This window comes from Schistocerca americana, chromosome X (genome assembly GCF_021461395.2).
Source record: "Schistocerca americana isolate TAMUIC-IGC-003095 chromosome X, iqSchAmer2.1, whole genome shotgun sequence".
Classification (NCBI taxonomy): domain Eukaryota; kingdom Metazoa; phylum Arthropoda; class Insecta; order Orthoptera; family Acrididae; genus Schistocerca; species Schistocerca americana.
Genome location: NC_060130.1, coordinates 1004762225 through 1005050582, shown reverse-complemented (window position 1 = coordinate 1005050582; position 288358 = coordinate 1004762225). Strand labels below are relative to the sequence as shown.

The 288358-nt window shown below is 39.3% G+C and overlaps 1 protein-coding gene across 4 annotated transcripts; it reads left to right on the top strand.

Annotated features, from left to right (window-relative positions):
• Window positions 1-135853: 135853 nt before the first annotated feature.
• LOC124555585 lies at window positions 135854-285907 on the top strand. 4 transcript variants are annotated; one of them, XR_006968566.1, is made up of 5 exons: window positions 135854-136088; window positions 175795-175904; window positions 217019-217204; window positions 284203-284340; window positions 285177-285907. XR_006968566.1 is itself a non-coding variant. In XM_047129548.1 (4 exons), the coding sequence occupies exons 2-4, from the start codon at window positions 175891-175893 to the stop codon at window positions 284246-284248; spliced, it is 246 nt and encodes an 81-aa protein (XP_046985504.1). In that variant the 5' UTR covers window positions 135854-136088; window positions 175795-175890; the 3' UTR covers window positions 284249-285907. The 4 variants fall into 4 exon arrangements, 2 of the variants coding, with proteins under 2 accessions (XP_046985504.1, XP_046985503.1); XR_006968565.1 differs by having other exon boundaries at window positions 284203-285005; XM_047129548.1 differs by having other exon boundaries at window positions 284203-285907.
• Window positions 285908-288358: the final 2451 nt, after the last annotated feature.

Here is a 288358-nt window from a genome sequence, read left to right as displayed (position 1 = left end):
TGTGTCTTTGTTTATATCCCATATATACTATTCAGGAACAAATTGGTCAAATATTTACTGTGTTTTAGAGAGCACAGAGACATTAGGCTACTGACCTACTTTTGTTTCTGTTCCTTTGATATCTGTTTATTTGATTTGTTTATGTATTTAATAATGTGTGTTAGAGCGTGTTTATGGTCCATCCATAGGAATATTTATTTAATTTCATGTTACTTAAATGTAAATACAGTATTTCGTGTGTATTTCAATATGTTTGTGAGTGTGCGTTGGCTTGGAGATGTGGCGGGACCACTCTAGCAAATCACAGCGCTTGTTACTACGGTAGGAAACTACCAAAGTCAATGGAGAGACTGTAAGGAAGTGGGGGAGGAGCAGCGGGTCGCACAGGACAGGACAGGGGTGCTGGATGGGGAGGCGTGACGGACGGTCGCAGGAAATACTTGTAGAGTATTGAGCAGTTTGCGCATGGTCGCGGGAGATAGATATAATTTGTAGTGCCGACATGTGCACTTGTGAGATTTCCGTGGCTTCAGCAGTGAAGACGTTGTATGCGTTAAGAAGTGAATATCTCGCGAGCTATGTTGTTGTTCATAACTAATTATGTGAAGTAGGAATCTATTCTTTCCCTGTAATTCAACTTATATTTTATTTAATTTCTGGACCAACACCAATAAGTGTTTTACAGTAATAAATGTCGTTTTTAAAGGTACTTCTGATATTGTACTCATCATTTAAAGTTGTTAAAATGGTACCTGCAGATTTTATTTAATCACAATCTTTCATTTATAAATTTCTATCTTACATTCAAAATTCGCAATTTCCAAGTGATAGGAACTTTCGACCATTCGATTCATGTGTATGATTTACGGCCGCTGCATGACCTGGGAACCACATGGAGCCCACCATTCATGTGTATGTTCATACTGTATACTGTAGACTCAGCAGTATTTGGCTTGTAATGCGGCAACTACGTATCCCAGCCCCCAGACAGCGAAACCAGCCAAAACTTTTAATATTTCAACTCTGAGCCAGAGGGAACTTAGTTGACGGTCACATTTTTAGACGAAAGCCCGCAGTGTTCACTGAGCATGCAGTTCTGAACTTTTGTACTGAGTTGTACCTAGAGTCAATTATTGGTTAAAAATTCAATTGTTGCAGTTTTTAACTGTTCATTCCAAAAGAAAAGTAAGTCCCCTCGTGTTACAATAATAACATGAAATACTTTTGTAATGAAAGAATGGTATGGAATGATTTTTCATTGTTTCAAGTACTTTTTAGGTTGCATCAATCATCTTTTGAATTGTTTGCGACAAATATTGGTCTTATGAATGAAGCAGTATGGAAAGTACAAGTAGGCAGTGTTTTCTTGGACAGTATCTGCAAGATATATATGATTATGCCCTGACTTGTGCAAATGAACTTTTATTATAGTGAAGCAACAGTCATTCATACTGTGATTTAACTGTTTCATGTGTTTGTGTTAAACACAAAGACAGATACCTGCACAGATTATCTCTATATATGAAAATTTGCTGTGATGCCCTCAAGCGCCATAAACGATCTGTTTCACCTTGATTGAGTAAAATTAGTTTAGAAAAGGCAAAGATCTTCAAAATGGGAGGCTTCAGCGTTATTCATGGGGCGAAAATGTGCCCAACCTGTATCAATCTTATTAATGAAAAAGAAGCAAGTGACATCTATCTCCAGAATATATAAATGAAAGTAATGTGAAGGTGCAGACGCCTGAAAAATCTGTGATCAATACTAGCTTAACTATATTGTGGATATCTCCTGCAAAGCTGCATTCAGTTGCTCACCATAGTCGGTATGCAACAGACAAACGAAAATTGGAATCAGCAGTTGGGGCTCTGAAAACTAAAATTTCACCTACATATCAAGTTGAGCTGGCTGCTGATGCAAGCATTATCCCTGACAGTGATTTAACAGAACTGGAAGAAAAGGCAGAACATCATGATGAACTCTCGGATAAAATCAAACAGAAAATTGATTATGCAAATAATGGTGAAAAACTTCAGTTACTCTTGTGCCACGAACTTGGTCTCGACAGAAATGCAGTTCCAAATTTCAGGTTTCTGAATATTTGGTACGACGAGCAAGAGCTCTTTTAATGTAGAAGAATATTTTATCGATGGCTGAGCAGAAAAGAGGAAAGACATTGCCACATTATATAGTGCAAAAAGTAAAGAGTTTTTATTTGGATGACGAAAACACATGAATAATGCCTGGGAAAAAAGACAAAATGAGCACCAGCAAAAATACCTATGAACAAAAGCGTCCTGTTTTAAGTAATTTAACTAAACTGTATTCTCTCTATAAAAAGTATCCTCAAAATAAAGTAGGATTCTCAAATTTTGCTTCTCTTCGACCAAAACAGTGAATACTTGCAGGATCATCAGGAACACATACCGTATGAGTGTGCGTTTACCACCAAAACGTTAAATTGCTTCTAAATTCCATTTCTATTAAAGAAACATACCAAGATCTAATTAAAATATTAACATGTGATATAAATATGCTTCGTCTGTGTGAAAAATGCCCCACCAGTTCATTGCTTCAAATCCATTTAGAAAATGAAATAGAAGTCTATGATCCTGATGAGATGGTTCGGTACAGTCAAAGAGTATCAACTGATAGAATGACTTTAAGTGTGCAAATCACTTCTCTATCAGAATTCTGTGACACACTAATTAAAAAAATTGAAAAACTTACTCAATACTCTTTTATTTCTGAATCACAATCTGACTATCTGAAAATGAAGAAGGAAGCACTTGATGAAGGATCAGTGTTAAATTTAATGGATTTCAGTGAAAATCTCAATTTTGTTTTCAAGATAAGTACGGGGGTACCATTGGAACAATGGCAGCTGCACTCTTCGCACTGTCCTTATATGTTACAAAAAGGACAAACAGTTGCATGCAAAAAGTATTTGTATTGTTTGTGATGATCTAGAACACGATGTTGCCTTGGTGTATCAGACTCTGAAGACGCTACTGATTTTTTTTTAATTTCCAGTAATTCATCTTGTGTATGTTGAATATTTCACTGATGGTTGTGCTGCACAGTATAATAACTCTAAGAATTTCAGAAATACCTGCTACCATGAACATGACTTTAACATAAAGTGCAGCTGGTCCTTTTTTGCTACCAGCCATGGCAAATCTCTGTGATGGTACTGGTGGCACTGTTAAAAGACTTGTCGCAAAAACAAATTTGCAAAGAGTTTATAAAAATCAAATACTTACTGCTTCACATGTATTTGAATTCTGTCTCGAGAAACTGCAAGGCATTTCAGTTCTCTTTGTTTCAAAAGATGAAATGGTCCAAGTCAGATAATATCTTTCTCAGCGCTTCACAAGTACAAACACAATTCCTGGAGCACGATCTATGCATCACATTGTACCAATATCACCAACCAGGATTGGAGCAAAAAGGCTGAACTGTGATACGGATTTTAGTATTGTGCATGATTTCTCAGATGCACTTCCGCCACTAATGCCAGAATACACTGTGCAGCTCAACTGCTATGTAGCATGTGCATATGACTCTTCTTGTTGTGAAGCTGATTTGTCAAGAAGGAGATGTTACAGTAAGTTTCATGCACCCTCATGGACCATCCCCGTCCTTCTATTGGCCTGATAATGATGTCTCTGATGTTTCTTTCTCTCATATTCTGTGTGAAGTTGATATCACCACAGTAACAGGCCATACTTATTCTCTGAGCAAAGAGTTCTCAAAGTTGGTGGAGTAAAAGTGGTTCTCATACAAAGTGTCTCGTCACATGTATAGTTTCGAATCAACTTGAATGCAGACTGCAGCACCAACATTTTGTGCAGTGTTGACAATACTAGATTCTGACAAAATGCTCAAATATTATACACAAAATGCTATGTATTTTGACACTGAGTTAATTTGGTTATGCTAGAGGTAAGAAAATGTTGATATGTCATGTGACGTACAAGTTGCCCTATATTTTATAATGTGTAATTTTGTTTCAAATATTGCAATTTTTGATCAATTTCGATATTGTTATGTGCACTTATGTTGTTAATGTCTCTTGGGTAGTAATTGTATTTCTCTCCAGTGCCATTCATTTCTCAAAACTGTTTTTTGTCTGATGAAACCTTAATATTTGCAGATCACTTTCTAATTTTTTCAGTGTTTTCCAGAGGGGGGAAATTGTTCAAAATATTTTTTCTAATTTAACAATAAATTTAAATAAAATTCATTTACAAAAATTTAACTGGACAATTCTAACATGTCTCCAGAAACTACATGTCCATGAGGATATGCAGGCAAAAAACTGTCAGCATACCATTTTTTTAAAAAAACTGCAGCCAGTTTTCAAATTTTTACAGTTTGCCTTGAAGTAACGCAACTGCATCAAACTTTCAGCAATTGCTACCAACAGAATGTATATAAAGCAATAAAAATTGGCAAAAGTTCATGATATTAGTTACATAAGCAGTACACAAAATCTCAGTTCACAACTAGATAATGGGTGTCATGGCCAGGATGACTTGACATGGAATGAACCTAGAATGTTCCACAAAGAAACCACAAGTGATCACATACCGAGACTTCAAAGGCATTGATTTATTTCAACTTGCTACTGAAGAGCAACAAATAGTTTGGGGAACGTTCCTATTCACTTCTTGCACATAAAAGAAAAACTTAATGGACTTATGAACGAACTTACTCAACTATATGGCAACTATTCTCCCTTAAAGACCAGAAAAGCAAGAAGGAAACCTCACCTTGACTAACTGAAAAACTGAAATAGCTGATGAATCTCAAAGACGCTGCATAGCAGGCATACAAGCTACCTCCCACACCTCCTGAAAATCATATTGTTTACAAGCAAAAGCACAACACAGTCAGTCAAGTTGTGCGAAATGCAATCCTCAGGCATGCCCACACATTAACCGACAACAGAACCAGACCATCTGTTCTGTGGAAAAATCCAGGTCCCCTTGGTACATACAAAGTAAAATCTGCAGCTGATCCAATTGTCCCAGCTGAAGAACCGAGCTAGTGCTTCACAAAACCTACAGCCACAACTAAACCACGAACGAAACAAAGGCTCTTTAATTACTCCATGGGGGTAAGTGATTGTAGTCACGAAAAATTTTGTCTAAAGCATATTACTTGCAATACCATCAAAAAAGGCATCATGCATATTAGATCAGCATCTACTGGACACGATTGCATCACAGTCCATAGGATGAAGATTATTATCCACCCACTACTGCCCATTATAAATGATATCTTCACCCACTCCTTAATCACAAGCATTTTCCCTGAGCCCCAGAAACAGGCACTAGTTAAGCCACTACCTAAAAAGGACATTGTCACAGCACCCTCTGGTTACCGACCTATTTGCAGTCTTCCTGCGCTGTACAATGCCTTAAAATATGTAGTCCACGACCAGCCAACAAACTGCCTAAACGCAAACAACCCCCTAGACTAAAACGAATCAGATTTCTGTAAACATCTTAACACAGATTTTGCCTAAATAAAGGTAACAGATGACCTGAAGCTTGGCACAGATGCGCAAGAGGCGACTATCATGTATTTCTTCAGCAAAGCTTTTGACACTGTCGACTTCGACATTTTCCTTGCCAAACTTAGCAACCTAAATCTTTCACCAAGTGCAGTGCAATTTTTTCAAAAAAATGGTTCAAATGGCTCTGAGCTCTATGGGACTTAACATCTATGGTCATCAGTCCCCTAGAACTTAGAACTACTTAAACCTAACTAACCTAAGGACAGCACACAACACCCAGCCATCACGAGGCAGAGAAAATCCCTGACCCCGCCGGGAATCGAACCCGGGAACCCGGGCGTGGGAAGCGAGAACGCTACCGCACGACCACGAGATGCGGGCGCAATTTTTTCACTCATATCTGACATCTCGCCAGTAATGTATCATGTCTGGTACCATAAAGCCCCAATGGAGGCAGATACTATCAGGCTTCCCTCATGGTTTGGCATTAGGTCCTATACTCTTTTCATTGTGTGTCAATGATGTGTCATCTAATTTGTCCTACTGCGAATATCACATGTACAGTGATGACTTCCAGTTGTATCTAAGAGAAAAACCGATAAACCTGAAGACAGCTATCGAGAATCTCAGTACCGAGCTGTGTGCACTATCAAAATGGACGCAGGATATAGGGTTAAACCTCAAGCCATCGAAAACCCAAGTGGTACTGGTTGATCATTCTACGTTCATTAGCCCAAATTATGGGGAATCTCTACCGTGTTTAACCATAAATGGGACAAACATCAACTTCTCCCCTTCAACAAAAAGTCTAGGAGTAATAGTAGTTGAAAACTTAACTGCAATGTGCAATGTACAAGAAGGCACTGGCCTGTCTCCATGCCCTACAAAAATATGGGAAGCTTTTTCCTCTTGATCTGGTACAGAAACTTGTGCACACTTATACTTCCAGTTACGGATTAGAGCGATGTTATCACGGAACGACTTTCTCAGGAAACCTCACGGTGCCTGGAACTAGTTATGAATGACTGTGTTTTTTACATCTGTGATGTTCGACACCGATTACATTTGACAATCAAATCCACAGCAATCCTGACTCTGTGCATTCAAGTGCAGAGATTTCCATGCCCTCTGTCTTCTCAACTGTGTTATGAACAAACACTGTCTCCCTATCTTTCTTCTACCATTTCGCTCTTGTCTGAACAACACGGCAGAAACACATATTCTCATAAGAGCAAAATCCTTTCTGTCCCACTTCATTGTTCAGCCACTTTCTCTAAGTCCTCCTCAGTAGGAGGAATTCTACATTGCAATAATCCCCTGCATTATGTTAGAGAACCAAATAACATCTCCAGCTTCAGAAAACAGTTAATGATGTATCTACTAAAGCAACAATAACGATTACCATTGTCCCTGCAGGTACTAGTTACAACTGATAATCAAATTTTCCAATCAGATCTTCCTCACTTCCAAGTATTCTTGCCTGGTGCAGTCTCCTTAAATTTCCTAAGAACTCGCTATGTCAGAAAACACCTATTTTGTACACTTATAAACTCTTTATCCACACATCAAAAAAAGTTTTGCATCACCACAGTTCCCAGAACTCTTGAAGATAGACGTTGACTGTGGATATTGTATCACAGACACAGTCCCTTTGGCTGTTCAGAGATGTCACTAAACCCGCCCAAAGATGTAAACAACCATGCATGAGCAGCTCCTATTAGACGGAGGGGGTTCGACAGATCATCAGTTCCAGTCAGTCCACCAGGAAGGAGGTACACGGCTCGTGTTGTCTCTAGTTCAACCATGCCTAGACGGTCAATGCCGCGGTTCGATCGCGTCCGCATTGTTACTTTGTGCCAGGAAGGGCTCTCAACAAGGGAAATGTCCAGGCGTCTCGGAGTGAACCAAAGCGATGTTGTTCAGACATGGAGGAGATACAGAGAGAAAGTAACTGTCGACGACATGCCTCGCTCAGGCCGCCAAAGGGCTACTACTGCAGTGGATGACCGCTACCTACGAATTATAGCTCGGAGGAACCCTGACAGCAACGCCACCATGTTGCATAATGCTTTTCGTGCAGCCACAGGATGTCGTGTTACGTCTAAAACTGTGCGCAATACGCTGCATGATGCGCAACTTCACTCCCGACGTCCATGGCTAGGTCCGTCTCTGCAACCACGACACCATGCAGCGCGGTACAGATGGGCCCAACAACATGCCGAATGGACCGCTCAGGATTGGCATCACATTCTCATCACCGATGAGTGTCGCATATGCCTTCAACCAGACAATCGTCGGAGACGTGTTTGGAGGCAACCCGGTCAGGCCGAACGCCTTGGACACACTGTCCAGTGAGTGCTGCAAGGTGGAGATGCCCTGCTGTTTTGGGGTAGCGTTATGTGGGACCGACGTACTCCGCTGGTGGTCATGGGAGGCGCCGTAACGGCTGTAAGTGAATGCCATCGTCCGACCGATAGTGCAACCATATCGGCAGCATATTGGCGGGACATTTGTCTTCATGAACGGCAATTCGCGCCACCATCGTGCACATCTTGTGAATGACTTCCTTCAGGATAACGACATCGCTCCGCTGGAGTGTCCAGCATGTTCTCCAGACATGTACCATATCGAACATGCCTGGGATAGATTGAAAAGAGCTGTTTATGGACGACGTGACCCACCATCCACTCTGAGGGATCTGCGCCGAATCGCCGTTGAGGAGTAGCACAATCAGGACCAACAGTACCTTGATGAACTTGTGGATGGTATGCCACGACGAATACAGGCATGCATCAGTGCAAGAGGACGTGCTACTGGATATTAGAGGTACCCGTGTGTACAGCAATCTGGACCACCACCACTGACGGTCTCGCTGTTATGGTGGTACAACATGCAATGAGTTTTTTCATTAGTAATAAAAAGGGTGGAAATAATATTTATGTTGATCTCTATTCCAATTTTCTGTACAGGTTCCAGAACTCTCGGAATCGATGTGATGTAAAACTTTTTTTTGATTTGTTATATCTCCCACCATCATTACTGTTATTATTGTCATTATTATTATTATATTATTATTACTGTCCTTATTTTCGCTATTAGTGGTAGCAGCAGCAGCAGTAGAAGTACTGCCAGTATTAACTTTATTAATTCATAGTCAGTAATATTTACTCTCATTGTAGCTATAGATACTGAAATCATTTTAATATAATTGTCGTATTAAAATTGTCATTTCTAAGGTAACTATGGTGTGAAAAAAAGTGCTTTACGTGTGAAATACTGGTCTGATGTAAGAGACAGCCTGATTGCCTTAATCAGATCAAGTTACGAGGGTTGCCCAGAAAATAATGCACTGCATTTTTTCTTCGACAATTCTTTATTGAAAATAATGAAAATTACACACGCGAAAGAACGTTGTTTTACCTGCAGACCCTATTTTCCACGTCATCTATATCCCATCCTATGGCCTTCCTGAAGCGCGAAACAAGGGCGTGTATGCCCTGTCATTACCAATCCTTGTCCTGGTGGCGGAGCCAGAGCTTCACTGTATGAACCACCTCCTCATTGTCCTCAAAATATCTTCCACGAATGCGTCTGTCCTCACGAATGACATCAACTCGCTGCAACGTGTCACGTGTGACAGCCGTGGATGGTCTTCCCGATCGCTGCAAGTCATTGAGTTCCGCCGAACCGCCTTCTGATGACCTCACCGTCCGTGCCCAGTGACTAACTGTACTACTGTCGACAGCAGATGCTCCACAGACTTTGCACTAGCGTTTGTGAATATTCCCTACAGTTTCTTCTCTGCACTGAGAAATCCAATAGCGGCACACATTTTGAAACTGTCCTACAGCTACACTGTCTGTCGGTAGTGACGGAAACTTGGCATGCGCACTCAGGAGACTTCAAATAATACATACGTAACGTTTCGCATGCATAGCATTTCTTTCTGCCGAGGAAAAAAATGTGGTGCATCGCTTTTTGGGCAACCCTCGTAAGTAAATAAATGAACGTTGGAACTCCATCCATACCGATGATGGGCGCCATGCTGGTAAAGATGTAAATATCTAGAGGAGAATAAAATGGGTTATACTCCGTCGTCGTCAGCCCCTCGATTGTTTCCATCATGCTACTACACAGATACTCCCACTTTGTTCCTGTAAACTGCACTTCAGCACCACAGTGAACATTCACGATTGCTGTTAGTAGTTCAATCTCACTATTCAGTACTATGCCAACATTCACATGTTTTCATCTGCTGGTAGTCAGTTGATAAGTAGCAGTGAACAGCAGTATAATGAATCCATTTACCTACTGCTCGACATGTGATACTGGAAACTCAGCGTCTGGGAACAGTTGTGTGGCTGCTCTGATATATTAGGTAGTCTGTCTGCTGCTCTCTGCTCCAGTGGATCAGGGTGTTGTTGTCCTCTGGGAGAAATAATAAGTGAAAATTCATATACAAAACAAATAATGGTTACGATAATAATAATAATAATAATAATAATAATAAGCAGTGAGAGAGAAGAGAGAGAAAAGGGTTAATACTTACACTGTGCAATACAGTTTTTTTATGTTGCCTGAAGGTGGCTGACCTCTGCTGATAGTTCATGATGCACCTTTCACGACAGTAGAGATCCCTAGTCCATATGATGGGTAGTAGGACTGGATATTGCGGGTGAGTGGTGGACGTAGGTGACTGCTGTGCTGTGGAAATTGGGGTAACGATTTTGGACTGGGAGGTGGTGGGGCAAATCATGTTTAATTGTGGCAGCCATGTTGGTCACAAAATATAGCAATAAGGATCCGTGGGTGATAAATTGCAGCTGTAAGGATGTTGTTGTTATGGTCTTTGGTCCAAAGACTGGTTGGATCCAGCTCTCCGTGCTACTCTACCCTTCGCGAGCCTCTTCATCTCCGAATAACTACTGCAACCTACATCTTTCTGAATCTGCTTACTGCATTCATCTTTTGGTCTGCCTCTACGATTTTTACTCGCCACACTTCCTTCCAGTACTAAATTGGTGATCTCTTAATGTCTCAGAATGTGTCCAATCAATTGATCTTTTGTCAAGTTGTGCCATGAATTTCCTGTCTTCCCAATTCTATTCAGTACTTTCTCATTAGTTATGTGATTGACTCACCTAATATTCAGAATTCTTCTGTAACACCGCATTTCGAAAACTTCTATTCTTTTTTATCTTAACTGTTTATCAACCGCGTCTCAGTTTAATACATGGCTACACTCCAGACAAATACCACCAGAAAAGACTTCCTAACACTTAAATCCATATTTCATGTTAACAGACTTCTCCTCTTCAGAAATGATTTTCTTGCCATTGACTATCTACATTTTAGATCCTCTAGTTTAGCTACCATCAGTTATTTTGCTGCCCAAATAGCGGAATTCATCTACCACTGTAAGTGCCTCGTTTCCCAGTCCCATTTCCTTAGCACTATCTGATGTAATTCGACTACATCCCAATAACCTTGTTTTGCGTTTGTTGGTGTTCATCTTATATCCCCCTTTCAAGACACTGTCCATTCCATTCAACTGATCTTCCAATTCCTTTGTTGTCTCTGACAGAATTACGCTGTCATTGTCAAACCTCAAAGTTTTTATTTCTTCTCTTTGAACTTTAATTTCAACTCTAAGTTTTTCTTTTCATTTCCTTTACTGCTTGTTCAATGTATATATTGAATAACATCATGGATATTCTACAGCCCTGTATCACTCGCTTTTCAAGCACTGCCTACCTTTCACGCCACTCTCCTCTTATAACTGCCATCTGCTTTCTGTACACGTTGTAAATTGCCTTTTGCACCCTGTGTTTTACCCTTGCTACCTCCAGAATTTGAATGAAAATATTCCACTCAACACTGTCAGAAGCTTTCTCTAAGTCTACACGTGCTATAAATGCAGTTTTGCCTTTCCTTAATCTATCTTCTAAGGTAAGTCGTAGGATGAGTATTGCCTTGCGTGTTCCTACATTTACCTGCAATCTGAACTGATCTTCCCTGAGCTCGGCTTCTAGCAGTTCTTCCATTCTTCTGCAAGGAATTCGTGTTAGTATATGCAACCATGACTTATTAAATTGATAGTTCGCTAATGTCAGCAACTGCTTTCTTTGGAATTGGAACTATTACATTCTTCCTCAAGTCTGAGGGTATTTCGCTTGTCTCATACATCTTGCACATCATATGGAAGAGTTTTGTCATGGCTGGCTGTCTCGAGGGTATCGGTAGTTCAGACGGAACAAGATATAACCCCAGGGGCCTTGTTTCGACTTAGATATTTCAGAGCTTTGTCAAATTCTCTCGCAGTATCATGTCTCCCATCTCATCTTCATCTACGTCCACTTCCCTTTCTATAATGTTGCTTCCAAGTTAATCTCCCTTATACAGAGCCTCAATATACTTTTCCATGTTACAGCTTTCCCTTCTTTGCTTAGGACTGATTTACCATCTGAGCACTTGATATTCATACAGCTGCATCTCTTCCCCAAAGGCCTCTATAATTTTCCTGTAGGCAGTGTCTATCTTTTCCGTAGCGAAATATGCTTCTAACTCCTTACATTTGTCCTTTAGTCATTGCTGCTTAGCGGTTTTGTACTTCTTGTCAATCTCATTTTTAAACGTTTTTATTCCGTTTCGCCTGTTTCATTTGCTGCATTTTTAAATTTTCTCCTTTCATCAGTTAAGTTCAATATACCTTATGTTCCTACTAGTAACTGTCTTTTTACCTTTTTCATCCCCTGCTGCCTTCACTATTTCATCTCTTAAAGCTACCCATTTGTCTTCCACTGTATTCCTTTCCCCTGTTCTAGTCAACTGCTACCAAATGCTCTCTCTGAAACTCTCTGCAGCCTCTGATTCTTTCAACTTATCCAGGTCCCATCTCCTTAATTTCCTGCCTTTATGCAATTTCATAAGTTTTGATCTACAGTTCATAAACAATAAATTTTGGTCAGAGTCCTCATCTGCCCCTGTAAATGTCTTACAATTTAAAATCTGGTCCTTAAATCTCTGTTTTACCATTATATAATCAATACGAAACCTTCTAGTGTCTGCAGATCTCTTACATGTACACAGCCTTCTTTCATTATTCCTAAACCAAGTGTTAGCGACGATTGAGTTATGCCCTGTGTAAAACTCTACCAGCTGGTTTCTTCTTTCATTCTTTTCCGCCAGTCCATATTCACCTACTATTTTTCTTTCCCTTCCTTTTCCTACTATCCAATTCCAATCCCCATCACAATTAAATTTTCGTCTCCTTTATTATCTGAATAATTTCTTTTATGCCATCATACATTTCTTTAATTTCATCATCATCTTTGGAGGTAATTCGCATCTAAACTTGCACTACTGTGGAAGGTGTGGCTTCGTGTCTGTCTCAGCTACAATAATGCATTTGCTATGCTGTTTAGAGTAGCTTACCCAAAAAATATCTATTTCCTTATTAATTATTAAACCCATTTCCACATTAATCCTGTTTTATTCTGTGGTTATAACCTTGTATTCATCTGACCAGAAGTCCTGTTCATCGTGCTAATAAACTTCACTAATCCCCACTACATCTAACTTTCACCTACCCATTTCCCTTTTTAAATTTTCTAACCCACGTACCTGATTAAGAGATCTAACTTTCCAAACTCCAATCTGGAGAATGCCAGTCTTGTTTCTCCTCATGATAACATCCTCCTGAGTTGTTCCTGCCTGGAGATCCAAATGGGGGACTATTTTACCTTCAGAATACTTTACTCAAGAGGATATCACCATCATAAAACCATACAGTAAGAGCTACATGTCCTCATGAAAAATAACGGTTTTATTTCACCAATGCTTTCAGCCATTCACAGTACCAGTACAGTAAGGCCGTTTCGGTTGATGTTACAATGCCACATCATTCGATCATCCAGAATGTTGCTCCTACAACTTCTGAAAAAGCTGCTGCCCTTCTTCAGGAACCACTTATTTGTCTCGCCTCTCAACAGATGCCCCTTCATTGTGGTTGTGCCTATGGTACAGTTATCTGTATCTACATCTACATCTACATCTATACTCCGCAAGCCACCCAACGGTGTGTGGCGGAGGGCACTTTACGTGCCACTGTCATTACCTCCCTTTCCTGTTCCAGTCGTGTATGGTTCGCCGGAAGAACGACTGCCGGAACGCCTCCGTGTGCGAATCTCTCTAATTTTATATTCTTGATCTCCTCTGGAGGTATAAGTAGGGGGAAGCAATATATGCGATACCTCATCCAAAAACGCACCCTCTCGAAACCTGGACAGCAAGCTACAGCACGATGCAGAGCGCCTCTCTGGCATAGTCTGCCACTTGAGTTAGCTAAGCATCTCCGTAACGCTATCACGCTTACCAAATAACCCTGTGAAGAAACGCGCCGCTTTTCTTTGTATCTTTTCTACCTCCTGCGTCAACCCGACCTGGTACGGATCCCACACTGATGAGCAATACTCGAGTATAGGTCGAACGAGAGTTTTGTAAGCCAGCTCCTTTGTTGATGGATTCTCCCAATGAATCTCAACCTGGTTCCCGCCTTACCAGCAATTCATTTTATGTGATCATTCCACTTCAAATCGTTCCGTACGCAACTCCCAGATATTTTACAGAAATAACTGCTACCAGTGTTTGTTCCGCTATCATATAATCATACAATAAAGGATCCTTCTTTCTATGTATTCGCAATACATTACATTTGTCTGCGTTAAGGGTCAGTTGCCACTCCCTGCACCAAGTGCCTATACGCTGCAGATCTTCCTGCATTTCGCTGCAATTTTCTAATGCTGCAACTTCTGTGTATACTACAGCATCATCCGCGAAAAGCCGCATGGAACTTCCGACAATATCTACTAGGTTATTTATATATATTGTGAAAAGCAATGGTCCCATAACACTCCCCTGTGGCACGCCAGAGGTTACTTTAACGACTGTAGACGTCTCTCCATTGATAACAACATGCTGTGTTCTGTTTGCTAAAACCTCTTCAATCCAGCCACATAGCTGGTCTGATATTCCGTAGGCTCTTACTTTGTTTATCAGGCGACAGTGCGGAACTGTATCGAACGGCTTCCGGAAGTCAAGGAAAATGGCATCTGTGGTATACACCACTTCTAACAAACACCGAACAACGCGCTCCAGCACGCGGCCGCCAAATACATCGCTGGCCGCACTTCTCTGGGCGGTCCGCTGCTTCCATCGCTGGCCGTCTTCACACGCACGCTCCCTTACGTGGCCGAGAAACACATCGTTGGCCGCACTACTCCGGGCGGCTCGCGGCTACCATCGCTGGCCGCCTTCGCGCGCGCGCGTTTGTCAGCACACAGCAATTGGCTACGCTAGGAAACATAGCGATTGGTTTTTCCTGGAAATCAGCGACCCCAGCCGAAGGCTCCATTAACTAGCAAGCCTTATATAAACCAGGCCGCCGCCGCAAACGACAGTTCTCATCTGGAGGTGCAGTACGCCGTGTTCCAGCTGCTTGTGGATGACTCGCCGCACCACTCGAGGTTACCTGGCTGCTCGGCGGAAATCTTGCGACTTCACTTGGAGAGACTGAACTTCACTGGACTTGGGAATAATTACGGGACGTGCACCCCACCATGCACATTTGGACATTGGTATAACCAAACTTTTATTATGCATTACTTCTGAGTGTGAGCCTGGGTAGACGCTTGGCTAACATAATTGTTAAAAAGTTATTTGTGATTTAATAAACCAGACTGAAGAGGTTATTGTGTTATTTCTGGTTATAACATCATCTACCTGGGAGCCTCTATCTAATATTTTCTGGGTCTCATGAACAAATAAAGCGAGTTGGGTCTCTCACGATCACTGTTTCCGGAATCCATATTTATTCCTACAGAGTAGATTCTGGGTTTCCAGAAATGACATGATACGCGAACCAAAAACATGTTCTAAAATTCTACAACAGATCGATGTCAGAGATATAGGCCTACAGTTTTGCGCATCTGCTCGACGACCCTTCTTGAAAACTGGAACTACCTGTGCTCTTTTCCAATCATTTGGAACGTTCCGTTCCTCTAGAGACTTGCAGTACACGGCTGTTAGAAGGGGGGCAAGTTCTTTCGCGTACTCTGTGTAGAATCGAATTGGTATCCCGTCAGATCCAGTGGACTTTCCTCTGTTGAGTGATTTCAGTTGCTTTTCTATTCCTTGGACACTTACTTCGATGTCAGCAATTTTTTCGTTCGTGCGAAGACTTAGAGAAGGAACTGCAGTGTGGTCTTCCTCTGCGAAACAGCTTTGGAGAAAGATGTTTAGTATTTTAACTTTACGCGTGTCCTCCCCTGTTTCAATGCAATTATCATCCCAGAGTGTCTGGATATGCTGTTTCGATTCACTTGCTGATTTAACGTAAGAGCAGACCTTCCTAGGATTTTCTGTCAAGTCGGTACATAGAATTTTACTTTCGAATTCACTGAACGCTTCACGCATAGCCCTCCTTACGCTAACTTTGATATCGTTTAGCTTCTGTTTATCTGAGAGGTTTTGGCTGCGTTTAAATTTGCAGTGAAGGTCTCTTTGCTTTCGCAGTAGTTTCCTAACTTTGTTGTTGAACCACGGTGGGTTTTCCCGTCAGTCGGCACGTACCTGTCTAAAACGCAATTTACGATTGCCTTGAACTTTTTCCATAAACACTCAACATTGTCGGTGTCGGAACAGAAATTTTCGTTTTGATCTGTTAGGTAGTCTGAAATCCGCCTTCTATTACTCTTGCTAAACAGATAAACCTTCCTCCCTTTTTTTATATTCCTATTTACTTCCATATTCAGGGATGTTGCAACGGCCTTATGATCACTGACTCCCTGTTCTGCGCTTACAGAGTCGAAAATTTCGGGCCAGTTTGTTATCAATAGGTCCAAGATATTATCTCCAAGAGTCGGTTCCTGTTTAATTGCTCGAGGTAATTTTCGAATAGTGCACTCAGTATAATATCACTCGATGCTCTGTCCCTACAACCCATCCTAAACATCTGAGTGTCCCAGTCTATATCTGGTGAACTGAAATCTCCACGTAAGACTATAACATGCTGAGTAAATTTATGTGAGATGTATTCCAGATTTTCTCTCAGTTGTTCTGCCACTGATGCTGCTGAGTCGAGAGGCCGGTAAAAGGAGCCAGTTATTAACCTAGCTCGGTTGTTGAGTATAACCTCCACTCACAATAATTCACAGGAATTATCCACTTATATTTCACTACAGGATAAACTACTACTAACAGCGACAAACACGCCACCGCCGGTTGCATGCAGTCTATCCTTTCTAAACACCGTCAGTGCCTTTGCAAAAATTTCGGCAGAATTTATCTCTGGCTACAGCCAGCTTTACGTATCTATAACAATTTCAGCTTTCTATCAGCGCTTGAAGTTCCGGTATTTTACCAACGCAGCTTCGACAGTTTACAATTACAATACCGATTGCTGGTTGGTGCCCGCTTGTCCTGACTTTGCCGCGCACCCTTTGAGGCTGTTGCCATTTCTGTACTTGCTCGAGGCCATCTAACCTAAAAAACCGCCCAGTCCACGCCACACAACCCCTGCTACCCTTGTAGCCGCCTGCTGTGTGTAGTGGACTCCTGACCTATCCAGGAGAACCCGAAACCCCACCACCCTATGGCGCAAGTCGAGGAATCTGCAGCCCGCACGATCGCAGAACCGTCTCAGCCTCTGATTCAGACCCTCCACTCGGCTCTGTACCAAAGGTCCGCAGTCAGTCCTGTCGACGATGCTGTAGATGGTGACCTCTGCTTTCATCACGCTAGTGAGACTGGCAGTCTTCACCAAATCAGATAGCCGCCGGAAGCCAGGGAGGATTTTAGATTGGATTAGATTAGATTAATACTTGTTCCGTAGATCATGAATACGACACTTCGTAATGATGTGGAACGTGTCAGGTTAATAAAAGATGTCTGTACAAGATATTACATTACACAAAATATTGCAGGACACTAATGTTTAAGTTGTTGTTTCTTCCCTTAATTTTTATCTAAAAATTCAGCCAATGAGTAGAAGGAGTTGTCATCTAGATATTCTTTTAATTTATTTTTAAATGTTAGTTGGCTATCTGTTAGGCTTTTGATGCTGTTTGGTAGGTGACCAAAGACTTTTGTGGCAGCATAATTTACCCCTTTCTGCGCCAAAGTCAGATTTAACCCTGCATAGTCAAGATCATCCTTTCTCGTGGTGTTATAGCTATGCATACTGCTATTACTTTTTAACTGGGTTGGATTGTTAACAACAAATTTCATAAGTGAATATATATACTGTGAAGTTACTGTGAGGATCCCTAGATCCTTAAATAGATGTCTGCAGGATGACTGTGGGTGGGCTCCAGCAATTAATCTGATTACACGTTATTGAGCAATGAATACATTTCTACTGAACGATGAACTACCCCAGAATATGATGCCATACGAAAACAGTGAATGAAAGTAGGCGTAGTAAGCTAATTTACTGAGATTCTTATCACCAAAATTTGCAATAACCCTAATAGCATACGTAGCTGAACTCGGACGTTTCAGCAGACCATCAATGTGTTGGTTCCAGTTTAGCCTCTCATCAATGGATACACCTAAAAATTTTGAAAATTCTACCTTAGCTACAGACTTCCGTTCAAACTCTATATTTATTACTGGAGTTGTGCCATGTACTGTATGGAACTGTATATACTGAGTTTTATCACAATTTTAAAAGAGTCCGTTTGCTGAGAACCACTTAATAATTTTGTGAAAAACATCATTTACAATTATATCACTTAGTTCTTGGTTTTTGGATGTTATTACTATACTTGTATCATCAGCAAAAAGAATTAACTTTGCATCTTCATCAATGTGGAATGGTAAGTCATTAATGTATATCAAGAACAGTAAAGGACCTAAGACCGAACCCTGTGGGACCCCGTACTTGATAGACCCCCCACTTTGAGGAATCAGCTGTTGTTTTAACATTACATGAACCACTTATTTCAACTTTCTGCATTCTTCCAGTTAAGTATTAATTAAACCATTTGTGCACTGCCCCCCTAAAACCATAATGATTTAGCTTATCTAAAAGAATTCCATGATTTACACAATCAAAGGCCTTTGAGAGATCACAGAAATACCAATGGGTGATGTCTGCTTATTCAGAGCATTTAATATTTGATCAGTGAAAGCGTATATAGCATTTACTGTTGAAAAGCCTTTCTGAAAACAAAACTGACATTTTGTTAGTACTTTATTTTTACAAATATGGAAGGCTACTCTTGAATACATTACTTTCTCAAAAATTTTTGATAGAGCTGTCAGAAGAGAGATTGGGCGGTAGTTGTTGACATCCGACGTATCCCCGTTTTTATGCAGTGGTTTTACAATGGCATATTTCAGTCTATTGGGGAAAACACCCTGCTCCAAAGAGCTATTAGATACGTGGCTGAGAATCCTACATATCTGTGGGGAACAAGCTTTAAGTACCTTGCTGGAAATGCCATCAATTCCGTAAAAACTTTTACTTTTCAGTGAGTTTATTATTTTACTGATTTCAGAGGGAGAGGTTGGTGGAATTACGGTTGTTTCAAACTGCACAGGTATGGCCTCTTCTATAAGAAGCCTTTCCTCTTCTAGTGAAGATCTAGATCCTATTTTCTCCACAAAATTTAAAAAATGATTATTGAAAATATTTTCAATTTATGATTATTTGTTAGTACACTTGTCATTCAGTTTTAGGGACTAAAGTCTTCCTGTGCTCTTGGTTGTCCTGTTCCCTGTTTCCTCTGATCCATAGCGACACACATCATTGGTGCCGACATGAGCGACCACCTGCAGATGGGTGCACCCTGTACCCTTCATGGCATCCGAAAGAACCCCTTTCTACATCTGGAATGACTCCCCCCGGTATGCACACGGAGTGCACATTCGTTCTCTTCCTCTCCCTTGCAGCCATATCCCTAAGGGGCTCCATTACGCGCCTGACGTTGGAGCTCCCAACTACCAGTAAGCCCACCCTCTGTGACTACCCGGATCTTGCAGACTGAGGGACAACCTCTGGAACAGGACAAGCAGCCATGTCCGGCCAAAGATCAGTATCAGCTGGAGACAGAGCCTGAAACTGGTTCGTCAGACAAACTGGAGAGGTTTTCTGTTCAGCCCTCCGGAATGTCTTTCGCCCCTGCCACACCTCAAGACGACCTCCCACTCTACCACAGGTGAGGGGTCAGCTTCAATGTGGGCAGTATCCCGGGCATCCACAGTCGTAGTCTGATCGGGGGATGTGTGGGACGAGCTGGCCGTCCCTGTCAAACCCCTGTCCACACCCCCACAGTGATGCCCATTGGCAACAGCCTCAAGCTGTATGACTGAAGCCAGCACTGCCTGAAGCTGGGAGCAAAGGGATGCCAACTCAGCCCGCATCCGAACACAGCAGCCGCAGTCCCTATCCATGCTAAATACTGCTGTGCAAAGAACGTCTGAACTAATCTACAGAGAGCACAAACAATTGGACACGAGATTTAAATGGTTATTAAAATACAAGACTGCCTAGTAAATGCAGTAATGCTGCTACTTGCTCACTGCTGACACACTGTTTGGCGGCAGAAGGCTAACTGTACTGTCAGTAACGCACAAAGGCTATTTGAAAGAAATGAACAAATGACAGACAACTATGCGACTTTGCATGTCACAGATATTAAAACGCAAATCTGCCCCTGCTAATTACGAAACTACACAATGATTTGACGGATTTAAATAACTGAGGCAGAAAACTCACCCTACCGATGGCAAGGTCCATGGTTCATGCGAAGGGGGGGGGGGGGGGGAGGGAGGGAGGGAGGAGGTGTAAAGATAGGGGAGAAGGAGAAGAGCTTGGGAGAGAGTGGAGGGAAGCCAGCTGACCTTAAAAGTGACAGGTGAGAGAGGGGGAGCATAAAGCATTGGCCTGCAATTCCCTCTGTCCCATTACTTGGTTTGATTTGTATATCCAAGATAGCCTCAAAAATAGGAAACTCTGCTCTTGTATCAGCCAACAATTGATAACTTGTGATGTGTTCAACATGCACCTGGAAGTCTTTGTTGTATATCAGTAGACCAGTGCATTGATTGTGTATCAGTAAGTGATTGTCTACATGTGATATGTAAATAGTGTTTATCTCTTCTCGATTTCTGGAATTAACCACAACAGTTCATGAGCAGAGGTAGTTTTTGTAGCAAAAGCAAACGTTCCCCGTTTGTGGCGTTACCCGAAGACCTTGAAAAGCACTTAGCATAATCAGCTACTGACCTTATCAAACCCAATACTTTGGGACTGCAGCGAGCATACAAGGATCCAGTGATAACGAAATGCAGTGGCCAGTTGGGTAGTTACCATTAGTGTATATTAGACATATACCTTCAGGACCCTCTGATTCTGAAATTCATGAAGAACTGTGGCGTCATTAGGTCCCATCGACCACACAAATTACAATCTTTGGAACATTAACTGCTCCGACGAGGCGCCATGTTTAATTCAGTCTGCTTTTGTACTTCATGCAGTATTCATGTGTATCAGTCTTTATGGTAAAATATATGTGTATATAGAAAACTTGGGAACTGTTTATTACGTATATTACGAACCATATCCAGAATACTATATTGGTGGCCCCGGACAAAAAGTTCTACCTCTTCCGCGACTTCCGCGTCGGTCGTATAGGATCAACAGGTTTCACGTACTACGCCACGGCTACATCACCTACCATTCTTTACGAAAATTTGGAGGCCCCGCTCTTACAACCAGGCCAACACAACCCTCCGCCGTCGGTTATTTCGCAGCTAACGGACAATGATCTACGATCTTCGACGAGAATAACCTCTACTTTAGCAACTCCACAACGACCGAGTGTTACGCAGTTACCACAAACAATGGACTCAGGTTTTGTTTCGCCGGATTACACACAGCAACAAGTGAAAAGTAAAGTGAACGACCTACTAAATAGTGTGACGATCAATCGCTCCTACGAAGTTCAAAGGGACCGAAATTTGCACACATGCTTTGATCCTCTACACGCCACTTCGTCGGTTACAGTAGTGCCGTGTGCAACACACTCGGTCAACTATTACCAAGCTTCACCAGCCTCGCCTTCATCACAGATCAGTAACAGACAATTTTATGCCTCCAGTTCGCCAGAACAAACCACCGGATCGCCGGCCCAGTTTCGGGACCTCGTGGGTACGAGTGCACTCAACATAGCCTCTTCACCCAGTAACACTGTACTACGACAGTGTGACCGCCAACAGGTTTCACCAGTGTTTTATGGTCCTACCACGTAGGGTGCGTGGCCAGTGTGTGCGGAAAACTTCCGTTGTTGCCACTTTAGACTCCAGGCCACCCCCCCCCCTACACCCGCCCCCCCCCCCCCCCCCCCGTGGGGGACCTCGATTCCGACCATACAACCGCTCGCTCCTCCTACAGTAGCATCTGCGTCTGCCGCGCCAGCCTTCCACGTCATTTCCAAGTTAGACAATGTCAGTGCTATTCTTGCAACTTCCTGTCCAGTTTACGGGCCCTCATTACACGCTGCTCGCCCGTTCACTTCCACGGTACCGACTGTGCCTGCCGGGTCGTGTTTTCGGGATTTTTCAGACATTACAATCAGCAGTTGTTCTGAACGTGTGTGCTAGTAACATTTCCGCTCCGATGATGCCGGATCCCAGTATGAACTCTCGTGCAGTGGGACCTCAGGCCTTCCGAGATATGCCGAAGCCACCTTCGTCTCCACCTCCAGGCCGCCTACCCGAACTACCTCCCCTATACGAGAACAATCCAGTTTCACGGTTTGCACTAGTGGAGCACCTCTTCGAGCTGCATCAAGTGACTGAGTGCAGGCCAAGAAGTGCAGGTTACCTTGCGATCACCCAAACGCCGACCGCAGGAACAAAGTGCCGCCGAGTCCTGCAGGGAACTTCATAGACGTCCCCTAACATTGCACTCCATCCACTCGTCCCCTCGGCCGAGCGGTCATTTGTACGTGACAGACATTTCATCACAGTTTGTCTGCCTAATTGACACTGGCGCTGACGTGTCTATCATACCTCAATCGTTGGCTCCTACCGACTTTTCGCCGACGAAGTCTCTCCTATGAGCTGTCAACGCATCAACATTACAAACTGTCGGTTCTGTGAAAGTGACGGTGCACCTATCCCCTTCTCTGCGTTTCCCGTGGACCTTCTACATCGCCGACATGGATAAACCAATTCTCGGTATGGACTTTTTGTCCCATTACAATCCAGTGTTCAGTGTTACACCACCCATCTAACTGGCACCCATTGTCCTCCCTCCGTTTCCGCCGCAACATAGGATTTAATTCGCGAGTGTTCCACCCTCGTCGGCAAGATTGTGACCTGTGTCACTAACTTACTATCAGAATACGACTCAGTGGTGCACCTCCGCCGGGAGAACGACGAGCTGAAACATTGCTCACACTTACAACGAGCTCGCTGCGGCCCACAACTCACTGTTGAAACTGCAATCTGCAGTTCCTTCACCGGATCGAACTTCATCGCTAAGCATCAGTTCGAACACTCGTCAGGTTAGTTCAAAAACATTCACTGCATGTGACAATTCGCGTTCAGTGACCTCTGCACTGCCCAAGTGCCCACTACGCGCAGTGCCTCGTGTGTCACAGTGTCTCTAATAACAGTCGCTCACGCAGCACGACCACGCCCACTACGCACGCAGCTGCCCCGCTTGTTGATAAGCATTCCCCCTCTCCCGCGCACCAGCCAAGCAACTCGGCGGCCATCGCTGTCCCTCGCGCGACGCCAGCGCCTCTCTCGCCCGCGCCGGTTGCCCAAGGCAAAGTTAAAAACAGACAGTCGCTGTGCGCCCCACTCCGCTCCGCGCTGCCCGTGCAGCCGACCTCTACAAACAAGCGCACGCTGGCTCGCGTAATAAGGATGTGATTTTCGTGCTGCGCCGGCCGCGGTGGTCTAGCGGTTCTAGGCGCTCAGTCAGGAACCGCGCGACTGTTACGGCCGCAGGTTCGAATCCTGCCTCGGGCATGGATGTGTGTGATGTCCTTAGGTTAGTTAGGTTTAAGTAGTTCTAAGTTCTAGGGGACTAATGACCTCAGATGTTAAGTCCCATAGTGCTCAGAGCCATTTGAACCATTTTTTTCGTGCTGCCTTTTCCCACTCCCGCTAATGGCCACGCCTCATCGAGCCGCACTCATTCCAAAAGTCCATGTCAGAACGTTACTCAGCCTCGTGTGCACTTCCCAGTCTCTTCTGTCACTGACAGAACGAGACACAAGATAATTACCACTGCCGGCCCTCCTGTTAGACACAAGGTTAGACGCCTCAAACCCCATTAAGTTGCGCACGGCGCAGCAGCAAATTAACGAACTTCTGGAGGCAGGCATCCTACAGGCATCAGACAGCAATTGGTCTTCACCAATTCACCTCATCTCCAAACACGACGGTTCTTTTCGAATGTGTGGTGATTACAGACGTTTAAATGCTCGCACTGTCGCAGACAATTACCCTGTGCCAAACATAAACGATTTCACTCATCTGTTATCATTCGCCACAATCTTCAGTGTGATCAACTGCAAATGTGCTTATCACCAGATTCCTGTAGTGCCCGGAAGACATTCCAAAGACTGTGATCATCATGCTGCTCGGTTTGTTCCAGTGCAACTTCGTGCCATTCGGTTTAAAGAATGCGACACAAACGTGGCAATGTTTCATCGAATCAATCTTACGACGATTCGAGTTCTGCTTCACATACCTGGATGACGTACTCATTTTCAGCAAATCGACTGAAGACCACGAAGATCATTTATCCCAAGTCCTCCAGACTCTTGCATCCAACGGTCTCTGCATACGCAATACAGCAGGAGGAGGAGGTGATTCACAGAGACAGGGGTTGGAGAACGAAATGGGCAAGGAGTGGGGGGAGGAGGAGATGGTCAGAGAGGGGGAGAAAGTAGAACAACAGAGAAAATGAGGAGGAGGTGATTCGCAGAGACAGGGGTGGAGAACGAGATGGGCAAGGAGTGGGGGGAGGAGGAGATGGTCAGAGAGGGGAGGAAAAGTAGAACAACAGACAGAAGGAGGATTAGGTGATTCACAGAGAAAGGGGGAGGGGGAGGAGATGGGCAAAGAGAGAGCGGAAAATAGAACGGCAGAGAAAAGGAGGAGGAGTTGATTCACAGAGAAAGGAGGATGGAGAGGAGATGGGCAAAGAAAGGGGGAAAAGTTAAACGTCAGGGTATAGGAGGAAGAGGTGATTCACAGAAATTCGGGGAGAAGGAGGAGGAATGGGCAAAGAGAGGGGGAGGAAGAGTTGGACGGAAAGAGGGGGAGATAGTGATTAAAATGTACATCCAATACCTTTACATATTTAGCAGTTTCGAAACATTGCTGGATTCGCTAGTACATACATAAGTACTATATTATTAAGTAATAATAATAATGATAACAAATAACTAATAGTACCCAAATATTCCAAGCACAGCAAAAGTAAAGAAAATTTTTTTTAGGGTAATACACACTTCTGATAACTACTAATAGCCTGCATTAATTAGCACAACAATCTTACACAAATAAGGAAGCCCAATTTATGCCATACTGCAGAAAATGCTAATACAGTTACAACGCATGATTAAGCCCATAGGAGGCCTCAGGGGGGCGAGAGTAAATGAGGCCCCCAGTCTGCTTAATATCTGATTTACTTATACTTACATTTTGAGAAAAATGAACAACGTAGATGTAATGGCTGACAGAATGATCAAATGTTGATAATGTGTACTCTACTCTGTGATGGTTCTAACATACACTACCTGAAACACTGCAACACCCACAAGAACTGTGTTTATTTGTACCAGGGATTGTGCACACTGAGGGGTTGTACTGTTATGATCCATTTGTCACGGTCATCAACGATCAGTTGCCACTCAGGAAGCCTAACTGTACGTTCTCTGATTCTGCTCCACAGGCAGTAACCGTGCTGAATTTAGAGGTGAACAGTGTTTACGACCAGAAGATGCAACAGGTCCCACCAAGAAGTACATTACTGGCCATTAAAATTGCTACACCATGAAGATGGCGTGCTACAGACGCGAAATTTAACCAACAGGAAGAAGATGCTGTGATATGCAAATGATTAACTTTCCAGAGGATTCACACAAGGTTGGCGCCGGTGGCGACACCTACAACGTGCTGACAAGAGGAAAGTTTCCAGCCGATTTCTTATACACAAACAGCAGTTGACCGGCGTTGCCTGGTGAAACGTTGTTGCGATGCCTCGTGTAAGGAGGAGAAATGCGTACCATCACGTTTCCGACTTTGATAAAGATCGTATCGAGACATTGCTGCTTGCGTTGGTCGAGATCCAATGACTGTTAGCAGAATATGGAATCAGTGGGTTCAGGAGGGTAATACGGAACGCCGTGCTGGATCCCAACGGCCTCGTATCACTAGGAGTCGAGATGACAGGCATCTTATCCGCATGGCTGTAACGGATCGTGCAGCGGTGTTTGGCGACATCATGGTGAACGCACATTGGAAGCGAGTATTCGTCATCGCCATCCTGGCGTATCACCTGGCGTGATGGTATGGTGTGGCATTGGTTACACGTCTCGGTCACCTCTTGTTCGCATTGACGGCACTTTGAACAGTGGACGTTACATTTCAAATGTGTTACAACCCCCGGCTCTACCCTTCATTCGATCCCTGCGAAACCCTACATTTCAGCAGGATAATGGACGACCGCATGTTGCAGGTCCTATACAGGCCTTTCTGGATGCATAAAATGTTGGACTGCTGCTGTGGCCAGCACATTCTCCACATCTCTCAACAACTGAAAACGTCTGGTCAATGGTGGCCGAGCAACTGGCTCATCACAATACGCCAGTCTCTACTCATGCTGAACTGTGGTATCGTGTTGAAGCTGCATGGGCAGCTGTAACTGTACACACCGTCCAAGCTCTGTTTGACTCAATGCCCAGGTGTATCAATGCTGTTATTACGGCCAGAGGTGGTTGTTCTGGGTAATGATTTCTCAGGATGTATGCACCCAAGTTGCGTGAAAATGTAGTCACATGTCAGTTCTAGTATAATATATTTGTCCAATGAATACCCGTTTATCATCTGCATTTCTTCTTGGTGTAGCAATTTTAATGGCCAGTAGTGTACATGCTGCTGTTGAACAGTTTCAGCCATTTGAACAGAGTCGCATTGTGGACCTGCGGAAAGCTGGATGGACATATCAACGAATCACAGCACATGTTGGGCGTGTGTATTGGTGGTGTGCCACAGCTTTTAACAGAGAGCTACAGAACACTCTGAGAACTGTAGACCAGGTTTTGTACATCCATGCAGTACAGACAAACGTCAAGACCAACACATTGTGCAAGCAGCGGTGGCCGACCAGACATTATCCAGGGACGAAAGTTGTGCATGTGTAGCATCTGCTATGTCATCAAGGACCATTGAGAACCGTCAAATTGCAGCAGGATTAATCATGTGGTGTAGTTGTTTACTGCAGAGGACAGTTGTTAATGTCCCTTCTTTGGTATTTTTACACAATCCTGAGAATGCAAATGCGTGCAGTCCACTGCAATGGATACTCGCTACATTACACAAGCTGTTATCCCCGTGCTTCTGCCAGCTCTATGACCGGAAGTTGGTGTGTTTTTCAACAGGACAATGCGCATCCACATATGGCTCCTGTGATGCAACATGCTCTTCGTGTTGTACAACAAGTGTCTTGACCAGCAAGGTCACCGCTTCTCGCGCCATTTGAACATGTATGGGGAATAATGAAGCAGGAATCTAATCGTTCTCCAGGAACCATAGGAACCACTACCAAACTGCACAAAAATAAATAAATAAATAAAAACGCGAGATGTTAGGTATAATCTGTTTGCAGGAGCTATCTGGCATCTTTATGATCGTTCACTTGTGAGATCGCACGACTGTGTTGCTGCCACAGGAGGGTTCACTGTGTATTGATGAGACTGCCTAGATACCCTTTACTGTGACGTACCTTTCATTTGGCCTGACTTTATCATAAGGCCCTATAATGATGAGCTACCCACCACCTCACTTGTCAGTAAAATGATGCCCTTAAGGATGCTGCATTTTTCTGGCTGTGTACATACTTAAATATAAAGGTGAGAAACTTGGAACACAGATCAACAATGTGCACAGTAACCATCAGGTAGAGAGCAGAGAAATAATAAAGAATGGAATAAGAAAATTAACTTACTTTACATGAAAGGAAACAAAGCTTGTACAATATTATAATACCAGTTTCGTAACCTTAGTATGAGATAATAATAATTATTCTGATTATGTTATTAAACGTTTCGGTGCCTTTTTTGCACTGAAATTCTCAGTAACATCATTGAGTTCTACTTCATCTGAAACAGTTTGACTAGTCGTTGGTAGTGGGACAAGGCTGGTGTCACCCCAATCTGCACTGTTGCCAAATTTATCCAAGATGACGGATACAAGATGGGGGATACAAGATGGCGGCGACAAATACGGTAATGTCGCAATTTTTGGCAGGAAAAAGGTCACTTGGCCTACCTCCACTAACCTAAGAAAATAGCAGGAAAATTTTGATGGGAAAATACATCACTTGGGCTATTTTCACTACCCTGAGTCACCTCTTCCTTGGAATTGGTGGGAAAAGGGCTCAGTCTGTGCTGGGCTACTGGATTGGATGAACATAAGCCTTTATTTTGCAGGCAGTCTTTGTTTCAACAATATGAGGCAATATCTCCATCCAGTGTGTTCACCATTAGGTCTGGAGTCCAGCTGACCTAGTACAGAGTACTGCCACAAGAGGGAAGTGTCGTACCATGGCGGTCTTGGGGGATGGGTGGGGAAATGGTGGGAAAAGGATTCAGTCTGTGTCCAGCTGCTGGAGAGAGGAGGGATTGCAATTTATTTATTTCGGAACAATATATTTGGGGATGTAAATCAAGTAGTTTTTTTTATTACAGTGATACAAAACACTCATTCTGAACTGCTTGGTGTCACAATACACAGCCTGCAGACCTGCAAACAACTAGTAAATCACCAAAATAATGCATTGCAGTCTACAGACACGAAAATAGATAGTAAATGGTCAAAATAATGCTTGTAAAACACAATGCAAACACCCTCACAGCGCTTAAGCAGCCCGAATAATGAACTTCACAAGCACTCATTCCATGTAGAAAACACTTTCGGACTCTCATTAAGATATTCGATTGTGAGGTATCAGCATACTGCCCCCCTACGGAGCTCCAAGGCGCGCATGCCAGACGGCGCACTCACATCAGTCCCATACATGAGCTCTGGTTCGCGAGTACATGTTTGTCATTGCTGGCGTGATACCTATATACCCGCAGTCCAGTGAAGACCTAATTGCTGAGTGACTCACCATTGTAGGTGCAGATAAAATGTTGTCGGTGTTATACTAATGTCTCATGTCCATGTAGAATGACAGCCAAGTCTCTGGAGCTTTCGTGATAATCAGCTTGTATGCATGAAAATGTTCGTGCTAACAGGAGCTATTTACAAAAATAGCCCAGAATAACACTCAAAAATGGTCTACAGATTGTCAAATATGGAAAGACACTTGCTCCATTACACTGAGGATGGAAGCTTGAATATTACAGCATGAAACCAATCTCCAAACCAGCAATATACACCATGTGATCAGAAGTATCTGGACACCCCCAAAAACTTACGTTTTTCATATTAGGTGCTTGTAGTACCACTACGTCCAGGTACTCCTTATCAGTGACCTCGCTAGTCATTAGACATCGTGAGAGAGTAGAATGGGATGCTCCACAGAACTCACGGACTTCGGACGTGGTCAGGTGACTGGGTGTCACTTGTGTCATATGTCTGTACGCGAGATTTCCACACTCCTAAACATCCCTAGGTCCACTGTTTGCGATGTGATAGTGAAGTGGAAACGTGAAGAGCCATGTACAGCCCAAAAGCGTACAGGCTGACTGCTTCTGCACATTTCCAGTCTTTATTTGGATGAGAGACCATCGACTGTGGTGTGTGTTGTGTGCATGTAGCAGGTGAAAGACGGGTGGAAGACAAGCTTGCTGGTTCTCTGGACATGAGAAATCCCTTAGCTGACTTTGTAAATTATAAAGATGATTTGGATTCTATTATATCACCGAAATTAGTATTCTCGAGTGGAAATATCAGTTTCCTCTATTTATTTAGAGTTTTCACGTAAAGATCTTCACCGACAGGATAAGTTTCCAGTTACTCAGTGATCTACAGCACGCTGCATCTCGTTAAGGTTTCGGATTTCTAGAGAAATAATTTCCAGTCTATATCTTCGGAATCACACTGTGAAATTGATACCGCTATGCAAGTGATATTGCTAAGTGGTTCATGTAGAGACGTATCGCGTGAATGGTATAATATTCTGCCAAATCATGTGAAAATACATCTGTTCTTCTAATCCCAGAGTCTGGAGATGGGTATAGAAAGCAAGCAAACAAGCAGGTTAGGGCCAGAAAAGGTAACGCCTTTATGTAAAGGGAACTGACCCCAACTTTGTACAACAGTTTGGAGAGTTTCTTCAGTGCGCTGAGGGAGATCTGGTCACGTGTTGGGGGTGGATGACTTGTGACTGCCGGCTGTGGTGGATGACTGACCTTACGGGAAAGATCTAGTGCTGCGAGGAGTATATACGGAGCGTAAGCTAATGCTGTCTGTCTTCGCAGTGTATGTATGAGTGTCTCGAGGTCGATAGCTATATGCATGATGCAAAACGGGCGATTTTTTATGGCACAGGATAAGAATTGTATGCTTACTACATCAACATGGTATGTGGTGATATATTGCTGGGTTGGAGATCAGCTTCACGCTGTAATCTTCAAGCTTCTGTCCTCAGTGGCAGAGCAGCGTAATTGAGCAAACGTCTTTCCATATTTGACAATCAGTAGACCACTTTTTTAGGGTTTAACTGTCAGTGCAATATCGTGGTCTGTACAAAATAGTTTTGTTGCTAGAAGTATCATCTGCATAAAAAAAATGGCGAACAGTGCTCCTTCACTGGCAGCAGTGGCAGTGTGGCAGGTAAATTCAGTAAGAGCCAATCAGAGTTCTCCATTCATTCACAAGACATCCTTTGTGCTGGGACGAACGAGCCTCTACATAGGGGTGAGAACGTTTACTGTTTCTGAGACATATGTCGAAAGCAGGTTGTCACGATTTTCAGGAAGAGTAACACGTGATGTACGGGGTGAACTGTTAGGACCACCAGGATGAATGCAGTCACTGTTATGCTGGGCTATTTTCGTAATCAGCTCCTGTTAGGACAAAAACTTCCATGCATACAAGCTGAGAATCATAAAACCTCCTACAAAAGTGACTGTTCACAATTTCTGCGCCACTTTTCGGTTTCTGTGAGGGTCTGATATGTGATGGACGGGCTCTGCCGTTAGGAGCAGCAGAAAGAATGCATTCGTTGCTATTCTGGACTATTCACGTTAAAAGTTTCTGAAAGGATTGCAGAAGATGTCCATAGCGCGTCTAGAGGGTGGACTTGGCTGTTATTTACATAGACATGGTTCAAATGGCTCTGAGCACTATGGGACTTAACTTCTGAGCTCATTAGTCCCCTGGAACTTAGAACTACTTAAACCTAACTAACCGAAGGACATCACACACATGCATACCGGAGGCAGGATTCGAACCTGCGACCGCAGCGGTTGCGCGGTTCCAGACTGTAGCGCCTAGAACCGCTCGACCACTCCGGCCGGCTACATAGACATGAGAAATCAGTATAGCACTGACAGCCTTTTAGTTGCGCCTGCCCTGGTGAGCCGTTACACGGACATATCTCACTTGGCAATTAGGTCTTCGCTGAACTGACAGGTACGTGTGTTGGCTGAATAAACACGTATGCGGCCTGAAGCGTCTCGCTTGTCCCGTTACGATCGCTAGGGAGACTGCACGCAGTCCTGTTCTAGGAAACATTGCAACAGACTTTTGTAGCACATTCACAGGGGATACTTGGCTCTTATTTACACAGACCTGTGACATCAGTATAACACTGACAACCTTTTATCTGTGCCTACAATGGTGAGTCGCTCACGTATGGAACCAGTGTGAGTGTGCCCTCTGGTGTGCGCCCATTGGAGCTCTGTATAGTGGCAGTTCGCTGATACATTGCAGTCGAATGTCTTAACGATAGTCCGAGAGCGTTTTTTACGTGCAATGAATGTTCGCGCAGTGCATTATTTCTGCTCTTTAAGCGCTGTGTGTGTTTGCATAGCGTTTTACACGCGTTATTTTGACAATTTACTAGCTATTTTCGTGTCTGTAGACTGTGCAATGCATTATTTCCGTAATTTACGAGTGGTTTGCACTTCTGTAGGCTGTAGATTGTGACCCCAAGCACTTCAGAGTGAGTGTTTTGTATAACTGTAATAAATAAACTACGTGATTACTGCCCCTAAATATATGGTTCCAAAATAAATAAAGTGCCTTCCTCTCTCCAGCAACTGGACATAGACTGAATCCTCTTCCCGCTATCCCCCCCCCCCTCAGACCGCCATGGAGCGACAGCGAACTCTGGTGGCAGTACTCTGTACTAGGTCAGTTGGACTCCAGACCTCATGGTGAACACACTAGATTGAACTACTGCCCCAAATTGTTGAAATAAAGACTGCCTGCAAAATAAAGACTTATGTCCATTATATCCAGCAACCCAGCACAGGCTGAGACCTTTTCCCGGCAATTCCAAGGAAGAGATGGCGGTTGGATGACTTAGGTTAGTGGAGGTAGGCCAAGTGACTTTTTTCTGCCAAAATTTGATGTGGGCCAGAGGAAGGGGAGGGGAAGGGAGGGGTTGGGTTTGCCTACGTAGCCCAGTTGACCTATTTTCTCCCCAATATTTGAACTTCCCACTATGATGTCATTACCACACCTATCGCGATCTTGGGTCGCCATCTTCAATAAATTTAGCAACAATGCAGAGTGGGGTGATGCCGGCCTTGTCCCACTGTTGTCGTTCTTGATCCATTGTAGAGAGAAGATAATTGTTATTGGTTTCAGCCATACAGAGTGGCCGCACGGTTTGAGGCATCACGTCACGGACTGCGCGGCCCGCATCTCGTGGTCGTGCGGTAGCGTTCTCGCTTCCCACGCCCGGGTTCCCGGGTTCGATTCCCGGCGGGGTCAGGGATTTTCTCTGCCTCGTGATGGCTGGGTGTTGTGTGCTGTCCTTAGGTTAGTTAGGTTTAATTAGTTCTTAAGTTCTAGGCGACTGATGACCTCAGCAGTTGAGTCGCATAGTGCTCAGAGCCATTTGAACCATTTTTTTTGAACGGACTGCGCGGTCCTTCCCGCCGGAAGTTCGAATCCTGCCTTGGGCAGGTTGGGTGAGCTTTTCATAGCGTAAGTTACTTTAAGTAGTGTGTAATTCTAGGGACCGGTGATCTAAGCAGTTTCGTCCCATAGGAATTCACACACACACACAAACATAGTGTGACTGAGAGAAACAATGGTCAAGAAACAATGGCTTATAAGTAATGTACAGGATAACAATTCACTGAAGGGTTTCATGCACTGTCCATCTAACAACAAATATCCACAACTGTAGCAGGTGCCTCCGATGTATTTTTATTTGTTGCAGCACCTGCTCCTTATCAGACTTATCACATATTTCTCCCACATTCTCCAGTGCTGCAGCCAGAGTGTCATCGGAAGCTTCAAGCTAAAATTTTCTCTTAACAGTTTGGAAAATGTTAGTGATTTCTTTCATAGCCATGTATCGTTGTGACAGTTCTTGCATAAATCAGTCTACGCATTCAAACATTCATTGACAAACTTTTTCTTGGATCGATAATCCGGCGCCATGATCTAGCTCACTGAAGCGACAAAGAAACTGGTATAGGCATGCGTACTGAAATACAGAGATATGTGAACAGGCAGAATAGGGCGCTGCGACACCTATATACAAGTGTCTGGCGCAGTTGTTAGATCGGTTACTGCTGCTACAATGGCAGGTGAGTTTGAACGTTGTGTTATAGTCGGCGCACGAGTGATGGGACACAGCATCTCCAAAGCAGCAGTGAAATTGGATTTTCCTGAACGACCATTTTACGAGTGTACCGTGAATGTTCGGAATCCGGTAAAACATCAAGTATTCGACATCGCTGCTGTCGGAAAATGATCTTGCAAAAACGGGACCAACGACGACTGAAGAGAATCGTTGAACGTCACAAAAGTGCAATCCTTCCAAAAATTGCTGCAGATTTCAATGCTGGACCATCAAAAAATGTCACCATGCGAACCATTCAACGAAACATCATCGATATGGGTTTTCGGAGCTGAAGGCTCATTTGTGTACCCTTGTTGACTGTGTGACACAAAGCTGTATGCCTCGCCTGTGCCTGTCAACAGCGACATTTGACTGTTGATGACTGGAAACATGTTGCCTTTTCGGACGAGTCTCGTTTCAAATTGCATCGAGCAATGGACGTGTATGGGTATGGAGACAACATCACGAATCCAGCGACACTGCATGTCAGCAGGCGACTGCTCATGCTGGTGGAGGCTGTATAATGGTGTGGGAAGTGTGCAGTTGGAGTGCCTGATACGCCTACATACGACTCTGACAGGTGACACGTAAGCATACTGTCTGATCACCTGCATCCAGCCGGCCGGAGTGGCCGTGCGGTTCTAGGCGCTACAGTCTGGAGCCGAGCGACCGCTACGGTAGCAAGTTCGAATCCTGCCTCGGGCATGGATGTGTGTGACGTCCTTAAGTTAGTTAGGTTTAATTAGTTCTGAGTTCTAGGCGACTGATGACCTCAGGAGTTAAGTCGCATAGTGCTCAGAGCCATTTGAACCTGCGTCCATTCATGTCTATTGTGCATTCCGACGGACTTGGGCAATTCCAGCAGGACACTGCAACACCCCACAACTTCATAATTGCTACGGAGTGGCTCCAGGAACACTCTTCTGAGTTTAAACACTTCTGCTGGCCACCAAACCCCACAGATATGAACGTTATTGAGCATATCTGGGATGTCTTGCAACATGCTGTTCAGAAGAGAACTCCACCCCCTTGTACTCTTACGCATTTATGGACAGCCCTTGAGGATTCATGGTGTCAGTTCCCTCCAGCACTGCTTCAGACATTAGTAGAGTCCATGCCATGTAGTGTTTCTGCGTGTTTGCAGGGGGCGTACACGATATTAAGCAGGTGAACCAGTTTGTTTAGCTCTTAAGTGTATTTTATTTACCCTTCTCCTTCCTCGTTGGTCAATATTGATGTCCATTTTAGTGCCAAAAGTAACACCATCGTACATGATTGTAGTTTGTTCCATCACTAAAAATTCATTCATGGTATTTAATTCGGCGAGTTCTTTACTGAAAGTCATTTTTGGAGACTGCACATATTGTTGGACCATATTTACTTCCTCCAGTATCGTGTGCCAAAAGCTGATGTAGATCAAAAAGATAAAACCACATATAACTGGAAGGAGCAAGCTTTCTGCAGCTCTAGTATCGAGGTATGCCTCGGCTGGATCTTGCATATCCTCCAGAGTTTGTTACAGTGGCTATCAGACAATACTTTCAGATTTTTTCCTTTTTTGCTACAAGTAATTCCCAGTTGTATGAATAAGACAAGGACGAAAGAAATATAACTTCTCTACAGTTCCAAACCAGACAACAATAGATCGAACACTTTAGAAAACATGAAGTCCAAAAAGAGTTAGGGAATGATTAGCTCAGGGATTGAACAGAGCTTTTGGACTGACTTCTTGAATTTTTTCGTTGCACTCCCCCATGAACACCTAACGTTAACGCTGCATTCTTATAACCTAGCGAACTGCACAAGGTAATATCCAGGATATCTTTTCCAGCTATAGTAGAATATCTTTCGATATATCCTCCTCAGTATAAGCGTAGACTACCGCTGCCATTGTCACAGTCAATACATTTTTTTCTTTGTTTGTAACCGCATTGTCGATATGTGAAACTACCAACGTTTCGGTCACTGTAGCAAGTGACCTCCTTCAGGGTGTTTTTGTTTACCATTGAACGAGAAAACTTTGTTTACTATACACCTGCAGACATGGATATTATCTAATTCTGACAGGCTGTTAAGGGTGATGGGAAGGGATTTTAGAAGTTCTTTATTGGTGGTTTTATTATTTCTTTTCATTGGTGGAAACCCGACGTTTTGATTGGTGTTTGCATTATTGCTTGTGATTGGTGGAAATCGGCGAATGGAAAGCCAGGCAGTAGTTGTGATGTGGCGTTGTTTCCCTGCTTTCTAGAGCCGGATGAGGCGCGACAGTACTCTATGTACCTGCATACATACATACATACATAAATCCTTGTTCCATAGATCATGAATATGACATTTAATAATGATGTGGAATGTGTCACTTTAACATAAGTTTTCTCTAAACAAAGTCATTAATTAATTAATTTTATGGTTACTACGTCATATCGAAGAATTCGTCTATTGAGTAGAAAGAGCTGTCATTCAGAAATTCTTTTAATTTGCTTTTAAATGTTGGTTGGCTATCTGTCAGACATTTAATACTATTTGGTAAATGATGAAAGAATTTTGTGGCAGCATAATTCACCCCTTTCTGTGCCAAAGTGAGATTTAATCCAGAAAAGTGAATATCATCCTGTCTTCTAATGTTGTAGCTATGCATTTCACTGTTGTTTTTGAATTGGGATGGGTTATTAATGACAAATTTCATAATTGAATATATGTATTGCGTAGGTACTGTGGCCGGCCGCTGTGGCCGAGCGGTCCTAGGCGCTTCATTCGAGAACTGCTCTGCTGCTATGGTCGCAGGTTCGAATCCTGCCTTGGGCATGGATGTATGTGATGTCTGTAGGTTAGTTAGGTTTAATTAGTTCTAAGTCTAGGGGATTGATGACCTCAGATGGTAAGTCCCATAGTGCTTAGAGCCATTTGAACCGTTTTGAAGGTACTGTGAATATCCTGAGTTCCTGAAATACACGTCTGCAAGGTGATCTTGGGCGGGCTCCAGCTATTATTCTGATTACACGCTTTTTTGCAATGAATACTTTCTCTCTTAATGACGAATTGCCCCAAAATATGATGCCATATGAAAGCAGTGAATGAAAATAGGCATAGTAGGCTAATTTACTGCTATGTTTATCACCAAAATTTGCAATAACCCTAATAGCATAAGTAGGTGAACCTAACTGTTTCAGCAAATCATCCATGTGTTTCTTCCAATTCAATTTCTCATCAATACACACACCCAGAAATTTTGAGTATTCTGCCTTAGCAACAGACTTCCGTTCATAGTCTATATTTATCAATGGTGTTTCACCATTTACTATACAGAATTGTATAAACTGTATTTTCTCAAAATTTAGTGAGAGTCGATTTCCAAAGAACCACTTCATAATTTTCTGAAAGACATTATTTGCAATTTCCTCAGCTGATTCTTGCTTCTTGGGTGTGGTTACTATACTTGTATCATCAGCAAAAAGAACTAGCTTTGCATCTTCATGAATACAGAGTGGCAAGTCTTTGATATATATTAAGAACAATAAGGGACCCAAGACTGAACCCTATGGGACACCATTCTTGATACATCCCCAGTTGGAGGACTCTGCTGGCTTTTGCAGACTATTTGTGCTGTCAATTTCAACCTTCTGCAGTCTTCCAGTTCAGTATGAATTAAACCATTCGTGCAGTGTACCACTCATACCACAATACTTAAGTTTATATGGTATAATTTCATGATTCGCACAATCAAAAGCCTTTGAGAGATCACAAAATATCCCAATTGATGATGTTTGATTATTCAATGCATTTAATATTTGATCAGTGAAGGCATATATAGCATTTTCTGTTGAAAAGCCTTTCTGAAAACGAAATTGACATTTTGTTAGTACTTTATTTTTACAAACATGTGATGCTACTCTTGAAAACATTACTTTTTCTAGAATGTTGGATAAAGCCGTCAGGAGTGAGATTGGACGGTAGTTGTTAGCATCAGATCTATTCCCTTTTTTATGCGGTGGTTTGACAATAGCATATTTCAGTCTACCTGGAAAAACACCCTGTTGCAGTGAGCTACTACATATGTGGCTGAAAATTCTACTTGTTTTTGGGAACAAGCTTTTAGTACTCTGTTGGAAATGCCATCATTTCCATGTGAGTTTTTACTTTCGAGTAGGAGAGGTGGGTTGAATTTCACTTTTATCAAATTGCATAGGTACTGCCTCTTCCATATACTGCCTTGCATTTTCTAATGAACAACTGAATCCTATTTTCTCTACAACACATAAAAAATGATTATTAAAAATCTTTTCTACTTCTGACTTCTTGTTAACATACTTTTCATTGTGTCTGATCGAAGTACAGTCTTCCTGTGCTTTCGGTTGCCCTGTTTCCCTTTTCACAATATTCCAAATTGTTTTAATTTTATTATCAGATGTGATAATCTCAGACATAACGCACATACTTGGGGACTTTTTAATAACCTTTCCTAATACAGTACAGTAGTCTGTTTCACTGTTTTGGGTTCATTACTCCTCCTAGCTATAAGATACATTTCCCTTTTGAGTTTACAAGATATTTTTATCCCTTTAGTAAGCCATGGCTTTTTACATGCTTTCTTACAATCATATTACACTGCTTTCTTAGGGAAACTGTTTTCAAATATACTCGCAAAGGTATCATGAAGTAGGTTAAATTTTAAATTAGCATCACGTTCCCTGTACACATCATCCCTGTCTAACTGTTGCAAGCTTTCCCTAAAATTTTGAATTGTTAAATCGTTAATAGAATGCACTATTTTGGAGGACTGTTTTGCATTACTGTATGGAGCTATATCCTATACTGTAACTAGCTGTGCGTCATGATCGGACGGACCATTGTTAAGAGGAAAAGTTTTTATTTGATTAAATTTATTTTTGTCTATGAAAACGTTATCTATCAGTGTACTGCTTTCCTGTACCATCCAAGTAGTAAAATCAATAACTAATGTCAAATTGAAAGAACCATGTAATACTTCAAGGTCAAGTTTTCAATCGGACTCTTTCAGAAAATCTAGATAGAAATCCCCACAAACAATAATTTGCTTTCCTTTGTCTAACAGGTAGCACAACAAAGAATCCAAGGTTTTCAGAAATAGTTGAAAATTTCCCAATGGGGACCTACACACGGCTACAATTATAAAAGTGCCATTATTTAGTTTAAGCTCACATGCACATGCTTGTATTTTAGTTCCCAAATTTTTCACACTGGGACTGATTTTAACATATATGGTAGCTCCTCCTCTCTCAATAGTGTCTCTACTTACATGTGCTCAAAGCTTATATCCTACATTTACCATTTCCATACCTGTGACTGTATGACATTCAGACAGGCATAGTACATCTATTCCCCCCCAGTTTCTAAATCTTCTAAGCAAACTAGAAGCTCCTCTACTTGTTTTCTTTTTAATCCCCTGATTTCTGATGCACTATATTAACATTATTTTTTGGTGTGCTTTTATGTGAATCTTGTGACATACTAAAATTGTTTTCACTGTATTGTTATGAGAATCTTGCGATATTTTCGCATCTCTAGTACCTGCCTGTCTGAACTTCTCATTAAGCTTAATTTCAATCAATGTAGGATCACTGGACATTGATCTTAGCCTAAGAATATACTCCCATGAGTTTCAGTGACAACCCCCCCCCCCCCACCCCCACCCCCCTTGAAGATTTTGCTGTCATCCCAGCCTTTCCTATTGAGATGCAGGCCATGTCTTGTGAAGTCCCACCTACCAATACCATCAACAGGAACCAAACCTATGCCTGACAAAGAAGCCATCTGAAGCAGCTGATCTAGCTCCATATTGACCCTTCTGACAGAGCTGTTCAATTGTGGCCAGTCATACCGCATGAAAGCAGGAACCAAACCAACATTTGTATGATTCCTTGCAGATGCCATCTCCCGTGAGCCTGTGTGTATTGCTTCACGTGGATTGTGGTCCCATAAGACCTCGTAAGTCAGTACCCGTGTTCTCTTTTCATGTGGTCGGGTCACTTAGCTATTTCTATTGCCTCTCTAATCCTCCTCCTGAAAGTAAGAGGCTGTTTCACCAGTACGCGAGCTTCACCAACATCAGTCTGTTTGGCACACACATCCTGGTGTTGTGCCTACGCTGACTTGGTGTGTTGTCTTAGTAAGATATATCTTTTGGGTTCAGGTATAGATAACAGCCAGGTCTGCAGGCATATAAGAAACAAAATTTTCTCATTCAACAGTAAACAAAAACACCATGAAGAAGGTCACTTGCAACAGTGACCGAAATGTTGGTAGTTTTACGTATAGACAATGTGGTCACAAACCCAGAAAAAATTTTATTGACTGTATCCTCTTCAGTGTTTCCTGGCACCTATTTTTCAAGTATTTTGCATAAGTATGGTGCCTCTAAGTCCAAACTGCCTCTTATTTACTGAACACATTTTGGCCTTATTTGGAATCTGATTAAAACTCTTCTGGTCCTGGGGGGGCTTCTAAAGCTCGAAGCCCTCGAGTTTTGTGGCTCTCCAGGCCTACAGGCCTCAGGGAGGCCACTCCCACACCCCTCTTAGTCCGCCACTGTACATTTATACAAACTGTCATATATGGAAGCCATACTGCAGGAAATCTAGATATTTACAGATACCGAAAACTTTTAAAAATCATATTTGCACTAATATGTAGAGCCATATTGTTTTATAATCATGTTCTCTTGTGTATTTTCAGCACTACACTTGGTCCTTATTTTGCCTTCTTTCTGACTGAACTTAGTTTCCAAATGGAAAAGGAAATGTAAACTATAATTTCGTAATTGGTTTTTCATTTTTTTTCAAGAAGAAGAGATAATATTTTTCGTGGAACAGTTAATATCCTCCAAAAGTTTGTCCATGTGATATACAACACTTTCCACATATCATTTGAATCTGATGTTTCAGTGAGAAAGAGTTTTCATTCAAGTAAGGACTGATCCATATATAACTATCTATCTGCGCAAATCTCTGTACACATCACCTCTGCACAGAGAGAACACAGAGTGTGTACAGCAGATTTACTCACATGTGAGATGTGTGCAGAAGTTGGAGTTTGAAGTTTGAACAAAAATGCTCAAATATCCAAGCGGAAGTAATATCTGCACAGACAACTCGTAATAGGTGAACAGATCAAATCTGGTGCTCCAAATGAGTTTGACTCAGCTGTTTGTTCAGTATACTGTTTCTTGTCTTTGCATACACAGTGACTTCTAAAATGGTTTATATGTGTCAGTATTGTAGGGAGTTCATTGCTTAATTTATTGAAATGTACATGCTTGAGTAAAGTGAAAATCAAAGATTACAGTGAGCGAGATAAGAAGGCTGCTGCTTATAATTCTTTAATGGAGGAGCAGTTGACCCCATGGCAAACAGAGAAACTGTAAATCTAGAAGAAACAAAAGTCGTAGCAGGCTTCACCAAAATTATTAGTACTGCTTGCTTTGCACTTAGAAATTCTTTCATTTTGATGCCCTAAATAAGCTAGCGTACTGTCAGTCAGTTCAGTCCTGCCCCATAATCTTTTTGCAGTGTAGATACAAATAATAGTACTTAATCTGCAGAAGAATGCAGTCAAAATATTGTATTACGTTGATAGAAAAATATATCCTGCAGCAGTGTCCTCAGAGATGTAGGGATTCTTACACATGTGTGTCAATACATCTAGTCTGTAACTGAATTTGTGGTTCATAAACACAGTGAGTTAAAGGTAAACTATGCAGTTCACTGCTACAGTATTAAAACTTTTCGTATAGACAATGAATTCATATCAAGAGTTCAGAGTGGAGTTTTATTTTATGGAGAAAACATTTCTGGTAGATGGTGGATTCAAAATTCCCCTATACTCACAAATAAACTAAAAGCTACCTCTTTTACCACACACATACAATTTATTATAACATATAAAATTTAAAACAGTCTAAAATGTAAAAGTATTATCTGTTATTTGTCACAGTTGATAAATTACATACTCGAGATGCTTCAATACAGAACTGAATGGGAGGGCTATAAATGATGAGTCACAGGTAGCAAATACATTTAATGGTCTTTTCTTTAATATAGTAGAAAGTATAGGGATAAATAATTCAAAAAAATTTCATGAATATGTTGAGAAGGAACTCTTGTGAAATTCAATAATATGAATGTATCACCAACTTCATATGGTTCAAATGGCTCTGAGCACTATAGGACTTAACATCCAGGTCATCAGTCCCCTAGAACTTAGAACTTCTTAAACCTAACTAACCTAAGGATATCACACACATCCACACCCGAGGCAGGATTCGAACCTGCAACCGAAGCGGTCACATAGTTCCAGACTGAAGCGCTTAGAACCGCTCGGCCACACCGGCTGGCTATCACCAACTTCTCCCTCCAAAATTAAGAAAATTATGTATTCTCTCAGAAATAAGAGCCCACCTGCTTTTGATTGTGTTTCCAATAGAGTACTAAAGATTTGCTCCCATATAATAAGACTGTCTTATCTGAAATGTGTACTGCATCATTATCTCAAGGCATCTTTCCAGAGAGACTCAAATATGGCGTTGTCAAATCCCTCTCTAAGAAAGATGATAGACATAGATAAATACCAACTTGCTTCGCTGCTGGTATTGTTTTCTAAAATTTATGAGAAATTGATGTATTCTAGAGTAGTATCTCACCTGAGCAACAATAACATCTTTTGGAAATCACGGTTTGGGTTTCAGAAAAGTTGCTCTACTGAGTGTGTCATATGTATGTTCACTAACCAAATTTTATGGCAGCAGTTGAAATCAAGGACCAATACAGGTGTAGGGATTTGATTATCTTATGTTTATACAGATCTCCTAGTGGAGACTTCAATATCTTTTTCTCCAAACTTAATCATGTTCTTGACACGATATCCACTCCAAAGAACCACATTCTCATATGTGGAGATCTACATGTGGATAAACTGAATCCTGATTCTACATGGGACTCATTACAAAGTCTTGCTCAAAGTTTCAATTTAGTTTCAATGGTTAACAGTTGACTTCTGGAAGGCGTTCGATACAGTTCCGCACTGTCGCCTGATAAACAAAGTAAGAGCCTACGGAATATCAGACCAGCTGTGTGGCTGGATTGAAGAGTTTTTAGCAAACAGAACACAGCATGTTGTTATCAATGGAGAGACGTCTACAGACGTTAAAGTAACCTCTGGCATGCCACAGGGGAGTGTTATGGGACCATTGCTTTTCACAATATATATAAATGACTTAGTAGATAGTGTTGGAAGTTCCATGCGGCTTTTCGCGGATGATGCTGTAGTATACAGAGAAGTTGCAGCATTAGAAAATTGTAGCGAAATGCAGGAAGATCTGCAGCGGATAGGCACTTGGTGCAGGGAGTGGCAACTGACCCTTAACATAGACAAATGTAATGTATTGCGAATACATAGAAAGAAGGATCCTTTATTGTATGATTATATGATAGCGGAACAAACACTGGTAGCAGTTACTTCTGTAAAATATCTGGGAGTACGCGTGCGGAACGATTTGAAGTGGAATGATCATATAAAATTAATTGTTGGTAAGGCGGGTACCAGGTTGAGATTCATTGGGAGAGTCCTTAGAAAATGTAGTCCATCAACAAAGGAGGTGGCTTACAAAACACTCGTTCGACCTATACTTGAGTATTGCTCATCAGTGTGGGATCCGTACCAGATCGGTCTGACGGAGGAGATAGAGAAGATCCAAAGAAGAGCGGTGCGTTTCGTCACAGGGTTATTTGGTAACCGTGATAGCGTTACGGAGATGTTTAATAAACTCAAGTGGCAGACTCTGCAAGAGAGGCGCTATGCATCGCGGTGTAGCTTGCTCGCCAGGTTTCGAGAGGGTGCGTTTCTGGATGAGGTATCGAATATATTGCTTCCCCCTACTTATACCTCCCGAGGAGATCACGAATGTAAAATTAGAGAGATTAGAGCGGGCACGGAGGCGAACCATACGCGACTGGAACAGGAAAGGGAGGTAATGACAGTGGCACGTAAAGTGCCCTCCGCCACACACCGTTGGGTGGCTTGCGGAGTATCAATGTAGATGTAGATGTAGAACAAGAATAACAAAATACTCAAAGACAGCTGTTGATCAGGTATTAACAGATTTAGGCAAAGAAAACTGTGAGGTGGTGGTAGCTGAGCTAGGATTATCTGATCACTCAGCTCAAATCATTAATATAAAAGTGGCTCCAGAAGAAACAAAGAAAATGCATATTTACAGACGAATTTTTTCTAAAAAAAAAGACATGAGTTTGCCAAACAGATAGCAGGACAAACATGGGACTCAGTATACTCAGAGGTAGATGCAAATGAAAAATTCAAAAATTTCATGACATTGTTTAAATTAAATTTTGAAGAACATTCCCTAAAGTATTATGTCCATTATCAACAGCAGGAAAAAGCAAGTGGGTCACAAAAGGAATCAAAAAATTATCTGAAACATTAAAGTACCTGAGCTCCATTAAACACAGCCAAACTAATCCTGCTTTCTCACTCTTTTCTAAAAGATATAGGAAAACATATAGGAAAATATTGCTTGCAGCAAAGAGGGCTCATAACTCCAAAATAGTGCACTCTGCTGAAAACAAAAATAAGTCAGTATGGAAGATTGTGAAGCAGGAAACTGGTACCAGGAAAATGAATCTGTCAAACTTGAAAATCAAAGAGGAATGGACTTTAATAAAAGACCCAATATATTTGGCAAACTATGTAATTGATTATTTTAGTAGCATAGGAATAAAATTACAGGAAAATTTTCTAACAGCCCCTCAGGTCAAAAAGCCAAATAATGGTGTATCACACTCAATGGTGTTATTCCCTACAACACAGGAAGAAGTCTATAAAGGAGTCAGCAAACTGAGAAACAAAAGCTCAGGTGGTCTGGATGAAGTCCCCATTTTTATAATTAAAGACTGTATCGAGAGCCTACTTCCACCTTTAGTTGATATTATAAATCAATCTTTCAAGCACGGCTACTTTCCAGACTATTTAAAATATGCGAAATTACTACCTCTCTTCAAAAAAGGTGATGCAGGAATAATTGAAAATTATAGGCCAATTTCTCTACTATCATGCTTTGCAAAAATATTAGAAACTATTATGAAAGATAGGCTAATGAATTATTTAAATAAATACAACTTAACTGTCTGTTGACCAGTTTGGATTTCGATCAGGGAAAACACAGAATCAGCAACAGCACACCTCACAAAACACATTCTAGAAGCATTAGATAAAGGGAACTACACAACAGGTATATTTCTTGATCTAACTAAAGCATTTGATACAGTAGACTACAACATATTGTTAAATAAGTTAGATGAACTTAGAATAAGGGGACTTGTGAACAACTGGTTCCAGTCATATCTAAAAAATAGAAGACAGATAACTGAAATCTCACATATTTCAAGTTGCTCAAACTATATTGTAAAGTATACTTCAGACCCAAATTATGTAAGTATAGGTGTCCCACAGGGTAGTGTCCTTGGCCCAGTACTATTCCTCATTTACATAAACGACTTCCCACAGAGCATCAAGCATGGACAAACAATATTGTTTGCAGATGACTCAAATGCTCTAATCAGTGACAAATCACCAGATGCACTAAAAGAAAAAGCCAAACAAACACTAAACAGTGTACGTGAGTGGGCATCCAATAATAAACTAACACTAAATCTTAAAAAAACAAATGCTGTTAACTTCTATGTCTGCAGAAAACCACACTATAACAACTTTAAGTTAAACAATGAAACTATAGAACGTGTAGACTACACAAAATTTCTTGGTATGCATGTTGACAGTCAGTTAAAGTGGGAAGAACATATTAAAATACTTAGTAACAGAATCGCTACAGCATGCTATGCTCTGAGAATTCTGACTGCAGTTTGTGATACTACATGTGTCAGATCTGTGTATTTTTTTTATATCCACTCCGTTATTACCTATGGAATAATATTTTGGGGAGTCAACAGTAAAAATATTCAAATAGTTTTCAAATTACAGAAAAGAGCAATTCGTATAATAACCAAGAGTGGCAGTAGGGCTCACTGCCTTGAACATTTCCAAAAGCTGGAAATCCTAACTGTCCCCTGTGAATGCATTTTTCAAAGTGTTATGTATGTAAAAAAAAATATTGACTGCTATATGAAAAATTCTTTAGTACACAGCTATGAAACTAGAAACCAATACAATCTGCATCTAGAGAGGAAAAATAAAGTTAAAACTCAGCAGAGCTTGTTGTACAATGCTGTTAAATTATATAATAAATTACCCCAAAAAATAAAAGATGCTGACACAATCGGACAGTTCCAACCAAATCTAAATTTTTTTTTATTAAATAAAAGTTATTACACAGTAATGGACTATCTGAATTAAAACATGTAGTGTAATTAAAGTAGCCTGCATTGTAATACATGAGGAAATAATTATAATATGAAATCAAAAATTGTACAGTACTATAAGAAAATTACAAATTACACAAGGATATAAAACTAATTTAAGATACCTCAAAAATGCGTGTAAATACAAATTTTATGTGTATAATTGTAGGTATATTGTATTGTATATGATTTTGCTGACGAAATCCACACAATGTAAATTGTTACATGGATTAATAAAGAAATCAATCAATCAATCAATATTCTCCTCCATAAATTGAAGTTTTACGGGATTGACCATGTAACCAACCGATGGATAACATCATACATGAGTAAAGGAATGCAGGAAGTTGTATTTAGTAGTTCAACCAATGTAATCCAGGGAGATTACTCTGGCTGGGGAGAAATCACATACTGGGCTCCCAAAGGTTAAATCTTAGGTCTGCTATTGTTCCTCATATATGTAAATGTTCTTCCATCTGATATACAACAAGCAGAATCAGATCTTTTTGCAGATGACAGTAGTATTGTTATCAGTCCAAGCATACTTACAGCAACAGAAGAAATGATAAAAAATGTTCTTAAAAGTATCATTGACTGGTTTTCTGTAAATGTCCTCAGCCTCAGTTTTAAAAAGACACAACATATTGACTTCTGCCATATCTAGGGTTAATACACCAATGATAAATGTAACATATGGTGAGGAAATAATATATGGGATGGAAACTTCAAAATACTTAGGTGTCTGTATTAATGAGAATTTAAACTGCAAAAGCAAATTTCGAACCATCTAAACAACTTGGTCCATCTATGTTCACACTTCGAATCATTGCAAATGTTGGGGGGAGACAAATCAATAAGTTGACTAGGTTGACAAATTTTGCATATTTTCATTCAGTAATACCATACAGAATAATGTTCTACAATAACTCATCTTTAAGAAAGAAATTGCTCAAAAATGTGCTGGGAGAATAATATTTGGTGTTCAACCACGATCATCTTGTAGACATCTGTTTAAGGAGTTAGGCATTGTGACTACATTTTCACAGTATATTAATGCCTTCATGAAATTTGTTGTAAATACTCCACTACAGTTCAAGAGGAACAATGACGTGTATAATTACAACACTAATAGGAAAAATTATATTCATTAGTCCACATTAAGGTTGTCTTTAGCACAAAATGGGGTGCACAGTCGGCAACAAAATTTTTGATAACTTACCCAGGATATAAAATATCCGACAGACAGCATAGTAAAATACGAATATACTGATAAAATTTTCTCGGGCTTCCAGCCATGTCCAGGGATTTAAAATCCATGAGCTTTCAACCGAGTTCTCCTCTGCCATTGTCGAGTGGTGACTGTCGAATGACTGCTGCTGCTGGCCTTATATGACCGCACTGCCTTCAGGACAATAACAGGAAAGATTACCTGGCTTCTAAAGAAGCATAAAATCGATACTGTTTTTAGGGCAACAGGTAAAATTGGACAGCTAGTGGCTAGTGAGGCCTGTGAAAGATGATGTTGGACTCAGAGCGCTGTGAGTGTATAAAGTACCGTGCGGGTGTAGACAGTTCTATATTGGACAGACTGTAGGTACTATTGAACAGTGCCATGTGGAACACGAGAGATGTCTTCACCTAAGGTGTCCTGAGAAATCAGCAGTGGCGGTACATGCTTTAGAAAATGGACACCGTATTACATTTACTGAGACATCTGTTACTACGCGAACTACTCGTTTTTGGGACAGTGTTATAAAAACAGCGGTCGAGTTAAAAATTTCTGACAATACCCTCAATAAAGCAGCAGTCTGCAGCTAAGCACAACTTGGAACCCAGCCATTGGAAACTTGAAATGGGCGAAGCAAGTGCGTGGTGAAAACATTACCATATATATCACTGGAGCGAGCACCAGCGACGCCACTGAAGACAACGCAACTATATAATGACGGCAGCAGCAATCATTCGACAGTCACCACTTGCCAATGGCTGAGGAAAACACGATCGAAACCTCACGAATTTTAAACCACTGGAGGTGGCTGGAAGCTCAAGAAAATTTTATCAACATAGTAAACTTTGAAAGCAAACCTAAACAGTTACTTCTTGCCAAATCCTTTTATTACGTAGAAGAATTTATATGTGGTTTGGAATTACTAACTCACGTTTGTGCATGTAATAATAATAAAAAATTGTAAATGTTCAGCATGTAGCCACATTTACAAATTAACTTGCAATGTGAATTTTTAAATGAATTATTCCATATAATCATGATTTATCATGCAAGTGATCCATGGAACATAAAAATAACTAACTGTGAGAGAGAATAAATAAATAAATAAACAAATTAACTAACTTTACATGTCTTCACGAATGGTATACAGCTCGTATACAGCTGGTATACAGCTGGTATACAGCTTCGCATGTGCCAGGTATTGATTCATTCCATTAGATTAGATTAGATTAGATTAGTACTTGTTCCATAGATCATGAATACGACACTTTGTAATGATGTGGAACGTATCAGGTTAATAAAAGGTGTCTATACAGGATATTACAATAGACAAAATATTACATGACACTCAATATTTTTAATTTTTTGAAATTTTTTTAATTTTTTTTTTTTTTTTGGTAGGGTTGGGAAATTACCCACTTACTATATTCAAAAGTTCATCTAATGAGTAGAAGGAGATGCCATTAAGACATTCTTTTAATTCCCTTTTAAATGTTATATGGCTATTGGTCAGACTTTTGATGCTATTAGCTAACTGACCAAAGATGTTTGTGGCAGCATAATTTACCCCCTTCTGAGCCAAAGTTAGATTTAACCTTGAGTAGTGAAGATCATCCTTTCTCCTAGTGTTGTAGCCATGTACACTGCTATTACTTTTGAATTCGTTCAGATTGTTAATAACACATTTCATAAGTGAATATATATATTGTGAGGCTACAGTGAAGATTTCTAGCTCCTTAAATAAGTGTCTGCAGGATGATCTTGGATGAGCTCCAGCAATTATTCTGATTACCCGCTTTTGTGCAATGAACACTCTTTTACTCAATGATGAGTTGCCCCAGAATATGATGACACATGAAAGCAGAGAATGAAAATAGGCGTGGTAAGCTAATTTACTCAGATGTATATCGCCAAAATTTGTAATGACCCTAATAGCATAAGTAGCTGAACTCAAACGTTTCAGCAGATCCTCAGTGTGTTTCTTCCAGTTCAACCCCTCATCAATGCATACACCTAGGAATTTTGAATATTCTACCTTAGCTACCGATTTCTGATCGGAGCCTATATTTATTAATGGGGTCATTCAATTTACTGTGTGGAAGTGTATATACTGTGTTTTCTCAAAGTTTAATGAGAGACCATTCGCAGAGAACCACTTAATGATTTTCTGAGAAACATCGTTTACAATTTCACCAGTTAATTCTTGTCTGTCGGGTGTGATAGCTATACTTGTATCATTGACAAAAAGTACCAGCTTTGCCTCTTCGTGAATATAGAATGGCAAGTCATTAATATATATTAAGAACAGCAGAGGGCCCAAGACCGAACCTTGCAGCACCCTATTCTTGATTGTTCCCCTGTTTGAGAAATCACCAGTTTTTTGCATATTATGTGAACTGTTTATTTCAACTTTCTGCACTCTTCCAGTTAGGTATGATTTAAACCATTTGAGCACTGTCCCATTCATACCACAGTACTTGAGCTTGTCTAGAAGTATTCCATGATTTACACAATCAAAAGCCTTTGATAGATCACAAAAAATCCCAATGGGTAGCTTCCGGTTACTCAGAGCATTTAATATTTCATTAGTGAAAGTATATATAGCACTTTCCGTTGAGAAACCCTCCTCGAAACCAAACTGACATTTTGTTACAACTTTATTTTTACAGAGGTGTGGAGCTACTCTACAGTACATTACTTTTTCAAGAATTATGGATAAGGCAGTCAGAAGAGAGATTGGGCGGTAGTTGTTGACATCAGTCATATCCCCTTTTTTATGCAGTGGTTTAACAATGGCATACTTCATTCTATCTGGGAAATTACCCTGCTCAGAGAGCTATTACATAAATGGCTAAGAATCCCACTTATCTCTTGGGAACAAGCTTTTATTATCCTGCTGGAAATGCCATCAATTCCATGTGAGCTTTTATTCTTGAGAGAGTTTATTATCTTCCTAATTTCAGAGGCAGAGGTGGGAATTTCAATTGTATCAAATTGTGTGGGTAAGACCTCTTCCATTAACTGCCTTGCTTCTTCTAATGAACATTTAGATCCTATTTTCTCTACAACATTTAAAAAATGGTTATTCAAAATGTTTTCGACTTCTGGCTTGTTGTTTATCAAGTTTCCATTCGATTTGATGGTGATACCATCATCTTGTACTCTTGGTTGCCCTGTCTCCCTTGTACTAATATTCCAAATTGTTTTGATTTTGTTATCAGAGGTATTAATCTCAGACATGATGCACATGCTTCTGGACTTTTTAATAACCTTTCTTAATGTAGCACATTAGTTTTTATAATATTTGGCTGTTCTGGGTCATTACTCTTTCTTGTTGTTAGATACAGTTCCCTTTTGTGATTACAAGACTTTTTATTCCTTTAACAAGCCAAGGTTTTTTGCATGGTTTCTTGTAATTAGATTTAACTACTTTCTTGGGGAAGCAGTTTTCAAATTATCTTACAAGTGTATCATGAAATAAGTTATATTTTAAATTAGCATCCGTTTCCTTGTACACCTCATCCCATTCTAACTGCTGAAGATTTTCTATGAAATTTCTAATTGTTGAGTCATTAACTGAACGCACAACTTTGGAGGGTAGTTTAGAATTACTGAATGGAGCTATGCCATGTACTGTAACTAGCTGATCATCATGATCAGAAAGCCCATTCTCAACAGGGAAAGAATTTATGTTTTTAAACCTATCTTGGTCTATAAAAGTGTTATCTATCAATGTGCTGATGTCGTTTACTACCCGAGTAGGAAAATTAATGACAGATGTCAAACTGAAAGAACTGAGCAAGACTTCCAGATCATTCTTCCTATTACACTCTTTCAGTGAATCAACATTGAAGTCCCCACAAATAATAATTTGCTTTCTCCTATCTGACAGATAGCACAACAAGGCATCCAAGTTTTCCAGGAATAAATGAATGTTTCTTCAAGGGGACTTACCTACTGTTACAATTGTAAAAGAGCCCTCCTTCAGTTTAAGTTGACAGGCACATGCTTCTATATGTTGCTCTAGACAAAACTTTTTTGTATCTAAGGTTTCTACACAGTGATAACTTTGGCATATATGGCAACTCTTCCTCCCACCTTATTCTCTCTACTCATATCTCCAGCTAGTGTATAACCACTGATATTTACCTTTTTCATATCAGACACAACGTGATGCTCAGACAGGCATAGTATATCTATTACATTATCAGATTCAATGTCATCTATACAAACCAGGAGCTCATCTACTTCATTTTTTTTTTTAATTTCAAGATGGCGGCGTGTGTAGATATCCGCGATTTTACTCCAAAAATAAGTTACAGTGAAGCCGTTAAAAATTCGTGTGTAAGTTGCAAAAGTGAATTATTAAAGTATAACGAGCGTATTGCTAGTTTGCAATGTGTAATCAGCAGTCTAAGAATAGAAATCGACAGCCTGAAGTCCGAAAATATGGAACTGAAGTCGAAGCGAAACATGGATCCATTGCTTCAAGACAGACAGAAGGACAAAAACTTTCGCGAGAACATGGCTACATTGGTGCAAAATGACGCCGATAAATCATCAGAATGGAAGGTAGTACACAACAAGCGTCAAACAATCGGCACTAAAAATTCGTGTACAGCCATTTTGATGTACTTTGTTCTACTAATAGTCTCACTAAAAGTGAAAACAATAGTAAGAAGAGTGTGCCGATAAACTATCGGAGAAAGGTTAGGTTTGATCTTCCAAAGCCACAACGTTCAGTTAACAGCAATGAAAGTGGCAATGGTGTGATCCAGTCTGCTGTGAGTGAAACATCAACAAATCGTTTTCACATTTTCGCTGATAGTCACGGTAGAGGCATGGCTGATATAGTGAAAAGCAGTTTTAATGCTGCCGATGTTTGTGGAATTGTGAAGCCAGGTGCTAAACTTCAAGAAGTTGTAGCGGGGTGTGATCCTGAAAAAGTAAAAAACGAGTGTGTGATCTTAATAGGTGGCTCAAACAACGTTGCCTGCAACGAAGGGAATGATGCCATACAGTCGCTCAGGAAGAAAATATCGGCGCTTCATCAGTCTAAGGTATTTGTTGTGAACATTCCAAAGAGACATGACTTAATTCCACAGTCCTGTGTAAATGAGGCTATCTCACAAACGAACTCTAAGTTAGCAAAGTTGTGTAAGCATTTTAAAAATACTTGTGTTGTAGATGTAAGCAGTTTTGGACGAGAATTATTTACAAGACACGGTATGCACCTGAACAGATCAGGAAAAAAAGCATTAGGTACCCTCTTAAAAACAAAAATATTGGAAGAAGTCCACAAATGTACCCCAAAGTTGGAACCAATCGCACTTGAATGGCTCCAACCGTCAAGTCAGACTCGGTTTCAAACTCGAATGTTTCAGGAAATTGTTAGTAATGAACGTACTGTGTCTGTAGCTACCGATAATTTTTTAGGCAAAAGTTTAGAACTGTCTCTAATTCCAAAGAAATGACGATTTTTCACCAAAATGTGGGAGGACTTGGTAATAAAGTAAATGACATTACTGTTCTGTTAGAGGAACCACAAGGAATAAAAGATACTGATGTATTATGTTTTAATGAACATCATGTGAAAGATATTGAAAGGTTACAGCTAAGTGGTTACTGTCAGGCAGCGCATTACTCTAGAACCATAATGGAAAAAGGTGGAGTGGTAATTTATGTAAAAAACAACATATCTTACAATGCATTAGATTTAAAGAGCCATTGTATAGAGCAACAAACTGAAGTATGTGGTGTTGAGATTACTGTAAATGACTTCACGGCTGTAGTGTTAGCACTGTATAGATCTCCCTCAGGGAATTTGAATGTATTTCTTAAGCACTTAGATTCTTTATTATCTATACTGTACTCAAAGTCCAAGAACTTGATAATTACTGGTGACTTTAACGTTGATTTCCTAAATGAGAGCAATAGTAAAGCTGATTTAGTACATTTAATGGAGTCTTATAACCTGATGGCAATAGTAGATTTCCCAACTAGGGTTACTGTTAACAGTAAAAGTCTGATAGATAATATATTTATAGATAAGTCTAAATGCAATGAGATCACTGTACATCCAATCCTTGGCCTTTCTGATCATGGTGATCAATTGCTTAGGCTCAATTACATCAGTGTGTGCAACAGTTCCGAGCATTCTTGGAAATCTTTTAGGATAATAAATGAACAGGGCCTTAAAAAATTCAATGATAGCCTAAAAGAGATAGACTGGAGCCGAGTTTATAGGGAAACAGATGTAAACAAAAAGTACAATTCATTTTTAAATGAATTCATGTCTGTATTTGAGTCCATCTTTCCCAAAAAAGTAGTTAGAAATAGTCATATAGTCAATGCCAAGAAGTCTTGGATCACTACAGGGATAATAACATCTTGTAGAACAAAGAGGATGTTATACAGTTCTCTCAGGACTTGTAATGATCCAAAGAAACGACAACACTACAAACTTTGCTGTAGCATTCTCAAGAAGGTTATAAATAAATCTAAAAGTATGTGCATAAAATCAGAAATTGAAAGCTCAGAAAATAAAATTAAAACTATATGGAATGTAATAAAGAGGGAAACTGGCAGGACAACAGGGAACATGTCTCAGGTAGAGATTAATACAGGGGACAGTATCATAAAGAAACCTGAGTTGGTTGCAGAAATATTTAATAACCACTTTTTGAGAGCAGCAGAGAAGACAGGCTATGGAAGAATCATTGTCCCTCCTACAGAAAGCTATTAGTAACAGAATCCCACAGATATCCTTACCTCCAGTTACTGTAAGCGAAGTCATAAGAGTAATTAGATCATTAAAAAATAAACATTCTGCTGGTGTGGACAATATTTCTAGTAAAATACTGAAACACTGTTATAAATTTGTTAGTCCCGTCTTATGCAACATATACAATGCATCCCTACAAAATGGGATTGTCCCTGACAGACTTAAGTTGGCTGTAGTGATTCCTCTCTTTAAAAAAGGGGATAAAAGCATTGTTACAAACTATCGCCCAATATCCCTATTAACTACCTTCTCGAAAATTCTAGAAAAACTCATGCACAGGAGGATTGTAGACCATCTCAACTTCCACAGTATCTTAAGTAAAAATCAGTTTGGTTTTCGTGCTGGTCTTTGTACTGAACAGGCAATATTCTCTTTCAGCAACCAAGTTTTGGAAGCTATTAACAAAAAAATGTCTCCAGTGGGTATTTTTTGTGATCTTACGAAAGCCTTCGACTGTGTAAACCACCAAATTCTTTGGAAAAAGGCAGAATACTATGGTTTAGGTGGTACTGTTGGCTTGTGGCTGCAATCATATCTACAGGATCGGAAGCAGACTGTAATGCTAAATGGCTCTTCTGGAGAACATGCCTCGTCTGAATGGGGCACGATAACGTGTGGTGTGCCTCAAGGCTCCGTTTTGGGCCCACTGCTTTTCCTCATCTTTATTAATGATCTTCCTCTTTGTTCTGAGACAAACAGCAAATTTACCCTGTTTGCCGATGATACCACAATTCTAATTGACGATTTGATTGATCATGATCTTGAAAAAACTACAAATACTGTTTTTAATGACATCTTAAATTGGTTCTCCTCAAATGGCCTCTCGCTCAATGCAGATAAAACTCATTATATGAGGTTCCATACATCACAAAGTAATTTCGATGAAATTAACATAAAATGTAGAGATCAACCAATACAGAAAGTTGAAGACACAAAATTCCTGGGTGCTTACATAGACAGTAAATGTAACTGGTCAGTTCACATTCTTCATCTATGTAAAAAACTTAGCTCGGCAACATTTGCATTACGGGTAATTTCTTCAGTGGCTGAAGTTGACACTATGAAGGTTGCCTACTTTGGCTACTTCCACTCTTTGATGTCATATGCTATCATATTCTGGGGGAACCAACCACTTGCAAAAAAAGTTTTCACCGTCCAAAAAAAGCAATCAGAATAATGTGTGGGGTCCATCGAAGACACACTTGCAGGCACTTGTTTCGGAAGATAGGTATCCTAACAACTGCTTCACAGTATATTTTTTCCTTGCTCACCTTTGTGTGCAAAAATTATTCCATCTACCAAGACAACAGTAAATTCCATGGTTATAACACCAGAAACAAAAACAATCTACATTTAGAAATGAAACGTCTCACTCTGGTACAAAAAGGAGTTTACTACTCCAGCATTAAGCTGTTCAATGCTCTACCACTACATATCAAATGTGTTCATACAGAACTGCCAAAATTTAAACAAGTTCTCAAAGATTACCTGACAGAGAAATCTTATTATACTGTGGATGAATACCTGAAAGAAAATGTATACCATCACTAAACGTGTTATGTCTAGAAGTAGTTCAATTGATTTTATTGTGCATTTGGGCATTAGCACACTTTTTGTAACAACAGATTGGCTGTACATGTATTTACTCTTGTAGGCCTAATATCTGATTTAACTTTGTGCACTTATCTTTAACCTTTATTTGAAACTCCTTTTTCTGTCAAATGGTAGTTATGTTTTCTAGCTGACATTGTATCTGTTACTGTATTTATAGTATGTCTTACTTAAACTATGTACAATTTGCCATTGAAATGCCCTTGTATTTATTGTAAGTTTAAATTGAAACCTGTACAATTTGACACGTTCCATATCCTTGTGATTGACTCACTAACTCGATCTACGGAACAAGAAATAAATAAATAAATAAATTGTTCAATCCCGGAATATTTTGGTGAAAAATAGTAACATTATTTTTTACTTTACTTTTGTGAGAATCTGCTTTTTTCTTTAATCCACCAATATTTTGTTTAAATATGGTAGCATTATTATTTACTTTCCTGTTGTGAGAATTTTGTGAGTTTTGGACCTCTTTAGCACCTGCCTGCCTGAACTTCTCATTGGGCACTGGTATTAGTCTAAAAAAAGAGTTACATCCATGAATACTAGTGTCCTCCCTCATGGATTTCACTAACAACACTGCCAGTTTACCCTTCCCTTTCCTATTGAGATGTAGGCCATGCCTTGTGAAATCAATAGCCTTGACAGGAACCAATCCAATGTCTGCCAGAGTGTCCACCCTACGCGATTGATCCAACTCCATATTTACCCTCCTGACAGAGCGGTTCAACTGGGGCTGATTATGCTGCACGAAAGCAGGCACCAGCCCAACACTGGTATGGGTCATTGCTGAGGCTATTATCACCAGGTCTCACTCAATGCTGTAGCTCTGATCCCTATCAATACTGTTTCCCACTCCACCCACTATCATCACATGATCCTGCTATGTGAATCCCTTGCACAAGGAACCTATAACCTCGACCACCCGGCTAAGACTTGCACTTGGCTTGAAAGAGTTTGACCTGGTACCTGTCACCTAATTTTTCCTGCAAAATCTGGCCCACACCTCTTCCATGGCTGCTACCTAGCAACAGAACTTCCCTCTTACTTTTTACTTCTTTTGAAACATTTGGTTTCCTAGTGATATTCTGTTGCATCTTAACTACATCTACTTCTACTGGAGCCTCTTCCTTACTTAAATGTGGTAACAAGGCAAATCTATTGGTTGTGCCAATTGGGAAACTGTCCTCTTTCTGTGGCCCCTGTTCCCTGCTACCATTTCCCACCATGCTTCTCTGAACTTGTGTGTGTGTTAGAGAGGCAGCTAGAACGATCGACAGTATCAAAAAGGAAAACCTATCCTTTATTTCATCAGAGTCTTGCAAGATGAATTAAAAGAAATATGTGAGGAATACAAGATGAATCCGTGTAAGTCAGACACTCGTGATTCTCATATTGTATAAGCAGAGAATTTAGTAATTCTGAATCGTCTGTGCAGTAATTGCGAGGCAAAATGAATGTGAAAAGAAACAAAAGTGAAGTGTAGTGTAAGTAGTGATTCGAAGGTACATCAAGTGAGAAGAAAGAAAACAGAAATCTCGTGATAGCCACAGTAAGCGACTAGCCCTAGAACATTTCGATGATGTAACTGAACATGTCGTAAGTAAGAAATATGAGGAACATGATACAGTTGTGATTTGTGCTGGATCCAACGACATATATTGCAATAGTAAATTATAGCGTTAAAGAATTATCTAAGACTATTTGTTCTTCTTATTAGCACAGATATTACTGTAATTAATTACAGCAAGAGACATAATTTTCCTGAGTGGTCATGTGTGAACAAGAAAATTGACTGAATTAATAATAAGCTAAAGAGATTTTGTACTAAGTTCTCTGATGTTAAATCAGTGGATGCAAGCGTGTATGATAGCTCATGTTTAACTACCCACAGTCTTCAAATGAAGAGCCAAACAAGCACTCCTAGTAAATGAATACATTAGCCCTCAGTCACACACACTAGTCAAAGAACAAAGGGTGGAACAAAAGTATTAATATGCTTATTACTGTAGACAAGGTTTCTTGTGAGAGCAAAGTTGGTCTGAACAATTCAGTAATGTAGCCAATAGCAAACAAGGCCTGAAACTAATGCACACAAATATTCAGTACCTCAGAAATAAACTAGACCTTTTACAAGTTTTTGTGACTGAACAACACCCTCCCCCATGTCGTTGTGATTATTGAATTTGCTCTTAAAGCTGAAGAAATAAAATTTTGTAAATTAGAGGGTTATATTCTAGCTAACAGCTACTGTAGGCAGCAACATAAAGACGGTCGGGGTGGGTATTTTTGTTCAATGGACTTTAATTACTACGAAAATGTCATTCCTGGATAGACATAGCAGTGAAAGAAATCTAGAAATTACTGGAATTATTCTTTAACTGAAGGGAGAGGGTAGTAATTATACAAAAAATTATACACAAAGTAATAGTAATTTATCACCCACAAAATGCAGATATATCACAATTTTTAATACACTCAGCTTATTAGTTAATTAAGTGGCCCAGTAATCTTACCATACTTCAGGATCTGAATATTATTGCAAACTCCAACAACATGACTAACTTGAAGCTGACAGATATATAGAATTTATGCAACATTGTGAACAAATTAGACACTGATACAAGAGTGGCAGACTACACCTCCAGCAGAAGAGATTATGTCATAATCAGTAAACTTTCTATAAATCGTGTTAAGAACAGCAATATAGAATTTCACTACTCACACCACAATCGACAGTTTGTTGAGTCCATGGGTATAAACACAGCAGAAGTAGCAAATGTTATTGAACACAAACAAATCTTGAACTATCATTGACATTTACCAGTCAGTTGTACACATCAAAAATAACATTGCTAATTACTGCACAAACAGCTCTGTCCATGACCATGCAACAAGTGACAGACTCAACTTACATTCACCAAGAGAAAATGAACAAAACACTCAAAACAGTATTTTCTACCAAGGAATAAAAATGTACAATAAATTACCAAAAGACATTAAAGAAATTGCAAAAATATACTTATTTAAAAAGGCAGCTAAAAAGTACCTGTTATGCAATACATTTTATACATTGAAGGATTACTTAGATGAAACAGAGTAGGGTTTTGGTAAAAAATGTTATGCAAATAAATAATAATAATGGTTATAAAACATCCAACATTCCACATAAAACCTTCACACTGTATTTTTTTTCCTTTTTTTCCCTATTCTATAAATACTTACCCCCAAGCTATGCATAGCACAACATTAACACCTCTTCCTCTTTCTGAGTTCAACACCTCACTTATTATAGAAGGCTGCTGACTCAATTTTCCTGGATAGCAAATGGGAAGTTGTGGTACAGAAAACAGCCCAGAGAGCAAATGTGTGTGTGTGTGTGTGTGTGTGTGTGTGTGTGTGTGTGTATGTGTGTGTTATGTGTGTGTAGTGAGCGAAGTGTTATGAAACAGACTGTGTTTAGTGCGTGCAGTGACTGACAGTGAGATATGAGTGAACAGTGTGACATTAAATTACTTAATAAGTTATTTTAAAGTAAGAATGCATACCAGGAGTAAATTTAATGATTGTCTCTAACTAGAAGTCCGTAAATGTATGTGTATACGAATTAGCTTATTTTAAATTGATCCAAACTTTTAAATACTTTCAGATGTCCTATGTCTTGGTAAAAAGAGATCTACAGATTACTAAAGCTACTGCTACTACTACTACTACTACTACTACTACTACTACTATCATAATTCAAACTGCCTCTAACATAAACTAGCCCAGGAGGAATGGAACAGTGTTTATATGGTAAAATGCCCAAGCAATAAATGAAATGAATTCTATGAAACAGTTTTGAGGCTCTAATACATGGAAAGAATCCAAAGCGGAAACTACGTGGTAGTCTGATTAAACTGAAGCAGAATGTTCATGACCTCTTCTTACTTTACAAATCTAAAAAGGATATCATTCTCAAGGAAAAGTATTGCAAAGCCATGAAAATGTTTAAGACATAGCTTTCAAATTTCAGAAGAAAGATCTCAGTGTTTTTATAATTAAATCTGACAATGTGAGTAAAGCATTTTGGAAGCTCATTTATCTACGCCAGAAAGCACCATCAAACGTGAATACAGAAGAAACAAGCATATTTCATGAGGGGAAATTAATAGAAGATCCAATAATAATCTGTGACTCTTTAATACATGTTTTGTCACTCTGTGAAGCATCCCAGCTCAATCTATTGACCAAAACATTCAGATAAACATTTGCTCACCCCAAGGTATAAACTTTGAATTCAGAACTATAAGTGAACTTGAAATAAGTCGAATAATCAAGACATCAGAGACCGAGCACTCAACTGGCTGTCATGAGATATCTTGTGCTCTAACTAAAAAGGGTCATACAGAATTAGTTTAACTTATTACCTATCTCATTAACTGCTGTATTAGGGAAAACAGCTACCCAGACTCATTAAAAATGTCCTTACTTAAACCAGTATATAAGAAAGGATCCAAAAAATATGCTGAAAACTTTAAGCCAGTTTCATTAATCTCTATATTTAGCAAAATCTATGAATATTTTTTGCTTTCACAAGTCAGTGACGATTTCACAAAAAATAGTCAACTTACAGAAACACAATATGATTTCAGGAAAAACCACAGCAGCCTGTGACTTTTACGTAATGGATGTAGTGTACTACACAAAGGAATTGGCAACAGGTATATTCCTCGATTTATTTAAACATTCCCTATTAATAAAGAAACTTGAGGCATTTAGCTTAAAAGTTTCAGCAATACTACTGCTGACCTACTATCTGTCAAACCAGAAGCAGTGCACACAGCTAATCTATCAAATTAATGATCATGCTGTAACCTCTCAGTCTTGTAGTGAAACAAGAAGTCCCCCAGGGTCGATTCTTGGCCCCTCTCTTCTTAGTCTATGTGAACAATATCACCCAGCCACAAAACTCCAAAAGGCTGAGGGATGTAGATGAAAGACCTTTGTTGTTTTTTGGCAAAAACACCTGTGAACTTACATCTTCTGCAGCAGATGGAGTAATAAACAAAATTAATTACTTTTGTGATCAAGATCTAAATGTAAATATTAACAAATCGCGATATCATTTAAGATTGTTAACTCTTACCACACCTCTGTAAACCATATATGTAGAACTGAACCTACTGATGCCACTAGCAGCAAATTCTTAGGCCTAAACTTAGATTAAGTGTTGCAATGATCAAATCATATTAAATTTCTATGTGGTAAAATTATCAGTGGATTGTATCTATGCAGTCACCAAGCAAAAATAGTTACAAACTCTACTAACAAAACTGTTTAGTATGGAACAATATATCTTTTACTAAGCTCTTCCCAACCAAGATCGCCGCCGAGTTAGAGCACAGGTATTTTCTTTGTCCACTAAGAGAACTTATTTAAGAGGAAATAGTGTCGAATTTAAATTTTCTTTGTTTTTTATACTTCCTGTAGTGTCCGTTCTTGTCACACAACTGAATATTAGCATCCCATCAGCGCTTGTTCTTGAAAAAAACTTGTTCTTTAGCTGAAGTCCCGATAATCGCAACATAAACGAAAAAATTTTGTGTGACGTAAAATTCGTTTAAAAAAAGACTGCTACTAGTTTCATCAGTGTCTATTGTCGCAATAAAAGTGTAATTAGACGTTTCTAAATCGTATTTAACTAATACATCTAGTATTGTTTACTAGTTAGATAGACGTGATCTAGGCCTAAATTTTCTGAGTTATAAACGTTTGAAAACCTGACCAAACACGTCTGCTAACGTAAATTCTCTAAAAGCAAATTAACTACAAATACATTCTTCTGCCATTGTATCTCTAAATAAGTAAAAAAAAAAAAAAAAAAAAAAAAAACACCGCACATAAGACGTTTGTGTCGTTTTTTGTTTACACACAGCCAATTTCGCGTCCTTGACAAATTTAAAACATTCTTTAAACTTAATTACTCTTTCGAAACTGACCATGAGTGAGAAAGGTGGGAGCTGTTATAGGGTAGTGAGTAGAGGGATTTGTTGCCAATCTTGTAGGAAATATTTTCACTGGAAGGGATGAAGTGGGGAGAACGTTGGGAGAATAGAAGAGGCTCTCTCCTGAAACTGCAAAGTATGCAGTAGGAGCATTTTGATTGGGACTAGGAAAGGATAACCTGTGCCCTTCAGGCACAGTTGGAGGAAGCAAGGAAGGAACTCAGAAGGATCAAGGGAGGTAGGGGGAAGGAGGATGGTTGGGAACTGGCAGCTGGTAGGAGGATAGGAAGAAAGATACCGGTAACGCAATCTGACAGTTTTATCATCAACACCAAAAACAGGTATCTACTACTGCCAGAGTTAAGTGGAGAAGAGCCTCAGGTAGAACGAGGAGCAGGAAATGTACAGTACACTTCAAGAGGGCCAAGAAGCCTAGGAATGTACAAACTGTTAGGAAGAAGAAAGTGCTGCTGATAGGTAGTAGACATGAGCGAGGTGTAGGCCCACAGTTACAGGAAAGTTTAGGGGCAGCGTACCAGGCCACCAGTATCTTCAAGCCAAATGCAGGGCTAAGCCATGTGATAGAGCACCTAGGGTCTTTATGTAAGGACTTTGCAAAAGAGGACCATGTAGTGATAGTGGGTGGGGCGGGAAACAGTTTGGACAGGGATGGGGCATATGACATAGGTGGTGACCTGGACAAGATAGCTTCCCTGACTAATGGCACCAACGTACAGTTTGTTGAGCTGTTCCGGCGTCATGATCGACCACAACATGATGGAGCTATGAGGCGAATCAATGTGGGGTTAGGGATGGCTCTGAGGACAGCCAGCTTTGCTCATGTTTCTCTGGTGCCTGTTGGGACAGTCAACAGATGGGGTTTCACTAGGTATGGCCTACACCTAAACAGGAATGGTAAGGGAAGATTGGTACAGCTGATTCATGAAAGTATAGGGGGTGGATCTTGGACCACACATGGTCAAATATCTGTTGTCATATGTAGGAAAAGTAGGTCCTTTTTAGAATAAATCCAGACAACAGGTTCCCCTGCTCAAAGAGTATCTCCAGCACTTTAGAAAATACTGAAACAAGCACTCACAAGGCAGATTTTAACACCTCAAATATCACATATATCAGATGTCACAAAGAAAAATAAACAATTGGAAGGAGTAACATGGGGCATTTTACAGACTTAACAATCCTCCATCAAAACATGCAATCAATAAAAAATAAAATAAAACTATTAGAAGTTGAGCTCCAATCTTTTAACTGCACAGTAGTTTGTATTACTGAGCACTGGTGTAGAGTCACAGAAATCCAACATGTAGTGTTATCATTGTACGAAAAGGCAAACTTTTACTGAAGAACTACATCAAGGGGGTGGAAGATCATGCATTTATATCAGAAAAGGAACACAGTTCAAATCAAGACATGACCTCAGTACTGTAAGTGAAGACAAAAACTTCGAAATATCAGCTATTGAATTAACAGAGTTTGATATCACCAAGAAATTGAACATTTTGTGGGTGTATAGATCTCCCAGTGGTAGTGTTGACACTTTTTTCAATAAGTTAACAGAAGTTCTAAATAAAGTCTCAAGTACAAAGGTCAACATAATTCTGTGAGGGGACCTTAACATCAACACTAACATCATAAATGAATCCAGCAGCACTTTCATAAAAATCCTCCAAAGTTTTGGCATTTCCCTATTGGTCAATAGCGCAACAAGGGTTATCACATTGACTTCATCAGTAATTGACCATGTGGCCACAAATACGGACAGGAAAAATGTGATGTACCTGTAAAAGATCTCAGATTATCAGACCATCTCTGTCAAACAACAACACTAAAATCAGGCATTGAATCATTCCCTAAACTACAAGCCTACAAACAACATCTATCAGAAACAAAAATAAAAGATTTTTCAAAGCAACTAGAAAAACAAAGCTGAGATGAGGTGTATAAGGAAACTAATGTGAATATGAAATTCTCTAAATTCTCCATATTGTTTAAATTGAACTTTGAAAAGGCATTTCCAGAAGTATGCATGTCTGTATCAACATCCCACCAAAACAGATGGATAACAGCAGGTATTAAAAAGTCCTCCCAAACACTTAAACGCCTCAATTCCATGAAAAAGATTCGCAAGGATCCAGAATTCTTAAATTTCTATCACAGATACATAAAGATGTATAGAAAGGTGCTGATTGCTGCAAAAAGGTCATTTAATGACAAAATAATATATAATACAGAGAATAAAAACAAAGCAGTCTGGGATATTATAAAAAAGGAAACGGGGAGAGGCAAACAAACGCAGAATAACACACTGCTAAGGAAGAGGGATAAAGTTATAAATGATCCACAGCACTTAGCAAGCTATGTAAACGAGCATTTTTCAAGTATTGCAGAGAAGTTACAGCAAAAATTCTCCCAAACAAACATAACACCTGTAAATAATGTAGCACTAAATACAATGTTGTTACTTCCAACCACAGAGAATGAAGTCCGTAAAGCAATTCAAAAACTAAAAAACAAAAATTCAGTAGATTTAGATGAAGAACCAATGTGTGTACTAAAAAAATGCATAGGGATTACAGAAGGCCCCTTAACAAATATAATAAATGAATCCTTCACATCAGGGACATTTCCAGAGCAGTTAAAACAGGCAAGAGTTGTACCTTTGCTTAAGAAAGTTAATGCAGAAGATATAGAAAATTACCGGCCCCTTTCTCTGCTGTCAGTATTCTCAAAAGTAACAGAAGCAGCTATGAAAGACAGATTAATGAATTACCTGAATAAATACAATCTAAAAGCGAATCACAATTTGGTTTCTGAACTGGCAAATATACAGAGTCAGAACCACTCCATCTACAGACCACAAGTGGCCCATCGGGACCATCCAACCGTCTTGCCATCCTCAGGGGGGGATATGGATGGGAGGGGCGTGTGGTCAGCACACCGCTCTCCCAGTCATAATAATGGCATTCTTTACTGAAACTGCTACTATTCAGTCAAGTAGCTCCTCAAGTGGCATCACGAGGCTGAATTCACCCCAAAAAATGGCAACAGCACATGGGGGCCTGGATGGTCACCCATCCAAGTGCCGACCACCTCCGACAGCGCTTAACTTCAGTGATCTAATTGGAACCAGTGTATCCAGTGCGACAAGGCCGTTGCCTGTCAGCCATGTTTCACATAAGTTGTACTTTGTGCTCTTGTTAAACATGAGTGTGTCACAGGCATATTTTTGGATCTTTCTAAGTTGTTTGATACCATCGACTACAAGATTCTATTAAATAAATTAGAAGCATCAGGAATAAGAGGGGTAGGTAATGACTGGTTTCGATCATACCTAACAGATAGGGTACAAGGAGTAGAGATAACACATACTACAAATAGATCTAAACATTTAGTAAAACACTTATCTGAACAAAAATACATTAATATAGGGGTTCCATAAGGTAGAATATTAGGATTCCTGATATACATCAATGAATTTCCCAGTAGTGTTACTCATGGTGAAAAAATCCTCTTCGCTGATGACAACAATATTATAGTCACTGAAAAAACCAGAGAATTCCTTGCCGAGAAAGCAAATGAAACTCTCAAGGAAGTTTATGATTGGTCAATAGGTAATAAAGTGACATTGAACATAAAGAAAACCAATGCTTTGAATTTCAGTTTGAAGAGGAAAAATGACAATGTTAAATTAAATGTGGATGGCACCTCTATAGATTGTGTAACAAATGCAAAATTTCTAGGAATGAATATTGATTCTCAGTTGAAGTGATGTGAACACTCAAAGGTAGTTGCCAACAGAATGTCATCAGCATATTATGCCCTTAGAATCCTATCATTAGTATGTAACATGCAGGTTACATATTATTAATATGTACACTCAATTCTTAGCTATGGCATTCTCTTTTGGCGAACAAATGCACAAAATATGAACACAGTTTTCAAACTCCAGGAAAGAGCCATAAGAATAATAACCAAAAATACTAGTCGAGCTCATTGTAAAGATCTGTTCAGAACACTGGGGAGTTTAACTGCTCCATGTGAATACATTTACCAGTCAGTTGTACACATTAAAGATAACATTGCTAATTACTGCACAAACAGCTATGTCCATGACCATGTAACAAGAGATAGACTCAACTTACATTAACCAAGAAAAAATAACATAAAACTCAAAACAGTATTTTCTACCAAGGAATAAAACTGTACAATAAATTACCAAATTGCAAAAATGTACTTATTTAAAAAGGCAGCTGAAAAGTACCTGTTATGCAATATATTTTATATATTGAAGGATTACTTAGATAAAACAGAGTAGGGGTTTGATAAAAAAATTCTGTACAAATAAATGATAATAATAATAATAATGATGATGATTATAAAACTTGCAACATTCCACATAACACCTTTACTTTATGTTTTTCTTCCCTTCTTTTTTCCTTCCTAGAAATACTACCCACAAGCTAACCATCACACAATACTAACACCTCTTCCTCTTTCTGAGATCAACATCTCACTCATTATGGAGGGATGCTGACTGCGTGTATAGTGTGTGCAGTGACGGATAGTGAGTAATGAGTGAAAAATCTGACATTACATTATTTAATAAGTTATTTGTAAAAAAGTATTGTATACGAGGAGTAAATTTAACGATTGTCTCTAACTAGAAGTCTGTAAATATATGTGTATACGAATTAGCTTATTTTAAATTGATCTAAATTTGTAAAAAAATAGATCTAGTCCATCAACAAAGGAGGTGGCTTACAAAACTCTCGTTCGACCTATACTTGAGTATTGCTGTTCAGTGTGGGATCCGTACCAGATCGGTTTGACGGAGGAGATAGAGAAGATCCAAAGAAGAGCGGCGCGTTTCGTCACAGAGTTATTTGGTAACCGTGATAGTGTTACGGAGATGTTTAATAAACTCAAGTGGCAGACTCTGCAAGAGAGGCGCTCTGCATCGCGGTGTAGATTGCTCGCCAGGTTTCGAGAGGGTGCGTTTCTGGATGAGGTATCGAATATATTGCTTCCCCCTACTTATACCTCCCGAGGAGATCACGAATGTAAAATTAGAGAGATTAGAGCGCGCACGGAGGCTTTCAGACAGTCGTTCTTCCCGCGAACCATACGCGACTGGAACAGGAAAGGGAGGTAATGACAGTGGCACGTAAAATGCCCTCCGCCACACATCTTTGGGTGGCTTGCGGAGTATAAATGTAGATGTAGATGTAGATGTAGATGTAGATGAATAAAGCTACTACTACTACTACTACTACTACTACTACCACTACCACAACATGATACTGGATGATGAGGCTGCACTGCAGATACACATCTCAACAGACTAATGTTGTAGGAGAAGGCAATTACAATTACGCATGGCTTGAGTCAACGTGATTACTGTAGAGAGGTTTTGGTGCGACATAAGTAATACACACACTACTGGCCATTAAAATTGCTACACCACGGAGATGACGTGTTTAACCGACAGGAAGACGATGCTGTGACATGCAAATGATTCGCTTTTCAGAGCATTCACACATGGTTGGCGCCGGTGGTGACACGTACAACGTCCTGACTTGAGAAAAGTTTCCAACCGATTTGTCATATACAAACAGCATTTGATCGGCGTTGCCTGGTGAAACGTTTTTCTGATGCCTCGTGTAAGGAGAAGAAATGCTTACCATCACGTTTCCGACTCTGATAAAGGTCCGATTGAGACATATAGCGATTGTTGTTTATCGTATCGCGACATTGCCGCTCGCGTTGGTCGAGATCCAATGACTGTTAGCAGAATATGGAATCGGTGGGTTCAGGAGGGTAATACGGAACGCCGTGCTGGATCCCAACGGCCTCGTATCCCTAGGAGTCGAGACGACAGGCATCTTATCCGCATGGCTGTAGCAGATCGTGCAGACACGTCTCGATCCCTTAGTCAACAGTTAGGGACGTTTGCAAGACAATAATCGTCTGCACGAAAAGTTCGACGACATTTGCAGCAGCATGGACTATCAGCTCGGACACTATGGCTGAGGTTACCCTTGACACTGCATCACAGACAGGAGCGCCTGCGATGATGCACTCAACGACGAACCTGGGTGCACGAATGGCAAAACGTCATTTTTTCGGATGAATCCAGGTTCTGTTTACAGCATCATGATGGTCGCATCCGCGTTTGGCAACATCGCGGTGAACGCAAATTAGAAGCATGTATTTGTCATCGCCATACTGGCGTATCACCGGGTATGATGGCATGGGGTGCCATTGGTTACACATCTCGGTCACCTCTTCTTCGGATTGACGTTTTAACAGCGGACGTTACATTTCAGATGTGTTACGACCCATGGCTCTACCCTTCATTCGATCCCTGCAACACCCTACATTTCTGCAGGATAATGCATGACTACATGTTGCAGGTCCTGTACGGGCCTTTGTGGATACAGAAAATGTTTGACTGCTGCCCTGGCCAGCACATTCTCCAGATCTCTCTCCAATTGAAAACGTCTGGTCAATGGTGGCCGAGCAACTGGCTCGTCACAATATACCAGTCACTACTCATGATGAACTGTGGTACCGTGTTGAAGCTGCATGGGCAGGCGTACCTGTACACGCCATCCAAGCTCTGTTTGACTCAATGCCCAAACGTATCAAGGCCATTATTACAGCCAGAGGTGGTTGTTTTGGGTGCTGATTTCACAGGATCTATGCACCCAAATTGCATGAAAATGTAATCACATGTCAGTTCTAGTATAACATATTTGTCCAATGAATTCCCGTTTATCATCTGCATTTCTTCTTGGTGTAGTAATTTTAATGGCCAGTAGTGTAGTACATTCTTGGTATATATTTAAAGTATTTTAATTTTTTCAACGTCGTCAAAAACATGCTAGAAAATGCAATGACATATATGACCACAATACTAGAAATAGCTATAATAGGCAAAGAACTATTCAAAAATAAGTGACCGCACTCTTTACATCAATGGTTAAATCTGGATTAATAAATTGTCAAAAAGCTTATGCGCACTTGATGGAAATATCTTGAAATAGAAAATTAGGTTATTCTTTGCAAAAAAATTTTATACTCACTTTCTGAATTTTCAGTTGAAAACATGTGACATTACAGTTTTTATTACAAATTAAACATATTTTAATTGTACACCTACTTTTGTGGCTTATTCTTTTTTATGCTTGTATTGCAGTTTTGTTAATTTATATCAACTATCTATTTTATTGGCATTTTAAAAGAAATTCTGAAAATGATGTAAAACAACACTGATGTTTGCAATCTATACAATCTATACAAAAAATAAATAAATAAAAATAAATGTATTGCTAAATCTTTGTAACTTCATACTGTTGCCTTGAATCGCAATATCGCTGTAAGACGGTCATGTGCCGAAATTACTCTCCTATGGGGAGTCCATTCTAAAATAATTTCGCCAATCGTCAGGATTTGCATTTAGCTTGCGAAGCACATTATTTTATGAAAAGCGATTAAGTAGCTTCTTAAAGACGTTTTGACTGAGATTATTTTATGCTTATAGGCGTTTCTGCCACAACGAACATGAAAACAGAACCCTGTATTATCTTTCATATTAACTAATAATCTCCTCTTTGTGAAAGCGAACATTGAAACAAACCAATAAACCTGGAATGTGTTTGCTATACTGTACGTGCTAGAAGTGAGGACATTCGAGATATCGGGTGGTAAACACAAATAATATCTACGGCAGAGATTATGGTAGCCGTTGCTGCGGACATTTTCTTGACTTCTAGTAGATGTATCTGTAAGTGCGAAAGCTGTGAGTATTAAAATTGGGTTTCATTCTTCAGTTGCATGAATTTTTTACAGTTTTATATGTTTTATTACTTGCTTACCTTTGCGCTAAGTTTGTTAAGCCTTCCCGTTTTATGTGTACCAATCGGCTATGATGTAATGAGATTTTATGTCTTGCTTATCGTTACGCCATATTTATTAATTCTTTCCGTGATATATGTAACAGTTATTTGTGTTTTAATGAGGCCGTGCTTCAAATAATTCTTTGATGTTTCGTAGTCGAAGAAAATGAGGCTAGCAGGGAGTGTGCAAATAACCGACTACTTGGAAAATACCTTGCTTCAAAACTACGATTCAGTGGTCTCTCTTCATTCTGCTCATGGCGAAGACTTTTTGTCAGTAGTGAATCCGCACCTCAAACCCGGCGTCAGATACAAGGTACTGGGCTGTAACCATAAGTTATGTTTCACGAAAGGCTACCATTTCATGATATCTTATTTTCAAATGTGTACCGCTTTACATTCTCTCATTTGCAGTGAATTTATAGAGTCGTATTTAGTTGTTCGTACATAACATAAAGCATATTGGGCGCGTTATTTGGTACGATGTTCATGCAAAACTTCTATCTTTTGTGCAAGTGCAGCGTAATGTTTCAGTGATCTTAACGTGCTGACAACAAAATGTATTTTGTGAAGATGTCGAAAATTGTGTATAGGCAGTCATTCACCTACACCAACTAAAGCATTTCACCCTGAAAGTGCGATCTGTACACTATGCCACACTATGATCACGTTAACAGATATTTTAATGAAGCTGACTATGATGATAACTTAATGTTAATAAACTGTAACTTTAATTCTTTTATTTAAATGAATATCTGATAGATATCTAAAACTACGATAATCTTTTTATGTAATAGAGGCCTAGAAAATCTCGTCTTAGTTACATGTTGTTTCCAGTAATCTCTGTTGCACATATCATCACTTATGTCCAAGGGCGTACCCAGGATCTGAACTGGGGGGGGGGGGGGGGAGAGGGGTCATACTAGTCTCAGGAAACAAGGACTCAAGACAACATATAGCACTTCTTATTAAATAAAACAGTAAACCAGTGAAAAACTGTTTTCATAAACATTTTAAATACAAGAATGCACTTGTACAATCCGAGAAAACATGCAGCATTTCTTATTAAATAAAACAGTAAACTAGTAAAAAACTGCGAATATCTTCTATGGGGGGGGGGGGGGGCAGCAGCTGCCCCCCCCCTGCCCCTCGCTGGGTATGCCCATGCTTGTGTCACTGATACAGTTGCATTGCTTAGAGTTTATTCTCTCTTCCAGGAACTGTAAGCTGCATTTATGCAAGTTAAATCTGAATTGTAAATTCTATGAAGTTTTGTTTTTTTGTGCTGTGTAGAAGACTCTTTAGCTGCATGGTTATGTTTTGCTCTCTTGTGTTCTTTTGAAGATCAAGATACTGGTGTTTGTAATAAGTCACATTGTTAAGTGGGCCTAATAATCTATCTTCGTATTGCATTCTTACTGGCATGTCCATATCTGTTGGTGCTAATTGTTGACCATTATCACAGGCTGTGTGCGACACTGTTTATAAAATAGTTATTACTTTTGAACACACAGAAGTGTTGTTCTGCATGTATAGTATTAGCTGTAACACATAATGTATAGTTAACAACAACAACAACAACTGTTACATAATTGTGCATTTTTACAGCTGCATTTACTAAATACATACCGGTACTTGAAATTTCCAGGATATTGGGTAATAGTCTGAATAGTATACCTTTTCCTGGTTATGGATGTGCACAGTCATTGCTAAAGTTTGTTCTGGTTAGAATATGGTCTTTGTCTAATGAGTTGAAGTCTTGTGCTGATCCGATAACCTCCCTCCTCCCTTAAATTACTTCTGGTGTTAGCCATTGAATCAAAGTGTGTTTCATGAAAGACAAAATTATATTGTAGTGATATCCATAGAGAAAACTAGGCACCAGCAAGTGTATAATATGTCATCAAAGTCTGCCGACAACGTTCTTCAATTTGTTTTTCTTTGCAAGGAGGTGGTCTATAATAGCTTACAGCTGAATTTTGGTTTGTAAGCTGTATCACTTATAGTAGTTGTTTTCATAAGGTTGGATGCAAAAGTTACCTGTGGTGATTTACTAACCCCACTGGTATTAAGGATTTATTTTGTAATTAACATGTTTTTCTTCTGTTTGATGTTTGAATTACAGAGTGACAAACTATTAGCCTCTCTGGAATCTGAAATAGTTGTGAGCTATAATGTGAGAACATATTTAAGTATAATTATATTTTGTGACTTCTCTTTCATATGAGAACTGGTTGTACAAACCAGAACTGTAGCAGAGACATAATTAATGTTGTTTTCAGTACTCCAAGGAGACAATTTGTTGGACTTCCTGGAAGGCTAAATGGCATTTGGTCATTATAATAATATGAGAGTTTTAAGTGCACATCCATAAAATGTCTTTTATATTCTTTGCCTTTCATGTAATCTGTTTTATTACCAACTGACAAGACTTTGAAGAGACAGTATTTGTTATTATGTGAATTCAGTAACCGTAAATAAAACTTTATTCATCAAAAGAAGAGGTTTTTGAATAGGAAAAGCACATAAGTTCTATTACATACTTTATTTTGAATTGTGGACCCCACATTCCAAATAGATAGAAGTTGGAAATCTTCATGACAGTTTTGTATCTATTCATTGCCATTGGAAGATATCAAGCAACACTGTGTTTATCAGACTTGTAGTACTCATCGATTAATGCTATTTCACTTTTGTGGTACACAGTTTTGTAGTAGCAAGTATTGTGATTGAAAATGTCACTACTTAAGGTGATCGAAGTTACAGATTTATTTACACCAAACAATTAAGTGCCTGATAGCTTTGTGTCACTTCAGATTTCATAAACTATTTCAGTCTACCTATAACTCGTGTTTTCATTAACTGTTGGGCTGATTAACTATTTACCCATAATGTGTTTTCATTTTGCTTCTCCAGTAACAAGTCCTGACAGTGTTCAGGACTCAACACATATGAAATGTGATCTAGATTACCTTTAGCATATGGACATTGTTCAACACTGTAGCAGTTGTTACTGAGTAAGCAGATTGAGCAGATATGATGGGCATTCTATAGGCTGTTATACACTGATGTTGAATGTTTTACTGTGCTGAAGACAATGATTAGATAAAAATTATATCTGCTTTTAAATACATATGAACTTTACAAATTCTAGACTGACCACTGGAAAGTGATATGGAGTATCACTTGAAAGAGTTGGTTATCAGAGTGCAAGATGGTCAGGAGTTATTTTTCTTTGTCTGTGTCTACCCTTTGAATATAGCAGTTGGGTTGGTGAAGCATTGACTCTTATGAACGTTTTATCTGTGTAGCAAAAGTTATTGAGTTTTACTATTATCTTACATCTTTTTAATTTTCAGTTGTAGATATTCCACAGAAACAACACTGATGTCTTGTCATAATTTTAGAGAGTTTGATTGATAATTGACAAGCTTCTGCAAGATGTGGTCAAATATCCATCAGCTTTCAGTCTCATAAACTATTTTTAAAACTATGATAGAATGGTATGAATATAATTTGTGTTCATTTATGACTGATAATCCTGTTTAGTTTGTAATGACAGTGAAAATCTGAGTCAAGGATGAAGGTATGCTTAGAAAACTTTATTGCTGAAGCAATTTCTGACAAAAGCAGGAAATACAGGTTCAAGTCATGACCTGTTACAAATTTTAAGTTGTCGTGATATATTTATTAAATTTCAGATTCGACAATTATGAATGATTTGCACTGTTATAATTTCCTTTTACTGCAGCTTCATTGACTTCATCCCCATCAATCAATTTATTTCATTTCAAATATATCCCTTATAGCAGGGAAATTAGTGGCCATCTACTGTCTTTGATCTGCCAGTGATGCTATTCTCACATACCCAGTAGGAGAACCTCTGGTATTAGTGTTAAGAAATCACAAACAGAAACGTCAGTGACAGTGAATCACTGATTCTGTCCTGGAGGCATACACAAGTAACCATAATGGTTAACACAACTCCTCACAAATAACAGGAAATCCAGGTTTGGGTCCCAGTCTGGCACAAAATTTCAAATGTCGTGATACGTATTCGTTGCATTACAGGTCTGGTGTTTCAGAACGGACTGCACTAACATGATTTCATATCATTGCACTGTTGTTGATTTCTTTCTCATTCACCTGTTTGTATTCATTTCAGCGCATTTAGTTTATTTCAGGAAAATAATACTGTAACCAATGAAGGATCAAGCCCAACGTTTCAGTTTCTTGTCTGATATTTACACGCTTAAGCACTGAGCCAGTGCAATGAAAAAATTTGTCACTGCATATATAGGTAGCCATGCTGTTTGATAAAGAAAAGTTTATACATTAATTGCAACTAACAACACACAGCTTGATGTGAGAACTGCTTGAATCATGAGGGGAAGAAACCATAAAAAAATAATCACATTTGTGATTTAAATAAGTGGGAGTTGTGTGAAAATAATAAATGGACTTTAAGGAAACATATGAACAGCTAAGCAATATCATAATTGAAATGACAGGATAGTTTGGCAACCAAACAAATTTATGAGGAACAGGTAATCTATTTTGCTGAGCTTGCATTTATTGCCTACCCTCACATAATGTCTTTGGAAGGCATACTGCCAGATCCTAAAACACATGATGCCTTTAGGAACTGCACTGTTCCTCAAAACAAGAAGCAATTAAAGGCATACTTAGGCCTAGTGTCATTTTTCAGGAAATTCATTCCCTAACCAAATTATGAACACTGATGCTTTACTCAGTCTTCTCTGGAAAAACAGTGTCAAATTGATTTTGAAAACATCATGTAAGCCTTGTTAAATGTTAATATTTTATCTCAACCAGACATGAAGAAAGATTTTTGTTTATGCACCAACATGCCAACTCACAGTCTGGGTGCATGGCTTTTCCAATGGTAGAAGAAGAGGGAAATCTCAACCCTAAAGTAATTAGCTACACTGAAAGTTAACTGACCTATATGTCTCTTTTAAAAAATCAAAATTTATTATATTTTCTTTGTATTCACACACACACACACATATATATATATATATATATATATATATATATATATATATATATATATATATATATATATATATAAGGCTCTGTGAGCATATTTCTTTTCCCTGGTGAATTTTTGAACAGAGTATTAAACATCTGGTAGACTAATAATTACTGACAGTCTTGTATAGACAGCATTTGTTTAGAAGATGAATTATACATATTTACATAACTTGTTCACCGATTGATGCTTTTTAGCAAAATAATTGTTTTGATTGCATGTTTCCTGATCAAACATCATTAAGCAAAATTAGGAAAATTGATTTTCAAAATGAAATTACAGCCACATAAATAAAGAGAAGACAACAACTGATTAGATGACAGCAGACATAGATACAGTGAAAAGTTAGTGTAAATGCTAGTGTTTGGAACCAGATAGTCCTGCATCACCCAGAAGTAGGAAAGTGGGTAGAGAGAATAGGACTATTCATGGGTCAAGAAGATAAAATATCCAGGACATTGTACCATAGGAGTTACAGCAGTTTAAGATGAGACAATTTTTCATTCTATAATTTATCATACGAACTTAACATTATTGTGTCACCTGGTCCTTGTGTGGTGTAGGAAAGTTATGGTATATGGAATATCTGAGGTGTTCACAGAAATGTGCCCAAGGAATGAAGTTTGGTGAAGGGGGGTGGGGGGAGCAGTTTGCGAAATACATCCGGTATGGTGTATTTTGAGATGTGTCATGCTCAAAGAACTAAATTTTACTGGATATGTGAAAAATGTGTTGGATCTCAAGAAGTGATAGTTATCCATTCAGTATCTTTTGTAAGCAGTTTATATTGATACTTTCATTGAAAATACTATTTCATTGGTCTATACAAAGCAAATATTTTACAATATTATTGTTATTATGGATCCCATCATTTTGAGTTAATGATCTGAAATCATAATGTAGAATAATAATTAAGTTTTACTGGATATGCATAAAACCTATTGGATCTCAAAAACTGATAGCTATCCTATCAATAATTTTTGAAAGTAGTTTACCTCAAAACCTACCTCGAAAATATTAAATCATTGGTGTATACAAAGTATATATTTTATATTATTACAATGATTATGGATACCAACATTTTGAGTTAATGATCTGAAGTGGTATCATATCATTAATTAACTCCAGCATGTAACCAGCAGTGTGTAGCAACTCGCAACATATTAGTAGTTGCCAATTCCTGGAGAGGACATCTTTTTGATATGGACACATTCTGCATGGTCTTTTATGATCCATGTGCATGTCACACTGAATGTAATGACAATGAGATGCCACAGGTCTTGTTTGCGTTGTGTAAAATATAAACTGCTGTTGTGGTTAAGTTGTGCAGCAAAAAGGGTGCAGTCCATGTGGAATTCGTAAGTGGTTATCAGTAAAGAATGCTATTGCATTGTGTTGGGGTGAAGAAACAGAACTGCCATTGGACTCCACATGCCAATATAGTGGACTGGTCTTTTCCTGTGGTTTGATTAGAATTGTATGAGGAAGAGGTTGGGGACAATATCTTGACACTATTCAGTAAAAGTTCACATTGCTTTGACTCCAGGACAGCGTTCAAACCACTGTCACCCCAAAGAAGTGGCTTAATTTTGCATGAACACTGTGACTACCAAATAAACTTAAGTTGCAGAGTGTTTCATGTTCAGCAATGCTATATTTGTGGTCTCTAGGAAAACAGACAATCATTTCTAAAAAATATGACAATTCTATTACGAGTAAAATGTTTGTGTCACGGATTCCAGGGGGAAGGGGATGTCTGTGTCAAGTAACTCCGCTTGCCTTTCTTTGTGGCTGCACCTGAAAAGTAACAAGAGGCTGCTGTAGAAGAAAAAGTTTTCACTTTTCTTACATTAAGTGAGAATCACAAACATGATGCATAGTAATTGTTTGAGTAGGCTATTACATGAAGTACAAGAGATTCTGGTTTCTTGATCTGTGAATTTACTTGTCCACTTTCATCTCCTGGAGTTAAGAAATTAGTGCATGTCCTTATATTTTAAGATTAATGTTCTAAATGGATTGAAAGTCTTGCTGTGAAATGTGACTGGCTTATCACATGTTTCTGCATATCTTTCTTGCTGTGTGATCTTGGAAAAACTCAGGCCTGCTATACAGCTTTTTAATTTAGCTATTTTGCACTACTGTATGATAGCAGAACATTACACCACTGTTATTTATGTGGACATGGGAGTAAATCATGAAACAACATTATGTTGTTGTGAATAATATAATGACATATTTTTTAAAAGAACTCATAAGTACCTAATTAGCTATACTTCTTATTGAATCTGTCTGTGGAACAAATGTTTCAGTGTTCCTGTACATATTTACGATTTCAGCATTTGACTTGTTGTTTGATTGAAAGATTCTTGTCTCATATCTTTCTCTGATTTCTTTTCTGTACTTCTGCTTGTCACTATCCTCACTGATTATGGATTTGGAGCAAGAATATAACTGGGTAAGTTAATTAAGATAGTATTTCCACCTATTTCCCTTACCAATAGCAATAGCAAAACTGCAGGTCCTTGATATTTTTTACACTTGCCAATACTTATTATATGTAGTAGATGTATGGCCTTGCTGCAGTGGATACACTGATTCCGGTGAGATCACCGAAGTTAAGCGCTGTCGGGCGTGGTCGGCACTTGGATGGCTGACCATCCAGGCCGCCATGTGTTGTTGCCATTTTTCGGGGTGCACTAAGCCTCGTGATGCCAATTGAGGAGCTACTCGACCAAATAGTAGCGGCTTCAGTAAAGAATACCATCATAATGACCTGGAGAGCGGTGTGCTGACCCCACACCCTTCCTATCCGCATCCTCCATTGAGGATGACACGGTGGTTGGATGGTCCCGGTAGGCCACTAATAGCCTGAAGACAGAGTGCTATTTAGTAGATGTAACACTAAAACTCCCCCACAAATCAGGGATCTTGCTGGGTAGAAGAGACATCCATGTTTCAATGATACAGTTAGCAACATTATAGGAGTAGCAATGTCTGATGTGTGATGTGTGTCCATGGAGAGGCCAAACTAACATATGTTCTCCGACAGGCAACTCTTCTTTGATGTTGAATGATGACGAAGATATCCTGACTAAAATATGCAAATTTTAAAGTAGGTCCCCACTCAGATTGCATGGTGGGGACTACCTGAAAAGATCTTTTTTGGAGAAAACAAACAGTAGACATTCTGGAGTGTCAGATCCCTTAATTGTGTGTATAGTTTCGAGAACTTGGAATTAGAAATGAATAGACTGAAGTTAGATACAGTGGGAGTTAGCGAAATTTGGTGGCTGGATGGATAGGATTTACAGTTGAGTCAGAACAACATTATCATTACCACACCAAATAGAGATAATGAAGGAGTAGGTCCAGTAGTTGCAAGTTAAGCGGGAGTGTAGGTAGACCGCTATGAATAACATAGTGGACACATTACTGTAACAAAGATAAACTTGAAACAATGGAATACCTTAATACTTATATGCCTACTTGCTCTGCTGATAGTAAAGAGATTATAAAAAAGATAAATGATACTATAAAGAAATTATTCAGTATGTTAATCCTTTCATACTCGATTTTTTTCTGGAAAAAGGAAAATCATCCTTTACGCTGTAATGCTCTTGGCGAGTTATTAATGATTTTAGTTGCAAAATTTAAACAGAAATATGTACCTGTTTTCGAAATATACATTTTACAACTGATTTCTTTTCATGGATTAAAATAACTAATTTTGAAACTTTCACTGTTGAAATAAATAAACTGATAATTCACGGAGCCTCGAGCAGCCGCTGGTGAAGTATCAGTGCAGCAGCAGTGCAGTAGCGAGTCGTGTATGTAGCTTTCATATTTGTTTTGTAGTTTGATTCTTAATTTCTTTCCGAGTGTTTGTGCGCTTGCATATTTAATTACATAAAATCCTAGTGTATTCTCGTATTTGAGAGGAGTAATATTGCTTAATGATAGCTGCAGAGTATAAATTTGTGGAGTCGTTAGTTGTTTGTTTTGGACAGCCAGTGCGCTTTTGACACAGCTCAGTGGGCCTTGAGCACCCGCTGGTGAAGTATCTGTGCAGTAGCGAGTCTCATATTTAGCTTTCATAAATGTTTTGCAGTTTGATTCTTAATATCTTTCCGAGTGTTTGTGCGCTTGCATATTTAATTACATAAAATCCTTACATATTCTCGTATTTGAGGGAAGTAATATTGCTTATTGATAGCTGTAGAGTATAAATTCGTAGAGTTGTTAGATATTAGCAGTAGGATGGATAGGGTGTGTGCGTGCTGTGTGCAGGCACAGGAGGAACTGGTCATGGTGTGTGAGCAGCTGAGCATGCTGTTGGCCACGGTCAGCTGCCTTCAGGCTGCTGCCTCGAGGTGCAGTGACGGCGGAGAGTCTGGCGCGTCGCTTGAGACACCCCAGGTGTCGCTTGCTGTGTCTGCTGACTCAGCCGCTGAGGCACCTTCTAGTGTACCCAGCGTGTTTGGGCCGCCCTCACCTCAGGGTGAGTGGCGGACTGCAACGCGTTCACGTCGCTCAAGGCGGACATCGAATGTGGAAGCTGTCCGGCTGGCCTCGCCCGTTCATCCTGTCAGTGGGCAGGTGGCCATTCCTTCAGCAGGGCTCGAGCAGGCACACGGGGGCAGAGGCTTGCTGGTTATTGGGAGCTCTAACGTTAGGCGGGTGATGGAGCCCCTTAGGGAAATAGCGTACAGGGCTGGAAAGAAATTTAACGTGCACTCGGTTTGTCTGCCAGGGGGCCTCATTCGATATGTGGAGGCAACCTTGTCTGCGGCTATTGAGCGTACGTGGTGCAGTAGTCTGCAAGTAGTTGCTCACGTCGGCACCAATGATGCCTGTCGTTTGGGTTCTGAGGCGATCCTCAGTTCGTACGGGCAGCTGGCAGATTTGGTGAAGACCGCTGGCCTCGCTCGCGGGGTGCAAACAGAGCTCTCTATTTGCAGCATCGTTCCCAGAGTGGATCGGGGTCCTTTGGTTTGGAACTGAGTCGAGGGTCTCAACCAGAGGCTTCGTCGACTCTGTGGCAGTCTTGGCTCCAGATTTCTATAGACTTGCGCTATTGGGTGGGGAATTGTAGGACGCCCCTAGATAAGTCAGGGGTGCACTACACAAAGGAAGCGGCTACTCGGGTAGCAGAGTACTTGTGGCGTCCACATAGGGGATTTTTAGGCTAGGCAGTAGTGCGAGGTGTCCTGATGAACACTCACCAGTCGACGTGCAGGAAGGGAAATCAGGACGTGCTCAGTATAAAGACACTTCAGCTATCAAGATATTAGCAGTAAATTTTCAGAGTGTTCGGAATAAAGTTCATGAATTTACTGCCCTCCAGGAAGCGTGTGGCGCGCAAATTATTCTCGGGACTGAGATCTGGCTGAACGCTGAGATAGGAAGTGCTGAAATATTTAGTGAGGGTTGGCACGTGTATCGGAAAGACAGATTAGACACTGTAGGAGGTGGTGTCTTCATTGCAGTTGACAAAAATATTGTGTCTACTGAGGTTGAAGTAGAGTGTGATTGTGAAGTTATCTGGACACGTTTAACAAGGCTAGGGGAAATAAAGTTAATTGTGGGGTGTTATTACCGGACACCAGGTTCCACTGTGACAGTTCTAGAATCATTCAAAGGGACACTACATTCTGTATTGCAGGAGTACCCGGATCGAGATATATTAGTTGGAGGCGACTTCAACCTACCTAGTATAGACTGGGATGTCTATGGATTCATTACAGGTGGTACCGATGAGCCGTGATGTGAATTACTTTTGAACACATTATCTGAAAACTGTCTTGAGCAGCTAAATCGACAGCCAATGCGTAATGGAAATATTTTAGATCTGGTAGCCACGAACAGACCAGACCTCATCGACGGTGTCAGTGTTGAGACAGGGATTAGTGATCATGATTTTGTCATTATGACTATGTTTACGAAAGTTAAAAAGTCGGTCAAGAAGGCTAGGAAAGTATTCTTACTAGAAAGAGCAGATAAGCAGTTGTTAGCATCTCACTTAGTAAATGAATCGACTTCATTTACTTCCGGTACGATGGACGTGGAAGAATTATGGGCAAATTTTAAACACATTATAAATCACATATTGGACAAGTATGTGCCAAAAAAGTGGGTTACGCACAGAAAAGATCAACCGTGGTTTAACAGCACAATTCGGAGAATGCTCAGGAAGCAAAGGTAGTTGCACTTGTGGTACAAGAAAGATCGGGAGAATGACGACAGGCAAAAGTTAGTAGAGATTCGTGCTGCTGTAAAAAGAGCGATGCGCGAAGCATACAACCACTACCACCGTCATACATTAGCTATGGATCTTGCTGAAAACCCAAGGAAATTCTGGTCTTATGTAAAATCGGTAAGCGGGTCGAAGGCTTCCATCCAGTCACTCACTGATCAGTCTGGCCTGGCAGTGGAAGTCACCAAAACGAAAACTGAAATTTTAAGTTTAGCATTTGAGAAATCTTTCACGTAGGAGGATCGTAGAAACATACCGCCGTTTGAGTCTCGTACAGATTCCCATACGGAGGACATAGGGGTTGTGAAGGAGCTGAATGGGTTGAAAATAAATAAATCGCCAGGTCCTGATGGGATTCCAATTCGGTTTTACAGAGAGTACTCTAATGCATTGGCTCCTTACTTAGCTTGAATTTATCGTGAATCTCTTGCCCCACGTAAAGTCCCGAGCAACTGGAAAAAAGCGCAGGTGACGCCTGTATGTAAGAAGGGCACAAGGACGGATCCTCAAAATTACAGACCAATATCCTTAACATCAGTTTGTTGCAGGATTCTCGAACATATTCTCAGTTTCTAATATAATGAATTTCCTTGAGTCAGAGAAGTTGCTGTCCATGCATCAGCACGGCTTTAGAAAGCATCGCTCCTGCGAAACGCAACTCGCCCTTTTTTCACATGATATCTTGCAAACCATGGATGAAGGGTGTCAGACGGATGCCATATTCCTTGACTTTGACTCGGTGCCCCACTGCCGACTTCTAATTAAGGTACAAGCATATGGGATTGGTTCCCAAGTATGTGAGTGGCTCGAAGACTTCTTAAGTAATAGAACCCAGAACTTTGTCCTCGACGGAGAGTTGTCATCGGAGGTGAGGGTATCATCTGGACTGCCCCAGGGAAGTGTGATAGGTTCGCTGTTGTTTTCTATCTACATAAATGATCTTTTGGATAGGGTGGATAGCAATGTGCAGCTGTTTGCTGATGATGCTGTGGTGTATGGGAAGGTGTCGTTGAGTGACTGTAGGAGGATACAAGATGACTGGTCAGGATTTGTGACTGCTGTAAAGAATGGCAGCTAACTCTAAATATAGATAAATGTAAATTAATGCAGATGAATAGGAAAAAGAATCCTGTAATACCTGAATACTCCGTTAGTAGTGTAGCGCTTGACACAGTCACGTCGATTAAATATTTGGGCATAGCATTGCAGAGCGATATGAAGTGGGACAAGCATGTAATGGCAGTTGTGGGGAAGGCGGATAGTCGTCTTCGGTTCATTGGTAGAATTTTGGGAAGATGTGGTTCATCTGTAAAGGAGACCGTTTATAAAACACTAATACGGCCTATTCTTGAGTACTGCTTGAGCATTTGGGATCCCTATCAGGTCGGATTGAGGGAGGACTTTGAAGCAATTCAGAGGCGGGCTGCTAGATTTGTTACTGGTAGGTTTGATCATCTCGCGAGTGTTATGAAACTGCTACAGGAACTTGGGTGAGAGTCTCTAGAGGAAAGGAGGCGTTCTTTTCGTGAATCGCTACTGAGGAAATTTAGAGAACCAGCATTTGAGGCTGACTGCAGTACAATTTTACTGCCGCCAACTTACCACAAAGATAAGATAAGAGAGATTAGGGGTCGTACAGAGGCATAGGCAGTCATTTTTCCCTCGTTCTGTTTGGGAGTGGAACAGGGAGAGAAGATGCTAGTTGTGGTACGAGGTACCCCCCGCCATGCACCGTATGGTGGATTGCAGAGTATGTATGTAGATGTAGATGTACCACACAAAATAAGAATAATAATACTCAGTCATACAGTGGAATATAACTAACCAACTGCTTCCATGTATTCTGGCAATTACAAGCTGGTGCACATTGCTGCTTTGACTTGTCACTATTTGTATAGTGTTGCCCAACAGTTGGCAGCACTTGTGCATGATGAAAAGACTGAACATTCACAAATGTGTACATGAGGTTTCCATTGGGTAACAATATTTCTGTTGCCGCTATGATACAGTAAAGATTAATGTACATGTTTGTATTAAATGGATCTGAAAGGGTTAATGGATGCAAGAATGTAATTGGAATGGGAGACTGATATTTGATACTTGGAAAAGGGAGAGAAGGGAAAGCAGTAGGAGAATATGTACTGGAGGAAATGGATATGGGGAGCAGCCATCTGATAGAATTTCACCCAATGTGCATTGATAAGATTTGGACTCTGATCATAATTTATTGGTTGTGAAAATGCAGATTAACTCTGGGTGAAGAAGAATAGTATATTACGTAGATGAGACCAGGATAAATTGAAACAACCAGATTTTGTTGAAAGTTTCAGGGGAAGCATTGTACAATAGCTGACTGAAATAGGTAAATGGAACACAATAGAAGATGTATGTATAGCTTTGAGATATGATACAGAAAAGTCAGCAGAGTAACAAGTTGGTAGTATTTTTAGACTTTGAAAAAAAAAATTATATTGATGATGCGAAGACACTATTTGAAATTCTGAAATTATTGATGATAAAATACAATGAGTGAACGCCTATCTGCAACGTACATGGCAGCCTGACTGCATCTGCAGGAGTTGAAGGACATGAAATGGAGGCAGTAGTTGAGAAGGTAGTGAGACAAGATTGCAGTCTGTACCCAATGTTATATGTTATCCTTTGAATACACATATCAAACAGCAAATGAACCTAACAATTTGGAAAAGGACTGAAAGTTCAGAGAGATAAAATAAAAACTTTAAGGTTTGTTGATGACACTATAATTCTATCAATGATGGCAATGGATATAGATCAGGTGAGTGGATCAGATAATTTCTGAAAACAGGTTATAATATAAACATCAACAAATTTAAAATAGGTAAATGAGTGCAGTCAAATTAATTCAGCTAATTTTGAGAGAATTAGATTACGAAATGAGACAGTAATTCATTAAATGAGTTTTGCTATTTGGACAGCAAAATAATGATGGCAGAAGTGAAGAGGATATAAAATTCAGGCTAGAAATAGTAAGATAAGTGTTTCTGAAAAAGAGAAATTTGTTAATATTAAATGTAAACTGAGGAATTACAAAATCTTTTTTGAAAGTATTTGTATGGAGTGTAGCCTTATACTGAAGTGGAATATGTGGGATAAACAGTATAAACAAGAGGAGAATAAACGTTTTTGAAATATGGTGTTACAGAAGAATGCTGAAGATTAGATGGTTAGACTGGGTAGTGATAAAAATGCACCCCATCAAGTTCTGGAGAAAAGAACTTTATGGCAAAATTTGATGAAAAATGAGATAAGTTAGCAAGACATATCATGAGACGTCAACGATGTATTTAATTTGGTAATGGAGGGAAACATTGGAGATAAAAATTGTTGAGGTTGAACATTCTTCATTCTTGATTACAATAATCAGGTAGAAATGGGATGCGTGCTGAAGTAGTTATGCAGTGATGAAGAGACTTGCATGGAATAAACTAACTTGGGAAGCTGTATCAAACCAGTCTTTGGACTGAAGACTACAACCATAACGATATAACCGCCCAAGCCAAAGGTCTTGCTTATATGTCAAATGCTACTATTTTTCTATAATCTCTCTGCTGTAATGTAAATATTCAGCTCATTTAGATAATATGGTTGTATTAACTTCACACACAAAAATAAGTATGCACCTAAAGTGTAAATCACTTAAATGAGTTAACAGTTCAGAAATTCCATACACAGTCCAAGTAGAATGCCAGGCAAAATACAGTAGTGCAGATTCAAGTTAAAATGAGAACACACTATAACACAATGAGGCTGAGTGTACACCACTCTAGGATTATATCAGGTAGATTTCTTGTCAGTATCTTGAGCTGGTACTGTCCATTGCCTGCGAGCATTGTTCCCAAAACGGTGCTGCGTCCAGTATTTGATCCTACTGCCACCTGGCAACTGGACCTGTGCCACTGGGCACCAGCACTAACAAGTTGAATCATGTTGGTAGCAGCTGCGTAGGTGCCAGTATGATACGAGTGGTAACAGTGTTACCACAGTTATCTTGGTAACTTCAAAGTGTCAGAGAATTCATTTTCATCTTCACTTGTAATGCATTCAGAGTCCATTTTCTTTGTAGACAAATCATCATATTGATGGCTTATTTAAGAAGCAAAAATTAAGAAAAACATGCTTAGTCTTTTATGTAAATGCAGAAGAGATAAATTTACAAGATGGTACAAATGCAATGGGGAAAAATTGAATGCAATAAACAGCTTCAAAAGAAAGTTTATTTGTATTGTGCAGTGGAAGGCTTTGTTATGCTATGACTCTGGAAATACTATTTTGACCTCATATTATCTAGTTACAGTTTTGGCAAGAAAAGATTACATATCTTGGTACTGGGTGGAGACAAAGATAGATAATATAATTATAAAGTCCCATGTTCTCCCTCATACATGCCCAGTCTGGACAGACTGAATAGTGTGCCATCCTCGACCAATGACATGACTTGTACGTGGTATGGGTGAATGTGGTATCAGCACACTGCTCTCCCAGGTGTTGTTGGGTCTGCTGATCTTGGAGCCACCGCTTCTCATACAAGTAGCTCCTCAGCTGACATCATGAGACTGAGTGGACTCTGTTCCAGTCCTCCCACTAACAGAAAGATCCCTGGCAGTACTAGGTATTGAACCCAGGTCCACCAAATGACAAACAGCTGTGTTGACTACTCAGCTACAGAGGCAGACAAAAAGAAAGAAGGGAATATGAAGTATCTGCACTAGCAGAATAAAAATGCGGAAAACACAAGTTCAGAAACAGTTTATTGGACTCACCAAAATGAAACGATAATACAATCTCCAAAAGAACAGCCAAGTTGATCCCAACTGTGGATTGACACAAATATAAAATAACAAATAATAATAATAGAAAAGATCTGACTCTTTGTGGGGAGCGAACACAACAAACAATTCTACAGTGTCAAGATGTTTGTCGACTATACCAAGTCCATCTACAAGAGATCAGCCAGCTAGAAGAGGCATCTGGCCAGCTAGAAGAGACATTTGGCCTCGGCTGCTGAGGCAGCAGCTCTGTATCCTTCCAGCAGAACTGCCTTTTGCCAGCAGTGCACCACCTTATAAAGCCCGTTGGCAGATGGATGTGCAGAAACTATTTCCGACCATGTGCCTGGCATATCAGAGTAGTTCCTGGGCTAGCTACGACCTCTGGTGAAGCTGTTCTGCAGGCTCCACAAATGGATAGCAGTTCCTAATGGCCGTTGGTGGAGACCTGGTGTTGTGTTGTGTTGTGGCCACTAGTAAGTATTTGTTTTGACAAGGCAGATGGTGTAGGTTTTCCTGGTGAATATATGCCCTGTGATGCAGGCATCCCATGTCGGTTGGACATGAAGTGGGATGCCAATGCAGTAGGTGCTACGATGTATGAAGTGGACAGCCACAGCAGAATTAAAATTCATTTGTAATTTCTTTGGATCATGCGGCCCAAAATAATTTGTGACATTTTTTAACATGATGTAGTGTAAGCACATGAAACACAAATCAGATTATATTGTTTCTTGTCTAGAAATTTTGATCTTAAAAATACACCTCCATCTTCTCAATTTAGAATGTGAAAAGTCAATGAAATCTTGAGAAAAACCGAGCAACACAAAGGCTGATGTCAACAGAACAGTGCTTTACAAGGTCTGGTCCTATTGAAGCTAATACACCAATAATTTCTTTTGACCTATTGATTAAATTATCGAACCCATTATAGGGGGACTTCCAGATTAACATGGACTCCTTAGGAGAGTCTGACTTGGCATTTGTAACATTACTGAATCACTGGTATACATTAAAGAAGTATCTTTAGATTTGTGTTCTGACAATATAAGCAGTTTCATAGTATTAGCATATTAGCATCTAGAAATATGAAAGAAACTAAAGTCAATCATGAAACGGTTTTGAGGCACTTAAATAAGACTGTATAGGAACAGTTCAATTCCATATTATTTGACAGTGATTTGAAATTACATCTGCAAAAAATAGCTGAAAGAGAAAGGATTTTCACAATTTTTTAAGCCACTCATTTTTCCTCTCCAGTGTATATGTCTTACATGTGTTGACTGGACGTTCTCCACTTTCCTCTGCCCTTAGCCTCTTCCTCCATGTCTTTTCTCTGAAGTTTTTCCTTTGATCACTCTTCGTTGCAGGCAGTATGTCCCAGCTAAGTTGTCCTTGTCATTTATTTATACATGTTCTATAGATCTGGTATACAAAAGAATTGCATGGATATGTAACGAGTCACAATATAAATTAACACAGTAGCTTACTTGTATATGCTAACAAATGTAAATTGCAATTAGTGTATACGAAACAAAATATGTTAATAGTTACAGGCTTAAGCACTTTCCATGGTAAAACAGTGGTATAAAATGATAAAATAATAAATTACAATTTTCCATATTACAAACTATACATTAGCAGGAATTTGATAGTGCCAATTGTCTGAACACGAATTTCCATCCTGGTGTAAGATGTATTAAGTTACAAAGTAGCAATAGCAAATATACAAGTAAAGTATTACATCTAAGTTACAATGTTACACTAAAGAATTGATTAAGAGAGTAAAAAGCTTTTTCCAGAAGATATTCCTTCAATTTACTCTTAAATTTTGGCGTTTCACTGGTAAGATTTTTTGTGTCAGATGGGAGTGCATTAAACACCTTTATGCTTGAGTAGTATATTCCCTTTTGTATCAGACTCAAGTTTTTTCTGTCAACATGAAAGTCATGTTTTGTTCTTGTGTCACAGACATGATAAGAAGTATTGGTTTTGTACATGTGTAGGTTCTTAGCCTAAAAGCATATAAGGGATAAGATATATTGTGAGGTCATTGTTAATATCTTGTGTGTTTTAAAAAGATTTCTGCATGATTGATTCCTGTTAACTCCACTTACAATTCGAATTGCTCTTTTCTGAGTTACAAATACTTTATTTGCCATTGGTTGGTTACCCCAGAATATTAAGCCATAGGATAACAATGAATGGAAATAGCCAAAATTAGCATCCTTAACAGCATCAGTATTAGCAGTTGTTGCTATAATACGTAGAGCATAAGTTACTGAAGCAAATCTTTTTCTTAAGTCCAAAATATGACAAGACCAATTTAATTTATTGTCAATGTGGAGGCCTAAAAATTTTGTTGAATATACTTGATGTATATCTTGATCATTACAGCTTAGACTTGTGTCATCCTGAACTTTGTGAGACCCATGGAAATGTATGAACTGGATTTTATTTAGATTTAATGTTAGGCCGTTGCATCTGAACCACTTATGGAGGTCATGGAACACCAAGTTGGCAGATGATGCAATATCATTTTGAGGTGTTTTTTCAATTACAAGGGATGTATCATCTGCAAAAATAGTAAATTTGATGGTAGCCTTAGAACAGTGAGGAAGGTCATTAATAAAAATAAGAAAGAGCAAAGGGCCAAGCACCAAACATTGCGGCATGCCTACACTAACTGTTCCCCAGCCAGTGGAAGCTATTGAGCTATCTTCATGATTCATCAATACCCTCTGCTTTCTGTCAGTCAGGTATGATCTGAGCCACATTCCCACTGTGTCAGTTAAACCATAATAGGCTGCTTTTGAAAGGAGGATTTCATGACTCACACAGTCAAAGCCTTTGGTTAAGTCGCAAAAAATACCAACTGAAGCCAATTTATTGTTCAGTGCTACTAGAACATTATTAGTAAAGGAGAATATGGCATCATCAGTTGACAGGTCTGATTGGAAACCAAATTGGCATTGACTAAGAGCCTTGTGGAAATTCAGGTGTTCTACAATTCTCCTATGCATCAGTTTCTCGTGAACTGTGGAGAAGCATATTAAAAGGGATATAGGGCGGTAGTTAGAAGCATCAGTTTTTTCACCCTTCTTGAACAGTTGTTTCACATCGGCATGCTTCATTCTATCCGGGACAATATCTTGTCGAAGGGATTCATTAAATATATGGCAAAGTATTACACAAATGGCATTATGACAATGTTTAAGTACCTTAGTGGAGATACTATCAAAGCCAGATGACATTTTGGTTTGCATTTTAGTGATGATCCTTTTCACTTCACTGACTGTAACTGGGGCTATGAGCATTTGATTAATTTTGCACAGACCAGATCCTTTCAGAAGGTCCATATCCCCATTGACTGAACTCTTTTTCTTCCCACTTCTGTTCTTGCAAGTCATTATGGGTTCAGAATTTGACACATTATAGTAATGCAAGAAAAATGTTGTTCTTGAAGTAAGATGAAGCTTTTTGAATGGGGTTGAAGTGAGGACTGGCACATGCAAGATCTTCTCATACTGCCCCAAGTGTGTGTTTGGTTGGGGAGGGGGAACATGGTTCAAAAATTATTCATGATTGGCAACCCCTCAAAAATGGAGAGAACTTGGTATCTCCACTTGCAGTATTGAACTTGCAATATCAGATTACTTATTGTTTCAGTCTCTATTGAACTTTTGTGATGTTGTAAATTTGATTTTAAAATAGTCCTGTAAAAAGTGCTTTCATGGTTTTTCACTCAGAAATCACAGTAGTTCTACAGCAGCTGAATTACGTTTTCATCATAATAATGGCAAAAGTTTTTAAAAAAAGGCACATATTTCAGTTGATAAATTTCATTTAAAATAAAAACTCTCTCACTTTTGCATTAAAGCATCAAAAAATTTTCTCCCAACCCTCTCACTTGGGCTCCAGTCTCAGAACAGAGCAAAGTTCAGCAGTGGCAACAGCAGTTTATTGTTTGTGTACAGTTAGTTTAATGGACTTCTTACATCCTTCTGAGTAGAAGTCAACAGTGGATGTTTATTTATCTGCTTTTTGTGGTGTTACTCATTTTGTTGTAAGAGTTTGCACATTTTTTGGCCATTTGTGCTGAGTGAGTTCAACTTCTTGGGTTAGTGTTACATTAGCTGAGGTACAGGAAAAGAATGATTAAACATTTATGTGTATTGCATCTGTTATATATGAATGCAAGGGGAATTGTGTACTGTCCATAATTAACTGGAATCTGTGTTGCCACAGTTGACAACCTTCAGGTTGCTGGCCTTGGCTGTAGTGGCATCTGAGATAGCTTCTTTGGTACCTCTGGAGCCTATAGCATCACTTGAGATCTCTGATGGCACTGCAGCTTCTGATTCACATGTCATGACCTGTCAACACTTACCTTTTGGTGACTAGTGACAGAATAGTGAATCTCTGGGCAGAAGGCAAAAGTGGGTACCAACTATACTGCTGTCCCTTTATGTCTTAAAAGCAGGTTTGAGGTATTACGTATTTGTGTGAGTACATCTGAGCCAGCACAGGATACCTCACCTACTGGAACTGTGGCTGATCTTCCTGAGAGGTCTTGGCAAATGTAGAGACTGGCATTACTTGTTACTGGGTGCTTCAGTGTTAGACAGGAGATAGAGCCCTTCAGTGAAATACCAGGCAGTTCAGGGAAGAAGGCCAGTGTCTTCTCTGTTTGATCACTGGGGGTCCCTTCCAAGATGTAGAGGAGGATCTTTCAGCAGTGATTGAGCACACTAGGTACAACTGGCTGCAAATTTTGGCTCATGTCAGCATGGATTCAGAGGCCATCTTTGGTTCCTACAGGCAGCTGGCATAGAGCAGGGAATCATTGATCACAAGGCCATTTTTGAGCCATCAGCACAAAGATTTCATCTTCATCACTAACAGCATTCAGTAGCAATGGAGAAAGTTCAAGAGCATTGTATGATACACTTTAGACCGGTATGTGATGAGCAAATTTATGAGTAATGGAGAAGACCCAATGTGGTTCGACAACCATGTTAGAAAGTTTCTATGATAGCAGAGAGCACATCACTGCAAATTTATGCAGCCAAAGCTTCAAAGACAAACAAAAACTAAATGATGCAAAAATTAATGTAATGAGAGCCATCTGTGAAACATTTAATTAAATCAGAAGTAAAATACTGTCTACTGACCTGACAGAAATCCTAAGAAGTTTTGGTCTGATGTTAAATCAGAACTAGATTGAAGCCATCTGTCAAGACACTGTGACTATAATGGCATTGACATAGAGAATGACGTAGAAAAGACAGGAATGCTAAATGCCTTTTTCCAAAACTGTTTCACAGAGGAAAATAGCACTGTGGCATCCCCTTTAATTCATCACACAAACAACAATATGGCTGTTATTGAAATAACCAAATAAGTGGCCATGGGATAGAAAAGCAACTGAAACTGCACAACAGAGAGAAGGTCACAAAATCTAATGGGATTCCAGTATGGTTCTATCTAGAGTATGCTAAAGAACTTGCATCTCTTCAAGCAGTTGTGTACCTTGGGTCTTTGGAGAGGCAAAGTGTTCCCGATGATTGGGAAAAAGGACAGGTAATTTCTGTTTCCAGGAAGGGTTGTCAAACAGACGCCTAAAGCCATAGGCCTGTATCTGTGTATCATTTGCAAAAAAATTGGAACATGTGTTATTCCCACATATTATGTCATTTCTGGAGACCAAAAATCACCTGTATGGGAATCAAAGTGGGTTCCAGAAACTACAGTCATATGAAACCCAGCTTGCTCTCTTCATCCTTGAGACCTAGAATGCAGTAGGTACTGGTGCCCAGGTAGCTGCTGTGTTCCTTGACTTCTGTTATGCATCTAGTACAGTTCTGCACTGCCACCCAATGAACAATATATGAGTGTACAGAATATCTGACCAACTGTGTGAATGGACTGAACAGTTTCCAGCAAACAGAACTTGGCAAGTCATTATCAATGAGGAAAAGTTTTCAGATGTAAAAGTGACCTGGAGCATACCCCAAGGAAGAGTTATAGGTCCATTAGAAAATTGTAGCAAAATGTGGGAAGACCCGCAGAGGATCAGTGCTTGGTACTGGTTTGGTAATTGGCAGTTAACATAAACAAATGTAGCATATTGTACATACATAGAGAGGAGGACCCATTATTGTATGATTGCAATATTGAAAAACAATCAGTGGAAGCAGTTACTTCCATAAAATGTGTAGGAGTTTGTGTATGGAGTGATTTAAAGAGGAACAACCACATAAAAGTAATCATAGGAAAGGTAGATGCCGAACTGAGATTAATTGGAAGGGTCCCCAGAAAATGCAGACCCTCAACAATAGAGGTGGCCTGCAAAACTTTCTTTTGACCAGTACTTGAACATTGCTCATCAGCATGGCATCCAAACCAAATAGGATTGACAGAGGAAATAGAGAAGTTCCGAAGAAGAGCAGCACATTTCATTAAAGGTTCACTTATTAAGAACGATAGTGTCACAGAGATAATCAACCAACTCCAGTTAGTGTGATCTAGACAGTTTGTATCATGCTGTGGTTTACTGTTCAAATTCCAAGAGTGTACATTCCTAGAATAGTCAACAATATAGTGCTTCCTCCCATATGTTTCTCACAAATTGACCACAAAGAGAAAATTAGAGAAATACGAGTCCACACTGAGTCTTAGCAACCATTGTTCTTCTAGTGAATCCACAGGCTCAAATGCTGCCATCATCTCCTTCACCAGTCCTCATGCCACAGGCCCATGCAAAGCCCATCTCCAGTCATCTCTTCCTTGCTTGCTTTGCTACTGACATCCATTCATTCCATGAATTCACCCTCTCCATCCAATGGCGGCATCGCCCCACTCTCTTCTGACTCCACAGACCACAACTTGTTCCCTGCTGACTGGTTGCCTTCAGTTCACCTTCCTCTCTCCCTGTTTCTGGTGCTCAGCCCACATCCAATTGCACCCGAGTTAAGGTGGGGGAGTGCTAGAGTCAGTAGTGCTGGAGCTTAGTGTGCCTCCATTTCTGCACTGTACTCAGCCCAGCTGCCCCACTGGCCATCAGATCCTCTGAATGTGGGTGCTGATGTGGGCATTGCTTTTTGGGATGCTGCTGCTGTAAATTGTAGTTGAAGCACCTGAGTAACATCTTGGAACAACTGCTGGGTCTACCGAACTCGTAACTGTAAAAGCTGAATTTGTGACTTTGGGTGCTGTATTAGCTGTGAGGACTAGTGAATGCAAGAGACATGCTATGACTACTGACAACCCAGAAGGAGGCAATTAGTGAAACAACATCCACAGTTCCCTAGAATGGGTAGCACGCATACAATGCCAATGAAGGTCTCAAGCTCCCATAACTACCAACAATAACAGTTTGCAATCTGATTGTGTGGTGGGAACCAACTGAAAACACCATGTGGAGAGCACATGAATGTGGTGAGTGGAGGGAGATGATACAGACTTCAAAATAACCCACAAATTACCTTTTTTGTTGTTACTGTTCCATGGGGACATTATTTAATAGAAAAATTGTGTGTTACTATTGGAATCATGAATACTAATAGGAAACAACAAAAAACTTGTAAATTGTTTCCCAATGCAACTTTCATACCAGTTGACAGCTCTAAGAGAAAGCACTTTACAAAAGATGGTCAGCACTGAAATAGCAGGGGTAAAGATGCCATGCATGCTGGAATAGTGAAAGCTGTTGTATCAACAAATAAAATAAACAATATCTCAGTTCGCCTGGCAGCAGTGACAAGTATTGAAGATCCAACCATATCTGAGTAAACAACAGATTACTCAACAGCAACACTACCTCAAACATCAGGTGCTGCAACAGTGGAATCTCAAAATGCAGCAGTCAAACCTGCAACTTCTGTGCCCCTGCATTCACCAGCAGCAGTGGTAGAAATTTCATGTACTGTTGACTTTCCATCAGCGACTCAAGACACTTCATCAGTCTGAGTCCCTCCACAATCTACAGAATTACAAGACCCTATTCCACCTGATGAGGTAAGCAGAAGAATCCCAAGAACCAGGAAATGCACAAGTCTACAAGAGTTTTGGCACCCAGCCTCAGTTCCAGGACTAACTTAAGTCAAAAATCTGTAGGTACATTGCCTGTAATCACTAATTTCAATTTACAACAAAACAATGACATCAGAACAAAGAGTTTAGGAAATGACAAACTTCGTATTTTTCATTAGAATATAATAGGTCTAAGCCCGTGTGAGGTTGATAGATCCTCCATCAGGCGCCTCCCCAGGTGGCGGATAGGGGAAAGCCTCCCAGATATGGGTGGCACCGAGGAAATCAAATACTCGGGGCGGACCAAAACTATCACATCCTCGAGGATAAGTACCCGGAGTAAAAACCGGCGAAACGAAGAAAACTAACACAAAAGCCCAGACACGTCTGTGTGGTAACCACCGGTACTCTGGCCAGCGTCTGTCACCAATGGTGCGGCTGATACGAGCTCCAGGAACTGAAAATCCCTGGTTCTACCAAACTGGCGCAAGCCAGACGAATTACAAGCATAATGGCAAGTACACCTAAAAACAACATTACCCCAGGTGGACGATCCACCCGTCGCAAGACGGCAACCAGGCACTCGGATTCTGGGGGACCTGGAGATGTACTAAAGGGCGAGTCGGAGCGCTCTGGCAAACTACCCAAGAAAACACACACATACTTTGGCACCTTCAACATACAGACACTAATACAAACGGGAAAATTACACAATCTAACAACGGAACTCACCAGTCAAAAGATCTCGATCCTAGCGCTACAAGAAACAAGATACACGGATTCAGACACAATAGACTACGGAAACTACAGATTCTTCAAGAGTGGAACCAACAGGAAAATCGGCAAAGGAGGAGCACTCCTCGGCATGGCCTTCGCAGTAAACAAAAACATCCTAGACTCAGTAAAAGAAGTCAACGCGATCAACAACAGGCTCATGACCATGCGAATCAAACACGCCAACAAGAACTACACCCTCATCAACGTACATGCCCCCACGAACGCAGACAACAAGAACAAACCAGAAGAAACAGACAAATTCTGGGACAAACTCGAAACCACCCTGGCAAAAATACCCCAAGACAACGCGAAAATTCTACTAGGCGATTTCAACGCACAAATCGGCAGAGAAAAACGCTACAGAAAAACAGTAGGAAATTTCCCTGCACACAAATTCACCAACAAAAACGGCACCAGACTGATCGAACTCTGCCAGCAAAACAACCTCAAAATCATGTCAACCTCCCTGATGAAAAAGCCCAAGAAACAAAAGACGTGGCGATCACCAGTCCACTCACTAGGCGAATTCCAGATAGATCACGTGGCAATCTCCTATGAATACCAGAAAGAAATCCACGACGTCCAAGTGAGAAAAGGCGCCAACATAGATTCGGACCACTACCTAACAAGAATCAAAATCAAACTCACACCAAGAAGACAACACAAAAAGAAATTGACCTCACCGAAATTTGATACAAGAAAGATCAGAGAATCGAACATCACAGAACACTGGGAAAAACAAGAGGCGAAAGATTGGACCAGCTTTAAACAAAAAATTGTGAACACAGCCAAAGAACTGATCCCGCTGACTAGAAAACCCAGGCACCCTTGGTGGAACTCTACCTGCGAAATCGCCCTACAAAATCGAAGAACAGCTTTCACAAACTACAACAGCAACAAAACACAAGAAACACGGGACAACTTCTATGAAATTCGAAGACAAACATCGAAAACAATAAGACAAGAGAAACGCAAATACATCAACGATCAGCTAAACTCCATCGAAGAAGACTTCAGAAATTTCAACACACGGGATTTCTACAGGACGTTCGCCAACCAAGTCAAAGGATACTCACCACAGAACCTCTGCTTCAGAAAAGAAGACGGAAAACTGGCACTTACCAACAAAGAAAACTGTGAAGAGCTCGCGAAGTACTTTTCAAAATTACTAAATTGCCCGGAACCTAACTCAACATTCGAACCCCGAGAACCGGCCAACGCACCGGAAGACTCACCATCACCAACAAAAGAAGAAATCCTCCACTGCATAAAGAAACTGAAAAACAACAAGGCAGCCGGTGAAGACGGAATAACGGCAGAACTGCTGAAGAACCTAGGACCAAAATCGCTAAACGAAATCACACAAATCATACAGAACACCTGGACAACCGAAATCATACCTGACGACTGGAAGACCGCACTCATTCACCCGCTACACAAGAAAGGTGACAGGACAGGCACAAACAATTATAGAGGAATTTCCCTGCTACCGGTCATCTACAAAATTCTATCAACCTGCCTTCTCACCAGAACGCAAGGACAACTGGAACCCGCCATCTCGGAATACCAAGCGGGTTTCAGACCCAACAGAGCCTGCCCCGAACAAATCTTCAACCTGAAATCAATCATAAAATCCCACATGACAAGCCCCAAAAAAATCATCTGCACTTTCGTCGATTTCAAAAAGGCTTATGACTCGATCGACAGAAAGTCCCTCATCCAAATCCTCAGAGAAAAAGGCCTAGACCAAAAGACCCGAAGACTAATCGAACAGACACTAACCAATACTAAATCCAAAGTCAAATTCATGGGCGAAATCTCGGACCCCTTTGAAATCCACACTGGCCTAAGACAAGGAGATAGACTATCCCCGCTATTGTTCAACATCGTCCTGGACAAAGTAATGAGCGAATGGGAAGCTGAAGTCAGGAGACAAAACACCTGGAGACCAGTCACATTAGGAAGGAAAAGACTGGAAATCCCTTACCTAGCATTCGCAGACGACCTAGCGATACTGACCTATGACCCAACATCAGCAAAAACACAGATCGAAATCCTGAAAGAATGCGCCGAGAAAGTCGGCCTACAAATCTCTTTTGAAAAAACGCAAGTCCTAACAAGAGAAGGCGACGACATCACAACCAAGTACGGCAAAATTAAAGGGGTCACACACTTCAGATACCTAGGCGAAATCATCGAACCAACCGGAACAGAGAAACTGGCTTACGAAGACAGACAACAGAAGACACGGAAATCACTAGGCATGGTACGAAACGTCTACAACAAACAATGCATTTCCAGAAACACCAAGATCAGACACTATAACACAGTGATCAAACCCGCCGTACTGTATGCCAGCGAAACACTAGCACTCAACAGGAAAATCAAAATTGAAGAAATCAAAAAAGAAGAACGCAAAATCATGAGGAAAATTTTAGGAGGAAGACCCACACCAGATGGCTACAGACTACAGAAGAACTCAACAGTAGAAGCATATTCGAACATCGAGAACGATATGAGAAAAAGGCGCCTTAAATTCTACGGACATTTAGATAGACTCCCTGAAACAAGACTCACCAAGAAAATTCTAGAACACATCAAGACACTTAAAGTCTCGACACCCTGGATGGAAGGAGTCCGAAAAGACCTACAAGCAATTGGCACCACAAACACCACAGACAGAAGCACCTTCCGAAAACACATATACAATTGGGAAGTAAAGTCAGAAGCGCTAAAACAGCGGACCAAACAAGAATGGTCTGAGGAGAGAAAAGAGGCCCTCTCCAAGAGAATGAAGGAGTACTGGAAGGACAAGAAGAACAAGCCTTCAAAGTCATAAGCTTAACGATTTCCTTTTAGGGAAAATTCGCCAACAACAACAACATAATAGGTCTAAGAAAAAAAAATGGACCAGTTGGGCATTAATGTCAATGATGCAATAAACAATGCTCATATGTTATGTTTAACAGAACATCATTTGACAGAAAAAATTTAAATGGTGCAACTATATAATTACAACCTAGCAGCTCATTATACAAGAAATACAATGGATAGTGGTGGAGTAATAATGTATGTTAAAAATAATATAGTGTACAGGTCTGTAGATGTAAAAAAATTATTGTGTTGATCAACATTTTTAGGCTTGTTGCATTGAACTCCACATTAATACTTTGCCTTGTGATAACTGTTTACAGAGTACCCTCATGGAAGCTTCCTATCTTTCTCAAGCAAATAGAATTACTTTTAATTCGCGTGTTTTCAAAAACACAAATAATAATCATGCTTGGTGACTTTAATATAGATTTTCTTACCTGTAATAATTATAGAACATATATTGACAATGTAATGAGCTCTTTTAATCTGAGGGCAGTTCTTGACTTTCCCACAAGAGTGACTAAGAACTGCACAAGTCTGATTGACAGTATTTTTGTAGACAATAACAGAATTGATAATATTTATATAACACAAATCTTAAATGGCCATTCTGATCATGATGGGCAGTTTTTAAAAGTGCATGATGTAAGCCTAGCCAAAAAGAGTAGTTTTACATATCAAGCTAAGGATGTCAATTACAAATTTAACAAATTACTGAATGAATTCATTACCATTTTTGAACTGTATTTCCCAAAAGAATTTTTAAAAAAGCACCAATCTGAGTGAGTACAGGAGACTTTGACTCACTAAGAGAATCAAAACATCCTGTAAAACAAAGAGAATGTTTTATGTTTCACTCAGAAATTATAACAAACCTCAGGATAGGAAGCACTACAAATTATACTGTAGCAGCCTAAAGTGTGTCATTAAAAAATCAAATAACATGTTTATTAATTCTGAAATTAACAATTCAAATAAAAAGATAAAAACTATTTGGAATGTGATCAAAAGGGAGACAGGAAAAATTACAGAAAGTACAGACATTATCAAAGTGTGTCATAATGGAAGCATGGTAGATGAAGGTGATATAGTTGTCAAGATCTTGAACAACCATTTTTTGACAGTAGCAGATGAAACTGATTGTAAAGAGTCTAGAGTTGAAACCATGAGTATTCTACAAAAAGCAGTGCAGAACAAAATTAGTCAGATTGTAGGGAAGCAGCCTACTCACGCTGTAGTAAATTCACATCGGTTTCCATTGTGTGCCAGCCAGTCTGCTGTAACTAGCTCTGACGTCATAAATGTTGCGCAATACCTTAAAATCAAGCAAATGAACTAAAACTTTTCTAGCATGTTAGAAATAATACTAAATTAATGTGTGTTAAATATCAGTTCGATAACTTCAGCCATTTCCGAGATTTGGACGTTTTTCTGGAAAAATCATTGGCGCAACAGAAAAGAGCTAGAGACTTCAAAATTTATATTTAGATTCATCTTTCATAATGATTTAATAAAAACAGTACTTTGGATTTTACAAATTAAGACTTTAGTGGAAATTCATGATTTTCTGGTTTTCGTCTCAAAACTGAAGGAAGCAAGATAGATTAAGTAGGTTAATAAATAAGGCTAGGATGTTTAGATTTAAATAGGTTGGAGGTCCGCTATGATTATGAAGATGTGTAAAGTTTCTTTTTAATACCTATAAAATTATAGCGAAAGCGGATCTCAAAAGGGACAGTTCAGAGCTCATCTGCTGCGTGCAGTGTAATTTAATTAATTCTCTCGCTCAAAATATTTAACTTAGCCACGTCAAAATTTTATTATCAATACTTACCTGCGTGCTGAATGCACGTTTAAATTAAGAGCTTCTCCGGCCATCAGCCAAAGAAGCTATAAATTATTATGTAACTTGAAGTGGTGCGTTACTAGCCCAGCGGCTAGTCGGGATAGCGGATTTGATCAGGCGTTCCCTCAGCCGTCCGCACCGCGGCTTTATATATAAGAACACTACGCGAGGAAGGAAGGCCCCAGTTCTCTCCAGACGCTGAATGACACGCCATCTGTGTCGGTAGTCGCGTCGCATCAGTGTATCTGCTACAAACAGCCTCGGGTGCCGTATTAAGTTACTAGAGATACGCGGAACTATGAAAACATTATATGTGAAGTGTTAATTCTAGAATGATTTTCATTATCTAGCTTCAGTTTGCGTATTGTCGTAATTTTCACGTGCCGTCGCGGGACAGACATTCTACCAAATATTTAGCGTGGCGTTTGATGAAATATTTTCATCAAATTATGGCGAGCATTCTTTTTAACATTTGATTCGGACATTTATAGTTGCATCAGCGCATTAGACTCTGAACTGTTCTGTTAGTTAGGTTGTAGGGATACTTGTGATTTTATTAGTGAATTTCAGAATATACTCAACTATTTTGGAAAACCGTTTTTGATTAGAAATCCCGGACAATCTCCTAATTCCTCAGAGCTATAAGCTGCAGCTATAAGAACATTCTCAGGTAAAGTGGGCACTAGGATATCTATTTACTGGCTCCAAGTTTTATTAAATCACTTTCTGGGGGTCACGGAGTAAATAGAGAGCCAGTGCTGAGAACGGCAAAAGACAGCAATAACAACATTCTAAAAGCTAGAAACTGATTCAACATGCAATCATTTATACAGTAAATTATTATTTTACACAAAATCATCCGCCGCCCCACATATGGTGCATCGGCCGGGAAATCGACTAAGTGAAAGTGATTTTTAACTATTCGGATTCGCGAGTGAAATGAGACACGCAACTGAGTATAGAACAGTGAATGTGTTACGTGTACATGTGGACGACGCAATTGGATTAACAACGCATCTGGATTGACGGAGCTGGCACTGAGTCTAGCGGTGCTACCGGCATCGCGAGAAGCCAGTCTCGCCGCACCGCAGTCGTCCGCTGGAGCAGCCGGCGCAGAGCCTGCAATTGCGGGCCACGCAAACACACAACAGCCGTCGGAGAGCCGTCTGCGGTTCAACGTGCCACGTCGCATCAGGAATCCTGGTACGCCGCGCCGGCAACGCCATACGTCGTGCAGAAGGAACTAAGTTAAGTGAAAAGCTGTTAAAAATTTTACTAACCTGCACTAAAAGACTGTCGGCGATGGAATCGCCAAAAGAAACTGAGGTTGAACTTAAATCAGAACCTATGTCTGTTGAGCGAACTGTAAATTCTGACAACGGTTCAAGTGTAAAAATGCAGGAAAGTAGTAATGTTAAAGTGAAACATGAAGTATTGTCTCCTGACAGTAGTGTGGGAAGGGGCAATGATTCAATAATAGAGACCCCTGTAGTAAAGCGGAAAGTAGAAATTGTAAATTTATTGGATGATAGTTTCTCTGATGAATTAAAAATGAAACAGTCATCAGAGATGGTAGAGTTTAAGAAGGAGCAGTTAGATATGACTAATCAATCAGAAGTTTCATGTAGTGGTGATGATTTTGGTATTGGAGCTAGTTTTTCGTCACCTGAGTGTGATAAAAAGCCAGCTACTGAGCAACCCAAAGATGCTGGGGCTGTTGATCTAAATGTTATATTACAAGCAATAGCTGCCAGTAATGCACAAATGACAGCTGAATTAAAGGCTGAAATAAGTGAACAGGTCAAAAGCAGTAATGCTGAAATGTCAGCCAGTAATGCTAGAATGAACGCTGAATTAAAGTCTGAAATTTTGGCCAGCCAAACAAATTTTAATAAACGATTGGAGGTAATGGACGATACCTTCAAGGCTGGTTGCAATAAGTTGAAAGAGGATCTAGACAGTTTGAATTATAAAATTGATTGCAATCATGAGGATATTAAGAAAAAGGTTGCTCAACAGTTTTCTGAAATGTATAAGACAGTTAAATCCGAAGTTGCTGAGGTTCGCAAAGACTTCCAAATGGAAGACGCGAAGCTGGAGCACAAGTTAACAGAAAAGATCGAGGCGGAGTCTGAACTGTGCTCAGATAGATTTAAAGATGCTAATATAAAAGTAAACATATGTCAAGCAGAAGTAGAGGCAATCAAAACTGACACTACTCATATTGTGCAAAGAGTAGATAATGTTGAAATGAAAGTAGAAAATATAAGTACTAACATTGCTAACATTGAGAGTAAAGTAGCTTCAGTAACTTCTGGTAATGGTAATGTACAACAAGTTGTAGCTGCAAACGCCGCTTTTATCGGGTGTCGGCAGTTCTTGCGGTTCGATCCAGATAAAAATATCCACCCGCTAGATTTCTGGAACGATTTTGAAGATGTGATTCCACCAACTTGGTCTGAACGAGAGAAAATCTCGTTTATTAGAAGCCATTTAGCAGGTGACGCCATGCGTTGGTCAGCTGATGTTATGTTAAAGTGTAAAACATTAGCGGAGTTTAAAACAGCTTTCATTAATGAGTATTGATCTAGCAATAAGCAAAATGAAGTGTTGAGAGAATTTTGGAGTGGAAAACGCTTCAATGCAGGCAAGGAATCTATTAAAGAGTTTGCTAGGTCATGGATTTCACGTTTGTCACATTTGGCGGAAAAGCTAAAACCAGAAATGATTATACTAGGTCTGGAAGCCAAACTGCCATGGTACTGGCAAACTAGAATTATATCAGCCCCTAGAGACAATCTGGATCGTTTCATTGAATATTTGGAACGTGTAGAACGTGTTGCTGCCAATGAGGAGCAAGCACGTAATAACCGTAATGCCAATAATAATAATAGTAATTTTAGGAACGAGCAAAATGGCAATGTAAACATCAGAACAGTAGGTGTTCGTCATCCTAAGAGAGATAGGAATTGGGGAAATAATTATCAGAACCAACAATGGCGTCCAAGGGATAATAATTTTGTTCCAAACAGAAATATGCATGTAAACAACAGTACGGAAAGTAAGGCTATGCCAGCTAACTATAATGAAAATAAAGGAAACAGTAGTAGACCTAGGCAGGAAAACTAGTTCCCGTCTATGAGGACACTGGCGCTCACCAGGCGGTTACTTTTCCTAAGCCAGTAGTTAAGGGAATTGGTAAGACAGATCAGAATACTCAAACTGAACAGATGGATGAAATGTCGGTAGCACCTAAGGATACAACAGAAATATTAGATCACTCACAGTATTTGATAGATACCGTGTTAGAGACGCTTTCTAAGTGGGAAGAGAAAGAGAAGGCGCAGCAGTGTAACAGTAGGGATGAGCTACAAAATACTGAATTGACAGGTGAAGAAGCAGAAGAAATTCATGCTTATATTTACGATGAGGATGATGTGCTCTTATCTAAAGTGCCTGTGCAGGATGTTGATAATGTACTAATAGATTTAGGACAGGAGATAAGGGGGAATGTAGAGGGTAGGCTGTTTGGGGTCGATGAACCCAGTAGCTGTGACCAGTTGTCACTTGAGAAGGAAACCGACGATAATGGTGAAAGTGGTTTAGCTGTAACTAATGTTATGCCCGGTCTGGAGGCGCAGAATCGCTCAGACTACAGTAATTTGGGTTATGTTCAGCAAACTAAATGTAATGAAGTCGTGCGGTGTTTCGATTTAAAATTAATAGACCGACTGGAAAAAGCAGCTGAAAATGTAATTCAGGAAACCCCTACACACTGTGACCTAAATGTAATGAAGACAGATGTTGATCACTTTAGTTGGAGACAAATCCAAAAGGAACTATTAGATGAATTTGAGGAACCACCTGTACAACCTAGAATAAGCCACCCTATAATAATAGTGAATATGTTGGGTATCAATGTACGTTGTCTCTTAGACAGTGGAAGTGAGGTGAGTGCAATATCTCAGTCCTTCTTTGATGCATTACCTGGTAAGGACAAGCTTACAGTAATGAGGGTATCAGGACTAAGAATAATTGGTGCTACTGGCAAGGTTTCAAAAACGGTAAAGCAAGAAGCTTTATTACCCTTTAACATAAGTGGTAATTTAATTGATCATCCATGTTTAATTGTAAATAATCTCAGTATTGAGGTTTTAATTGGCATAGATTTCTTGTCAAAATATCAGAGTGTTGTTGACTTTGAAAGAAGCCAGTTAAAAATGGTCTTGCCAATAACCGGAGTAATTATAGTACCTTTTAGTGATAAACATGTAGTAACTGATCATGAAACTTGGGAGCTGCCAATACGAGTTCTGAAAAATAGGAGGTATTGGGACGAGGATGTTAATCTTAATAACAATAAGCTGAACACACAAGAAGAAGAAGAAGCAATTATTTTAGACAAGATAGAAGCTAAGTTGCAGGAAATCGATAAAATTTCCGCCAATCAGAAGGAAGAACTGAGACAGGTTCTAAAAAGGCATCATAAGGTATTTTCGGATCGACCTGGCATAGTCAAGGGTTATGAATGTCAATTACAAGTGAAACCCGGCCAAGTGTTTTTCAGGAAGCCATACCAAATACATGTAGCTAGGAAGGAGGCAGTTCGGAAGGAGATACAGAGAATGCTAGAGTGGGGTGTGATTGAAAAAGCGGTCAGTGAGTACAATAATCCTCTTGCTGTTGTACCAAGAAGAGACGGGAGTGTCAGATTGGTCTTGGACGCTCGTTGGTTGAATGAAATAGTGGTTAGGGAAAGTGATAGACCGCAGAACATGGACGAGTTACTGCAAAAATTCCGGGGAGTAAAATTCTTAACGTCTATGGACATCACGTGTGGGTATTGGAATTTGCCACTGGCGGAAAGTTCAAGGAAGTACACAGCTTTCTTGTACGAAGGAGTTTGTTACCAATACCGTGTGGTACCTTTCGGACTTAATATCTCTGTTTGTGCCTTCGTACGTGTGATGTGCCATGTTTTAGGACCAGCTTTAAGCAATAAAATAACAGTTTACGTAGACGATCTGTTAATAGCAACTCCTACCTGGGAAGAACACATAGATTTATTAGAGGAAGTGTTAGAGGCTATTGAGAAAGGTGGCATGAAACTAAAGATTGAAAAGACAGAGTGCGTTAAAGAGGAAATAGGTTTCTTGGGATATAGGATAAGTGGAAAAGGTATTCTGCCTGACCCAGGCAAGCTAGCAGTAATTGAAAAATTTGAGGCTCCCAGAAACAAGAAGCAGTTGAGATCAATGTTCGGTCTTTTCGGCTTCTATAGGCGTTTTGTTAGTGATCAGGCTTTTAATGCTCCCTGTCTTCACCTCCTGCTGAAAAAGAATACCCCTTGGGTTTGGACAGCAGAATGTCAACAGGCGTTTGAGGTGCTTAAACAGTCTTTAATTAATAGTCCAATTTTGCATCATCCTGACTTTGAAAAACCTTTCTGTATGTCTGTTGATGCTAGTGGCTATGGTATAGCTGTGGAGATATTCCAAGTAGAAATAGAGAACGAACAAGAAGTGCACAAGACTATAGCTTTTGCCAGTCGATCTTTACAGGCAGCAGAGAGAAATTACGGCATCTCAGAACTGGAAGCATTAGCAATTGTATTTGGGGTACAGAAGTTTGAGCAGTATCTATTAGGTCACAAGATAATAGTTTACAGTGACCATAAGGCATTGACCTTTTTAAAGACCTGTAAATTGAGGAATTCTCGTTTGGTAAGATGGTCATTGTATCTCCAGCAGTTTGACCTTGAGGTTAGATATATTCAAGGGAAAGACAATCTGGTAGCTGATGGGTTATCTAGAAGTGCGGAGCTCTGTGATGACGCGGGAATTACAGCAACAGACCTAAGTGAAGTACGAATGTTTGCATTGCACGAAGTAAAGGAGGAAAGTGCATTAAAGAGAGTGATTAAGAACTTGAGACGTGAGCAGAATGCAGATGACCAACTGAGATTAGTGAAGAGCTATTTAGGAAATGCGAACTATCCTAAGGTTTCACAATACTATTGTCTGCATAAAGGTATTCTGTTTAGAAGGAAGAAGGTAGGTGTTTCTGAGTGGAAGCTATGCTTTCCCTCACAACATGTAGACTTACTAATCGACTATGTACACCTGAGGTATGGGCACTACGGTGCAAAGAAGTGCATTGCCAAATTACAAGAGAAGGTTGTGTTTGACAACATGTACCGCCGTGTGGCCAAGCGTCTAGCATCGTGTGTAGTGTGCCAGAAAGTCCGTGCTGCCAACACCAGAATACAAGGAGATATGCATTCAGTAGAGCCAACTGAAACCCTAGAATTACTGGCTTGTGATTTGTTTGGCCCTCTTCCTGTTTCGAGAGGTGGTTGCACCCATGTTTTTGTTGTGGTGGATGGATTCAGTAAATATGTTAAGCTATACCCAATTAAAAGAGCAAATGCAAAAACATTGGTTGAAAAGTTGGAAAAAGATTTCTTCGTGAACGTTGGCGTTCCGAAGAATTTGCTGTCTGACAATGGACCTCAATTTACTTCTGATAGATTTAAGGAATGTCTAGATAAGGCAGGCGTGAAACATCTGAAAATATCTGCGTATTTCCCCCAAGGAAATATGAGTGAACGTATTATGAGGGAATTGAATAGGCTTTGCAGAACTTATTGTGCTCGGAAACACTCAAGTTGGGCAGAGCACATTAAGTATTTTGAGAATGTAATTAACAACCTAAGACATGATGCAACTGGTTTTGCACCTTGTGAATTGATGTTTGGCCAAGAACCGCACAATGTGATTGCAGATATGGTAGAATTCCCTATTCTAACGCAAATATCCACAGACGAGAAGAAACTAAAGGCTAGGGCTAATATGAGAAAAAGAGCGTTGGAAAGGAAGAAGCGTCATGACACAAAAGCTGTACCTACTAGCTTTGAAATAGGTCAATTAGTCCTGGTCAAAACCAAAGAAAAATCAAAGAAAGTAAATGCGGAAACAAAGAAATTCATGTTTGTATACCAAGGACCTTTCAGGATAGTAGGAAAACCACATGCCAATGCATATAGGCTAGAGTACCCTAAAAGTAAGAAGCTCTTAGGTCTCAGGAACGTGATTGACCTAAAGAAATTCATAGGTAGCCACTGAATGCTGTAGGGAGGAGGTTGTTCTTTAACCTCTACACAGTGTGGCAGCTGTGCAGTCCCAGCTGTGTGAGATCTTCTTTCCCTTTCAGGTCTCACTCGTTCTTCATCTTTCCTATCCCCAGAAATTTCGACCTCTACTTTCTAACACAAAATTTTCCGTTATGATAATCAAGCCAGCATTAAACTAATGAATGCTGTAGGGAGGAGGTTGTTCTGTAACCTCTACACAGTGTGGCAGCTGTGCAGTCCCAGCTGTGTGAGATCTTCTTTCGCATTTCAGGTCTCACTCAATCTTCATCTTTCCTATCCCCAAAAATTTCGACCTCTTCTTTCCAGACATGAAAATTTTCCGTCATGACTAACAAGCCATGAGTTATGGAACCATTCTATCCACCGATTAGTGAAGGAAAAATACCTAATGTGACAAACCTAATAGTGACAAACAATAGAGAAGTATGACGTAATTAAGATACAAATGTATTTGAGTAACAATTATGTATAGAACCCTGGTAATATAGTAAGTACAAAGTGTTGTTTTATTGTAAATGGTCCACCAACAGTAATTTAAAAAGATATATGAATTCATGTACAAGCAGGATCTGAAATGGTAGTGAAACCTAGTGTATGCTGTAGAGCCAACTAATTAATAATAAAAGAGATTGCTTAGTGTTCGGAAAAATATGCAGATAAGTTGTAAGATTAAACTCACCTGGTGTAGCAAGGAAAGACAGTGTAATAGAAATGAGCAGTGTTTGTGGTTGAGACGTGAAGGACACGTCCCTGAAGTATTTATAAGGTTGGAGCTGGCCATTATTTTAGTGTAGAGTGTGACAGGATACACCTACACGTATTGAGGTTATGAGTTGGAGGCGTGAATGCGACCATAGGTACCCTCATGTTAGATGTGACAAAGCAGCTCATGGTGTCCTATAGGTTTAAGGAATTTAGCATTACGCTCGTCCATATTTACTTGATGCACTTTAGTGGTAGGTCTGAGAGAGACTACCTGAGGTTTCAGCGTCCGATCGAGTGGAAATGGATTGTCACGTGAGCAAACTAATCAGCTGCAGTACACTATGAATATGAAATAAATGTGCTTTCCTATGCTTTAAATTTAAATGGAGTGAGTGTTAAATAAGTTCATACACTAGCAATGTAAACAAGTACATAATGGCAGACGTAAAACCTTATTTTACCTCAGCATAAATACACTTCTAAGTAAGTAAGTACCTAATTGCAGATGTGGAACTGACAACAGCAGAGGACCAATAAGTGGATTTTGTAGTCAACTAAACGTAGTGTGTTTTGAACACTCACAACTGTACTATTACCAAAAGTTACTCACCTGTACAAGAAGCTGAGAAAACAACCACTAATCATACTCATACTATCTCTAAGAATAAGGTAATCAAAGATGAGTCAGTTAAGTGCTTAAAATGCAAATGTATGAAGGATGTACCGAGCATTGGTTCAGTGTTCCGGCCCAGAAATAATAAATTCAGATTAAATATGATTTATGATTATATGCCTTAGGAGCATAAATTTTCTCTAAAGTGACTAATGGCGTTTTGAACCATTTGTTTACCGATTTTATGACAATTAAGTAACCACGAGAGTAGAATTGAAAAAAAAAGATTCTGTTAACTTTGTTCCAGCAACATATTAAAGGATAAAATGTATATATCCCCATTTCTTTGTGACCCACCCTTAGATATTAAGTGAACAGAGTCTGAGGCACTCTTTTTGTTTGTTCTACAGGACAAACCAGATAATGGCAGCCTGGTAGCTACGTGAAAGCGTGGAGTGACTTGGACACAACTCACAGTGACCCCTCCCCTTTCCCCCATGTAATTTAGAGAGAACGTGAAGGACGCACACCATAGCAACTTCCCCTCCTCTACCCTTGTGAATGGAAGTGTAGGACGCCAGCCAAAGCGGCTACAACCACGTGTGTAAAAATTATTTGTGAACTTTTCTTTCAGGTTTAGAAAAGACTGCTAAGAGATAATCATCTGTTTATGTATCATGTTATTTTCTTTGAATTTGTGTATGTAAAAATGTATTTAATGTAGTTAAGATTTTTATAATTTTTCAATTTCTATGTGTTTGTTTGTCTAAGGCAATATGTATGCCAAAATATTTCATGACTTTGCTTTAAAAATTTGAGTAATGACATTGTTTAAAAAGGCAGTGAACATGCCTACAATTTAAATAATTAATGTAGGTAATCAGTTTTCTTTAATGTTTCTACAGGTTTATATTTCAATTTTGATTTTTCATAGGGAGTTAAACTGTACTCTTGCTTCCCCTTTTGTAATTAAATTTTTTTTTCATTCATTAACATTCATAAACAAAAAATTTAAGTAGAGGGTGATGTAGGGAAGCAGCCTACTCACGCTGTAGAAAATTCACATCGGTTTCCATTGTGTGCCAGCCAGTCTGCTGTAACTAGCTCTGACGTCATAAATGTTGCGCAATACCTTAAAATCAAGCAAATGAACTAAAACTTTTCTAGCATGTTAGAAATAATACTAAATTAATGTGTGTTAAATATCAGTTCGATAACTTCAGCCATTTCCGAGATTTGGACGTTTTTCTGGAAAAATCATTGGCGCAACAGAAAAGAGCTAGAGACTTCAAAATTTATATTTAGATTCATCTTTCATAATGATTTAATAAAAACAGTACTTTGGATTTTACAAATTAAGACTTTAGTGGAAATTCATGATTTTCTGGTTTTCGTCTCAAAACTGAAGGAAGCAAGATAGATTAAGTAGGTTAATAAATAAGGCTAGGATGTTTAGATTTAAATAGGTTGGAGGTCCGCTATGATTATGAAGATGTGTAAAGTTTCTTTTTAATACCTATAAAATTATAGCGATAGCGGATCTCAAAAGGGACAGTTCAGAGCTCATCTGCTGCGTGCAGTGTAATTTAATTAATTCTCTCGCTCAAAATATTTAACTTAGCCAAGTCAAAATTTTATTATCAATACTTACCTGCGTGCTGAATGCACGTTTAAATTAAGAGCTTCTCCGGCCATCAGCCAAAGAAGCTATAAATTATTATGTAACTTGAAGTGGTGCGTTACTAGCCCAGCGGCTAGTCGGGATAGCGGATTTGATCAGGCGTTCCCTCAGCCGTCCGCACCGCGGCTTTATATATAAGAACACTACGCGAGGAAGGAAGGCCCCAGTTCTCTCCAGACGCTGAATGACACGCCATCTGTGTCGGTAGTCGCGTCGCATCAGTGTATCTGCTACAAACAGCCTCGGGTGCCGTATTAAGTTACTAGAGATACGCGGAACTATGAAAACATTATATGTGAAGTGTTAATTCTGGAATGATTTTCATTATCTAGCTTCAGTTTGCGTATTGTCGTAATTTTCACGTGCCGTCGCGGGACAGACATTCTACCAAATATTTAGCGTGGCGTTTGATGAAATATTTTCATCAAATTATGGCGAGCATTCTTTTTAACATTTGATTCGGACATTTATAGTTGCATCAGCGCATTAGACTCTGAACTGTTCTGTTAGTTAGGTTGTAGGGATACTTGTGATTTTATTAGTGAATTTCAGAATATACTCAACTATTTTGGAAAACCGTTTTTGATTAGAAATCCCGGACAATCTCCTAATTCCTCAGAGCTATAAGCTGCAGCTATAAGAACATTCTCAGGTAAAGTGGGCACTAGGATATCTATTTACTGGCTCCAAGTTTTATTAAATCACTTTCTGGGGGTCACGGAGTAAATAGAGAGCCAGTGCTGAGAACGGCAAAAGACAGCAATAACAACATTCTAAAAGCTAGAAACTGATTCAACATGCAATCATTTATACAGTAAATTATTATTTTACACAAAATCATCCGCCGCCCCAATTAATTGTTGGTAAGGCGGGTACCAGGTTGAGATTAATTGGGAGAGTGCTTAGAAAATGTAGTCCATCAACAAAGGAGGTGGCTTACAAAACACTCGTTCGACCTATACTTGAGTATTGCTCATCAGTGTGGGATCCGTACCAGGTCGGGTTGACGGAGGAGATAGAAAAGATCCAAAGAAGAGCGGCGCGTTTCGTCGCCGGGTTATTTGGTAACCGTGATAGCGTTACGGAGATGTTTAATAAACTCAAGTGGCAGACTCTGCAAGAGAGGCGCTCTGCATCGCGGTGTAGCTTGCTGTCCAGGTTTCGAGAGGGTGCGTTTCTGGATGAGGTATCGAATATATTGCTTCCCCCTACTTATACCTCCCGAGGAGATCACGAATGTAAAATTAGAGAGATTAGAGCGCGCACGGAGGCTTTCAGACAGTCGTTCTTCCCGCGAACCATACGCGACTGGAACAGGAAAGGGAGGTAATGACAGTGGCACGTAAAGTGCCCTCCGCCACACACCGTTGGGTGGCTTGCGGAGTATCAACGCAGACGTAGATGTAGATGAAGATGCATGTACCCAATATTACAACTGAAGAGTTTGAGAAGGTAATAAGGCAAATGAAAAATAAAAATTCCATTAATGTGGATAAAATATCTATCAACGTACTGAAGCACTGCTGCAAATTTATTCATGAAGTTCTTTGCCACACATTTAATAAGCCCATAAATCAAGGTACCGTCCCCAATAGACTCAAATATGCAACTGTGAAACCACTGTTCAAAAATGGTGATAAAGCTGATGTTTCCAATTACCTGTCAGTTTCATCATTAACAAGTCTCTCTAAAATCTTAGAGAAACTAATGTTCAACAGAATCATAGCTCATTGTAATAAAAATAAAATCCTTCATGAAAATCAGTTTGGATTCCAAAAGGGTATTTCCACTGAACACACCATTTTCTCATTTGTCAAACAACTCCTTGAATCCATAAACAATAAAATGTTACCTGTTGGAATCTTCTGTGATCTGTCTAAAGCTGACTATGTAGATCACACAACTTCATGTATGAAGGCTGAGCAGTGTGGATTAAATGGTAAAGTAAGGATGTGGCTCTAGTCACATCTAGATGACAGAAGGCATTTCATGTACGAAGGCTGTGCAGTATGGATTAAATGGTAAAGTAAGGATGTGGCTCTAGTCATATCTAGATGACAGAAGGCAGAAGGTAGTATTGATCAATTCTGCAATGGAACCTGCCTGCTCTGACTGGCATACAGTAAACTGTAGTGCCACCAGGCTCAGTGCTTGGTTCCTTACTTTTCCTCATCTTTATCAATGATCTGCCATTCTGCATGACACAAAAAGCACACTTCACCCTGTTTGCTGATGACACAACCTTCGTGCAATCTAGAAAACACTGCAACCACTGTATTCAAAGAAGCTCTAGCTTGGATCACTTCAAATGGTCCGTTGCTCAATGTGAACAAGACTCAATTCATTCAGTTTCAAACAGCAAATAAAAAACAGGAAAATGTTGATATAAAATGTGGTGACAGAAATTTTGATAGTTGATTCTTCCAAATTCCTGTGATTTCACATGAACAACTCTCTAAACTGGTCAGTTCACATCAATGATCTACGTGAAAGACTGAATTCAGCAGCATTTACCAATCACTCGATTTCATCTGTTTGTGACTTGGAAACAATTAAGCTGCACACCCAGGATATTTCCATTCACTTATGACATATGGCATCATATTTAGGGGTAACAAGTCATGAGCAAACAGTGTGCACCTCAGATACTCTTGCAGAAATATGGTATGTGAACAATAATCATACACTTTACAAAAGAAACAGTGAATATCATGATCATGATACAAGAAGTAAACATGATCTTCACAAAGGTGTAAAAAGTCTCAGCATGGTACAGAAAGGAGTACATTATTCAAGTATAAAGGTATACAATAAACTTCCATTTCATGTTAAAACAGTCATTGGGGATACGACTAAATTCAAAAAACAGCTGAAACTTTATCTTTTGAATAGTTCTTTCTGTTCTTTACAGGGATTTTTTGACAGTGTGTAACAATTAGTACAAAGTGTTTAATTTTAAGCATTCCTATAAGAACTGACTATGTAGCACTGGCATATCAGCTGATGACAGAATGTTTTTTATATGTATTAGAATGTATGACTTATAATTTGTTTGTGTAATCATTATTACTACTATAATCTGTGTTGTTGTTGGTTAAACACTTGAACCTCATGTATCTGTTTGTATGTGATTTGGTTTGTAAGCCTCATGATCATTTACATATGATTATTACATGTTCTACATCCTAGCGATACACTTGCATCAAGGACCTAAGGAACACAAAAATAAATAAAACAATATAAAGTATGGTGGTTGAGCACAAAGTCAACAAAAATGGAATCCCTCAGTCATGAATCCTTGTAGCCTATGGATAGAATGAGAACATCACTGCAAAATTTTTCTGTAGTTGCTAACCGAAGTGGCTTGTGTGGTTTATGCACACTGCTGACAAGTGGACATGCCCAAGTAGCCATAGAACAATGGGACTTTCTACATCTTCACCTACATCCATACTCCGCAAGCCACCTAACAGTGTGTGGCAGAGGGTACTTTGAGTACCTCTATCAGTTCTCCCTTCTATTCCAGTCTCTTATTGTTCGTGGATAGAAAGATTGTCAGTATGCCTGTGTGTGGGCTCTAATCTCTCTAATTTTATCCTCGTGGTCTCTTCACAAGATGTACGTAGGAGGGAGCAATATACTGCTTGACTCCTCGGTGAAGGTATGTTCTCAAAACTTCAACAAAAGCCCGTACCGAGCTACTGAGCATCTCTCTTGCAGAGTCTTCCACTGGAGTTTATCTGTCATCTCCTTAACACTTTCGCGATTACTAAATGATCCAGTAACGAAGCGCACTGCTCTCCATTGGATCATCACTATCTCTTCTATCAACCCTATCTGGTACGGATACCACACCAGTGAGCAGTATTCAGGCAGTGGGTGAACAAGTGTACTGTAACCTACTTCCCTTGTTTTCGGATTGCATTTCCTTAGGATTCTTCCAATGAATCTCAGTCTGGCATCTGCTTTACTGATAATTAATTTTATGTGGTCATTCCATTTTAAATCACTCCTAATGCCTACTCCCAGATAATTTATGAAATTAACTGCTTCCAGTTGCTGACCTGCCATATTGTAGCTAAATGATAAAGGATCTTTCTTTCTATGTATTCGCACCACATTACAGTTGTCTACATTGAGATTCAATTGCCATTCCCTGCACCATGGGTCAATTTGTTGCAGATCCTCCTGCATTTCAGTACAATTTTTCATTGTTACAACCTCTCGACATACTACAGCATCATCCGCAAAAAGCCTCAGTGAAATTCCGATGTTATTCACAAGGTTATTTATGTATATTGTGAATAGCAACGGTCCTACAACACTCCCCTGTGGCACACCGGATATCACTCTTACTTTGGAAGACTTCTCTCCATTGAGAATGACATGCTGCATTCTGTTATCTAGGAACTCTTCAATCCAATCACACAATTGGTCTGATAGTCCATGTGCTCTTACTTTGTTTATTAAACGACTATGGGGAACTGTATCAAACGCCTTGCAAAAGTCAAGAAACACGGCATCTACCTGGGAACCCGTGTCTATGGCAGTCTGGGTCTCGTGTACGAATAGAGTGAGCTGGGTTTCACAAGATCGGCTTTTTTGAAACCCACGCTGATTCCTACAAAGTAGATTTCTAGTCTCCAGAAAAGTTATTATACTATAACGTAATACATGCTCCAAAATTCTACAACTAATCGACGTTAGAGATATAGGTCCATAGTTCTGCACATCCGTTCGATGTCCCTTCTTAAAAACGGGGATGACCTGTGCCCTTGGGCAAGTTCCTTCGTGTACTCTGCATTAAATCGAACTGGTATCCCATCAGGTCCAGCAGCCTTTCCTCTTTTGAGTGATTTTAGTTGTTTTTCTATCCCTCTGTCATCTATTTCGATATATACAATTTTGTCATCTATGTGACAATCTAAAGAAGGAACTACAGTAAAGTCTTCCTCTGTGAAACAGCTTTGGAAAAAGACAATTAGTTTTTCGGCATTTAGTCTGTCATCTTCTGTTCTTTATTAATCTTCTGAACAAATACAGTAACAGTTTCTTAGGTAAGAGTTTTATTATTTACGCTAGCCATACTCAAACCAGTTGCCACGGTTAGACCTAAGAGGGTATCACTGATATAGCCAGGAAGTGTTCATATGTGGACAAAGTCTGTGATTGACTAACTCACAATGACTTGGCACTTTGGATGCAGCACGCAAAGCACCGCTCTCAGATTGGTAGGCCATGGGTGTGGCCACTGTAAAGCCTGAAGTGTATTGTGAACTCAGCAAATGGAATCCTGGTTGAGGGAAGTTTAGTGTGGTTGACATTAGGCCCAGAGATCGACAAACTGTGATTTCCCGATATTGACTGGTACAGAGTGGCAATTTCCTATACAGCCATCCAGCAGGATACCAGGAAACAATGGTGGTGGTACTTGAGTCACAGAAGCAAGACAGTACTGATGACAGCAGGTTTGCGTGTGGTGATCATAGTGCCAGCAGGTACCGTGATGGCTGCTGGAGATGTGGTCTTCTGCAGTTGTGTTGCTGGTGTATTGGAAGGGTAGCAGTCCATGGTACACAACTGGTAGCTGGGCCATAGTGACAGTTGAGGATATAGCGTCCCTCTTTTGTACGGATAGGCTGGTAGAGCCATCTCACTATGTGGTCAGTGGCTGGTCCCAAGGGTACAGAAGGCACTATCAATGATTAAATCTTGACTGCTTATAAAATTCAGCTCTTTACTACCAAACTCATCAAATGATCTCCATTTTAAATTTTACTGTGAAGTGATCATTGATGCATAATACAATGAAAGGAAATTGAAGGGTCAGAACAACAATTTGAAATTTCTTGTTTCATTTTAGTAACTTTACTTCTTACCATATTTATACCTCCATCAGTGGTCACTTTTTTTTTTTTCACTTTTTTTCAACTCAATTTCATTTCTTTTAGACTTTGCACACTTTTTTAAGTATATGCCTTAACTAGATTGTACCCTTCAGTCTCTGAAGCGTTGTCAACTCTTTGTGTAGCACAAAGCTGTTGTTGGTACCTCTACTAACAACAGTAAATTTTACAGAGTCAGAGATGTTTGTATTTTCATTCATAGAGAGATAAATGAAGATAAATTTACTAGCACTTTTTAAATATTATTTCATCACCTATGCCTTCTGCTCTTCATTTCACCACTGAGAAACAGTTTCAGATTCTAATAACTTTCCAGGACATGTCACGCCTGCATATAATCTCTCAGCACAGATTTTCCCATTTCTACCTCATTGTGTGATCTACAGCCTCTTCATGTTATCTCAGAAACATAGTAAATATGTTGCAGAGTGGAAACATAATCTTTTGTTTACTTTGAGAAGATATTTTGTGTTGATGTAGGGTTTGCCTTTAATGATGAAAACCTAGTCTGGTGATCAAGGGGCAAATGCATGTCATATGCAGAAATTGATAATCTCTCTTCAAATTGTATTCCTTGAAGACACACATATTTCCTCCCCAAATTAAATACGTAGTGGGTTATTCATATGTTGTACACAAAAGCATCTCCGTCTGTTAACCAAATAAGGAAATAGTGAGGTAATAAAGAAGTATATGCAGATATGATTAAAACATTGCTGATATAGTTACATCAGATTCTAAAAACATTTTCAGTTGATCTGTCATTAGCAGTAGTTATCCTACTGGGTGGAAACAAAGCTTAATTTTGACAATACACAAGGAAGATAACCCAAAATCACTTGGCGACCAGAGGGTAGTCAACATATTGCTCACAGTATGTAAAGCATTTGAAGCAAATTGATTATGAACAGCTGATGGACTACCTTAAAACTTGTAAGATGTCAATCACGGTTCTCATAACATCATAGCACATGTAATAGGATGACCGGAGCGGGTGACACGGTCGGGGTTGTACGGCGTGGCTGGGTAGAAGGAGGTGGCTGTTTTAGCAATCTTCCTCTCTATTGTCGGTTCTTCCAATACATTTTCCGGCAGCTCAGCCCCACCGCTCGTGTCGTGGTGGAGACGTGCTGATGCACGCAGCCCAGGGAATGCGACACCTCGCTCGGTCAGCGGCTGTACGGGCGGTAGGAGGTTAGCAGCACGAGGCCCGACCCGACGCGCCTCCTGCAGATGCTGCGGCCCGTGACGACGCCGGGAGTCGCCGGCGCAGCAGCGGGCAACGCCCTCCACCGGCCGGTCCTGGCGGACAGTGTCACTGCTGACGATGACGTGACAGCGACCGATCGCCCAATCGGTCGAAGCGAATGCCGACGCCCACCTCTGATGCCCTTAAATTCAGCAGACTGCTGCTGAACCCACCGGTTACGCAGTGGCGTGTTTATTAGAAGGTTCTCGATGAGTTTGCTAATGCAACCATACCACACGCGGCCCGCGCCTGTGAAATTCTGCTAATGCTGCGTTCTGATGGCTGCCGCACACGTACACACATACCGACGCTCGTTACAAAACTGTGTCACCTGCATAACGCGCTGGCCAGCCTTCATCCGCCACTTGCCGTGAGGCTGGCGCATCACGAACTGAAACACACTACATCAGAATTTTGCACCGTATTTCCTAAAAATAACCCCTCATCCTCTACAATTCCTCCCTCGTACGAAAAGAATTCGGCTCAGAATTCAACCGAAAAGTCAAAACAACTACAGTTCACTTCAGAAACATCACCACAAAATGCGATTGATTCACTATTTACACTGTGTTCATTCATTTCTATCCTCAGTCTAATCTTTGTGAAGACTCCAGGCAACTTGAGATAGCCATGAATTCTTCTGTAAAATGCATGTGTAACATTCAATTATTTAATCATGTCAGTCCTCCCTACTTATACACAGTGACTACGTCTACTCATCACCACCAACTTTGGCCAGATTTTTGGTTGGTGCAGTGTTTGGCTGAAATGAAAGTGACAGAATTTGGAGATCAAGATGGCCAAGTACTAAGAAAATATAGCATTTTTGGTGTGAGTCAAATGAGGCATGAGCTATTTATGTTAGCATAGTTGCACCACAGCATTTGGTGCAGTGTAAAGAGCACAGAATGGTAAATTGAGGCTCATGGGTTTGAGCTCCTAGGCAAAACTTTTTTTTTCAATTTTTATGTTACTTACACTGCAAGTAAGCCAAAATACTCAGTGTATTGAATTTAACAGTATATATCCATAAAAGGCATGAAAAGCAGTGCAAAGGAAAATATGGGATTGCAAATAAATTTCCAAGAAAGAATTGTAATTACAGCATCTGCAAGGACTCTGTAAATAACTCCACAAGAAAGGACTGAAATTAAAGTGTACAACACTCCCCAGTCCATTAATTCCATTTTGCCTCTTGAGCAGCCCTCAGCAGTTGCACCCAAACAGTAGTTTTCCAGTGCAGGTAAAATTGGCCCATTGATAGAGTAAAAGAAATCATATCCTGAGAAGACTGCTTCTAAATACATTCCATTGTACAGTACCAACTTTCCTCACCAATATTTGGCAAAGTAATGTGTTATGAATGGTTTGCTGCCAAACTCTGCAGTGAGAGAAAACTTTTCATGAATCTAAAAGATTACAACGTGACAGCCACTGAACTGGGATGGTATAAATCTCCAATAGGGGAAACACCAGCAAAACAGGAGCAGCACGCAAATGGACCATCCAAAAAACAGTAGCAACAGAGGAACCTATTACTGAACCAACAGCACGAAGAATCCTGTCAGCACCACCACCACATCCACTGCCATTACCACCACCACCACCTCCGGCCACAAAAGCACCAGCAGCAACAACAGCAGCAGCAAATGAACCAACAACAACAGTAGCAGCAGCAACAAAACCATCAACAACAGTTGCAGCAACACAACACTGCCTAAGGAGGAGTCAAAGACAAGGTACATCTACATCATTAAATAAGGATTTTTTATGGCTTCAGACAAAGAAATGGAAAAGATTGTGACAAATCAGCAAGAAAATTTGCAGATAAGTCACAACTACTATGGAAAAAGCAGCACATTACCAGGTAATGACAAAAGAAAAAATACTTGCAAAACAGTCAGGATAATGTGTCAGAATATTCAATGCCTCAGAAACGAAAGTACTAGATCTAGAAGTAGCTTTAAATAATCTTGCTGATGTCTCTTGTATTTGTTTATCTGAACACTGGTGCAAGGCTAGTGAATTAAGTCTCATAAATATAAGCAAGTTTAATTTAGCAACACATTATTGCTGAAGTGTTTTTAAAAATGGTGGGGTATGCATTTACTCTAGAGTAGGACTGCAGTTCAAAGTGAAAACAGAATTGGACCATATAAATATAGAAAAACATTTTGAATCATGTGCCATAGAGTTAAAAACTGAGGAGAAGAGTGAAAAACTAGTTGTCATTACAGTATATAGATCTCCACAGGGTGACAAAAACATATTCTTCAAAAAAATAGAAGCAGCATTAAACACTTTTTATAGTAATGAAGCGAAATTATTTTTATGTGGAGATTTTAATATTAACTTGTTAATTGAAAGTGAAAATAGACAGCTTTTGAGTATACTCAGCAGCTTCCACATGAAACCACTCTTTACAGATGCCACCAGAATAACAGAACTGTCATCTTCTCTTTTAGACAATATTTTCTCAAATATGGAGAATGGTATCACTGAGCCACTAAACGTAAACTTAGGTCTTTCGGATCACAATACACTATAAACATACATAAATTACTCTATCCCCAAGGCAGTAAAATATAAGTGGGGATACAAAAGGCACTTCTATACAGAAAAAGTAAATACTTTCATCCAGTTGTTAGCTAATGAAACCTGGGATGATGTCTTTGCACAAACTACAACCGAGGAATCTTTCAATGCTTTTTCTAGTACATTCATGTCCCTATTTGAGATGTGTTTCCCAAAAAAGCTCACAAAGGTCAATGTCATGCCTAGGAACACAAGCCAGTGGATAACACCTGCTATTAGAGTATCTAGTCAAACACTAAAACATATCAGTCAACTCAAAAAAGATAACAAAGATGAACACTTCACAGATTGTGTTAAGACATACAAGAAAATTTACAGGAAGGTAATCAAAAAAGCCAAGACAATGCACAATGACAGTGTAATTGCTGGGTCAGCAAACAAATCAAAAGCTATATGGAATGTAGTAAAAAAAGAAATAGGCCCAAGCAAAAATGTTAGAAATCCAGATGACTTTGTTTTAAAAGATGATCAAGGTGTGCTAGTCAGAAATCGTACTTTAGCAAATTACATTAATGACTACTTCATAAATAGTCCAATCAATCTGCATAAAAATTGTCCTAAGATTAGTAGAACATCAATCCCTGAAGAACAAAGTGTTAATTCATTATTGCTACCTCCCACAAACAAATTGGAAGTTAATCAAATAATAAAAACAATGAAGAATAAAATGTCCTCAGGGATTGACGAGATACCTCGCTCAGTCATGATGAGATGTGCTAGTGTCATATCAGACCCACTCTCACACATCATAAACATATCATTTTCAGAAGGTGTCTTTCCACAACGAGTGGTTTCAGTCATATCTCCATAATAGGAAACAGGTAGTAGAAATTGCAACAACAAACAGTAAAAACCGAAGTATTGTTTACAGATCGGATATTCAGACTGTGCCAATAGGGGTACTGCAGGGGAGTGTTCTAGGACCTCTCCTATTTCTTCTTTACATAAATGATATCAAGATTCCAGTAAATGGTACTCATATAACACTTTTTGCGGATGACACAAACATTGCAGTAACTGACATAAACCGGGTATTGCCAACATCTGCAACCAGAGTTATAGAATATTTGCAAAATTGGTTTGAAGTGAACAAATTAACTATAAATATCTCTAAAACTAATTATATCCATTACAGGAAAGCAAAGTCACACTCTGATCTAGATCTCAGAATACAAAATAAAGAAATTGTGAGAGTTGCTACCACAAAATTCTTAGGTGTACATATAGATGAAAATTTAGACTGGAAATCCCATATCCTGTATCTCTCACATAAGTTAAGCTCTGCTTGCTTTGCTTTACATGTTATTAGCTTTGTACGTAGTAGGGAATGTAGCAGAGCTGTTTACTTTGCTTATATACATTCTGCTATTACCTATGGCCTCATCTTCTGGGGTCATAGTAAGAAAAATCTCAAAAGCATCTTCACTCTACAAAAACGAGCTGTTAGAATAATTACTGACAGTTCAAGGCTAACTCCTTCAAAGCAATTATTTAAACAGCTGAATATTCTACCCCTACCGTGCCTCTATATACAGAAAAGCGTAATTAATGTAAAACGAAATATTAACAATTTCCAATCCAACTCGGATCTACATACTTACAACACAAGAAAGTGCAATGACATTCTTATAAAAAGAGCTAACAAGGCTTTGGCACAGAAACAAACAAACATACAAGGAAGTAGATTGTATAACAAACTACCGGTAAAGATAAAAGAAATAAAAAAATTGTCTTCATTTAAAGAAGCAGTATTCAAATTTTTAATGACCAACTGCTATTATAGTGTAAAAGAATACCTGGAATAGCTCCATACTAAACAATTATATTTATGTACTCTGTGCCAATAGTAATTTTTATCTGACTGTTGCTATGATCTAAATAAATAATATGTACAAAAGTGCCTGAATTGTATGTGTTATATCTAACTATCCGCTGTGTATTCCATGTAAAAAGTCTTTCTCATACATCAATGTAAATAATCAAAGTTGTACATGCTATTTCAATGTGGTCTGATGTTATGTAGTCTACTATGCACATCTGTATTTTGTATAGTATTGTTCACCCGATATGTGTGTATAGATATACTATGTATTTTTACTACTAAGAAGTTTACTTTTCCATAGAAACATTAAAACTATTAGAACATCCATGTAATTGTAAAAATACTGTGTTTATAGCTTGTGCAAGATGATGAGATAATTATACTGCTTCCTCCATCATCAACGATAAAATAATAAAAGTATGTAGTTTATGCATGAAGTTTCCATATATGCCTTAATGTTCCTTCCTGGAAATTCATTTGCAATCCGAACTTTTCTATTGCCTTTTGCTTTCAAATCCTTTTATGAAAATATTAATAAACACAATGTATTGAGAATGAGATTTTCGCTCTGCAGCGTAGTGTGCGCTGTTAGTTTGGAAGGTAGGAGGCAAGATACTGGCGGAAGTAAAGCTATGAGGACCGGGCATGAGTCGTGCTTCGGTAGCTCAGATGGTAGAGCACTTGCCCGCGAAAGGCAAAGGTCCCGAGTTCGAGTCTCGGTCAGGCACACAGTTTTAATCTGCCAGGAAGTTTCAATGTATTGAGCATTATTTTGTGTTATTTGCAGTGTTAGTAACATATAAAAGGAATAAGGAACAAAGTATGTTCTCAGAGCGCAGGTGGAAAATATCAGTTGAGCTGACATGAGCTATGATTTACAGCCAGTGCTTTCAATGGCCAGTAGCAAAGCTTCCTCCACATTTTGATTGAGACAGCTCAGCTAGCATTCTGAGTGCACAGTGTGGCTTCTTTCCCAACCTTTATATTTTTCTGACAATGAGAGTGTTCTTTATGTGCCTAGTGTTGGAGCTCTGAATGATGAATATACTCACCCTGTGTGATTCTCCAGTCTTGGGAAGAAAATTGGCCACTGGTCCAATAGGCAAGGCATCCCATTCGAACTCAGATGTGTCATCAGCACTGAACAGCACCTCTTAGCTGCCACTTGGCCATGAGAGACATCTGTGCAGCCATTTCACACATTTTGCAGCCAGTTCCCACATTCACCTTCTGCTCAGAGATATGTGATCACACTGCTTTTCACCAATCACTCTCAAATGAGGACAAGTAGTAAGCTGTTATAGATCAGAAGAAGCATTGGCATCTAGCTTTTCATGGGATTCCAGTGACATAGTAGATGTCACTGCATTTACTACAGGTGCTTCAGTGATGCCGCAGCTTAGGATAGCAACATGAAGCCTGTAGACTGTGGTTAATACAGATTCTAGCTGTTCTTGGGCAGCAGCCAATTCACCCTGTATCTGAGCACAAGTGCTCTTATTCATTGCCTACTATATAAAAGTTATATAAAATCATGAAAAATGTACTAACCAAAACAGTCAGAGGCTGAGAAACAACAAGCAGATAACAACAATTGATCCTATTACCCAACTGAGGTACTGTAAGTGGCATAAATCTGCATTGCTTAAATTACGTTAATCATGGAGTACAAATAGGATAAATATAAACTAACTCATTTGCATTTAAGATAATTCTAAAAGATAATAACCATTGTTACCAAAATCTAAAGTACATGCCTCTATATGATGAGTATTTAACAGATCTCAGTTCGTCAACACTCAGGAAATTAACAAGTGGGTATTTTGTTTTGTTACTTCTCCTGTGCCTATCTGTCTTCTCTTTCCACTATCTCTCTTTGTGTCTCCTATTTACATTCATCTCCCTCTTTTGTTTATGATCTGATTTCACTTCTTTATTATAAATTACCTTGCTTCCCTTTCCATCTACCTACTTAAATCTTCTTTCTCCTTATTTCTGCAGGAGGAAATTCAGTTCAAAAAGTATGAAAGTAATGATGAGTTCTTTAGTGTTTCTGTCGTGCTTGACATGTTTTGTCATTTTTTTACGTGTCCAATGATTCTACTTATCTCTTATCAGTGTCATAATATTAATGGAAAAATGGTTGTTGATTATGCAGTCTTCTGTTTTCATTAAGTGCCTGAAGTCATATCCTTTTCAAATGAATGAATTCCCTGGACATGCAGAAATATGGAATATGGCATTAGATGTAAAAGTTAATTTTTACTATTGTATGTGAATACTGATGTCAGTTTTTCAATGAAAGAGGAATATTTTATTTTATTTTATTTTTTTACTGTAGATTTCAACAGAGAATGTGCTGCAGATATCTGTAGGTGGACTGTTTAGAGACAATCTTACTATAGTGCTGAGGGAGCCTCCTCATGAACTGAGAATACATAACAACACACTTGTACTTGAACGTTTTGAAACTCTTCTGAGGCAACTATGTAAGAGAGTTGATCCTTCACAAGATGAAAATCCACCTGACATTCCTAGAGAGATAGAAAACATTAGAGATTTACCTCAGAACCTGACATTGCTTAAGGTACGTATTACACTACTTGTGTAAAAAGTTCACCTCAAATTTTCATTTTTTTTAAGGGAACGGTTTTTCATTAGTTGTAAGTATACTTAAATGTCACATTTGATGTTCTAAGATGCAAATGGAACAGGAATTCATGCAAAAGGTGTATTTTTTATGAAACTCTGTACCTGTGGGTGATGGGAAGGTAATTTATTTTTTTGCGTGAAGAGAGACCCAGATTGTCAACCTCTACATGTGAAACAATGAAATTGATTACTGTATGGTATCATCTAATCATGCTTCATGAGTGCAGCTGGTCATTATTTACTACCACCTACAATACTTGTATTTCATCTGAGTACCTACCAGATATCTTCAGAAGAACTGTCAAACACAGCTCTCCTGAGGGTGTGTGGTAAATTCCCAAATGAAAAATCATGTGTGGTAGCAAACAGTGACCACCTGCACTCTCAAAACATCTACTGAGTATTCAGTGTGCCATAAAAATTACAAAGTTCAGTGGTATCATGTTATTCAATCTTTGTAGTCATATTCTGTGTCTTAAAAATTGATTTAAGGAATTGATTGAAGTTAAGAGGTTTCCTTGCTTATTTGCCTTTTTTCAGCTCAATAACATCAAAATGGATTGTCTACCACCGTCTCTTGCCAGACTTCTCAATGTTGTGCACCTTGAAGTAGTAAATTGCAATCTGATTAAGATTCCAGTCTTCATTGGCGATCTTCCCCAGTTGAAAGTATTAGTCCTGGCTCACAACAAATTAGGTGCACAAGAAAATTGGGACTTCCTTTCACGCCCTCATATTAGACAGAACTTAGTTGTACTTAATTTGCAAGATAATGAGGTACAGTTCTCCAAACAACTATTATACATTTTATTACAGTGATTCTATGCTTTTGTAATATTTAAAGTTGTTAGTTTTTGTATTGTATTTATAAACAAGCTTCTGAATATGATCTAATGGAAGTGATAACCAATAAATCATTAGGCAGTAGCTACAGTAACACTACTTATTATTTGGGTTAGTATTTCTCATTGAAATTTGGTATCATTATCAAAAGTTTCAGTCAATCCTCATAATAGACAATTTGCCGTAGGATATGACATATAATTGTAGTAATTTAAAGCCTTTCATTAAAAGTAAGTAATGGAAAGAGTACAGGTTACAACTTACTGTAAAGCTGAAGTTTCGATTCAGAGATAAATACATAGAAAAGTCTGAGAACGCTGCCTTCCAAAAGTGGTATTTAGTCTATGAAATATCCTAGTCCATCCTTATATCAGACCTGCTCCCAACCCTTTGACACAGGGACCATACCTGTCATGAAGTACAGGAAGTACAAGACCAACCCGACGCACCTGCCCAGTACGTCCTACTCTGGTCTGGTCATAGGCAGATCCTATCCTATCAGAGGACAGGCCACCTGTGAAAGAAGCCATACCATATACCAGCTCTGTTCTAACTTCTGCACACCATTTTCTGTAGGAATAGCAACCGACTAGTTATCCATCGGAATGAACTGTGACCGAGGGTGGAGATGCCCACCAAATGGTGCAAAAACTGCTGAGCACAACACAATCAATTTCAGTAGCTGCTTCACAAACTGTGTCTTCAGAAATTCTCCCCGACACCAGCTTCTCTGAATTATGCACATATTAATTGTCATTGCAACACATGCTTCAGTTTCATATCTCTCCTGTCCTCAATTTCTGCTAGCTTCTATCCTCCACTCACCTGCATCCCTGCCCTGTGATCCTAACAGTCCTGCACTCAACTCCTCTTCTCGATAGTATCCATCTTCTGCTCTTCTGTCTTCTCCTCTGATCCACTCCCCTATGTCATTAGACACTGCACACAACTCCCCCTTTGACCAGAACAAGTTCACATGTGCTGAATTGGTCCTGCTCCCCACCTCCTTTCTCCTCTTTCCCACTCCACCAGACTCAACCTCTCATCTGAAGAAGGATACATCTAAAAGTTAGCAATGTTCTCAGTGCTTTTTATGTGTTTATTGAGGATTGAATGCCTCAAATATATGGTGAGTTATTGATGTTCCTCATATTTACATAAAATGTAATTATTTTCTTTATAACATGACTGTATATACTCAAATAATTTTCACTTGTTTTTTCCCAAAGTTAAGGACAAAAAACTGGGATGCACAGATTATTTGAAACAAGATTGGTACTGCTCCACCTCCAACAATAGATCCTATTATATTATTGCATTGTCGTGACCTCAGTTTACGACGCATCAGTAGCATGTTAGAAGTGAAGAATTAACAACATCTTCAAACTTGTTAATTATGGCTAAAAGTTCTCATTATCGCTCGTACACTGCTAAAGAAAAACTGAAAATTATTGAAGAAGCCAAGAACATTGGAAACCTTGTAGCAGGAGGAAAGTATGATGTGAGTGCAAGTTGTATTCACAACCAGGGAAAAAAACAAAACACAGCTTCAAGAAACTAATAGTAATCCCCAAGCATTTCGTGGCCAAAAAGCAAAGCATCCGGGCCCCAAAAAAAGGCTCTACGATTACGTAGATGAGAAGCGACTATATGGATGCACAGTGAAATGTGCCAACTTAAAGCACTGGCTTTAGCCCAAGAACTGGGTATTACCAGTTTCAAAGCTAGGCAGGGCTGGCTACCAAGATTTTTCAATGAAAATGGATAAGGACTCTGGAGGAAAACTACTATCGCTCAATGGCTTCCAGGTGATGACCAGGAAAAAATAGTGTGCTTTCATCGTTACACGATACAACTGCGATGCGAATAGTCCTATATATTATTGTAAATTGGTAATGCGGATCCGATGCCAGTCTATTTTGAGATGCCCCTAGACAACACCATAAACAGGAAAGGAGACTCCAGCATCATGATACGAACTAGTGACAGTGAGAAGCAAAGGCGTACAGTAATGTTGTTTGCAACTGGCGATGTATGAAAACTGCCATCTAACATGATGTGTAAAAGGAAAACTATTCTGAAAATATCACTGCAAGGCATACTAGTGAGAGTGAATCTGAAAGGGTGGATAGACAATGATCTTGAGACTGACTGGGTGATGCACATTTGGCAACATTGTCCTGGTACGTTACTGAATTTACGTAACATGTCTGTCCAGGACAGCTTCCACGGACATACAGCTAAGGAAGTGCGAGACAAATTGCAAAAAGGGAAAACTGATTTGGTCATTATTCCTGGGGTCTAACATACATCCTACAACCATTAGGTGTGTGTATAAATCAGTCATTCTAAGTTGCACTTAAACAGCTATACATGCAATGGATGGCTTATGAAAACCACAAGTTCACACCGAGTGGAAAAATCAAATGCCCAGATTTGTCCCAGATTTTTGAGTGGGTGAAAAGTGCACGGGACTCCATTGTGCAACTACTGGTGGAAAAATCCTTCAAAAAATGTGGTGTCAAATTCATTGGATGCAACAGAGGATGACAATCTACGGAAACATGGATACGATAATTATTCTGCTGCTAGTGATGACGATGCAAGTGATGGTGAGGAGAGAGGTAATGCAGCATATTTACTGCCTAAAATATTTTATTGCAGATATTAACTTAAATTCTTAAACACGGTAATCTCATTTCTTTCCATTGCTAATGTAGGTAGGCCTATAGTCCCAGCTGACAGGGATAATGTTCCCCAGCTGACCGCCTAGCCAGCAGGCCTGCTAGCCAGCCAGCTGCGTGCCACCGAATCAGTTGCATTTTAATGATTTATCAACCTGTTCAACAGCATGTCAAGGTTTTGACACGTTTTTTCAAACCAATTGATATTATATGTAAATTAGAACAATTTTTTTCTAAATGGAACAAATTAAAGGAAACAAAAGAATTCCCCCCCTCAAAATTAGGGTGCACAGATTATTCGAGCGTTTGGATTATCTGAGTGTATATGGTATGTCGGTTGGATTTCTGTTCCACACTGCACTGGCAGACAAAAGCTATAATGTCATACTCCGCTGCATGGCAGGTATTGGGAGATAAGGTACACAGTGTGAAATGGAATGAGCATGTAAGATTGGTTGTAGGGAAGGTCAATTGTTTAGAGAACTGGCATTTGGGACAGACAGCAGAGAAATTCTACTGGAACCAACATACATCTCACATAAGGACCACAACAACAAGATAACAGAAATAGATTAGATTAGTTTTTCGTTCCATAGATCCCTGCTGAGGAGATCCTCGTGGATGTGGAACATGCCAACTTTTTTTTTCTGAAATAACAATATTAATAGTATGAATATATACAATACATCATTTGTTTCTATTAAAAAATTCGTCTATGGAGTAGAAGGAGTTGGCCGCTAGTAAGTCTTTCAGGCTCCTTTTAAATTGATCTTTATTTGTAACTAAATTTTTTATGTTTGCTGGCAAATTATTGAAGATGAGTGTTCCTGAGTAGTGGACCCCTTTTTGAACTAAAGTAAGTGCTTTTAAGTCTTTGTGCAGATCATTTTTGTTCCTGGTATTGTATGTATGAACTGAGCTGTTTGTTGGAAAAAGAGATATATTATTTAGGACAAATGTCATTAATGAGTAAATATATTGAGAGGCAGTGGTTAGTATACCCAGTTCTTTGAAGAGGTTTCTACATGACGTCTGTCAATTTACTCCACAAATAATACGTAGTACACGCTTTTGGACTTACTTGGATTTACCCCAAAATATTATACCGTATGACATTACGGAATGAAAGTAGACAAAGTATGCAAGCTTTTTCATTTTATGTCACCTATGTCTGCTAACACTCGAATTGCAAATACAGATTTGTTAAGGCGTTTCTGCAGTTCTGTGGTGTGCTCCTCCCAACTGAATTTATTATCAAGTTGTAATCCCAGGAATTTAAGACTGTCAACCTCTTCTATCTGCTCTTCTTCATACTTTATGCATATGCTGGGTGGAAACCTCTTACAGGTTCTGAATTGCATGTAGTGAGTCTTTTCAAAGTTTATATCCATGAAAATATCATTAGCAGATCTATCTAGAACTACACTCGACATACTATTTATTGCAATACTTGTATCATCTGCAAACAAAATGAACTCTGCTTCTGGCAGTGTAACTGATGAGAGATCTTTAATATACACAAGAAAAAGCAATGGCCCTAAGATGGATCCTTGTGGGACAACACATGTAATTTCTCCCATTCTGATGATGACTGATGACTTAATTCACTAGTCCCTTGTACTGACACCCTTTGTTTCCTGTTAGCTAGGTATGACTTGAACCATTATACAGCACTGCCTGTGACACCATAGAATTCTAATTTATTTAAAAGGATGTTGTGGTTCACACAATCAAATGCCTTTGACAAATCACAGAAAATACCTGCTGCTTGTAATTTGTTATTTAATGAATTAAGTACATTTTCACTGTAGGTGTAAATAACCTTCTCGATATCAGAACCCTACAGAAATCCAAACTGTGTTCTTGATAATATGTTGTTTGTGGTCAGATGGTTGAGAAGCTGCCTGTACATTACTTTTTCTAAAATTTTTGAGAGTGCCGGCAAAAGTGAAATCGGTCTGTAGTTTGATGGTAACTCTTTATCCCCTTTCTTGAATAGGGGCTTAACATCTGCATATTTTAGCCAGTCAGGAAATGTCCCAGTTATAATTGACTGGTTGCACAAGTAACTTAGAATTGTACTAAACTCACAAGAACATGTCTTAATTAAATTTGTTGATATTTCATCATAACCACTACAATGCTTTGCTTTCCAAGATTTTATTATGGAAGTTATTTCTTTTGGTGAAGTGAGTGATATATTCATGTAGCTGAAGCTATTTGTAAAGGTTAGTTTAAGATATTCAAGGGCAATAGTTACTGATCCTGACAATCCTATTCTATCAGTAACGGATATAAAGTACTTGTTAAATAGATTTGCCACACTATGCCCATCGGTTACTAATGTGTCATCTACCCTTAATGCTACTTGCTCCTGTTCCTTTCTGGTTCTACAAGTCTCCTCTTTCACTATATCCCATATTGTTTTTATTTTGTTCCCTGACATTGCTATCTTCTTCTCGTAGTGCATTTGCTTAGATGTCTGAATTACTTTTTTTAATATTTTACAGTATTCCTTGTATTTAGCTAAATCATCAGTATTGGAGCTATTCTTGGTCGACAGATACATTTTCCTTTTTGTCTTACAGGAAATCTTTATTCCTTGTGTAATCTATGGTTTTATTATAGACTTCTGTTTAATTTGAGTAACTTTTAGAGGAAAACAGTTTTCAAACATGGTACTGACATTGTTCATGAATGTATTATATTTTTCATTCATGTCATGGGCACAATAAACAGCTTTCCAGTTCATATCTTTCAGCAGTTTTCTAAAACACTCAATTTTTGGTTGACTGACTATTCTCCTGTACTCAGACTTAGCAGTCTTGATAATCTGCTCAGAATTTACATCTAAAACAAGGAGCTGCATGTCATGATCTGATAGTCCATTTATTACAAGTTTTGTGATATGATTTTGTTCCTTTGATTTGTCTATAAAAATGTTATCAATGGCTGTCCTTGAGGATTTTGTGATCCTAGTTGGAAAGTTTACAGTGTGAGTTAGATTGAAAGACAACATTACTAACTGCAGTAAATGTTCACTGGAAGATTGCATTAGAAAATCTGTATTAACGTCACCAAAAATCAAAATTTCCTTGTTTCTTCCTGTTAAATAACCCAAAAGAGCTTCTAGATGATTTATGAATAGATTATAATTTCCTGCAGGTGCTCAGTAAATAGTTACTATTATGTAGGATCTGTTATGGAACTCTACTTCTGTTGCACATGCTTCTAGATGCTGGTCTAAACAGAATTTATTAATGCCAATGTTCTTGAATTTATGGCAGTTTTTAATAAATGTGGCAACTCCTCCTCCATCCATATCTACTCTGCAGAAGTAGGAAGCTAACTTAAATCCTGAAATGTCTAACATATCTATGCCAGTGGTCACTTGATGTTCAGAGAGGCAGATTATGTCAATTTGGTTAGATGAATTCATTTCATCAATACAAATGAGTAGTTCATCAATTTTATTTCTGAGTCCCAGAATGTTCTGGTGTAGTAAAGACAACTGATACTGCATACTAATGGGATTATAACTGCTTTGGCGAAGATGAACTGGCAGTTTCTGATTACTTTCTGTTAAACATTGTTTAAATGGAATCTGTATGCTAAAACTGACTCCCGTTCATCTGTTTTCTCAAACTGAGTGTGTCTGCCAATCTCTCTTAAAACTCGTTTTCTTTCTCCCTTCTCTATCCTAAGAAAGGCATCCCTCTGACACCTGTGACCACTGGTATTTTACCACTTGTGACAGTGCCCCCCCTTACGTTTTCTGAAATCAACCAAGACAGTTTTCCCTTCCCTTTCCTATTGAGGTGAAGGCCATGCCTAGTGTAGTCCCACCTATCGATAGCATCCACAGGAATCAAACCAATATGGGACCCTGTATCCGTCCTAAGCAGCCACTCCAACTCCAAGTTCACCCTCCCGATGGAAGAGTTCAAATGAGGCCGATCATGGCGTCTCAACACAGACACAAATCGCACACTCGTATGCTTCGTTGCTGATGCTATCTTCACCAGGTCACTCTCTATGGAATATTCAGAGTCTCTGTCAATGCTATTTCCCAGACCACCCACTATAACCACGGCATCCTCCTTCGTGAAATCTTTGCACAAAGAACCTACATCCTCTGTTACCTGACCCAGATCTGCACTAGGCTTGAAAAAGTTTGTGACCTGGTACTCTGGACCCAGATTTTCCTGCAGTAGTTGGCCAACACCTGTACCATCGGAGCTACCTAACAACAGAACTTTCTTTTTCTTTACAAATTTCCCTACCTTTTTCAAGTCCTTGAAAGCTTGTTGTGCCATTTCTATGGCTTCAGCTACATGAGGCTCATCCGATTCTGACTGAGGCAACAGGTCAAATCTATTTTGAAGATTTATGACAAAGCTGTCTGATGCTCTCCTTTGCCTGTTCCCCCAATTACCTGTTGCCACTTCCCACCTCTGTTCACCCTTCTCCCTCTTTAACCTGTCCAGTTCCTCCCTTGCCTTGTCTAGGTCAGCTTGAAGAGCTACAATTTTCCCTTCCTGTTCCAGTATTTTCCTATCTCTACTGCAGATCCTACAGTACCACTGGTGAGCCTCATTTCTGTCCCCATTTCCCACGCCACTACATTCGCCCCAATGAAAGAAACTGCAGCACCCATCACACCATACCCTGGAACTAACGATCCTATGGCATGTCACACACTTCTCACTCATGGTAAAAACAGAAATCGTATAAACTGATGTAAGTACTGACTAAAACGTAAACAAAGGACCCTAGAAACTATTCAAGCAGATATAAATAAATTGAAAGATTACTGAATAAAAAACTGGTGATTACATATACGTTTAAGTCACTGTTTACTTACGATACGCGCGCTTGGAATTAAGCCTAAAATCCGTGCTATAGGCGCGAGAAGGAAAATAAACTTCTTACTCCGTTTAATCTTCTTTAACACTTCACTAACACTTCCACTAATGTAACAACACTTATATTATATTTATACCCTCAGGAAACGTTTACCTATAAGTTTAATTCACTGCTTACTTACGATTCGCACGCGTGAAATTAGGCCTAGGATTCGTGCTACAGGCGCGAGAAGAAAAATACGCTTCTTACCCCGATTAATCTTATTTTATACTTCACTAACACTCCTACTAATTTAACAACACTTAGATTATATTTCTAACAATTGTAAACGTTTAAAAACAGCTTAATAACAACGTTTTTTATAATTATTTAATGCAGCAAATACTCGAAGAGTCCGCGTCGGCTCAGCGTTGCCAACCAAATCAGGGCTTGTATGGAAGTATACAGACAGTTGTAACTCTTCAGACTTTCCCAGCGAGCTAATGACATCTTGGGTTGTCAGGTGTTCTGCTGGATAACAGCGTCATTCTTACATGATATTTCAGTAACGTAGCTTGTAACCTGAGACTGCTCCTCAAGTGGACCTGGCCCAGTATTTATGTCTGTGGCCTTCTCCCTCCACCGGCGGTTACGGGCAGTCTGCACCTGCTCGCCGCGACCTACTGGAGTGCTGCCATTCCATTTTCGGTCCGCTTATTCATCTAGACTCTAAAAACCCTTTTCTAGCATAAATATTCTTAATGCTTTCTTAAACTTACCGTATTTACTCGTATCTAAGCCGCACTCGAATCTAAGCCGCACATGAAAAACGAGACTCGAAATCAAGGAAAAAAATTTTCCCGAATCTAAAGCCGCACCTGAAATTTGAGACTCGAAATTCAAGGGGAGAGAAAAGTTTTAGAGTCCGCAGCTCGTGGTCGTGCGGTAGCGTTCTCGCTGCCCGCGCCCGGGTTCGATTCCCGGCGGGGTCAGGGATTTTCCCTGCCTCATGATGACTGGGTGTTGTGTGATGTCCTTAGGTTAGACAGGTTTACGTAGTTCTAAGTTCTCGGGGACTGATGACCATAGATGTTAAGTCCCATAGTGCTCAGAGCCATTTGAAAAGTTTTAGACCGCACCTCCAAATCGAAACAAAGTTCGTCCATTGTAACATGAGACACAGTTTAGGTCGAATGGATGAAGATACAGCTACAGCAGTTTGGCTCGAGTCGCAAGTAGTAGTTAAGCTTTACCAGGTAGCCATTGCTATGCGTCAGGCGCTCCGTCCGTATTTATACAGGTACCCTTCCTTTTTCACGTGCTTCGTCTGCTTTGAATCGATTGCTTATTTTGCTTTGATCTGATAGGTGCCATTCTCTTTGTTGTAAGTGTTTACGTCACTCTAAACTGAAAATGCACTATCGTACCTTGTCATGCACTGTTTGTTGCATTCAGATAATGACTGTATACGACCTGTTGCCGCTCGCAGCATGGCTTGCTTTTGTGTGCTCTACCACCGCTTACAATAAAAAGAATGAATTGTCGCATTAGCGAAACAATGGCAAGGGACTGCTATGTGTTGTTACTTACACTGCTGCCTTCTTTGACAATGACCAACAGGAACCAAATAATAGACTGGGTATGAAAGAAGATGTTCTGAACGAGAGTTAAGCAAAAAAAATTTCTCCGTTTGAAAATCTTTGCAGACGCCTCTTTAGTGCATTACATTCTGCACAGAAATTGGACTCATCTTAGATTTAAAAATCTAGTCAGTTGCCGTGCTTTATTTCTGACTGTATCACTATTCAGCATAAGAATAATACAAATATAAACATGACATGATACGTATATTTTTCTGCGTTTGCTGTTGCCTCACTCTAGTTTCGTAGTTTATTAGGAAGACAGGATTTAAATGAGATAACAGCAAACATGGCATAATGGTTCAAATGGCTCTGAGCACTATGGGACTCAACTGCTGAGGTCATTAGTCCCCTAGAACTTAGAACTAGTTAAACCTAACTAACCTAAGGACATCACAAACATCCATGCCCGAGGCAGGATTCGAACCTGCGACCGTAGCGGTCTTGCGGTTCCAGACTGCAGCGCCTTTAACCGCACGGCCACTTCGGCCGGCCATGGCATAATGTTTACATACGTATTATTCTTATGGTGAACAGAATACTGCATAACTGCATGGGTTTCACGATTCATAAAATTTCCTATTAGCAACCATCTCTTGTCACCGTTGTACGCGTCCTGTTGGTGTCAGTTGTCTGTCGCTTTTCGAAAGGCAGCCTGTGTACATGTGTTTAAGCTTGCCCTTAAATGGTTTATTCAAACAGACGTCAAGTGGTTGCAGAACTGAAGTCATCCCTCCTGGAATTACTGCCAAGTCGCTTTTGCTTTCCTCTAATTTTCGTTTTACTGCAGGTGTTGTATGGCCTGCGTATGCATTTAATACCAACAGACTGCGTAAACCAAGCATTGCGTCAGGACGACGATGCCACAAACGCCAAATCCATTCAAGCACCATGTCCTCCGAAAACCACCTAGTTTCGTTTGCTCCTACAATTACAGTTTTTGGAAACACTTCCGATTTCGGTAAAGTCTTTCGCTTGAAAACTGTGAATAGGGGTAATTTATGTCCATCTGCTGTGCAAGCAAGCATGACGGACACCTGTTTTTCACCCTCTTATGTAAGAACACTTATGTCTTTCTTTCCTTTGGCGTTAAATGTATAATTTGACGGCATGTCAGAATATACGGGAGTTTGGTCAGCATTTCCTATCTGATCAAGAAGGTATTGCTTTTTTGTGTGCCGCCTAATTATGAAGCGCTGGAATTCCACAAGTTTTTCTTCATAATTTTTCGGCAGCTTCTGTGCAACTGAAGTTCGCCTCCGAAGTGAAAAACCCCAGCGCTTCATAAACAGATCAATCCAGCTGCGACTAAACTTAAAATTTTCGATTTTTTGCTCTCTAGCATGCATTTCATGTGCCTTAATTTTTAAAATTTCGGCGTTCACAGGCAGGAATCTCTGACACTATTCCTTAACAAATTCATTTAAAATCACTTCTAGTGCATGATATCGTCCACACTTTGGCCCACTACATACTTTCCTGCTACTTGAACATTCATATAATTTGTCTCTCGTCAGTCGCCATAACCTGACGTTGCTCTCATCAATCCCGTATTGCAGACCTGCAGCACGACTAGAACCTTGTTCCGCTAAAGAAATAACTCCCCCCTTGAATTTGGCACTGTAATGAAAGCGTTTCATTATGGTTCACTAACACCAACAAGCATTTCCCAAAATTCCACGAAGCAATATGTGCCGCTACGTGAAATCTTAATGAGCGCCAGCGTGTCAACTCGTGCAGCAGTCCTAAAGTCTTGTGCATTGTTGGTATTTTTGTGTAAAGAAATTTATTTTTGTTGTTACGAATATTTGAAAGGCTGCTGCATTCGAAGATGAACAATACGGAATTTCCATTTACTTCGTTGGATAATGTATGAAAATGCAGTTGTCGAAACTCGGGGCGGAGAAAAAAGCTCGTCTTCTACCTTTTTTTTTAAATTTATTTTCTGACGCAGAGGTTTTGGCGCCAGTATTTATCTTTGTGCCCGCAATGCATGCCCGTGTAGCGCTACATACATTCGACGGCAGAAGTTAGTTGTGGCGGCACTTACCAACATTTTTCAGAACTTATGCTTACTTTGCACTCGATTCTAAGCCTCAGGCGGTTTTTTTGGATTACAAAAACCGGAAAAAAATGTAGCTTAGATTCAAGTAAATACGGTACTCTCGTTATGAATCTCTGTCTTTATTTTAGGTGGAAGAGCACTGAATAGTTTTGTTCCAGTGTAGTGGACACCCTTTTGCACCAAGCCCAAATTTCTTTGCTCATTGTGTTTGTCATTCTTCCTCCATGTGTTATGCTCGTGATAGTTATTGTTTGGTTGAAACATCTCTATATTTTTATAGACAACACACACAAGTGAAAAAAATATATTGGCATGTAGTTGTGTACGTTTTGAGTTTTTGAAAGCTATTTCTACATGAGTCTCTTGGGCGTAATCCACGTATAACTCTTAAAGCTCGCTTCCGAGCAGTGAACACCTTCCTTGGTAGTGGCTGGTTGCCACAGAAGTGATGTCGTATTCAATGAGTGAGTGAAAATAGCCATAATATGCCACTTTTGTAGTGTTAGGTTTAATACATGTAGTGACAACCCGTAAAGCAAACGTAGCAGAGCTAAGCCTGTTACAGAGATCTATAATAAGTGGAGACCAGTTCATTTTCTTGTCAATGTAAAATCCAAGAAATTTTGTTGTTTCCATTCTTTCTATTGGCTGATTACCACATGTCTCACTTAGTTCTCTCTCTTTTGCTGTTTTTGTACAGAACTGAATAAAATTGGTCTTACTGGAATTTAATGAGAGACCATTCACCTTGATCGATTTAACCACATCTGATAGTATGTGATTAATGGATTCCTCAAGATTCCTATCTGTTCTACTGCTCACAGAAATTGTGGTATCATCTGCAAATAAAGTAAATGTACACAGCAGCAGAAGAATTGAGCCCTGAGGCACTCCACATGTAATGGAAGTCCATTCAGAATGTACAGAAATATCACATACTCTACCGGAGCTATTCAAGACAAGTTTTTCTTTTCTGTCTTAGAGATACAACTGTAGCTAATTACCTGCAACACCACTTATTCTTACTAATTTTGCTTTTGGCAAGAGAATCTGGTGATCAACACAGTCAAATGCTTAGACAAATCACAGAAGACACCAATTGCTAGATGTTCTCATTAAGGGTTTCTAGGACTTCATTTCCAAGTGCATACATTGTGTCTTCTGTTACGGCCCTTTTGAAAGCCAAATTGGCTCTTCCTGAGAACCCCATTCAAGAGATGATCAGTAATTCTTACATTTGTTAGTTTTTCTGGAATTTTAGAAAAAGCTGTAATCTGAGACATAGGTTGATAGTTGACTAATTCAGTTTTATCACCCTTTTTGTATAGGGGCTTCAGAATGGCATACTTCAGCGTACTGGGAACAACACTTTTTTGAAGGGATACTTTGAAAATATGACAGAGAATGTCCCTTATCCACACACAAGAATATTTCAATAAATTATTAGAATGATTAACAACCCCTGCAGAGTTCTTACTTTTTAGAGACATGATGATGTTTTGAATATCGTCTACAGTGACAGGGTTAAGGTGTGTTTCTGAAATTGTGTTTGAATATACAGCTTGACAAAGAGCTATGGCTTCATCAACATCAGCTTGCAACCAATCTGTTGAGTTACTGATAGGAAGTGTGTATTGAAACCTCAGCCACACGTTTTGGCTTATTTACTAGTGTTCCTCCATTTACATCTTCTGTGCTTGTTGTATCACTTCCTATTTCTTTTTTTACAATGCTCCAAATTGTTTTTATTTCATTATTAGAATTATCCATTTTCTTCTCATAATAAAGGGCTTTTGATTTCTGTATTAGTTTCTTTAAAATTTTCCAGTATAATCTATAGTGTTCCCATTTTTCTACATCTTTAGATAATCTTATTGCAGAATACGTTTCCCTTTTGGTTTTGCATTACTGTTCTATATCTTTTGTAATCCAAGGCTTACTTACAGAATTGGAAGCACTGTTTTTGACCCATTTCTGTGGAAATATTTCTTCAAAAAGAGTTAAGAATTCATGTATAAAACAGTTAAATTTGGAGTCATTATTATCAAGGCTACATACTGAAGGTCAATCCATTTGCTACAACTTATGGTTGAAAGTTTCTTTTGCCTCTTTGTTCATTACTCTTAGGAGCTCCCATTGAGGAATTTTTTTTTAAACAGATTAACGTCATAAAGAATGAGAATTTGTCCATCATGATCTGAAAGCCCACTTATAAACTGCCTGACAGTATCATTCTAATGTCTACTTACACCTAAAAGAATGTTATCTGTCATAGTTTGGAACACAGATGTAATTCTTGTAGGAAAATTTATTACCGATATCAGATTATGTAAGGTCATCACAATCTCAGAGTCAATTTTATTCATATTTTCTGTCAAAAAGTTTATATTGAAATCGTCTAAACTACAATAACCTAGGCTTTTGCATGTAACCCTGACGGGAGGAGTTCTATTATATGTAGAAAATTTTTTATGTCACCTGAAGGTGCCATGTAGACAGCCAGCACTATTATTGTGTGGAAATTAGTTATTATTTCAGTTGCACATGCCTCAAATTGTTGTTCCACAGAGTATTTCTTAATGTTTATGGCTTTGTATGCTATACTATCCTTAACATAAATTGTTACTCCACCTTTGTCTTTACTTTTTCTACAGTATTTTGTTAGTAAACTATAACTTACTATAGATGGCAAGGCACATTTATCAACAGCATGGTGTTCAGTTAAGCACAAAACCTGAGCAATATTTATACAGTCCTTTTCATTAATGTTAATAAGTAGTTGATCTGTTTACCTAAGAGGCTTCCTATATTTAGATGAAATGCTTTTTTATTCTATTAGTGCTGTTGTTACCTGACTGAGAATCCACTGACACTACCTACTGTTGTCCCTTTTTTTCTTCAGGCCCATACATAAAAAATCCTTGAGATGTGAAGGAGGCTCAGTATTCCTTCTGCCCAACAACTTTTTATTTGGATTGCTTGATGAAGATTTCTTCCCATTTTTTGAATTTGGAATTTCCATTTTTCTCATACATGTCACATCTTTTTCTTCTGCAGGTGATGTTAATCTTGTAGGTGAAATCACAACTTCAGCATAGAAGAGTGTTTTAAATGGACTTTGCATCTCGATTTGTACACCAGCTGACAAGTTATTTTTCTCCTTTGCATTTTCAGCACCAGGATGTCCTTGTATTACCATTGCTAGGACAGTTTTGACTTGCTTCCCTTAGTTATGCTACTAATATGTCCTCTAATTTGATTACACATAAATCGCTTTACCTTATTATTTATATGCATACCATGCCTGGTATAATGAGCCCTTTCATGGGAATGACATTTGAGGAAAGATGAATTAGGACATGCTGTAGCAATTTTCTGTAGTTTCCTATTAGTATTTTCGGTTTCTTTGTTGATGCATGATGTAGGAATTAAGTCATATCTTGTTGGCATGCTTGAGATGATCATGTTTACATTCCATAAATTGCTTAGGGCTTTCACTGCTTCTCTGACAGCCTGTTTAGCATTATTATGGTACACATCATTAGAACCTCCAATTAAGATAACAACATCATTTTTTGTGAATGTCTCCAATAGTGTACAGCAGTCCTTTGTTACTTCATACATAGGTGCACTTTGTTTTATGAATGATGTTATGTTAATGTTCATTTCACTAAGCATCTTCAAAACATTTCATCCATGGATGGCTATCAACTAAAACTAGCACTTTTCTGTCTTTATAATTTATGTCATGGCACTTCATGTTGCCATGGGGAAACATACTGTCCTTGTTATTCAATTTTATGTACTTCTGTAACATTCATGGGAATATTTACAGTATCTAAAGAATCACTTGGTTTTCGCAATGTTTGAATTATCGTATGGGGACATTTATCATCTGAAATCACTTCAGGACTGTTTTTGGTAGACACGGCCATTGTAAACACTTGCTGGTATTGTTTCACACTTGAAAGTACTTTCAGCACAATGCAACAGTTCTCATTTTCACTACCACTACCATCACTAGACATTTTCACTGTGAGTGATTTTACGACTGTCTCCAAATTACAAACAAACCTTTTTGCTGCCATAAGTTTCTGTTGAAGTGCATCAGCAGTACTTTCTTTTACTCCAAGAGAAAACTTCTTAACAGCAGTTTCTTGAAGGTTGCATGTTTCTATGTCACAGTCACATGCTTTAGTTACTGTGCCTACACTCACCAAACACAAAATGTGAGCCCACACGTGTGTTACTGCACACAATCTGATACCTGTGACATCACTTTTGTTGCAACATACACATAAAAGATTAAATATATTTCCGATTTCTAGAGAACGATTTACAACCACATCTATTCACAATGCCATCTTGTGAGAATGGTGCATGTCTACTGATACACCTGAAGATGAGGGTGTAAACCCTCGAAATACATATTGGGAGAAAATGAAAGTGACTGATACAGATAATTGTTTTAATTTGTTTTTAATGCCATAAAAGTCACAATTTCCGAACCACAGTCTAATATGGACAATGTAAGTTTATGTTGTATATGTGTTAGATCAGACTAAGAGCCTTTCAACCATGTTAAGGAAAATATGGTACAAAATTATGAAAGACTGATTTTAAGTGTGAGGATGTCACAGAATTGCTGAGAAATCTTTTAACCAGAAGATACAGGAACATGCTCACCACCCATCAAACACCTGCTTAGGAAACTTCAGAAAGAGAGAAATCTGAAAGTGGAATATTATGCGTAATAATGAAGAGGACAAAAATCTTTCTGTTCAGTTCACAATAATTTCCTTGTTTCTTTTTGTGATGGATGCAATTGCATTTGATTTGGAGCACTCTAATTCAAATTAATAACTGTTGCCAGTATGAACATGGCAGACGTTACTGGTAAGTGTAGGAACATACTAATTCAAAGTAATAACTGTCATCACTATGAATGGAGTATTTCATGGGAAGTAATGAGAGAATGTCAATTCTTATCATCTTGGTGGTTAGGTGTCTCACTCAGTTCTGTAATAAACAATATATTATATCTGAAGTCTTAATATATAGAGACTTGGGATAAATTACCAGGTGGGCATTTCAAGTTTTATGTTGCTTGAGTTATTTTAAATATTATATTAATTTAAGAAACAGCTACTTTATTTGTAAGATGGATTGAGAGAAGTTAGGAATAATAGCTCTCCCCAATGAAATGAACATATGGCATTATTGGCCAGCAGACCCCATCTGGTGTTATCCGGCCTCTTGGGCAAAAACTTTCTATTTGATGCTACTTACGCACCTTGCCATAGAAGATGGTGAGATGGAACGATTAGGATGAAACAAACATGCTGTCCCCAGTAAAGTCATCTCTGACCTGGCTGGGAATGGAACCAGGGACTATGTGATCTAGAGGAAGTGACACTAATCATTAGTCCGCCAATGACTTGGCAGCAGAAAATATGGTACGGGGACATGAAGATAAAATGTCAATAACAAAACATCACATGGGAATCCATTTGCAGAGATTTGTGTCATGCTTCTATTGCAAATCTGATTTTCCTAAATCTGTTCGGGTAAAGACCAGGATAGTTCCTTTGAAAAGGGCATGGCCGATTTCCTTCACCATCCTTTCATAATCTGAGCATGTGTTCTGTCTCTAATGACCATGCAGTTAGTGGGACATTAAAGTTTAATCTTACTTCATTCCATTTGTCTGTAAATGAAAAAGAAAAGACTGTTATGTATACTCCAGTAAAAAGTATTGTCTGCCAAGCACTTGAGTGGTGTTTGTGATGAGCATTTGTAGCTGTAGAAATACAATTGATTTCAGTTGGATAAAAATCATAAAATTGACATTGACTATTTCATTCAGATGGGTGTTTGACTAATAGACTAAACATCTAGGCCTTGATGCCTTAGTGCAGTACATACCTAGACCACTAATTCTAATACATGTTAGTACAGTAGCACTGAACTCAGAGGTTGACAGTTGTACCAGTAAAAGACATTTTCATAATCAGTAATTGGCTGATAAACACAAATAGAGTGATGACATTTTTTGCTTCATGGCCATACTGTGGACTACAGTCCTGAGTCCCCAAAACACTCCCAGTAGTTAATGAAGTTTGTGAGGGGATGTGACATCGTTGGTGATTCATTTGTAAGAACGAACATTAAGTTTTGAATTCCTGTTGGTGCTAAAATTGCAGTACTGTTCAGAAGTAAAGTCTCCACCTCTCTTTCATTTCCATACTCATGCATAATCATCATCTATGTCAGAGTTACACATCTGGAACATTGTGCAAAAGTCGTAAAAAAAAGCAATATCAAACCACTTACATTAGGATCTTGCCATGAGAATTGTCCTGGATATTCCACAACGTCACCATACTGTACCATGATTCGGACAATCAATTATTGGAGATGATACAGGATTGTAGTCAGACAAAACAGGGTAAAGTAAATAACTAAGTCACTCTTCCACATATTAGACTACAAAAAAAAGGTCATTATATTTGAGACTTGAAGCAGTATTATGAGTTATAGATTCTCTCTGTAGTATGTATGAAAAAAATTTGCCCAACACTGAAATGTTCTTAATGTCTGCTACTCTTTGTTATGCTATACATGGTAAGACAACTAAGATAAGCCACCCCAAATACTGTCATGTCGAAACCACGGTCAAGTCCAAATCTAAAGACAGGGTCGTCAGTGAAATATGTTTATTACTGACACTAATTTAAAGCCAGAACAGAACTGAATTCCTGCATGCAGAGTGCTGCAGTTTAAACAAACATCAGATATTCCAGACTGTTGCTATTTATGCAAATGTCAAATATTCTAGAATACACAAACATTGCAAATATGAGATTTTTTGAGAAACTTTTTGAAATGATAATTGCTAAATAACAAGTAATGGCTGGTGGGCACATTTCAACTGGTGACCTACAGGACACTAGTCAGTGACACTAACCACTACACCACATTGGTAGCATCACGACTTGCAGCATTGCTCCCTCTCCTGGAGAAACTGTGACCCTCTGATTCAAAAGTTCTCATTGGGACCAACAACAGCATCCTGGATATAGAGCTTGTTAATGGTACCCTGTATGACAATGTTGGTGGTTGTGTTGTCATATCCTCTTCTCTATGTTAAGCTTTGAAAATAGCCCCTCCCTTCAGAGATTCATGATAGTTGAGCTGGTCTTCAGTTTCCTCGAAGCTCCCATTATCGATATGCCCCTCAAGACTGTGTTAGGACTTGATGTGGAGGACACAGATGTCATCTCTGCACTTTCATCTTCTTGATGAAAGGTCATAAGCTTCAACTTCATGTGTGATATATGATGTAGACCAGAGTAGCAAATTAGTTAACTCTTTGGATAGCCTCACTTTTAGCACATGTGTAAAAATCCATATCAAGTGTCCCAGGCTGCATCTCACCAGCTGGTATTTGGCACTAAAGCATTGTCAAGGTTTTTTATTGCTGTCCAGGGACTGTACGCAAGCCAGCTGCCTCTTTATTCATTCCTGGTAATAAGGTGTTTCAAGTAGTCATCCAGACAGTGTATCAATTGACATTTTGACCTCGCAACCATGAAGTAGAAAGAGCAGTGTTAAGCCTTTATTATCTTGCTTCATTTTGTTATATGAGAATATACTGATGGGCAACATTGTATCCAAATCTCTCTGTTCATCATTAAAATACATTGAGGGCATATCTGCCAATGTCGTATTAAAGAATTCTGTTAGGCCATTCATCTGTGAGTGGTGGGCACTTGTCATCCTGTGAGTGATGTCACAAAGTGAAATCACCTTGGGTAGTACTCTGGACAGTAAAAGCTTCCCACAATCGCAGATCATCACACATGGTGCTCCATGCTTCAAATTAATTTTTTATAGAAGTAAATTCAATTTCTGAAGCTATGGCAGTTGGTACAGCTTTGGTGACAGCATAGCAGGTGAGGTAGTCAGTGCAAACTATTGTACACTTAACTCCCATTTGTTTACTGGAGGAACTTGTCCAACAGGTTGATTCCAGTCTGGTGGATTGGTGCTGCTGCAGCCAGGATTGCTACCAGATATCCCAGAGATAACTGCAGCAAGTGGTACCATCCTTGGTGTTCCTTCAGTGGCTGATGTAGTGTGTAATTGGATCAGTAGAGACTTGGCCAGTGATACCTGCATCTGATTCTGTCTGGAATATCAATGAAAATAATCAGTTTTTGATAATATAAGTAGTTGTATAGCAGTAGCAGGAGTACACACACATAAAAGGTATTACAGTTCAGAAGCTTTCAGAGCCAGTGACTCCTTATTCTGGCAGAAGGCCTGAAGTGGAAGGTAGAGGGGTGAAGGTAAAGGATGGATGAGGCTTAGGAAAATGTTAGAGCTTGGAAGAGAAGCCTAGATCAGGGGAGACTTACTGGATGGGATGAGAAGGAAAGAGCCTTTCCTTCTCATCCTCTCCAGTATGTCTCTCCTGATCTGGGGTTCTGGGCGACTTTTCTGAACTCTGCCCCTATTACCAAACCTCACCAGCCCTTTTCATGCACCCTTCTTCCTTTCCCTTCATCCCTTCTCCCAGAAGAAGGAGTCACTCGCTCTGAAAGTTTGCAAACTGTGATGCCTTTACATATGTGTTCTCCTGCCACTGTTTGGTGAATTTTCATGAATCACAGGTGACCAGACATTGGAGAATCATGGAAATACTTCAAGAAAGCTGGCCACATATGAATTGGGGTGACGAGCAACCATTTCCATCCCACCAAATCATAGTTCCCCTTATACAGTGTTCCAATTGTTAATTGGAATTCTTCTTTGGTTGGTTCCTCCTTCCTCAAAGCTTCTGTGGTTTTCAGCAGTTCTGGATCTTCTCTCTGTTCAGCAGCAATGTAATTTAATGCAGTAATGACTGATATTTCATCCATCCTGCGAACTTAGAAAGTATCCTGTAATCGTAAGGTGTCACCTTTTCAGCACAATCCTGTGTTTATACTAGAACTATATGTATCCCAAAACTGCTAGCATCTGTGTGAACTTCTGACATGTCATTCTTGTCTTAAAATCCTAGAACTGGAGATGTTAGTGCCTTCTAAGGGCCAAGTGAAGACCTTTCCTGCATCTCGTTCTGGAAAATTTGGTGTCCCCTCGCAATAGTTCATGCAAGGGATGTGCCTTGGTACAGAAGTCCTTTACATATCATAGGTAGTATGAGCACATTACAGAAAAACTTTCACTTCACAAATATGCCAAGGAGTCAGAAAATCTTATTTTCTCTGAACTGGTGTGGCCTTCATCACCATTAACTGGGTACTCGAAGATCTTTGTTTCTTGTCCGATGAAAAGGCACTTTGTCAGGTTCAGGCAGAGGGCTCCGGTATGTACACACTTAAACACAGCTGACAAGCAGCTTAAACGTTCTTCAAAGGTCTTTGAAAAAATTATGGTGTTATCCATGATAGAAAACGATGTAGGGTTTTGCAGCAGGTTGTCCATCATACACTCCAAGGTGGCTGAGTGTTATCTGGTCCAGACAGCATGACTTTGAACTCACAGATGCTGTCAGATGTTATGCACGCAGACTTTTCCCAGTCTGACTCATAAATATTGACTCACCACTAGCATGTCTGCAAGGCCATAGTTGAGAAATACTTCGTTCCTTTCAAGCAGTCAGGATGTCATCAATGGGCAAAAATGGGTAGACTTTATTTTTCACGATTTTGTTTAGCCATTGGCAGGTGACCTAGAAATGTAACAAGCTGTTGTTTCACTTGAAAAGGACCACAGGTGAGGACTAAGGACTCTCTGAAGGTTCAAGGTGATATCTTCCAGCATCATCTCCACTTCCCCCCCAGGATTATCTATCGGTCATCCAGTGACACCCCATATGAACCTTGGCTAATTGATGGATGATCCCCAGTATTGACACAGCATTTTACCATGTGCTGCTAGGCCTATCTTTTCTCCACTTTGGATTTGAAAACATCTGTGAATTAATGCAGAATGACTTTCCTTTGTCACCTTTGTTCTTTGGTGAGGCCAGATACTATTGGCAGTTTGATAGTAGCTTCCTCCCTGGTGTTGCATGTAGTGGTAGTGCAGAATGATTCTTCAGTGGTGACATTAAGGTGCCATTCCTGGTCTGGTTGAGCTATACTTATACAAATACTTTTAGGGATGAGTTGAAGCTGACAGTTAGTGATACGAAGTACTCCATGGCCACCTGCAGTGATTATGGTCATTGCTGGCAAGTAGATTTCTTTTGTGAGCCTGAGCAGTTTTTTGTAATTAAAGAACTTTCACAGTTTAGCTGAGCATCTTTATTAATGACTAGAGCTCATCTTGTTGACGATGGTGGGATAAAAATGTTTTCATCGGCAAACGACCACCCGGAGGAATCAATGTTATGTGAGCTTTTTGGAATAGCTTCATCAGTCTGGAGATCTGATCTTCTGTAGCCTATGACTGCTTGTGATGCATACAAGAGCTTCCATCCGAGGATAAGATTATCACTAGCTTCTGCTAAAATGACAAATTTGGAGCGTTGAGTTCTACTATTGATAATTATTCTTGCTATACGTGTTCCTTTTGGCTGGAAATATTTCCCATTTGTAGCTTTCAGCACAATTGCTTTATATCACGGACATAGTGTTCTTTAGCTGATGATGATCACAATCCCACATTACAGGGAAGGAAGACCCTGACTCAACTAGTGCTCAGACAGGTTGGCTGTTAATGATCATGTTACGGAATTTTGCTGACATCTAGGAGGATTTTTATCTGTGGTGGCCTCACCTCCTGAATTTTTTTTTTGCTAGGTGAGTGGCTGGTTTCTCTTTATGGTGATGGGAAATTGCTATGGTACATTGGAGAGTGACGTTGTCCAGGATACAGTGATGACCTTCGCCCTACAAGGTGACTATAATCATCTACAGTTGACTGGTATGAAGAGGATTGTTGTGATAGCGGACATCTCATGGCATAATAGTGATTGAACACTCATCTTCTTTGTCTACAGTAGTGTACAATGTGTCCAGACTATTCACAGTGAAAACATACCACCATGTTGTTCTCTGCCTTCCAAATGTCCATTTCTTTATGGGGCTTCGTATTTGGTGGAGCAGTTGGTTGTACCTTCACTGGTTTGATGCTGGGTTCTCATTTGACAGTTGGAACAGGAGTCCAAGTTGGTCTAGTCCATTATTCATTGTGCATTTGATTGGTGGTATAGATTGGTGCCAAAGACGGGTACACCTCTTATTCGTCGTTCTCTATTACGTCTCGATTTATGAGGTTCACATTCGTAGGTGCTGTACTTGGTCTGATATTTCTGACTTCCATACATTGCTGCAACTCTTCTTTTACTATCTGGCATATGAGACAGGCAAGGTCATGGCGGTCTTCCACAGTTGCCATGGGGACCACATTTGGGAGTCGGTCATACTTCTTTTGCCCAATTCTTTTCTGTTACAGTTCCTTGATGTGGTGGCACCACTTGATAAATTACTTTGTTGTTATGACATCCTTTACCAGAAGAGGTGGGTACATGTCTTCTCAAACTCCTTTCATCAAGTGCGAGATTTTGCCAGCTGCTGCCATATTTATATTCACAATGTGACATAGGGGCTAAAACATTCTGTATGTCATTCCCCTATGATGATGGGCCTTGTTCTTCAGTTGTTCTTCAACTATGTGGACTTGCTGCTGACTGTCACCAAGTATTCTCTTTAGTTTGGCCTGGAATTTGGTCCCGCTATTGAGCTTCTCTTCATTGTTCTCAAATCACTGTTGGGATCTGCCATACAGGTAAAAGTATATGTTAGTCAAACACATCATGTCATCCCACCTTTTGTATATTGTGGCTTGGTCAAATTCTTTCAGCCATTTTGTCAGGTCCTGACCAGCATCTCTGGAAAACACTAATGGATACCTCAGATGCAGCTTACTTACTTCTGTTTTAGAATCAATAGTCTCCTTAACATACATATCTTAGGAGTGCTGCACCGTTTGTATTACAATTCGTGTCCATGTAGGAGACGACTTTTATGTTGCCTAATTGGAACCATGGTGATGAAGACATATTGAAATAAGCTGCATCTTCACCAAACCATCTCATGTCAAAACCACAATCGAGTCCAAATCCGAAGGTAGGACCATCAATGAAGTACAACACTTAGCACTGAAAACACATTTATTACTGACTCCACAATATGGCCAGAACATAAATGAACTTCTGGACAGGTAGTGCTGCTATTTATACAAACCACAGCTATACCAGAATATACAAACGTTACAACTATAAGACATAATGAGAACATTTCAGAAATGATAATTATTGAGTAAAAAAATATTGGCTGGTGCTTAGATTTGAATTGGTGACCCACAGAATGGCAGTTGTTGACACTAACCACTACACCAGACTGCTAGCATCACAACTTAATAGCAGTAATCCACAATGAGTAAATGTATAGAGGTACAGTTTTCACTAAATAATAGCAGACAGTGGTGTGACGTATGCAAGTAATTTTTAACATTTGTTGGTGTTGAATTATTAAACCAACTTCCTTTCCTTAAAATGGTACTATAGACTTTTGCTGTGGTATTGAAAAGAGCATTAAAAAAGGACTTCATTGCCATAGCATGTGTGGAACTTGATCAAATAGTAATAATACAACAGTGCCACTAACTACCGTCTTGTTATCAGAAAAGGAGTCCCACAGGCATCTGCCCTACTGTACAAAATGTAAACCAACACCTACCTCAGGTAAGGTTCATATTTTCATTATTATGACTGTCATATTGAGAGTTCAGACCCTGAGCATTGACACAGGCTAGAAAACAATTCCAGGCAGACAATATTGCAGACTGAATTTCATCTGGACATATTACACCATCGGAATTTTATTTTTTTGGGAGTCATTGTTGTTTACTTTTAGTCCTCTTGTTTTAATTTTCTGTACATGTAAAAGTCCAGAGGTGCGAAGTCTGGTGAGCATGTAGATCACTGAATTACCAATCCAGTGATATCCAACTATTCAATTTAGAAGGTCTATAATTATCTGTGCAGAATGCATGGGATACACAACGTATTGGCATCACATAGGGTGCTTTAGGTCTAGTTGGACATCTTTCAATAACTGTGACAGCACATCTTTTAGGAACTGTAGATATTTGTGACTATTTAGAGTCTTACAAACGAAACAGAGATCCCTGTAAAGCTCATACTACATGTTGACAGACCAAGGCTGTTGCCAGTCCTCTCCCCTAGCCAGCACTGATATTCAACTGACCTGTAGTGCACATTGTGAAGATTGATTAAGCCTCAGTATGTAAATGATGATTCACTTGTGAGCAAAATCATGCACAGAAATGCCACCTCACATTGCAGTTTTTGTAGACACCATTTGGAGAACTGTAATTAATTCTGAAAGTCATTGACATGAAGTTGTTAGTGGTGATAAATGTGGAAAGGGTAAATGTGTTGAAATATGGTGTTGTGTTCTCAGAACAGTCCTTTCGCTCACCCCACTCATTCACTGAAGCTGCCTCATAGTGACATGTAGACTACTACATCTACATCTACACGTGTTCTATGCACCATTGTATGGTGCTTAGTGAATTGTATCCTGTGCCTCTACTAATTATTTCCTTTCTTGTTCCACTTGCAAATAGATCAAGGGAAGGATGACTGTTTATATGCCTACGTGTGAGCCTTGATTTATCTTATCTTTATGGTCTTTATGCAACTGTGTGTTGTTGTTGTTGTTGTTGTCGTTGTGGTCTTCAGTCCTGAGACTGGTTTGATGCAGCTCTCCAAGCTACTCTATCCTGTGCAAGCTTCTTCATCTCCCAGTACCTACTGCAGCCTAGATGCTTCTGAATCTGCTTAGTGTATTCATCTCTTGGTCTCCCTCCACGAATTTTACCTTCCACACTGCCCTCAGATACTAAATTGGTGATCCCTTCATGTCTCAGAACATGTCCTACCAACCGATCCCTTCTTCTATTCGAGTTGTGCCACAAGCTCCTCTTCTCCCCAATCCTATTCAATACATCCTCATTAGTTATGTGATCTACCCATCTAATCTTTAGCATTCTTCTGTAGCAACACATTTCGAAAGCTTCTATTCTCTTCTTCTCTAAACTATTTATCATCCATGTTCCACTTCCATACATGGCTACACTCAATACAAATACTTTCAGAAATAACTTCCTGACATTTAAATCTATACTCGATGTTAACAAATTTTTCTTCTTCAGAAATGCTTTCCTTGCCATTGCCAGTCTACATTTTATATCCTCTCTACTTCTACCATCATCAGTTATTTTGCTCCCCAAATAGCAAAACTCCTTTACCACTTTGAGTGTCTCATTTCCTAATCTAATTCCCTCAGCATCACCTGACTTAATTTGACTACATTCCATTATCCTCATTTTGCTTTTGTTGATGTTCATCTTGTACCCTCCTTTCAAGACATTGTCCATTCTGTTCAACTGCTCTTCCAAGTCCTTTGCTGTCTCTGACAGAATTACAATGTCATCGACAAACCTCAAAGTTTTTATTTCTTCTCCATGGATTTTAATACCTACTCCAAACTTTTCTTTTGTTTCCTTTATTGCTTGCTCAATATACAGATTGAATAGCATTGGGGAGTGGCTACAACCCTGTCTCACTTCCTTCCCAACCACTGCTTCCCTTCCATGTCCCTCGACTCTTATAACTACCATCTGCTTTCTGTACAAATTGTAAATAGCCTTTCACTCCCTATACCTTTAGAATTTGAAAGAGAATATTACAATCAACATTGTCAAAAGCTTTCCCCAAGTCTACAAATGCTAGAAATGTAGGTTTGCCTTTCCTTAATCTTTCTTCTAAGATACGTCATAGAGTCAGTATTGCCTCACATGTTCCAACATTTCTACGGAATCCAAACTGATCTTCCCCGAGGTCGGCTTCTATCAGTTTTTCCATTCATCTGTAAAGAATTCGGGTTAGTATTTTGCAGCTGTCACTTATTAAACTGATAGTTCGGTAATTTTCACATCTGTCAACACCTGCTTTCTTTGGGATTAGAATTATTATATTCTTCTTGAAGTCTGAGGGTATTTCACCTGTCTCATACATCTTGCCCACCAGATGGTAGAGTTTTGTCAGGACTGGCTCTCCCAAGGCTGTCAGTAGTTCTAATGGAATGTTGTGTACTCCAGGGGCCTTGTTTCGGCTTAGGTCTTTCAGTGCTCTGTCAAACTCTTCACGCAGTATCATATCTCCCATTTCATCTTCATCTACATCCTCTTCCATTTCCATAATATTGTCCTCAAGTACATCGCCCTTGTATAGACCCTCTATATACTCCTTCCACCTTTCTGCTTTCCCTTCTTTGCTTAGAACTGGTTTCCCATCTGAGCTCTTGATATTCATGCAAGTGGTTCTCTTTTTTCCAAAGGTCTCTTTAATTTTCCTGTAGGCAGTATCTGTCTTAACCCCTAGTGAGATAAGCCTCTACATCCTTACATTTGTCCTCTAGCCATCCCTGCTTAGCCATTTTACACTTCCTGTTGATCTCATTTTTGAGACATTTGTATTCCTTTTTGCCTGCTTCATTTACTGAATTTTTATATTTTCTCCTTTCATCAATAAAATTCAATATTTCTTCTGTTACCCAAGTGTTTGTACTAGCCCTCGTCTTTTTACCTATTTGATACTTTGCTGCCTTCACTATTTCATCCCTCAAAGCTACCCATTCTTCTTCTACTGTATTTCTTTCCCCCATTCCTGTCAATTGTTGCCTTATGCTCTCCCTGAAACACTGTACAACCTCTGGTTCTTTCAATTTATCCAGGTCCCATCTCCTTAAATTCCCACGTTTTTGCAGTTTCTTCAGTTTTAATCTACAGTTCATAACCAATAGATTGTGGTCAGAGTCCACATCTGCCCCTGGAAATGTCTTACAATTTAAAACCTGGTTCCTAAATCTCTGTCTTACCATTATATAATCTATCTGATACCTTTTAGTATCTCCAGGGTTCTTCCATGTATACAGCCTTCTTTCATGATTCTTGAACCAAGTATTAGCTATGATTAAGTTATGCTCTGCGCAAAATTCTACCAGGCGGCTTCCTCTTTCATTTCTTAGCCCCAATCCATATTCACCTACTATGGTTCGTTCTCTCCCTTTTCCTACTCTCGAATTCCAGTCACCCATGACTATTAAATTTTCGTCTCCCTGCACTATCTGAATAATTTCTTTTATCTCATCATACATTGTGTGTTATTGCTGCTAAACTGTTGTTTGCATTTCTCTAACCAGTTACTGTTCTTCTTTGTTAGTGTATTTCATTCTTCATAGATACTGTTTCTGGAAAGTTTTTTAAGAATATTTGGAAAGACAGTTTTTAGGCGCTTGAAATGATCAGGATATCTTTCAGCATCCAACTGCACTGCTGTTCTAATCATTTGGCAACATTTGTCATAAACAAAAATCATATCCACTTTCTTGACTTTTGCAGTCATTCTGAATAGCTTCACAAGCAAATTTTCAGTTACTACAAGAGCATAGGACAGACTGATGCACTTCAAGTGCTCAGGCAAACACACAAACTGTTCATGAGTTATGTGTCTGTTTACATGTGCTACAGTATGGTAGACATTAGTGGCATATCTTCACCTGGCAGAGGTACAGCGATTTTCAGTGCTATTATCTTGGTTCTGTATGATCAAGTTCAACACGTACTATGTTTGTGAAGTCCTCTTTGATAGCTCTTTCTAATGTGGATATAATTCCACACTAAAAGCCAAAGTCAGTATTTTAATTCACCAGCAATAAACATTAAAAACTACTTGTGTACAGGGCCATAATAAGGAGGTGGTGAGATAGGAATCCCCCCCCCCTCCCCCCTCCTGCTGAGGGTCTAAAAACTGACTGGAAAAATATGACGAAAGAAAGGTGGTTTAAAAATTAACTGAGAGAGGTATGTGAGTTCTCTTGTGCATTGTGATCCCATCTTCTTCCTACAAGAGGAATCCTTTTCTTCAGCCTGTGACTGTAAATGAACACTATTGTCACAGTATCATTTCATCCAAGTTGCATCATAAAGATGCAATTACTACCAAAAAATGTCTAATCGCTAACATGGTTTATGTGGCAACAGTGAGTTTAGGTCACACGGTTGCAATCCACACAGCTCTCTCATGTTCATCAGTGAAGCTCTTACTGCTGCTTCACTGCAGTATTGTAGGACCCATTTTATGTATTTATTTGCTGTCCATATAACAATCAGTTTTCAGACATTCTCATAGATTTAGTTCACATAGGCAAAGCTTTAATTCACACACACACACACACACACACACACACACACACACACACACACACAAAGATGATGTGACTTACCGAACGAAAGCGCTGGCAGGTCGATAGACACACAAACAAACACAAACATACATACAAAATTCAAGCTTTCGCAACAAACTGTTGCCTCATCAGGAAGGAGGGAAGGAGAGGGAAAGACGAAAGAATATGGGTTTTAAGGGAGAGGGTAAGGAATGTATATTACTGTTTATGTTATGAATTTAGTTTCACTAACATGATTGCCTGCAGGAATAGAATGTATATTACTGTTTATGTTATGAATTTAGTTTCACTAACATGATTGCCTGCAGGAATAGATAGAATATATGGTAAATATTTTATGTTTTCTGAAAATTTTTCTATAAGGCTCTCTCTTGTTTACCTTACCTACCACTCCAACTGCCTTTTTTTGTAGTCTATGAAGCCTGTCTGTATAGATTGCTGGTGCTCCATATCTCAGTACCATACTGAAGATGGGGTTGTATCAATACAAAATATATTTTCCTGAAGCTATCATGGCCCAGAAAGACTGAGTCCTGTTTCAATAGATACACATTTCCACGGATTTTCTTCCAAATATAACGTATGTGCTCTTTCTGTGATGGGTATTCACCAACAATAATCCCCAAAAATTTATATTTATTTACATAGTAAGTGCCAATAGAGGTTTCACTTTAGTACCATTTACGTTCTCACTATAGCGAAGCAGGAACTGCACTGTTACTGTCTTCCCTTCATTTACAAGTAACTTCCAGAATGAGATTTTAACACTGCAGTGGAGTGTGCACTAATATGAAACTTCCTGGCTGTTTAAAACTGTGTGCCGGACCGAAACTCGAACTCGGGACCTTTGCCTTTCATGGGCAAGTGCTCTACCATTTGAGCTACCCAAGCATGACTCACGCCCTGTCCTCACAGCTTCACTTCTGCCAGTACCTCGTCTCCTACCTTCCAAACTTTACAGAAGCTCTCCTGCGAACCTTGCAGAACTAGCACTCCTGAAAGAAAGGATATTGCGGAGACATGGCTTAGCCACAGCCTGGGGGATGTTTCCACAATGAAATTTTCACTCTGCAGCGGAGTGTGCACTGATATGAAACTTCCTGGCAGATTGAAACTGTGTGCCGGACCGAGACTCGAGCTCGGGACCTTTGCCTTCTGCGGGCAAGTGCTCTAGAGCATGTAAAGCAAAGGTCTCGAGTTCGAGTCTCGGTCCGGCACACACTTTTAATCTACCAGGAAGTTTCATACAAGTAATTTATTTGCAGTAAGGTGAGTTGACAGGAAATTGTAATTGATTTCACTACTATTGGCAGCAGTTTGCATATCATGGCCTCAGCTGACAAAATATGTCATCAGTACAGCTTATGGCGTTACATTTTTGGGAGTTGGTTAAATCATTAACACACACAAGGAATGCCCTTGAGACACACCACGCTGAAGTATCCTGTAGGTTCATTTCATTGTTACAAACTGGTTCATTCCTTTCATAAGTTAGATTGTCACTCTGTTTCCTGTTTTTCAAATAAGAGATAAGTAGTTGTAAGGCAACTCCTCTCATATTCTTGTTTATGCCATAGGATAGTATAATTCAGGATATCAAAAGCTTCATTCATATCTAGGAATGTGCCTGTTACCTTGACTCCCTTAACCAGCTTGTTTACTATTTCATGTATAAAAGTTGCTGCTGCTGTTACAGTACATCTTCCTTTCCTAAAACCACATCGTAAATTGTTGAATAGATTATGTTTGATGAAATATACCATGAACTGATTTAATTTTACTTTCTCTGATAATTTGCCAAGTTCTGAAGTGAATGATATTGGCCTGTGGTTTTTTGTGTGAGTCTTTATTCACTTCTTATACACTGCTAGAATTTCATTGATTTTCAAGGTGTCAGGGAATTCTCCATGACAGAGGGGGGTATTTATTAGGCATGTCAGAGGCTTCACTGAGTCTCCTCTTCATTTCTTTAGCAGCTTCAGAGAAATGTTGTCCCAGAATTTTAGCTTTAAGTTTTGAAATGACTGCCAGTAATGCCACTGCTGGAAACATATTGGCTAATGTTTCTAACAGTAAAACTAGGTGCCTAATTATGTACTTTATTTTTGCCAGTTGTTCTACTGTATGAATTTCTCCCACACTTCTTTTGGGTCATTTATCATCCCATAATTTTCTTTTAATGTTATGCTGTTATGTTCATAACATTGCTGTTGACCACCGTCTTCATACATAATGTTGAGACCTTACTAAGAGTCTAGTGGTAAATTTTCATGTCTCCTACTAACCACAATTTAGCCATATTCAAGGACATTTCCTCTGACCATTTACCAAATTCAGTGTCAGATATCACATCAGCAACAAAAGGAGATACATCTGTGGTTGCTTTTATGGAAAATGCTGCCATAAGATTAGCTGTTGTGGGTTGAAAAGGACAGGTACCCTCAACACAGTTTTCATCTTGATCACCAATGGCTTCCCATTCCTCTATCCTTTGACACAATTCCTCATTGTTCTGTTTCTGTAGGACTATAGTCTCTAATAACACAGCTATTTGCCCCTTCAGGGCTTCCAACATTTTATTTAGTGTCATTGGCCATATTTCTGGCATTTGTGCTACCTTCATCTGCCATTACATAAGAATAATACAGAAACAGTTTACTACACATAACTAGCACAGCTTGAACATATGGCAAATCATACCTGGATAGGTTGCAATACTGACATCTTGCTGGCTGTAGATAGACTTCCCTAGTATTTCCACGAAAGAAAGACAACTCCACAGTTTCTTGTGGCATAACAAATGACACTTTTAATTTATTGAGGAGATCCTCACAGCTCAGCGTGGTCATTACTGAATACTCAAGAAGAAGGCTGACAAATATAAGTCACTTACCATACTGCATCATAGCAAACTGCAATCCATAACTATTGACCTTACAGCAGAGCTGCACAAAAGATGACAGCTGCAGCTGTTGTAGACATATGGGTGTGGCAGCAAGCTCAGACGTCTCCACCATTGGTAGCCATTTGCTAACCCCAGATATAGTGGTGTCCGCCACTTCTGATGTTGGATATGTGTGACCAAGACAGCCCAGATCCCCACATGTGTCCGGACTGAACTGAGTAGGATGTGTTGAGAAGGATCTGCTCATGCTTGACAGCATAAAAAAAACATGAATCATAACAAAACATTTATCAATCAGAAGTTTAGGCAACGGTAGCTCCGTCAGGCCAGTGGAGTGCAGACCCAGTCAGCAGAAGTGAGAGTTCATCTTCAGCAGTTCTGCCAAATCACATAAGGATGGTGTGTTGGCCATTAATGACACAGCTTGGTCAGTGGCCCCAGACACTGACAGACATAGTCCTTACTGGACAATGGTGGACAGCAGCCTCTGTGGGCCAATCTCTGAGGTGCTCTCATTGAGTATGTGTGCCAGGAGACTCAATATCCAGCCCAGCTGGAAGTACTCATTGTGTAGAGTCCAACCCACGGCCCCTAGAGGCTGGCAGCATCATTGTTGGCTGCAGAAATGGGGCGAGCAGCAGCAGCGGTTCTTTCTCACATCGGCAGATAGTATACAGCTTCCTGGCCTGGCTGGTCAAGTCTCCAGTAGGCCAGCAGACTGGTGGCAGTCTCTGCACCCAATCAGTGATGACTCAGAAGTTGTCACTGCAGCTTGCAGTGTCAGAGTCTCACCAGTGAGATTGGCAACTCCATAGATGATTGTAGACCATAAGGCATGCAGAGGGTCAACTGACATAGCTTCCCCTGTATCACGGGACTGCTGCAACTGAGAGTTGCATAGTATTTATACTGGTACTTTCTGTCCACTCTGCTGCAGTGCAGGTAGCAATGACGTCATGTATACTAGATTACTTGCATGATCAGCTCTCCTATTAGCTTCATCTTTCCAAATACCAATTTCTGTAGAATCAGTGGCTGTATAGTTACTGTTGCTTATAACTGTGGTTTCTTGTGTCACTCTGCTCTGTTACCAGTATTATGATATCTGTCTGTTGCCACAATGTTGTTGTGCTTCACTTGCAAATTGGGGCACTCAGCAGGTCCCACTTGTCACAATCACATCCATGTTCATCTCAGTCTGCTCAGTATTTCCCCCCAGCTTGCAGTTTGACAGTTGTTGACTCACATGGCTTGACTTCTGGTGCCACCAGAAAAGAGTTTTAACAAATTTTTAGTGTTAGCCTGATATTCCAGGGTGCAGCAGAGCTTTAACATCAGTCAGATAATCTCTGTATTTTTTCTGGTGAGTTTGTATTTTGTTAAAAATATTGTAATTTAGTATCTCTAAAGAGTATATTACAGTCCTTCAAGTTCTCTCTCAGTTCAGTGATTGCTGGATGTCACTTGTATGTGCATATCTGAGTGAATCATAGGTAGGTGTATAGTGCTGTTGCAGGTCAAAAGTGCCAAAAATTAGTGGGTTTGTTTCATCATTGATGGACTGCACTGGAGGTGTGCTAGCAGTAAACCTGCAGCACAAACCATTATAATCATACTTAAGATGAATCCAGTGACATAAAATACATGGAAGAATATATTATGTGTTTTGACACCCATATTCAGTTTTATCTGACTAAAATTTCCTATTAAGAAATGTCTTAATATGAAAACTCAGTATCATATCTTGAAAACTGTTTAAATGAATTCTTGTTCAGGGTGTGAAGGCCCAAGGGATGTCTGCTGGCCACCGTCTCATCCTCTATCTTCTGGCATTATGTGGATGCAGTATGGAGGGGCATGTGGTCAGCATACCTCTCTCCCAGCCAGTTTATAGACTTTCCATACTGTGGAGCCCTACTACTCAGTCAAGCAGCTCCTCAGTTGGCATCATGAGGCTGGGTGCACACTATACCAGTTCTCCCACAAAGGAAAAATCCTTGACACTAGCAGCAATTGAACCTCGGTCCTCCCCATGGCTGCCATCTATGCTCACCTCTCAGATATCGAGAGGAACTCATGAAAAATGTAGCAGAGACGTTTATACAGTGGAGACAGTTTATGAAATAGCTGCTTTCAAGTTAAAGGTTTAAGAGCTGATGAAGAGCATAGACACAATTTCCCATTCTGATATAAGTGTACGCTAAGAAATGTAATTCAAAAAGTTGTAATAATGTTAAAGATATTTATGACAATATTAGTGACTGCAGTATTTGGTGAACACAGTTTCAGCAAACTAAGGATTATAAAAATCTTTGTAAGGATAAGCATGAATGACAACAGACAATCAAATTCAACTGTCTTTATGGACTATGACACAGCTGCTAAACTTGACTTCCATGACATAATCAATTAGTTTGCTTTGCTCAAAAAAAGGAAATAAGACGTAAAATTATAATAAAAACAGAATTCTTGGAAGGAGATATTTTCTCAACTCTCAGTTATATATACCTTGATTATAATTATCGTCATTTGGTTTTATTCACCGATGACACATCAGTACTGATAGAAAAGAAAAATGCAGAAGATGTTCCTGAAAATGTCATAAAATCTCTAGAAAATCCTAAATGTGTGGTTCCATCTAAATGGTCTAAAACTAAATATTTCAAAAACACAGTTTGTGGAGTTTAAGACAAAACAATCTAAAATAAATGGTATTCAAATTACGCACAGAAGTCTGGAACTAAGCAAAACAGTGTGTGTTAAATTCTTAGGAATGGAGATGGGCAGAAATCTGTCTTGGTCATCATATATAGACGATTTAAAAAATAAACTGAACAGCCTGGCATTTGCTATGTCAATCTTAGCCAATGCAACTGCCACAGACATGAAAAAGGTAGTGCTCCATAGCTACTTTGTGGAAATAGTGAGATACACCACTGTCTTCTGGCAAAATGCTAGTAATTTGGTAAGAATATTAACTTTACAGAACATAAATATAAGGAACATGTGTAGCACAAAGCCAAGAGAATCTTGTCACCCACTATTAAGAGACCTAAACATACTAAGGGTTCCCTCACTGTATTTCTAGGAAATAATTGTTTTCACAAATAATAATCCAAAACTGTTTGCTTCAAATAACTTCCGGCACAGATATGAAACTAGAAACAGAGAAAGTTTCATGCTTCCTAGACATAGACTCAATCTTTTCATGCAGACCCTATGTTATATGGGAATGAAAATATACAAGTTTAAAAAGACAAATTTGCAAAAGATTGAAACTGATTCAGTAAAAAGAAAATTATATAGCACTCTGGTACAAAAATGCTATTACTCTATTGGTAAAGTTTTAAATGGTGATCTGACCATTTGAGCAGGATAAAAATTATAATAGTATATATATTCAGATAGCAATGGCCTTGCCGCAGTGGATACACTGGTTCCTGTGAGATCACCGAAGTTAAGTGCTGTCGGGCGTGGTCGGCACTTGGGTGGGTGACCGTCCAGGCCGCCATGCGCTGTTGCCATTTTTCAGGGTGCACTCAGCCTCGTGATGACAATTGACTAGCTACTCGACTGAATAGTAGTGGCTACAGTCCAGAATACCATCATACTGACGGGGAGAGCGGTGTGCTGACCATACGCCCCACCTATCCGCATCCTCCACTGAGGATGACAAGGTGGTTGGATGGTCCTGATGGGCCACTTGTGGCCTGTAGATGGAGTGGTTTTATATTCAGATATTTTATAGCTCTAGTAAACGTTGTTCTCCATGTACAATCTATTATAGTCATAAGCTTGACGAGTCTCCTGTACACTAAATCAATGATATAACATATATGTTACGAGACAATAAAATCCTGATTCTGATCTAATTCTTCTACATCTACATCTACATTGATACTCCGCAAGCCACCCAACGGTGTGTGGCGGAGGGCACTTTACGTGCCACTGTCATTACCTCCCTTTCCTGTTCCAGTCGCGTATGGTTCGCGGGAAGAACGACTGTCTGAAAGCCTCCGTGCGCACTCTAATCTCTCTAATTTTACATTCGTGATCTCCTCAGGAGGTATAGGTAGGGGGAAGCAATATATTCGATACCTCATCCAGAAACGCACCCTCTCGAAACCTGGCGAGCAAGCTACACCGCGATGCAGAGCGCCTCTCTTGCAGAGTCTGCCACTTGAGTTTATTAAACATCTCCGTAACGCTATCACGGTTACCATATAACCCTGTGACAAAACGCGCCGCTCTTCTTTAGATCTTCTCTATCTCCTCCATCAGACCGATCTGGTACGGATCCCACACTGATGGGCATTACTCAAGTATAGGTCGAACGAGTGTTTTGTAAGCCACCTCCTTTGTTGATGGACTACATTTTCTAAGCACTCTCCCAATGAATCTCAACCTGGTACCCGCCTTACCAACAATTAATTTTATATGATCATTCCACTTCAAATCGTTCCGTACGCATAATCCCAGATATTTTACAGAAGTAACTGCTACCAATGTTTGTTCCGCTATCATATAATCATACAATAAAGGATCCTTCTTTCTATGTATTCGCAATACATTACATTTGTCTATGTTAAGGGTCAGTTGCCACTCCCTGCACCAAGTGCCTATCCGCTGCAGATCTTCCTCCATTTCGCTACAATTTTCTAATGCTGCAACATCTCTGTATACTACAGCATCATCCGCGAAAAGCCGCATGGAACTTCCGACACTATCTACTAGGTCATTTGTATATATTGTGAAAAGCAATGGTCCCATAACACTCCCCTGTGGCACGCCAGAGGTTACTTTAACGTCTGTAGACGTCTCTCCATTGATAACAACATGCTGTGTTCTGTTTGCTAAAAACTTTTCAATCCAGCCACACAGCTGGTCTGATATTCCGTAGGCTCTTACTTTGTTTATCAGGCGACAGTGCGGAACTGTATCGAACGCCTTCCGGAAGTCAAGAAAAATAGCATCTACCTGGGAGCCTGTATCTAATATTTTCTGGGTCTCATGAACAAATAAAGCGAGTTGGGTCTCACACGATCGCTGTTTCCGGAATCCATGTTGATTCCTACATAGTAGATTCTGGGTTTCCAGAAATGACATGATAGGCGAGCAAAAAACATGTTCTAAAATTCTACAAGAGATTGACGTCAGAGATATAGGTCTATAGTTTTGCGCATCTGCTCGACGACCCTTCTTGAAGACTGGGACTATCTGTGCTCTTTTCCAATCATTTGGAACCCTCCTTTCCTCTAGAGACTTGCGGTACACAGCTGTTAGAAGGGGGGCAAGTTCTTTCGCGTACTCTGTGTAGAATCGAATTGGTATCCCGTCAGGTCCAGTGGACTTTCCTCTATTGAGTGATTCCAGTTGCTTTTCTATTCCTTGGACACTTATTTCGATGTCAGCCATTTTTTCGTTTGTGCAAGGATTTAGAGAAGGAACTGCAGTGCGGTCTTCCTCTGTGAAACAGCTTTGGAAAAAGGTGTTTAGTATTTCAGCTTTACGCGTGTCATCCTCTGTTTCAATGCCATTATCATCCCGTAGTGTCTGGATATGCTGTTTCGAGCCACTTATTGATTTATCGTAAGACCTGAACTTCCTAGGATTTTCTGTCAAGTCGGTACATAGAATTTTACTTTCGAATTCAATGAATGCTTCACGCATAGCCCTCCTTACGCTAACTTTGACATCGTTTAGCTTCTGTTTGTCTGAGAGGTTTTGGCTGCGTTTAAACTTGGAGTGGAGCTCTCTTTGCTTTCGCAGTAGTTTCCTAACTTTGTTGTTGTACCACGGTGGGTTTTTCCCGTCCCTCACAGTTTTACTCGGCACGTACCTGTCTAAAACGCATTTTACGATTGCCTTGAACTTTTTCCATAAACACTCAACATTGTCAGTGTCGGAACAGAAATTTTCGTTTTGATCTGTTAGGTAGTCTGTAATCTGCCTTCTATTACTCTTGCTAAACAGATAAACCTTCCTCCCTTTTTTTATATTCCTATTAACTTCCATATTCAGGGATGCTGCAACGGCCTTATGATCACTGATTCCCTGTTCTGCACATACAGAGTCAAAAAGTTCGGGTCTGTTTGTTATCAGTAGGTCCAAGATGTTATCTCCACGAGTCGGTTCTCTGTTTAATTGCTCGAGGTAATTTTCGGATAGTGCACTCAGTATAATGTCACTCGATGCTCTGTCCCTACCACCCGTCCTAAACATCTGAGTGTCCCAGTCTATATCTGGTAAATTGAAATCTCCACCTAAGACTATGACATGCTGAGAAAATTTATGTGAAATGTATTCCAAATTTTCTCTCAGTTGTTCTGCCACTAATGCTGCTCAGTCGGGAGGTCGGTAAAAGGAGCCAATTATTAGCCTAGTTCGGTTGTTTAGTGTAACCTCCACCCATAATAATTCACAGGAACTATCCACTTCTACTTCACTACAGGATAAACTACTACTAACAGCGACGAACACTCCACCACCGGTTGCATGCAGTCTATCCTTTCTAAACACCGTCTGTACCTTTGTAAAAATTTCGGCAGAATTTATCTCTGGCTTAAGCCAGCTTTCTGCACCTATAACGATTTCAGCTTCGGTGCTTTCTATCAGCGCTTGAAGTTCCGGTACTTTACCAACGCAGCTTCGACAGTTGACAATTACAATACCGATTGCTGCTTGGTCCCCGCATGTCCTGACTTTGCGCCGCACCCGTTGAGGCTGTTGCTCTTTCTGTACTTGCCCAAGGCCATCTAACCTAAAAAACCGCCCAGCCCACGCCACACAACCCCTGCTACCCGTGTAGCCGCTTGTTGCGTGTAGTGGACTCCTGACCTATCCAGCGGAACCCGAAACCCCACCACCCTATGGCGCAAGTCGAGGAATCTGCAGCCCACACGGTCGCAGAACCGTCTCAGCCTCTGATTCAGACCCTCCACTCGGCTCTGTACCAAAGGTCCGCAGTCAGTCCTGTCGACGATGCTGCAGATGGTGAGCTCTGCTTTCATCCCGCTAGCGAGACTGGCAGTCTTCACCAAATCAGATAGCCACCGGAAGCCAGAGAGGATTTCCTCCGATCCATAGCGACACACATCATTGGTGCCGACATGAGCGACCACCTGCAGATGGGTGCACCCTGTACCCTTCATGGCATCCGGAAGGACCCTTTCCACATCTGGAATGACTCCCCCAGGTATGCACACGGAGTGCACATTGGTTTTCTTCCCCTCTCTTGCTGCCATTTACCTAAGGGGCCCCATTACGCGCCTGACGTTGGAGCTCCCAACTACCAGTAAGCCCACCCTCTGCAACTGCCCGGATCTTGCAGACTGAGGGGCAACCTCTGGAACAGGACAAGCAGCCATGTCAGGCCGAAGATCAGTATCAGCCTGAGACAGAGCCTGAAACCGTTTCGTCAGACAAACTGGAGAGGCTTTCCGTTCAGCCCTCCGGAATGTCTTTCGCCCCCTGCCACACCTTGAAACGACCTCCCACTCTACCACAGGTGAGGGATCAGCCTCAATGCGGGCATTATCCCGGGCAACCACAGTCGTAGTCCGATCAGGGGATGCGTGGGACGAGCTGGCCGTCCCCGACAAACCCCCATCCGGACCCCCACAGTGACACCCATTGGCAACAGCCTCAAGCTGTGTGACCGAAGCCAACACTGCCTGTAGCTGGGAGCGAAGGGATGCCAACTCAGCCTGCATCCGAACACAGCAGTTGCAGTCCAGTTGCAGTCCAGTTGTGTTTGTAATCAATTATTTATGCACTATTAATATTTTTGGTAATTTATTTAGTATGATGATACATTTTATTTGTTGTTTGCAACATTTTTCATCAGTGTTCTTAATTTTAGTGAAGTTTTAAATATACTTCATTTCTAAGAAACCTACATACAAAATTATAAATTTTTCTAAATCTGTTTAGGGAAATACCCCCTGCAGAATGGTAGTTTTGTGGAAGGGGGGACAGCTCTGACTGTTCTTCTTTGGGGTGCATGATCACTTTGGCATAGCTTATGTGTGTCCAAAAACTCTTAACACTGTCCCCTAGAACTTGGCATCAACTACACTTTAATACATACTGATCACTGCCTGTAGAAACTACAGGTGTGTTGTGATGTGCCTAACAGCCATTTCTCAAAGAATTTCCTAGTGCAGCTTTCCTGGATGTTACTTCATGATGCGTTATTTCCAAGCAGTGATGGCTTGAAGTCAGTTGTTTGATCTTTAAGTGCTTCTAAGAGACATTAAATGGACGTTCCTGCTTCCACAAAGTTGGCCATGTCTTGAAAAATGTATTACAGGTGTAATCACTTCCCACTCACTCATTGTTGCAGTGCACTTCCATAATTGTCTTGATTGAAAAAGCTTTGTTGTAAAATTGGGCACACTATGATTGATGAAGAAATACTGATGCTTCTTGAAGTATCTGGTTCTTAAATCGATGATGCTTTTGAAATCAATGCCAGTATTTTTGAATTGCAGGGTAATTTGCCTGAATCCTTTATCTTATAAGCAGCAGCGACACAAAGAAATTGAAACTGTTTACATGTGGGAGGCTACAGCAACAACTGTAGCCCAACTGGAATGTGTTAATATACAGGGTGAGCCAAAAGTTCATTAGCATTTGAAGATGCACTAATTCACAGAATAATGTAGGTAGAGAGGTAAAAATTGACACACACATCTGAAATGGCATGGGGTTTTGATGGAACAAAAAGGTGCAAAAACTGGCCAGAAGCTGGCACTGGATAGCAACACATCAGTGACACCACATGAGAATCATGTATAAAATGTGCTGTAGTGTGTGTGTGTGTGTGTGTGTGTGTGTGTGTGTGTGTGTGTGTGTGTGCGTGTGTGTGTGTGTGTGAGAGAGAGAGAGAGAGAGAGAGAGAGAGAGAGAGACAGAGAGAGAGAGAGAGAGAGATAATCAGCCTGGATAAGAAACACCTGCTGGAAGGCATGACCTTTTATTCAGGATGGTGCTCCACCTCATATTGCTACACCTGCACATTGTTTGGTGAGGATCACATGCTGAACCACCGTAGCCATGATGCTTGGCCTACCTGGCCTCCCATGTCTCCAGACTTCAATCTGTGTGATTATTGGTTGTGGGGTTACCTGAAGCTGCAAGTCTACCTCGATCATCTGACCGCATTAGGGATGATAAAAGACAACGTACAACAGTAATTTCCTCACCATACCTACTCGTATGCTGTACAATGTTGTTCACAGCCTTATGTCTTGACTACAGGTATTGTTGATGAATGATGGCCAACATGCTAAGCATTTGCTATAAAGAACATTGTCTTTGCTAAAAATCAATTTATATGCTAATTATTGCTTTTGTGTCATATGAAGCAGCATATGTCAGTCACTTTGTGCACTTTTTTTGTTTCAGTAAAACCCTCTGTCATTTCAAGCATATGTGTCAATTCTCACCTCTCTACCTACATTTTTCCATGAAGTATTGAATTGTCAAATGTTAGACTTTTGACTCACACTGCATTTTCTCATTCTGAATATATTTTGGGCATCCTGTCTTAGTTGTGTCTCCTGCATATCAAAGTTTATTCAAATTCCATCCATAGGTGAACTATATATGGATTGTGTACAAAACATAGACCCATGCATGAGCAGTACTTAATTTAATTTTTGTATTTTCTGCAGGAGAAAGATGTAGGGACTACTGAAGACACCTTTACTGAGCTGGCTTCATCAGAAAATGGCCATTTTTTGATAATTCAGATACTTACATGTCACTGAACACATACAGTGTAATAAGCTGTGTTAGTGATAGCGTGTTACAATTGCAATGCAAAGATAAAAAAATTAGTGTTAACATTAAATGTACATGTTAAATATCTTATATTAAACAGATATACAACTTTAAAATTAAAATCTTAAAAATCAATTTCAACATTATATAATCATCTGCCAGTTCAGATTCTTCTTGAATTGTATGAGCTTCCACTATGTTGCAGACAAATTTTTAACCATTTTCATTGTTCTCCTTTGAATATACTCAGAATTTCCTGTTAAAGCAGAATAAGAATAGGTAAATTTTTAATTAATAGGATTTCTGTAGCTGTTGTAATAACGAGCTGATGTGTTCAATCCCTAGAGCTTGCAAAATGTTGCATTCAGTTTATTTCCTTCATCACCACTTTTTTTAAATCAGAATTGCACTTAACTCTGAAGTAATTACACAATCACATGAGCAAGAAACAGAAAATGTAACCTCGTTTACAAGTGCCTATTTCTCTATGTAATGTAATTATATATTCACTACATTTCCCCCCTGCGGGTTCGGGGGTAAGAATAGGCCCGCGGTATTCCTGCCTGTCGTAAGAGGCGACTAAAAGGAGTCTCAAACGTTTTGGCCTTAATGTGATGGTCCCCATTAGGGTTTGACCTCCATTTTTCCAAATTCCACAGAAGTACGAGCCTTTTGGGGAAGGACACCTTACGTGGTGCACCATCAGTCCTCTGTGCCCTACGACCTTGGCACTCTTGATCGTCTTTGCGTCGTACCTGCACCCTCCATCCCTCATTTTGGGCATAGACACCTGATGTATTGTGTAAGTACCGCCCTTAGTGCGTCACCACCAGCACCTACGATCACTATGGACTACCCATGGCACCCAAAATCCAGCACGGTAGCCAGCCCGTTGTGGTGGGGTCGTCATGTACCCTCTAGGTTGTAGCCCCCTGACAACACAGGGATCGTACTGCCGATGCCTGAGCTGACACCTCCCCACGTAAGCCAAGGAGTAGATGCTCGTCTCTCTGGGGCATCGGGACTCCCGGCAACGGCCATCCTGCCAGGTGGCCTTTGCTGTGGCTGGGTGGCGCCCGTGGGGAGAGCCCCTGGTCGGAGTGGGTGGCATCGGGGCGGATGCCCCGCAATGAAGCGGGTGAAATCTCAATCTGGTGGTCGTCCGACCGCCAATGTCTCTAAGCGTGGTAAGGTGGAATTTAACGCTGTGACATATAACCCGAAGTCGTTCCCTTCCCTAGCCACACCATGGGAGGAACGTAGGGCTGCAGACAGACAGGAGCCGTATTCGCCACGATACCTTGTATGCAGCAGAACTGATGGGGATTCGTTTTTGGGGACTAAGCCTCTTTTCTTCGTGCACAATCTCGAAGATAAGTTTGGGGAAGTGGCATCTCTTTCCAAAATGAGGAGCGGGGCCATTTTGATACAAGCAGCTTCATCTGCGCAGTCCCAGGCATTACTCGCCTGTGAGAAGCTCGGTGACATCCCCGTCACTGTCACTCCCCATAAGTCCTTAAATTTGGTCCAGGGGATTATTTTTCATAAAGATCTTCTGCTACAGTCTGATGACGAGCTACGTGAGAACCTGGCACGACGAGGTGTACACTTTGTCCGTCGTGTCTTTCGGGGGCCGAAGGATAATAGGGTCGCTACCGGTGCTTTCATCCTGGCCTTTGAGGGCGACTGCTTGCCTGAGAAAGTCAAGGTCATGATATACCGGTGCGATGTCAAGCCCTATGTCCCGCCCCCTATGCGATGCTTCCAGTGCTGGAAATTCGGACACATGTCCTCCAGGTGCACTTCCAGCCCCACGTGTCGTGATTGTGGACGACCTCCACATCCTAATGCTCCATGTGCTCCGCCTCCCACCTGCGTTAACTGTGGGGAGCATCATTCTCCCTGCTCACCAGACTGTGCAGTCTATCAACGAGAGCGGAAGATACAAGAAATTAAGACCTTGGACCGTTTAAGTTACCAAGAGGCAAAGAAGAAATTAGAACGGCTCAACCCCACACCTATGTTGAGGAGTTATGCTACTGTCACACTGCCGCCACCAGCTCCTGCACAGACTCCCTTCTCTGTTGGCCCACAGAGAAATCAGGTAACGTCTGCCCCACCGCTGGGACAGGCCGCTCTCTCTTCCACTGCTCCCAAAACACCGAGTTTGGGAGCAGTGCGCCCCAAGCAACCGGGGACGTTGGTCCCCACCTCTCAGCCGGAGCGGCGACAGCCCTCTCCGGCTCCTCAGCCGGGGAAGCGACAGCTCCCTCCGGCTGCTCAGCCGGGGACGCAACAGCCTCCTCCGGCCTCACTTGTTCGGAAGGGATCCCTTGGGGGCGTCCCTTCCAAGGACTTCCCCAGTGTCTCACAAGACACTAGCCAGTGGCTGAAGAAGCCACCAGCTGCTGGTCGAAGGGCTTCACGCTCTTCCTCTGTTCCTGATGATGCGTCAGGAAAGCCCTCCCAGCATGACAACCCTCCTCCCAAAGACAAGAGAGAGAAAAGGAAGCTCTCCAAGAAGAATAAGGACCCAGTGGTTCCCGCACCAACGCTCCCTGTCAGCTCAGCCTCTGAGGACGAGGTCGAGCTCTTTGCGTCCCCTGATGACCTGGATCTCGCCGTCTCCTCAGAAACGATGGCCGTAGTGACGTCCGTCGCTCAGTCGGTGGCAGCATGTGACCCTGCCAAGTAATTTGCCTTTTCAATGCCTGCATGCCCCTACCGGACACGCTTTGTACAATCCTCCAGTGGAATTGTGGCGGTTATTTTAGCCATCTCCCTGAGCTACGACAGCTCCTAAGCCTGACACCTGCTTTCTGCATTGCCCTCCAAGAAACCTGGTTCCCGGCAATGCGGACCCCTGTTCTTCGTGGATACAGGGGCTATTACTGCAACCGTAGCACTTACAATTGTGTGTCAGGTGGAGCCTGCGTGTATGTCCTTACCTCTGTATATAGTGCTCCTGTGCCCCTTCAAACATCATTGGAAGCTGTGGCTGTCCGTGTAAGGACTACCCAGGACATAACCGTCTGCAGTGTCTATCTCCCTCCAGGTGGTACAGTCTCCCTGACCGAAATGGCTGCGCTTGTCGCCCAACTCCCCACGCCTTTTCTTCTCCTGGGGGATTTTAACGCCCACAATCCCCTGTGGGGTGGAACGAAGGTTACTGGCCGAGGCAGGGAGGTCGAGAATCTCATCTCCCAACTCGACCTCTGCCTCTTAAACTCTGGCGCCGCCACACATTTCAGTGTGGCGCATGGCACGTTCTCGGCCATCGATCTGTCGTTGTGCAGCCCAGGGCTTGTACCATCGGTCCACTGGAGAGTCCATGAGGACTTGTGTGGTAGTGACCATTTTCCGATCTTCCTTTCACTACCACAGCGTCACTCCTTTGCGCGCTCGCCTAGATGGGCATTTAGCAAGGCGAACTGGGACACGTTCTGCTCTGCTGCCACTGTTGACTCTCTCCCCCATGGTACCATCGATGTGGCGGTTGAGACACTGACTGCAGCGATTGTTTCCGCTGCGGAACGTACCATTCCTCGTTCGTTCGGGTGCCCCCGGCGAAAGTCGGTGCCTTGGTGGTCTCCAGAGGTCGCTGCCGCCATTAAAGAACGTCGGCGGGCTCTTCAGCGACATAAGCGGCACCCGTCTTTGGAGAACCTCATTTTATTCAAACGTCTCCGTGCTCAGGTACGGAGGCTTATCAAACGGCGGAAACAGGAGTGTTGGGAGAGGTACGTTTCCAAGATTGGTTCCCGTACTTCCCCCTCCCAGGTGTGGCTGAAGATTCGGCGCATCTTTGGATTGCAGTACTCTACAGGTGTCCCAGGGCTTACCATCAACGGGGCAGTATCCACCGCTGCCGATGCAATCGCCGAGCATTTCGCTCAGCACTATGTCCGGGCCTCTGCGTCGGGGAATTACCCGCCTGCGTTTTGCGCGCTCAAACGCCGGGAGGAAGGCAAACGGCTTTCTTTCGCTTCTCGCCACCCTGAGGCGTATAACGCCCCATTTAGTTTGTGGGAACTCCAGGGCGCCCTGGCACAGTGCCCCGATACAGCCTCTGGGCCAGATGGCGTCCACAATCAGATGCTAAAACACCTGTCCCCGGACTGTCAGCGATGTGTTCTTGCCATCTTCAACCGCCTATGGGGTGATGGTGTCTTTCCGTCGCAATGGCGAGAAAGTACCATCATTCCAGTGCTGAAGCCTGGTAAGGACCCGCTTACTGTGGATAGTTATCGGCCCATTAGCTTAACCAATACTCTGTGCAAGCTGCTGGAACGCATGGTGAGTCGACGGCTGTGTTGGCTGCTCGAGTCTCGGGGTCTCCTGGCTCCATGCCAGAGCGGCTTCCGTCAGGGCCGTTCCACCGCCGATACTTTGGTCCTCCTTGAGTCTGCAATCCGCACTGCTTTTTCCAGGCGCCAACACCTCGTCTCCGTCTTTTTTGACCTCTCCAGAGCATATGACACGACGTGGCGCCACCATATTCTCGCCACGTTGCACGGGTGGGGTCTCCGGGGCTCTCTCCCCATTTTTATTCAGAATTTTTTATCTGTTCGGACATTCCGCGTTTTAATTGGCACATCCCATAGTTCCCTTCATATCCAGGAGAACGGCGTTCCACAGGGCTCTGTATTGAGCGTGCCCCTTTTCCTTGTGGCCATTAATGGCCTTGCAGCAGCAGTAGGGTCCTCTGTCTCGCCCACGTTATATGCTGACGATTTCTGCATCTTTTTCAGCTCCTCCACCATTGGCGTTGCAGAACGTCGGTTGCAGGGAGCCATACGCAAGGCACAGGCGTGGGCCCTAGCCCATGGGTTTCAGTTTTCTCCTGCGAAGACTTGTGTTATGCACTTTTGTCGGCGTCGCACTGTCCATCCCCACCCTGAGCTTTATCTTCAGGATGCTAAGCTCAGGGTTGTTGACACTTACCGTTTTCTGGGATTGCTGTTCGATGCCCGGCTTACTTGGCTTCCACATATTCGTGAGCTCAAGCGTCAGTGCTGGCAGCATCTGAATGCCCTCCGCTGCCTCAGCAACACAACTTGGGGTGCCGACCGTAACACGCTGCTGCAGCTCTACAAAGCCCTTGTGCTGTCCCGACTGGATTATGGGAGTGTGGCGTATGGCTCAGCGTCGCACTCAGCGTTGCAACTGCTGGACCCCATTCACCACTGTGGGGTTCGACAGGCGACAGGAGCATTCCGCACCAGTCCTGTTAATAGCCTACTTGCTGAGGCTGGGGTTCCTCCGCTCTACATTCGGCGTCAACAACTCTTAGCCAACTATGCTGCCCACGTCCGTTGTTCTCCCCGTCACCCTAACTACCGTCTCCTTTTCACCGATGCGGCAGTCCATCTTCCACGCCGGCGGCCGCGATCAGGCCATGCAATTGGGATCCGTGTTCAGTCCCTGCTTAGTGAACTCGAGTCTTTGCCTCTTCCATCTGCTTTTCAGGTCCGCCCACATACACCACCTTGGTGTATCCGTCGGCCGCAGCTTCAGCTGGACCTCTCCCAATGGCAAAAGGATTCAGTTCCTCCTGCAGTCTTGCGCCGCCAATTTCTTGCTCTCCTCGACGAATCCCGTGACTCGGAGGTTATCTATACCGATGGCTCGATGGTTGATGGCCGTGTGGGGTACGCTTATGTTCATGCGGACTATGTCGACCAACGCTCCTTGCCGGACGGCTGCAGTGTTTACACTGCAGAGCTAACAGCTATTTTTCGTGCCCTTGAGCGTGTTCGTACCAGCACTGGCGAGTCTTTTGTCATTTGCAGTGACTCTCTCAGTAGTCTCCAGGCTCTTGACCAGTGCTACCCACGCCATCCCATTGTTGTTGCCATCCAGGAGTCCGTTCATGCTCTTGCACAACGTGGCCGTTCAGTGGTGTTCATATGGACCCCGGGACACGTTGGGATAGCGGGCAACGAACACGCCGACAAGTTAGCTAAAGAAGCCACCCGCAAACTGCCGTTGGAGATCGGCCTCCCGGCCACTGATCTCCGATCGGTGTTACGCCGTCGGGTCTTTGGGATGTGGGCCGACGAATGGCGCACCCTGTCTGTGCCCAACAAGCTGCGGCGTGTAAAGGAGACAACGACTGTGTGGGGTTCCTCCATGCGGGCCTCTCGGAGGGACTCTGTGGTTCTCTGTAGGCTCCGCATTGGTCACTCTTGGCTGACGCATGGTCATCTGCTGCGTCGAGAGGACCCCCCTCATTGTCGCTGTGGTGTGCTTATGTCGGTGGCCCATATATTGTTGGACTGTCCTCTTTTAACCGCCCTCAGGCGAACTTTTAATCTCCAGGGTGCTTTATCATCTCTCTTAGGTGACAATGTCTCTATGGCAGATCGGGTTTTAAGTTTTATTCGCGCAAGCGGCTTTTATAGGTCCATTTAAATTTTTTTTAACATCACCCTCTTTTGAGCTCTCTCTTTTACTTAGTTTTGTGTTGTGATTCGACTCCGCCCTAAACGTTTAGGCTGGAGGTTTTAACGTGTTGCAGAGTGGCTGGCTCATCCTATTATTTTCGTGATCAGCCAGCCACAGTTCTCTGCTGTGCAGTTTTAATTCCATCTGCCTTTGTTCTCTATGTTGTTTTTGTTGCTGTGCTCTGTTTTCCATGTTGTCTTACAATGGACCATGGGGCTTTTCTTCCCCTGGAGTTTTTCTTTTAGTGCTTCGCTTGACTGGTGGATAGTTCCCCTGTGCTCTGTGTTTTTATGAAATAAGGGACCGATGACCTTTGTAGTTTGGTCCCTTTAATCTTTAACCCAACCAACCAACCATCACTACATTTACTGTAATGATCTTACATAATAAACTTCAATGTTCTCTCAAGCTGAATTTATATCCTAACTGAAGACATGTTCAGCTAGTTAGATCTCTGAATTATGAGAGTACTTTATATTCGATGTTCCTATCAAACATAGAACAGTTATTATTTGACCTTATGTTCTTCATTGTACTAGAGGATATTTTTGAAATAGACATTTGAGGAGGAAGCAGTACCAACAACTTATCTACCATCTTTCTATTACTGCTAAATTGTGTAGGGAAAAAAAGAAGAAAGTAAACCAGTTACTCTAGTAAACTGATTATATTGAATATCACATGGGATTGGAATAGCTGAACAGTGTCCTACATCAGGGCTATGACTATTCTGTTTTCATTATTCCCAAAATGAGGAATATCAGTCCTGTCTCTTATGTAGTGGTATTGGCCATGCAACCTTAACTTTTCTACAAAACATTCTAATCCATCTTTTTGAGGTCCCAATGTACAACCACTTGCCTTATTGTTCATATCCATTTAAAATACTGACATGCAAGGCCTGTCCCATGCATCCATGGAGCACATCCTATTCCAGATCTGTCAACAGTGCAGCCAGAGGCAGGGTCACCTCTGACAGCAATCACATCATATGCAATACCTCTTCAACAGCTGCATGGCTTTTAACATGTGCACAAGTATTCATGAACAGTTCACCCATATGAATGACAATCACCAAACTACCAGGTGGTTATAATTAAAGTGTTACCCATGGAAGTTCAGTGTGAGCTGTAATTTTCATATAGCAGTAGAACTAAATGTGCTAATTGATTAATATGGAACTGATTTACACTGGAAAATTATTAGTTCCAATTTTGACCATCAAGTGCAGATCTTACACTGTACTTTGGTTGTATGACGGTATGACATCCACACTGTCATTTGACAAGCCGTATTGTGAGTGAGCAATGTGGCTATTGAAATGAGAGACTGTGCATTGTTAGTGAAACTGTTTTATGTAAATGGCAGCAATTACAGTGCTGCCTTTAGACAGTATTGCTGACCCAGAGCTCTGAGGAGATGCTTGATATCATTAAATGGTTTAAAGAAGATGTTACTGTAATTTGAAAACATGGGTGAGCTTTGCAAGGCACCAGGAAGAGGAAGGCATCCTATCCTGGTGGAAGTTATTGATGAGGTTCCTGTTGCTGTAACTGACCATGCAGCATGTGCCCCAGGTAGTGCTAGTGCTCGTGCAGTGTTATGAGAACTGTCCATCCCATGTTCAACAGAACAGAAAGTTTTATGGTCGATTTTACACTGGTACCTGTACAAGACTCATATGGTGAGCAACTGAAACCTTGTGATCTGCAGTAACATTCTGAATTTGTTCTTCAGTTTCTGGCATACATCAAAATTGATGACAAGTGGCCAGGCAATATTCTATGGAGTGGTGAGGCACATTTTACTCTACAGGGTGCAGTAAATAAACAGATATGCGAGCTTTGAGATTCTGTTAAATCGATGTTGTGCACAAAGAGCCATTTCACTCACTGTATGTGTCTTTGTGGTGCGGATTTGTAAACACCTTTATTCTCTGTCCATTCTTCTTTGAACAGAATACATTCAGAAGACCTGTCAGGTGTAGCATGATGTCTGAAAGTTATTGTGATCTCCTTGTACAGCATGCTGTTTGGAAGAGCTCAACAGCATGGAAATCACTGTTTCTATGCAAGATGAGGCAACACCTCATTTCCCTCCACCACTGAAAGAGCTGATTAATGCAACATTCCTTGAGCATGCTATCTCCAGAGGTTTTCCAAATGCATGGCCTGCAAGATCATCTGATCTGAATCTATGTGACTTTTGGCTCTGGGGATATCTAAAAGGAGGCATTGTCAATGTCAGTGGCTTCTTTACAGTTGCTAGAATCTCGATTTATACCTAAGCTTCTCTGACTTGTGCAAATGGTAATTGCCCCTCAAATATATTTTCTGTTTCCACAGCCTTCCTGGTCTCATAAACAAGAAGACCTAATCATACACTGGTGTTCATCTCTGGTCCTGTCTCCCTCTCTACCCCATCAGACACTGACTTCTCACTTCTGTTCTCTGGATCCTTCACTTTAGGTTATTTTATGATTTAACAGTTTTTTTTCTTTTTTATTTATTTATTGAAAGCCAGAAATCTTGTGTTTCCACAAAGATAGATGGCTGATGGCAATAAAATTCTAAATACTGGATAAAAATGATTCTGTAAAGATACAGTATTTGCAACAACAAAAAAATGCTTATGACATGAAAAAGTACCATTTACCTTAAGCAGCAAGTAAGTGAAAACAGAAGATAGACAACAAAATTCTGCATACTCACTGTGCCAAAACAACAGCTGCTTTGCAATATAGAAATGAGAAAACTTACATCAGCTGTGCCAATATACAAAAATATAAAAAAAAACAGTTTAAAAAATAGAAATGATACATGCTAATACATTCATAGAATATGACAGAAATAAATACATTTATGTTATTTCTTTATTTGGCCAGTGCATCTAACAGTGTAACAGCTGTTCGAGATATAGGGCAACTAGAACATTGCACTACGAGCAAATTTAAAACATAAAAACAAATTATATGCACTGTTGACCACTCTGTACATAATACATATAAGGAACAGTTTTTTTAAACTTAAAATCATTTGAGGGAGGGATGGAGGCCATAGTTAATGTAAGTTTGCCTTCAAGTGTTCATTACCAGGAAAAAGATGTACTGCAGTAGCAATTCCTTTATTTTTGTCCTCAAAGTGTTGTTTTTATACCTAATCAATCTACACCATTCTCTTAGTGGTCTTTCTGAACCTCCTTTATAATCCTGTGTCCTTATACTTGTGTGTAACACAAATCTACACTGTAGTGAACTATCTCTGATGCCACACATCTGTCCTGTTCTCCTCCAATCCAAACCCCCCTCCCCTTTCTCCATTTCAGTCTCCTTTTCTTCATCTCTTCTTCATTCTTCCACCAGAGACAACCAGTCATCCCATTCAAGCTGCAGAACCTGGACAGTGTTGCTGTGGGTATATGTGCGCTCAAAGAAGAGTACAAGTTTTTAATCTGAACTACTTTGTTGAAGCTTTGATCACACACTTATTCACTGCTTAAGTCCTCCACTGTATTTTGAGTGGCTGTCATTAATCATTCCATTGTTTGTATTGCATGTAGGATTTTGCAGTGTAATGTTTCAAGTAGTAACACTGCAGGTGACAATAATTAAAAAAACATTAAAATGATGCTGTGTTAGTGATCTTACAAATTTTAATTTAAGTGTTTATTTTGTTTTGACAGCTTCAGAATGTACCAAAACAAGTGGTGGGACTTGACCTTGCATTCTGCCTGTTGGATGATAATTTTCTAGTGACCCTTCCAACTGCTCTAAAAGAGATGGATGGTTTAAGGTATGTTATTGATATTTAGATTGCTGCAACTTCGATTTAATGAGACTAGTAATTATAATTTTTTCCAAAAAAGTGATAACCACTGTTCAAAATAGTGTGACTCTGTGATGCACTTATTTTACTATTTCTTTCCACACCTTCTCTCTGCTACTCTATGCTTATAACAGAATGAGTACAAGCTAATGCTCTGTGCGTAAAACATTTTCATTAACATTTCACTATGTAAGACATTCTGCACAAGAAAGTCTTGGGGATGTGTTATGTAGCTCACAGTTTTAGTCATTTATTTGTGGTGTCTTCAATTTGTGGTGCCTTACTTCTGATATATCATTGCTATGCAGGGAAAACACATAAGCATATGTTTCTGATGAGATCCAGCAAATTTGTGCCCAATGGTCCATGTAGTGCTGCCTTTAAAGTGACAGTGCATGTTATTTTAGTCTTCCAAATCATTCATGTGTCATCTGAAAAAATAAAGTAGGTTATCTTCAGGATGTATGATGCCTGCTATAGTCCCAAGAATTGGAAAATTCTTTCATAACTAGTGTATATTAGAAGAAATCACTTCCTCAGATTTCATGAATGATGTTACCACGTCATATTATCAGATATTGGGTTTTTTGATACTAAGAAGGCTTCATAATATGATAGTGACCGCTAATATTAAATATATTGCTCCAACCATTGTGATATTTTTCCCTGTATATTTTAGAAGTTGGTATCTGATATGCCCATGGGGATTCACATAATCATGATCAGTTAAAATCATAGTTTCCTAAGAACTTCGTATTCCACAATCATTAAACTTACAGCTATTGAGTGACAACTGCTGACTACCAGTGGATTATATCAGTCATTCTTTATTATTTTATTGATTAGATATACCAAAGGTAATACATTCTCAAAGTAACCAATGTATTCAAAAGTGTATCACCACAGGTAAATTCGATTATTATTACAGACAAGATTTATATTTTTAATTTGAATTTCACTTTATACGACTTTGGATCATAATAATGCTTAATGTTCTGCTATGTGCCTGACAAATATTTTTGTGTCTGTGCTATCATATAGTATTTGATTTATTTTAAACTCTTACCTGCATCTGACTGCTATGAATTATTGATATCATTTGATCAAATTTTGCGAAAAAGCTTTGCCACATTCAAAAAAATAGTTTGATACTGAAACTGCACAAATGGTCAAAATAACTTTCTCATATGACCCTAGCTATTTAGTGATGGTAAAGACATTTTTTTCTGAGTTAGTTTCTTCTTCTGTTGTTAGATTATTGCTATTGAGTTATTAATTATTATTGTTATCTCTCTAACTACATGTAAAATGAACACACAACGATACTGGACGAATTAAAGCATAGTACACTGATTGGTGTGGTGTTGACTCACATAAAAAATCTTAAAATCCCACTAATGATCTAAGGTTTTCCAATCTACACTTCCTATTCAATAGGAACAAACAAAAATTGGGACAAATCGTACACGTTTTTGATTACCAATCACTGTCCAACTCTCTCACTATTATTTTCCAAAATATTTTAGAAATTAGACTTAAACACCAATATCAACTTCAGAGATTCAGAATATGGTCTATCACATACATTACCACATTGTAACATACTAGTAGAGCTCCTCATTTACCACTATGACTGATGTGCTGACCCAGGCAAAATTCTAATGAACAGTCTCATGAAAGTCCTAAAACAGCCAAAGTTACAATGCTTTGGTTCTGTATTACAGCTGTTACAATGATGACCTTCAATTTTAGCAGCTAGCTCAAATTCATTTTTTGCAGCTAGCACATAATTGTGTCAACATCGGGCAATGTTCCTGGTACAGATTCTTGCTGATCTCGCAAGATGACTCTTCCGTCCCCTCTGTTCTCTTTCACCAATAAACATACAACATAACATGTAACAGCTATGCCCATTCATTTGAAAAAAATCTAATTTTCATAAATTTTCACATAAAAATATCTTTAATGAGCATCTTGACATTTTAATGCATGGAAATGAACATTTTATTTATTTATTATTTATTTTATTTACACTTCCTGATCAAAAAAGTGGAACATCCAGAAGGGAAGAAGGAAATAAAGTGAAACTCCACAGGTTGAGAGGGTATGCGATGTTATTTCAGTGACTGCAATATCAAATCAAATTTACAAAGAACTTGGCTGTATGAGCCCCCTTAACAGAATGATGTTGCACCCCTACTGACCTCTAGGCATGCACTGATTTGATTGGGAATGTTGTTATAATACCTTTGTATCCTCTCCTAAGATAACCTGGATTACAACTGTTGTAACTAGTCCTCGATATTCTGGATACTGGCACTGGGGCAGAGTTGACATTCGAGCTGGTCCTACATGTGTTGTTTCGGAGACAGATTTGGGGGCCTTGCTGACCATGGGAGTATCTCAATATCACAAAGACAACTCATACAGAAATGTTCCACATGTGGATGAGCATTGTCCTGTTGAAAATAGTGGCATCTCTCGACCACCAAATTGAAGACCATGGAAAAGGGAGAGGGGGGAACAGTTGTGACAGTACTGTCAACATATGTGCATGTGTTTTGGAACCGTCATCTGCAATGGTAAAAAATGTCATGGTAACTACAAACTTTGCTCAGCAGTCACCTCTCATAATGAGCAGAACAAATTGTAGAAAACTGAGTCTCCTAATGACCAAAATCTTGGACAGTGAGTCTGCATTGTGGTTTTTACTGTTTTTAATAACCATATCAAAAACTGCCTACTGATCTAGATCAGCTTTGCCACGAATGGACAATGTGTCGCACACTCTGCTTTGTATGATAGCAGCTCTGACAAATCCATATTCAGATGTACTAGTCATGATGCACCTTGTGCCTCCATTGTTGCTTCTGGCACTAATGCTGCAGCCTCCACAATGATGTTGCAACTTATTAACTACAATTCTGATTTGTTGTCATTAACTAATACACATGTTTTTTGGGCATTAGCAGTAACATTGACAAAAATGATTTTAGAAGAAAATCTAGTGCAAGCCATCAGCACTTTTTTCTGTGATAATACCACACTGCTAGACGTCACAGGCCAGGGTTAAAAGGTTTATCTGGTGTAAAGGAAGCCAGGCAGAGATACAGAGACAAGCACTGTGAGGGAACAGATTTATTAGCACTTTGCTTCTACACAGAACCAAGTCCGTAGGCTAACTGCCGTTAGCGGCCAACATCTTCCCAAAGCCCTCTCCTCAAAGATAGCACACTGACACACTGAACAAATATCAATATTTATTGTGCTCTATGCCACATAGCCCCGCCCCTTCCTCCCCCCCCCCCCTTTCCCCCCTGCCTGCACAGTATGGAGTACGTCCCTACGAATGGGGGGGGGGGGGGGTGAGAAGTTTAGAAGGTAACGTACAGTTCTTCCGCGTCAGGCGGTGGAAGCGGTCAACGGCGAAGTCAGCAAGCAATATGCTGGTGGTTGAAGACGACGTCCCGTCCTGGAGTGGAGGTATAGCACTTAGTCAGCAGGTGGGCGGAGAATCACCTTGCCAGAAGGCCTAACAAAGGCATGTAAATTCCCACACGCAGCACTTGTGCTCAATTTAAAGTGGCGCTCATCGACGAGAAGACAGATGCACCGCCACAGCTGGGAAGGAGACCTGTTGCCGAGACACTCTTCGTAGATGAGCTGTCGCACATTTTCTCTCCTGGTTTTCGAGGCAAGCTCCAGTATCATCTATTTCACCACAGCATACTTCCCTGCTACGGGGGTGCTTTGACCAGATCGTAAATTAAATCGACGCGGTTGTGAAGATGGTTCATGAGGCAGGCAAAGCATGTGTCATTGTCCAAAGCACAGAAATTGAATGTTTGCTCAACCAGTTTAAACCAGAACTCCTGGTGAGCGGGTTTAAAGTCACTAAGGAGGTGCGGCTATTTCTTCGGACGGAAGTAGAGCATGCAGAAGATAGCGAGTCCGAATTATTGGCGTCCCGTAATGCGGGTATCACGAAATTCACTTGACGCTGGGGGGGGGGGGGGGGGGGGGCGGCTGAGAAGCGACGGACGCTCGAACAGTGTGAGGATCGTAGTCAAAATGTGCATTCTCATAGACATGGTAGCTCGGAGAGAAGCCACAAGTACTTAAAAACGCCGGTGAATGTCCGTTATGCACACTGTATTCATTCGACCGTGAGTGGTGGGGCTGGTTGTAGATGTCGGGGTAATTACTGTCCAGCACAGAATTGTTGACTTGATTAGAAGCAACACAAGGATCCCACACATGTCCACAAGGATGCACACTCGGTGTGATATTTGCTGTTTGGCGAGCATTGAGGATACACACATGGCAGGAACTGATTCGAGTTTGAATTTACTACTGGATTTTCCAAAGTAGCAAAACTTCGCTCGGCGCCACGAACTGTGTTGAATTGTGCGTTCGACACAGGAGTAGGAATGTTCCAAACAACACTCTGTGGAGAACACGTGGAAAGGTCTAGGCTAACAAAGCCAGGGTCCACGACCGTTGGCGGTTGGAAGAAACTGGTGGCACTCGATGAATTCCACTTCATGTTTGGACTGAAGGATTCCGAAGAGTCTTGCGGCATGTCCACTATGACGGCAGGAGTGCTGGTGAGATGTTGCTGAAATCCGGGCGGCGGTGAGTGCTGAGAGGCCATTGCCTGAAGCTGAACAACGGCCCTCGTGATCGCGAAGAAACCCGACGCGGTAGGCGCATAAATAACATTCGGGCGGTAACTCGGACGCATATTACACAAAAAATGGGGTCACCAGTGAGGGTATAGGATATAGTTGTAGGTAAACAACTAGAATTCCCTCAGACACAGATTTATTAGCACTTTGGTTCTACACAGAACCAAATCCGGAGGCTAACTGCCGTTAGCGGCCAACATCTTCCCAAAGCCCTCTCCTCAAAGATAGCACACTTATACACTTAACAAATATCGATATTAATGGCGCTCTACACGACAACTGCTTGAGAGACTGAAAATCCCATTGACAATCTGCAGCCCAGACAAACTTAACACCTTTCTGGTGAAGCCGGTTAAGAGGTTGGCAGATGTGCACACCTCATGGAGTGAACTGAGAATAATACAAAATCTTACCCAAAAAAGATGGGAACTCCTTCAGGTTCTTGTTTGGTGGCAGGTTCATGATGACTTTGATGCAGTCATCCACAGGAATGACACCATCTTTACTAAGCACATGACTCAAAAAGAGCACATTTAGGAAGAAAATCAGCACTTTTCCAGTTTGCAACAAATTCCATTCTCCAGGAGGCATTGGAAAATTTATTGCATGTTTTGTGGGTGTTCTTCCCAAGTAGGGCATATTACCCAGGCATCATCAGTCAAGGTAACTAACGCAACAGGGAATGTCCTAAATCAGTTGTTCCAAATAGTGTTGATTAAGTCCAGGTGCAGATGAGGTTCCAAAAGGCAAGCAAATAAACTGGAAAAGCCAGATCGGTATGTACAGGACCAGGAAAGTCCAAGAAAATGTGTCCAATGGCAACTGCAGGTAGGCATCTTACAAGCTGATGCAGGGAAAATATTGGTGACAACTTTGCCAATAATTCTGCCTGCCACAGAATGAGATACAAATCAGTGACACATTGTGCATTGATCATCAGTTTAAAATCACAGCAAAGATGCAAAGTGCTTTTGCGAATATGAATCACCACCTAAGGGGTGGCCCACTGACCCAACAAAATAGGAGAAATGACACCTTGATCCTGCCAACCCTGCCTATATCTTGTCATACATGGAAAAGGAAGTGAGAAGGAATGACAGGATTTGTGTACCACTGACAGCTTAAGAGAAATTTGTACCTCAAAACTTTCTGCTGGCTGTATGATTACAGTAAGGAGTTCAGATCTTGAAAAGGCACAGATTGAGACACTATATTTACTTTTTCAGTGATCTGGAACCCAAAAATAGAAAAAGTGTCTAATCCAAAGACAACTAACAATGTAAGTTACCATTCCAGATTCTCAGAAATGGAGAGGAGCCCTCACAAAGGAATGTGCTGTTTACTATAAGGTACAACCTGATAAAGAGGCTACTGCGACTCCAGGCACACCAAGAGCTTCTATGTATCTAAATTAATGAGGTTAACCATCATTCCTGTGTTTGCCTGAAATTTGACCAGTTACCTGTCCACTACCAATGTCAGCAAAATATGTAGGGGTGACCTGTGCGGGCAGAGTGCAGTGAAAACACTGGGGCATCCAGTGCCTCTCATGGCCCACTTACAGTCAGAAACAGATACCAAATGGCCTATCTGATGGATGACCATATACATTCAAGCAGTCTTGGTGAACACGCAACAAAAGACAATTGGGGCAGGCTTGCTGGCTCACGCAACAAGCAGGAGGAGAATGGCACTGATGACACAAGAAATGCTGCATGTGGAATTATGATGGTGTTAGCAGCCTAGACCTGCTGAGCCCACAAGGACAAGGATCGGCAGTGCAGCAATGCCAATGCACCTGAATCACCAATGGCGGCAACAAGTGCTGACTTGGTCAGAGGTGAGGCCACCTGGGAGGTCACACAGGTCGCTGGGGACTGTTTACCATGCTACCTAATTGCTCCACCTGCTAATTATCAGAAAAGATGTCCCTCACTGCCTCTGTATGCTCATGCGATTCTGCAATTTGGGAAACATTGGCTAAAGAAGGGTTGGACATAGTCAATGACCTAGTCTGAACTTTTAGATCAGGAGCTAACCAGATGATCATGTCTTGAATTAGTGAGTCTGAATAAGAGAAAGCTCATTTGGGCATTGAGAATGACACTTATGTGAAATGTCCTGCAGATCGGCTATCTAGACCACATATTACTGTCCAGGGTGCTTGTTGTGCTGGTTAAACTGCAACAGTGCCACCACCACACAGGTTTGATGTCTCAAATACCGTGTAAGTAACTGACAGAACTCATCAAAGGGAAGTTTCTTTAGCGCAACAAAGAGCTCCAAATTTTGGACAACTTGGTACAAACCCGTGCTGATGGACAACAACAAGGCAGCCCTATCAAAGGGATGAACGATACATGTTACCTGATAATGTGGTATGAACTGGTGCAGGTAACTCTTCCAGCTTTCTGTCGACCCATCAAACTGACAAACAGCAGGTGGTAGGAGCAGTGTAGAAAACTTCAAGGGAACTGTAAGAGCACTAAGCAAGTCTGCATTCTGGTTTATCAGCACCTACTCCTGCTCCTGTTGCTGCTGCTGCAGCTGTCGCTCCTTCTGCAGGCACAACTGTTCCTGTCAGCATTTCAGAAGTTACAGGACTGTGGTGGCCCAAGTTAACAAAAAGAAAAGGGGCAATGGATAAAAATAGGGGTGTCACATGTGTAAGAACATACTTCATTGCCACTTTAGTATCTGCATAGGCATGAAATGCTGTTACTTGACAGGGTCAGTGTGGATACTTCACAGGCTAGCAGTGGCTCAATAATAGCCAGCGATCAGAACCTCCTGAGAAACAAAGAAATTTGCCATGCACTTTAATATACATGAAACAGATAGTCTGAAGCCATGTAGAGACAGGTGTGGATGGCTAATGGATAATGGCTAATGGCTAAGCACTCAGCAACAGCACACAGCATGAAGTGCAAGGCGAGGTCCATTGTGGTTGAACTCTGGATAATCACTGGCCCACCTTGCCTTCTGCTGCCAGCAGGTAAACACCTCCAGCAGTGGGTCTACCCATAATACACATTACATGCCTCCTCCGTGGAAGGTTTTTGCACTATTTTGCTGTGACACCTGTACCATCTCATCTGCCTCATCACGATGTCTATAGGCAGGAATACTAAACATCATTTTATAAATTTGTCTCATAAGTAATGTTCTTTAGTGTTGTTACCACCTGTGTACTGAGCGAGGTGGTGCAGTGGTTAGCACTTTGGACTCGAATTTGGGAGGACAACGGTTCAATCCCGTGTCCGGCCATCCTGATTTAGGTTTTCCGTGATTTCTTAAATTGCTCCAGGCAAATCCTGGGATGGTTCTTTTGAAAGGGCACAGCCAATTTCCTTCCCTGTCCTTCCCTAATCCAATGAGACTGATGACCTCACTGTTTGGTCTCTTTTCCCCAAACAACACCAACACACCACCTGTGTAGCAGTGGGATACTTAGTCAATCACAACTGATATTTCTGCTATGCTACTCGATATGGGCATCTATTTGTACATTCACTGAGAACATAAGGTGAATTGTACAGAATAAAGTATCATTGATTAGTGTCTTGTATGACTTATAGAAGGTATTTAACTCCTAGTGAAGAAAGAGGGTACAGAGAGGTACACTATGATGTTAGAGCAATATAAAGGGGAAGTGGTGGGGGAGGGGTACCACATTGTTTGCGCAGAAAGAGATCAAAATGAGCATTCCATAGAGTGTGATCAGGGCCCCATTACTTTTTCTTACTCATATTAATCAGGGATGGAATTAATACTTTTTAGAGATTCTACAAGCATTATTGTCAAGCATTGTAAAAAAGCCTTATCTGAGAAAATAGAAGATGATACTTTTATTAAAGCTACTAACAAATTTAAGATAATTGGCATTTTTTCCAAAAAAATAAAAATAAAAAAAAAATACAGTTCTGTACTCTCGAAAACCTTGAAATTCCTGTTAATGTCTTGACCCAACAGAAAATAATAAACAGGTTAGAAAGTTCTAAGTTCTTATGCATGCATACTGATGAAAGCTGAAACTGGAAAAAACATTATGGCTAAGCACTCAGCATGGTAGACCTGCAAAATATTTACATTCAGCTATATTTACCATTATAATAACTGTCACCTTTCTGGATGTACAAAACAGTAAATTAGTATATTTATGTATACTGTGATTGACTGATGGATGGATATCCAACATCTTTACCTACTTGTGGTTTCAGTTTTATAGCTTCTCCATTTCTGATATGCTCATGCCCAGGTGGTGGCCCATAATAATCTGCCATTTGACAAAGCCATTTATGTCAGTGAATTTCCCCATTTCACTAGAATCACTCCCTGTTCAGCTCTGCCCCACTTACATACTTTCCTCACTGTGGCATGTGCCCATGGTACCACCCAATGGCCTACACTCTTTCATTGATCGGTCGTCATAAGGTCAATGGTGTACTTGGTGTTAGAGAAAAATATAATGTAATCTGTAACTTAATCATAGGTTCCTTGAAAACTGTTGTCTTAAAAAAGAGATTTGTGTTATGAGGTTAAACTCTTCAAGAACCAATAACTTTTTAAAAACTAAGAGACGACTTTATGTGAAGTGAAGGGACATAGATTACGACAGTAAAAACCTATGTTTCAAACTTTGTTGTACAACTGTGAGCAAAGCCATCAGAGCATAAAAATACATGTGTTTAAAAAAAGCTCTTCCAATAACAAGAACTGTTTGGAACACAGAAATGAATTAGAAAAATGAGGAAATGTCTTTTGAGGAATATAAAGCATGGAGCACTTAAACTACAAAAACTATTGACCCTTTTAATAACTTGTTTTAGTCAGAAGTATAAGATTTAGATCTGAACACTTTCTTAGCAGATAACCTACAAATTCTACGAGCAGCATTTCAAAATAAGTTTAATAAAATTCATCTACATCTTGCATATCCAAAACAAGTTTTCAGTGTAACCAACTCTCTTAAAAGTAAATGTTTAAAAGCTTTGGGAAAATCAGTAGTAAAATAATCAAATATTGTTTGGTTGATCCTCATAAGTTGCTTATCTAATGAATCTCTTCACAATGGAAATAAAATGATAAAGTATTGGTAAAGATTTGTAGACTCATCTCATTAATGCCACTGTTTTCATAAATTTTTGACAAAATCATGTTCAAAAGAATCTATAAAAAGTTGTCACAGAAAACATTATCAGTTATAAAACGTTTGTATTTCAGAAAGGAGTATCAACTGAGCAGGCTATATTTACACTGAAGACCTAAGGAGCTGGTACACATGCCTAATGTTGTGTAAAGCTTCTGAGAGCACGCGGAAGTGCCACAACACAATGTGGCATGGACTGAAGTAATGTCTGAAGTAGTTCTGGAGGGAACTGACACCATGAATCCTGCGGGGATGTCCATAAATATGTAAGAGTACGAGGGGGTGGGGATCTCTTCTGAACAGCACGTTGCAAGGCATCCCAGATATGCTAAATAATGTTCATCCCTGGGGAGTTTGATGGCCAGCAGAAGTGTTTAAACTCAGAATAGAATTCCTGGAGCCACTCTGGAGCAATTCTGGACACATGGGGTGTTCCATTGCCCTACTGTAATTTCCCAAGTCCATTGGAATGCATAATGGACATGACTGGATGCAGGTGATCAGACAGAATGCTTACGTATGTGTCATCTGTCAGAGTCATATCTTGCTGTATCAGGGGTCCCATATCACTCCAGCTGCACAAGCCCCACACCATTACAGAGCCTCCACCAGCTTGAACAGTCCCCTGCTGACATGTAGGGTCCATGGATTCATGAGGTTGTTTCCATACTTGTATATACACATCCATCAGCTCAATAGAATTTGAAATGAGATTCATCTGACCAGTCAGCATGTTTCCAGTCACCAGCACAATGTTGGTGTTGATGGGCCCTGGCGAGGCTTAAAGCTTTGTGTCATGTTGTCATCAAGGGTACACGAGAGGGTCTTTGACTCCAAAATTCCATATCGATGATATTTCATTGAATGGTTCGCATGCTGATGCTTATTGGTGGCCCAGCATTGAAACCTGCAGCAATTTGCAGAAGGGTTGCACTTCTGTCATGTTAAATGATTCTCTTCAATCATTCTTGGTCCAGTTCTTGCAGGATCTTTTTCCAGCTGTAGCAGTATCAGAGATTTGATGTTTTACCGGATTCCTGTTACTCACAGTACACTCATGAAATGGTCATATTGGAAAATCCCCACTCCATCAAAACCCACGTTAAAATAAATGTCAGGTTTCTTTTTTAATTTTTTCCTGCTCATTCCCTAGTTCTCTTCGTTTATAAGCAGGACATCATTTTGTCATTTGTCATGACAGTGGGCTCCATTAAACTGTATGCACATGTCTACTAACCACACAGAGCTCAACATTAACTGGTCCTATCAAGGTCATGTAGGGCAACTTCCTGATAGACTATGCACACAATGAATATGTCCATGTGCTTTTGGTGCTGGGTGCATCTGATAACCAAGCTGCTGCTGTTGCTCATGTGTATTCTGCACAATACCCTCAAAGGTGCCATCCCAAAAAGAATGTTGTTTGTCACCAGGAGAAACACCTATGGCTAACTGGTAGTCTTGATCCACTAGTAAAGGGCAGAGGTCATCCAAGGACTAGGCATCTTCCACAAACAGAGGAAGCAATTCTTGAAACCATTCACCTCAGTGAAGTACCCATGATTTTGCAAGGCAGTTCAAAATATCTGAAAGACTGATTGTAGAAGTGTTGCACAACAAAGAATTACATCCATATCATTACACATTAACAGAACATCAGTGGTCAGAAGATCATGTTCAGTGAGTACAATTTTTGTGAATGGCTTTTGCATGAAGTAGGAGATAATAAACATTTTATAAATAAGGTGATATAGACTGATGAATCTAGCTTCGCATGTGAAGGTTATTTTCAACCTCCACAACAGCCATTATTTGTTGAAACACAACCCACATGTCCCACACGAGTACAGCTTTCAGCCATACTTTGTCATATACCTGCAGGCTGGAACCATGAGGGGAGAGCTTTTGGGCTCTTACCTATTGCTAGACAAGTTCAATGTGCCCCATTATCACCCATCTCTCTGCAGTGCTTTGTATGATGCATTAGAAAATGTCCACTTGGTGCTCAGCAACAGCCATTGTCTCAGAATGATGGTACACTGCTGCAGTTTTGAATGAATGTCCATATATATTTAGATGAGGCATTTCCACAGAAATGAATTGGTTGTAGAGGTCCAATGTTCTGGCCTCCATGTTCCCTGGACCTTAATCCACTAGAGTTTTATGTGTGGCGACATTTACAGGAGCCAGTTTGTAATTGCATCCATGGATGCACATGACCTAGCAGCTTGTGTACATACTACTTTCGCAGTGGTGGATGCAGTTATGTTGCATAGGGTCCAGAAAGTATGATCCAGGAAGTGGCAAGGTGTTTGAAAATGCAAGATGGTCACTTTGAGCATCTTCTCTCAAGTGAATGTTGCCCATACATGTACATACTGGCTGTGTGAAGATAATCCTGGGCATCAATCATACAGAATGTGCACTCTAGTGTAGTTTGTGTACATAATTTTTTGTGCCGCACTGGATACAGACAGTGTTACTGTATCCAGTTATTTCTATTGGCTTTATTTGTGTCACATACAAAACAAATTGGTCGTTTATGTCTGTAAGAAGGTAATCGTGTGTGTTAATGCTTAAATAAATTTAATAGTAACAGAAAGAAATACACAAGATAACACACGGTGGATGCAGATTTATGCTGTAACTGGAAAAAGTGTTTGGCATGAGTGCAACTCGAACATTGGTGAGTCTACATATCATTCCTCACAGCATTGCCTCATCTTACAGAGCTAATGGGACAGCTTTGGCACAGTGTAGAGTTCATGCTACCTGTTCTTGGCCATGCTGCATCTAGTTACAGCTTTGCCTCAATTTTTAAATCACATTTCTATAAATCCTATTGGTGGAATTGGATTTTCCTAGATACACTTTTGTGTTGAATTAGGATGAGGACTCACATGGCGACCACCAAATGTGGCACTTTTTTTTCATCTTGTATAATGGTAAGACATAGATTTTGGAACCAGATTTCAAATTGTAAGACATTTTAAGGGATAGATGTAGATTCAGACCACAATTTATTGATTATGAACTGTAGATTAAAGAAATTGCAAAAAGATAGGAAATTAAGGGGATAGGATTTGGAAAAGTAGAAATCACCACAGGTTATTGAGATATTCAGAGGGAGCGTTAAGAAACTAGAACTGGGGAAAGGAATACAGCAGAAGATGAATGGGTAGCTTTGAGAGATGAAACAGTGAAGGCAGCTGAGAATCAAATAAGTAAAAAGACAAGGCCAACTATAAATCCTTGTGTAAAACAGGAGATAATGAATTTAACTAATGAAAGGGAAAAATATAAAAATGCAGCAAATGAAGCAGGTGAAAGGGAATACAAATGTCTAAAACATGAGACTGACAGGATGTGTAAAATGGCTACTCAGGAATGGTGAGAGGACAAATGTAAGGATTTAGAAGCAGTTTTGCTAGGGGAAAGAAACATGCCACCTACAGGAAAATTGAAGACACCTCTGGAGAAAAGATAAGCAGCCATGTGAATATCAAGAGCTTAGATGGAAAACTAGTACTAAGTAAATAAGAGAAAGTTGAAAGGTGAAAGGAGTGTATAAAAGGTCTGGGCAAGGGAGGTAAACTTGAAGGCAATGTTATAGAAATTCAATAGGATATATATGAGGAAATTTCAAAGCTAAATGAACGTATTTCCAGTTTACAATTTATAGTCGGTGCCCTGAAACTGCACATAAAGAAACTTCAATGCAGGAAAGGTGAGGCACTGATGAACCAAGAAAATTCGGCCTCAGCAGACAAGTGGAACAAGGAAGAAAACAGCACCCAGGAAATACAATCTCAAAATAACAGGAAACTTCTGTGTGCAAAAACACTGAAACTTTGGTGCATAAAAACAGTAAACTCGAGTGCATAAAAACTTTTATGTGTTCACTGCTAAAGATTCAATGATCACACCAGCTGAAATCGGAAAGTTGGGAAATCAATCACAAAAACTAAACAGACCATTGCTAGTCGATCCCCTGAGTGCGAAAATTATAAAATACAAAAAAATGTGTGTCTGGGAATACTCACGACTGGGAATATCCGCAGTGGTAAAGGAAAAATACAATTTCAAGGGATCTGAATTCTTGAAGCCTGGAGCTCCATTGTGTGAACTAGCAAACCTAACAAAATTTATTACAGAATGTATGTATAGCCGCCTCAGTGGCACAAAATTGTTGTCAAATTGACCATTGTTTCAACAATACTAGGGCAGTGTTCATTAGAATTAGCGGCTCTATACCTTGGTAAAAGTGTTTGTTGCGTAATTGCAACTGTTTGTTAAGAGTGAGATAGGTATTTAAAAATCTCTAGCTCTTCTTAGATGTTCAGCCTATCGGAAGAATTCAGAATTTTCATTTTCAAGTCTATGTATATCGTCACAGCCTTAGAGACCTCGGCAGGTGGGAATCATGAAACTTTAAACATTGTTATTGGCTGATGTCCAGCAACCATGGGTTAACTTAATTACAGAATGTATGTATAGCCACTTTGGCTGCATAAAACTCTTGTCAGATTGACCATGGTTTTGACAGAACTATGGTGGTCTAAATTAGAATGCAGGGTGGTCTCATTCTTAATGAACAGCTGCAATTACGCAACAAAAGCTTTTTTCAAGATAGAGCCACTAATTCTGATGAAGACCATTTTAGTGCTGCCAAAACCATGGTCAATTTGACAAATTTGTGCAGCCGAAGTGGCTATACATACATTCTGTAATTAAGTAAACATGTGGTTGCTGGACATCAGTCAATAACAATGTTTAAAGTTTCTAACAAAATTAAGTGAAGTATGTAACTAGTTTGACTTAGGACAATTTCATTATATTGCTGGGAGGCTGTAATGGCTTTTATCGAAGTTAGATTTACAAGTCTAGCACAGAACAAATAAAGTGCTTAAATAATTTAATTCATACAAATGTACTCATTGTGAATGACCCACAACATCATGATTTACTGAATGGCTAGTTGGTCATGCATGAACTGTGAAATTAGTGTTGCAAAAAAGAGTTTCACCAAAATATATACTAATTTCCAGAATATCGGTGTTATAGACATAGACATTTTGGAATGGAGTTTCTATACAGCTCATGGACTTCATTTAAATGCACCAGGAAAGGGCATACTTGCTGATAAAATATTTATTTGTATTTCACGGGACAATGAAGATATTAGGACAAGTGGCAATCAAATGCCTAACCACAAAGTGTTTGGTGAGCAGCAAACAGTAAAGCCACCAATCAGTTGCCAATTACAAAGTGGTTTAAGCCCAGTAGGTCAGAAAGTAACAATTAAACAGTAAAACAAATGCAAGTCACGAAATGGTTCAAGCCAATAAGAACAGAGGTGAATGAAGCACAGATTTTGCGAGCTTCAAAAATAGCTTCACCACTTCATGATCACCATGTATCAGCACCTAAAAATACACCAAGAACATCTTAGGCATAACATCACCTGCAGAAGAAGAAGAAGAAGAAGAAGGAGAAGAAGAAAAAGGAGTTCCAGCACCAACAGAAGTAAACACAACAGCAAAGCAGACTGCACAAAGAATAGTAAGAAGGTGGAAAGTGTGCGCCCATCTCGTGTGAAAGAATTTTTAACTAAACTACAGATACAAAGAACAAAAAGCACCCAAGACAAGTGCCACTTCTACAATCAAGTCTAACCGGTTTATCTTTCATGAAAATATTAGAGTATTATCAGCAAAGCAGATCAGCTAGCAGTTAATATAAATGAGAGAAATTGTATAAACAATGCTCAAATATTATATTTTCTTAAATAATGTATCACAACTGGCATTAATTTATTACATTTAGAGTCTGACTACAATATTGCATGCTACTGTTCTAGGGAGAACTAGGAAAGGGGTGGTGTAGCTATTTTCGTTGAAAATAATGTTTTGTTTAGAGCTATAAATGTAAGGAAATACTGTTTAGAACAACTATTTGGAGCGTGTGCAATAGAAATTAATGTAGATAACTCCCCAGTAAGAGTCGTGGTAATTTACAGAGCACATGGAACTAATTTTAGGTTGTTTTTGTTTTTTGTTCAAAAAGAATTATAGTTCTGATTTATTTACTAAAAATAGTGAAATTATTATTTGGGGGTTTTGATGTAGACTTTTTAACTGAAACCAACAACAAAGTAGAGCTCCAACAACTGATGAATTCATATAATCTTACTGCAGTTGATTTTCCCACTAGTATCACACCTTAGAGTTAGGCTTTGATAGACAATGTATTTATAGAATTAAGCAGGTACCACAGCTTCACTGTCACCCCTGAATGGGTTGTGTAACCATGATGGACAACTCCTCACACTGTATGACAGTACACCTCTCAAGAAATTAATCCCCATCTGGAAATCCATTAGGTCAATGTCTAGAGTGGACATCTTTACACAAAAACTGCAACAGTTGGGCTAGAGCCCAATATACAGGGTGGCTGAGGTTAATGCTAAATTTAATATATTATTAAATGATTTCTCAGCCACCTCTGAAAAGGTATTCCCAAAACATGTTTGTTAGAAGCAATATTGGTACATTACCAAACAAACCTTGAGTCACAATGGGAATTAAACAATCATGTAAAACAAAGAGGGAACATTACATTGCAGTTACAATGACTAAGGGCACAATGAACTGGCTATTATAAAATGTGCTGTAAGATACTAAAGGAGGTAATACAACAATCAAAAGCATTGTTATTATAAGAAGGAAATTGATAAATCTCATAACAAAATGAAGACCATCTGGAATATCGTTAGAAGGGAGACAGGGAAGTCCATAAGAACTTTTGAAGATCTGAACATGAAGGAACTCTAGTACATGATTCTGAAAGCATAGTCAATATTTTCAACAACCACTACTTGTCAGATTCAGAACAGATAGACTGAAAGGGCTGTGTTAATGACGTACTGTGTCATATGCAAAAGACTCTACCCAAACATACAGGTAAAATTCATATTACACCTGGCAAAGCATCTGAAATTAAAAGAACAATCATCTTTCTAAGGAATATGTATTCCACTGGATTAGATAATATCTCTAATAATTTACTGAAACAGAGCTGTGCTTATATAAGTGATGTACTTAGTCACATTTTCAATATAACCTTACAACAAGGAACGTTGCCTAACAGACTCAAATGTGCTGCTGTAAAATCCCTTTTCAAGAAAGGTGACAAAACTGAAGCCACAAATTAAAAATTAGTTTCCCTTCTAACTACTTTTTAAAAAATTCTGGAAAAGCATATATATAAAAGACTTGTGGAACATACAGATAAATGTAACATTCTCAGTAAAATTCTATATGGTTTCCGAAAATGTCTGCCAACCGAACGAGCAATCTATGCTTTTGCAAAAGAAGTTCTGGATTCAATTAATGACAAAATGGTAACAATAAAATTATTTTGTGACTTGTCAAAAGCCTTTGACACTGTGAACCACCAAAACCCATTACAGTAAGCAGACCTATCAGGAATAAGTGGCGTACCTAATAAGAAAGGTGACAAAACTGAAGTCACAAATTGAAAACCAATTTCCCTTCTAACTGCTTTTTCAAAGATTCTGGAAAAGCGTATATATACAAGAATTGTGGAACATACCTCAAAGGCAGAATTTAGTAGTATATACTACTGATGAGACCCACACTGTCCTGCTCTCATCTAATTGGAGAACTATGAAACGTGGAATTAGTAGAATGAGATTTTCACTCTGCAGCGGAGTGTGCGCTGATATGAAACTTCCTGGCAGATTAAAACTGTGTGCCCAACCGAGACTCGAACTCGGGACCTTTGCCTTTCGCGGGCAAGTGCTCTACCATCTGAGCTACCGAAGCACGACTCACGCCCGGTACTCACAGCTTTACTTCTGCCAGTATCTCGTCTCCTACCTTCCAAACTTTACAGAAGCTCTTCTGCGAACCATGCAGAACTAGCACTCCTGAAAGAAAGGATATAGCGGAGACATGGCTTAGCCACAGCCTGGGGGATGTTTCCAGAATGAGATTTTCACTCTGCAGCGGAGTGTGCGCTGATATGAAACTTCCTGGCAGATTAAAACTGTGTGCCCGACCGAGACTCGAACTCGGGACCTTTGCCTTTCGCGGGCAAGTGCTCTACCATCTGAGCTACCGAAGCACGACTCACGCCCGGTACTCACAGCTTTACTTCTGCCAGTATCTCGTCTCCTACCTTCCAAACTTTACAGAAGCTCTTCTGCGAACCAGAAGAGCTTCTGTAAAGTTTGGAAGGTAGGAGACGAGATACTGGCAGAAGTAAAGCTGTGAGTACCGGGCGTGAGTCGTGCTTCGGTAGCTCAGATGGTAGAGCACTTGCCCGCGAAAGGCAAAGGTCCCGAGTTCGAGTCTCGGTCAGGCACACAGTTTTAATCTGCCAGGAAGTTTCGTGGAATTAGTATATTGATGAGAGTTCTGGACCAAAGAACATTTTGGAATAAAGATTCCAGTTTATAAATCAAAATTCTAATTTCACAGAATTTCCAAACCAAAAAATTTATCAGTAACTGATGACCAAGCAGTTTGGACCATTCCCCCCACCCCCTTTTAAACCAACCAAAAAATTTATCTATACACACAAAACAAAATTCTCATTGAAAAATGTACAAATCTCACATTTTATTTTTTATAAATGTTGTTGTTGTTGTGGCCTTCAGTCCAGGGACTGATTTGATGCATCTCTCCTTGCTACTCTATCCTGTGCAAGCTTGCTTCTTAATCTCCCAGTACCTAATGCAACCTACATCCTTTTGAATCTGTTTAGTGTATTCATCTCTTGTTCTCCCTCTACAAATTTTACCCTCCATGCTGCCCTCCATTACTAAATTGGTGGTCCCTTGATGCCTCAGAATATGCCCTACCAACCGATCCCTACTTCTACTCAAGTTGTGCCACATTTTCTCTTCTCTCCAATTCTATTCAATACCTCCTCATTAGTTATGGGATCTACCCATCTAATCTTCAGCATTCTCCTGTAGCACCACATTTCAAAAGCTTCTGTTCTCTTCTTGTCTAAACTATTTAATGTCCAAGTTTCACTTCCATACATGCCTACACTCCATATAAAACTTTCAGAAACTACTTCCAGACACTTAAATTTATACTCAATGTTAACAAATTTCTCTTCTTCAAAATCACTTTCCTTACCTTTGCCAGTCTACATTTTATATCCTCTCTACTTCAACCATCATTAGTTATTTTGCTCCCTAAATAGCAAACCTCATTTACTACTTTATACGTCTCATTTCCCAATCTAATTCCAGCAGCTTCACCCGATTTAATTCGACTACATTCCATCATCCTCGTTATGCTTTTGTTGATGTCCACCTTATATCCCCCTTTCATGACACTGTCCATTCTGTTCAACTGCTCTTCCAGGTCCTTTGCTGTCTTTGTCAGAATTACAATGTCATCAGCAAGCCTCAAAGTTTTTATTTCCTACCCCGGATTTTTCTTTTGTTTCCTTTACTGCTTGCTTAATATACAGATTGAATAACATCGGGAATAGGCTACATCCCTGTCTAACTCCTTTCCCAACCACTGCTTCCCTTTCATGCCCCTCTTATAAATGCCATCTGGTTCTTGTACAAATTGTTAATAACCTTTTGCTCCCTGTATTTTACCCTGCCACCTTCAGAATTTGAAAGAGAGTATTCCAGTCAACATTGCCAAAAGCTTTCTCTAAGTGTAGAAGTGCTAGAAACGTAGGTTTGCCTTTCCTTAATCTATTTTCTAAGATAAGTCGTAGGGTCAGTATTACCTCACGTGTTCCAACATTGCCACAGAATCCAAAATGATCTTCCCCAAGGTCGGCTTCTACCAGTTTTTCCATTTGTCTGTAAAGAATTTGTGTTAGTATTTTGCAGCCGTGGTTTATTAAACTGATAGTTTGGTCATTTCCACATCTGTCAACATCTACTTTCTTTGGGATTGGAATTATTATATTCTTCTTGAAGTCTGAAGCTATTTCGCCTGTCTCATACATCTTGCTCACTAGATGGTAGAGTTTTGTTAGGCTCACACACAGTATCATATCTACTATTTCATCTTCATCTACATCCTCTTCCATTTCTATAACATTGTCCTCAAGAACATCACCCTTGTATAGACTCTCTATATACTCCTTCCCCCTTTCTGATTTCCCTTCTTTGCTTAGAACTGGGTTTCCATCTGAGCTCTTGATATTCATGCAAGTGATTCTTTTTTCTCGAAAGGTTTCTTCAGTTCTCCTGTAGGCAGTATCTTACCCTTAGTGATATGCGCCTCTGCATCCTTACATTTGTCCTCTAGCCATTTCTGCTTAGCCATTTTGCACTTCCTATGAATCTCATTTTTCAGACGTTTCCATTTCTTTTTGCCTGTTTCATTTAATGCATATTTATATTTTCTCCTTTCATCAGTTAAATTCAACATCTCTTCTGTTACCCATGGATTTCTACTACCCCTCGTCTTTTTACCTACTTGATCCTCTGCTACCATACCTTCACTATTTTGTATCTCGAAGCTACCCATTCTTCCTCTACTGTATTTCTTTCCCCCATTCTTGCCAATTGTTTCCTAGGGATCTAAATAACAATCATCAAACCTTATTTATCTATATCGAAAAAAACGAATTCTCATTTGCTCATTTAAAAGATTTGCAAATATAATAAATTTTATTCTTTACAAAAAGAATCATCAAACATCATTTACCTATCCTGAGAAACTAAATTCTCATTATTCATTTAAAAATTTAAAAATGTAATAAATTTTGTTCCTTATAAATAAGAAGCTTCAAACTTCATTTGCCCATACTGAAAAAAACAAAGTCTGGTTTATTTAAAAAGTAGCAACCTAATAAATGTTTCTCTTTGCAAATAGCATCAAACAAATCTTAGCTAGTTATATCATCAACCGAAATTTCGATTAAGAAACTCAAAGCTACATTATAAATGTAATCATCTTAATAAGATAAATATCAAATTTCATTCTATATAATTACAACCTAAATAAAATGAACAAGAAAGTTGAGTAATTTAAAAGCTTGGAAAATTATAGTAAAATAAAGTATGGATTGAGTTACAGAGATTTAGAAAATTTTTGGGAAGAAAATGGTTACTCAAATGTAACTAGAGATGATCTGACAGTAATTACTGATTATTTTAATAAGAAAGACATGAAGAAGTGAGAACTAAAATATAAGACTGTAAAAGAACTTCGATCAATTTGTAAAACAGAAAATTTAAACAACTATTCCAAGCTTAATAAACAAAAATTTAATGATCTTATTGTAAATCTTGATGACAATATTAAGAACAATGATAACGATAATGAGCTGAACAAAAATTCGTTAAAAGAACTTCATCAGATATTTAAAACGAAAAAAATAAAAAATTATTGTAAACTTAGAAAAAGACAATTAATCGATCTTATCAACAAATCTGAAGGTAAAATTAATGATGATAACAATTTGGGTAAGGAACCGTTAAGTGATCATTGTAAAATCTGTTAAACAAAAAAAAATTAAAAATTATTCTGACCTTAATAAACAACCATTAATTGATCTTATCAATAAACCTGAGTACAAAATAATGATAATGAAAATTATTTTCAAAAGCTGCTAATAGAAGAATATCAAGAAATTAATCAAAAACATGATCCAAAAAATTAACTAGGTTCCAATTTTCTAGATGATTAAGATTTCATCAAACCAACCAAACGAATTTATAGAAATAATATTGTGCAATCAAGAATAATAACTTGTGGAATTGATAATATTGTTGAACCACAGGAATTTTTTAATCCAGTTGAAGAAGAAATAATCACCAAAGTAAAGAATACTTTAATACATAGAAGTACAATTAAATGTAACATGATATTTTTGTAATTTTAAAAATCAAGATAAAGTACAAGAGTTTAAGTTTAAAACAACTAATCATTTATATTAAGAACAACTGATTTGGGAGATTAATATCAAAAATTAACAGATAAACTATTAACCGAAATGGAAGAAATGCAGATGAAAGAAACTGGTCAGCCTTTATTTTATAAAGATAGTTTAGAATTAAATGTTAACTAACACAGTCCAGCTTCTGGTTCTTATTATATGGATTCGCAAAAAGTAATTATAGACAAGAAAGCTGTAATTAATGTAAAAAATGTACATCATAAATGTTTTTCTACAATAAAATCATCTAAATATCCAGCAAATTATCAGGTAGAGGCCATTAATAATGATAAAAATATTTGATTAGAATTACATGAAATTTTTGAAAAATCGAAAATTATTCTACCTGTTTGCTTAACAGATATTACAAAATTTGAAAAGAAATAAAATACTTCAGTTGATGTTTATGGATATGAAAGCAATGAAGAAGAAAAAATTATTGTAATCCTCTTTACCATACCCAAAATAAACCAGAAAAACCTGTTAATCTTCATTTAATTCGAGAAGAAAATAATTAACATTATTGTTAGATAAGAAATCTTTCTAGATTAATTAGTTCACAAACAAGTGAACACAATCGAAGAATTTAGCTTTGTGATCGATGTTTAAGATATTTCCATTCACAGGTAAAATTAGAGATTCATGAATACAATTGTGAAGAACACAAAGAAGTAAAAATAGATATGAGTTATACATGTCAGAAAATTGAATTTCAAAATTATAATCATTCATTAAGCATACCTTTTGTAATTTATGCAGATTTCGAATATTTATTAAAAGATATTAACACTTGTCATCCAAATCCTGAAGAATGTTATATTAACAAACATAAAGACATTTACCAATTTCATTCAGTTATTATGTGTAGTGCAAGATGGCGGCTAGTGTTAAAGTAAATCGTGTAGTTCCGCAAAAAAAAGTAAAATTCGATGGAAAAAAGAAATCGTGTATGAGTTGTAAGGACGAGATATCAAAGCTAAATGAACGTATAAAAAGTCTACAATTCATAATCGGTACTCTAAAACAGGATATAAAAGAACTTCAATCGGGAAAATACGGGAAGCAAGAAGACACGGCCTCCACAGGAAAATGGGAACCAGTGACCGAAGAAAACTCTATCCAGGAAGATATATCTCAAAGAAGCAGTGTAACTTTAATACAAAAAAAACAGTGTGCAAAAATCGAGTGTAGTAAATCATGGAATACAGCCATCTGAAGAAAAACTGTTGCAAGGAACTGAAAGTAAACAAAAACGTGTGCAAACAAGCAACTATAGCATGGTAGCGGAAAAGCATGAAAACAGATCAAACTTTCCTCGAAATCGCGAACTTCCAAACATACCGATAGTGAAAAGTAAACTGTCAAATTCTCAAAGAAAGTTATTGACTGATTCTAATATCGTGTGCAAAAACAGATTCAGTGTGCTATCAGAAAAAATGAACAGACAAAGTGAAGCAGATATACAAACGAAAGTTTCGGAACCGAAAACAAGAAACGAAAACAGTCAACCAAAAAACAAGATGCTGGCGTTATTTATTTATTTTCTGATAGTCATGGAAAAGGACTGGCAAAGATCATGAACGAAAAACTAATAAATGAAAGTGTTATTGGATTTGTGAAGCCAGGTGCTCCACTGCGAGAAGTTACTCAGCATATTGACACACACAGTAACCATGGAAGTTGTAACTCTTGCATTATTTTAGCTGGCGCAATCGATGTCTACAAGAACGAGGCAAAATTCGCTTTGCGATCTTTAAGGGAAACATTGGCAAAAGTTATGGACATGAAAGTTTTCGTAATAAGCATCCCTACGAGACATGATCTCATCAAAACATCGTGTGTGAATGCAGAAATCGAAGCAAGTAACCGAAAGTTCGAGAAAATATGTAAGCTCTTCAGCAATGTGACATATATTAATGCAGACAGTCAAAAAAGAGAGAATTTCACTACCCATGGATTGCACAGAAACAAGAAAGGGAAAGTAGCACTGTGCGATGCAGTCATGGAACAATTAAACCGAAATCAGCCAGGCTTAGTGCAGCCTCCAATTGCAGCAGCAGCAGCAACGGAATCACCAATTTCAAATGAAGAGAATATTACTCCAATGACTTCAGGAAGTGTTGAAGCGGCAAGAAGAGGATCCCCATCTAGCCTGGTTGCGGTTCCTCAAATTACAACTCCAAAAATTACAGCAGAAACGCCATCACACTACAAGTCAACTCGCCCAACACGAAACAGGAAAGAACCACAACGTTTTTTATGGCAAGTGATTCCAGAGAAATGTTGATTTCATCTTCTAAAACATCGCTCTGGAAAGAAAACTTCAATTGTAAAAGTGTTAAAAATGATATGTCATGTGCAGCTGTCGAACATAAGGTAGGCCAAAACAACCTAGTAAATAAGTCATCGTCGAAATTTATGCTCCTGCACCAAAATGTACAATCCTTATCAAATAAAGTTAGAGAGAGAGAAATATTGTTATCAGATGAACTAAAAGAAGTGTCTGTTATAAGTGTTAGTGAGCACTGGTTATCCGAAAATACGTTACATCACACAAGGATAGAGGGCTTTACCCTTTCATCTTTTTTTGTAGGAAAACCTCCATGCATGGAGGAACATGCATATATGTTAGAGAGGACGTCAAACACGAAAATTTAAAGTTCACTAACCAGCTAGGGGAAGAGCAAAACTTTGAAATTTCTGCTACAGAACTGACAAATTTAAATATAATTGTTATTTGCATATATAGAAGCCCAGATGGAAACGTAACTACTTTCGTTGAAAATCTTGAGAAGGCACTTAACAGTATAAAAATAGTTAGTAAAACAACCATCATATGTGGTGATTTTAATATAGATTTCAACAAGAACTCAAAAGACAGATTAAACCTTGAGGCCTTATTAAAAACCTACAACATACATACAACTATCAAATCCCCCACCAGAGTCACCAAATCGTCAAGCAGTGCTATAGATCAGATACTAATAAATACAGATAAATATTTATACAAATCTGGAAATATGAATACAGGTTTCAGTGATCATTATGCACAGTTTATTGAATTCCCAGTAGACACTGCAGGAAATACTGAACAACAAATGACAAGAAAAGGTAGAAATTTTAGCAAGCACAACCTAGAACACTTCAGGCACTTACTGAAAAAAGAAACATGGAATTATATAGACAACTATGAGGACGCATGTAAAAAGTTTGACATGTTCATGGAAATATTCTCCCATTATTTCAATATTTCTTTTCCAGTTAAAAACCAAACATTAAAAACTAAAAAAAGAAATGTTACATGGCTGACGAAAGGCATTAAAATATCATGTGCTGAAAAGAGGAGACTTTATGAAATCTCAGAAACACAAAATGTTACAGAAGAGTTTCTGGTGCATTTCAAGAATTATAAGAGAGTGCTTCACAAAGTCATAAAACAATCTAAAAAAACAACAAATGATCACCATATAAAAATGGCCAGGAACAAAATGAAAGCCATGTGGAAGATAGTCAGAGAACAAGTAGGAAACGAGACCTCCCAAAATGTAAATCTCCAGGTAATCCAAGATGGCAAAAAAATTACAAATCCAGAAGAAGTAGCCAATGCTTTTAATACATACTTTGCAAATATTAGTGAAAAATTACTATCTGACATAAAATCTTCAAATAAAAATCCTGCTACAACACCATCCAATCAAAATAGAAACTGCAACTCCCTATTTCTTACTCCAACCAACCCTAAGGAAATTATACTATCAATAAGAGAGTTAAAAACAAAATTTTCAACAGGTGTGGATGAGATTCCAGATTGTGTCATTAAAAATGTGGGGGACCTCATTGCAATACCATTAGCCCACATTTTCAACAGTTCATTAACAAATGCAGTCTTTCCTTCCTGCTTAAAGACAGTGAAACTAAAACCACTGTTCAAAAAGGGTAAGAAAGAAGACATAGCCAATTATAGACCTATTGCCTTGCTATCTACATTTTTTAAAATCCTAGAAAAAATTTTTCATAAGAGGTTGCTAGATTTTCTAGAAAAGTGCAAAATATTATCCACAACCCAACATGGCTTCCGGAAAGGCCGATCAACAGAAACAGCAATATATGAATTTCTGAGTGAAGTACTTGAAAAAATTGATAGTGGACAAAAAGTAACTGGCATATGCCTTGATCTGTCTAAGGCTTTTGACATCATAGACCACACTCTATTGCTGCAGAAGCTTGAAAGAATTGGTATCAGAGGTATGCCTAACAGCTGGCTTAGATCATATCTTACTGACCGCAAGCAAGTAGTAGAAATACATTTTCACAAATAAAATAAATCAACAAGACATTATTCTGATTATAAAGCAGTAAAATATGGAGTACCGCAGGGCTCCATCCTATTTTTGATATATATAAATGACCTAACATCAGCCAACCAGTACCATAGCACTATCCAGTTTGCAGATGACACAAGCATATTAGTCAACGGGAAGACTGCAGAGATACTACAGACAAGACTGTCTGAGGCATTAACAAATGTTGTAAACTGGTTCAACCAAAACAAACTAATAATAAATAAAAGCAAAACAGTAGCATTAAATTTTCATAATATCAAGAGAAACATTGAAGAGGATATAAGAATTCAGATGTCAGACACGGATATTGCAAGTGTGCCTAATACAAAATTTCTGGGGATCTGGCTACAGGATAATCTTAGATGGGAAACTCACATTGACAACATATTAAAGAAGCTAAGTACCATGTGTTATTTAATGAGAGTGCTAGAAAACTGCTGTCATAAGGACTGTCTAATGACAGTTTACTATTCTAATATACATTCTGTCCTAAAATATGAGATCACTTTTTGGGATAACTCGCCATCCTGCCTAAAACTATTCAGGATGCAAAAAAGAATAGTGAGAATCATGGCTGGAATAAAAAGGAACAAACCATGTAGACCATTATTTAAAAGGATGGGGATTCTTCCCCTTCCATGTATTTTCCTATTTGAAAGTGCAATGTTTATAAAGAAATATACAATAACAAATCCTAGTATCCTCCCCAAAAATGAAAATGTTCATCATAATAATACAAGACAGAAAACTGACTTTCATGTACTCCATACAAAAACCAGTTTGTGCCAAAAAGGAACATTACACCATGGAAAAATTATCTACAATAAATTGCCAAGAGAAATTAAAGTAATGACAGATGTAAAAAAATTTTAAAGCAGCATTAAAAGAATATCTGTTGACACATTGCTTTTATAGTGTGGAAGAGTTCCTCCAAAATCCTCGAGAGTCTAAGTGATGATTATGCAAATACTGTAACCATTAATATTGGCCTATAAATACATTCAGATGTAATTCTCAAGTTTATAATGGGGTTCAAGTATAAGTTGATTCTCAAGTTTATAATGGGGTTCAAGTATAAGTTGTATAGCGACTTGCCCAGTATATGAAGTAAAATTCTGTGAATGTAATTCTCTAGTGTACATGTCAGTTCATAGTGTAGAAGAGTTCCTCAAAAATCCTTAGAGCTTAAGAGAGGATCATGCAAATACTTAAATCGTTAATATTGGCTTATACATGTATTCAGTTGTAAACTTCAAGTTTCTAATGTGGTTTAATTGTAACTTACACATTGACTTGCCCAGTATATGAAGTGCTGTAAAATTTTGTGAACATAATTTTCTAGTTTCTAAAGTGTTTTAATTGTAACATATACTTTGACCTGTCCAATATCTGATGTGCTGTACTGTACATGTAAGATTTACTGCACCAATAAATACAATACAATACAAATACAAACATTCTAATTGTGCTTATAAAAATACTGGTACACATACTAGTAAAAATGCAGCAAGAAATTCCCTGAAATTTAAAACAAGAATCTAAAGTAATTGCTAAAATATATCAACGAAATATTCTGATGGCAATAACTAAAGAGACTGTAATCAATTTTAAAACCTCGGAAACTTGTTTTAGTAATTCTTAAAATATATAAAAGAAATATTCTGATGACAATAAGTAAAGAAAATGTAATCAATTTTAAAAATTCGGAAACTTATTTTATTTGGAAAACGATATGTATTTGGAAAATTAAGTAAGAGATCATTGCCATTTAACCAGAAAATATCTAGAAGTTGCACCTAAAGATTCCAATCTTAATTACCAAAACCTTAAATTAATTCCAGTTCATACTCATAATTTAACAAATTAAGATGTTCATTTGTTTATCAAATAATTAGCAGTAGATAGTAAAGATGGTGACTCTATTCCATATAATAAACAAAACAATATTCCTTATAGTAAATATGAGAATGATGGATTAACAATAACATTTTTCGATACATTTCAATTCATGGCGTCAAGTATTGATAAATTATCATCTAATCTTACAAAAGAAGAATATAGAGAAATATCAAAACGTGAGCAATTAGATTTAATAAGTAAAAAGGAAGTTTTTCCTTATGAATATGTGAATTCTGCAGAAAAGTTACAAGAAACAAAATTACATAAAAATGTTTTCATCAAAAACTTAATGAAAATATTATTTCTGATGCAGATTATAAAAGAGCAAAAACAGTTTAGAAAAAAGTCAATATTAAGCATATGGATGGATATACAAAATTATATAATAAATCTGATCTTTTAATTTTAGCAGATATATTCGAAAATTTTAGAGATTCACTTGTTCACTCTTATAAACTTCATCCATCTTCATATTTTACAGCACCTGGATTGTCTTGGAATACTATGTCAAAAATAACAAAATTTAGATTAGATTTATTACATGATTATGATATGGCTTTATTTCTAGAGAAAGGAATTTGAGATGGAATTTCTCAAACTATTGAAATTTACACTAAATGAATTAACAAATATATCTGAAAATCAAATTGTATTGCATATTTAGATTCAAATAATTTATATGACTGGACAAAGTCTTAATTTTTACCATTTGAAAAATTCACTTAGGTAGAATTAGAAAGTTTTAATTCTGAAAGAATGCTAAAAATTTCAGATGATTATAAATGTGTATATATTCTTGAAGTCGATTAAGAATATGTGAACAAATATCATGATTTACATAAGGAATTAATATTAGCACGAAAAGAAGGGAGTAACTTATTAACATCATTAAATATCAAAGAAAAATAAGTTTTACATGATATAACTCTTAAACAAAGTTTAAAACTTGGATTAAAATTTTTTAAAAATCATAGAATTTTATCATATTATCAGTCAGATCCGTTGAACAAATGCATTGATTTTTGTACAGAAATGAGAAGGAACGCAGCTAAAGATTTTGAAAAAGATATCTACAAGTTAATGAATAATTAAGCCTTTGGGAAAGCAGCAGAAAATATTAGGAATACACAAAATATTAAAATAATAAAGGATCCAACAAAATATACGAATTATACTTCAATCCAGAATAATGAACATACTACAGTATTTTGAGAAATTCTAGTAGCAGTTCATACGAAAAAAATTAAAACAATGTTGAATAGACCAATTTATGTGGGAATGAGTATTCTAAGTGTTTCTAATATAAAAATGTACCAGTTTTATGAAAACAAAATATGGAGAAATTATTGATTTATGTTATATGGATACTGATTCTTCCATTTATGATGTAAGAACTAAGGTCTTATATTTAAAAAAAAGCACTCCGTCTTCAGGCCACGAGTGGCCTACCGGTACCTTCATACGGCCGTGTCATCGTCAGAGGAGGATGCGGATAGGAGGGGCGCGGGGTCAGCACACCGCTCTCCAAGTCGTTATGATGGTATTCTTGACCGATGCCACTACGATCGAGTAGCTAGTCAATAGGCGTCACGAGGATGGTCACCCATCCAAGCGCCGACCATGCCCAACTGCGCTTAACTTCGGTGATCTCACAGGAACCGGTATATCCACTGCAGCAAGGCCGTTGCCAAGGCCTTATATAAGGACACAAAATTAGTGAAAGATTACTTTGATACAAGTTATTATCCAAAAGATAATATTCAGCAAGTAAATAAGAAAGTATAAAACTCTTTATCAAATTAAAACTACAAAGAGAAATCAGTGGGTGACTACAGGTATCAAAAAATCCTCAGAAACTCTTAGATATCTCAACTCCATAAAAAATAATCAGTCTAACCCAGAAGTTCTGCAATCCTACAAAAAGTACAGGAAAATTTACAGAAAGGTGTTGCTAGCCGCAAAAAAACTTTCAAACAACAAAATATTACTTGAAGCTGAAAACAAGAGCAAAGCAGCCTGGAACATTGTCAAACAGGAAACATCTAACTCTGCTAAAAAGGACCTCAATTCACATATTAAAAACAAAGATGTACCAGTAGGTAACCCTAAAAAATTAGCTGATTTTGTAAACTCATATTTCAGTAGTATTGCAAAAAAATTACAGCAGAAATTTCCAGATACGTATGATTTACCCACTCAGAACCAGCCAACAAACTCAATGGTGCTCTTGCCAACTACAGAAAGGGAAGTGGCACTAGTAGTACACCAACTAAAAAATAAAACTTCAGTAGGACTTGATGAAATTCCAGTCTGCGTAATTAAAGATTGTATAGACTCCATAAAGGGCCCATTAACAGACATAATTAATGAATCTTTCGAGTCTGGATACTTTCCGGAGTACCTAAAACAAGCAAAAGTTATACCTATCCTTAAAAACGGAGATGTGGAAAATGTAGAGAACTACAGGCCGATCTCTATACTGTCTATCATTTCTAAAATAATAGAAATACTAGTCAAAAAGAGACTGCTAAATTACCTGAATAAATATAATCTTCTTTCCAATGACCAATTTGGTTTTAGGCCCGGAAAAGGCACACAATATGCTATAGCACAGTTCACTAAAGCAATTTTAGAAGCACTGGACAAAGGTGAAAATGTAAGTGGTATCTTTTTAGACTTGTCCAAGGCCTTTGATACAGTTGACCACAAAATCTTACTTCATAAATTAGGGCAATTAGGAATAAGAGGTGTGACAAAGAAGTGGTTCAAATCATACTTGGAAAACAGAGTTCAACGAGTTGAGATATCACAAGTTTCAAACAATTCCCTTATAAAACACCTGTCTGACCCAGAAAATGTGAATATAGGCGTCCCACAGGGAAGTGTATTAGGCCCAATATTGTTTCTTATATACATTAACGACTTCCCACAAAGTATCAGACATGGCGAAAAAATACTTTTTGCTGATGATAGCAACATAGTAATAACAGGTGAAAATCCAACACAACTGTCAGAAAGAGCAAACGAGGCTCTCAATGATGTCCACAACTGGTCATTAAAAAATAAAGTAACCCTAAATGTAAAGAAAACTAACTATATTAACTTCCAATTGAACAAAAAACACAATGCCACTAGAATAAAAGTTAATAATAATGAATTAGAATGTGTAACAAGTACCAAATTCTTAGGGATGAATGTAGACAGCCAACTGAAATGGACAAACCATGTCAACATTTTGGCAAAGAAATTATCCACAGCATGCTATGCTCTTAGAATCCTTGCACCGGTATGCAATAATACCTGTCTTAAAATAACATATTACGGATATCTACACTCAGTCCTCAGCTATGGGATCATGTTTTGGGGAACAAGTGCCAGTAACCTACAAACTGTGTTCAAAGTACAAAAAAGAGCCATAAGGATAATAACAAATAGCAACAACAGGGCCCACTGTCTAGAATTATTTAGAAAGCTAGGAATTCTAACTGTTTCTTGTGAGTATATCTTTCAGAACATAATGTTCATTAAGAAAAATCTTAACATGTACAACACAAACAGCCTAATACATGACCATGAAACAAGAGCTTGTCACCACATCCATCTAGATAGAAAGAACAAGGCAAAGACACAAAAAAGTATATTTTACAATGGGATAAAACTGTACAACAAATTACCACAAGAAATTAAAGAAATAAATGAGCCCCTCACTTTCAGACAAAAGCTTAAAACCTTTTTAGTAAGTAAAAGTTTTTATACTGTAAAAGAATATTTAACATAGATGTAGATTATTAGCAACATATGACATTATCACCAAAATATTATGTAATTATAAATATGTGTATGACTAGTTATAAAAACTACACAAAATATGAGAAACCTGTTTAATTGTAAATGTAAATGTGTGCTCATGTGTTGTAATCTGACGACATCCATACAATATTTATTGTTCCACGGATGAATAAATAAATAAATAAATAAATAAATAAATTAACGACGAAAACTGGGGAAAAAATAGGTAGGAACATGTTACTTTTAGATCGGAAATGTGTGCTCATTATGTTGGTTATGAAGTAGAGAAAAAAATTTAAGAAATTACAAATACTTAACAAAGAACTAAATTACTTTCGATAATTTAAAAAAAATGTTAAACTGACCAAATAAAATAACATAGGAAAATGAATTTGATTAGATCATTTAAACTTAATTGTACATGGTACACATGTTTTATTACAAGATGGAATTAATACACTACCATATAGTCATTACAAATAATATCCAAATAAAATAAAAGATGATAAAAATGATTTCTTCCAAGATTTAAAAAAGTGCACAGAAAATAAAATAAAATAAAATAAAAACTTAACTAGTTTATATTATTCTTTCTTGATATGTTAATTTATGATGCCTTTCCAAATAAATTTTACAATCCAATTTTCCACAAATACATTCGACTCTTTGATAATGTCTTTATTTTTTTACATAGCAGAAAGCTATTTTCTCATCTTTTGAATGATCACAGCTATGTTATATTTAGCTAATTTTTAATTTGTTTTCCACATATTTCTCAAATAAACGTTCTCAAATAAATATGCCAATTAGGAAGATGTTCTTTTTGTCTCTGTTTTTTACAATTATTACAACCTGATTTTGGATGCATATTTTGTTTTGTTATATTAATTTCTTTATGAATTCTTTTTTTTATAGTACAATGGGCAAATGATTTTATTTTCACTTTCCATTTATGTGGAAAAAATGTTTTCGAATCTTGAGCAAATAATATTTTTTGATGTATCAATGATACCGCTTGTGGATTTACAAAATAACAATCTTAAATTTTTCACAAACAAATTTATGTAACCATTGATGGAAAAAATTATTTTTGGTTTTATGCAAATGAAGTTGCTGATATTTTAGAATATGGAAGTCCAAGGAATATAATAAAATAACGTATTGAACCGGAATATTGTAAAACATATGAAAATTAGAGTAGCACTGAAATTATGCTACGAAAAATGTTCATCCATACACAAATGAACTTGGTTTATATTCTTGAATTATAAAATCGAAATGCCTTTTACATAAAATTTTCGAAATTGGGTTTATGAAGTAGTTATACCATCCATTAGAAAACATACGAAATATAAAATGAAAGAGGAAATAACTCACTTGAAAAACTAAAATAAAATGAAAGAAAAAATTATAGAGAAGTAATTTCTGTTGGAATTGGAATAATAAACGAAAGAACTGAAGAAATAAATACATTATTGACATATGTGGCGCCTCAATTAAGTTATCAAAATTTAAATCAACTTTTGCTATCTTAAGATTACATCATTAAAAAAAATTGAAGAATTATTTGTTATCGAAATTATTTTAATACTTTGGCTGATTGTTCCCAAAACAATTCTATTAAGATATAATTAAACTAGTAAAAGTTTCCTAGAATTTAAATTAAATTTGTAGCTACTTTTTTCATATTTAAATTTAAATAACAGTCATAAATTTTTTTGTACATATAATATACAAAATTCGTTAAAACCATTTGATTTTATTAACTCAAATTTAAAATTCTCAAATTATTCAGTCAGTAGTCAGTTTTGTTATATATTTGAATACCACAATAAACTCTATATTCTTTAATGAAATAAAAAGCATAGTGAATATTGTATGCAATGAAAATTCGTTCAAGTTCACAACACTTTCCATTTATATTTAAACTTTATTTACTAACCTTTTAAAAAATTACATTACTTTTATTTACCCAACTGTTGCGTGAATTATCAAAACCTAACTATTTAACATACCATTTAATACATTCCATATTTTAAACTGCATCTGCAAAATTAATTTTCAGTAGTTCTTGTTCATAAAAATTTCCTTTTGTTTGTATGTCATTTAAATCCTTCAAACTATGTGTAATTGGATTAGAACAAATAACATGTTGAATTTAAACAATTTTTGTCTACCAACTTATTCTAACTTTATCACCAATTTTATATTCCTGTTCAGTATCCAATAAAACAGTAACATAAACAGTATTCAATAAGATTTTTCCAGTTCCTCTATTTACATCTTTCAGAACCATTTTTATCATTGAATGTCTTGTGTTACTATATTCATCAATTAACTTAGAAACTAAGTCAACCCATTTATAATTGCCTTGAAGAGCGAATTTCTTCCACATATTATCTTTCAGTGTTGTATTAAGACGTTCAACAACAGTTGATTTTAAATCACTAAAACCTGAATAATGCTTAATGTTAAATTTTTCATTAATTCTTGATATTCTTCATTATAAAATTCCGTACCATTTTTTCGTTATTTTGACTCAAATATTTATTCGAAAGAATGACATTAATTTTTACCTGTTTTGCCCTTAACTGGAATAGCCATGCAAAGTTTGAAAAATCTGCTACATTTAATTTATTTATATCATTTATTTACTTTTGAAATTACTTGAATCCATTTCCACTAAATCAGATTGCCATAATTCATCTCTCCCGAAAGAAATGATATTTTTTCCTTTAAATCCTTTCTAATTGGTTTATGTAATTTATTAATCATTTGTTCACGAATATTCACACATACACTAACAAATATTTTTAACTAATTTACTCTTTTTACTTTTACTAATTGAACAACCTCAGCTGCTGACAGGTAGGTATAACAACAACACCTGTCGGCAGCTGAGGTTGTAAGTTAGTTATCATTTATTCCAGGAAAAAGCTGCACGGTCATCAACAGTAACTGTTCTTTCGAGAACAAGTTACTGTCTTCGTATATATAGTTAAAAGTCTACCCAGCCACTGACCTTCATCTGTGCGAATGCAAATAGGTTGCCCAAACTCTTATGGGAATCGCCAAAGCATGCGCGAGTAATGAGTGGATAGGCAAATGTCTATAAGGTACAATACATATGTAGAATTGTGGACAGTTGGGAATGTGAGTCTCACCGGAAGCGTGCAAGGAATAAGTCCCTGCAGTCGCCCTATTCATCTGTGTCCTCGGTGGCTCAGATGGATAGAGCGTCTGCCATGTAAGCAGGAGATCCCGGGTTCGAGTCCCTATCGGGGCACACATTTTCAGCTGTCCACATCGAGGTATAACAACAACACCTGTCGGCAGCTGAGGTTGTCAGTTAGTTATCATTTACTCCAGGAAAAAGCTGCACAGTCATCAACAGTAACTGTTCTTTCGAGAACAAGTTACTGTCTTCGTATATATAGATTCAGAAGGATTTAAGTTGCAGTAGTTATTCAGAGATGAAGAGGATTACACAGAAAATGTAGAGAGCTTCATCAAACCAGTCTTCAGATTGAAAATCACAACACCAATCGTACCGCACTTCTCATAGAGACCTTCAAGCTATAAAAATAGTCTACTTAAACAATGACATAAAATTCACACTGTATGTTGCTGCTTGTTCAAATTTCAGCTATTTAATGGTAACTAAAATGCCTGCATTGGCTACATAGTACGAACTATTTAAAATTTATCATACTGGACCACTATCAAACCTCATGACTATCTTCTGTGGTACAACAATTTAAATTTATGTTTTAAGATCTGTATGTATTAAAAATAGCTTTAAACTGTTGTGCAACTGACGTAGGGCATGAGACTCAATATTTGGATGGAATATAAATTTTAAATAAATTGTACTATGAAGTTCATCTTGAAATCTTAGTCACCACAAAGATCATCATCATCATCATCATCTTGGACAGTTTCCAGCCACTGGCTGGGTCTGTCGGGAACACAAGCCTCTCCATCATGTTCTGTCTTTCCACCATTCCCCCTCTTCCACCTTCGTCCAGTTCTCTCCTCTTCTCGTCACACATTCCTTCACTCCCTTCACCCATCTATCTCTTGGTCTTCCCCTGGACCTCTTCCTCTCCAGTTGCAGATCAAACATCCTCTTTGGAATTCTTCCCTCATCCATTCTCTTCATGTGTCCATACCACTGCAAGGTGGTGCAAGAGCAGTTAGATGTATGGGAGGCAACGGCAGCACAATATGGAATGCATTTCTCTGCAAAGGAAAGTGAAATAACTGTCACAACAAGGAAGAAGAATAGGCCAAATGTGGATATAACTTGTGGAGGGGAAAAACTACAAGTAGTAGAGAACTTCAAGTACCTGGGAAGCATGATTGAAAGTAAGGGGGGAAACGCAATGGAAATAAATGAAAGGTGCAGAAAAGCAGGGCAGTTCTTCAAATGCATTAGGGGGCTTATTTGGAGCAAGGAGGTGCCACAGAAATCCAAGGGAATTATATACCGAACCACAAAGATCATGAAATAGAATAAATAAATAATGTTAATTTTTATTGAATTACAAATATATCACAGTGTTAATTACAAAACCCTTGTCATGTATTTAATGAGACGCCTTAGTTCACTTACATTTTCAGTACACCTGGTATGTACTATAAGTAATTTAAAAATGAAGAAAGTGCTTTATTCTTCATCTTTCCATTTAGTCACAGAAATCTTAAAAAAAAATCTGGCATCCTGACAACTATTACAACTTAGATAAGCACACTAGGCCAAAAAAAAAAAGAATAAATAAATAAAAATAAAAATAGAAAATAAAAAAATCCCAAGATATATCATGCTAATACAGTCTAACATCACATTAGCTTTGATAATGACCTCATTTGAGTGAGGAAGAGAGGCCATATGTTTCTTCAGCTATGCCATATGCATCTTATTGCTGCATTTCATCCACTGTTCCAAACAGGCCCAGATATTTGTATGGAATTGAGATTGGGGGATTCCATGGATAAACTGAGGCATGATTGAATGCCTGAACGTTCATCAAACTGGGAGCATAGGCATGCAGGTCTGTGAAGATGAATTTTGTCATCTTGGAAGAGAGGGTAGTATCTTCAGCATACTCATAATGAAGATGTGCAAGACAAAGCAACAAATGGTCAATGACAATGTTGAAATGCATTGTGTATTTCATATGTAAGTAGATCCAAGTCATGAAATGAAAAACATCATCAAAACATCACTTACCAAGCTTCACACACTGTGGGTTGAATGCCTCATTGGGCCATCAGTGCACTCAGTGCCTCACATCATTTGAAAAGAGGCAAAAATGTGACTAAGTGAACTGCACTGTAATCCTGCCAGTCAAGTACTGTCCAGTTTCTGTGATGATTGACCTACTGAAGACATACAGCTTTATGTAGCACTGTGATCAGTGATGTTTTGTAAGGTACCCAACTCCCAGTATCCATTGCATGCAGTTACCTTTATAATATTAACTTGGACTCTGGTTGAGATGGACTGCATTCATTGACAGCATCAGTTTCTATTAGTTAGTGAAACTGGCTGTCATTGGAAGAGTGTGACATTCATCTCTGGTTCCTTTCATTTAGAATCATTTTATGACCACTGTTCTTATGTCATGGTTGTGAGTGTACCCTATCTTATAGATGTCTCAGACAGTCTGTGTCAATACACCAATAAATTGAGCACATACATTCATGGTGTAATCATGGATGCCTCTGAACAAACATCATAGCTCCTTTTTTCCACTCTGTATGTCACCATGTTGACCCATCTTTACTGATTCCATACAATGGACTTCCATGTACACTTCACTTGACTGACATGACTTATGTCAGTGATAGAGGGCCATGTGACTGCCTGGTATCAGTTCTGCAGCATATACATCACCCCAAAGTGACAAGTATGCTCCTTTAAAGGCATCACTAATATTTCTCTAGTGAGCTCATATTAATTAATTAATGCCCATTGTTGTTTCTGAAAAGTGGAGCAAAGTACAAATCTGATACCAGTATCTATAAAGCTTCAATACATTAACATTAATACATAAAAGACTCATGCACACACGTGTATAACAACCAACTAGAGTGTATTAGATGTTGTATGGATAATTTGGTTACGATTAAGCACGAATTAAGGAAGTACCTTTTGATCAACACATTCTAAGTAACTGAAGAATATCTGAACAGAATCTCTTAAAATTATTATTTTAAATCAGTTTTAATTATTGTTAGCACTTGATTGCAATAATATGTCATTATGTCAAGTCATTTCATTATATTGCTATCATTTTACAGGGTGTATAAAAAAGAATCATCCAATTCATAAAAATCAGAACTGTTACACTATTTGCTATAAGTGTGTTGGAAAGAGGAAACTCTGGAGTTTTGCATGGCTCCCACTAGGTAGCAGTAGTGTGTGCCCACTTCATTTCTAGTAAAAATGATCTCAGGTCAACAGAAAGCATATTTTGCTCTATGTTTTTCACAGTGCAGGTCAGTAATAACTCTTCAGTGTGACTTTCGTACTAGGTATGGTGTGGAGAAAGAGGTTGTTTGTGTAAAGGCAAATCACCAAGCCGTACCTGACTGTCAGACATAGACGTTGAAAGCGTGTGCCGTAGTTTCACAAGGAGTCCGTAGAAATCCATTCATCGTGCATCTCGACAACTCAATATGCCCCTGATGTCCATCTGGTGTGTGTTGCATCGATGTTTACCCATCAAACCATACAAAATTCAGCTACTGCAGGTTCTTCATGAAGGTGACAAACAACAACTTGTGGAGTTCTGTAATTTCATTCTTGGTGAGATGGAGGATGACAGTTTTCTTCCAGGCTTAGTGTTCAGTGACAAGCCAAAACTCCTTTTAAATGGAAATCTGAACTGTCATAATGTGAGAACACGGGGTACAGAACAACCACGCAAAGTTGTACAACATGAGATGGACTCTCCAAAATTTAATATGTTTTGTTCAAAGGAAAAGGTTTATGGTTCATTTTTATTTGCCGAGAACACTATTACATAAAGCATGTCTCTCGATATGCTTCACAGTTTTCTTTTCCCAGAGTTGGATACTGATTCAAATGACTTCATTTACCAACAGGTTAGGGCACTACCACATTGGCATCTGGAAGTGCGGGAATTTTTAAATCAAAAGGTTACTGAACTTTGGATCGATCGCACTGGACCGAATGATCCAGTCTTACATTACTGGCCTCCAAGGTCACCGGACCTGACTGTATGTGATTATTTCCTGCAGGAGTTTATAAAAGACTTTGTTTATCTGCCTCCATTACCAACAGTACTGAATGAACTGAGACACTGCATAACAGCACCTGTGGAAGCTGTAACTCAAGACCTGCTTGGTGCAGTGTGGGAACAATTTGAATACCACATTGACATATGCTGTGCATCTCAAGGGGGCATATTGAACACCTATAACGAGATATGAAAAAAAAACTTTTTGAGTTTCCTGTTCATCATAAAACAAAATTCATTGTATATGTTTATTAGTTTCAGAAATACAGACATGCCAAATTGGATGATTCTTTTTGATACACCCTGTATTACTTTCCACAACCCAGAGAGACACCTCTCTGCAGCATATGACTAACGCAATGTGTTACAGTGTTCAGATGTGCTATTTCATGCAGTTTCAGGGAGATGCTTAACATAATTGTGATTTTATTAATTTGGTGACTGATCAAAGTGATGAAATTCTGTACTGTGTCATTCTAACAATTCTAATATGAAATACATATGAGTGTTGGCAATAGCCACCTTAGCAAAGGCCCCTTCTGTTTGGGAAGGAATCCAAAATTGTCAGTTTGGCCATTTCCATAAGGAAATCACAGTGCTGACAGGCATTTCTCTCTACCTTACACTGCTGCCACCTTAGCAAAGGCCCCTTCTGTTTGGGAAGGAATCCAAAATTGTCGGTTTGGCCATTTCCATAAGGAAATCACAGTGCTGACAGGCATTTCTCTCTACCTTACACTGCTGCTGCTGCTCTGCACTGTGTGAAGCTCAGATTTAAACACCTCAGATTTATACACACTAAAAAATAAAGTTAAAGATACCCTTGCTAAGAGTTCATTATTGTTTAGAGCGAACGGTTTTCTACAAAATGAAAGTAAGACCCAGGCACTTTCCTTTAGCTTAAGAGAGAATCATGAGTTAGAAAGTATAAAAATTTTAGGTGTTATAGTAGACAACAAGTTGACGTGGGAACCACACGTCAAACATTTATCTGCCAGACTCTCAAGAGTTATCTATTTAATTAGAAACTTAAAAAGACATGTCCCTAATAGTTATATAAGATCAGGATATTTTGCTTTCTTTTAAAGTATCATATCATATGGAATCTTATTGTGGGGCAATAGCAGTCACATAAAGGGCATTCTACTTTTACAAAAAAAAATAGTAAGAATAATAACTGACTCAGATAAATTAGAACACTGTAAACCCTTGTTTGTTAAATTGCAATGCCTGACCGTTATAAACTTGTACATCTATAATGTTCTATCGTATGTTAGGAACAATATTTCAAATATATCATTAAGAAGGGATGTACATAGCCATAACACCGGGAACAAATCATGTTTAGATGTACCATATCAAAGACTATCCAAGTCACAGAATTCATATTTAGTTATTGGACTTAAGTTGTACAATAAGTTAAGTATAGATTTAAAAGAGTTACCTGTCAAGCTAAGTTGTGCAGAATACTAGTAAATAATCCTTTCTACACAGTAGACAAATTTTTTGAAACTGAAAATACTTTCTTTCAACACTGTATCTAGTTGATGGCCTTATGTAATCCAAACTAAATTGTATTTAGTAATTAATGTTAAAAATGTAAGTTATCTTGACATTGTCTATTGCTTTATGAGCTGAACGACAATAAAATTTGATTAATTGATTGATTGATCATAGCTGTTCTTGCAGACTTAGGAGGTGATACCATATGTGCAAATGTAATCTCTACCCACAGAGCAGAATAACACCTAGTACTTACCACATCACTAGATCTTTCTTCAGTCAACAATTTCACTGTCATAGTCTGTTGCACCAGATGAGCTATATCTTCTAATGAACTTTCATGAAAGTGACATAAATATGGCACACAAGTTACTGTTATATGTATTTCTTATCATACCTAATTAGATAAGAACAGGAGAGAAACTGTTGTTGATGGTATAGAATTAGTCACTTTGTTAACTGATAATATCTTCTTGTTCTTATTTTTCAGTGTTCTAACGGCCTCCAACAATATGATGCGAATTTTTCCATACAATTTGTTTCCATTACATGAATTTGCTTTGGATTTGTCAAATAATCCATTCACTTCACGCTATTTTGTGATACCAGATAGACCTCAGAAGTACAAAGTACCATCTCTCAAAGAACTTGCTGCCCGAACTGTGGTTGACTACAGGTAATTTCTTGCATATTTTTTCTAGAGCTACAATATACTGATGCACAATTCTATCAAACTTTCTTCCATGATCACTTATTTTTCTTCTGAAGTATAGCCCTTTATACATTTGCTTGCTTACTTGCTTGCATTGTTCTTGCAGTATCATCTTTGTAGATTGACTGAACAGAAAACTGTGTTCCTATGAAAAAAATTTGTACTTCACTTGGTACATATATGCTTCCATCTATGAGGTAGGCAACCATTCAGAATTGACACTTAATTGTCTGTGGAAAGTCTTGGTTACAATTTAATTTGTTGACACAATTCCGTGCAACATCATCAAGTCATAGCCATGTTAGAAGGAATTATGGCATGAAATACCACAGAACAGTTATACGCTGAGGTGAAAAATTCATGGAATACCTCCTATTACTGTGTTGCACCTCCGTTTGCCCAGCTTAGTGCAGCAGCTCCATGTGGCGTGGACCCAACAAGTCGTTGGAAGTTTCTTGCAGAAATATTGAAACATGCTGCCTCTATAGCTGTCCATAATTGTGAAAGTGTTGCTGGTGCAGGATTTTGTGCACAAACTGACCTCTTGATTATCTCCCATAAATGTTTGATAGGATTCATGTCAGGTGGCCTGGGAGGCCAAATCATTCACTCAAACCGTCCACAATATTCTTCAAACCAATTGCAAACAACTGTAGCCCAGTGACATGGCACATTGTCATCAATAAAAATGCTATCATTGTTTGGGAACATGAAGTCCATGAATGGCTGAAAATGGTCTCCATGTAGCCAAACAGAACCATTTCCAGTCAATGATTGGTTCACTTGGACCAGAGGTCTCAGTCCATTCCATTGAACACAGCCCACATTATTATGGAGGCACCACCAGCTTGCACAGTGCTCTATCGACAACTTGGGTATGTGGCTTCTTTGGCTCTGTGCTACACTTGAACCCTACTACCATCTCTTGCCAACTGAAAGCAGCACTCATCTGACCAGGCCACAGTTTTCCAGTCATCTACGGTCCAAGCAATATGGATGAGGAGAGAAGTTTCAGGTGGTGTCGTACTGTTAGCAAAGGCACTTGTGTCAGCTGTCTGCTACCATAGCCCATTAATTCCAGATTTTACCGCACTGTACTAGTGGATACCTTCATCATATGTCCCACAATGATTTCTGTGGTTATCTCACATAGTATTGCTTGTCTGGTAGCACTGACAACTCTACACAAACAGCACTGCTCTCGGTCATTAAGTGAAGGCTGTGGTGAGAAATAATGCCCAAAATTTGGTATTCTAATGATTCCCAAAATGGGATGTCCAGTGCATCTACCCCAGCTACCATTCCATAATCAGATACGTGGCAGATATGATACACGAGTTGGGACGGACGTGATTTAAGCAAAGATGTTTTTCGTCACGGCGAGATCTATTTATGAAATTTCAGTCACCAACTTTCTCTTCCGAATGTGAAAATGTTTTGTTGAGCCCAACCTACATAGGTAGGAATGATCATCAAAATAAAATAAGAGAAATCAGAGCTCGAACAGAAAGGTTTAGGTGTTCGTTTTTCCCGCGCGCTGTTCTGGAGTGGAATGGTAGAGAGATAGTAAGATTGTGGTTCAATGAACCTTCTGCCAAGCACTTAAATGTGAATTGCAGAGTAATCATGTAGATGTAGATGTAGATGAAAGTCCATTAATTCTTGTCGTGTGGCCATAATCATTTCAGAACCCTTTTCAAGTGCATCATCTGACTATAAATGACAGCTCTGCCCATGCACAGCCATTTTATACCTTGTGTATGTGTTACTAATGCCATCTGTGTATCTGCATATCTGTATCCCATAACTTTTGTCACCACTGTGTGCAAAAAATAGTCAGCTGTTACATCAATACTTAGAAATAAATACAAGAACTAACCACACAGCGGTGGGGAAATAAGATATCAAAAACAAGTCATACATATGTGAAACTTAATGCCAATCTGAATGCACATGGGGCCAGTTGTGGTGAGAAAAACAACATTGGCAACTAATACTGTGCATAAATAAGTATCAAAAAATGTAACAAACAGGAGGTCACACAATGAACATTGATTGTGTACATGAGGGAAGCATGCAGACATAGTATTCAAAAATTTATGCAATGCACAGAATAAAACAAATAATACTACAGAATATTCATATTTCATGTGGAATGTTAACTGGTACAATTACTAAACATTAACCTTGTATCAGTTTTAAATCTTGAAATTCTGGTGCCCAACAGCTTTCAGAAACAGTGTCTGACAGCTTCCCAATTGTCACAATCAATAGATTTGTCTTGCTACCACAGTTTGCGTTGTTGTGCTATCTGTCAGATAGAGGAAATCAGATTATTATTTGTGGGGACTTCAATGTTGATTCACTGAAAGAGTGTAATAGGAAGAATGACCTGGAAGACTTGCTCGGTTCTTTCAATTTGACATCTGTCATTAATTTTCCTAATTGGGTAGTAAAGGACAGCAGCACATTGATAGATAACACTTTTGTACACCAAGATAAGTTTAAAAACATAAATTCATGTCATTTTGAGAATGGCCTTTCTGATCATGGTGTCCAGCTAGTTACAGTATATGACATAGCTCCATTCAGTAATTCAAAACTACCCTGCAAAGTTGTGCGTTCAATTAAAGACTCAACAATTAGAAATTTCAGGGAAAATCTTCAGCAGTTAGACTGCGATGAAGTGTACTAGGAACCCAATGCTAATTTAAAATATAACTTATTTCATGATACACTTGTAACATAATTTGAAAACTGTTTCCCCAAGAAAGTAGTTAAATCTAATTATAAGAAACCATGCAAAAAACCTTGGCTTCCTAAAGGAGTAAAAATATCTTGTAACCACAAAAGGGAACTGTATCTAACAACAAGAAAGAGTAATGGCCCAGAAACAGCCAAATATTATAAAAACCACTGTGCTACATTAAGAAAGGTTATTAAAAAGTCTAGAAGTATGTGCATCATGTCTGCGATTAATACCTCTGATAACAAAATCAACCAGGTCACCAATTTTTTTAAACCTAGTGCTGGTCTGGAGCAGGTGACGGAGGATTTAGGATCACTTTCCAAAGATTTCACTAAGGAAGACACTGTGGTTATAGTGGGTGGGGCAGGTAACAGTATTGACAGAGATCCTGGGTACAGTATAGAGTGTGACCTGGCGAAGATTGCATCAGCATCGAAGATAACTAGTGTTGAGTTTGTATCTGTTCTTGGGTGCCATGACCGACCTCATTTGAACTGTTCTGTCAAGAGAGTTAATTTGGAGCTGGAACGGCTGCTCATGTCGGGTGCGGGGTCACACATTGGTGTGGTTCATGTTGATTCTCTCAGTAGGTGGGATTATACTAGGCATGGCCTTCACCTCAACAGGAAGGGGAAGGGTAAATTGGCTGGGGAAATAGCAGGAAAGTTAAAAGGGGGAGGCACTGTCATGAGTGGTAAAATACCAGTGGTTATAGGATTCAGAAAAGACCCTTTTTGAGGGTAGGGAGGACAGAAAGAAAGCAAATTTTAAGAGAGGTTAGAACTGAGACAAACCTTCAGTTTGAGAAAGAAATCAAGAAACATAATTCCAGCTTATTACATCAGCATAAACAGCCATTGGTTAAGAATTTTCAACTGTCAGCAGATATTTTAACTCCACCCAAATTTAACTCAGTCAATGAGAAATGTCAGCTATCTTTATTGCATCAAAATATTCGAGGACTGAGAAATAAAATTAATGAATTAACTATCTGCATAGATGAATTAGAGTCTTCAAACCCAGCTGACATAATCTGCCTCTCTGAACATCATGTGACCACTGGTATAGAACTTTTAAGTGTTACGGGGTTTAGGTTAGCATCTCACTTTTGTAGATCAGAAATGGAGAAAGGAGGAGTTGCCACATTCATCAGGACCTGTCATAAATTTAAGAACATAGACATTCATAAATTTTGCCTAGAACAGCATATGGAAGCATGTGCAACAGAATTAGAATTTCACAAAAAATCCTTCATAATATTAAGTGTATATCGAGCACCTGCAGGTAACTTTAATCTGTTTGTCAACCACCTTGAAGCTGTACTGGCCCATTTAACAACCAAAAACAAAGAAATAGTGGTTGCTGGTGATTTCAATGTAGATTTCCTTAAAGACTCTCCCAATAAGAACTTATTTGAGTTAGTGACACTATCATTCAACTTAATTCCCACTGTAAAGTTCCCCACTAGGATAGCCACTTGCTCACAAACAGCCATTGATAATATCTTTATAGAAAAGTCCAATGAACAAAATTATATTACAAAACCAATGGTCAATGGCCTCTCAGACCATGACATGCAGTTCCTTCTGTTAAATGTTAATACTGAACGGGATATAAAATCTGTTAAATCTGATTTCAAGAGGGTAATCAGTAAGCCAGAAATTGATTATTTTAGGACACTGCTCAGAGACATTCACTGGACTGATGTTTACAGTGCTCATGGCATGAATGAAAAATATAACATTTTTGCTAATAAAGTGCTTACCTTATTCGAACACTGCTTTCCCCCAAAACTTACCAAGGTTAGAGAAAAGTCTACAAAGAAGCCATGGATTACTCGAGGAATAGGGGTATCTTGTAAAACAAAAAGAAAACTGTATCTGTCAATCCGAAACATTTCCAATGTTGATGCTATAACACATTATAAGAAATATGGCAAAATATTGAGGACTGTAATACAGATGTCAAAGCAAATATATTAAAAGGAAAAGATAGTCATATCAGATAACAAAAAAAGACAATATGGGATATAGTGAAGGAGGAGACCGGTAGAACCAGACATGAAGAGGAAGAAATAGCATTAAGAGTAAATGATACATTGGTGACAGATGGGTATAGTGTTGCAGAACTTTTTAAGAAACATTTTATAACTGTTACTGAAAAGATGGGGTTGTCAGGTTCAGTAGATGCTGCTATGGATTACCTTAGACCAGACATTTCAAGTAACTTCCATAATATGAATTTGACCCTCACTACCCCAACAGAAATAATGTCCTTCATAAAATCTTTAAAATCAAAAAGCATCTAGTGGGTATGATGAAATATCAACAAAGTTAATTAAAGAATGTGATTCTGAGCTAAGTAACATATTAAGCTATCTGTGTAACCAGTCATTTATTAGTGGAATATTTCCTGAATGGCTGAAATATGCTGAAGTTAACCCACTGTTTAAGAAGGGAGATAAAGAAATAGCATCAAATTTCTGTCCAATTTCACTGTTGCCAGCATTCTCAAAAATTTTCGAAAAAGTAATGTACAGTCATCTTTATAACCATCTTATCTCAAATAACATATTGTCAAAGTCACAGTTTGGATTTCTAAAAGGTTCTGATATTGAGAAGGCTATCTACACTTACCGTGAAAATGTGCTTAATTCATTAGACAAAAAATTGCAGGCAACTGGTATATTTTGTGATCTGTCAAAGGCATTTGACTGTGTAAATCACAATATCCTTTTAAGTAAGCTAGAATATTATAGTATAACAGGAAATGCTGCAAAATGGTTCAAATCTTATATCTCTGGCAGGAAACAAAGGGTGTTATTAGGAAAGAGACATGTATCAAGCTATCAGGCATCATCCAACTGGGAACTAATTACATGTGGGGTCCCACAAGGTTCCATTTTGGGGCCCTTACTTTTTCTTGTGTATATCAATGACCTTTCATCAGTAACATTACCAGATGCCAAGTTTGTTTTGTTTGCCGATGATACAAACATTGCAGTAAATAGCAAATCAAGTGTAGTCTTAGAAAGATCAGCCAATAAAATATTTGTGGACATTAATCACTGGTTCCTAGCCAATTCTTTGTCACTAAACTTTGAAAAAACACACTACATGCAGTTCAGAACTTGTAAGGGGTGTCCCAAGAGTATATGTCTAACATATGATGACGAGAAGATAGAAGAAGTGGACAGTGTTAAATTCTTGGGATTACAGCTTGATAATAAATTCAACTGGGAGGAGCACACCGCAGAACAGCTGAAGTGTCTTAACAAATCTCTGTTTGTAATGCGAATTTTGTCAGACATAGGGGATATAAAAATGAAAAAGTTGGCATATTATGCTTACTTTCATTCCATAATGTCATATGGGATTATTTTTTGGGGTAATTCATCAAGCCAAGCTAAAGTTTTCCGGGCACAAAAACGTGCAGTGAGAGTTATATGTGGTCTCAACTCAAGAACATCCTGCAGAAGCCTGTTTAGGGAACTAGGGATACTAACTACTGCTTCCCAATATATTTATTCCTTAATGAAATTTGTCATTAAAAATATATCACTTTTTCAAACCAACAGCTCAATTCATGGAATCAATACTAGAAATAAGAATAATCTTCACAAGGATTTAAAGTCACTTAGTCTTGTACAAAAAGGTGTGCATTATTCAGGAACACACATTTTCAATAACTTGCCAGCAGCCATAAAAAGCTTAACAACCAATAAAATTCAGTTTAAGAGAAGCCTAAAGGATTTATTGGTGGCCAACTCCTTCTACTCCATTGATGAATTTCTTAGTAAAACCAACTGATTTGTATATAAGTACAACATAACTTCTGCACAATTTCAGTGCAGTAATGTGTTCATTGAAAATTTGTGTGTCTGTGTGTGTGTGTGTGTGTGTGTGTGTGTGTGTGTGTGTGTGTTAGTATAATCTAACTTCTGCACCATTTCAGTGCAGTAATGTGTTCATTGTAAATAAGTATTACAGTAGTTGTATTACCTTATAAATAAATAAAAAAACTTTGTTATTTTAAATTCAGTGCATTAGTATTTGTAAAATGACTCTTAGTGTTCATTAAAAAATGACGATCATTCCACTTGGGACCTGTGGAATGGTACATTAGCTTATTTGTTTTAGTTGTAAATATTTGTCATCTATTGTTATTTTTCTGACATGTTCCACATCCTGGAGGACCTCCTCACTACGGATCAATTGAAATGAAAGTAAATCTAATCTAATCTAAAAACGATTTGAGATTAATACCTCTGATAACAAAATCAAAACAATTTGGCGTATTATTACAAGGGAGACAGGGCAACGGAGAGTACAGGATGACAGCATTACCATCAAAGCGAATGGAAACTTGACAAACAACAAGCCGGAAGTCAAAAACGTTTTGAATGGTCATTTTTTAAATGTTGTAGAGAAAATAGGATCTATATGTTCATTAGAAGAAGCAACACAGTTAATGGAAGAGGCCTTACCCACACAATTTGATACAATTGGAATTCCCACCTCTGCTTCTGAAATTAGGAAGATGATAAACTCTCTCAAGAATAAAAGCTCACATGGAATTGATGGCATTTGCAGCAGGATAATAAAAGCTTGTTCCCAAGAGATAAGTGGGATTCTTAGCCACTTATGTAATAGCTCTCTGAGCAGGGTATTTACCCAGATAGAATGAAGTATCCCATTGTTAAACCACTGCATAAAAAAGGGGATACATCTGATGTCAACAACTACTGCCCAATCTCTCTTCTGACTGCCTTATCCAAAATATTTGAAGAAAGTAATGTATTGTAGAGTAGCTAAAAATAAAGTTTTAACAAAATGTCAGTTTGGTTTCCAGAAGGAGTTTTTCAACGGAAACTGCTGTATATACTTTCATTAATGAAATATTAAATGCTCTGAGTAACCGGAAGTCACCCGTTGGGATATTTTGTGATCTCTCTAACTCTTTTGATTGTGTTAGTCATTGAATACTTCTAGATAAGCTCAAGTACTGTGGTATGAATGGGACAGCGCTCAAATGGTTTAAATCATACCTAACTGGAAGAGCGCAGAAAGTTGAAATATGCAGTTCACATAATATGAAAAAAACTGGTGAATTCTCAAACTGGAAAACAATCAAGAATGGGGTGCCGCAAGGTTCTGTCTTGGGTCCTCTGCTGTTCTCAATATATATTAATGACTTGCCATTCTATATTCACAAAGATGCAAAGCTGGTACTTTTTGCTGATGATACAAGTATAGCTATCACACCCAAAAGACAAGAATTAACTGATGAAATTGTAAAAGGATGTTTTTCAGAAAATCATTAAGTGGTTCTCTGCAAATGTGCTCTCATTAAACTTTGACAAAATACAGTATATACAGTTCCACACAGTAAATGGAATGACACCATTAATAAATATATACTTTGATCAGAAATCAGTAGCTAAGGTGGAATATTCAAAATTTCTAGGTGTATGCATTGATGAGGGGTTGAACTGGAAAAAACACACTGAGGATCTGCTGAAACGTTTGAGTTCAGCTACTTATGCTATAAGGGTCTTTTCTAATTTTGGCGATTTACATCTCAGTAAACTAGCCTACCATGCCTATTTTCATTCCCTGCTTTCGTGTGTCATCATATTCTGGAGTAACTCATCATTGAGTAAAAGAGTGTTCACCGCACAAAAATGTGTAATCAGAATAATTGCAGGAGTTCATGCAAGATCATCCTGCAGACACTTATTTAAAGAGCTAGGGATCTTCACTGTAGCCTCACAATATATATATTAACTTACGAAATTTGTTATTAACAATCCGAACAAATTCAAAAGTTTATTTATTCGTTCGGCATATACAAGGCAAATATTACAGTGGCATTACAATCCACCAGGAAATTACAACACTACACAATGCTACTTATAGTTTTGAGCCAATCTATGGCTAGGTCAGGCAAGTAATGTCTGTCCTTCAGTTCACCACTATATCCTACTACTTCACACACCAGTAGGATTAGATGTTTGCATCTTCCCACACTTGTTCTATAGTGATTTAAGGCAACCCAGAGCTTCCGAGGGAGATCAAAACCATTTATCTTCTTGCTGGGGTCATCGATAAGCTTTTGGTTCTTGTGTGTCCCTTTGCGCCATGATTCCCCTCAGGCTAGCTTTGGGTCGAAGTCCTGTAATTCCCTGCCAATCTTCCAAAAGGGGGACCTAGATTTTAGCCTGTTGTTGGGTGATAAGTTTTGATGTATAGGGAGTTCTGGATTGTGTTCGATCTTCCTATACATTCTTGAGGTCGCCATGGAGCACCTTATATCAGGGGGTTCTATGTTGGCAAGGACTAGGAGCCAGTCACATGGGGTAGCCCTAAGTGTGCCTGAGATAATTCTTATCGTCTCTTTCAATTGGGTGTCTACTTTATTTACGTGCGCACTTTTCGCCCAGACTGGTGAACAATATTCAGCCACACTGTACACGAGGGCTAATGCTGACATCCTTAGTGTATTAGCTCCGCACCCCCATGATGTTCCGACCAGTTTAGACATGATGGCATTTCGAGATTTTAATTTCTGTTTGGTGTCTTCCAGATGGGAGCTAAACGTTAGTGTACGGTCTAATTTTACTCCCAGATATTTGGGCTTATCTTCATGTCTGATATGCCGGTCATTCAGGGAAAGCTGTAGTTTCCTGCTTGAAGCTCTGTTATTAAGGTGCATTATGGTACTGGTCGTTTTATTGGGGTTGGGATGCAAATGCCACTTGAGGTAGTAGGTGTTCAGCGCTTCAAGGTCCGCTTTCATTGTTTTTTTAAGATCTTCGAAATTTTTGCTTTGGTATGCGATGGCCAGATCATCCGCATACGCAAATTTACGCGACCTGGTGCTCAGCATATCAGTTATGTATAAATTAAAAAGGGTCGGCGCCAGGGCTGACCCCTGCGGCAGGCCATTGTTTATGACCATGTTTTTGCTGCTCTTTCCATGGAGGTAGACCTTGATCATCCTGTCTGTCAGCATGTTCTTTAGTAATGTGTATGTCTGATTGCATTTGATAATTTGAGTAAGCTTGAGCAGTAGTCCTTCGGTCCAGACAGTGTCATAGGCTGATGTAAGATCTATTAATACGAGACCTGTTTTCAGCTTGTTCTGATAGCCTTTCTCTATATATGTTGTAAGGGACAAAACTTGTTCACAGCAGTTCCCTCCCACACAGAACCCTGCTTGATAGTCCGGGAGGTTCGCCTCAATGTATGGTGCTAGTCTGGCCAGTAATGTTCTCTCAAATAGTTTGTAAGAGGTACAAAGCAGTGAGATCGGTCTATAGTTCTTTGGATTATCTCCATCCTTCCCTGGTTTCAGTACCGCTATTACCTTAGCTTCTTTCCATAACGTCGGGAGTGCACCTGATTTAATACATTCCGTGAAGAGCTTGGCCATCCATTTCCTCCCAATGTGTCCCAGCTCCCTCAGAAATTCTGGGAGGATTTCGTTGGGTCCGGCTGCTTTCCCTGTTTTCATTAGTGTTAGGGCCTGGGTAATCTCCTCGACGTCTACTGCTTTGACAATATCTAGATTAGTTGGATTATTGGCTAATTCCTTGGTTAGGTTCCTGGAGATCCTTTTCTTCACCTCAATCTTCAGGCGTATTTTGGAGGTCTGTTTCATGGCAGTCGCTATTTCGGATGGGCCCACACCCGCAGTCGATCTTCGTGGTGTTGTGACACCACCCAGTTTCCGTAGTAGACCCCAGCTCTTCTGCAAGAATGGGTAAAGTCCAGATTCTCCATTGCCATCTTCCACCTTTTCCTACGTTCCTCGTTCATAGTGTTGATCAGTCGTTCTGCAGTCTCGTCCTCCCCACTCCTCTCATACTGCTCTAACAATGACTCACACTCCTCTGACCAGCAAGGAATGTATTCCCTCCGGGCCCCTCGGGGGATTGCCTTTAGGGCCCGTTTATATATCAGGTTTACAAACCTTTGGTAGTTCTCTGGACTTGGTGGAATTCGATTTATTGTCTTGTCAATAAAAGATTTATATTTCCCCCAGTCTGCTTTTCTCAGATTCCACTGTGAAATCGGGGGGCTCTTTATGATCGGGATGGAAAGGCCGATCTCCACAATAATCGGGAGGTGTTGGCTCCGTGGGAAAGCTTCGAGGACTCTTCTTGTAGCTTGCATTAGTACGCCCATTGCGCCACGTGTGACAAAGGTCAGGTCAGGTGTCGTCTTTGTGCCCCATACTTTTGAATTAAAGGACGCTCTGTCCTTGGGATCAAACAGGAGGTGTAGGTCCCGTTGTCAGCCCAGTCACTTAGTCCAATGCCTTCCGGAGTGGTTCTCTGATGTCCCCATCTGGTGTGCTGGGAATTAAAGTCGCCGGCATAGATTGCTGGATGATTAGCCTGCGGTAAGTTTCCTATAGGCCATTGCTGCGAAGGTGGTTTGTAGACATTGTAGAATGTCATCTCTCCCAGTTTAATGCCTATTGCGTGTGGAACCGATTCCACATTGTCCTCGAGGTTTCCTAGAAACTCATTTTTCACCAGGGTCGCCATACCATGTTTGTTGTGTCCTGAGTATCCCACATTGGTGAATCCTGGTATGCATAATCGTTCGATGTTTTCAACCGTCACATGTGTCTCCTGCAAGAGTATGACACTTAATCTTTCTCTTGTTACAATTTTTTTAAGGATTTCTCCTTTCGTCCTTGTGTAGCCTTCTATATTGAAGTGGCACACTCTCACCATCTTCGTGGAGTCATTCTGCTTCTGAATCGTTTGCTTCTTGTGGGCCGGGAGGCATTTGAGCGTCCGGTCACCGGAATTGTGTAGACTTTTTGCCATTGCATTTTACTGCAACGTTGCACGGGGAGCACCATCTTGGAGGTTGTCTACACATCGCTCCCCAATTCAAAAGTAATATCAGTGTACATGGCTACAACACTAGGAGAAAGGATGATCTTCACTACTCAAGGTTAAATCTAAGTTAGGCTCAGAAGGCGGTAAATTATGCTGCCGCAAAATTGGTCACTTACCTAATAGCATCAAAAGTCTGACAGATAGCCATATAGCATTTAAAAGGAAATTAAAAGAATTTCTGAATGACAACTCCTTCTACCCATTAGATTAATTTTTGGATGTAGTAAGTGGGTAATTTCCCACCCCCAACCCAAAAAAAAGTCTTGTAATATTTTGTGTAATGTAATATTTTGTATATACACCTTTTATTAACCTGACACATTCCACATCGTCCCTCAGAGCTACCCATTCTTCTTCTACTGTATTTCTTTCCCACATTCCTTTCAATTGTTCCCTTATGCTCTCCCTGAAACTCTGTACAACCTCTAGTTCTTTCAGGAGAAAAGATGAAAGGAGAAAATATAAAAATGCAGTAAATGAAGCAGGCAAAAAGGAATACAAACGTCTCAAATATGAGATCGACAGGAAGTGCAAAATGGCTAAGCAGGGATGGCTAGAGGACAAATGTAAGGATGTAGAGGCTTCTCTCACTAGGGGTAAGATGGATACTGCCTACAGGAAAATTAAAGAGACCTTTGGAGATAAGAGAACCACATGTATGAACATCAAGAGCTCAGATGGAAACCCAGCTCTAAGCAAAGAAGGGAAAGCAGAAAGGTGGAAGGAGTATATAGAGGGTCTATACAAGGGCGATGCACTTGAGGACAATATTATGGAAATGGAAGAGGATGTAGATGAAGATGAAATGGGAGATACAATACTGCGTGAAGAGTTTGACAGAGCACTGAAGGACCTGAGTCGAAACAAGGCCCCCGGAGTAGACAACATTCCATTGGAACTACTGACGGCCTTGGGAGAGCCAGTCCTGACAAAACTCTACCATCTGGTGAGCAAGATGTATGAAACAGGCGAAATACCCTCAGACTTCAAGAAGAATATAATAATTCCAATCCCAAAGAAAGCAGGTGTTGACAGATGTGAAAATTACCGAACAATCAGTTTAATAAGCCACAGCTGCAAAGTACTAACACGAATTCTTTACAGACGAATGGAAAAACTAGTAGAAGCTGACCTCGGGGAAGATCAGTTTGGATTCCGTAGAAATATTGGAACACGTGAGGCAATACTGACCTTACGACTTATCTTAGAAGAAAGATTAAGGAAAGGCAAACCTACGTTTCTAGCATTTGTAGACTTAGAGAAAGCTTTTGACAATGTTGACTGGAATACTCTCTTTCAAATTCTAAAGGTGGCAGGGGTAAAATACAGGGAGCGAAAGGCTATTTACAACTTGTACAGAAACCAGATGGCAGTTATAAGAGTTGAGGGACATGAAAGGGAAGCAGTGGTTGGGAAGGGAGTAAGACAGGGTTGTAGCCTCTCCCCGATGTTATTCAATCTCTATATTGAGCAAGCAGTAAAGGAAACAAAAGAAAAATTTGGAGTAGGTGCCGATGACATTGTAATTCTGTCAGAGACAGCAAAGGACTTGGAAGAGCAGTTGAACAGAATGGATGGTGTCTTGAAGGGAGGATATAAGATGAACATCAACAAAAGCAAAACGAGGATAATGGAATGTAGTCGAGTTAAGTCGGGTGATGCTGAGGGTATTAGATTAGGAAATGAGACACTTAAAGTAGTAAAGGAGTTTTGCTATTTGGGGAGCAAAATAACTGATGATGGACGAAGTAGAGAGGATATAAAATGTAGACTGGCAATGGCAAGGAAAGCGTTTCTGAAGAAGAGAAATTTGTTAACATCGAGTATAGATTTAAGTGTCAGGAAGTTATTTCTGAAAGTATTTGTATGGAGTGTAGCCATGTACGGAAGTGAAACATGGACGGTAAATAGTTTGGACAAGAAGAGGATAGAAGCTTTTGAAAGGTGGTGCTACAGAAGAATGCTGAAGATTAGATGAGTAGATCACATAACTAATGAGGAAGTATTGAATAGGATTGGGGAGAAGAGAAGTTTGTGGCACAACTTGACCAGAAGAAGGGATCGTTTGGTAGGGCATGTTCTGAGGCATCAAGGGATCACCAATTTAGTATTTGAGGGCAGCGTGGAGGGCAAAAATCATAGGGGGAGACCAAGAGATGAATACACTAAGCAGAATCAGAAAGATGTAGGTTGCAGTAGGCACTGGGAGATGAAGAAGCTTGCACAGGATAGAGTAGCATGGAGAGCTGCATCAAACCAGTCTCAGGACTGAAGACCACAACAACAACAATTCCACATCATTGCGAAGCTTATTAGAAGTTGGCTCAGTGAATTTGTGTACAATGTGTAAAATATAAATTTAAAAGAAAGCTCAGGCTCTACAGTTTTGCTTCATGCCTTCTCTCACAGATGCTAATTTTTACGATCAACAGTGTATGTAGTTTTTGCAACTATATTGTGCCAGATTTGAACATGAAAGTCTTTCAAATGTGCTATCATGGAAACCTTGTTCTATTTCTGTGTGACATCCCTGCCATAGCAAATGATCTGCACAAAAAGTATATTTTCAGCACTTCGCAGAAGGCTTTCACCCCTACCTGCATTCCCGGTGTTGAAGGGCCACTCTCCCTCTTCCACATCCAGCAAGTAAGCTCATTTTATGTGTATCAGTGTGGTGTGGTAGCTGCACTGGCTGTTGTGTGGTGTAACAAGTTACCAACCAATAACAGCTCACTAGCTGGGAATAAGCAATGTTTCCTTGATTCTGATCAAGCATATTCTTTGAGACTTGGTGTTTCCATTTAAAAGATTGGCAATCAATATTGTTGCTGGATACAGTGCATCAGCAATACATGCAAAAAGATGAAACTAAGTTGTAAATGACACAAGAAAAGGTGGCAGCTGGGCTTATTTGTCACATATTGGCTCAGTCCAGAACACGTCACATTAACTTGCATTTTTTTCCATTCCTGCCACAACCTAGCAGTAGTTGTATTATAACTGCATGGTGAAGCTAAACATTGTAGGTGTGCTGGCAATGCTGGTAGTAGATTTCTCTGGTGCATTTTAGTGCTGGTAGTGTATTTCCTCTTCATGTCTCCCCTCTTTGGAATGGCCTAAACTATTGTGTTAACTGTGCCATCACTCACAGTGCAAACTGTCTGTCTTACGTGCCACTTATAACTTGTTCAGACAGATCAAATGTCAGTAGGAAAAAAATGGGATGAATTCAAGTGAGACATCAAGGAGGAACGTAGAATTGAGATAGCCTGACATACCTCATCTGAGAGCTCATATTTCTATATTTCTAAAGAACATGTTATCTTTTCTGACAACATGTAATTGCTTGTACTAGTTTAAAGACATTCAGCTACCATATTTACTCGAATCTAAGCCACACTCGAATCTAAGCTGCACCTGAAAAATGAGACTAGAAATCAAGGAAAAAAATTTTCCCAAATCTAAGCTGCACCTGAAATTTGAGACTCGAATTTCAAGGGGAGAGAAAAGTTTTAGACTGCACCTCCAAATCGAAACAAAGTTCGTCCATGAGACACAGTTTAGGTTGAATGGATGAAGATACAGCTACAGTAGTTTGGTTCGAGTCGCAAGCTTAGCAGTTAAACTTTACCAGGTAGCCATTTCTATGCGTCAGGTGCTCTGTCTGTACTTATATGGGTTCCCTTCCTTTTTCACGTGCTTCGTCTGGTTTGAATTGATTGCTTATTTTGCTTAGATCTGATAAGTGCCATTCTCTTTGTTATAGGTGTTTATGTCACTCTAAGCTGAAAATGCATTATCATACCTTGTCATGCACTGTTTGTTGCATTCAGATAATTAGTGTATACGACCTGTTGCCGCTCACGGCATGGCTTGCTTTTGAGCACTCTACTGCCGCTTACAATAAAAAGAAGAGAGGAATTGTCTCATTAGCGAAACAATGGCAACGGACTGCTATTTGTTGTTACTTACACTGGTGCTTTCTTTGACAATGATCAACAGGAACCAAATAATAGACTGCGTATGAAAGAAGATGTTCTGGACGAGAGTTAAGAAAAATTTTTCTCCATTTGAAAATCTTTGCAGATGCCTCTTTAGTACATTGTATTCTGCAGAGAAATTAGAGTCATCTTAGATTTAAAAATCTAGTCAGTTGTCATGCTTAATTTCTGACTGTCACTATTCAGCATAAGAATAATACAAATATAAACATGACATGGTATGTATGTTCTTCCGCATTTGCTGCTGTCTCACACTAGTTTTGTAGTTTATTAGGCAGACAGCATTTAAATGAGATAGCAGCAAATACAAAAGAATACATGCCATAATGTTTACATTCTTCTACCTTTTTTTAAATTTATTTACTGACACAGAGGTTTTGGCGCCAGTATTTATCTTTATGCCTGCACAGCATGCCTGTGTAGCGCTACACATATTCGACGGCAGAAGTTAGTTGTGGCAGCACCTACCAACATTTTTCAGAACTTCTGCTTACGTTGCACTCGCTTACAAAAACCAGGAAAAAAGTGTGGCTTAGATTCGAGGAAATACGGTAATTGTTAACCAAAATAATGTCTTTACCTAAAGTGAATATATATTGTATACTTTTTTTGTCTTTCATATAAATATCTAAAAGGTAATATTGTATTCTGTAATTTGCAATATCTGTCCTACACATATTTTTAAAGAGACATCACACAAAGTGGCAATCAGTCAGCAGCAAGCATTCAAAGATAGCAGTTACTGTGGTTGTGTGTTCAGTTGGCACAATGTAAGTGCATAGGTATGTGTGGCTGTGCCTGCAAGCTTGTGTGTGTGTGTGTGTGTGTGTGTGCGTGTGTGTGCGCGCGTGTGTGCACACGCACGCATGTATGTTTGTTTGTACTCTAGCTCAGTGCTTTTCAATCTGTGGGTCGTGAGTCCTGGACTTTCCAAAGTCTTGTTCGGTGGCCACAGTTGCGGGAGGAAGCAGTAGCAGCATAGCCGATAACATATGCTTCATGATAATCATCTGCTATGGTAGAAATGTCAAACAGGAGTGACAAGGTTTTGTGGAAGAACATTGTAAAGACTCTCACATTCAGATTTGGTACTTATTTGTAGTAATGACTATGAAATTAATTTAAACCTGTTGAACAATTCAAATTGACAAAGACTTGCAGTGGTAAGATGTGACACAATGTCCATCAAACTTATCTAACACCTAAAAAACCTGACTAGTGTGGCAAGTGTCAATAAGCCCTGTTCAGACCATATCCATGAGTTCACCTTTGAGAGGTTTGTGGGGAGAGGAGAAAGACCACATTAATTTCTGGGTGGAAATGGCTTTCTCAGGGCAGCATCTTGTGCTGCACTGACAATTTAGTTTCCATGCTGATCATCTGCGCTGGTAAAAATATCACACAGAACTACAACAGCTCATGAAAGTGCATTTAAAAGATGCTCATGTCGAAATGTGATACAAAATGGCTGCAACAACACACACACAGTTCATCTGCAGGACTTTGCTCCACAGTTACTTGAATGAATTTCAGTAACTGTGGTTTGAATCAAACAATAGATCACTAGGATTGGCACCAGTTAAATAAGGCATCAAGTACAGCAGTTTCTCCCAGGTGGATCTAGGACTCTTGAGCTCACCTTAGATTATAATTGACGCACTGTGTGTTGACATTTCTATTTTTCATAGCTCTGTGGGTTGATCAGGATTCCAACAAAATCTTCATTACTTATTGCCTCAGAGCATTTAATATTTCATTAGTGAAAGTATATATAGCATTTTCCATTTAAAAACCCTTCTGGAAACCAAACTGACATTTTGTTACAACTTTATTTTTACAAAGGTGTGAAGCTACTCTACAATACATTACTTTTTCAAGAATTTTGGATAAGGCAGTCAGAAGAGAGACTGGGCTGTAGTTGTTAACATCAGATGTATCCCCTTTTTTATACAATTTTTACAAATCTGTGAGGTTCAGGCTTATTTTTCTGCCATTTGTTTAGTTGTTTCACCTCCTAGTCCTCATTCCATATTGTTATTGCTTTATATCTGTAAGGCACTCAGCTGATCATTTTCATTTGTTATTACACTCCTTACATTAATACACTAACATTTTACATTTGTGATGGATTTTATGTTTTTTACATATTTCTATGTCACTTGAGTCCATAATGTATCATATATGTGATGATTTACTTAGCTTGGTGTATGTTACCATTAATTTTTATCATTATTGTTCTGCCTTTTATCCTTTGTTCATTCATTTTTCTATGTTCCATTGCTCTGTTTCCTAAAAATATCACAAGGTATTACATATTTGAGAGTTAATTAGCCTAATGGCATACCACAGCTCATTCATATTCTATTACATTTTTAAATGGAGTATTGCAAGTGCTCGGACCAGTCAGTCCAGATATTTTCTATATCTATGATGATAATGTCAGTCTGATTGCTCATACGCTACTGGTGCCTGTGCTGCACCATGTCTCCAGACCTCTGGCATGGCCCTCCAGTCAGTTGTTGTTGGTATACATACTGTGCAGCTGCCTCACGGCGCACAGAATGAGTGCAGAGTTTGTTCTTGGTTTTTGTTTCCTTCATCCCACCTGCCCGTATATTACACTTTTAGGTCAGTTTGATTGTTAGACCCTCTCCATTTTTCTAGTTGCATCAAGTACTCTTGCACTTACTGAACCAGTCATATTTTATACATTACCAAATGCACTAAGTGAGTTGCCTTGTTTCAGTAGTCTGCTCTTTTGGTTTTTACAGGTATGTCATATTATATTTCTTCCCTCCTTATGCCTAAAGATAAGATTTTAAAATCCTGAAACTGCTCACTGTTTGAATACATAATTAGTGCAATTGACATGGATCTCTCTAAATTAATATAATGTAGATTGTTTTTAACTATATCATGTTAACAATAAGTAAATGCAGCACCTGAGAACTATTTCAGGAACTGATCAATAACTAAATGAATGAGATACAGTGAGTAACTTTGAGAAATTTGAAAAAGATCTATCTCTTTAATAACTGACTCTACAGTGGGATTCGCTTAATGAGCATAGTTCAGTTTTCAGTATTACCTGCAATATGAAACACTCATTCTGTGAAACATATTTTCTGTAGGAATTCACTTAAAAATAGGATAATGTGTTCCAGTCTGAAAAAATTAAAACAACTTATAAAATAGTAATATATTATACAATAATGTATGCTTGTTTTTATAAGACTGTTGTCTAAAGACATTTGTTTTTGCCTTCTCCTCAAATGAGTTCAAAACACAGTAGACAGCTAGTGAAATGAAGCATCTCTTTATGTATTGGTTAATGGGCAGTTTTATTAAATTCTTGTTGGTTAACAGTGACAACTCTAAAATGGAATTTTGGAATAGGTATTTCAAGACCATGAATTAATATGAGTTAGCAGATCATGGAATATCGTCACAGAGAATTTGCAACATTGCCAGGAAGGCCAGAGCAGAAGTACTGGAGACAACAATCGCAATGCGAGAAGTCTTGCTAACAATAATAGGTAGGAAGTGGTGAATGACACTAATAATTTCAAAGCTTTCCTTTTCAGCTGTGGATATTCTTCTTTTCTCTTCACCCAGATGTCAGTCTCTTGCATGTTAAATGCCATTTTAAACATGCCATCAGTAGCAAAATCTATTTGTGTTTCATATTTGTGCTCAGATCAGCCAGTTGTACTGACATATCCAAAAAAGTATTTAGTATCTGTCTGTGCCCATTTTCACCTTCAGGGTCCAGCTCAGGTTGATACCTTAAAGTTTTTCTTCCAAATCATTATAGGAACAGAAAGCTGACTAAATCCGGAGATAAATTCTGCCGAAATTTTTACAGAGGCGCAATCCGTGTTCAGAAAGGATAGATTAAATAAAGTAGGTGGTGGTGTGTTTGTGTCTGTTGGTAGTAGTTTATCTTGCAGTGAAGTTGAAATAGATAGTTCCTGCAAATTACTATGGGTAGAGGCTATACGCAACAGCCGTGCCAAAATAATAATTTGCTCCTTCTACCGACCCCCCGATTCAGATGATATAATAGCTGAACACTTCAAAGAAAACTTGAATCTCATTACAAATAAGTACCCCACTCATACACTTATAATTGGTGGAGCCTTCAGTCTACCCTCAATTTGTCGGCGAAAATACATGTTCCAAGCTGGTGGAAGACAGAGAACATTTTCCGAAACTGTACTAAATGCTTTCTCTGAGAATTACTTTGAACAATTAGTTCATGAGCCCACGCAAATTGTAAATGGTTGCGAAAACACACTTTACCTCTTAGCTACAAATAATCCTGATCTAATAGAGAGTGTTATGACGGATACAGGGATTAGTGAGGGCAAGGTCATTGTAGCGCAGCTTAAAATGATATAAACCAAAACCACTAAAAATAAATGCAAAATATATCTATTTAAAACAGCAGATAAGAATTCTCTTGATGCCTTCCTAAAAGATGATATCCATACCTTCCAAGCTAATTATGTAAGTGTAGACCAGATACGGCTCAAATTCAAAGATACAGTATCGACAGCAATAGATAGATTCATACCGCATAAGTTAATAAGAGACAGGACTAATTCATCACGGTACACAAAACACGTAAGAACACTGTTGCAAAAGCAACAAAAAAAGTATGCCAAATTCAGAAGAATGCAAAATCCCCAAGACTGGGTAAGTTTCATGGAAGCTCAAAATTTAGTGCAGACGTCAATGTGAGATGCAATAGTTTCCACAATGAAACATTGTCTCAAAGTATGGTAGGAAACCCAAAGAGATTCTGGTCATATGTGAAGTACACCACTCACAAAAAACAGTCAATACCGTCACTGAATGATAGCGATGGAAATGTTACTGATGATGGCGTCACTAAAGCAGAGTTACTAAATACAGTTTTCCATAATTCCTTCACAAAAGAAGACGAAGTAAATATTCCAAAATTCGAAACCAGAACAGCTGTTAGCATGAGTGACATAAAAACAGATATCTCAGGTGTTGCGAAACAACTCAAATCACTTAAGAAAGGCTAGTCTTCTGGTCCAGATGGTATACCAATCAGATTCCTTTCAGGGTATGCAGACACAATAGTGCCTTTCTTTGCAATCATATACAACCGCTCACTTGATGGAAGGTCTGTTCCTAAGGACTGGAAAGTAGCACAGGTCACACTAATATTCGAGATAGGAAATAGGAGTAACCCATTGAATTACAGACCCATATCACTGATCTGGAGGACAAATGTAAGAATGTAGGAGCATATATCACGAGGGGTAAGATAGATACTGCCTACAGGAAAATTAAAGAGACCTTTGGAGAGAAAAGAACCACTTGCATGAATATCAAGAGCTCAGATGGAAACCCAGTTCTAAGCAAAGAAGGGAAAGCAGAAAGGTGGAAGGAGTATATAAAGGGTCTATACAAGGGCAATGTTCTTGATGACAATTTTATGGAAATGGGAGAGGAGGTAGAAGAACATGGAATGGGAGATATGATAGTGCGTGGAGAGTTTGACAGAGCGCTGAAAGATGTAAGTCGGCAAAAGGCCCCGGGATTAGACAACATTCCATTGGAAATACTGACAACCTTGGGAGAGCCAGGCCTAATAAAACTTCACCATCTAGTGAGCAAGATGTATGAAACAGGCGAAATACCCTCAGACTTCAAGAAGAATATAATAATTCCAATCCCAAAGAAAGCAGGTGTTGACAGATGTGAAAATTACCGAACAATCAGTTTAATAAGCCACAGCTGCAAAGTACTAACACGAATTCTTTACAGACGAATGGAAAAACTAGTAGAAGCTGACCTCGGGGAAGATCAGTTTGGATTCCGTAGAAATATTGGAACACGTGAGGCAATACTGACCTTACGACTTATCTTAGAAGAAAGATTAAGGAAAGGCAAACCTACGTTTCTAGCATTTGTAGACTTAGAGAAAGCTTTTGGCAATGTTGACTGGAATACTCTCTTTCAAATTCTAAAGGTGGCAGGGGTAAAATACAGGGAGCGAAAGGCTATTTACAACTTGTACAGAAACCAGATAGCAGTTATAAGAGCCAAGGGGCATGAAAGGGAAGCAGTGGTTGGGAGGGAGTGAGACAGGATTGTAGCCTATCCCCAACTTTATTCAATCTGTATATTGAGCAAGCAGTAAAGGAAACAAAAGAAAAATTCGTAGTAGGAATTAAAATCCATGGAGAAGAAATAAAAACTTTGAGGTTTGCCGATGACATTGTAATTCTGCCAGAGACAGCAAAGGACCTGGAAGAGCAGTTGAACGGAATGGACAGTGTCCTGAAAGGAGGATATAAGATGAACATCAACAAAAGCAAAATGAGAAAAATGGAATGTAGTCGAATAAAATCGGGTGATGCTGTGAGAATTAGATTAGGAAATGAGACGCTTAAAGTAGTAAATGAGTTTTGCCATTTGGGTAGCAAAATAACTGATGATGGTCAAAGTAGAGAGGATATAAAATGTAGACTGGCAATGGCAAGGAAAGTGTTTCAGAAGAAGAGAAATTTGTTAACACTGAGTATAGATTTAAGTGTCAGGAAATCTTTTCTGAAAGTATTTGTATGGTGTGTAGCCATATATGGAAGTGAAACGTGGATGATAAATAGTTTACACAAGAAGAGAATAGAAGCTTTTGAAATGTGGTGCTACAGAAGAATTCTGAAGATTTGATGGGTAGATCACATAACTAATGAGGAGGTATTGAACAGAATTGGGGAGACGAGAAATTTGTGGCATAACTTGACTAGAAGAAGGGATCAGTTGTTAGGACATATTCTGAAGCATCAAGAGATCACCAATTTAGTATTGGAGGGCAGTGTGGAGGGTAAAAATCGTAGAGGGAGACCAAGAGATGAATACACTAACTAGATTCAGAAGGATGTAGGTTGCAACAACAACATCACTGACCTCAATTTGCAGTACGATTTTGGAGCATATACTGTACTCTGACGTTATGAATCACCTAGAAGAAAATGACGTATTGATACATAAACAGATTCAGGAAATATCATTATGTGCAACACAGTTAGCTCTTTAATCCCATGAGGTAAAATTGCTGTTGACAAGGGATCTCAGATTGATTCCATATTCCTAGATTTCCAGAAGTCTTTTGCACCATTCCTCATAAGCGACTATTAATCAAATTGCATACATATGGAGGATTGTCTCAGTTGTGTGACTGGATTTGTGATTTCCTCTCAGAGAGGTCACAGTTTGTAGTGATAGATGGTAAATCATCGAGTAGAACAGAAGTGATATCTGGTGTTCTGCAAGGTAGTGTCATAGGTCCTCTGCTGTTCCTGATTTAGATAAATGATCTAGGTGATAATCTGAGCAGCTCCCTTAGATTGTTTGCAGATGACGCTGTAATTTACTGTCTAGTAAAACCATCAGATGATCAATTCCAATTACAAAATGATCTAGAGAGAATTTCTGTATGGTGTGAAAAGTGGCAATTGGCACTAAACAAAGAAAAGTGCAAGGTCATCCACATGGGTACTAAAAGAAATCTGATAAATTTTGGTTATACAATAAAATAAACTGCACAAATCTAAGTGCTATCAATTTGACTAAATACCTAGTAATTAAAATTATGAGCAACTTAAACTGGAAAGACCACATAGATAATATTGTTGGGAAGACGAAACAAAGACTGCGCCTTGTTGGCTGAACACTTAGAATATGCGACAAACCCACTAAAGAGACAGCCTACATTACACTTGTCCAGCTCTGCTGGAATATTGCTGTGCTGTATGGGATCCTTACCAGGTGGGATTGACGGAGGACATCAAGAAAGTGCAAAGAAGGGCAGCTCATTTTGTGTTATCGCACAATAGGGGTGAGTGTGTCACTGATATGATACATGAGTTGGGCTGGCAGTCACTGAAACAAAGGTGGTTTTCTTTGCTGCGAGATCTATTTACAAAATTTCAATCACCAACTTTCTCTTCCGAATGCGAAAATATTTTGTTGACACCCACCTACACAGGTTGAAATGATCATCATAATAAAATAAGAGAAATCAGAGCTCGAACAGAAAGATTTAGTTGTTCCTTTTTCCCACACGCCATTCATGAGTGGAATGGTAGAGAAATAGTATGAAAATGGTTCGATGAACCCTCTGCCAGGCACTTAAGTGTGAATTGCACAGTAACCATGTAGATGTAGATATAGCTGCAGATGAAGCAAGTGAAACTGTGTGCCTATGCAACCACTGATCCCTTCTCACCCCAACATCACTGCTGTGGCAAAGAATATATCACTGCCTGCAGAGCACTGCAACTACCTTGCACAATGCACTTGATTTCTCAGTCAGTATAGAGTCAACAGAAAGAAAATTAAATATGTTGTCTTCGAAACCATTAAGATAATTTTATTATGGTTCTGTGCATCACCAGAATTTTTTAGTTGGAAAATGGTCACTTATCCAAAAAGGTTGAAAAACACTGTTCTAGCTCATCAGATGTTTTCTTCCAAAAGCTGTCAAAGTTTTCAGTCTGTTTTCTATGTGCCTGCCATCAACTCAACACTTCTAATATTTGGTGAGTGGTCACCTTTACTCCCAAATTGTTTACTTGTTATGCAGTTGCTTCATTAAGTCAGTCCATAGCTAGGTATCAATGAATGCCCCCACTGTATAACATTCCATGTCCACAGTGATAAATTGGGCCATGTAAATACAGCACCTTGTATGGAACAGTCATCATGTGATGAACAGAGTGCTATTGGCACTTGCATGTAAGCTTATTGACCTGTTAAATGAAATGTTTAAACACTAATCTACAACTGATCATCATTGTGAGTGATAACATGAACAAAAATATGTTAATGTGAAAGTATAATCCAATGATATTGTGTGAAATTCATAAACAAACAGCGTCAAATTAATTTTCAAGCTAAGGTCAAATGTTGATCCAATAAAGGCTAATTTAAGGCGCCAAATCAAGCCTGTAAGGTTACAAGTTGTGATGTAATTTGTATATTTCTGTTTGTCTATCCCATTTTTGAAGCCTATTGTTATGTGATATTTACAGTGAGGAAATATACATAGTTGTAGGTAAACAACTAGAATTCACTCAGATACAATCTCACTTAGGTTCTACACAGATACAAGTCCGGAGGCTAACTGCCGTTAGCATCCAACATCCTGCCCCAAAGCCCTCTCCTCAAAGATAGCACACTTACGCACAGAACAAATATCGATATTTATGGCGCTCTACGCCACATAGCCCCCCCCCCCCCCCCGCCCTGCACAGTATGGAGTACGTCCCTGTGAATTGGGGGGGGGGGGGGGTGAGAGTTAGGAAGGTAACGCACAGTTCTTCTGCGTCAGGCAGAAGCGGTCGACTGGTAGGAGACCGGGGGGTGAAACCCGGTACGTCGACGGTGAAGTTAGCAAGCGACACCAGCGTCCGAAGACAACGTCCCGTTCTGGAGTGGAGGTGTAGCACTTCGTCAGCCGGCAGGCGGAGAATCACCTTGCCAGAAGGCCTAACAAAGGCACGCAAATTGCCACACGCAGCACTTCTGCTCAATTTAAAGTGGCGCACCACACGAGATTCTGCACTTACTCCCTCAATTTTGTCACACGTGAGTACCACACACACCGTATCGCCATCTATGACAACAAATAATTTATGTATGTCATCAGGGTGCACATGTGTTGTGAATTCTTGGATGGCACCTGTATGAGCAATGGTAGGGAGGCAGGGAGGTGTGGGAAAGCCATGGCAGGGGGAAGCATCTGCTAAGAGGGGGGCGGCAGGTGCACTAGACTGCGCAGGAGACAACCTCGGGCGATGAGCTGACAGACGAGGGAGCGTGACCGAAGGCAACGAGGAGCCAGCATGGATTGAACGGCGTGACAAATAGCTGTCACACGAAGATGGTAACACAATGGTAGAATCCGAGTGGTTGGCAGATCCACTGAGAGGGCTGTGAGGAGTGAAGCCCCGAAAAGATTGGCCACTCGAATTAGATGAACGCAGAGAAGGAGCAGTGCTCGACAGAGAAACACGCTGTGGAGAATCAATACCCGAATGCATGGTGTGGGAAGATGGATGGCCGCTCGAAGCAGGAGTGGGAGAAATAGGGGCAGAATCAGGGAGGTTCACCTGAGGCTCAATGAAAGCTGGTTTCACTCGGTTGAGTGAGACCGTGGTTACAGAGTCTCTTATGAGGAGATCCATGTTATTCTCAGAGCGTTTGACGACCTTGTAAGGACCTGTGTAGGGCAACTGAAGCGGGGCTTTGACTGAGTCATCTCTGAGAAACACGTACTCACAAGAGTCTAGTGTGCGCGGTACGTACACGCGCGGAGGTGTATGAGCAGCCGGAGGTGGCGGCTGAATTTTGCTGCAGTGCAAGCGCACCTGCTCGACAAGTGAAGGGAGTTCAGAGGGCCGTGGAAGTGGAGTCGGAGTGACTAATTTTCCAGGCAAAACTAGAGGTTGGCCATACACAAACTCGGCTATGGAACCTTTGAGGTCTTCCTTGAAAGTGGCACGAAGGCCAAGAAGCACGAAGGGCAGTGCCTCTGTCCATAGTGAGTCATGGCAACGCAGGGCAGACTTTAAGGTGCGATGCCATTGCTCGACAAGCCCATTGCTTTGGGGGTGGTATGCAGAACTATGAATTTTGACAATACCACACATTTTACATAAGTCAGAGAAAACTGAAGACTCGAATTGTCGCCCTTGGTCAGTGGTGAGGTAAACAGGTGAGCCAAATTGAGAGATCCACAAATCTAAGAATGCTCGACTTACTGTCTCAGAGATAATGTTCGGAATAGGCACAGCCTCAGCCCACCGAGTCATCCTGTCAATAGCTGTAAACAAGTAACGGAAACCCTCGGAGGGGGGCAAAGGGCCTACGAGGTCAACATGAACATGGTGAAACCGGCCTGGCGGTTGGGCAAAACAGCCAAGGGGTGGAGAAGTGTGCCTGGAAACTTTGTTCTGTTGACACACCACGCATGCCCTTGCCCAAGACTGACAGTCACGGCGCATGTCTCTCCAGGCAAACCGTTCAGCTACCAGACGGGTGGAAGCTTTGACACCGGGGTGTGCTAATGTGTGTAGTTTGTCAAAGACCTGGTGTTGAAGGGGCTTAGGAATGAATGGCCGCAACGTACCAGTCGATTCATCACACCACACTAAGTCAGATATGCCAGGGAAAGTAGAGCGTACCGGTTGGAGAGAGGAGCTGTGGTCTGAAATTAACTGCATGGTATCGGGGTCTGCCGATTGCAACCGAGGTAGGTCCGTTAAGTCAATTAGGGTTGTGACAGCGACCACATTGCCCACTCCTCGGATGTAGCGAATGTCATTTGTAAATTGCAAGATGTAATCGATGTGACTAAAGCGTCGTGGGGGCGGATCAGCCGCAGGATTTTTTATGGCAGGAACCAACGGCTTGTGATCAGTGAGCACATAGAAATCTCGTCCCTCAACATCAATTCTGAAGTGTCTTATGGCCTCGTAAACTGCAAGTAATTCTCTGTCGAATGCTGAGTATTTCTTCTGCGCATTGTTTAGCTTTTTTGAGAGAAACTGCAGGGGGTCATAACATCGTTGTATGTCTGACTCAGTACTGCGCCGATAGCATTGTCACTAGCGTCAGTAGTGATAAACATTGTGGCGTCCGCCCGTGGGTGAGCAATAGTGACAGCGGAGGCCAACAGCTGTTTGAGTTCATTAAATGCCTTGTCCATGTCCGGTGTCCATGGTACCTGGCGGGTGCCAGAAGTTTGTGGGCCAGCGAGGGCATCTGTGAGAGGAGCCTGCACTGCAGAAGCGGCTGGCAAATGTTCCCGGTAATAATTAACTGTTTCGATGAACCTGCGTAATTCCCTATAGGTCTGAGGGTGTAGCACCTCGAGAACAGGCTTGATCTTGTCCTGTGGTGGTGTCAGACCGTCCGATGACACAACATAACTTAGGAATGTGACGGATGACTGGTGCAATTGAGTCTTTTTATTGTTCAGTTCAATACCAGCAGCTGCTAAAATATCTGTCACGACTTGAACACGTTCCTCACTCTGTTCTAAAGTAGAAGCAAAAACCAATATGTCGTCCATGTATACGAAACAAAAGTCTAGATGGGATAAAGTTTGACTGATGAAACGCTGCCACATTTGGGGGGCGTTTTTCAACCCAAACGGCATAAATTTGTATTGGAACAGCCCAAAGGGAGTGGTTATGGCAGTCTTTTCAATATCCTCCGGAGCCATAGGAATCTGATGAAATGCGTGCTTACAGTCCTAAACAGAGAAGTACTTTGCACCTGCGAGCGCATGATTGAAGTCTGCAATGTGTGGGACCGGATATTTATCAATGATGGTGCGGGCATTTAAACGCCTATAGTCTCCAACCATACGCCAAGTACCGTCTTTCTTTTGGTCAAACAGGATAGGACCAGCCCAGCAACCGGAAGAAGGTTCAATTGTTGCCTTTTGTAACAGATCGTCCAATTGTTCTTTTGCTATTTTCATAAATTCTGGCTTGAGGCGGCGTGGGCGTTGCGATATGGGCGACCCATCGGTTAGACGTAACCGATGAACTGTGCCGTTAGTGACTACTGCAATACGTGGCGCGGCACGACAGTCAGATGTTCGTGAAGCGGAGCAGGCAGTGGCGGACGTGCCAAGCTGTGGCGCTGAAGGCACGGAAGTACAGGTGTGCCACCCACTCGTAGGCTGCGTAAAGGCCGCACACGTGTTAACATGAGCGAGGTTGGTACACTGGTTCTTGGTAGCGGGCCGTGCCGCTACGAGTGCTGTAGGCACGAGTGGGCGTGGCTGAACAGCAGATGGCTGTAGTTCATTGCCACGAGCTTGGCAATTTAATTGTCCATTCGGAACGCAAGGAGCATGAGCACTCGGGCATACCCTATCATTACAAAAGGGGGTGCTGACACAGTTTGCAGAGTTCACAACATTGTCGTTAACGTGCGCGGGCACGGGAACACCAGATTGGCATGGACTGACCTTGTCTGTAGCCAACGAGTCATCTGCTTGTAGTGCCGCGAGGCGTTGTTGTGTGGAGGCCAACTCGTGGTGTATGTCGCGGAGATGCAACAGCATTTCCGTACGCTCCATCCGCAACTTCAAAGACTTGGCGCACTCCACTATCCACTTGTTTGTCCAAGATTGCAGCTCCAAGGATAGGTTTACACACTTCTTAGCACAGCACACATGTTTGGTGTTGGCCAAACTGTCACTCGGCGAAGCGAAAGCAATATGTTTGTAAAGGGGGGGGGGGGGGTAAAACACAGTATTTTGCACAAAATCTAATGACAACTGATAGTGCTTGAGGAAATCAATTCCGAGAATAGGTTCTTCAATTTTTGACACTAGAAACGTTCACTCCAGCTTGCACTCGGGCGAAAGTTTCACTGTATACAAAGTGGAACCCGAACACTGTAGGGTAGACAAGTTCACTGCACGAAGTACTGTTTTGTGTGGTTGCACTTTATTGGTTGCTAGGCAAACCGGCAGCAAAGAGACGTCTGCGCCAGTGTCTACCAGAAAACATACACCTGATCGTAAATCGCGAACATAGACTCGACCACACTTACTGTTATTGTCCAAAACGAAGTGCAACGTAGGATGGTGCCCGTTGTTTACATCACAGGAGGTGGCACCATAGCCTACCTGCGGTTGGAGTTTGGGTAAGAACACGGTGACTGGCATTTGCGAGCTTGCTCCCCAAATCTCGTGTGGAAGAAACAGTAAGGTTGGGCGGGCCTGTGCTCCTGTGGGTAGTTGCTAGGTGACGGAGTATGTGCCCCAGAGTCTTCCACAGAGGCCGATGCACTGTCGTTGCGGGGAGTTGAAGGTGCAGGCGGGGCGGCTAGTTTAACAAACTTGTTATTAGCAGCACCAGACAAAGCCATGGCGTCAGAAAGTGTCTTAGTGCGGTCACGTCCAGAATGCAGTGCACAGAGCTCACGTTGCCTGGCGGAGTATGCTCTGTCGGCGGCGCGTAAACGTTCATCTACTGGCCTATCTTCATATGCAGAGATTGCAGTCTGGACAGGCAAAGGCAGCTTTTCAGTCCAGATTTCTGCGAGCGTGTCATCAGGCATAACTTGCTCATCAACGAGAAGACGGATGCACTGCCACAGCTGGGATGGAGACCTGTCACCGAGACGCTCTTCGTAGATGAGCTGTCACACATTTTCTCTCCTGGTTTTAGAGACGCGCTCCAGTATCGTCTGTTTCGCCACAGCATACTTTCCTGCTAGGGGGTGTGCTTTGACCAGATCGTAAATTAAATCGACGCGGTCGTGAAGATGGTTCATGAGGCAGGCGAAGCGTGCGTCGTCATCCGAAGCACAGACATTGAATGCTTGCTCAACCAGGTTAAACCAGAACTCCGGGTGAGCGGGTTTGAAGTCTGGTAATTTCGGCAGATTCGGCACTGCAGTCACTGTGGAGGTGCGCCTATTACTTTGGACGGAAGTAGAGCATGCAGAAGATTGTGAGTCCGAATTATTGGCGTCCCGTAATGCGGGAATCGCGAAATTCACTTGACGCCAGAGGGGCGGCTGAGAAGTGACGGACGCTCGAACGGTGTGAGGATCGTAGTCAAAATGTGCATTCTCATTGACGTGGTAGCTCGGAGAGAACCCACAAGTGCTTAAGTACGCCAGTGAATGTCCGTTATCCACACAGTATTCACTCGACCGCGAGTGGTGGGGCTGATTGTAGATGTCGGAGTAATTACTGTCCAGCACAGAATTGTTGATTTGATTAGGAACAACACAAGGATCCCACACACGTCCACTAGGATGCACACTCGGTGTGATATTTGCTGTTTGGCGAGCATTGAACCCCTGTTGACTAACCGGCGCGGAAGGATACACACGTGGCGGGAACTGAGTCGAGTTTGAATTTACTACTGGATTTTCCAAAGTAGCAAAACCTCGCTCGACTCCATGAACTGTATTGAATTGTGTGTTCGACACAGGAGTAGGAATGTTCCGACCAACACTCTGTGGAGAACACGTGGGAAGGTCCAGGCTAGCAAAGCCAGAGTCCACGACTGTTGGCGGTTGGAAGAAACTGGCGGCACTTGATGAATTCCACTGCATGTTCTGGCTGAAGGATTCCGAAGATTCTTGCGACATGTCCACTATGACGGCAGGAGTGCTGGAGAGATGTTGCTGGAATCCGGGCCGCTGTGAATGCTGAAAGGCCATTGTCTGGAGCTGAACAAAGGCCCTCGCAATCGCGGAGAAACCCGACGCGATAGGCACGTAAATAACCTTCGGGCGGCAACTCGGACGCGTATTACACAAAAACGGGGTCACCAGTGAGGGAATATACAATAGTTGTAGGTAAACAACTAGAATTCACTCAGATACAGATTTATTCTCACTTAGCTCCTACACAGATACAAGTCCGGAGGCTAACTGCCGTTAGCGTCCAACATCCTGTGCCAAAGCCCTCTCCTCAAAGATAGCACACTTACGCACAGAACAAATATCGATATTTATGGCGCTCTACGCCACAACAGCATTGTCTGACAAAGTAAGGCACGTGAAAAAACTACATTATAGATTAGATTAGATTGGATTAGATATACTTTTTGTTCCAATTGATCAATAGTGAGTAAATCCTCCAGCATGTAGAACATGTCAGAAAAACAACAATACACAATAAATGTTTACAAGGAAAAACAAATATGCTAATGTACGTTCCTCAGATCCCAAGTGAAATGATTGTCATGGATGTAGAATGAGTGAAAATATTTAAACATATTTTCATTTAAAAGATATTAAACACTAAATTGAAAAATAATTCAAAACACTTGTTTACAGTGATTGCATTTTGCACTGAATTTGTACAGAAGTCAGACTGCACTAATACACAAAATTATTTGATATTATTAGTAACACACACACACACACACACACACACACACACACACACACACACACACACATCAGTTGGTTCCACTAAGAAATTCATCAATAGAGTAGAAGGAGTTGGCCACAAATTAATCCCTTAGGCTCATCGCAAACTGAATGTTACTTGTAGTTAAACCTTTTGTGGCTGCTGGAAAACTATTGGAAAATTAGTGTACCTGAATAATGTACACCTTTTTGGGCAAAACTAAATGACTTTTAATCTTTGTGAAGCTTATTCCTATTTCTAATATTGGTTCCATGAACTGAGCTGTTAGTTTGTAAAAGAAATATATTTTTAGTAACAAATTTCATTAAGGAATGTATATATTGGAAAGCAGTAGTTAATATTACTAGTTCCCTAAACAGAACTCTGCTAGATGCTCTCGAGTTCACACCACAAGTAATTTGTATCCAGGACCTCTGTCAATACTCTTATTTGGCCACCCACTGTAACTACAGTGTCTTCCATGGTGAAATTTTTGCAAAGTGATCCTAAATCCTCTGTCACCTTCTCCTGTCCAACACTAGGTTTAAAAAAACTGATTATCTGGTATTCTGATCATAGTTCATTCTGCATAAACTAGCCAACACCTCTAGCACAAGAACTACTTAATAACAAAACTTACTTTCTCTTTACAGCTTTCCTGAATTTTTAATTTTCAATTTATTGCTGAAAGTTTTTTGTGCTCTATCTACACCTACATCAGTTTTAAACTGAAGTAACAGGTCAAACATTCACCACAAAGCTGTCAGATGAAGTCCTAAGTCTGTTCTTTCTGTTGTCTATTGCCACTTCCCACCTCTACTTGTCCAGATCTTTCCTGGCCTTTTCTAATTCAGCCTGTTCCACTGTCCTCCTATCTCTGCTATGTATCCTGAAGAGCCTAGATTACTTCCCCAATTCCCACACCACTACATTTACTCACGTGAAAAAAACTACAGCACCTGGACCTAACAGTTCTATGGCAAGTCAGGCACTTTTCATTCATTATAAATATAATACTTTAATAATACTAAGTCAGTTAAATTATTGATAAACAAGATAACACATTTAGAAAAATTAGGCCCAGACACAACTGTATGTAGACAAACAACTAGTGCAATTTTTCTGAATCAACACAAAATTTACACTGCTTTCTGGAAATGTGAACTAAATAATGAAGATATGCACTCTACTTAAATTACTGGAAAGCAGAAAGAACAATTAAATGAAATTCTCTAGGTTTACTACATCGGAACATAAACAAGACTATCTTGATGCAATAATTTACCAACAGCTGTATGTATTGAAGAAATTTATTTTATTTTATGAACTTCTGTGTGCTACCAGTTTGTTTTTAGAAACAAATTAAGACATTGTTTGAAGTCTTTATTTCGTACAGCTTCAAAGGATACCTAGAAGTTAAACAGTAGAGAGGATCTCCCACAAAACAAGAAGAACATCATAAAATGTTTTTGTGTCCATGAACCAGGAAACATGAACATACAACATACATGTTTTCTTGTTGTATAAGAATGATCCTGCAGTTGCTTGCTCTTTTTTTATCATTCTGGGTGCCTTAGATAGACATGGTGATACAAAGTGAGGGTGACATAACATTAGACAGTAAAGATCAGTGGGTGCATCATGTACACTGCAGAAGTTAAATGATGAAAGTTCAAAATCACAAAAATAAGAAGGTGAGTGTGTGAATTTATTGTGGACATCAAATTACTGTTATTCATATTTTTATTTAATTCATTTTATGTTAGTGAAATACTGGTTTGATGTTGGGTATGATAAATTTTGACTAAATTAGGTGATTCTTTGTAATGACATTTGTATAAATGCAACTGAAATTGTGTATAATAGAGGGAAACATTCCACGCGGGAAAAATATAAAAGGACGGGTATACACTCGCACACACACACATATCCATCCGCACATACACAGACACAAGCAGACATTTGTAAAGGCAAAGAGTTTGGGCAGAGATGTCAGTCGAGGCGGAAGTTTGCCTCTGTACTTCCGCCTCGACTAAACAGTGAAAACTATTAACAACAGCATGACATAGGCAGAAGCATTTGTGTCCTAATGTTACATATAGTTTTAATGATATACAATATATCTCTTTGAGCCACTTACATAGTTAACATGATACCTGTCAATTGTTTACGTATGTTCTATTTTTTTATAATAGTACATTTCTTCTACTCGTTGTACAGGGCCCTGAAGATGGCAGGTACTTTATTTCAGTGCACAAACATATCACACAAACTAAATAGACCAACAAAATAAATATTTTCTCTCTCTATCATTAAACAATACAATGTGGTTTAGATTTTAGCCCCTTCAAAGTACCCACCCTTTGTCCTCAGAACAGTTGCACAAACTCTTGTGATTCTCGATATGAGATATTGCTATATTTTTGCAGGTACTTTAGTCCAATCCGACATATATGTAAATTACTACATATATCTTCAACATTAGATGGCCTCAGTTTCCTGACATTCCTCTTAAGTCCATCTCATAAGAGTTCAGTGTGATTAAGCTAGGTGACTGACATGGCCAAATCATATCCTTCAGTTCCCCACAGTTCTCTTTTCTGTTGACATACCCGCTTCATAATGTGGAAGCATGTTTGGGATCACTGTGCTGCTTCTGAACAATTCCATGACCAATAAGTCTCATGTCAGATGGAACTGGATTCATATCCCGTGATACCCTTCCTTCTTTAATTTCACGAGATCACCAGCTTTTTCACCCACAACTCATCTCAACACCATGACCAACCCTCCACCATGCTTCATCATTGGCTTCACAGACTGACTCTTCATATGTTCTTCAAAAACTCAATGAATAAAGATTTGATGGTGGCTTCCAAATATTTCAAACTTAGATTCATCCATGAATAACACCGTGGACCATTGCTGCATGCCTTAGTTTTTATGTTGCTATGCCCATTGCAATCTTTTCACCTTGTTTTGTCAGCAGAGTAAAGGTTTGGTGGCCCCTTTAAAGCTTATCCACACTGACAATATTGCACTGTTGAAATGGAGATTGGAGCTGCTCGTATACTATTTACTTCCTACAGAATTTCAGGTGCTGTACATGTCTTCTGACATTTACTCTGTACACATATAAATTGATCTTTCCTGTATGATATTAATTGAGGTCTTCCAGAGCATGAGACACTTGGAAGAGCACCAGTTGGCTTCAACTACTGAAAAGTATACACCACTGTAGATTGGGCTATGTCAACCTTTGTTGCTACTGTCCTACTAGAATAGCCTTCCTGATGCAGAGCTTCAATTACAGTGTGTTTTTCAATTCCAGTCTCCTGCTTCTGCACCATTACAAGGTAATATGGTATGTACTTGATCAGGTATACAAACACACTGCTAGGTGCACATAATGTATTGTAAACTAGTGCAAATTGTTCGATACACAGACAATTGAAGGAATAAGGGTCATTCGAAGGGACCATCTTAGATAAAGGCATGTCAGTATTGTTCTTGATACTCATCACCACCAGTCTATGTGAACAACCAGTCAGATACACAAGAGAGGCAGTTAGTCTCTACATGATTATACTTGTTTTGTTATCAGATTTAGGATTTGATAGAATATTCAAAATGAAATCCCTGTTTTAACCACAAATCCATAGTTGTGATAGTTGATCAAACACTTTTGACTGGTAATGTATATCTTTATTTAACTGTGCAGTACTATTTGTTTTGAAGTGCATTATTGTTGCAAACAAATATAATGAATGGATAGTCATGACATTAAGTTCTCTAAATTTATTTTCGCAGGATTGTCTTGGGGTAACATTTGTGATGTATCCAACAGCCTTCTTTTTAAGCTTCGGTAACCTATGAATATGTATGTGTGCTGCATATCACTAGACTGTAATGCAGTATGATAAGTGAGTGTAGACTAGGCCATAGCACATTGTTGACTGTATACCTGTGTTCACTGCCCTTGTCATTTTTCTCGTTAAGAATAGGGTAGCAATTGCTTTAGAGCATACTTTGCTGGTATTGTCCTCTGGTGTCAAGTGTTTGTTAGCAATGATATGAAAGAATTTGTGATTCCCTACTTTGCCGAGAACTGAATTAACTAGTTCAAGGGAGACATTGTCAGTCTTGGTAGTTTTAGTTGCTTGTAACTGTATGTATGTTGTCTTATTTGCATTTACAAGCAAGTTGTTTTCCCTGATCGGTCATGTAATGCATTTTAATATTTAAAATTTCACATCATGCCGGAACTTGCTCCATATTTTTACAACAGACTGAGGTCAGTGATACAGGCCTATAGTCATGTGCATATGTCTGATGACCCTGCTGTATAATATGAATGATCTGCACAGTTTCGTAATAATTTGGAACAGTTCATTACTCCAACGGCCTATGATAAACAGGTGCTGAAAGTGAAATAGTTTCTTGTGCATAACTGACACTTATAAAAAGGAAAAAAAGTGTACCTTGTTTTTGGAACCGTTAGTTCTGTTCTAATCCTACAAGATAATACCACATGATGGCTGACATAACAAACTTTATTAAATCTAGAAATCTATTTATTATAATGTGTACACTAGCCACGGAGTGGCTCACAATAGCAATGTGATAACACACATGCAGAGGTAAATATGCAACTGAGTTAGAGCTGGGTGGACCTGTCTCTAAAAGCTTTTAGACAGCTGGTAGAATGTGTGGATGAGAGCCTGTGCACACATTCGTGAGTGACACTCCCTGACAGTCGTCAGACTTCTAGCTACATCTCGTAACTTCGGTGGAGCACCTTATGACTGCATGCCCCGATCTTGAGTGAGTATCTACATGGGTCAGCTACAGCCCTCCCCCATCGAGAGTGTCGCTGATCCCCGAGGTGAATTACAGACAACTGCGATTTGGAGGCCGGGCAGACGAGACGAGCTAGCAGCGAGCAACTGCTGAATGCCAAAGACCCGGGGATACGAGGGTGAAAGTGGCCAGCATAAGGAGAGCCAGCCTCTCCCCCCTGCCTCCCGTCAGAGCACGAGATGACAAAACCAGAAACGAGCAGTCCGAGTCGAGATCCATGGCGACGTCCAGCGGCAGTGCAGAAGGTGGAAGTGACGCCACAGCGAGCTGAGGCTGCTCCTGTGACATAGAACCAGTGATGAATACGTGGTATGGCTGGACTGTTCGAGCAGAGCTCTTGCCAGAGTCTGTCAAGGTGTAGGCTCTTTGGGTGAAAGTTTTGCCACTGGTGGAACAGGAGGCCAGAACCCATGAGGGTAGGTGGTGCCCAGTGACCAGGGTACTGGTGGAGGTGGTGTTGTGGCCAGGACTGGGGGAGGGGGTGGGGTTGCTTATTCAGACTCAGAGCTGATTTTGATGGCACTGGACCTCCCAGTCCTCTGGCCATTGGGATGTACATGCGGCAACCATCCTGCTGCATTATGACTGCTGGTTTCCAATGGTGGTAACCACATCCCCAGTGTAAAGCCCTGTATGCCAGAACATGATGGCGGGGAGATCCAGGATGTAGGAGATGGAGCAGTGTCCTCAGTTGGTGAGTGTGGAGAGGCTCCACTGGGCTACAGGAAGCGATACGAGTAGTCCAGTAGGTTGTTGGAAAAAAATATAATGCTTCTTCGGTGGGGAAGTTTTGCAGATATTTTTTTCCTCTGGGTCTTGAGGGTCAAACCATGTGCTCAGTTTTCCCGTTAGAGTGTGGGTGAAAGGGGGGGAGAGAATGTGTCGAATTCCTGACTGAAGAAAGAAATCACGTAATGCCCGAGATAGGAACAGGGGCCCATTTTCTGAAACACGGGTAACTGGAAGACCTTCCACAGGAAAAATTTTGGAGAGAGCTTGAATAATGACCTCATTAGTGGCTGAGGGCACCAGACCTCACATGGTAATTGTAAAAATGCGTCATTGAGAACCTACCAGAACACATTCAGAAATGTACCCACAAAATCAACATGGATGCGTTCCCAGGGCTGGCTTGCTGGAGGCTATGGAGAGATCAGTGACCTGGAAACTGCCTGTTGACTAGCACATTGTGGACATGCAGCAACCATTTGTTCCAGCTTTTGGTCAACACCAGGCTAGTAAACATATCTGCAAGCCAATGTTTTGGTGTAGGAAGCACTCCAATGCCCCTCCAGTAAGAGCTGTAAAACGTCTCGCCGAAAACTGCCGAGAGTGGCCACTCGGGGAGCTGTGTCATCTGTGGAGAGAAGGAGGACCCCCTCTGAGACTGCGAGACAACGGCACAAAACAAAGTAGTTGCAAAGTGGATCAGACGAGTGGCCTGGAGGACAAGAAGGCCAACCCTGTCGGATGAGGCAGAGTACCTGACTGTGGATGGCTCTAGTGATCAGAAAACCGTCTACTGCTTGGCAGGAGGAGACTTATGAATTGAAACACTTGAGGTCCTCCTGATGAAATTCAGGGTCCGGGCCTACGCGCAGTGGGGATAAGGCGTGCACATTGACGTGTCATCCTGAGGTGGGAAAATGAATGTCATAGTTGTATTTGGAGAGGAACAAAACCCACTGCCGAAACATGTGGCCTGCCTCTTCAGGAACCCAGGTGGACAGACTAAATAATGAAATTAAGGGCTTGTGGTTCACAATTAGTTGAAATTTTGTGACCACATACACAATGGCCAGAGCCTCTTTCTCAACCTGAGAGTATTCAACCAGTGCTGGGCTGAGAGTTTTGGCTGTCTGCATTCCATTGGCAAGGACTGTGCTCACGCTGTGATGTGCACGTGGCCAAAATCAATGGTTTATTGAGATCAAAGATAGATAGACACAGTGCTACTGGAAGCATTCCTTCAGCATGGTGGAGGCCTGGTCACATGCTGGAGACCAGACAGGGAGAGCATCTTTGTGGAGAAAGAGATGCAGTATCTGCATGATGATGGATGCCCCAGTAATGAACCAGTGATAATAGGCAATTTTACTTTAAAAAGCCTGCAGTTCACACAATCTCGGGGTATATGGTAGGTCTGTATTGGCCCTGAAAAGACCTTTCATGGGTCAGACACCCTGCCTTGAGCTGAGGAGGCCCAGATAACCAACAGATAGTTGAAAAACATGGACTTATGTAGATTGCATTGGAGACCCACAGTCCAGAGGTTTTGAAATAGGGCCCAGAAGTTGTGCAGGTGGTCTCTCATAGTATATCCTATAATGATGATGTCATCCTGGCAGTTAAAGCAGTGTGAAGTCCACCCCCGGTAGCTGAGTGGTCAGCGCGACAGACTGTCAATCTTAAGGGCCCGGGTTCGATTCCCGGCTGGGTCGGAGATTTTCTCCACTCAGGGACTGGGTGTTGTGTTGTCCTAATCATCATCATTTCATCCCCATTGACACACAGGTCGCCGAAGTGGCGTCAACTCGCAAGACCTGCACCCGGCGAACGGTCTACCCGACGGGAGGCCCTGACCTCACGACATTATTATTATTAAAGCAGTGTGAAATATTGGACATGACCTGTTCAACAGTGTTGAAAAATTGCAGGAGCACTTGCCACCCCACACATCAACTGTTGGTATTGATGAAGGTCGAATGGCATGTTAATGACAATGATTGCTTGTACTCATCATCCAGGGGTAACTAGTGATATGCTTTGGAAAGAGCAAATTTTGAGAAGAATTGACCTCCTGCTATACATGTGAATAGTTTGTCAGGATATGGCAATTCCTAAGTGTTGACCACATACTGTGAATTCATGGTAACCTTAAAATCACCCCCAAAGATGCATTTTCCCAGAGGATTTCTTAAAAATGGAAAGTGGTGTGACCCATTTACTAAAGTAAATGTGAACCACAACGCTGAGAGAGGTGAGCTGGTCCAGCTTCACTTTTCCTTGGGGGTGGAGGGCTAGGGAAATCTGCCAAAAATGAAAAAATCTGGGAAGCGCCAACTTCTTTGAAGTTATGTAGTCTTGAAAGTCTGTGGCACACCCTAGGACTTCGTCAAAGGTATCCTGAAATTCTGAGCACAGAAATTCCAAAGACTGACAGGGCACCTTGGCAGATTCCAACTGTATGGAGTCTGTGACCAAAAAGCTAAAGACATGAAAGGTTTATTGAACTAGTGTCATGGATGACAATAAACGTAATAGGTTGAGTCACTGTTTGATAGGTGACATCCCTCATGTATTGGCTACACAAGGGGATGTGCTGTTTACTGTACCCATGAGATGCCTGTTACTGGTGACAATTGCAAAGAGCCGAGGTGCAGCTGTAACTGGAGAACCAAAATGTCAAGAAAAAGCTTGTTGGAATCTTGATTAGGAACTGGACTTGATGACAACACTTCCTGAATATCCATATCCATGGCCTCTGATGCTGTTTTCTGTGCAGCTGAGTGGCAGACTACTGTAATGTGACCTTTTTTCTGACACAACAGATGGCCTAACAATGTGGACACTCTGATCTGCCATCTTTGGAGTAACATGACACACAGGACAGCAACAGGAAGTGGTGGCTGCAACACTACAGTACTTCACAGGAGCTGCCGGACTGGATGGATTGTACCACCACAATGTCATTCTTTCCAGATGCAGTTGGACACAGCTGGGCCAACTTTCAGTGTCACAACATCGCACCAGGCTTCCAGATGCTGACCAGCAGCTTGTGAGACTTCATATGACTGAGCAGTTGACAAAACCTCTTCGAAGGAAGGGTTCTCTAGCTGCAGGACCCATTGTTGGGATTCCTTATCTGGGATGGAGCAGATGATTATAGTGTGAACTATGACATCTGCATATGACTCTTTGGATTTAGTTGTGACAAAATAACACTTGTGATTAATGCCACGGAGGATCATGACTCAGGCACAATAAGACTGATGGGGCTGCTTCTTGCACTGGTAAAATTCAACCCTAGTGGCCATGACATCTGTGTGGCACTGATAAAAGAAAGACAACAATCAACATAAGGTGAGAAACAACAATGAGGAAGGTTCCTACAATACTGTAACACCTGACAAAAGGTAGGGGTAAATCCATGTCAAAAATGGTCCATTACATATCTCTGCACCTATAATGTGGAAGGCGTGAAAATGCTACCATGGGTAGTATTTGTACACCTCCCAATCTTTTGCTGCCCTATTTAACAGCATGAACTGAGGAGGAAATGGAGCTGGAGATGAATTTTTGGATAGCAATGCTGGCAAAGCCTGTTGCATGACTGTTATGAGGTCCTGTTGCTGCACCAATGTTTGAGTCAGAGAATCATCCACGCTATAACAAAATGCAAAAAGCAACTGTACAATGAAAAACATGTGAAGATATGACCCTACCCATTGCCAATGTGTCCCATAAGAGAATACCACACAATAACTGACACACTAAACTTTATTAAGTCTAAAAAACAACTTATTATAAGGAGTGTCTCACAGTAACAGTCTGATGACACATATGCAAGGTAAACATGTAACTGAGTTAGAGCTGGCTGAGCCCATCTCTAAAAGCTGTTATCCAGATGGTGGAGTGTGCAGACAAGAGGCTGCATATGCATCCATGAGTGGCAACCTCCGATTGTTGTCAAACTTGTAGCTACATCTGCTGACTTCTGTGCCACACCTTACAACTGCGTGACAGGATATCACATGTGGATCTATCTGGTTCACTACAAGTTCTCCTTTAAGGATAAAAAACATACAGGTTGGGAGAGTTTAGACAGAAGGGACAGGTCACCCACACCCCAGACTGAAAGGGGTCCATTTCTTGTTGTCCATGTGTCACGAACCCGCTCTACTGTGCAGGAAAAGTTATCACCATAAGGACACCGTTACGGTGTGGCTAATGGCTGTATAGTACTTTAGTAGAGCTGGCCATGATGTCTCCTTTGTTGATGCTGCTGAGTCTGCGTTGTCCATGTGGCTTCTCGTTGTCTAGGCGATGATTCCTCCACTGCTCTGGGTCCAAGAAAAGGTGCGGGTTTTTTAATTATTACTGTACTATCGAAAAATGACGCAGTATTCCACGGTTTCTTTGTATCAAAAACATATTTATTGCCAAATCTATATACACAACTGTACTCAACTGCGGCCAACACTCAAGTGCCCGAAAACCCGTTGCAGACCAAAGATCACGGTCATAAGCTACAAAGAACATACAATTCCATTATCGATTATTGATCGCAACACCTAACTTAGTATTATCTTAAGCAAAAGCATTTTGAACATGACTTTAGTGTATAATAAAATTAAATGACATCTATTTGTCAGTTCCATTACAATAGCCCCCCAAGAATTTTGTAAGTATGAAAATGCGAACAAAATTCTGACACCAGAATAATGGAACTGCCAAGAATATGTTTCTAAATAAATTAAAAATTTTAATAGGACTCTTTCCTTTGAATTATGCTAACACTGAAATTGTTATACTCAGTAAAGGAAAACATAGAATTTTTAACCATAGAGTAAATGAAATACAAAAGAAGATTCACAATTTTCACTTAGAAGAGTTCATAATGTTGTAGCACGTCATATGAAACCATTGAAAGACTGTAACTTTTAACTGCAGGCTTGTTTTAATTTCTTTTGTTGCCCACTTTTCACACTACTCACAGTCTGCCCCACATTGTCCATCTGCACATAGGTGACGTCCGTTAAAAGGTCTGATTTCTGCTTGTCCTGCAGTGCGTCTGTTTCCAAAGCTTAGCTGTTTGTATCGCTTCATTGACTATAATGCCATGTTATCTAAAAATCACATACAGACATCACCTTTTGGTTACATAATGTTTATATGTAAGTACACGGTTAGGATACATAGTTGACCTTCTGATAACGTTTATCTAGTGGGAGAAGTTTACAATATCTGTCTGAATAATACTACACAGATATGAACTGGTCCAAAAAAAAAAGATTCTTTAAATACTACTGATAAATTCAATAAACTTGTAATACAAATGCATTAACATATTCGGTGTAAAGTATCTTATCACAAAGACATTACTCCAAGGATAGAAAAAATTAAATTGTTTTCAAAAGTAAAGTTACAGGCAGTTTGTTACAAGGGTTCATATTCACAGTAAGAGAGCAAAGGTAGAATCATGGATGAAAGTTTTGGAATGGTACATATCTATCAAAATTAAAAAATATTACTGCCTATGCATTTGCAGTGGTTGAGAGAGAAATATACAGTAATTCATGTGGTTTACTGAAAATGATTGTCTCCTTGTAGAGTTGGACATTTCAAGCACTTAGTGTGTAGTAATTAGGACTTTGCCTTTAAGATTAAAAAAACTTAATTGTTGCAAGACAGATTTAGTGCTGATTAGTGGTTTGAATTTTAAATGATGTCTCAACAAGTGTGGTGTGAGAGTCACACAAGCTAAAATTACACAAATTATCAAACATCAATCAAATTGTATAAACATACAGAAATATCAAAAAACTAACATGGCTAGCACATTACGCAGAAAATTCATTGCAAACACTTCATACAATGAAGACATATTAAACAAATAATAAACATTTTCAAGGGCACAAAACTGTATCAAAATCAGACAACTTTTTATATACACAATTTCAAAATTTCCAGTGAAAAACTTTTGTTGAGTCACCTTTTAACTTTCTCAGACTAGTCTTATCCCTTCTGTTTATACAATTTCAACGAAACAATATTCCTTAGCCCGAGAACTTTCCTGGATTTAGGATACACCAACCGGTATGCATTTGGGTGTGGATGCTCCACAATCTCGAATGGACCCATGTATATATCAAAGAATTTCTTTATTTCAGAAGTTAGAATTTTTGATTTCTCATGTGATTTTACTAAAACATAATCTCGTACTTTAAACTTGGATGCTTTGATCTTGCCATCATGTCGTCTTTTTCTAATTTCCCCGTTTTATCATTGTTTCTTTGATTATGGCTTCACATTCATGCATAGTCATCGTTGTGCATGGTGGAAATTCTACGAGTTCAGTGATAATGTTGTCTGGTTTTAGATGAAACATAATTTCATAAGGTGAAAATCCTGTGGAAGTGTGCTGCAAGCTGTTCATAACGTCTTCAAAGTCTCGTACATGGTCGTACCATGTAGGATGTTTATGACTGCAATATGTACGACATAAGCGACCAATCTCGCGCATATACCTCTCAGCTGGGTTTGACGATGGATTATATACAGATATTTGAACATGTTTGATTCCCGATTTATCAACAAAGGCTTTCCAAACTTTTGACAAAAACTGAGAACCGTTATCCGACAAGATTGCTTTTGGCTTCCCAACATTTAAGAAATAGTCTTTTTCAACTTTTGTTACTATCTCTTTACCTGTGGCTTTTCTGACTGGATACAACTTGATTAGTTTAGAAAATACATCCACCATGACAAAAATGTAGCAGTGGCCACTCCTACTCCTTGGAAGAGGCCCATAGAAATCAACAGCGACTAAATCTAGAGGTTGTGCAGGAATAATGTTTTGCATTTCACCTTGACATTTTCTGTTACTTACTTTGACTCGTTGGCACTTATCACAAGTTGACAATTCTTTTCTAACTTTGTTGGCCATATTGTAGAAGTATATGTTTTCTTGTAATTTCTGCATACACTTCTGTATGCCACAATGACCATAGCTCTCATGAGTATATCTAATTAACCTCTCAGCTTCCTCCTCAGGCCAACATAGTTTCCAATTGTCCGAGTCTTCGTCAGTTCTCCTAAACAGAGTACCTTTAAACACCTTACAGTAATTGTCTAATTTTTAATAGTTCTTTTTCCCTAAACAGCTCTTTACTAATTTCCAATTTGCATCACGGTTCTCGCTCCTGATTTTATCACACAATGATCTAACAACTTTTTCGTCTGTGACCCCTTTAATATACCTCATTTTAAACTGTTTTTCTTCATTCTGATCAAAATTTTCTGTTTCCCCTCCTACTGGTAGCCTTGATAGAGCATCCGCAACTATGTTGTCAGTGCCTTTAATATACTTAATTTCAAAGTTGAATTGTTGTAAATACAATGCCCATCTTGTAAGCCTATCATGATACAGCTTGCATTCCTGTATATAGCTTAAGGCTTTATGATCAGAGTACACTATTACCTTATGTTTAGATTAGATTAGATTAGATTTACTTTCATTCCAATTGATCCGTAGTGAGGAGGTCCTCCAGGATGTGGAACATGTCAGAAAAACAACAATACATGACAAATATTTAAACTAAAACAAATAAGCTAATGTACCATTCCACAGGTCCCAAGTGGAATGATCGTCATTTTTTAATGAACACTAAGAGTCATTTTACAAATACTATTGCACTGAATTTAAAATAAAAAAGTTTTATATTTATTTATAAGGTAAGAAACATGTAATACAACTACTGTAATACTTATTTACAATGAACACATTACTGCACTGAAATGGTGCAGAAGTTAGATTATACTTACACACACACACACAAATTTTCAGTGAATACATTACTGCACTGAAATTGTGCAGAAGTTATGTTGTACTTATATACAAATCAGTTGGTTTTCCTCAGAAATTCATCAATGGAGTAGAAGGAGTTGGCCACCAATAAATCCTTTAGGCTTCTCTTAAACTGAATTTCATTGGTTGTTAAGCTTTTTATGGCTGCTGGCAAGTTATTGAAAATGTGTGTTCCTGAATAATGCACACCTTTTTGTACAAGACTAAGTGACTTTAAATCCTTGTGAAGATTATTCTTATTTCTAGTATTGATTCCATGAATTGAGCTGTTGGTTTGAAAAAGTGATATATTTTTAATGACAAATTTCATTAAGGAATAAATATATTGGGAAGCTGTAGTTAGTATCCCTAGTTCCCTAAACAGGCTTCTGCAGGATGTTCTTGAGTTCACACCACATATAATTCTTACTGCACGTTTTTGTGCCCGGAAAACTTTAGCTTGGCTTGATGAATTACCCCAGAAAATAATCCCATATGACATTATGGAATGAAAGTAAGCATAGTATGCCAGCTTTTTCATTTTTATATCCCCTATGTCTGACAAAATTCGCATTGCAAACAGAGATCTGTTAAGACGCTTCAGCAGTTCTGTGGTGTGCTCCTCCCAGTTGAATTTATTATCAAGCTGTAATCCCAAGAATTTAACACCGTCCACTTCTTCTATCTTCTTGTCATCATATGTTAGACATATACTCTTGGGACACCCCTTACAAGTTCTGAACTGCATGTAGTGTGTTTTTTCAAAGTTTAGTGACAAAGAATTGGCTAGGAACCAGTGATTAATGTCTACAAATATTTTATTGGCTGATCTTTCTAAGACTACACTTGATTTGCTATTTATTGCAATGTTTGTATCATCAGCAAACAAAACAAACTTGGCATCTGGTAATGTTACTGATGAAAGGTCATTGATATACACAAGAAAAAGTAAGGGCCCCAAAATGGAACCTTGTGGGACCCCACATGTAATTAGTTCCCAGTTGGATGATGCCTGATAGCTTGATACATGTCTCTTTCCTAATAACACCCTTTGTTTCCTGCCAGAGATATAAGATTTGAACCATTTTGCAGCATTTCCTGTTACACTATAATATTCTAGTTTACTTAAAAGGATATTGTGATTTACACAGTCAAATGCCTTTGACAGATCACAAAATATACCAGTTGCCTGCAATTTTTTGTCTAATGAATTAAGTACATTTTCACTGTAAGTGTAGATAGCCTTCTCAATATCAGAACCTTTTAGAAATCCAAACTGTGACTTTGACAGTATGTTATTTGAGATAAGATGGTTATAAAGACGACTGTACATTACTTTTTCGAAAATTTTTGAGAATGCTGGCAACAGTGAAATTGGACGGAAATTTGATGCTATTTCTTTATCTCCCTTCTTAAACAGTGGGTTAACTTCAGCATATTTCAGCCATTCGGGAAATATTCCACTGATAAACGACTGGTTACACAGATAGCTTAATATGTTACTTAGCTCAGAATCACATTCTTTAATTAACTTTGTTGATATTTCATCATACCCACTAGATGTTTTTGATTTTAAAGATTTTATGATGGACATTATTTCTGTTGGGGTAGTGAGGGTCAAATTCATATTATGGAAGTTACTTGAAATGTCTGGTCTAAGGTAATCCATAGCAGCATCTACCGAACCTGACAACCCCATCTTTTCAGTAACAGTTATAAAATGTTTGTTAAAAAGTTCTGCAACACTATACACATCTGTCACCAATGCATCATTTACTCTTAATGCTATTTGTTCCTCTTCATGTCTGGTTCTACCGGTCTCCTCCTTCACTATATCCCATATTGTCTTTATTTTGTTATCTGATATGACTATCTTTTCCTTGTAATATATTTGCTTTGACATCCGTATTACAGTCTTTAATATTTTGCAGTATTTCTTATAATGTGCTATTGCATCAACATTGGAAATGTTTCGGATTGACAGATACAGTTTTCTTTTTGTTTTACAAGATACCCCTATTCCTCGAGTAATCCATGGCTTCTTTGTAGACTTTGCTCTAACCTTGGTAAGTTTTGGGGGAAAGCAGTGTTCAAATAAGGTAAGCACTTTATTAGCAAAAATGTTATATTTTTCATTCATGCCATGAGCACTGTAAACATCAGTCCAGTGAATGTCTCTGAGGAGTGTTCTAAAATAATCAATTTTTGGCTTACTGATTACCCTCTTGAGCTCAGATTTAACAGATTTTATATCCTGTTCAGTATTAACATTTAACAGAAGGAACTGCATGTCATGGTCTGAGAGGCCATTGACTATTGGTTTTGTAATATAATTTTGTTCATTTGACTTTTCTATAAAGATATTATCAATGGCTGTTTGTGAGCAAGTGGTTATCCTAGTGGGGAACTTTACTGTGGGAATTAAGTTGAATGATAGTGTTACTAACTCAAATAGGTTCTTATTGGGAGAGTCTTTAAGGAAATCTACATTGAAATCACCAGCAACCACTATTTCTTTGTTTTTGGTTGTTAAATGGGCCAGTACAGCTTCAAGGTGGTTTACAAACAGATTAAAGTTACCTGCAGGTGCTCGATATACACTTAATATTATGAAAGATTTTTTGTGAAAATCTAATTCTGTTGCACATGCTTCCATATGCTGTTCTAGGCAAAATTTATGAATGTCTATGTTCTTAAATTTATGACAGTTCCTGATGAATGTGGCAACTCCTCCTTTCTCCATTTCTGATCTACAATAGTGAGATGCTAACCTAAACCCTGTAACACTTAAAAGTTCTATACCAGTGGTCACATGATGTTCAGAGAGGCAGATTATGTCAGCTGGGTTTGAAGACTCTAATTCATCTATGCAGATAGTTAATTCATTAATTTTATTTCTCAGTCCTCGAATATTTTGATGCAATAAAGATAGCTGACATTTCACATTGACTGACTTAAAATTGGATGGAGTTAAAATATCTGCTGACAGTTGAAAATTCTTAACCAATGGCTGTTTATGTTGATGTAATAAGCTGGAATTATGTTTTTTGATTTCTTTCTCAAACTGAAGGTTTGTCTCAGTTCTAACCTCTCTTAAAATTTGTTTTCTTTCTGTCCTCCCTACCCTAAAAAAGGGTCTTTTCTGAATCCTATAACCACTGGTATTTTACCACTCATGACAGTGCCTCCCCCCTTTAACTTTCCTGCTATTTCCCCAGCCAATTATGTCCAAGTAAATAGGTCCTGAATTTTGAAAATGACCACTGTATGGCTAATAGCTCTTTTTCTGTTACTGTATAGTTCTTTTCATGCTTCAGTAACATTCTGCTTGCAAATGCAATTGTAGCATGAACTGTCTCCCCATTGTTTTACTTGAAATAATTCAGCACCTAGCCCATAATCATTGCTGTCAGTATGTAAACAGAAAGGTAAATTGAAATCTGGTCTGTGTAACAGGTTCTGGTTATTCAGTTCCTTTTTTATTATGCCAAAAGCCCCTTGACAATCTTTACTCCATATCCAAACAGTGTCCTTCTTTAACAAGTTACTTAGACAGGGTGTGTTCAAGCTTTGTTTACTTACAAATTTTCTGTAAAAGCCACATAGCCCATAAAATAATTTTAGTTGTTTTCTGTTACGGGGTATAGGAAACTCTGCAATAGCTTTAATTTTGTCTGGATCAGCCAAAATTCCTTTTTCTGTTATGACATGTCTCAAAAATTTTAACTCAGGTACTGCAGATTTACACTTTTCTAGTTTTAGAGTCATTCCCCCTCTTCTAAGTTTCTCACATGCCTGTCTTAAAAGCCCAACATGCTCATTCCAATCTTGTCCAGTTACTAAAATGTCATCTACATAAATCACTAATTTGGATACAAGTTCCTGCCCAAGCACATGGTCTAAAGCTCTAATGAATTCTGCTACCGATGAGTTCAAGCCAAACGGGACTACATAATACTGATAGCAACGGCCATTGTAAAGAAAAGCAGCGTATTTCCTAGATTTGGGTGCCAGGGGTACTTGGTGAAAGCCTGAGGTTAAGTCTAGACTTGACATTAATTTTATGTCCTTGAACTTGTGCAATAGCTCATCAATGTTTTCAGGGTGGTCTGTTACCCTGTATAAGATCTTGTTTAATGGCCTGGAGTCAAGAACTATTCTCACTCCCCCATCCCTCTTTGACACAACTACCAGAGGGTTATTATAAGCACTGATACTCCTTTCAATAATGTCACACACTTCCATCTTATGTAATTCTTTCTCAACTGCTGTACGTTTTGCTATGGGCACACCATATGGTTTTATGAAAAATGGGTCATGTGGTCTTACTTGCAAAGTACATTCGTAACCCCTAACTTTCCCTGGAATGTTGCTAAAGACATCACTGTATTCCCATAACAAAGACTCTAGTTCCTGTTTTTGCTCATTGTTTAGACCGCTAGCTTCGGAAATCTTTGTGTTTACCAGTGTTTTGAAATCTACTTCACTTAAATCTAGCTCTGTTATGTGTTTGTCAACATATCTTTTCTCCTTTACAAGATTTATAGTGTTAAATTTATCATTACACAAAACTGTATTTGATCTGACAAACTCGGTGGAGATACACCCCTCATTTGGTGTTGTTATGTTAAGTTTTTGTCCTCCCCAGTCAAATCTTGCATCTACACTCCGAATCCATGACATCCCAAGAATACAGTCCTCACTGAGGCCTGGTTTAATTAGGCATCCATGTGTAAATGTGACTCCCTCAATTGTAAAAGATAACAAAGTTTGTCTTTTCACAGTTTTACTGTGTTTTCCTGTAGCCCCTCTTATTTTCACCCCAATGACTGGCATTTCAATGTAATCTTTCTCGCACTTCAGCTTTTTGCTTAGAATTTCAGATATTCCTGACACCTGACTCCCTGTGTCTATAAGGCACTTGCCTTCCCAGGTACCAACTTTTGCTCTAATGAACGGACTACCCATATCATCACCTTTTTCAGGCTGAACATATTCATACAATAAATCATTTTGAATTTCACTGAAACAATGACTTTCTGACTTACAAGTACCTATATTACTGTCACCTTTATTATCTACGGTCATTACATTAATACACACATCATTAGCACTGTCGCTTGCATTGATAATTTCATTGATCCAAATATTTTCACCCATATAACATTGCTCACCACTAAGGTATTTATCCTTCAGTTGTTCAACAATAATATGTTTAGTGTTTTGCCACCAATCAGGATATGATATTTGAGACATATTAAGAATCATTTTTTTAAAATTGCTATCATTTTTAATTGCATCACTATCTAGCCACATATTATAATGAAATAATTCACCTTTGTTCATTGCAAATGGTAGCCTACTTGTACAGTCAGTTTTACTGTTCAGGGAATATTTATCAACTGCGCAGGTTCTTTCATAAGATGTTTGATTACAGAGCCTATTGGTTGTGACACTGGCATTAACACCACTTAAACTGTTAATAACATCCTTGGGTACATCTACAACATGCATATCAGTTTCTCCCACAACACCTAATGCCTCCGATTCCTCTTTCAAGCAAACAAAATATTTTTCACCATCATCATGTATTATTAAATCTTCATTTTCCCAAATACTACAATCATCAACCTCTCTCTCCCGAAAACTTAAAACATTGCTTTCACACCCAAGTTTGCTCGTTAAATCAGTGTCAACAATTTGCTCACCTGGTTCCTTCATCAGTGCATCAGTTCTTAAATCATTTACATCGTTAACCTGCTGGTCCTCTGACAAACTACAAGCTTCTGCCCATTCATAAAATTCAACTAAGTCAATTATTTTCTCTGGCTCTTTATTATAACCAATGTGTTCATTCTTAACAGGTACTGTGTTTAGAGGGTAGTACACATTCATAAGATAACTACTCATTACTTGAGACGTATCTCTTGGTGCAACGTAGTCACTGTTATTGGTCCATCTATTATCTATGCTTTTCGCCCCTACCTTGTGGACCGACAATGGAGCGCATGCTAGTTTTTTACTTCATGACTTCCCATAGCATTTTGACTCCTGGTGTCACTACGTTCACACCAATTCCTGTTTTCAGACTCCCTGTTATTACTTCTGTTCCAATTGTTCCCAGATTGTCCTCTTGAATGGAAATTATAGTTTTCCCTTGAATGGAAATTATTATTAATATTGTGACTATTTTGTTCCCTATGATGAAAACTATGGTTGTTGGGCCTACTGTTTTCCCTCCTGTTGAAATTAGTATTTCCCCAACTATGATCCCCACCTCTTTGTGCGTGATTGAAATAGTTTTTTAGTTTCCCCACTTTGTCTATAATCCTGTCAAGTTTGTCCACATAGTTTAAAAATTGTTCAATGTTGTCATCTGGTCCATACACTAGGTCCCATTCCACATCTGTTGGCAACCTTCTCTTTAAAGCATCTATCTGTGTGAGCTCATCAAAGGGTTTGCTCAAATGTACAAGTTTCTTCAGTTGATTCTTACAAAACTGTTTCATAGTCCCCTGTGTTTCTCTATAATTTGGTCCATTCAGGAACTCGCTCTTTATCCTGGCTTGTTCAGTTTCTGACCAGAACTGTTTTAAGAACTCAATTTCAAATTCTGCATAAGACATGTCCATAGAAAAATTTTGATTGGCCCATGACAAAGATTCCCCCTCCAAAAATTTTTTAACAAACTTAATTTTGAAACTTTCACTCATATTGGGCAAAAAATTGTCTCTACAACTCTGCAGAAAGTCAACAGGATGCAAACTACACTCATTAGAAAAGTTTTTAACTGGAATATTGGCTAATAAGGTACATGTGTTCATAGAAAAATTTTTGTTAGCTACATCATTGCTAAATATTTCAAACTTTTGGTTTAACTCTGATACTGTACTTTTTAATTCACTAACATCTGTCTTAGTTTCAATCTCATGGAGTTTTACTGTGTTACTGACTGTTTCCACTTTATCATTCACAACATTTAGTTTAGAGTCTACTCTACTTTCAAGATCTACTGCCATAGCTTTTACATTTACACAAACTGTATCTATTTGACTATTAACATTCACAAAACACTTTGCACTTTTCTCTCTGTCTGTGACAAGTTCATTTCTTACAGACTGGATTTTGTTACTCAGACTAGATGTTACTTCTCCCACTTTAGATTCTACCGCCAAAATCTTTGTTTCTGCCTTGCTAAGCTTCTTGTCTATCTTTGATATATCGTTGCGAAGTTTATTGCCCCAAAGTAAGACATTATCAAATTTTTTGTTCATAGCTTCCTCTAGACGCGACACTTTCTGATTTATAACACAAAAACTGTCCGCGACCGTCTGATTCATGCTTTGCAATTGTTCTTCATTAGCTTGTAAGCGGGCTGCAACAGTCTGATTTAAAGCTGCAACAGCCTGATTTAAAGCTAACGATTGTTTCATCATTTGTAACAGTGATTTAATGTCCGACGTCTCACGTTCTGATGAATTAAGACTTTGATCCCCTTCTTTGACTGACTCATCTTCCGTTTTTATCGGCATGTTTACGTCCCCAAACACTAACAAATTTTCACAATCCTGCTCGGATTCAGCACCACTTTCCTCTTTCACAATGGTCATTTTCTTTTCAGTCTGGGTTCTCACTCGTGTGGTCAGTCCACTTTACTGCTTCGTTTCATCTCCCTTGACTTCCATGTATAGCACTTCTTCGTACCACGTGGTCATTAGACTTCTGCAAAACAGATTTCGTCAATCCAGTACATATAAATGTCTTAATCCCGGCAACGAGCCCCCAGTTGTCACGAACCCGCTCTACTTTGCAGGAAAAGTTATCTCCATAAGGACACCGTTACGGTGTGGCTAATGGCTGTATAGTACTTTAGTAGAGCTGGCCATGATGTCTCCTTTGTTGATGCTGCTGAGTCTGCGTTGTCCATGTGGCTTCTCGTTGTCTAGGCGATGATTCCTTCACTGCTCTGGGTCCAAGAAAAGGTGCAGGTTTTTTAATTATTACTGGACTATTGAAAAATGACGCAGTATTCCACGGTTTCTTTGTATCAAAAACAAAACTATATACACAACTATACTCAACTGCGGCCAACACCCAAGTGCCCGAAAACCAATTGCAGACCAAAGATCACGGTCATAAGCTACAAAGAACATATAATTACAATATCGATTATTGATCGCAACACCTAACTTAGTATTATCTTAAGCAAAAGCACTTTGAACACGACTTTAGTGTACAATAAAATTAAATGGCGTCTATTTGTCAGTTCCATTACACATGCAACATGTGAATCCCTATCATCCTTGATGCTGAATGAACTGTCCCTCCTTTCTAGCCTTCACCAACCTTTCTTTCGTGAGGGAGAAACTAACCATTCCAAAAACTAGTCATAATTTGCCACTGCTCTCCCCCCCTCCCCCCCCCCCCCCCCACACACACACGCACACATTTTTAAAAGTGTCTATTAACTGTACTTAAAACTTCATCTCCTGGAAGTAAGATTCTTTTTAAGATTCAGCTTATGTATTAAGTGGTAACATTACATTGATATGCATCTTAAAATGTGCTTTTTTCTTTCAGATTACCTGTGACCACTTTACCATGGTGTCTTATAGAGTATCTGCAAAGCGTGCAATTTTGTGCAATATGCTCTGGTGGATATTTTGAGAGCTCTATTGCATGCCGTTATATACCCAGTTTCAGAGTCTGCATTGAGGTTTTGCCAGGAAATGGACACTTACATGGTCCAGGTTTCATTATAAACTTGTGTTCAAGAAGCTGCATGCAGCCAGAGTTAAAGTTTTGTGAGGTTCTCAATCATTTAACCCCTGAACAATATTACGACTGGATTAAAGAAATGTTTTGAGCTGTACGCACTCTAAGTATGCTGACAGAGTTAAAGTTTTGTGAGGTGGACAATGATTTGATACCTGAACAGTATGATGATTTGATTAAAGATATATGTTGAGCTGTGGTTACTCTCTTTCTAGCATATCACTGACATAAGCAGGTCTATGCACTGTTATGAGCACTTGCCATATTTTATTTTTGTAATTTTAGAGGTAGTTTTCTGATGATTTATTGGCAGAATTTGACACTTTGAAATGTTTACAACCAAAAGTTTTATGTGCTTTGTTACACATATTAAAATTCTGTTGTTGTTTATTTGTAATGAATCTGTATTTGCAGCCAGTTGTTCAGTAAACAATGAAGGTGTAAAGTTTTAAATCTTGGACCAATACTCTGTTGGGACATCGTGATATTTGAAATCCCAGTGCTATGGAGGTAGTGATTTGATTTGATATATTATTGGTCCTGTAGATCATACAATTTGTACAGCAAAGCACATCATGATATAGGACAAGTCAATTTGAAAAATTATGTTAAGATGGTATATGACGAGAGATGACAGTAGTGGTACATAACTCACATAGCAGAATACATACAGGATATATAGACAAAATATAAAAAAGGTGGTGTGTGAAGAGGGATGACAGTGGTACATAATGCACATAGCAGAATACATATATGAGATAGTGGAGGTGAACATGATCTGTTTTCAGTGATTGCCTTATGTACAAGCTCAGTTTGTAATTTTGCATTTTCAGTACCTATTTCAACAATATTTGAAACCATTTCAGTGGTTAAGGACTTTGTATTTGATAACTATATGTATAACTTATTCTGCACATTTTTATCTTCTAGTCAGAGCATTAATTTCATTGTAGGGAAGTAATACTCAAATGCAGCTGTTTATACCTAGTGCTCATTTTGGACAGCATGTTTTCATGGCACAGTCACTGCAATTTTGCAAATTTAAAATAAAAGTACAGGTTTAGGAAAGTTATGTCACTGTTGGTGGTATTAATTTGCATAAAATCTGCAAAACATAATTGTCACTCTTATACTCACATTGTGGTATCTGTACAGTCCACTGAGAGGAAGTGATTTACAGAATCATTAATTCATGTCATGGGTTACTAGTTGTTGGCAAACACTGTCACCACTGGTACTACATTACTCTTGCGCCTTAAATATGTGACTATAAAATTTAATAGAAGCTGTGTTTCAGTAATAGCATTAAGAAGTTATTAGCGATAAATAAGCTTTACAATAAATTCAAAAATAGAACTATAAGTAAATGTGTGTTATCCAGTAGTTAATGAGTGTAATTGTAGATTTTAATTAATGTAATGCTGTAGTGGGACTTCCTGTTTTGGCTGCAGCTCAGCATTACTCACAGAGAATGTATGTAATATGTAATGAGAACAACATGACACACATGAGCTTTTGTGCATCTGATTTACATTTTATTAATGAATTGTAACCTATATTTTGAAAGTGGAGCATAAAAATGCACTACTAGTGCCCATAAATTGTGTTCTTCACTATATAAGTTATAATTAGGAAACTAACAAATATATTACAGTGTAAAAATATTATTAAATTACAGAAATAAAGATTATTATTCTAATAAATGAGCTTCCCAGTCTCATTCATCATCATTAAGAAAAATGTTAGCTGTTTAAAAACAAGCCCCCCAAGTAAATCATTCCTTTCCTGTGTTCCTGTTTCCACCTATTCTCCTTTCTACTATTCATGTCATCCTGTCTTTCCAGTTTTCTGGCATAATTTTTCCATTTATCTGTAATTTACATTTAATGAAATTTCCTTCATGCCTAATAGATGTCTACGCACCATTACCCTAATGAGGTATTTAACAGATTCTGCTTTGATAGTGAACCAGCCACTCTTGTTGGTACGTTTTTAAAATGTATTGATTTTTATTTTCTTGATGCTGCAAGCACATCATAGTAGTGATGCTGGAGGTAATACCTATGACCAACAGGACTCTTAATAGTCTCAAAAGAGGACGTAATAGGATATGTGAGCTTGGTATTCACAGTGTATATACAAACAAGAACCCAATAAATCCTCAACACACAGGGAAAAAATTGTTTAATAATTTAATAATTGTTGATATCATTTTGGAACACAGCAGTCATACTTAATATTTTATTAAAAAGTAGACCAAATCACAATAAAATTTAATTTTTAATTCTGGTTACTGGTTTTCATCTATGCGACCATCCTCAGTCCAAGTTTCCAGATGATGTAAGGAGGCAGAGCAAGGAGCTGCTGTTAGACTGACAATTCTGGACCAGCTCCAGGGCAGACAGTACACAGAGTCAGTATGTAGTACTGGCATACCTGCCAAGAAGTGCCCAGTTCTGGAGCAGTTCACAGAAGGTAAAAGTCTGCACTATGCAGCGGGTCTATACACTGGTTTCTCGTGTCATCTGGAGTCATGATCTGAAGATGGTCTTATAGACTGATAACCAGAATTAAAAATAAAAATTTATTTAGACCTGTACTGCTTTTTATTTTTTAAAAATCAAGTGAACCAATTTACGTTTAGTTAGTTACATATGTTCCACAGATCACAATAATATGTCAACTGAAAAAACATAGACTTAACTTCATTTCTCTGGCCTCTTTTGGGGTATATGGCATCCAGGAGAACTCATCATCCACATCTGTCTTTGCTCATTTCCCTCAATTCCAACATGAACTTGCCAACCATCCTTGCTTCCCCTTCCACCATCCTCTTCCATGTAGCTCTGGGCCTCTTTCTCTTCCTTAGTCCCTGAGGGTTCCATTCAAATGCATCCTTCTTAATTGCTCTGTCTGACTTTCTCAGTGTGTGCCCCATCCATCTTTGCCCTTTTCTTTTTAATTACAAAAACCACAGTACATATATTTTAAAAAATAAAGTTGAAAAATATTTATGTACCTACATGCTCTCCATTGACAGGCCTTTTCTCTATACTCAACTATTTATTTATACCCCAGAATTGCTCAACAGTATAGAAATAGTTGTCAAGGAGAAATATCTTTACTCTACATTTGGAAACACTGCTATTGTCTGTCAGACATTTATTTTCATGTGTAGATTTTCAAAAAGTTTTAAAAGTTAGATTGATTAAAGGGTGTCTCAGATCATTTTTCCTTCGAATGTTATGGCAGCTAATATCACTGCTACCCTCAAACACAGATGAATTGTTTATAACAAATGTCAAAAGTGTATAAATGTAATGTGAGGCTGTGGTTAATATTCCCAGTTGCATAAAGAGACGTCTGCAGGAAGATGGTCAAGTGTAAATTCTAGACATAATTCTAATTACTTATTTTGTACAATTAGTACTTTTTACATAAGTAAGGAGTTACTTTATTTTATCCTGCAAGACATCAGTGAATTAAAATATTCAAACTATATTAACTTAACCAAGTTTTATATCTCCAAAGTTAGCTATTATTGTAATGTCAAAAGTAGCCACATTTAACATTTTAACAGGTCAGTTATATGGATTTTACAGTTTAAGTTTTCATCACCATACATTCCTAAGGACTTTGAAGTTTCTAGTGTGTTTATTACTTCTTGTTGATGTAGTATGTTAATAGGAGATGCGATATTTTTGATAGTAGAAAACTGGATGAGCTACTTTTTTTTTCAAACTTTAAAGCTGTTGATGTAGTATGTTAATAGGAGATGCGATATTTTTGATAGTAGAAAACTGGATGAGCTACTTTTTTTTTCAAACTTTAAAGCTAGCCCTTTTATGCAAAATCACTAAGTAACTTTCACAAAAAAGTATTTGCTCCATCTCTAGTAATGCTCATTTGCTCTCTCTCTGCCATGCATTTCACAGTGGTTCTCAGAATACAGATGTGGGCACAGTTTCACATCAGTGCTTGTATCATCTGCAACCAGGACTGATTTGCACTCCTTTGTAGGTATAGTCTGGATTGGAAAGAGGTGCAAGCTTTTAATTAATATATAGTACTGAGGTTTATAAAAATAAACTGTATCTGTTTATTAGCACTTGGGGTGGGGGATTATATAATTATATGGCAAGGATTGCTAGGGGGTGACAGAAGATAACTGTAGTAGCCCCAAAGCCATCTTAAAAGAGAATGGCAAATACAAAGGTGTAGGAAATAAGACAATAAGCATCTGCTCCAGGTGGTGGAACAGAAAAGAGCGATGTTTTTCATCCACAGCTCCAACAGTCCTCAGTCTTACAAGTCTGGGGAACCAGCAACATGTTTGGTAAGGTGGCTTTACTGAAGGCGATTCAACACATTCTTGCAGGAAGTGGTCAATTATAGTTGGAACAGCTGGAGGGTGATGGACAAAAAAAGCAGCCTCTTTGTAAAATTTAAATAATGAAAATTACTTATGGTCTGGGGCCACCTTGTACATCTCCACTCCTCTCCCTGAAAGAGTTCACCACGCATCAATTTCACAGTCTCAATGGGGCCATAATTCTAGGCAATAACAATATTTGATTTTTATTAACAGTACAATACATATATTGCATTTAAAAATTAAACTCTTGGAGTGTGAATATAATTGTTATGTCAATGTGCAATTACTATAGTTGTTGACACAGTACTGTGACAGTGGTGGCACTACAAATATAGTCAAAGCTGGTTTCAGAGACAGCTTTGAGGAGTACAAGCAACTGAAACACTCGAATCACAAGGATTAGGATATAACTCAAAAATAATCAACACATGTTTACAGGCCAGTTTTTCTTTTAATATTCTCTAATAATAATGGAAATGAATGATTGACTTCTATCATTATTAGAGGAGATAACAGACGCAATGAAATTTGTGATAGAGCAGGGGCCACATGGCATTGAGAGGCCTCCTCATCAGACTGCAGACAGTTACCTTTTTTTTTAAAAAAAAAAAAAAAGAATGGTGATGGGCATACTGTGTGCAACATCCTTACATGGGGCCTGGGTAACCATTAGGGTGGCACAAATTGGCTGCTGACCTCATGACGGGACAGGTCAAAGTCGCAGAACAGAATTTTGAAACACAACAGTTTGCTTTAACTTAATCATGGGGATGCATGCATTGCAAGTAAAATTCAATTTGAGTTTGTTAGCCACATGAGTTACATCCTCTGACTAACAGTCTAACTACTTAACTGACCAAAGAAAAATTGCACAACTGAAAAGTATATTAATGTGTGTAAGGCATCATGTCAACTGCCTGATTAAATTTCTCTGAGCATCAACCAGAATGATGTTTGAAATTAAATAGATTTAACCCAGAAGTATAAATTTACAAATACAAAACATGATGATTCTTATTGCATTGATGCTTCTTATAAACAAATAATAAATAATTTACAACAAACACCAGAAGGGTTATTCTTTCAACCTAATTTTACATGATCACAAAAGCTAAATAAATAAGTTCAGTTAAACTGAACAGAAAGGTCATAAAAATAACCAGTGACATTAAAAAATATCAAATGAACAAATTAGCACATAATAAAAGACTACTGTCTGAATTCACAGAACTAAGCAGTTTGTAAGAGAAATACAAAGTAGTAGTTCTAATTCAGGAAACAACTCTAAGCCAGATTATAAAATTACATTTCATGACATTAGAAAAATAAAAGTCATAAATAACTTTTGCAATGGAACTTAGCCAAGGGATGTGGTCAGCTGGAGAGGCTGTATTTGTTTCACTACATAAATTGCATATGAAACATCATTATATAATCACACTCACTATCAGAGTAGCCAGCAGGGTTAGAATCACTGTGGGAACAGTTATTTCTTGTAAAATATGGTAGAATGCCATCATATGGGCAGCAGCTCAATCTAGTGAAATTTGTTGGTGCTACTGTGCTATCAACTAATCCAAGGACTTGAACAATTCAGTGTTTTTGGTATCTGGGAGAGCTGATAAGGCAGAATGTGTCCCGAGAGAGAAGTTAAATTCTGGCATGAATAGCAGGTATGATTTGATGAGGCATTTAAAGTTTCTTTCAGCTGAGTGGACAACCAGAATTCAGCTTGCAGGATATAGCAATGAATGCTTTGAATAGAAGTCTGTTACTCAGAGTGTATGTGGAGTGAAATTCTGATGGGAACACAGAGTCCACAAAAGATTCTGAATTGCACCAGCAGTGTCTACTCAGATGCCGGGCACGTGAAGCTGGGTTGAGTTGCACTTATTCAGTGGCAGTTGAACAGTAGGTTGTTCAGTTCAGCAGAGAATGAGATCCTATTTCTGCAGATTTCTTCAAAACAATGTGGTGGCATTCTCCATGATGTTGGCATGTGATCTGTGCTTTTGTAACGTAAGTTTTCATGTTCTGTAAACTTTGAACATAACATCATTATACCATGCAACAGTGAAAACTATGTAGCAACAATGTCTCAACATAGCAAAATAATGCAAACTATATGACAAAACCATTCACTAGTAGAGGCATATAATGAAATATAGAGGAATAAGTAAGAGAGTGAAATCAGGCTGAATAGGGCATACCAGTTAACAGAGAGAATGTAACATACAAAAGTAAAAGTAGTGGTGCATCAGTAGCACAGGTACATGCTAGTCATGTGGAGCTCAGATGCAACCACATTAGAATGTGAGAGTGGCACACAGTGGGCAAAAGGTGCCAGCTTTGTGTCTGGCATTGATTTACAAAGTCCAGATGTTCGTAACAGACTGGCTGTTGTCCATAGCAACAATCCAATGGAGGAGAAGTTTTGTAGAGGCAGAAGTGCTGTCAAACTAAAATGTTTTATGCATAAAATACCCATAAGGCATAAAGGCAACTTTACAAGAACGGCAGAAATGCAACAATAAGAAAAATATTCTAGTTATGAGGGCCTGGCTGAGACAAAATCACAACAGAATCTTGAAAATGTCAAAATAATAGACTGGCATAGAATATAATAACTCTACCTCCCACCTATGACTTGCAATAAAATTTGTTCTCAATCCCTAGACCATGGGTTAACAAACTTTTCCTCTGATGTAATATTTGGAGAGTCTTGGTACTTGGACAGAACACCTCATTTATTTTTAAGGTTAATAAAATTCTGAAACAATGGGAAAGACTCATTTTACTCAGTCATTAGTCCAATTCTAAATTACAACTAATAACAAAATTCAGAATAAAATTTTTAAAAAGTAAGAAAAAATGCCGTATTATTAAGCACTTATTCACTTCTTGTGGAACACCAGTGCTCCATGAAATACGATTTGGAAAACCCTGCCCCAGACATTAAATTGTATGGAGGCATGGTATGTAAATTATAGTGCTCAGAACTCATTGGCTGCTGTGTAATAGTTGTAGTGCACACTGCTTTTGCACCAAATGATCCTTTCTGAGTTTCAATGGATCTGCTACAGGAGATTGTATGTCTAGATCTTTACATTTGGTTAAATAATCAAAATGGACTACAGTCTTCCCATCTGGGAGCTGTAATTTGGCATTGGTAGGTGACATGAAACGCAATATTTGAAATTATCCCTCCCAGGGCCACATAAATTTCTTAGTTATGCCTGGTTTTGTGGCAGCTTGTCATGACATTATATAATCTCCGACTTGGTATAGTGGTAACCTAGCATTCTTTCAACTATGGAGCTGTAGCCTCTACATCTACATCTACATCCATACTCTGCAAATTTCCATTGTTACAACCTCTCGATACACCACAGCATCATCTGCAAAAAGCCTCAGTGAACTTCCGATGTCATCCACAAGATCATTTATGTATATTGTGAATAGCAGCGGTCCTATGACACTCCCCTGCAGCACACCTGAAATCACTCTTACTTCAGAAGACTTCTCTCCATTGAGAATGACATGCTGTGTTCTGTTATCTAGGAACTCTTCAATCCAATCACATAATTGGTCTGATAGTCCATATGCTCTAACTTTGTTCATTAAACAACTGTGGGGAACTGTATCGAATGCCTTGCGGAAGTCAAGAAACATGGCATCTACCTGGGAACCCGTGTCTATGGCCCTCTGAGTCTCATGGACGAATAGCGCGAGCTGGGTTTCACACGACCGTCTTTTTCGAAACCCATGCTGATTCCTACAGAGTAGATTTCTAGTCTCAATAAGAGTCATTATACTCGAACATACTACGTGTTCCAAAATTATACAACTGATCGACGTTAGAGATATTGGTCTATAGTTCTGCACACCTGTTCGACGTCCCTTCTTGAAAATGGGTATGACCTGTGCCCTTTTCCAATCCTTTGAAACACTACGCACTTCTAGAGACCTACGGTACACCGCTGCAAGAAGGGGGGCAAGTTCCTTCGCGTATTCTGTGTAAAATCGAACTGGTATGCCATCAGGTCCAGCAGCCTTTCCTCTTTTGAGCGATTTTAATTGTTTCTCTGTCACTCTGTCGTCTATTTTGATATTTACCATTTTGTCATCTGTGCGACAATCTAGAGAAGGAACTACACTGCAGTCTTCCTCTGTGAAACAACTTTGGAAAAAGACATTTAGTATTTCGGCCTTTAGTCTGTCATCCTCTGTTTCAGTACCATTTTGGTCTCAGAGTGTCTGGACATTTTGTTTTGATCCACCTACTGCTTTGACATAAGACCAAAATTTCGTAGGATTTTCTGCCAAGTCAGTACATAGAACATTACTTTCGAATTCATTGAACGCCTCTCGCATAGCCCCCCTGACACTACATTTCGCTTCGCGTAATTTTTGTTTGTCTGCAAGGCTTTGGCTATGTTTATGTTTGCTGTGAAATTCCCTTTGCTTCCGCAGCAGTTTCCTAACTCAGTTGTTGTACCACGGTGGCTCTTTTCCATCTCTTACGATCTTGGTTGGCACATACTCATCTAACGCATATTGTAAGATGGTTTTGAACTTTGTCCACTGATCCACAACACTATATGTACTTGAGACAAAACTTTTGTGTTGAGCCATCAGGTACTCTGAAATCTGCTTTTTGTCACTTTTGCTAAACAGAAAAATCTTCCTATCTTTTTTAATATTTCTATTTATGGCTGAAATCATCTATGCAGTAACTGATTTATGATCACTGATTCCCTGTTCTGCGTTAACTGTTTCAAATAGTTTGGGTCTGTTTGTCACCAGAAGGTCCAATATGTTATCGCCACGAGTCGGTTCTCTGTTTAACTGCTCAAGGTTAGTTTTCAGATAAAACACTTAAAAAAATTTCACTGTATTCTTTGTCCCTGCCACCCGTCATGAACGTTTGAGTCTCCCAGTCTATATCCGGCAAATTAAAATCTCCACCCAGAACTATAACATGATGGGGAAATCTACTCGAAATATTTTCCAAATTATCCTTCAGGTGCTCAGCCACAACAGTTGCTGAACCAGGGGGCCTTATAGAGACATCCAATTACCATGTCTGAACCTGCTTTAACCGTGACCTTCACCCAAATTATTTCACATTTCGGATCTCCGTCAATTTCCATCGATACTATTGCACTTCTTATCGCTATAAACACGCCTCCCCCTTCACTGTCCAGCCTGTCTGTGCAGTATACATTCCAATCTGAGTTTAAGATTTCATTACTGTTTACGTCTGGTTTCAGCCAACTTTCTGTCCCTAGTACTATATGGGCGTTGTGACCGTTTATTAATGAGAGCAGTTCTGGGACCTTTCTATAGACGTTCCTGCAGTTTACTATTAGCAGATTAATATTGTTATTCCCTGTTGCATTTTGCCTACTCCTACCTTGCTGCGTCTCTGGAGGCGTCTTGTCGGGCCTGGGGAGGGAATTCTCTAGCCTAAAAAACCCACATGTGCACTCGACACATACTCCGCTACCCTTGTAGCCGCTTCCGGCGTGTAGTATTAAAGTAATATTCAAAAATCTGCAAAAAATTGTCATATTTTTCATTTGTAGTTGAAGAAGTAAATACGGTTTGCCAGCCTTCTTTCTTTAAGCCAAGTACAAAGTTATTTATGTTACTGTCACTATAACTTCTACACTTAATAACTGTTATCCTGTTGGGAGTACATTGAGTGGTGGATTAAAATGTATTGTTAGTGCAGTGTGGGGTGCACTCAGCCGCGTGATGCCAATTGAGGAGCTACTCGACCGAATAGTAGCCACTTCGGTCAAGAATACCATCATAACGACCAGGAGAGTGGTGTGCTGACCCCACGCCCCTGCTATCCGCATCCTCCATGGAGGATGACATAGCAGTCGGATGGTCCCGGTAGGCCACTCGTGGCCTGAAGACGGACTGCTTTTTTAGTGCACTGTGATCTGAAAAACCAACATCTATAATTTTACAGTGCAATCAGTGTTAGTAGCAGACCTAATCAAGATAGCTGTTTAATCTCTTTGGACATTAAACTTTCATATTTAAGTTGAATGACCCCATTAAATTTACTAATTGCGACTTTTGAGCAGATTCTTCAAGGAAATCAATGTTGAGGACACCACATATTATTATATTTTTTGAGTTATTGTGACATGCTTTCTCTAGCAGTAGTGAAAAGTTTCTGAGGAACTGTACTTTCACAGTTTTTGCCGTTTTCAACTAAGTTTAGCACTTCAGATTCATTAGAAAGTAGAATATTGTCTTGTTCCTGGGATCTGAATGTGCTATATTTTTTAGGAAACACAAAATCATACTCATAAATTTTATAGTTCATTTCATCCAAACCTGATGACACCAACTGATCATTGCTCACACAAATACCCAATAAGAACTCATTGTTTTGATCATGTACTTGTTTTTGAGGCTGCAACTGTTTTTGAAGATCTTTAATTATTTCACTTATCAGTTCTAAATCTAAGTTGTACTGATGTCCAGTTTCCACGATACAAAAAAGCTCATTGCCAAGTCATAGTTTCACCCACATATTTAATGTTGACTCCTGTACCCTTTTCATGTAGGCAGAAGTTGCACTGTTTACACATCAGTCCTCTCATCATCTTTTTGAAACTTCCTATGCTTATTACTATGTGAAATCTCATTTTTATCAAATGTATTTACGTTTTCAGTATTATGGTAGCTGTTAAAGACATGACTGCTGAGACAACCATTTGGAAGTCCAGAGACTATTAAAAACGGACCAAGGGACAAACTTTATGTCCAGTCTTATGGTAAAGGTATGTCAGCTATGGAAAATAAAGAAAGGGAGAACAATGCATTCTGACGAAGTAGGCGAGTGTCAGCAATATGTCTTGCGGTCTTATTGTGGCATGTTTATCTTCTGCCCTTAGGTCAGACGATAGAAATGCCACTTGCACACTTAAGAGTAGCAGATTGACGGTGACCAACTTTAAATAGACCTTGATTAATTTTCACACACATTTATTAAAATAATAAAAAGCATAGACATTACATAACTTGATTCTGGATGCTGTTTACAATTGACAATCTGAAGTTCTTTTCATCTTGGTATGTTAATTTTATTCCCACATATCTCTAATACTTGACAAAGTGTCTATACATTTCTCTTCATGGCTATGTACAGGAATATGATAATCTTATTAGGTGCAGACTGAAACTTGACTATAGACTGGTACAGACTAATGCAGACTCGTACAGACTGGTGCAGACAAATGCAGACTGACTAATCAGAGGTCTGTACACTCATTATAATACCTCGCGCGTTCATGTATCATTGCATGAGTTGATACGCGAGGAGAAAAGGTTCTACATTAGCAGCAATCTCATTGGCTGCGTTACATATTAATATGCAGATCTGGGGAAGCAGAATTTGGTCCGTCTCTAATGCAGCGTCACCTCATAGTGCGGAGACGGACGGGCGCTGCGCCTGCGCTGTTGTGCTTAGCGGGGCGCGCTATAGTGGGAAAGTTGTGTACGCGCTGACTACGTGGAACTATGTACACAACAGCAACACCTTGAAACATTTTAGCAGTTGCTCGACGCTTGCAACCGATACAGCATGATGCTTGTTTCAAGGAGCAAAATGTTCTGCGCATGCACCAACTCCATTCCACTACCCACCGATACAGCTGTCACACGCAGCTCTGACAGTTCAGAAGCATCTGCTTTGTGTTTTCGGATCTGTGTTTTAGTCAAGTGTATTGCGTAATGACTGAAACAGGAGAAGATGGTGTGGTCAACGATACAGTTATCGATGTTGATAACTTGTAGCCCTCATGGAAACCAGACCCGAGTTGCACGTGATTACCAGGAAAGATCACCACAAGCAGGACGTGATCACCAAACCATGACAACACACAGGTCAGGAAATGAAGATCTCAGGTAAGAAATGTATAATTAAAATACAAATTAATATAATTCGTGCAATTTTGGTTATCACTGTTAGCATTCAACCACGATTCTAATACATATTTTAACAACGCATTTCAAGAGACAATGCTCTCATCATCAGGTTGTAAAGTCTATGTCGTGAAATTAAACGGACTACAAAGACAAAATACCATCACAAATAGTTGGGAAGTCCATAGAGTAAAACAGAATGAAAAGTATATTGGACTGTGGGTCCTCATCTTACATTGGAGTTGTTGACACAAGTCAATGGCCGTCCCATAACTACCAAGTATGCTGTTGCACTGTGCCGGCTCGGGAGGACCTAGGCACGTCAGTCCAATATACTTTTAATTCTGTTTTACTCTATGGACTTCCCAACTATTTGTGATGGTATTTTGTCTTTGTAGTCCGTTTAATTTCATGACATAGACTTTACAACCTGATGATGAGAGCATTGTCTCTTGAAACGCGTTGTTAAAATATGTATTAGAATCGCGGTTGAATGCTAACAGTGATAACCAATATAACGACAACTGCTACCTCGACTCCATAATGGATTATATTAAATCGTGCAATTTTATCAAGAATGAACTTCATGAGTTATAAAAGTGTTCATATTTTGAAAACCTCTTCTTTCAATTGTTTTATAGCTTTAAACATAATGTTTTATAAAGATTTAAACAAAAATATTTAAAAATTGATCATAAATTACTATTTAGTAAGATAATAGGATAATAATTTAATCGTTATCATTACTTTTGTACATGAGTTCATTTCTACATTCAGGTCTATACGTTAATAATTCTTCACACACTGATTGATATCTTAATTACAGAAGGCCATCCTGTCTTGCAAAGGAAAAGCACCTGTTGGTCAATTAAAAAACCGAATGTAGCTTTCTCTAACTTTGTACGCTGCTTTTGAGGCTCGTGCTCCAGCCTGCTGTGGTTCTTCATCAACCTCAACAATATGTGTAAGCTCATCATAGGCTTCTGCTAGTTTGCCTTCCCTTTTTCTTATGGAATTGTGCAACACACAACAGTCTAATACAATTTGTTTTGTGACATCTGGGTGAACGAGCATTGCTTGCTCAAGAACTCTGAATTTTTTATCCATCATACCAAACGCGCATTCTACTATTCTGCGAGCTCTAGATAACCTGTAATTGAATAATTTTCTCTCATTACTTAGAAGTGTTGCTCTTGGAAATGCTTTCATCATATTGATCGCCAAACCATATGCATCATCAGCTACAAACACGTAAGGAAACGAAACGTTTTTGTTTGGGTACAATAATCGGGGTACAGGGAGATTTAACCTCTTGTCAACGCATCTCTGTCCAAAGCTCGAAGAGAGAAACACACCAGCATCATTGTTTCTACCCGGTGCTCCTACGCCAACTATCAAAAAGTTTCCTTCAGCATCTACCACTGCTTGTAGCACAATAGAGTGAAAGTTCTTGTAATTATATTAGGCTGATCCACAGTTCCATGGTCCCTCAATTCTTATATGTTTTCCATCTACTGCGCCACAGCAGTTTGGAAAATTCCACTAGTCTTCAAAGCGTACAGCTACCGACGCCCATTTTTCAGGTGTAGGCTCAGTCATCATATACAACAGTGGCAGTACTTCCCAAATGTAAGTACATGTCTCAGCTACTATTTTTCCGACTGTCATTTTACCAGCACGAAGATTGTAATGGACATATTGAAATCTATCCCCAGTAGCCAGAACCCTGAAAATACCAAATACCATTAGCATACAAATAGTTTTTAACTTATTTTACTAATTTTTGTTGTTTTGTTTTAGGTAATGAGTGCAAGTCCAAATGGCACGTTCTGAGGTCCTCATACGTGAGATATCTGCGTGAGCTGAAAAAAATGCCAGTGGATCAGGTGGGAACAAGAAAAAGTGGTATTTGGCTGACGCAATGAGTTTTTTGCTGCCCTGCATTGGACATCCAAAAAGTACAACCAGCAATATGGTTCGAAGGCTAACAGATGTAGCAGCTGAGAAAGGGACAGAAGAGAACTTGGAACAACCCACAACTGAGACAGATGTTGCCACAGTCGCTGGTACTTCATCTTCACTTACAGCAGTGGTCGAAATGAATCCAAGGAAAAAAAGTTAACACACTAGCAGAGGTAGTGGCTGAACCAATGGCTGTATATTTTAAATCGATCACCCAAAAAAATCATCTGAAGAACATCCTATGATGCTTTATTTTAGAGGTCTAATGCCTGAAATTGAAAAATTGTCTGACACTTCACAAAGACGTTTCAAAATATATGTTAAAAACAGTTGAACTACTATCTTGATCAAGAAGAAGCGGTTTATTCAGGACAACCGAATGTCCCTCAAATTTCACCAGCACCAAATTTCTGCAGTTCTCATGGCAGAAACCCGTCAGGTGATTCGACACCGTCTCAGATATCTGCTCAAGATGAATATAATCTGTTACAGCTTGGTGACTATCATAATTCAAATAACCTTTTGTGGTTCAACAAAAAGTAACTCTTCCTTGAAAAATATGTTTTGACATTTCATTATAATGTAACAATTATATTTTGAATTTCCATTGAACAGTATTGTTTGCTTTTGTTTGGTATCAATTTTATTTTATAATTAATAAAATATGTTAATATAACTTAAGGTTTCATTTCATTTTACCTAATGACATGTGTGATGGTATAAATAAGTAGCGCTTATTTATTAGGCCTATGTTCTATGAGCATGACATTTAAGCCTAAAGACTTAAATTTATGTTCCATATATTACAATATGAGCAACATATAGAAACGAAAATGTACAAAATAAATTCAACTATTTTCTTGATAAATTTAGAAAAGAAACATATTTAGAATACGAAATAGGCGATTGATTTTATATGGATGTCCCATTTCTGTTACGTAAGTGAACTGTGAATTGCTGCCAAAAAGAAAAGAAAAATATCCCCATGACTGATTTAAAAACGAAATATTGTATGTGGTCTGCCTCAGATTCTGAAGGGTAAGAAGTGGTCCTCAGCAGTAACTGGTATAGCCGTTCCACATTACAAATTATAATTATAAATTTTAATTATAAAGTTATTACGAGGCTAATTACGACACTTACAAAGTTCATCAAGCGTCGTAGGTAACCACTGTGATAACTGCACATTTTACATAACCGTTTGAATCGTAATTGCAGTAAATTAAACTTACCTTAAAGTTATTAACAGTCGTTCTTCAGCAGGGATGCTGCATCTCCAATTAGTGTCCTTTTTGAAAATTTTATCTCCGACGAGTTCCAACAACACTTCAAAACAGTTGACACTCATTCTACAATAATTCTTAATGTCTCTCCTCTGATTGATCGGGTGAAACCAATATTTCATTTCATTTGAGTCCAGCATTTGCAAAAACTGCCACAAAGCAGTATCTACGTTGACTTCCTCGTCACACATGTTAATTGCACCACTACTGGAGGAGAACAATACAAACAATATTACGTACTGTTGCTTGAAACAAAATATTACCTCCTGCACACTGGAGCAGCAAAGAAGCAAAACGCTTGCAGCAACACGCTGCGCAACATTTTGCTTCAGGTGAAATGCTGGACCTGTGTGTTCCCAGCCTAAAGAGGGAGCTGTGCCCCGCCGCCACTGTATGATGACACGGAGAGCCAATAGAGCTTAACATATGATGGTAACATGTGTAAAATATAAAATATAGGTCTAGCTGTAGATAAAATATTAAGGATTATATAAAGTGAGCAGGGTGCAGTAGTAATTATTGTACCCTGGCTCAAGTAATTAGCGGCATATGTAAACAACCAACAGAAAATTATTTCTGCCAATGAAAAACAATTACTACTACATCCTGACTGAATTAAATAATCCTTAATGTTGTATTTTATCAACATCTGGATCCACGATTTGTCTTTTACATATGCTACCATCGTATATTATGCTCTATTGACTCTCAACTATGTCATGCAGAAGGCGAGGGGCGGAGCTTCGTGTGAGAGTTTTGATGCTATTTAGTAGCTACCAGTGTTGTCCTCTGACACCAATGCTCCACCGTCATCTGTGCTCGCCACTCACGATATATAAACTTTTTGTTTTATGAAATGTAATTTTGACGCCTATTTCCCTCTAAAGAATATTAATGTTTAACGTTACAGAGACATATTCTGAAGATGCTTTTTGATTAAATCGAAATCAGTTACCATCTGAAATGTTGTTTTTAGTTTTCAATAAATCCTTGCGACCAAGACTGATTAGTATTTCAATTAATCTCGTAGACATGTTTGCAATGAGTCCGCCTGCTTAGCTGAGTGGTAACGTGTTTGCCTACCATGCAATGGGCCCAGGTTCGATTTCCAGCCACGATGAAGGTTTTCTCCACTCGTGGACTGGATGTTTTCCTTTCCTCATCATCAACGACATGCAGAGCGCTCAATGTGGCTTCACCTGGAGTAAGATTTGCAACCTGGCACCCGAAGTTCCTGCATGGGGCCTCCCGGCCATCTATGCCACACGATCATTTCATTTTTTTCGTTTGCAACGAAATCCACAAACAGAGTAATTCTTACCTCTGAAATACCTGCACCTGGCATGTCTGTCCATGACATAATTTTCATGACCTGCTCGCAAGAGGTTCATTCCACGCCAGACCATCCAGAAATTTTACGAAATGACGCCCATTAGCAAGCAAATCCTTGAAATTTTGAGTAGTGGAAGTTTACCTAGCTGTATTCACGTTTCCAAAATGTAAATGTTGCAGGTCAATTACTTTTACACTTACGATAAATAGAAGTTGTACAGATTAAGGAATTCAGTCTTTCATAGACGAACTCCTTTATAATTTAAAAAAGCAATAGTTCCTAAAGTTTTTGCAGTGGAAGCTTGAATTTCTTCTTTAGTTAAAGAGAAAGATTTATATTTTTATAGTCACAATTATTGTAGTGAATATCCATCAACTACATCTCAGAGAAAATTGTAAATAATT

What these genes read in the sequence shown, in the direction of transcription:
- LOC124555585 (XM_047129547.1), top strand. An exon ending in CGAACTGTGGTTGACTACAG is followed by an intron (nt 217,205 to 270,856) that starts GTAATTTCTTGC and finishes TTTTTCTTTCAG; the next exon opens with ATTACCTGTGACCACTTTAC.